Source organism: Crocodylus siamensis, chromosome 1 (assembly GCF_052110815.1).
Source record: "Crocodylus siamensis isolate JL-2025a chromosome 1, ASM5211081v1, whole genome shotgun sequence".
NCBI lineage: Eukaryota > Metazoa > Chordata > Crocodylia > Crocodylidae > Crocodylus > Crocodylus siamensis.
In genome coordinates this window covers 205,462,475-205,750,832 of record NC_143395.1, presented here as the reverse complement: position 1 = coordinate 205,750,832, position 288,358 = coordinate 205,462,475, and the positions used below count along the sequence as shown (strand labels likewise).

Below are 288,358 nucleotides of genomic sequence, written 5' to 3'. Positions count from 1 at the left end.
TCAGATTTGGATTCAGCCAAATCAAACTGGGGACAGTGATCCAAATCAATTAATCGAATCACTGTCCCTGATTTGGGCTGAATCCAAATTGAATACAACCCATTTCACACACCCCTACTATACAGCTGGTACAATAAAAAAGATCACACAAAAATCCTTGCTTCTCATATTTCCTGGATCATCACCACTACAACAGCACTCCAATACTACCAATGTTTGTGGACTGTTTTTTGTTGCTTTTATATCTTTTGCTAGTTGTATCTCAATTCATCACTTGGCCTTCTTGATTTTTAACCCTGCAGGCCCATGCTAGGCTCATCCCTAGTAATACGGTTAATGTGGCAGGACACTGTTGGTGCCTGAAACTTTAAGGGCTGGGTCAGGCATCCAACAGGTGCCTGATGACAGCAGCCATTTTGAGAACTTAGTATATAAAGGCTGCAGTTTGTTGCTGACAGCCCAGGCAGATACAGCACCTAGCTGAGCTGCAGCAGGAGCAACTAGGAGGTAAGGGCAAAAGCTTATGGGGAGGGCTAGAAGGCTCTTGGTGCTGGGCATGACCTAAAACTGCACCCTGCCATGGATAGGTGGCCTGATGGGGCTCCTAGTGGCATGGGCACCCCCAGGAAATACCAGGCCAATTACCATCCAAGTGAAAGGTGGGTTGGGGGACCTTAATAACCCCAGCTCCCACAAGTGGGTGGGTAATCCTACTGTAGGGCTGAGGAGGTGGACCTGTGTGACAGTGGGCTAGATGCTTGGAAGCCTGACTTGAGGCACCCTCAACTGATCAATGCTGGGGCCAGGACTAGAAGGGTCAAAAGGGCCATGGGCCCACTGTCAGGGTCTCCTAGACCTGAGGGCCTGGGGTTCCAACTGGCCTTGGAGGTGAGGCTAGGGCCCGTGTGGCCCAAGGTCCCAGGGGGGCACACCCAACAGGGGGAAGAGTGCAGGGAGTGAGGCAGCCCAGAATGAGTGTGGAGTAGGCTGCCTGATAAGTGGGATCCAGTTGGGATCCTGACTGGAGGATTATGGGGCCCAGTGCAGGGCCAGACACTAAGAACTGTGATGCCATCTGCAAGGCATGGGCTGCAGTATAGGGAAGGTTTGGAGCTATAGATAGTGCTTCCTGGCATCAGGGCTGGGAATGGGCATCTTCCCATATTCTATCACCAGTTTATAGGAACAGCAAAGTTGTGGCAGGAGAGACTGGGCAGACTGCCCCATAGAGGCAGGTGGACAGGCCAGCATGAGACCCAGCCCTGAACATGCCCCATCACAGTTAAGTTTTCATGTTTTATAAGATTCCTTTTTGAGTTTCAACTCACTGAAGATTTTGCTGTTTAACCAAGCCTATACACTGCTGCACATCCTATTCTTTCTTTGCATTAGGATACCCTGCTTTTACCCCTTTAAATATGGGTTCTTTAAGGTAAACCCATACCAACTGGACTCCTTTTCCTCTCAAACTTGCCCCCCAGGGGACCCTACCTATCAGTTCCCTCAGTTTGTTAAAGTCTGGTTTTCTGAAATCCGGTGTCTTTACTCTGCTGCTGTCATTGCTTCCTTCCCTTAGAATCTTGAACTGTATCATTGCATGGGCACTGGCACTCAAATTGTCTCCCACCTTCACATTCTTGACTAATTCCTCCCTGTTTGTTAGCAGCAAAATGAGAAGAGCTTCCTTCCTAGTTGGCCCCTCCATCTGTACCAAAAAAGTATCCTGAGCAAACTCCAAGAACTTTCTTTCTTTCTTTGGTCTGATGTTTAAACTTCCCAGCAGATGTCACAGTAATTAAAGATCCCCATGAGCACCAGATACCATGATCTGGCTACTTCCATTAGTTGTTTGAACAAAAGTGTCATCTACTTCTTCCTACTGGTTTGGTGGTCCATAGCAGACGCATACCATGACATCACTTTTAATGTTCTCCCTGATGACTAAAAAATGGTATTTAGAGGTTGGCTTTTGGGAATTGGCTTGTAGATAAAGTAGATATTGCACTAGAACAATGGTCCAGGGGAATGGCAAGCGTTACTTAGTTTTTAAAAGACTGTTTGTGACAAAGTTTTCTTCAAGGCCCACAGTGTCTGAAGCCAGAAGACACAGGGTGGGAAATTGAAGACATGTACCATACTGTTCTATAACATGAACAGTTTACCCAGAGATATGGGACCCTGCAGCATTGGTGCTAGGTCACAGTGCCCTTGGGATTTTTGGTTTTGATGGATGGACCAAATTAAGATGTGTGCATGTGATGGGTTTGTTGGCGCAAAGGAACATGCTGACAGAACAGAATGTGGACAGCATGATGACCACAGGGAAACCAGTCATTGATGCCTGGGAATGAAGAGTCAGAGGAGAGAGAATACAAAAGGAGGGATTTCAGAGCAGCAAAGGGGTCCCTGAAGGGCTGATGGTGTGCCCTCTGTGAATGGTTCCCCCATCTCACCCACCCCACTGTGGGGGAGGGCCTTGGCCCTTGACCTCCAGGCTTCCAACATTTGACATTCCAGAAAGAACCTCAGGGTGAAGCTTGCATACTGTCCAGACATACTTTCACTCTGTGACAGCCCTACGACTGGTAGAAATAAAATCAGGTTAGGTTATTGTGTTTGCCTTGCCTGCATTATTCTCATCTGCTATCACTATGTATCAATAAAATTAGCCTATTATCAAATGGAGAAGTCATGGTCAGTCTGCGAGTTTGGGTCCACCTGGAACAAGGTATCTGGGTCATAAATCCAGTGCCAACATTCTTCTCTTACCTTGTCCAAGAGGCTTTCAAGAGGCCTACCTTCTGCTCAATACCACACCTCAGAGCAAGTGTATATCCCCTCCATTTTTTATTATTTTTTTTAACCATCTGTCCTTCCTGGATAAGTTATACCCATCCATAACAGTACTCCAGTAATTCAAACTATCACACCATCTCAGTTATCTTAATTACATCATACTTCTGTGCTACTATTAGGACTTCCAATTCTTCCTTCTTATTTTCCTCATGCTTCTGGCATTAGTATATAGGCATCTTAGATAACTAGCCAATTGACCTAATTTTTCTCTGAGAACTTTGTTAAGGTTCCTGTATTGCCTTCTCTTTTTGGCTTTTAACCAGGGCATTTAGCTCTGGACTTTTATCTCTGTTTCCTGTTGAACCTACTTTAAAGCCCTCCTCCACAGGTTAGGGAACTTGAACACTATTTCTTCCCCTTTTTGTTAGGCACATCCCCTCTCTTCCCAGCAGACGCTCTTCTCGGAATATCATCTCATGGTCAAAAAAGTCACAAGCCCTAATTGTGACATCATCTATGCAGCCATGTGTTGATTTCCAAGATGCATTTTCTCCTGCCTGGGCCTTTATCTTTTGAGTAGAAGGATTTTGAATCACTATAATTTTTTTCTATTAAAAATGTATTGAAATCCATCTTTCCCCAAAATGTTTCAATCAAATACTTCTTTCCAATGAAAACTGTTTCTTTCAAAGTTTTATAACCAGTTCTGATGAAAGCATTTAATGGCTTCTGAGCACCCCCTGCTCACTCTCCCAGCCCCGGTAATGGCTGCTGCCTCTGCCCCAACTTTGGGGAAAAAAAAGCCCCAACTCACTGGGTGCTGCCAGGCAGGGGTGTGATCCCCACTGTCCCCTACTATGCGGAGGGGTCTGAAGCAGCCTCCCCCCACCACTAATGTAGAGCCCCCCCATGCAAGGTGGGGTACTGGGGGGCAGCAGGGATTGCCCCCTGTCTGGCAGCACCTGGTGAGTGGGGCTTTTCTTTAAAGCCCTGGGAGCTGAGGTGGGTGGGGCAGCCATAGCAGGGGTGGGTTGGGGCTAGGGCAGCAGGCAGGGGGTGGGGCCTGCCAGGGATCACCTCCACGGTCCCCTCCCCCCACCTCCTCTGCCCCGTACTTACTAGCTCCAAGTCCAGCTGTCGTTCCCTGCTGCAGCCACCAGGGACTGTCTGAATCATCAAAGCTCTCCAAGTCTTTTCTGAAGATTTGGAGAGCTTCGAATCAATTTGGAGCTTTTAATTGGTCCCCTGCTTCGATTAGGATTCAGACTCAGCCACCAAATTGGGCCAAATCTCCTCTGAATCGAATCAGCACCCAAAGCTTTGCACAGCCCTAGCACTTTATTCCAGAATCCTTTACTGTTGTAAATACTGTTACAGATATAAACAACAGCAGGGACAAAAAGAATAAGCAACTGATAAGAGGAGAAAAGCCCATACCCTCCAATAGATTTCCTATAATAGACCTCAAAACCAAGAGAAGTAGAACTAAAAACTTTTTAATTTATAACCCAATAAGATCTTGAGATGGAGACAGGGCTAGGTGCTGGGAATAAAACAGCATTTTACTTAACTTTCCACCATCCCTCATAAAATGTAGTCCCCTCTACAGCTTCAAAATGTCACTTCCATTTCAGTCTCCACCAGTGCTCACTGTACTGACTTGCACTGTATCTATAGAGGGAATATTTCCTGCTGGTTGTCTTATGTCACAATACCATGTCAGGAGGCTCACAGCAAAAAGTTGTACAGACTTTACAGTTCAGTCAACAGTACTCCACTTCACATCCCCTGTTGGACCTCCACAACTTATAGAAAGACATCTGTAACAGGGGTCTTAACTCCCATTGCTTTAATGATAGGGCTACAAACTACTGCAGGCAGCTGGGTTGTTGCCAGCTGCAGGAAAGTAAGTGTTGCAAACCCATCTGCAAAGCAAACCCTGAGACCCAAGCTTCTCCACACTGTCCTGCCACATGTCCTAAGGAACAGACCAAGGTCTGCCATGGGATAACTTCTAATCTCTAGAAGCTTTAGCTCCACTGCCCTTACACTGGACCTCACAGATGCAGCAGGGGATTCTCTGCCAGCTCTAAGTGGCTTCCCTTTGGATGAAAGAAATTTTAGGTCTTCCTTTCCATAGAACTGGCTATCCTGAAATATCAGTCACCCAGAGATCACTCTCTGCCCCTGGCAATCAATAAGCAGACAAAACAACAAAAGGGTGTGGTATACTGTATAGGAAAGGAAAATGTACAAGAAAAACAGACTGTAGGTTTGAAGACAAGAAAAACAAGACAACTACAGTTTCTTATTTTCTTGTCTGGTTAGGCCTCCTGAGAGACCTGCCAGTGTTTCCAAAATTCAGCCTTCTGCTGATTCTGCCAGCCCTGACTTTTAGAGACCTTGAACCTCCAAAGCCCGAGATTCAAGAACCAGGTTTTCCCTCCTGCAATCTCTGAAATAACTCCAAGCCCTTCCCCCACCCCCAAATCAGTATTAACATAATTCTTATGAGTCACAGAGGCCTCCAGAAATGTCCATCTCTTCTTCACTACTGTGTGGTTGTTTTCCCTATTACAAGCAGACTATAAGTTGGGTGCCCATCACACCATTGGCCCCTTCTATGATCGGGAGTAGCAATTGTTCTTGCCCAAATATCACAATAGTAAGAGTTACTTAGCAAATTTGCCTACTTTCTTTTTTCTTTGGCTAAACTATCATCTAAATCAAAAAGATATACATAGACAGAATAACATGGACTATACAGTGATAAAAGTGGCATCAATGGGTACAGCATAACTTTGGCTTTCCAACAAGACCACACATGCTATATTAGTACAACAAACACATGAAAATCTGCATGACACCCGATGAATCCCCAAACCACAGTGGATCATGACAGTAAGCAGTTGTGAGAAGACAAGGCCAGGAGTGACAAAGCTGCAAGCAACTATCCTGAAGCTGCTTTACAAAAAGCTACAAGAAGCAGAGCTCCAAACAGGTAGTACAGTAGTGATTTCTGTGCAGCTGACTACAGGTTTCCCTCACTTTATGCGGGTTCTGTATGTGTCAAATTCGCTGTTATGCAATGACACTTTTTATACCAAAAATTAATTATAGGAGAGGTAAATTCACTCTTATGCAATCAGTGTGGTGGAAGCCCGCAGTCAGCTGCTTTGTGTGGTGCACTGCAAGAGTGACGCACACCAAAATATAGTCTCCTGTGTGGATCTGTGCTCCTTGCTCGTTATGTGTGACGTGTTTCTGGAGTTGCCATCCCCATTATGATAGTGCCCTGTGCTTGTGTGTACTGTCTGCTGTTGGTGAGTACCAAAATTGTCTTATAAAAGTGATAGAAATGGGTCTGGGGGTCAGTGCAGTTGAGGTCTTGGAACATATCCATATTTGTTATATTGTAAAATGAGTTCTCTTTACGTGAATTTGAGTTATGTGCCAGTTTCCAGGAATGCTTGTACAGCATAAAGCGAGGGAGACCTGTAAGCTGTAGCAAAATGGAGCTGAGCTGGCTGATCATTAAGCTAAAGAGAATCCTTTGCCTTCAGTTGAAAGATCATGTGACTGGAAGGGGGTGGAGCCCAGGGCAGTATAAGACTGGCTCCTGGGCTGGTCTTTAGCACTGATGAGAGAAGAGCTCTTGTGAGTATAAGCTATGGAAGGAAGGTTCACAAGCAAACCAAGGTACTTAGAAGAGTTTGAGAAGGTAGAGAGTTGCCGTGATACAAAGACTCATAGGGGTTTATGTATTTCAGTTTACACCAGTGTATGTTGGCTGTTTTAGCTGTGAGGCAGTCAAGGACAGATCTAGGGTGGGGGAATGCAGTGATGCAGATACTCCCCCCTTTGCTTCCTTCTCTGCCTAAATTTCAAAAACTAATTGCCTTGTAGGAACAGTAGAATGCCTATTCAGACAATGCTGAGAGTCGATTGACTTCATGGATCATTTTAATCTATTTGATTCCTGTTGAAGCCTCTTCATTCTGTAGGTTTTAACAATCCTCTTTAATGGCTTTGATTTTTCTGTTATTCAAAGCATCCTTTCTTCTGCAATTACCTCTCTGTCAGCTACATCTAATTTTACAGGAGTTAAATAATTTTTTTTGCATCCATAAACAAGGCAAACTGAAGGGCAGATTGTGGTACATGGCACTGGATACATTACCTGAACTGCTTGTGTATTAGCTGCTGCAAGCTGAGGAGTAGATAAAATTGAGGGATTTTTCCTATATTATCCTAGGGTAAGGTTATGTGTAGTGTAGAGCTACATATGCAACCCACAAAACTGAATTGCAGTGAGGTGTATGGTAAGAAGTCAAGCTACATACCAGATAAAGGAGAACATTTCAAGGTCATATCAACTTATGGAAAAACAGCTGGAAAACTGATCACTTAAGACTAATCCCAACTAATGTTTCACTCTCCTTTAGAAATGGAGACAGCAGTGACAAAAATTACAATTGGTGACATTCTCAAACTATTGTTGACTGTACTGCAACTAACGGACCTAAGTTGGACTGCAAAGATACTCAAAGTCTCTATTCAAGGAATGGGGGGGAAAAAATGCAACATTCCATTCCCTTCCCTTCCTGGCTGGTGTAATCACGATGGTCTTCAACGTCCCTGGCAAATGAGTGTATAGTAAATTGAATGAAAGTGTGTAGAATGAAGGTACAACCTGAGATCTTGTACGTGTCTAGAAACCTAAAAACTGTGCTGCTGATAGACAGCTGAAATGGTTTGATGTCATGCCAGGGCTGACTCTAATCTCTGTTTGTTCTGCTTTAGAGTACTGGATCCAAAAATATATTTTCAACAACTTTTTTGTTGGCCTTCTTTACCTACAAGAGTTTTGCTGAGAGCAGTGCTGCTGCTCTTATATTTTAAGAGCCACGTTCCCTACAAATCAGTGCAGTGCTCCTCTCATGTCTATTTGTTAACTTGGCATTTGTCTGTGCCATGCTAGTAGTGTGTTACAGTGAAGATGAGGATGAGCATGGCCTGCTTACCCGAGTCCACAGCCACATTTCATACCTAGATATTCCGCAGTGAGGCTATTTCAGGCTTGGCCCCCAACACCTGCTCTTGAGCCCAGAGTAGCCTCACCTGCTCTTCAGCCCGCATCGGCCAAATCTAGAGTATGTTAGCTGGCTCAGGTGCATGCTCAGCTACAAGTTGTCTTCAGCCACATCTTGTGTGGCACCAGACGCTGCAGCTGAGAAGTTGCCAGTGGTCTGCAGTGTTCCCACATGTTGAGTTGCTATAATTAAACAGGTAATTATTTCATTATCTGAAGCATGTGTGTATGATCCTTTGCAACAGAAATAAACTGACTAAGAATAACAGGGATGTCTGTCTTTCTGGGCACATCGTCTAGCAGTGCATCTTGCAGTACAGGCCCTTGCAGCTTCAGGTAATTGGAAAATAACACAAGAACTTGAACTGCCTATAGACAGGTTCACAGCTCCATCTTCCAGATCTTCTGCGTCTGTTACTTTGCTGCTAGCATGTCAGCCCAGCACATTTTAATGATGTGTAGTGGCACCACCCTGTGAACTAGTTTTTAGTAGGGAAGATTTGTGCAGAGATAGTTTCACTCTACCTCCTTCACCTAAACCTAGTGACAAGACAAATATCAGGATGGCTGGAGATGAGGTCAGCTGTACAAGATTAGTCTACATTACCTAATACACCTACAACATTTACCCAGTTACATATCATGGGTCTCTGGCAGCCAGCAGCCAATGTTTACATTTGCACCCCTGCTCCCCAAATAAGCAATACTTAGTTATGTTGCGCATAAGAACTCTGAAGGTCTGGGCTGACATGCCCCCCAGGCCAGCACCTGGAGGCCAGGCCTGCTCCCCCACCATCAGTCCACTAGTGCATTTACTTCCACCCTCTACATAACTTGACTGCTGTATCTTCCCAGCTGAACAGACTAGCAGTTCTGCTAATTGTCTAGTTCAGCAAGGTAAGCTTCATGCACAAAAACAGGAAATGGATGTCTCTCCAACACTTGAGGGTGGCAGTCCAGCAGCCACTCTCAGCCTAAGTCTTCAAGGCAGCACACTTACCTAGTTGCCTATGCAGGGTGTTGCACCTACAAGGAGCCATAAATGAGAGCTTTGTGCAGAGCTGGAGACCAGGATCAGGGCCCTTCCTCAAAGGATGCAGCTGACTCTTGACTGAAGATACTTCTCATGCTGTATGCTAAATTCCTAAATCTAGGACAGGCAATGTTGGGTCTGGTTTAGACACTGCTCATGATGGTGATGAAGGCCTATAGAAGAAAACTGCTTGAGGCAGCCAAGGCCCTTGTGGTACTTGTCTCATCACTGTTGCTTATTGCAAAGTGAACTGGGAAGAAGACCTGTGGCAGGCTAGCAGGGGGCACTCCTACATTGTGTCCCCTTGGATACACAGACCTTGTAGTCCTAGAGGGTGCTTGATCCAATGCCAGAACTTGGGGTGCTTCTTTTAGCCTGAAGCCCAAATAATAGCCTCCCTTAGTCAGGGGCAGACAAGGGAGCACCAAGGCATAACCCGGTCCCTCTCCCAATACATCTCCCACACTATGCTCAGAGGAGAACTATACTGGTACAGAAGGAAGGCTTGGGATAGGATACAGGATAGAGCAATATCAAAGAATAACCTTAGAGCAAATAGTGTGGCCTTGTAGCTGTTGATTATACAACTGCTGTACTGCAAGCTATATATCTAGATAGATCTCAAGTAGCTTACTCACAAGTATCATCCAGAGGCTGGTTGCTTTCCTCTGGAGGCAGGCAGTTTCTTGTGAGTCCAGTTTCAAGAGAGAGAGGGCTGCAATGTTCAGCTGCTCTTCCTCTCACCCCAGAAGCCCTAGAGCTCCAGCAGGGAAACTCTCTCCCTGCTTTCCAGCATGGCTCTGCCCCATCCAAGAAGAAGAGACCTTATATATCCCTGGTACTTTTAAGTGACCTTACCTTTCCAGGTCAGGAAGCTAGTCACATGACTTACAGTGGCAGGGAAACTGAACAATGGGAGAAGGTTCCCCCCCTTGGAATTTACCTGCCCAGGTCACATAGGCAGAGCTGGTCACTTGGCAATTGGAGTGATAGACAGGTAAGAAAATAATAGCAAGGAAAAACCCAGTACAAGAGTCTGGGGAGATGTTGGGAGGGCATTCTGCCACACTGTGGGCCCAGATGTGCTTTGTCTGGAAGGTTCTCTTTCATACCCAAAGAGAAATCACACAGAGAACTATGAGTTAATTAGCAAGGATTAACACCTACAAAACCACAGACTAAGGAGAGGCAATAATCAATACAGACAATCAACTGCCTCAAGACAGAGACAGTCAGTTGCACAAGCACCGTCATGTGTTTTGCCTGTCAGCAGCTAGAGGTGCAGGGCCCCAGAACCAAGAGGCCCCTTCACCTATCTCCTTGACAGCTGGGAGGCTTCATGCTCTCAGTAGAGGCTACCACCCCTGCAAGTTTCATCCAAATCAGACAAAAACCAACAAAGTTATAGATATTTAATTGATTCCCCATTATACCCTATGGCTGGATCTCCAAAGTGGCTCCAAAGCTTTTCCGAAGTGGTTTGGAAGCTCCAAACTGCTTCAGAAAGCCTAAAGAAGTCAGCACTCCGATCTGGGCACGCTGCTTTGGCATCCGTCTTCTCCATCTTCTCCAGATCCAAAGCCTTGCACAGCCCTACTACATACCTCAAGAATGACTTCTTGTTGTCCTTGATTTCTGTTGCTAATTTAGTTCAGTCACCGCCTCAGCCTTTCTAATCTGCTCCCTACAAGTGTGGGCTGTTATTGCATAGTCCTCCTTGGGGACTGTCCCAAGCTTCCATTGTTTGTACACCTCTTTCTTCTTTTTTAAGAGAGCTATGATTTCCCGGTTTAGCCAAGAGGGCCTCCCAGCCCTTTCGCTATCTTTCCTCTGCATGGGAATTGTCTTCCTTTGTGCTTCAAGGATCATGTCCTTAAGGAATGACCACTCTTCATGCAGTCCTTTTGCCTTTGGTCCCTGGTCCCGTAGCACTTCCCCTACTATTGTCCTGAGCTTGTTGAAATTTGCATTTTTGCAATCCAAAACTTCAATCCTGCTATCTAATTTTCCTGACTTTTGACAGACAGTGAACATGATGGTTCTATGGTCGCTGTCACCCAGGTTGCCCCCTACATCCAAGTCAGTCACCAGATCATCTCCTTTGTCCAGGACTAAGTCTAGGACAGCATTACCTCTGATTAGCCCGTGCACCTCCTGAATCAGGAAGAGCTCTTTAATGCAGGTCAGGAAGGAGCACAACGGATCTGACTTGGCCAAGTGTTCCTCCCCAGATGCCTGGATAATTGAAGTCACCCATGGCAACCATATCCTGTGCACTCATGGCCTTTGTCAGTTCTTGAGAAAACTACAGATCAAACTCTTCTCCCTGGTTTGGTAGTCTGTAGTATACACCTACAGTTAGGTCTCTCTCTGCACCCCGCACCCCACAGTTTGACCCAGAGGGTTTCAAGCCATTCTTAGTGGAGCTGATGTCAGCCTCCAAGGGAGGTGTACTGCTCCCTCACACAGAGAGCAACACCTCCACCTTTCTTCCCTCCTTGGTCCCTTCTGTGCAGGGTGTAACCCTCTATGGCTATGTTCCAATCATGTGAGAAGTCCCACCAGGTCTCCATAATCCCTACTAGATTGTAATGCCCCCTGGAGAGTAGGAGGGCTAGTTTCTCCTGCTTGTTCCCCATGCTCCTAGCATTAGTGTACAGGCACCTGAGTCCTCCAGGTGAGACCCTCAACTTCCTGTCACACTGAAGAAGAACTATTCCCTCAGTTCTTGCAAGAGTGGCTCTTCTAGTGTCCCCATCTATGGATCTTTTTTATATGTCAGTTCCCAGGCATGCTCCTATTAGTGTTTCTCCGTACCCCAGCAATCTTAGTTTAAAACCCTATCTAGAAGAGTGGCCATACTGGCCAAGAACAGGGACTTACCTCTCCATGTGCAGTGGATGCTGTCTCTTCCCAGGGGTCCTCTGTCCCTGAAGTGTGTGCTATGGTCAAGGACACCAAAGCCCTCTCAGTGGCACCACCGCCGGAGTCATCTCCAGTTCACTTCCTTGATGCATCATTCCCTCCTAGGACCGTGGCCCACATCTGGGAGCACAGAAAAAAGACTACCTGTATCCCCAATTCCTTGAGCTCAGCCCCCAGAGCCCTGTAGTCACTCATGACCTGGATTACTCCTGGCCATGGCATTTGTTCCTACATGGTTGAGGAGCATGGGGTAGTAGTCAGAAGGCTGGAGGAACCTAATGATCCTCTCTGCAACATCCCAGATATGGGCCCCAGGGAGACTTTCTCCAATTTGTCTACATCCTTTCTGTAGTGGAGGGCCAAAAACTGGACACAGTACCCCATATGTAGCCTCACCAGTGCCGAATAGAGAAGAATAATACTTTCCTTGATCTGCTGGCAACACTCCTACTAACTCACATGAACAATGCGTGTCCCCACCAGCTGGCAGGGCACAGCAGCAATGGAAGCACAGTGGTGGGAGCACGGTGGCAGAAAGCGGGAGCTCCTGCAGACACTGCCAGAGCTGTTGGCGGCGGGGGGAGGGAGGGGTGGCGTGCGCCGACCAGGGCCAGTGGGGATTGCTGACTGCCCACAGACGTTGTTGGTGAGGTCAGTGGCAGGGGGGGCATGGTAAGTAGCAACTGCCCACAGGCACTGCCAACAGTGTCAGCATTGCCTTTTTGTAGGGGATACACCACCACACTCAGGGAGTGCACATGCACCTGCATGCACCACCACGCTCAGGAGGTGCAAGTGCACCTGCATGCATCCCCTATGGTTGCCCCTGCTAACTCAGCCCAGTATGCCGTTAGCCTTCTTCACAACAATGGCACACTGCTTGCTCAAGAACACATGTCTGGCTCACATGCTGGGATTGAGACTGGGTGGGAAGCTGGCACTGGCCCACATGCTGGGATTGAGACTGGGTGGGAAGCTGGCACTGGCCCCTGTGTGCTGAGATTGGGTCCTTGGGGGCTGACACTAGCCCCTCTGGGATTGGGTCTTGGGGGCTGGCACCAACCTTTGGGCATTGGGAATCGGTCCTGGGGGCCCAACACCACCCCAGAGAATTGCAGTTGGACCCCAGATCCAGCATGCAGGGCTCAGGGTTCGCCATGGGCCTGGAGAATTGGCAGCAGGGGAGCAGTACCACAGTTCTCTTGCTGCCAAATTTCCAGACCCATGGGGAACCCCACAGGCCATATCTAGCCTGCAAGCCAGAGACTGAGCACCCCTGTTCTAGGGTATCCTGGATCCCTCCTCCTTCTCTGAACCACTGAATTTCAGCAGTCTGCTTCTGGGTCCCTCTGCCTCTCTCTCTCTCAAAAAAGCCCTTGAGAAATCCCTTCTTTTACAGGCAGCATCCTAATTAGCCTTTTCAGGTATTCAAAACCCTGTACTAGGTGATTTGTTGCTTAGTTATTAGTCATTATGGGAAGATTGCTTTTTCTAGACAGTGACCAACTCTTTGGTTAGGGAGCTTCTATGTAACTGGATGACTATTGGATTTTTAACAGCCTCTGTATCTATCCATGTATCATTAATCCTTGGATTATTGTCTAGGAATTGGGTGATACCACTTCAAATAGTTCGAAGCTTTGTAATGAACTCCCCTGTATTTTACTGTAGAACTTAACAAGGCAGCAGTGTATTTGGGTAGGTAGGGCCTGTGGTTATATGTGGAAGAGAGATGTACAGTGCATTACCAAATAGATATAAAATGTTCTTGGGCATGAAAATAACTAAAAGGAGGTGACTGCAGAAAAAAAGGCACTGCAACTGGCAACAGGTCACCACTATCAGTGGGAACCTGTTTGCTCCCCTGTACACCACTTCCATCCAAACTGCAGAGCTGCTCAGTTATACCTCTGTTCTTGAAAAGGCAAGAGCTCTTGCAGAGTAAATATATTGCTGCCCCAAGATCAGGACCAAAAAGAAGTAATGGTTAGACTTCTACTGTCTCCTTTACCCTAAAGAAAGATTGGGAACTACTTTGTGGACAGTCTTGTGTTGCTTGCTGCATTCCTCCTCAGAAGTGCTGCACTGTGAAAACTCTGGACAGCTTTTCCATTCAAATAGGGACAGACAGACAGAGAGTCTTGGAGAGCATCAGAACTGAGGGCAGCAGATCAGGAAAATGTGCACTGAAATCACTATGCAAGTTAGTGCTGCAGGTGCGTTGCTATCTTATTCATACTGTTTTGGGAACCAGAATATTTTTAGAAATACATCAAGCCTATATTTTAAGTTATTTCTCTCCCGCTTCCTACTATAAAAGGAAAAGAGTTTCACAGTCAGTATATTCCTCTTGCAGTGATAGGTGGAGTATGTTACAGTGGTATGTGTTACAAGTGCTGCCAAATTAAGTCTAAATACAACATAGCTTGGGCTGTTTTATTAAGAATATCAAGTCCTTGACTCCAGCTCTGTAGGGTAAACTGGCAGATGTTCAATATATATCTTTTTTAAGATAGATCAGGAGGAAGTAGGACAAAGTGGAAACACAGATAGCCTTGTTTTCTATCAGGGAAGCAATTCTTAGGAGAGGGAAGGGTGTGACAGGGGGATGTCATGAGGCCAGTCAACATTGGCCTGCCCACCTGTCTAAGCCAGTCTTCTCTGTCTCTCCTGCCATGTCTCGATGTATAAAATAGGATGTAATGATGTGGGAGGCTGCCCATTTTATGCCCTGATGCTACAGGTGTTATACTTTGAACCTTCCCTTATACCATGTCCCATGCCTCACAGATAGCATCCAGATTATTATCCCTAACCCAGCCCCTAACTTCAGCCTCTCATTGGGTTCCATGCTTTTCACTCATACTGGAACACCTTGCTCCTCGCACACACTCAGGGCTCCTTGCCACTGGGCTTCTTGACTGTTGCTAGGCTCCATGCCCCTCACACACTCTGGGCTCCTTGCTTCTCACTAGGCTCTATGTCCCTCATTAGACTCCATGACCTTTCCACAAACTCTGGGCTCCTTGACTCTCACTCTCTTTTGGCTCTTTGCCCCACTCTGGACCTCCCTGGTCCCTCCAACTTCCTTACCAAGTTACCCACCAAGCTGTGGGAGCCAAGGCTTTAAGGCACCCCATACTTGCCTTTCAACTGGGAGAGGGGGGGCACAGCTGGTGTGGCATTTCCTAGGGACCACCCTGCCACAGGCAGCCCCACCACACCATCCATCCCTAGCACGGTGTAGTTTTAGGTCATGCCCCCAGGACCAGGAACTTCCTCCATCCTTCCTGCCCTGTACCTCTGAGATGTTATGTGAGCAGGAGCTCCAGCTGAGTGAGGTTCTCCCTCCAACTGCTTGCAGCAAACTGCCAGCTCCACTGCTTAGGGCTTGCTCTTATCACTAGCAGCTATGCCCTCTTCCCAATCAGGCAGTCTCCTGCTGGCCGTGTGACTCCTGATTGGGAGCACCGCCACCTGCAGGCTGCTCTGCTGCTTGTTCTAGCCCTTAACATGGCAGGCACCAAAGATGTCCTGCTGCAAAGGGACCATCTAGCCTGACCTCCTGCATAAGAATGATTATAGGACTTCCCTCAATTTTTGCCTCCTTGAACAAGAACGTCTTCTCAGGAGACATTCACTCTCAATTTAAGAGTTTCTAATGATGCAAAATTCACAACAGCCCTCATTCAGTTGTTCCAAGGATTAATTTTCATTAGTGTTAAAATACTTCATCTCATTTTTGGTCTGAATTCATGTAGCCTCAGTTCCCAGCCTGTAACATGCCATGATCCCAGGGGTGGCCACGACACACCCAGATGGCTCCGGGACTGTGCCCAACTCAACCCTTAGAGTGCCTTCTTGCCTCATCTGTCATGCCTAGATGATTTACAATATATAGGGAGGCTGCCCACAGGACTTTGCTAGACCTCAGTCCCACGGTCCCAAGCCCCTGGCTGGGCCTCTGCTGTGCCCAGCAGAGCACCCAAAGCCTTAAGAGCTAATTGTGTGGCTCTAAAATCTCCCCTTTACCATGGCCCATGGGTATTACAGGTATGTTGTTCCCTCCTCAGCCTCTGCCCCTTTAATCACTCTTCTAGTGGTGAATCGGACCTGGCTTGAGGCACTAGCTTCATTCTAGCTTTTTTTGTCCCTTTCAGTCACTAAGGCCCTGGCCTCTGTCTGCCGGGCCCCTAGATCCTCTGTGGCTGCACCCCCTCTGGCGCCAATCCCTTGGCCACTCTGTGCTTAATAAGAGTTCAAGCCCTTAGCCTACCCCTGGCAGGGCTCAAGGCAGTTGAGTGCCCCCTGGGCACTAATGAGGCCTCCTTACACCCCCTTCCAGCCTCACTGCAAACCACCAGTAGAAACAGAAACATAAATCATACGCCCCTGGGCTATAACATAATCAACAAAGTAATAGCCCTCTGTCCCTTTAAGGTGGCAAAACTTTACCTCAGCTATAGTGTGCATACTATCCATAGTACTTCTCAAGTTCTCTGGGGCCTCCCTGCTTCTGTAGGCAGCAAAACAGTCAGCCCAGCATCCCTGAGTGGCTCCCCTAAGCAGGAGCCCCTTCCCCTGTGGCAGCCAGGGAAAGGCTCCCCTGCCTACATCTGGTCAGGTGACTGCCTGAACTGGCTGCTAATTGTCTTATTAGCCCTGCTGCCCTGGCAACCAGTAGTTGCTGCCCCCTGACTAGCCTGCAGAGCTCCTTGGCTGGGCTGATTTTCCTCTTAAAGGAACAGACAACCACAGCCCCTGTTACACAGCCACTGGATCTTGATTTTGTAGTTTTTCCAGCTAGACTGAAGAGCCTTCTTTCATCAGATTTCTGGTCCCCAGGTAGCTATTAACATGTTACATCAAGAATTCCTTAACTTTGTCTGAGGAAAGCTAAATAAGGCACATCCCTTAAATCATAGGCTCATAGATTCATAACTGCTAGGGTCAGAAGGGACCTCAACAGATCATTGAGTCCAACTCCCTGCCTAGGCTGGAAAGAGCACTGAAATCAAATGACCACAGCCAGATGCCTATCCAGCCTTCTCTTAAAGATCCCCAAGGTAGGGGAGAGTACCACCTCCCTTGGCAGCCCAGTCCAAATTTTGGCCACCCTTACTCTGAAGATGTTTGTCCTGACATCCAGCCTCTGTCAGTTTCTGACCATTGTTCCTTGTTACGGCAAGAGGTACCCTGGTGAACAGAGCATCTCTGATCCCTTGCTGCATCCCCCTGATGAATTTGTAGGCAGACATAAGATCACCTCTCAGCCTTCTCTTGTGGGGGCTGAAGAGGTCCAGGTCCCTCAGTCTCTCCTCATAGGGCTTGTCCTGTAAGCCCCTAACCATATGAGTGGCCTCCTCTGGACCCTCTCGAGTCTATCAACATCCTTCTTGAAGTATGATGACCAAAACTGGACACAGTACTCCAACTGCGGTCTGACCAATGCCACATAGAGGGGAAGTATCACCTCCCTGGATCTGTTTGTCATGCATCTGCATGTCCCCAGTTGGTCCACATACAGCATTACTGTGTTTTAACACCTGCATTTGTAGATGCCAGCATATACCTGCTTACTGTGCAGTAAGTTACTGTGCAGTACATTTAACGCACAGGAAATGCATGGGTAGACACGCCCAGCATAAATGAGGGTGCAGGCTTATCCCACGTCTGGGTACAATGCAGTCACTGCCTGTGAGCACAGGGAAAATGTGAGGCAGCTCACCCTCACTGACAGTAGGGTAAGTTACCTCATATTTATTGTGTGGCAAAAGCATGCACACAGGCATTCACTCTGGAATAGATAACGTGACAAGTTGGCACCCTCACTTTCCTCATGGTAACTTCTTTGGGTGCCCATACCCTTAACCAACAGAGAAGCGAGAAATAGGAAGCTTCCTCATTCCGGGTGAGTGGTGGATCACCGCCCTCCACACAGGGTGAATTACATACTTTACCTCCTCAGAGTAAGACTCAAAATCACTTTACTGCTCATAACCAAGCTCAGCTCATAGTTCATTTCAAAGAGAAATGCCATGGAGGACAGCAGTTCCACCCGCTGCAAGTGTTGGTTTTACTAAGAGCCATAAGCACTTGAAACTCTGCTATAGCTGTATGCTGGGAGACCAAACGCAGCTTCTGAAACACCTCAAGTGAAAGTACTCTGAGGAGGAGGAACTTGAGCCTGCTGAGGAAGCAGCAGCTAGCAACCAGTGGTTGGGTTTTTTTCTTAGGCAAAAGACAAGGCACTGGTCAGGATCAGTGACAAAAATCAAGAGGGTAACTCACCAGCAAGCGTGTAATCCATATCAAAACCAAAGCACTTTATCTTTTCCATGGCCAAACTTCCGTTCACAAAGACCCCAGAAGTAGGGCTTGAAGGGACCTCACAAAGACATCTAGTTGAGCCCCTTGCTCAAGACAGGATGATCCATAACTAAACCATCCCAGCCAAGTGTCTAAACTTCTCTTGAAAACTTCCAAGAATGGACATTACACAGTTTCTCTAGGCAGACTCTTCCATGCTTCACCCCCCTCATAATCAAGAAAATTTCTTCTAATTTCCAACCTAAATTTCACCTGCTACAGTTTGAGACCATTACTCCTATTCCGGTCCCCTATGGCCACAAAGAAAAGCCCACCTCCATCCTCTCTGTAATCACCCTGAAGTTATCTGAAGACTGTTACTAAATCCTCTCAGTCTTCTCTTCTCTGGAATCAATAAGCCCTAGCTCTTTCAATTTTCCCTCAAAAGTCTTGCTTCCCAGGCTCCTACTCATTGTTGTTGCTCTGCACTGGACACATTCCATATTGTCCACATCCTTCTTGAAGTGTGGGACCTAGAACTGGATGCAGAACTCCAGGTGAGGCCTCCCCAGTGCTGAATAGAGCAGAAGAATTGTGCATGCAGGACTTTGAACTTGTCTTTATTGAATCTCATCTCATTGATTGTGAACCATTTCTCCAGTATATTCAAGGCATTCTGAATCCTAGTAGTCCCACTCTCCAGAGTATCGTGGAATTATAGAATCATAGAAAGAAAGACTAGAAGAGACCTATAATATCATCAAGTCTGATCCCTTGCCATGGGCAGGAGGTAATTGGGCTCAAATGAGCTCAACAAGGTATTTGTCCAGCCTCCTCTTAAAGACCACCAGAGATGACAACTGTACCACCTCTGCTGGAAGTGTGTTCCAGATTCTAGTTACCCATACAGAAAAGAAGTTTTTCCTTATGTTTAGCCAAAACTTTTCCTCAACTAGCTTGTGTCAAGGAAAAGTTGGATGGAGTATCTGCAACTCCACCCAACTTATCCACAAGTTTGCTAAGCATGCACTTGATTCCATCATCTAATTCTTTAATGAAGATATTAAACAATACCAGACCCCAGACAAAATGCTGGGGAACCATATTTAATACCTCCTCACAATTAGACATTGAACCTATGACTACTCAATTGATGACAATAGTTTTGTTTGTTTTTTTCCAATCCTCAACTCAGTCTTTTGATCCTTTGTGACCACTTTCCAATTTATTCACATCTCTCTTGAATTAAGAACATCTAAGTGAAACACCATATTCTATCTGTGGTCCCACCAGTGCCGAGTATGGTAGTAATATAACTTAGTGAATCTTATATAACACTTCCCTATTAATATACCAAAGAACTGCCTTAGCCATTGTAGCCATAGTGTCTCAGAGCACAGCTACATGTGCAGTTAGCGCTGAATAAACTCTGGAGCAGTTCACACTGGAGTTTATTGCTCCCAGGTACAGCATTTGCATGTGCACTCAGGACCTCAGCACACTGAGCCGGGGGGGACAGCTTTGGCTGGCAGGGGACCCAGGGGGTCAGCCTGGAGCTGCTCCACCCTGGCTCAGTGTGCTACAGAGGGGCTGGCTGGGGCACAAGAGTGCTAGTAGGGCTAGCCAGCAAGAGTAAATAACTCAGCCATAGGATAGTACTTGTGCTGGGCAGTGCTATCCTACAGTGAAGTGAATTAGTTTACTCCAGCTTAGATGGTGATGCTTTACTGAGTAGCTAATTAGTCAACTCCACAGTAAAACACATGTATAGATGACCCCACATGGTGTTACCAAAAAAACAAAGCTGTTCAGTGTTTAGAGATACAAGACTACAGCCCATCTATGACAAAAACTCTTTTGCAAGCTTAGAGACAGAATTAAGGAACAATTACTGTTCCCCTAATTACTCTTTTTGCACACCAACTCAGGATACAATTATACTTTCCAATGATCCTCCATTTCCCTCTTAAAAGGTAAGGTACTACTACCACCCAAATTGTCTTAATGCCTATTTAGCTACCTGCAACAATACATGTTCTCACCTATATCAGCTGGGGACATACAGCAAGGAGAAGAGAAGGTGGTTCACAGACTGGCAGCAGGTTGTCTTGAATTTGCTGAGGTCTCCAAAATATTTCCCCTGTCTATACCAAATATTTATGTAGCTTATTTTAATATATATTCCTTGATTGTTATACAAACTTTGTTTCACAGAGTCTTTGGAAACTGTTCTGAACATTTTTTCTGTGGCCTTGGATGGTGCCAATTACCTAGGGGTCTATGTGTTGGTGAAAATGACAATTCTGGAAGAGAGGACTTCTCATCTCTTGCTCAGGATCTGGGAACTCTACTTGCCATGTTCTGTTTCTTTTGCTTTGCTAACCAGGCTAGTTGTAACATCTGCAACAGTTCACTCTGAAGCAGACTTTAGGGCCTTCTGTATTAGCCACATTTCTGCAGTTTGACCATTTTTAAGGGAATTATGCTAATACTGACAATAGGTGGTTTCATTGGTGGACTCCTTTTTTTCCTTTGCTCCTAGATCTATGTCCCGATCACCTTTAACTCCCATTTTCATCTTTTCCATGCATAACAGATATTTTGGCTTTACTATATTCAGTTAACAAAGGCACATTATTATTCCAACAGGATTCTAACCAACTGAATACAATTCAATTCTTACCAAAAAGCAAAACATCAGTTGTTATCTTTAGCTGCTATTAAGCACTTCACAAAAAACAAAAAGAGTTATTTACACTTAGCCTAATATTACCAGCTTTGATTAACAGATTCTTATTCTATTTTCCCAGGCTGCTGCTAATGGCTTGTGTCGTGCCCCTAACGCTGGTGCATCCTTGACCTGCAAGCCTGGGTCAGCACGACTGGCTTGGCGAGAGGAGGGGGATTTATGACCGGGCAGGTGGGTGATAACGGTGAGCAGGAGTCAGTATGATTTAAACACAGCGTGATGGTTTCACAAAAGATTTATTTTACTTACGCTTCTGATGTGCTGCAGCGTAGGCAGAGGAGCTGATTGATTTAGTTACAGCATGCAGATATCATGTTACCCAGCATTTACTCGGTGGGTAAGACAGTTGCTTCCGAGCGATTCATATAAGCCGTTGCAGTCTGCAGATTACTAAGAGCTCTTGATAAGAAAGATAACGCCAAAGATAGAGAGATAAACGGACCAGTAAGACGAGACGGGGGTACGCCAAAAAAAAAAAAATACGGAGGCAGAGAGAAATATTTGTTGTGCACAATTTGTTCTTCTTGAGTATATACACAGTTCTCCCCTCCTTGGGTGGAAGTTCCTTTAAAGTTTTATTTGACACAGGTGACCAATTACTATACGCCAATCATAAATAATTAATGAGTTGGCACTTGTGCTTTCTTTGTTTGCTCAGGTTTCATAAAAAAGGGGGGTTATTTTTACTTGGGTGGTACTGGTTCTGTTTGGTCACAGGATGGCGCGCATAGTATATTTAATTTTACAACTTTACTAAAGTCAGCTAATCTCGTTACTATAGGTACTTTATCTTTTGTGCTGGGCTGTCAAGGTCAGTTTCTCTCTTTCATATGAAAAGCTCAAGCGATTTGAAATGAGGCACAGATAGGGGTGTGTATATGCAACACTGTTACATACTAAAAAATAATAGTGTGAGACTACAATTACTTGCTGTGTTAGCCTCTGACCTTTTGCCATTTGACCTTTTGCCATCGGCATCTGAAATCAAGACTTTGATCTTTGACAGCTTGAATTTAAGATAATTGATTGTTTATCAGCTTAAGCACTTATTATTCATAATTTAGGTTTTTGCTATCTCTGCAATTTGCACCTTTCAATGTGGTCTGTCAGTCACTGGCCATGTTGTAGTGGCTTATTGTATTTATTTTAATAAATATTCTTTGATTGGTGTTATACAAACTTTATTTCACTGAGATTTTGGGAACTGTTCTGAACCATTGCAGTGCAGTCCAAATCCTTCTTAGCATCATTGCTTCCCAGATAAGTCTCCCTTACTGCTAATATGACCTACTTCCTTATTAGTAGCGATCTGGGTTTTCCATTTGCCATGGAAAATCATGGTAAAACCAAGATTTTCTCATTTTAAGCAAAAAACCCTCATTTTCTCCTTTAAAGGAGAAAAATGAGGGAAACAGTAGGTTTCCCCTTGCAGGTTGGCAGAGTTCCAGCCTGCAAAGGTCTGGGGGGAGCAGGAGGAGGGCAGCCAGACAGGGGGCGCCATGTGGATATGCAGACATACACATGCATATGGCTGCCAGGAAGCCTGGAGAATAGCTCCCCAGTTCCCTGCAGGCAAGTCTGGAGGTGAGGGATTGGGGCCCCTATACGGAGGGAGGGAGTTCAGCAGGGCTGGGGCTGGGGCTGCTGCCCAGCCTGAGCAGTGCATGGGGTATGAGGTCCTAGGCCAGAATGTGTGGCTGTAGGGCCTGGGCAGGAAGCAGGGCGGAGCCATGGGCGATCACTGAGGGCCGGGGGAGTGCTGGCTCCCCACTTCTTTATGTGCTCTGGGGGGGGGTGGGCATTGGGGGGCATGTGCCCCCCAGATGTGTGTATGGGGTGGAAGCAGGCTACCTTCTGCAGGCTTGGGCTTCCTGTCCTGCTGCCCTCCCCCTGGGGCCTCCACAGCCCAGTGGGCAGGACCCGGTGTGGCAGAGCAAGGTGGGGAAGTTCAGTGCTGCCACTGCAAGCCCCACACTGCCATGGCTAGGCACCCCCTGCCCACCCAAGAGCAGCGCGGGTGGCAGTACAGAGTTGTGCCCCTCACTGCAGCTGGGCAGGCAGAGGGCATCTTGCCATGGCACCAAGATTTCCTGTCTAGCCCTGCTCTGCCCTGCCACACCAGGTCTCACCCACCAGGCCACAGAGGCCAGAGGGAGATGTTACCTCTCAGCTCCATGTTCTTGGGGAACCCTGACACAGAACACAGCCTGTTTGACTCACAAAGAATTCCCCCCACACACACACACACACCTCTACCTGAAGAAGAACTGATTACGAAAGACAATGAAGATGCAGTGAGAGATGCACCTAAAGCCCTCCAGATAAGGGAGCAACTCCCCTGGTCTCATTTGCAGCTGAGATGAAACCAGATGACAATTCATTTACATGGGAGATGGAGAACAGAAAGCCTGAAGCAAAGACCACACTGAATTCTAGGATCAGAAAAGCAAGGGAGCATTTCATGATGGGGAATCTGTGCTCCAAATGCTAATCAACCCACATTTACACATACCCAGCTCAGCATTTATCAGACCAGTTCTAATCTGGATTTACAAAGGACTTTTTCTTTCCCTCCCCACCCCACACACACACACCTCATCTAACCAGAACTAGGCAGAAGTAACATTTAATGGGCATCTCGGGTCGTACATTCCCCAGTCCCACTATGGGAGGCCTATTTAAACTTGATTGACTAAAACTTAGTTGCTGGGTTAGGGATGCTGAGGCAAGAGACCAAGTCAGACGGGGCACGGGCAACATTTGAACAATGGTAAAGGGTTCATCACAGCATCCAGCCCATTGTAGCCCTGACCACAAATACTGTCATACTTTTCCCGGGACGACTGGTGGAAGTCCTCTCCACAAAGTTTATGAACACTAAGATCTGGAAAAGTCATGCTAAGCTGAGGTTTATTCACAAGAGGTAAACATACAAAACCCTGATGCTGCAAGCTAGCTATTGTTTCTGAAGAAACAATGAGGTATCCCATCCAGTATATCTGCTGTCCATAAGAATTTCAAGCTGGCTCCTAAGTGTCTGGTTACTTCTTAACCTTATGTTTTTCCTGGTTATTGATCAGTTTCTTGAGATGTTCCAAACCAGATAACCCCTTGTCAATAGAAAAGACAATTATTTACACTATTAAAAGTGTAACAGGTCCCCAACTGAGACCCTGTTACTACAGGGACGTGGACAGCTGAAGACGATTACAACTCAGGGGGAGGAGGTGGGCCCCGCCCACAGAGAACCAATGAGGTCTGGCCTGAAGGATAAGAGGGAGAGAAGGCAAAGGAGAAATTGCCTTTGGGCACTGCAATCCACGGAGACACCGCAGAGGACGCAGCTACGAATGATCCCGAGGGTGGATCCTAGAGGTGAGAGTCCGTACGAGGATGATGAAGGAATTCCAGGACCAGCTGCTCCTCCCCTCTACGCACCTGGAGTCCATGCTGATGTTGGTGAGTCAGAGGGAAGTGGAGCCACAATGCAGGAAAAGCCATGGCTCTGGGCCAGGACGTGGCAAAGGTACTCAGGAGCAAAGGGGAGCGGGGAACGCCCGACCTGACCCTGAGGAGGCAGGGATCTGGCACCCCACACCTGAAAAGAAGGGGGTTGGGGACAGGAAACCCCTAGCATGTGGCAGGCCGTAATCCAGCGAAAGATGTGGCAAGGGAATGCTAAAGATGCTGCTAACAAGATAATTAGGGGTGGATACCGGGAATTTGCGCGGTGCTTACCTATTGTATTAGTGGACAGGGATCGGCCAGGAGGCCTCAGAGATCGGTCTGTCGGACTGCTTCCTCCTCCAAAGGGGGTTCCTGTAAATAATAGAAAGAAAAGAGCTGAATAAAAGCACCTGCATTATACCCCGATCCAGTGTGGTACTTCCTGCGGGTACTCACTCAAATAACTCCCCCTTTCTCCCTATTTCTGTTAAGATCCAAGTCACGGCAGGTGAGAATCAAAAGGCTTGGGGGGTACTCTGCACAGACATGCTGTCAAAAAGAATGCTTTGAAGAAACTGAACTGAGGGTATAAAAATCTGTAAAATCAGCAAGCAGCTGTGCTTCAAGAGAAGCAATCTCTCTGACACCATCCACTGTTGTTCCCAAGAAGCTGGAAGAAACAGATCGTCTCCCTTCATGGATTATGCTAAGAACTTCACCTGTCAGTATTAGAACCCGAGTGCCTTGGACTGGTGAGATCCCAGCTCTTGTTCTCTCTCTTTTCTCTCTAGGCATAGATTTCTGATCCTGAACTGTATTAGTTAAGCTTGAGCTAAGTTTCCTCAAATACTTAGTGAAATCAGGGAAGTATTGTACTTGTTTTGATTGTTTTCCTTTGCATGTCTATTACTACTAGTGTCATTATATATTTCATATACTTAGCAATAAATAACTTTTATTATAGTAGTAGTAACCAGGTGTGTTTCCTTCTCTACTTCCGCTTCCCCACTTGCTCTGCAACAATGCTTCTTTTACCTAAGCCAAAGATCCCTACGAAGCCCAGAAATAGTGTGGGGTCTGCTCATCAAGAGGCTACCACTACTAGGACAGTTAGGGCAAAAGATTGGGATGTGCTGAGTTTGAGACGCATAAGGGGATCAGCTTGTACAGGCTGATTGACCCAGTTTGGCTCAGATGTACCCTAATAAACTGAATGCTGGCCCATGAGGGTGTCACCTGGACACCCAGCTGGATTTAGAGGTATTCTGTTCACCTGTGTGCTTGTGTCTGACTGCAGTTTATTGTTACCTTAATGAACTGATTCCTGGCATATGAGGGTGTCAGCCTGTCCATGCTGATCAACCCAGCCGGGTCAGGCATGTCACAGTAACCTGTGTATGTTTGTAAGTATGACTGATTTGGTGACTGGAGGACCCCAGCCCCATTGAAGCTGAGTCCTGCAAGATAGCTCCATTGGGGGTGAGGACTTGCAGAAGGGAGATATACAGCTCCATATATAAACACAAGTAACACAAGCAGCACATTGATAGAATTACAAAGACCCTAGAAACATATCCCTAATAAATGAGCACATACCAAAGTGATGGGCAAATTTGGTAATAGAGAAGGCAGCAAAGTAGGGAGCCCTGAGCCCACAGCATACAGCCCTCATCCACCCCTGCCCTCATGGGCTCTGCTCTGGCCACGTTGCCTGTGGGGGATTGAGAGCTGGGCTTCATGCTCAGCTCTGCTGCAGCAGTCACCACCTCCTACAGGCAGCAGCCAGGGCTCAGATGCTGCTTGGAGGGCAAGGGGCTTCAGACCCCCTTGCCCCATAGCCCTGGCAGCTGAGGGACACTTCTAGTAGGGCTGGGGGGCCCAGAGACCTGTGGTTGGGTAGTGAGGGGCACTGACAGGGGTGGGGAGACTGTGGGTGGGGAGTGAGGGGCACCAGCAGAGCCCAGGGGGCTGTGGCTTGGAAGTGAAGGGCAATGGCATGGGAAGGGCACCAGCATATCAGGGCTATTCAGTACCACAAAACAACAGGAGAGACAGCCACAGCTGGACCCGCATCCTGATGAGCAAAGGGGACAGGGGGAGGTCTGATTTTCCATTATAAATGTAACCCTGGGTGCGACACAACACATGCCCTCACCTGAATAGTGGGATCCTGGGGTACCTGGTAGCCAGTGGCCCTGCCCAGCCCCCCGGGAAGCTGCTGCAGTGCCCCAAAGCAGAGAGCCTCCCCTTACAATCAAGCACCCTCACAGACAATTCTAAAATATTTACAAGATTTAATTATTTACAACATAACAAATAACAATTAAATAAACACATTGATATACCAACCTCATAAACCCTCAAGAACTTATTTAAATAGTCTCTCACTTGCACACGGTGTACTGGGGCTCCTGTGTGCGCTGCCCTGGCGGGGTGTCTCAGGGCGCAGAACTGTCGGTGTCCCTGCACATGGTCTGTGGACACTCCCTGGTGCTGACATCCGTCTCCGTGTTCCTGGGGTCTCTGGGCTGCAAGGGTCTCTGGGCATCAGGTAGTGGCTCCTCCTCTGCAGTCCCTGCAAGGCAGCCTTCCCTTGCTTTTGACCCCCTTCCCCGGCTCAGCAGGGAGCAGTGTCTGAGCTGCAAGCTGTAGCAACTCTCCTCTCCCGCACAGCCTCACAGCCTGGCAAACAACAGCCCCTCCCTGGGCTTTTCCTGCCCCTGGAGCCCCTCACCCATCAGGGAAAACAGGGCAGACTCCAGCAGTCCCCCCTGCCCCTGGGCTCTGCTGTGCTCACCCAGCCGGTCACCAGGGTGCAGGAAGATCTTTCCTGGCTTGGAGTCTCCACACAATCAGCTCCTCTTTGATCCTGCCCCGCAGGCTCTCGGGCTGGAGAGAGGAACTGGATACTGTATCTCTCCCGTGGCAGCCTTTTCTGAGGGGCTCTTTGAGGAACCGCTGTGTTGAGACTCTGTCTCTGGTCTTCAGCCTTCCCTCTCTCTCTGTCTCAGGGCTGCCTCCAAAACAGCTTCACTTGCCCTCAGAACCTACAGTGTCCCTGCTGGGACAAACTCTGTCTCTCTGCCAGGCAACCCTTCCCATTCTTTCAGGTGAGTCCATTTTTTAAATGCTGCTACATAAAACCCAAAATCAAATGCCAAAAGTTATAGGTATTTAGAATTTATTGTATTATGGTGATTGAGGCATTGGCAGGCTTCCAAATTGTTTTAAAATTGTAAATAAATCAATAAAATATTCTGTTCAACTGATACCTATATATATAAGGTCTTTCATTTTAATCACAGAACAATGTGGATTTGGGGTTTTTTAATCAGAGAATTTGCTGTTGGGTAACTGATGGGACTCAGTGAAGTCTATGATCCATATAATGTGTGTCCTGTTGATTTGTACCAGTCCATATGATACCAGAACTGGATTCATGGAATTGCTGAAAAGTAGCAGCTGAGGCAGGATGTGTGCAAAAGCAGTTCCCACCTGGCAGAGCTCCAAAGCACTCCTTTCACCAAGGAGAGTCTGGATCCTCATCTCTAGAGAACAAATCTCAAGATTAATGGAGCTGACACATGTCACAAATACTAAAATCATCTTTAGATGTTAGAGGCCGGAGCAGTTTCCAAAAGAGGGAATGTCTTAGAATGTTTCCAAGTGGAGTCCTCATGAATAGACTGAAGAGGTTTACCAGCCATCAGGGCACATTCATTGTCTTTGGAAGTGGTAGGCAGGAAGTGCCCTATTTCAGCATCCAACCTAATATATATTTTTGCAATCCCAATTCCGTGTGGCAAGGCAGTATCTGTAACATTCCTTTTGTTTTAGTTTGCTCCTGATTTAGTACATCTAAACAAACATTCTTGGCTCTAAACCAAAGGACAAATTTGTCACTCTCAAGTCACAGAGACAAGATTACAGGGTCATCATCAGTTTCTCTGGTGAAACTGCAGCTCTGCACACTGGTGTCCATGGACCCCTACCTCTAACACTGCTGTTCTGCAGCCAAACCCACAGATGAAAATAAATAAGATAGGGCTTGAACTGAAATCTGGCTATGGAGATGTCTCTTGGCTGTATAGCTCCAGTTAGTTTCCCAGGATACTTTGTTATGGAAAAGACAGCATGAGAATGACCGTGGGATGAGGTCTCAGCCACAAGGAAATGCTGCTGAGAGGAAGCCACCTTGAGTGAGGGGAGTAGTAGGAAGGCCAATTTAGCTAGCTTTGTTGTTGTTGTTGTTCTCTTATTCTCCTTCAAGTTAATTTTGTCTTCCTGTCAGAGCAATGAAAATGGCTTTCTAGTTCTATAGTCTTTATACTCTTTATAAGATGTACTATGTACATTATATAGCAATAGCTTCACTTATTGCTAAAATGCAGCCACCCATCAAGGGAAACATTTGCTGTTGGCAATAGCACACTGAAACAGAAGTTTAGGGGGAAAACAAAGAGTGTTGCAGCTGAAATCTCAGGGATTTAGCTTGATGCCTATATTTGAAAGTGGACAGGAGCATAAAATCAAAGACCACTATACACTCCTTGTAACTGTTCACAGGTGGTCTTCCTGGTTTAGATAACCCAAATGAGTGCTAGTGAAGGGTTTGCATTGGAATGGCAGCATTTAACCATGTTTCCCCCTCAACAGAATGGAGAGGCACTCCACAGGAGAAGAACTGTGAATGCATCTTGGGCTTATCTCCTTAGGTGCTTATTGGGTCAGCATCACTGTAATATCTGAGTGCCTGCCTACTGAAGCAAGCAAATATTATCCCTATTTGCATTTTTTGAACTAAGGTACGAAAAGACTGACCATTAGGAGTGAGCAAAGCGGTCTGTAGTCAGTTTGGATTCAGATTTGGCCCCATTTGGGGGACAGTGATTCAATTCGTTGATTCGGATCACCTTCCCAATTCGATTCAGCTGAATCCGAATCTGAAGATTCGATGCTGACTCAAAGAATAGACACAACTTTAAATGTTTTTTCTACATACCTTGAGGTATCAGGTGTGGCTTGCGAAGTACTTCCAGTCCACTTCCAGGTCTGCCACCGAGCACGTGGGGGACCCCCTCATGCTCTGCCGGCTCGGTGATCAGGACCCCAGGTGCCCCCCAGACCCAGGAGGCACAAGGCACTGAGCCGGGGGCGCAGTCCCCTGTGTGCTCCGCAGCAGACCTGGAAGTGGACTAGGTCCTCCCTATTTCTATTAAGATCCAAGTCATGGCAGACGAGAATCAAGAGGCTTGGGGGCGTGGTACTCGGCGCAGCCCGCTGACAGGGAGCACAAGCATAAATAGCAAATTTGCTGTCCTAGACAAAGATGCCAGAGCGTCCCAGAGTGTAGGGTAGGGAGCGTTCCAAGAGTGGGAGAGGTGGAGGGTGCCTAGCTGAGAAGAACCAAACTGAAGACTCAGAGATTACTGCCACAGAATTATCTCCCCATGTGCTGGCGGCAGCAGTGGCTGCCACCACAGAGCCTCCCTGCACAACAATGGTGGTTGCTGCTACTATCATATGGTCTCCTCAGGGGCTTCCATCCTGGTTCCCCTTAAAGCTGGTGCCCAGCTCATTCTCTGTCAATTATGTTACTGTCTGGGAGCTACAGAATAATTTACAACAGCATCACAACATCTGTAACAGAGCTGATTGGAACAATGTTGTGCTAGAAAATTCCCCTCGTGTTAGTTCATCAGAGTTGCAACTTAAAGAAGGGTTGTCTTCTGCAGGAATCTCCATTAAAAGTGTTGGGATTGTTGAAATTTTTCACTTCAGAATTTTTGTTTCTATTTAAAAGGTTGACATACTTGAAGTCAAAGGGAAACAAAATGCTAAATGGAATTGACGTAAGTTCTCATAAGTATGTTCTGGAAAAGGAAAAAAGGGATTTGGGGATTTAGTTACAGTTTAAGGGCAACTAGCTACTGAAGCTCCTAACTCCAGCTTTGCTTACAGCTAGTTAGACAGTTCCTAATTTGTGAGCCATAAACTCTCTGGCAGATGCCACAGGTGGTGGTTTAAAGGGAGGGTTTTCTTCAAAGTAAGATGTACCTTCTCTCACAAGGTATCACTATCTAGCCCTGTAGGTAGTTTTTTCCCAATTTATGGCATCAATGCCACACTTCTTAATGTTTGCCTTGAAGGTGTTCTTGAAGTGTTTCCTCTGGCCCCCACGTGTCCTTTGTCATTTCCTGAGTTGGGAGTATAGCAGTTGTTTTGGTAAATGTGCATCAGGCACATGCACACAGCACCCTGTCCACCACAGCTGATGTTTAATAATTAATGCTTCCATACTGGTGGTGTTAGTGTCAGTGAGGGCACTGGCATTTGTGTGATGATCCTCCCACTTTATGCCAAGGATCTTCTGAAGGTAGTGCTGGTGCAAGCGTTCCAGGCTTTTCAGGTGGTCCCTGTAGGTCACCCAAGTTTCACATCCGTAGAGAAGAGTTAGGATTACCACAGCCTTATATAACGAGAGGTTTGTTTGAGTCCTGATGTTGCAATCATTGAACACACCATAATTCAGTCTTCCAAAGGCAGAGCTGGTGCACTGGATCCTATACTGGATCTCCTTGGCAGTGTAGGCCTTCCTTGAGAGATGGTTGCTAAGGTAAAGTGTTCAACATTCTCCAGCTCCCATCCATCAATGAAGATCTTTGCCATGGATGGGGGGGGAGAAAATTTTTTGGCTCAGAGCAGGTTAGTGAAGCACCTTTGTTTTTCTGATGTTAAGGGTCAGTCCCAGGCACTGGTATGCTTGAGAGAAGCAATTAAGGGCCATTTGTATGTCCTCCTCTATATGTACAGCACTAGTACAATCATCAATGTACTGAAGTTCCATAATCAAAGCTGAAGTAACTTTGGTTTGGGCATAGAGGTGGGAGAGATTGAAAAGGTTCCCATCCATCCTATCCATCCATGTGGTAGATGGTCACAGATGAACATCCTGATGGCTGCAAAAAAGATGGAAAACAAAATTGGTGTGATCACGCAGCCTTGCTTGACACCAGTTCAAATGGCAAAGGGCTCTGTAGTGGGGCTGCTGCATAGGATGGAGGCAGCCATCTTGTCATGAAGGAATCTTAGGATGGTCATAAATTTACCTGGGCAGCCAAACTATGATAAGATCTTCCATAGAGCCTCAGAGTTGAAGAGTTAACAGAGTTGAAGACTTTGGTCAAATCAATAAAGGCCATATACAGTTCCTGGTGGTTCTCAGCATTTTTGTGGGGATCTGCTGGGCCACAAAAATTATGTTCATGGTGCCTCTCAATGGTCTGAAGCCACATTGAGACTTGGGAAGGATTTTGTCAGCAAAAGCAGTTGATTCAGCAGAATTTGAGTAAGGATCTTCCCAGCGATGGAGAGGAGGATGATACCTCAACAGTTTCCACAGACAGACTTATCTCCCCTTTTATAAATGGTGATGATATTGGCATTCCTTAAGTCAGTGGGAATTTTCTCAATGTTCCAAATATTGAGCAACAGTGCGTGGAGCTTGTTGATCATAGTTTTTCAACCAATTTTGAAGATCTCAGCTGGTATGCCATCAGGGTCAGATATTTGTTGTTATTCACCTGTCCTATCACCTGGTAGATTTTTTCAGAAGTTAGTAGACTGGAAAGTGCTTCCCTTACTGGATGCTGCTGGATGGATTACATGGTTTTATCAGTCATTGTTGATTCCTGGCTCAGGATGCTCCTTCAAGCGTTTTTTTATGGTCTTGTCTTTGAGGAGTGTAGTGCAGTATTCAGTTCTAAGTGGAGTGAGTCCACAAGACCTTGTCCATACAAAGCCTTGACTGCACTGAAGCATCATAGAAAATTTGGATTGGAAGAAACTCAAGAGGTCATCTAATCCAACTCCCTGCTCAAAGCAGGCCCATTCCCAACATAATGTTTGCTCTATGCCATTGGGTCCCAAAGATGGGGTACTCACTCAGACCTCCATACCTTTGGGGTTCTGTCCTCGAGTCAGCATTCAGCAGAGACTGGTAGGGTGGTAAACAGCTTTACCTTTATTATGACTAGGATTCAGAAACTCACCAGCTCACAGCTTGCAGGGAAAACAACAACAACCTACCACCACAAACCACATGCACAGGGCATCGGGGGGGGGAGGGACGGGGGACTAAGTCATCCTACTGCTGGCCCCTTAAAGATACATTCCTTTTACCACACACCACTTCTTTACTCTGGGAGCTCCCTCTTAAATAGTTGGATGTTCATCAGGTGCTACTTTAACTTGGAAGGCTTCAGGATCATGGAGCCAGACGTTGCTAGCACTTGGTTCACCAGTGGGGTCTAGCCTTTACTGCTGTCCCATTATATAGTCCTTGTATTTCACAGGCAATTTCACCACACATCTGCTCTTAGTTTGCGTAGTGTCATCGGGCTTCTCTGTCGGTAATGGTGGATTCTCTAGAATGCGTTACCAGATTTGTCCATCACTTTGGGATGTGCTCATTTATTATGGATATGTTTCTAGGGTCCTGGTAATTCTAGCAATGTGCTGCTTGTGTTACTTGTGTTTCTATATGGAGCTGTATATCTCCCTTCTGCAAGTCCTCACCCCCAGTGGAGCTATCTTGCAGGACTCATTTTCAGTGGGGCTGGGTTCCTCCAGTCACCAAATCAGTCAAACACACAGATTAACATAACACAACTGACCTGGCCGGGTTGATCAGTATGGACAGGCTGACACCCTCATATGCCAAGAATCAGTTCATCAGAGCAACAATAAACTGCAGTCAGACACAAGCACCCAGGTGAACAGAATACCTCTGAATCCGGCTGGGTGTCCAGATGACACCCTCATGGGCCAGCATTCAGTTCATTAGGGCACATCTGAGCCAAACTGGGTCAATCAGCCTGTGCAAGCTGATCCCCTTATGTGTTTCAAACTCAGCATGTCCCAATCATTAGCCTCTTGATGAGCAGACCCCACAGTATTTTGGGGCTTCACAGGGATCTTTAGCTTAGGTAAAAGAAGCATTGCTGCAGAGCAAGTGGGGAAGGAGAAGCAGAGAAACAAAAATATACCCAGTTACCACCAGTTTGACTACAAAAGTTATTTATTGCTAAGTATATGAAATATATGATGGCACTAGTAGTAATAGACATGCAAAGGAAAAACAAACATAAACAGCTACCGTATTACCCTAGTTTCACTAAGTATTTGGGGAAACTTAGCTCAAGCTTAACTAATACCGTTCAGGTTCAGAATTTTATGCCTAGAGAGAAAAGAGAGCGAGAGCTGGGGTCTTACCAGTCCAAGGCACTCGGGTTGCAACTGCTGACAAGTAAAGTAAAGTTCTTAGCACAGTCCTTGAAGGGAGATGATTGGTTTCTTCCAGCCTCTCAAGAAGAAGAATGGGTGGTGTGAGAGAGACTTCTCCTCTTGAAGCACACCCACACTGCTGCTTTTTTACAAATTTTTATACCTTCAGTTCAGCTTCTTTAAAGCATTCTTAATAGTGTAAATCATTGTCTTTTCTATTGACAAGGGGTTATCTGGTTTGGAACACCTCAAGAAACTGATTGATAATCAGGAAACACATAAGGTTAGGGAGTAACCAGACACTTAGGAGCCAGCTTGAAATTTCTATGGATAGCAGATATACTGATGGGATACCTCATGGTTTCTTCAGAAACAATAGATAGCTTGCAGCATCAGGGTTTTGGATTTTTACTTGTTGCAAACAAGCCTCAGCTTAGCATGACTTTTCCAGATCTTACTATAGTCTTTTAACAGACTTAAGACAATTATTGGAGTGTTCATAACCTTTGGTGGGGGAGGACTTCCACCAGTCGTCCTGGGAAAACTATGACAACACTTGTGGTCAGGCCTCCAACGGGCTGGACACTGTGATGAACCCTTTACCATTGTCCATATGTTGCCCACACCCCCTCTGACTTGGTCTCTTTGCCTCAACATTCCCTAACCCGGAAACCGAGTTTTAGTCAATCTAATTTAAATAGACCTCCCATAGTGGAACCAGGGAATGTACAGCCTGAGATGCCTATTAAACTTTACTTCTGCTTAGAGGTGTGTTTGTGTGTGTGGGGGGGGGAAGTCCTTTTTAAATCCAGATTAGAACTGGTCTGATAAATGCTGAGCTGGGTGTGTATAAATGTGTGTTGATTATCATTTGGAGCACAGATTCCCCATCATGCAGTGCTCTCCTGCTTTTCTGATCCCAGAATTCACTGCAGTCTTTGCTTCAGGCTTTCTGTTCTCCATCTCCCATGTAAATGAATTGTCATTTTGTTCCATCTCAGATGCAAATGAGACCAAGGGCAGTTGTTTCACTCTTGTCACCCTTATCTGGAGGGTTTTAGGTGCGTCTCCCACTGCATCTTCATTGTCTTTTGTAATCAGTTCTTGTTCAGGTGGAGTGGGGGGAATTCTTTGTTAGTCAGACAGGCTGGGTCCTCTGTCAGGGTTCCCCAAGAACATGGAGCTGAGAGGTAACAAACATGATGAAACTTTTGCTTGTGGTAGTCTGGTTCTTCTTCTGAAGTTTGTTCTGCTGCCGTCTCTTGAGCTACATCGACATGTTCTGCTGGTACTGATGAGTAATCCTTTCTTAAGTGTCTTCTCTTTCTCCTGTAGACATTACTGCTGAGGGTTTTTACCACATAGGAGCATGGTTCATCCCTTTTTGCCATCATGGACACTGGTATCCAACATATACTTGTTTGCATCTTTACTTTCTCCCCCTCTCGTAGACGTGGCAAGAATGCAGCCATGCGGTCATAGTGCTCCTTTTGGTGCCTTTGAAGGTTCCACAACTTGTGGGAGGCATTCAATGGTTGTCTAAGAGTTAGCACCGCCATTGTAGCAGGGAGAATACTGTGCAAAAGTCTCCCCATCAAAAGCTGTGCTGGAGGATGCTCAAGACTGGTAATGGGCACATTCCTCAGATTGAGTAAAGCCAGATATAGATCAGAACCATCCTGCAAAGTCTTCTTAAACATTGATTTGATGGTCTGAACTGTGTATTTAGCTTGACCATTTGGGTTGTGAGTTACCTGGTGATGGTTATGGCCCAGTCAGTAGCAAATTGTTTCACTGTGTGACTTGCAAACAGCACGTGATCACAGGCAATTTCTTTAGGTATGCCATGGCAAGTAAACACAGACTTCATTTTGGCTACTACCATGCCAGCTGCCTTGTCTGGCAGGTGCAAAACTTCAGGATACTTGAAGTAATAGTCAACTATGATCAAATAAGACTGTCACCATAAGTCAAAAATGTACACTGTCAGTTTTAGCTACAGCAGGTCTGGGATCTCATATGAGATTATGGGCTCTAATTACTGGGCTGGGGCTCTTGACAAGGTGCACATTTCACAATCCATTGCTTGATGTGGGCATTCATTTTAAGCCAAAACACGATTTGTCAAGCTTGTGCTTTCAACCTTTGTATGCCTTGATGGGGCAAGTGAAACAAAGTCAACATGTTTGGTCCTCGCACCACTTGGAATGATTATTTTTGGCCCAATCATAAGCAAATCATCCTGAATCTGGATTTGGCCTCTGACAGGCCAGTAGGGCTTTAGTTCAGATGTAACTTGTTTTTGCCTTCTTGGCCATTAAAATGCTGCTCTCTAAGGGCTTGTAGTTCCTTGTCAAACTCTGTGTACTCCTGTCATTGATGGAGCAACTGGTCGCGGGGTGGCTCTGCTTTTGTCAGACCATGAATCACTTTTTCTGAGTGGAAAAGATCAGGTTCAAGAGGAAGAGTAAACGTTGTGGCTCTAGAAAGCATGTCAGCCACTAACATGTCTTTGCCTTTGGTATAGTGAATACATCATATTTTTTGGAGCTGCAACAGGATCCTCTGTAGCCATGCTGGAGCCTTTCCTATGAGCTTCACAAAAATCACTTCCAGGGGTTTGTGGTCCAACTGGACCTGTACCTGGATGCCATATACATATTGGCGGAACATCATCATAGCAAAGACAATTGCCAGAAGTTCTTTTTCAATCTGTGCATAATTTCTCTCAGATTGTGTTAAAGTACTCAAAGCATATGCAATTGGTTGATTCTGCTGAAACATACGTGCTCCTTAGCCATCTTTGGACGTGTCGGCTTGTGTTTGGAGGGCTTCATGGTATCTAGGGGTTTAAAAGTATTTGATGTTGTACTGTCTTTGGACTGATTTGGGTTGCTTTTGATGTTTCAGCATAACACTAGTAGACATGATTGATCTCACTAAGTAATTATTGGTCCAGCAGTTATCAGCTCTTCTCATAATATCTGTGATATGAACATCTTTTAAGTCATGCATGTGGCAGAACACTTAGGACCCCTCCCACTTTAAGAAGTCAGGCAGCCTGCAAAGCATCCTGCAGGTGAGACCAGGGCTAATTATTGAGTCACTGATTTAGGAAGCCTGAAGGTAAGTCTAGGCCTGATGGTAGAGTCCTCTGACCCAGGATAAGGCCTGGGCTTGGACTTCATATAAGCACAAGCCCTGAGCAAAGCTGGCAGTAACATCTTGCAGGCTGCTGAGAGAACATTGCCTCATCAGGATAGCCACATCTGTGAAAGGTCAGCATGGAAAATAAGTTCTAGAGAATTCTGGAGGTTTGGGAATGAACTATGGAGGTGGAGGAGGTTCCTGGGGACCCAGTGTGAGGTCCAGAGCACAGAGAGGGGCAAAGTGTGTGGACCTGGTGAAGGGTCTGGGTGAGCCCAGAGAGAGGGACTGTGTTAATGTGACTTATTGTGGGATTCAGGTAAGTCCAGAGAGTGAGGCTGAGTGCATGGGACCTGATGAGGGGTCTAAAGCCTAGAAAGAGGGGCTGTGTGTGAGAGACCTAAGCAGGGGTCTTAGAGGACAGACCCATAGATGAGGGAGGGCTGACAGCTGGAAGAGAGACCTGTGGAATTTTGCTCACCTGAGCAGCACCAGGGCCAAGATAGGCCAAAGGTCACTGTCCGAGACTACCAGAGCCAAGGGAGCCTAGAGATCTTACTGGCCTAGGTGAGGCCAGGACCTAGGGTAGGCTTAAGGTTAAAGAGGACCACAGCCAGAGAAGAAGGGGGTCAAGAGGCATGCAGCCTAGGATAAAGATACCTGTTGCAGGGCCATCCAAGGAGGAGGGTTTGAGAAAAGGGGTCTGAGAGAGAGAGCCAGGGCCAAGGGGGCCTGGAGGTCTAAGGCTCAAGAGGGGCAAGGAATGGGGCTGGAAACCCACATCCCAGGAGGGGCATGTGTCATCGGGGGGAGACCCAGAGGGACCAGGATACTTAGAGCAGGATGGCCTAGATATTGGTCTTGGGTGAGACCTGAAACTGCACCCTACTGGGGCTGGTCAGAATGGTGAGGCTGCCTGTGGCAGGGCAGCCTCCACAAAATGCCACACGTTGCCACCCCAGGAAAAGGTGAGTGTGGGAGGCCTGAAAGCCTCAGCTCCCACTGCCTTGTGGGTCACCCCATGGAGGAGGAAGGCTAAGGCACCACATCCTAACAAAAAAGGAAGGAGGAAAGTGGGACCAGAAGGGTCCAGAGGCCCAAAGTGTGGCCAGGAGAGAGTGAGACCAGAGGGGTCTAGACGCCAAGAGAGTGGCTTGGAGAAATTGAGACCAGGGTTCTGAGGACCCATATAAGGGACCACATGAAAGCCTGAGGGGTCTGGCAGCCCAGGGAGGGGGTGAGTAGGAGACCGAGGGGTCTGAGGGTCCAGTGGGGGGCTAAGTGAGAGACTGAAGGATCTGAAAGCCCAGAGAGGGGCTGAGCATGTAAACAGGGCACATCAATCAGGATGACATCTGCAAAGTTTGGGGCGTGGTGTAGGAACAGAATGGAGCCATGCATTTAGCCCATAAGACTAAACACCTGGTGGTAGATAAGAGCAGGACAGCCTCCCATATTTTAATAGCATTTGACATCAAGACATGGTGAGTGAAGAAGGACTGTCTGTAGAGCAGGGTATAAGAAATCGTTTTGGCCTCCAAGGGCTACACGGCCACCCCTGGAGATGGTGCCCTATGACAATGCACTCTTACCATGATGTAAGTGAAGAGATGCCATTGTTTTGAGTGGGGGGTGCTGGCCTGTTTTTTCGTACCTGTCACATTGTCCAAAGATAGTATTGGTAATGACAAGGTCATGCTCTTCACGTTTACTGAGTAAGAGGATGTCATTAGAATTGCCCTTGCCCACTCATTCTTTCCCAATGAAACCCATCTACATGTCAAAGTTCTGGCCAACTGTAGGGTTGAAGTCTCCAAGGAGCATGATCTTATATCTTCCAGAATGAGTCAGGATTTCATCAAGGTCAGCATAAAACAGTTAATTCTATTCTTCCTCAGCATTGAGTATTGGGGTATATGCACTGATGACGGTAGCAAATTAATTGTTGTTCAGATGGAGGTGGAAAGTCACAAGGTGCTTGTTAATGCCAACAGGGAACTTGGTCATTCAGTTGACAATCTGGTTCTTAATATTGTGTATTCACTTGTCATTTGCAGATTACCCTTTCCAGAGAATGTATAGCCACCCCTAATGGCTAAAATTTCAAATTTTTAGAATTTTAGTGCTTATTTAGTGCTTATTGCTTATTATTTAATATATTCAAAGAAGTGTGGCTAACTAATATGCTAGAAAGCAAAATCAGGTTCTCATGGTCTAGCAGGGGAGCAGCTCTGTAACAAGGGACTTCTGTCACATTCCAGAGATAGAGATTTTTTATGGGGAGGAGTAGAGAGTGCCTAACGAACCCTGAGGAGAGAAGCAGCCCCATGTATTCACAAGATAAGAGTGCAGCTGCAGGATGTAACCTGTCCTGGTTCCTAAAAGTCCTAATTAGGGATGGAAAGATTCCAACTATGTGATCACATCTTACCAGATGCCTGGTGCATGATCTGGCAGGAATCAGGGCCAGGGCTCACTGCACCCAGGTGGCTGCCTCTTTCCCTGTGCCAGGGGTCATTGCCCGACACCAGCATCCACCACCCCTCAGCCCCGCACCATCCCCAGCTGCCTCTCTGCACCAGCCCCAGCCCAGCCCCAGTCCTGCACTGCCCAGGGTGTCACCAGACCTTGAGCAGGACCAGCCACAGCTGTACCACTGGGCCAAAGGAAACGGAGCCCCCAGGACACCTGCACCCACCCCGTCCCAGGAAGAGTCCGGTGGCTCCTCCAGAGCCATGGCACTGGGAAGCCAATCTTTCCATGATGCTGCAGGTGCGCTGCAACTTGTGCTGTGCCTGCTCCCCACCTCTGTGCCTCACTGCAGCTTTTGAAAGTTGTGCAGCGCCACGTGTGTCCTGCTGCTGAGTGGGCCAGGCAGTGAGGCACATGGCACTGCTTTCAAAGGCTGAAGCAAGTTGCAGAGGTAAGAAGCTGGCAGAGCACAACTGCAACCAGCCTGCAGACCTATGCAAACATCAGGGGCCAGCCAGACCTCCCCCCCCAACCTTGACTACCCCATGCTGCAGCTTGGGAAGAGCCGCTGGGCTCTGATTGTCCCACAGCTCAGTCAGGGCCCCATTCACCATGAACAGGGCCCCAGCTGGGTCAGGACATGGGGCAGTCAGAGCCCAGCAGTTCATCCAGGGTCACAGTGCGAGGGAGCCAAGGAGGGGAATGCATCCCCATCCCCACTCCCTGGCTCCCCCATGATGCATACAATAGCAGGAGCTGCCCAGCCATGGCCCTGGCAGAGCCCAGGCTCCCTTTGCCCCAGGACCCAGCCCGGCTGGACTGAGTTGTGACACAATCCCCACAGTGCACCAGAGAGCAGGGAAGGGGTGAATGCTTTGCCCCTGCCCCTACTTTGCTCCCTGCTGCACTGTGGGGGTCTCGATCTGCCTCCCCCAAGCCCAGGCAATCAAAGTAAACTTACCTGAGTGCTGTGCTGTGCTGTGCTGTGCTGCACTGCGCTGTGCTGTGCTGTGCTGTGCTGTGCTGGGCCAGCTGCGATCCTGGTGCGCCCCTCCCCCCTGCTCCAGCAGCCTGTGGCCAGGTTGCCTTGGCATTTGTGGGGGCTGAGCTTCATTACCCCCCGCTTCCACTGCCTATGGAGACCATATCAAAAGCCTTGCTAAAGTCAAGGGATATCATGACCACAGCTCTCCCTACTTGTATAGAGTCAGTCATCTCATCATAGAAGGCAATCTGGTTGGTCAGGCATGATTTGCCTTTGGTGAATCCATGCTGACTGTTCCTTATCAACTTTGCCTCCTTCAAGTGCTTAGAAATGGATTCCTTGAGAACCTGCTCCATGATTTTTTTAGGGGCTGAGGTGAAGCTAACTGGCCCGCAGCTCTCTGGATACTCCTGCTTCCCTTTCTTCAATATAGGCACTATATTTTCCCTTTTCCAATTGTTTGGGATCGCTCCCAACTGCCATGAGTTTTCAAGGATAAGGGCTAGTGGCTCTGCAATCATATCAGCCAGTTCCATCAGTTCCCTCAAAACCTGTTCTTTCACCACTGAGGGCTGCTCACCTTCTGTGCTGCCCGGTGCAGTAGTCTTGGACCTGACTTTACCTGTGGAGACCAAGATGAAAAAGGCATTGAGCACTTCAGCCTTTTCACATCATATGTCACTAAGTTGCCTCCCCACATTCAGTACAGGATTCACACTTTCCCTGATCTTCTTCCTGTTGCTATGTCTAGAAATAAAACAGTAGGTCAAAAAATAGATAACACCTACTCAAGCTACACCCACAATCTAAGATCAAACCACTTGTGAGGTGAAATGTAAAAGTCACTTGCAGTAGGTTGTGTATATCATGTAATATGCTTGTTCCCCTACATTCTTGCAATTGTTGAGCAAGAAACTAGTTAAAAATTTTTGATTGGATTTTCAAATTCTGTCTGTGCTCTAACTCAGGCCCTTTGGAAAACTCCAGATACTGACATTTAGCCTACTCAGTTAAAACAAAACAAAACAAAACCTACTACCATCATAGGTAGGTCATGCCTCTCAGAGGTATTGGCCAGTCTCTCCACACTCAGTCAGACACTCTGGGCATTTATACACATGCTTTGGGGTCGGGAAGGAGAGGCGCTTTAATTAGAGAAGCTCCGAGAGCCATGATAATTAAGGTGCTCAGAACATCTAGTGTATCAGAGTCCCTGCACTTAAAAATGGTGGCAGGGTCACTTTAACTAAAACAAGTTTGAGCTTTAGTTAAAGTGCACCTGCCACCATTTTTAAGCATGGGGATGCTGATATATGAGACACTGGAGTCTGCCAGAGCGCGGTAATTGCCACACTCCAGTAGACTCAATTAATCGAGCCTGCCTCACTGCTTGTGTATAGGAGCCCAGATGTATCAACTTCTGAAGATTTTCTTTGCCAGCCAGAGGGCTTGAAACCTAGGGCTAAGTTTTCTCTTTTAGTATATCTTCATTGCAGTTGCTGAAGTTACACCAGAAGAGAATTTGGCCCTTTCTTAAATGAAACCCTAGCTGCTCCAAGAATAAAATTTCAGTTCCAAAGGAAGAGAAAATACTGGCTCTGCCAGATCTTGCAAGCCAGCCTGATCTTCCCTGTGATTGTGTAACCATGGCCAGACCCTAAATTCCCTGCACCTCAGTTTCTGTTTGAAAGAAGACATTGCCTGCCTACCTTACAAATGTTACTTCAGTGTCCTCAGACACAAGACACTATGGATCATCAAAGTTTTATTAGCATTCTTATGGGAAATAGCAAACAGCTCTGAATTTTTGACCCCAAAAACTTTTCTTCACCTACTCACTATATGCTCAAAGATCTACAAGTTTCAGCTTCACCTTCATCCTGTAGATAACTCACTGACCCTATTGCCCTGATGTTTTCAACTTGATGGATGTTTCTTAACTGACACAGTCTGCCATTAGCCCGCACTCTGTGCTTCCCAGGCTCTGAAAAATTAATAGTATCCCTCACTTTTCCACACTGCTCTTTGGGGAACTTAACCTCTGAAAATAAAAACCACCATGCAAACAAACAAGAAATCTCACAAGCATAAGGGATTTGCAGCATGCCGGAAGCATATAGGGGTGGAAAAACAACTCTGAAGTTGTCAGCTGAACCTGATCCAAGTAGCCTGAGTTGTCCCTTGATGAGGGATGATAAATAACTTGACTTTGCCTTGTGCAAAGAAACGTTCATTTAAACATAGCATATGCAATGAGGGAGAGCCATCAGCAACATTGGAGCCATTACTTGAAGGCAAAAAAATAACAATGGAAGAATGGCATATAGAACTTCATTTTTACAGTACTTCTATTGACACGATAAATATGACAGGTTTATTTTAGGGCAGTTTTCTTTGTGGTGATATATTCTGAATTAGAATTTAAATTCTAAATTTAACAACTGATATTAAATGTTTCTAATGGTTGCATTGTTTTTTCAGCTAATATAAGTATCAATACTTGTATTAAGGAATCCAAAATGCACTGGCACCATATAAAGGTTTTTTTGGCATTACTGAATGGCCCCATTCCTTGCATGTACCAAAGGCAAGAGGAATAGGGATTGCATGCTTTTGCATATGCACACACATGCCCACCTACAAGTTGGTCATGCCGTCAAAGTGGAAAACTGAGACATTATCATTGAGGCTGTGACAGGAGGTAATTTTGGAGAAGAGCAGCAGGGAGCCAGGAGCAGTGTGGAGAGGAGGGATCCAGGAACACATGTGTACCAGACTTGAGGCGGAGGTGGATGCAGCAGCAGTGGAGCCAGCAGCAGGGGAAGCAGCAGCTGATCCCCCTAAGGCAAGTGGGCAGAGGGACTGGACACAGCTGCGCCGGATCTGGAGGGGAAGCCCCCTGAATCCCTCTTAGCTGAGCCGGTAGGGAGCTGTGCCACGTGAACAGAGAATGCCAGTGTTTGCGTCAGCGTTTGCACTGGCAGGCGAAAAGGAAGGGCCAGGAGGGAGACTCCTACTAGGGCAGGGTGAAGGCACTGCACTAAGCTAAAAACAAGCAGCAACTCCTATGATGGTGTTGACGTGTAGTGCTGCCAGGGTGCCTGCCCGGGGGGAGCAGCCTACCCGGAGCTTGTCTGAGGCCTCCACCCAGACAGAGCCCTTGGGGGAGCTGGCATTCCCGCACCCCCTGGCCTGCAGGGGTTGCCCAGCAAGGCCGGGAGGGGCAGGGATTGGAGACCCCCACACCTGTCCTGCAGGCGCCTGCCTTAGGGCCCTGGAGGTGCAGGTGAGGGAGCTCCAGGAGGAAGTTAGCAGGCTGAGGGGAATCAGGGTGGTGGAGGAAGAAATTGACGGCTATTTCCTTTCCCTGCAGGGCCACACACCCAAGGAAGAACCACCTCAGGAAGTGCCCTCCACTGCAGAGTGGCAGACGGTCAACTCCAGAACCGGGGCTGCTCGTAACACAGCAGTACCACTTCCTACAGTCGGGCTGGAGAACAGGTACGAGGCCCTGGCAACACTGGAAGAGAAGGAGGGAGCGGAGGCAACTCCGCACTCTCCACATTCCAAACAAGTCGAAGGAGCTAAGCAGTCCCGGAGGAGAAAGCGTTGAGTGATTGCCATAGGTGACTCCATCCTGAGAGATACAGAGGGCCCCATCTGTCGCCAGCACCCTTCGACACGCAAGGTCTACTGCCTACCTGGAGCAAAGATTCATGACATGATGGAGATGATCCAGGCCGTGATCCAGCCCACTGATTACTAGCCCATGGTCCTAATCCATGTGGGTACTAATGATGCGGCCAGGAGAAGCCCTGATCACCTGATCGTAGACTACCACGCTCTGGGGGGCATGCTGAAGGAGATAGGTGCACAGGTGGTTTTCTCTTCTGCCCTACCAGTGAGCGGACGTGGAAGACGGCATGCGACGTGCATCACAGAGACCAACTGGCGGCTTTGGGAATGGTGTCTCGAGGTGGGCTTTGGTTTCCTCAACAATGACCCGCACATCACGACAAGAGACATGCTTGGATGGGATGGGCTCCACCTTTCCGCTAAAGGTAAGCGTGTGTTCTCTTCTCGGTTGGCGGATCTCCTTTGGCAGGCTTTAAACTAGGCTCGTCAGGGGAAGGGGAAGACAAGGGAGGAGGAAGCCTTGGACCACTAAACCAAACAACACTTATAAGTACAGCCCAGCCTAGACCGACGAGTGGAACATATACACAGGTAAGCAACAGGGGCCAGGGCAATGCTGTGATTAGGGGGCCAAGGCACACATCCACAGGAGGCCTCAAATGCCTCTACACAAATGCTCATAGTATGGGAAACAAGCAGGAGGAGCTTACCCTCCTGCTAGCTGACGCCAACCCAGACATAGTGGGGCTCACTGAAATGTGGTGGGACCCAACGCATGACTGGGTGGTGAATATCAACGACTATAGGCTGTACAGGAGGGAGAGGACATGGAGGAAAGGCGGGGGTGTGGCACTCTACATTAAGGAGGAATACACATCCTCATCAGGTAGCACAGGGTCAGAGGAGGGGCACACGGAAGTGCTCTAGGTTAGAATACAAGGCAGTCGTGGAGAAAGAGACTTAATGGTGGGGATCTACTACAGAGCACCCAACCAAGGGAAGGACCTAGACCAGGAATTCTTAGGTCAGCTCACGGAGGTAGTTAGGTCAAAGGATGTGGTCATCATGGGTGACCTGAACTTTCCAGACATCTGCTGGGAGGAGCAGTCAGCCAGGTCTGACCGCTCACGTAGGTTCCTAGCCCAAATGCAGGACATCCATCTAACCCAGGAGATACATAGCCCCATCGGGGGGATGCCTTGTTGGACCTGGTGCTGGGCACTGGCGACAGCCTGGTGAGGGGGCTGCGGGTGCTCGACCACCTGGACGACAGCAATCATCGCCTGCTGGAATTCACCATCCAGCACAAGGTGGCAAAGGCCTGCAGCAAGGCAGCAGCCCTAGATTTCATGAGGGTGGACTTCAATGAGCTAAGGAGAGTACTTGGGGAAGCACTGAAGTCCCGGAGGAGAGAGGAGCCAGGTATCCAAGAAGAGTGGTCGCTCCTTAAGGAGATGATCCTCCAAGCCCAAAGGGAGGTAATCCCAACATGGATCAAAGGGAGCAGGAGGGCACAAAAGCCCCATGGTTCACCAAAAGCATCTGGGAATGTCTTCTAGCTAAAAGGGAGGCACACACCCAATGGAAGGGAGGGGCCATCACCAGGGAGGACTATACTACAGTTGCTCGGAGCTGCAGGGGGCGGTCAGGAAGGCCAAGGCGGAGATGACACTGGGACTAGCTTCCCAGATCAAGGACAACAAGAAGTCTTTTTTTAAATAAATAGGGGGCAAAAAGAAGGTACCGGGTAATGTGGGGCCCCTGCAAAACATGGTAGGAAATTTGGTCGTCACACCAGACAACAAAGCTAACCTATTTAACGACTTCTTTACCTCCATTTTCCTGCGCAGGGACCAGGTTCAGCTCCCCACTGGGCCCCCCTCAGGCCCCAGGGGAGGTGCACCTAGGCCAAGGGTCAGGGAAGATCTAGTCAGGGAACTTTTGGAGGGACTGGATGTATTTAAATCAGCTGGTCCAGATGATCTCCACCCCAGAGTGCTGAGGGAAATAGCTGAGGTCATTGCGGGACCCCAGCACGGATTTACGAGCACTCGTGGTGCTCTGGTGTGGTGCCAGAGGACTGGAAGAGGGCCAATGTGGTTCCCATCTTCAAAAAAGGGAGGAAGGAGGACCCGGGGAATTATAGGCCAGTTAGTCTTACCTCGATTCTGGGTAAGCTTTTTCAGAGAATTACTCTGGCACATGTCCGCAAGGGGCCAGCAGGGGAGATTATGCTTAGGGGCAACCAACACAGGTTCATTAGAGGCAGATCCTGTCAGACAAACCTGGTGGCCTTCTACGACCAGGTCACAAAATCCTTACATGCAGGGGTAGCAGTGGACATAGTCTTCCTGGATTTTTGGAAGGCCTTCGACACTGTCTCTCACCCTGTTTTCATTAAGAAACTGGGGGACTGTGGTGTCGACTCCCACACAGTCAAATGGGTTGCCAACTGGCTGGAGGGCCGCTCCCAGAGAGTGGTGGTGGATGGGTCGTTTTCGACCTGGAGGGATGTGGGCAGTGGGGTCCCCCAGGGCTCAGTCCTCGGGCCCGCACTGTTCAACATCTTCATCAGTGACTTGGATGAGGAGGAAAAAAGCACCCTGTTCAAATTTTCTGATGACACTAAGATGTGGGGGATGTGAGCACGTTAGAAGGTAGGAATAGACTACAATCAGACTTAGACAGTTTACAGGGGTGGGCAGACGAGAATAGGATGGGATTCAACACTGACAAGTGCAAGGTGATGCACCTGGGGAGGAAGAACCAGCAGCATACCTACAGGCTGGGGAACTCCCTTCTCATCAGCGCAGAGTCAGAAAAGGATCTTGGAGTCATCATTGATGCCAAGATGAATATGGGCCGGCAGTGTGGGGATGCAGTCAGGAAGGCCAACCGCACCTTGTCATGCATCCACAGATGCATCTCAAGCAGGTCCAAGGAGGTGATCCTCCCCCTCTATGCGGCACTGGTCAGGCCGCAGTACTGCATCCAGTTCTGGGCGCTGCACTTCTAGAGGGATGTGGACCGCATGGAGAGGGTCCAGAGGAGGGCCATTCGCATGATCAGGGGGCAGCAGGGCAGGCCCTACGAGAAGAGGCTACGGGACCTGAACCTGTTCAGCCTCCACTAGAGGAGGCTGAGGGGAGATCTAGTGGCCTGTTACAAATTATTCAGAGGGGACCAGCAAGCACTGGGGGGGTCTATGTTTCCCCGAGCACTACCAGGAGTGACTAGAAATAATGGTCACAAGCTGGCAGAGGGTAGATTCAGACTAGACATCAGGAGGCGCTACTTCACTGTCAGGGCGGCTAGGATCTGGAACCAACTTACAAGCAAAATGGTGCTGGCTCCTACCCTGGGTGTCTTTAAGACAAGGTTTGACAATCAGCTTGCCGTGGTCATTTGACCCCAGTACTCTTTCCTGCCATGGCAGGGGGTCGGACTTGATGGTCTGCTCAGGTCCCTTCCAACCCTACTAACTATGAAACTATGAAACTATGAAGAACTGGGAAAATCATATGGAGGTGGGAAGATATAGGACTAGCATCCCCATTTCATAATTAAAAACAGAACCACTCTAAAGACATGGGCAAGGAGAGAAAACCCAGTACCTTTCCCTGACATGCCAACATTTCCCTTCCAAACGAGCAGTCTAATGTCCAAGCCTAATATTCATATCACCCTTTTTCCTGTGTCATCATACGAGTTATCTCCACTACCTGAATTAACTCTGCCACCCAATTTGACTCCTCTTAACTCTCCCTTTCTGTGAATATCTAGCCCTACAAGGAGCATATGCAGTTTTCATAGCATATATTCTTTTCCTAGTCAAGACAATCCTGCACTGACTCTCCAGTTCTTACAACTTTTCCATAATTTTCCTTGTTCCTTCTGGGACATCCCCAATCAGTTACCCTGATTGGGCAATGCTGTGCACAGTGACATGTGCAAACATGCTACTAGTACTCATTGAGGTAAGTTTGCACAAGATGCTAGAATAGAAAAATGTGGTTGCAGTCCCTTTCCTTCCTGATGTCCCTTGTAAAATGTCAGCCTCAGGTCACCTGAAGAAGAATGCCCTGCATTTGAAACCTTATGTAAAAACTATTCCAACCATGCAGTTGGTCTAGTAAGAGATTTCAACCACAAAAATCTTTCTCTCACATATTTCCTGTACCATCATGGCTACAATATCTTTTCAACACTACCAGCTTCAGGAGGGAAGGGTGAGATTCAAGCTAACTACCCACCAGTGGGCACATCTGCATGAGACATTCACTGTCAGTAAAATCTCCACACCAGACATTTGGCCCTAATAGGCTGCAGTATACTAATTACAATGCTGAAGTCCTCAACTTTAGGAAAGCTGACTTTGACAAGCTCAGGAGGCTCATTGTTGAGGCCCTAAGGGACCGTGACTCAACAGGAAGCAGAGTCTACAAGTAGTTGCTCCTCAAGGGAGCAATCCTGACAGCACAAAGGTTGTCCATCCCATCTCGGAGGAAAGGTAGCAAAAGGGCACAGCAACCCCCCTGGCTTAGCAGGGAACTTGAGGACCTCCTATGCCTAGAAAGAGAGACTTATAAAGGATGAAAGGCTGGAATCACCACCCTGAGGAGTACTCAGCACTGGTTCATACCTGCAGGGAGCAGACCAGAAAAGCCAACGCTGCAACTGAACTCCATCTGGCTTCACATATCAAGGATAATACACAGTCCCTTTTCAGATATGTAGGGAGTCAGAAAAAAAGCAAGGGTAACATTGGAACCCTGGCTGAACCATATGGGACAGCTGATAACTGACACCAGGAAAAAGCCAACCTGTTTAATGGGTACTTTGTGTCAGTCTTTCATCCGCCCAAAGGGACCACCCTGCCTACCATGATACAGGACAGCCAGGGTGAGGGCGTATTTGTACCCAATGTCAGTGTAAACCTTGTTAAAGGAACACCTTGAGAGGCTGGACACCTTCAAGTCAGCTGACCCTTACAGATTATACCCTAGAGTACTCAAGGAGCTGGCAGGTGTTATAGCTCAACCACTGGCAAAAATATTGGAAAATTCATGGTGCTTAGGTGAAGTACCTGAAGACTGGAAGAAGGCCAATGTGGTACCCATCTTCAAGAAAGGGCAGAAAGTAGATCCCAGGAATTACAGGCCAATCAGCTTGATCTCAGTCCCTGGTAAGATTCTGGAGAAAATTATCAAAGAGACCCTTCTTGATAAGCCTGCAACAAACCCATGCTGGCTGAGAGCAGCATCCTGAGGGACACCCAGCATGGGTTTGTTGCAGGTAGGTCTTGCCTGACCAATCTCATCTCCTTCTATGACCAGGTGACATATCACCTGGACAAGGGCAAATAGATTGATGTCACATATCTTGATTTTAAAAAAGCCTTTGATCTGGTATCCCATGATTATCTCATAGAAAAACTGGCCAACTGTAGCCTCGGCTACACCACAGTCCGATGGCTGGGAAATTGGCTCCAAGGTCAGACCCAGAGAGAAGTAGTCAATGGTAGTGAATACTTATGGCACTCCATGACCAGTGGTGTCCCCCACGGCTCTCTCCTTGGACCGGTTCTCTTTAACATCTTTATCAACGATGTGGACATTAGCATCAGAAGTGCACTGGCTAAGTTCGCCAATGACACTAAACTTTGGAGCATGGTGTCCACACCTGAGGACAGGCTAGTGATCCAGGCTGACTTGCATAAGCTTAGTAAGCAGGCAGATACAAACCTGATGACGTTCAATTCCAATAAATGCAAGGTACTCCACCTCAGGGGAAAAAAACCCCACAGCATACTTATAGGCTCAGCAGTGTTATGCTTGCTAGCACCATGGCTGAAAGAGACTTGGGGGTCATGACTGACTACAAGATGAACATGAGCCATCAATGCGATGTTGCAGCTGGTAAAGCAAACAAAACTCTGGCTTGCATCTGTAGATGCTTCTCAAGTAAATCTCTCGATGTCATCCTCCCATTATACTCAGCCTCAGTGAGGCTGCAGCTGGAGTGCTGCATCCAATTCCAGGCTCCACAATTCAAGAAGGATGTTGAGAAGCGTGAGAGAGTCCAAAGGAGAGCCACATGCATGATCAGAAAGCAAGAGAATAAGCCTTATGGAGAGAGGCTGTGAGCCACTGGATTCTTCAGCCTGGAGAAGAGACTCAGGGGGGACCTGGCGGCTGCCTATAAGTACATAAGGGGTGTGCATCAAGATCTGGGGGAATGTCTGTCCACCAGAGCACCCCAAGGGATAACAAGGACTAACTGTCATAAACTCCTCCAAGACCATTTTAGGCTGGACATCAGGAAAAATTTCTTTACTGTCTGAGCCCCCAAGGCCTGGAATAGACTCCCTCCAGAAGTGGTGCAGGCACCTACTCTGGACTCTTTCAAAAAATGTTTGGATGCTTATCTTGCTGGGATCCTTTGACCCTAGCTGACTTCCTTCCCCTGGGGCAGGGGGCTAGACTAGATGATTTTCAAGGTCCCTTCCAGGCCTAATGTCTATGAAATCTATTAAATTAACTCCATTGTAGGTTAGTACGTGTAAATATAAGTACAATTCTGTGGCAGCATTCTTTACTGTGCACATGTGTAGATGCTAACAGGGATGGCTGAGGCATGAGGGTACTTTAGTGCAGGGGCTGCCTACCAGCTAGCCCTGCACTGGAGCACCCTTGTACCCCAGCCAGCCCCTCCACAATACATTGAGCCAGGTCAGAGCACCCTGGGCTGGCAGGCTGACCCCCTGGGTCCCGTGTCAGCCAGGGCTTCTCTGACCCAGCTCAACATGCTGTGGTCCCAGGTGCGCTTGTAAATAAACACTGGCACAATGCGCATTAGCCTAAGTTAATTTGCATTACAGGCACACATCTACACATCTGTGCCCTTAATGCACATTAACTTAGGCTAATCATGCCTAAATTTGATACCTGCAAATGCAAAGCAAATGCCAATGGAGGTATCAAATTTAGGCGCGATTAGTAAATGAGCATTAACGTACATGTAGACACAACCCAGCACTAACTTCAGTGCTGGGTCTGTCCTGCCACTAGGAGGCCGGCCTGAGACCAGCCCCCAGGAAACATCTAGGGGCTGGGGTGCTGGGCACCTGCCCCGGGGCCCTAACCCCTAGCCACCCCCTCCCCCCCCAGCCTGCCACTCTGGGCTTAAAGACCCAAAATATTGTAAATAGTTTTCCCCTTGTATACAGTTTCCCCTTGTAACCAGATTTTTTTATTGTTGAGGGGGAGTGGAAGAGCAATGGTGGTTGATGGGGAAGGGGGTGTTTTTTGAGAGGAGATGGGGAGGGATGGGGGTGGGTGTTGTGAGGGTAATTTGGCCACAGGAGCACATGGCAGGGCTGCAGGGACTTGGCACTAAAGTTAGTGCCAAGTCACTGCATGTGTAGACACCTGCCAAAAATCACATTAAATTTAGTTGTGCTTAAATGCACATGTAGAAGGACCCAATATGTGCCAGAGTTTATTGCTTTGCATTAATTTCACACATAGATATGCCCAGTGCTTCCCAGATTAGTACCTCTAAATGCATACAAGGCTCAAACAGTTGCATTTAAACCATTTTCAAGCAGGCAAATCAGTGGGCGCAGATGAACTTCTTCCAAGGGTGCTGAAGGATTTGGCCAGTGTCATAGCAGAGCCACTGACATAGCTGTTCAAGCATTCATGGTGCTCTGTTCAGGTCCCAGAGGACTAGAAAAGGGCCAATGTGGTCCCTACGTTCAAGAAGAGAAGGAGGAGGAACCAGAAAACTATAGGTCAGTTAGTGTCACCTCTATCCTTGGGAAAACTCTGGAAAAAAATCTTAAGGATCACATTTGTGGGAGCCCAGCAGGGGAAATAATGCTGAAAGGAAATCAGCACAGATTCACTGCAGGTAGATCCTGCCTGACTAACTTTGTTTCTTTTTATGACCAGGTCACAAAATGCTTAGACTTGGGAGTCGAGGTGGATGTCAACTACCTAGACCTTAAGAAAGCCTTCGATACAGTATCTCATTCTGTTCTCGTAAAAAAACTGACAGGCTGTGATGTAGATGATTACACAGTCAGGTGGGTGTCAAATTGGCTTAGGGGTCGCACCCAGAGAGTGGCAGTGGATGGGTCAATATCAACCTGGAAAAATGTGAGCAGTGGAGTCCCGCCAGGCTCGGTCCTTGGACCAGTGCTATTCAATATCTTCATCAGTGACTTGGACAAAGGTGTGGAGAGCACCTTGTCCAAGTTCACAGATGATACCAAATTATGGGGCAAAATTAACACACCAGAGGGTAGGGAATGGATCCAAGAGGATCTGGACAGATTGGAAAAAATGGGCAGAATGAAATAGGATGCAGTTCAACAAAGACAAGTGCAAAGTGCTGCACCTGGGCAAAAAGAACCACCAACACACTTATAGGCTGGGGGATGTCAGTGGAAAGGGATCTTGGAGTCATAGTTGACTCCAAGATGAACATGAGTTATCAATGTGACAAAGTGATCAACAAGGTTAACCATACTTTATCATGCATTAGCAGATGCATGACAAACAGGTCCAGGGAGGTGATGACTCCCCTCTGTGCAGCACCGGTCAGGCCATAGCTCTAGGAAGATTTTTCTCATACATTTTGCTTTTCAAAAAACAAAGTTTGTCTTATTTAGGGATATGTAGTATGTCATAAAATATGGGATTATTAAAAAAATTAATCATACAAAGTTGTCACAGCTATCAAAACCAGAAAAAGATAGAGAAAAGCATAGCTGAGTTTTATGTAGGAGGTCTATAAACACAGCATCAGAAATAAAAGAAAAAATCCAAATACATTGTTGTTATGCACATGTAGCAGGACCAGGCCTCAAGGGAGGCCATGACATCCCCTAGTGACTGTGGTGGGGATGCCACCATGAGCCGAAACTTACCTCTGACGCTGGAGCAGAAGGAAAAGCAGTGGCTGCAGAATGCCTCCGAAGACCAAAGGTGTGGTGGTGGAGATGCCACCACCCAAAGACAAACCACACCAGTGCAGGAGCAGAGAGAAAAGTGGCTGCAGCAAAACACCACGGGAGATCAGATGTGCTCCCCCGCACCAGTGTGGGCACACTTTGTAGATATGTGTCAATGCCGGTTCATCAGCTGCCCCTCAGAGATGTGTAAAATCCCCTGACCCACATTTGAGGAGGAACAGAAGTGAGGCCTCCTGAGAGCCTAGAGTGGTGGGAAGCAAACAAGTGCCCCAGCAGGGGCGAGTGGTGGCAACCCCAAGAGTTGGGATGCCCAGTAAAGGCTGGCTCGGAGAAGCCAGGATACTTACCTCTCTTGAAGCCGTGGATCCAAGACAAAACTGACAGAGACTGGGACAGCAGTGAGCCTGTGGAGAGAGAAAAAAAAGAAGGGATACTAAAGCTGTGAGTAAACCCTGGGGGAGAGAGAGGGTGTCCTGAGGGAACATACCCCAGAGTGAACACAGTAACAAGTCAGGCTGATGTGAGGCCTGAATAAGGACGGTATGCCATCCTTACAAAGACTGAGATTAGATAAGGGCTAAGTCCCAGCTGTGGCTGATTGATTTGGTTCAGCCAAGGACTAACATCATCACTGGTTGGCACAAGGTGGGATGTAGGGGAGGTGGAACCCTGAAACAAAGACCTAAGTGAGAGATTGAAGAGGAAATCAGAAGAGGCAGGATTACAGATCTTCCTCCCAGCAATAATCCTTAACAATGAGACCTGGCAGGTGAGAACCCCTGGGGACATTTTTGGGAATCTCACTATAAAGCAAGCTCCCAACCAGAAAGGAGGTGGCTGCGTCTAATCAGCCCAAAAAGGCAAAGCATTCAAGTGAACGTCATGGGAAATTACACATTGGTACACTGGCTGGGAAACATGGAAAGGGTGTGACTCTGGAGGCCGACACAGAAATTAAAGTGAATCTGGCACCCCAAGTTGACCTATTAGGCCAGACTACATGCTGTCACCAAAGTGTTAGAAGTTCAACAGCAGCAAGCCATCCAGCAACAAGAATGGATGAGATGAAATTGGACATCCTTTTGGATGCACAAGATGAAGAAAGAAGATAACACAGGGATGTACATAGAATCTTTCAAGAGAATGATGATACAAATGGAGCTAGACAGAATGCTGTGGGCTAGCCAGTTGGTATCTGTGTTAGTGGGGAAGGCACCAGGCACATATCGTGCCCTGCCTAGGGACGATGCCTACCACTACAACAAAGTGAAAGCTGCCATATTTGCACCACTTAGAATTAATATCAGAGCATTACTGATAATTGTTCAGGGGCAGGAAGGGAAGGAAGATAGAAAGCCCTGAAACTTGATGCAATTACTAAAAGTTCTCATGAATAAGTGGGTACCATCCAAGACAGTTGACAGGGCTGCTCTAGTGGATCAAATTATATTAGAACAGTTTATAAGGAATCTTGAAGATGCGATCTCGCTATGGGTAAGACGATATCTTCCCAGGATGGTGGAGGAAGCCCTAAGGGTTGCTGAAGCCTTCGTGGCATCTGAGTTAGAACCAGCTAAGGAAAAGGGACATAAGAAGAACCACATTGAGGGACACTGAGATATTTGAGAAAAGTGATAGTGAGTTATAGATGTGGGAGGTCAGGCCATGTATCCTGTGAGTGTACACTCGGCACTCAAGAATGGTGGAAACAAGGGAGTGATGCTCCCAGCATTAAGGAGAAGCCAGGGTCTAGTGAAGCAGTTGAGGAAATGGACTGCAGTTTCAGGCGGACTGAAGAGGTAGCAGTATGGGATAGGCCCATGGTGACAGCCTATGTGGTGGGCCAGGTAAAACAAGCCATGCTTGATATGGGCTGTTCCCAAATGCTACTGAGGGCCAGATTAATACCATGAACTGCAGCAGAATGGTGCAGGCCAGTCAGCATGCACTGCATTTATGGAAGGGCAGACTAATATGAGAGGGGCTATATATAGACGAGAATAGCTAACCAAAAAGGTAGACTGAAAGTAGGATTTGCACCTGATTTGGATGGGGAAATGATTATTTCATGGTTTCATAGTTTCATAGTTGGTAGGGTTGGAAGGGACCTAAATAGATCATCAAGTCCAACCCCCTGCCATGGGCAGAAAAGAATGCTGGGGTCAAACGACCCCAGCAAGGTGATTATCTAGCCTCTATCTGAAGACCCCCAGGGTAGGAGCAAGCACCACTTCTCTTGAAAGTTGGTTCCAGATCCTAGCCGCCCTGACAGTGAAATAGTGCTTCCTGAAGTCCCGCCTGAATCTACTCTCAGTCAGCCTATGGCCATTATTCCTAGTTACTCCTGGTAATGCTTGGGGGAACAGGGTCTCTCCCATTCCCCACTGGTCCCCCTTGCTAAGTTTATAGACAGCCACCAGATCCCCTCTCAGCATTCTCTTGTGAAGGCTGAACAGGTTCAGGTCCTGTAGCCTCTCATGGTAGGGTCTGCCTTGCTGCCCCCTGATCATGCAAGTGGCCCTCCTTTGGACCCTCCTCATGCTGGCCACATGCATCCTGAAGTGTGGTGCCCAGAACTACTGCAATACTCCAACTGTGGCCTGACCAATGTCACATAGATGGGGAGGATCACCTCCTTGGACCTGCTCGTGATGCATCTGTGGATGCATGACAAGGTGCGGTTCACCGACTGACCGTGTCCTCACATTGGCAGCCCATGTTCATCTTGGAATCAATAATGACTCCAAGGTCCTTTTCTGCCTCTGCACTGACAAGAAGGGAGTTCCCCAGCCTGTATGTATGGTGCTGGTTCTTCCTCCACAAGTGCAGTACCTTGCACTTGTCAGTAGTGAAACCCATCCTATTCTCATCTGCCCACCCTTGTAACCTGTCCAGGTCTAGCTGTAGTCTGTCCCTCCCTTCTATCATGCCCACTTCTCCCCACATTTGGTGTTATCTGCGAACTTGAACAAGGTGCTTTTCACCCCCTCATCCAAGTCACTGATAAAGATGTTGAACAGCGTGGGCCCAAGGACCAAGCCCTGGCATTTGTGCCAGTGTTTGTGCTAGGCGGGTGTGCAATGTGAGCCAGGAAGGAGTATGCAGTAAGAGAGAGAGGAAGGCTCACAGTGCCATGGACATGGTAAGAACATGGGGAGTGGCTGCTAGGGACCGTGACCCATTGGTAAGGTCCAGGAGGGCGGCCACTGGGGACCCCGCCCCAGTGGTGCCACCTACCCCAGGCTCTTCTAAGGCCTCCACCCAGACGGAGCCCATGGTGGTACTAGCAGCCCCTCCACCCTGTCTGTGGAGGCTGCCTGGTGGGTTCCAGGAGGCTGCAGGTGGGAGTGGGGTCTGGAGGCGCCCTTGACTGTCCCTCTTGTGCCTGACTTTGGGCCCTGAAGGAGCAGGTAAGGGCGCTCCAGGCTGAGGTGAGCAGACTAAGGAGAATCAGGGTGGTGGAGGACGAGACTGACATATATTTCCATTCTCTGTAGGATCAGTCTTCCAACAAACAGACCTCCCACAAGAGAGTTGGGGCCAGAAGTGGAGGAACAGTCAAGAGGGGTAGATTCTAGGGCTTAGAATTGGACAAGGAGTCATATGGCCCTTGGCGAGTAAAACAGACATAATAGAAAATTACCAGCCACTGCAGACCAAAAAACAAATAAGGTTGTTCTTGGGTTTGGCCAATTATTATAGAAGATTCATCCTGAACTTTGCTAAGAAGGCAGCGGCCTTAACAGATTCAATAAGAACTAGGATCCGTGGTTCCATACAGTAGACACCTTGAATGGAAACATCCTTTAAAAATATTAAACAAGCACTGTGCAGGAACATGTTGGTTCTATAACCCATGATTTTTCTGAAACTTTTATCCTCCAGACTGATGCCTCAGAGACAGCTGCTGAAGCGGCATTGTGCCAAGAATGAAAAGGCATGGAGTGACCAGTAGCCTTTGCTAGTAAAACTCTGAATGCAGCCAAAAAGAGGTACTCCACCATTGAGAGAGAATGTTTAGCGATAAAGTGGGAAGTGAATTATTTCCAATATTACTTAGTCAGAAGAGAATTTAGGCTAGTGACTGACCATGCACCACTGCAATGGTTGAATAATATGAAAAACGGTAACATGAGGATGACACACTGGGCTTTCTCTTTACAGCCATTCAAATTTTCTGTTAGCTATAGGCCTGGAGTGTCTAACAGAATCACAAATTTCCTGTTGAGGTGTGACGAGATTGTACCCACCTCCGCTCTACGGTCTGTTCCCACACCGCCTTTGCCCAGACAATCGATCTCGTCTGTCTTGGTCCCATATGCAGACCCCAGAGGATACTTCGGTGGGGGGTACTACCCTAACTCACCTGCCACGACTTTGAATGACTCTTCAATGAAGGGGGTTCCCTTTGAAGTTGCCTCCAGGGTCATCACACAACTCAGCGCACGTTCACGGGGCTCCAACCTCCCCTACGCCCCGGCCACATGCCACCTTTGCGAAGCGGGCCTCTTGGTTTTGTTCGCAGCCAGCCCCACAGGTATCTTCTCTGGCCTCTGTGCCACCTCTCAATGGCAGTCACCCTGGGTCCCTGGTCGGACTCCTGTGGATGGGTCTGAAGACCCATTGCTTTCAGGCCTGTCTTCTCCAGATCCCTTGGCGTCTGCCCCGGTGGGTTCCTATGCTGCCTCTTTCTCTTCCCTTCCATGAGGTCCCAGCAACCCCCACTTGATGCTGGGGACTTCCCCACCTGCCCTCCCTAAAGGAGATGGCAATGGACAGCCCCTAAAAGGGTCCACTACCACGGCCTAGACTCTAAATCCTTCTTCCCTGCAACAACTGTTGTGACACCGAAATGACCTGATCCACCACCGTGGCTAGTGCAGAGGCGAAGCCAAAAAAAAACAAAGAGGAGAAGGACCCCAAAGAAACCGGGCACCCACTGTGGACTCCATGCCCCCTTAGTACCCTTGACGCCCTAAGCCACAGGCACCCTATGGGTCAGGACCCATGCCTTTGCCCCAGCCGGGGCTCCTCTCTTCCCCTTTCCGGGCCCTGCTTTGACTCAGGTCTGCATTCCCCATTGCCTGCAGGTAGGCTTGCCCGCTGTTCCTGCCGTCAGTTTCCCTTCCGGCTTCCTTGCTGGCGTCTTCAATCTCCGCTGATCCTCAGCTTGGGGAATCTCCCACTGCTCTGGCTGCTGCCACTGCTGCTGCCTCTGCTGGCCTGCCTGCCGGTGCCCCTGGTCTCTGTCAGGCTTCCCCAGGCCAGGGATTCCTCGCTACCTTCCCAGCTGCTGCAGCCACTGCTGCCATCAATGCTTCCCCCATGGCCACTAGTGCTGGTCCCACCACTGCTGTAGCCACTGCCGCCATCACCGCTTCTGCCGTGGCTCTTGGTGCCGGTGCCGTTGCCAGTCCCGCTACTGCAGCAGCCATTGCAGCTATCGCCACTCCCGCCACGGCTGCTGGTCCCAGCGCCGATACCGGTGCTGGTGCCAGTGCCACTTCCACAGCTGTCTGCCTCCTGCTGCGGTGCGTCTCCTCCCAACTGGTGGGTTCCCACCGGTTCTCCGGACATCTGCTGCCTTCCCGTGCTTTCGCGGTTCTTTTTAATCTCCACCGGGTGGCATCTCCTCATGACGTCACCTGGCCCCAGCTGGATATGGGAGCATCTCACAAACCATGCAGGCAGTTTCCCGCCCTGAGCTTCCTCGCTCCTCCTGGCCCCTGGAACAGGTAAGTCGTTATTTTCTCTTTTTTCTCTGGTTGAGGTTTTGCCTCTGGGTGAGGCTCCTCCTCTTCCCAATCCTGTGCCCCTGGCACAGAAACCAATATGAACACGGGAGAGCTGCTAAAGGTAGACACCAGTGACCAATAGAGCCAGAACAGATGGACTGCACTACCACAAGGCATCTTAGGTAGGGGGATATGTGGCGGGGATGCCACCATGAGCCAAAACTTACCTCTGACACTGGAATGGAGGGAAAAGCAGTAGCTGCAGAATGCCACTGAAGATGAAAGGTGTGGCAGCAGAGATGCCACTGCCTTAAGACAAGCCATGCCACTGCAGGAGCAGAGAGAAAAGCAGCAGCAACAAAATGCCACTGGAGATCAAACGCGCTCCCGTGCACCATCATGGGCATGCTTTGTAGATGCGTGCTGATGCCAGTTTGTTGGCTGGCCCTCGGAGAGAGGGATAAAATCCCCACCGACCCACATTCAAGGAGGACTGGAAGTGAGGCCTCCTGAGAACCCAGAGTGACAGGAAACATACGAGTGCCTCAGCAGGGTGGCAGTCTCAAGAGTTGGGATGCCCAACTAAGGCTGGCTAGGAGGAACCAGGATGCATACTTCTCTCAAAGCCATGGATTCCAGATGAAAGTGATGGAGATTGGGACAGCAGTGAGCCTGCAGAGAGAGAAATAAAGAAGGGATACTAAAACCATGAGTAGACCCTGAGGGAGACAGAGAGTGTCCTGAGAGAAGACATCCCAGAGTGAACACAATAACAAATCAGGTCGATGTAAGGCCTGAATAAGGATGGTATATCGTCCTTACCTGCACTGAAATTAGATAAGGGCTAAGGCCCAGCTATGGCTGATTGACTTTGCTTTAGCCTTGACCAAGGACTAACATCATTGCTGGTTTGTGCAAGGTATGATGTAGGGAAGGTGGAGCCCCGAGACAAAGACTTAGTGAGAGACTGATGAAGCAGGATTACAGAACTTTCTCCCAGCAATAATCCTTAACAACAAGATGTGGCAGGAGAGAACCCCTGGTGACCTTTTTGGCAATCTCACCAGAAGGCAAACTGATGACCCAAAAGGAGGCCGCTGTGTCTGATCGGCCCAAAAAGGCAAAGTGTTCAAGCAAATGTCAAGGGAAATTACAGTGACCCAAAAGCTATTGCCCTGCACTAGCACAAGTTCTGCACCTGCTGCCCTTTGCAACTGGCCTCCTAGCAAGCTCTACTTGCTTTTCCAACATAATGGGTTCTTTAACTCTTTGCTGGTAGCCTACTTTCTGCCACCCTCTTCTTACTTCCTGCCAATAACAGGGGAAAGGGTCCCATGTTACAATTAACCTTCCCCAGAACAAATCACAAGAATAGAGCTCTGTTTGCAGAATTTCACAGTGCCAATAGCTGTTGAAAGATTTCCTTCTGGAATAGTGAGATATTATCTATAAATATCATTGCTGTCTTTCATATCTTCATTCTTAACATTCATCCTGTATTCATGCAGGGAGGTTGGAGTAGATGACCTCTGACATCCCATCCACCATATAATTCTATGAGAAATTAATAATAATAAAACAAATCCAAACTGGAATAGCTTTGAAGACATTACAAGGAATGATGATGAGGAAGATGACAGTATTTCATCAGTGTCCAGAGTTGGCTAGGTGGTGTTAGGTACGTCTGAAAACTTGGGGCAGAATCCTATGTCACTTCACACATCTACATGCCAGCTGTCTTTTAGCCCAATAGCCTAGTGATTAGGCACTTACCCAGGAACAGAACAGCTGAAAATGGCAGGTACATGGTTATATAAAGTGAAATAGGATCCTGCCTTTAGTTCTGGCCCTGAAAAGGCACTTTAAGGCAAGTGTTGCAGGGTACTAAGACATGCCTGCTCCTTTAAGGGCAGAAGCAGCCTAGCCAGAGGGCCCTGCAGTCTAGGCAGAGCTCTACAGCTGCAGGTTGCCTGAGCAGCAGGCTAATAAGAGAATTAGCTGGCACCTGCACGTGGTCAGTTGACCAGAAGGAGGCAGGGCCCTGGGCACATATAAGCCCCAGGGCGGGGATTGGCAGGCCTTAGTTCTCTGGCAACTGCCAGGGGAAGGAGCTTCTGCATGAAAGAGCTGCCCTGAGATGGCTGGTTGTTTGGTCTGCTGCCTGCAGGGCTCGTAAGGTACCCTGGGCTGAGTAGCACACTAAACTAGGCAAGAGGTTTACCTTCTTAAAGAGGCAGAGCATGACCCCATCATTATTGTTATATTATAGCTATGGGGCTGGTGTTTGTGTGGTCATTTGAACCGATGGTTTGAGGCTGTGAGGGTAGGTTCAGAGGCCTCATTAGTGCCCAGAGGGGTGCGGCTACACCTGGCCAGATGGCCCAGCACTAGAAGGGCACAGCAGACACAGGAGCTGGAGTTCATAGCACCAGAGGGGCTCAGTAGACAAGGGCTGTGATCCCATGGCAAGAGGGGTGCATCAGATATGGACCAGGGACCCAGTGACAGAAGAAACTGATTGTAGCTAGTGCTTCAAAGCCAAGTCTGATACATTGGGCCCAGTCTAGAAGGCCTAGCTAGATTAAAGGGGTGAAGGCTAGTAGTCTGAGGCTCCAACAGAGATAACAACATTTACACATGCATTTGATCCAGGAGCAGTTTATTCGCAAGTAAACTACTTGCGAGGAAATGCTCCCAGGCAGGCATCTACACATGCAAGGAAGCAGGACCAGATTTGCTGCTAATGGAAGAAAACTGCTTCCACTTCCTGGGCCTTGCAACAGAGCCATGTTGTCACCCAGGGGCTGCCGGAAGATTGGGGCAGGGGGCTGCGAACTGCCCCCCCCCCGCAGCTCTTTCCAAGTCCCATGCCTCGATCACCCAATGGGGGCGTGGGGCTGGCACCTGCCCCTTACCAAGACAACTTCCAGCCCCCACCCTGTACGTGGCATGGAGGCTGGGGAGCCTGTTCTCTACTCATCTCTGTGAGTGCAGAACTGGGTGGAGAACAGGCTGCCGCTGGTCTCCCAGTGTGGGTAGCTCCCACACTGGCAGCAAGTGGCCAGGCCCAGCAGGGCTGGGACATGGTCCTGGCCCCATTGCAGGCAGCTCCTGTTCCTCAGCTGCATGGAGCCTGGGCCCAGGCAGGTGGGGCTGGGTGGTGAGGGACTTGGGGCAGGGGCCAGGGCAGGTGCTCCCAGCCAGTGGAAGCAGGACTGGACCTCCACCCAGGCCCAAGGGGGGTGGGGCCTGCTGATGGGCAGTAAGTGGCTGCCAGGGAGCAAGCAGGTGGGGCTGCAGTAAGGGGCAAGACAATGGGTGGGATGAAGATGACCACCAGGGCCAGGACAGTATCCAGCACCTGGCAGTCCTCCTCTTTGTCCTCCACTGCCCTTGCCATGTGTGTAGACAGCCACTCCAGGGTCACAATGTGCCGCTTCTCCAGGACCAGAAGCCATGCCCTAAACTCCCGGTCTGCCTGGCCCCATGTGTCCATGCACTGGTTGCACCCATCCTCATAGGCAATGTCCACCCATGCTGTAGTACATAACATGGCTGTGGCCTGGGTCCCATGGCATGAAGATGGCCTCCAGTTGCTGCATAAGGGGCATGGACTTGCAGGCAGTCCCTGACCAACAGTTGTGGTTGGTGACAGTGACCCACAGTGCCCGCAAGACCTTGACATTTATGTGGCACTGCCACACTGACCAGTCATGCTCTTGCTCCCATATTTGGCCTGACAGCCCCTCATATACATGTGTATTCAAGCACTTGGCCCACACAAACTATCTCAGCACACCAGTTGTACCCCATAGCAGCACAAAGTCACCAGTCTCTTTCTACAACCACCTGGAGCCCCTGGAGGTTGCATGTAGCATCAGTGAGGTTGCCACTGTGGCTCCCATGATGCCTCTCTGGGACACCATGCAGCTGTCCTGGTGCTGTTGGCTGGCCTGGCCAGCTACCTACAGTGCCCAGCACAGGGGCATGGCATGGGACTAGCAGCCACACAGCAAGGCAGTATCACACAGCACCTGCAGGGCTGAACAGCATGGCCCTGGCAGCCACGCAGCACTTCAGTGCAAGGGAGCAGCATTGGGATGAAGGCCAGCTGGCAAAGCTGGCCTGCAGCCTCTGGTGAGGAACACAGTGACCAGGTGTAGCCACAGGCTGCACATGTCCCAGGGTTCCCAATGCCTGCAGGCTTTTAAGGGCCTGGGGCTGGGGTTGCCATGGAGCCAGCCCAGGCCTGGGCCAAGAGAGGCTCCCAGCCCCAGGTCCTGGGGCTAGCTTGGGGTTGGCCCCCTAGTGGCAGGGCTGACAGGGAGCAAATTTGCTCCTGCTTGGCTTCCACACATGTACTACTGTGCAGTAGCTACTTTTCAGTAAAGTTGCTACTTGCATTTGCTGGTAGCAAATTTACTTGCAAGTAGAGCAATTTACTGTGCAGTAAATGTGTGCATGGGTAGACACACATGCTTACTGCACAGTAAACTGCTCTACTGTGCAATAAAGCATCTTGCATACATGCACCCAAAAAGTAACACGCCAACAAACTGTTTTCCTTAGTTTCATGAGTTTCAATGCATCATGTTTGAGGCCTGATGTGACTTTTGAATGACAAAGGCTGACTCTGCTAAGGCTTGTTGGCCTGTCTTGAAGATGTGGTTTTCATGCCCTGTACTGTGCTTGTGCTACCTGGCAAATTTAGCAAGGAGACCAAGACCTTGTGGACACTGAACTGCACCTTTGGCTGCTAGAAGATGTCATGCTCTGTGCTTCAGGGTTGATGGCAGAACAGCTTGTGAAGCAGCCTGTTGATCTGCAGTTCAGGGGTCTCAAATATATAGCCTATGAGCAGGATCCAGCACATGGAGCTGCTCTATCCAGTCCTTTGGGCTACCAGTAGGCCACTATAAGTTGAGGATTGTGACTGGGAGGAGAATAGCTTACTGGGGCCCTTGGGCACTGTTGGATATGGCAATTGGCAGCCAGAGAGCAAACAAGGCTAGATGCTGGATGACTGGAAGATAGCTAACATGGTCCCCATCCTCAGAAAAGGGAAGAGGGAGGACCCGGGCAACTATTGGCCCATCAGTCTTACCTCTATCCTTGGGAAACTCTTTGAAAAGATCCTCAAGGAGCACATCTGTGATGGGCCGGCTTCAGGGATGATGCGCAAGGGCAACCAGCACGGTTTCATCAGGGGCAGGTCTTGTCAGACCAACCTGATTGCCTTTTATGATCAGGTCACAAAGGCAATGGATGCAGGTGTCGCCATGGACATAGTCTTTCTAGATTTCAGCAAGGCCTTTGACACCATCTCCCACCCCATCCTCATTAAAAAACTAGGCGACTGTGGCATTGATGCCTACACAGTCAGATGGATTACAGATTGGCTCAAGGGTCGTACTCAGAGGGTGGTGGTGGATGGGTCATATTCGACCTGGGGGGAAGTGGGCAGCAGAGTCCCCCAGGGCTCAGTCCTGGGGCCTGCACTGTTCAATTTCTTCATCAGCAATTTGGACGATGGGGTGAATTTCAACCTGTTTAAATTCACTGATGATACCAAAATTTGGGGTGAGGTAAGCACGCTAGTAGGGAGGGAAAGACTGCAACAAGACCTGGATAGGTTGCAGGAGTGAGCTGACATAAACAGGATACGTTTCAATACTGACAAGTGCAGGGTGCTGCACTTAGGCAGTAGAAACCAGCAGCACACTGATAGAATGGGAAACTCCCTTCTTGAGAGCACGGAGGCAGAAAGGGATCTTGGAGTCATTAGTGACTCCAAGATGAACATGGGCCGACAATGCAAGGTCACGGTTGGCAGGGCTAACCGCACCTTGTCATGCATCCACAGGTGCATCTCAAGTAAAGCCAGGGAGGTGATCCTCCCCCTCTATGCGACGCTGGTCAGGCCACAGCTGGAGTACTGCATCCAGTTCTGTGCGCCCCACTTCAGGAGGGATGTGGACAACATTGAGATGGTCCAGAGGAGGGCCACCCACATGATCCGGGGACAACAGGGCAGACACTACAATGAGAGACTGCGGGACCTGAACCTGTTCAGCCTTCACAAGAGAAGGCTGAGGGGGGACCTGGTGACCATCTATAAACTCACTAGGGGGGACCAGAAGGGTTTAGGGGAGACGCTGTTTCCCCTAGCGCCCCCTGGCATGACAAGGAACAATGGACACAAGTTATTAGAGAGTAGATTTAGATTACACATCCGCAAGAACTACTTCACAGTTAGGGCAGCTAGGAGCTGGAACCAACTTCCAAGGGAAGTGGTGCTGACTCCTACCCTGGGGATCTTTAATAAGAGGCTTGATGACTACCTGGCTGGACTCATTTGAGTCCAGTTTTTCTCCCCCCCAGGCAGGGGGTCAGACTTGAAGATCTACAAGGTCCCTTCTGACCCTACTTCTATGATTCTATGAAGGGTTGATATAAGCCCAGTCACCCTCCAGCCACTTCACCCATGGCTAGTGATGCAGCCCCAGCTCCATGTCACTGTCCCATCCTGAAGACATCACTACATGCTCTGTTCCACGTGCCCTATGCCAAAATTAGAGGTGCAGAACTAGAGGCACAGGGCACATGGCAGTAGCAATAGCTTCTACTCTGGCATAAGGCACATGGGAGCTGGAGCTGCATTGCATACCCCATGTTAGAGCTGGAACTGCTACTACTATGTCCCCCGAGGCTGCATTTGGCCCACAAGGAGCCCCACAGCCTAGATCCATCTCAGAATATAAAGAGTTTGACACCCCTTCTGTAGATAAACAGAAACCTTAGTGTAACAGGGGCCCCTAACCCCTGTTACTGAGTACAGTGAAGTAGACTGCAGAGATGTAAACATGCTTGCAGAGAGAGTCAGGCTCCAGAGCAATAAGCCTGCTAATTAGTAAGGAGAAACCCCTGTGCCCCATTAAGGAAGGGGAGCCACTGATTGGAAGGAGTGGCATTAGAAAGTGATATTAACAGAGCTCCTAGGCTGAGGAGTCATTTCTAACCCAGCCTAGGCTCAGGAGAGGAGCTCTGCAGAACTGGAAAGAGACATACAAGAAGATAAGTTTGCTTATGGTTTTAGTTTCAGTATTTTTGTTAGCTGTGAGTCTTGGGGTGGCTTAAGAGTAGATGGGACCAGGAGCAGATCCAGGGGGGTGCAGTGGTACAAACTGCACACCCTCCCTCTGCTTTGTTTCCTGCTCCAAACTTCCCAAAAGAAGAAGTGGCATTTCTATTCAGGCAGTGCTATGGAAGTCAGTTGAATTTATCACTTAGTATAAAGAACCTTATTCCTGCTAACATCTCTTCATTCTGCAGGTTAACACCCTCCCTTATTTTTAATGGTCTTAAAGTTATACTAATCAAGCTATCCTTTCTTTGGCAATTTTGCCATCTTTTAGCAATTCCTAGTAATACTATTTCATAGACGTGCATACTGTTTTTAGCTCAAGCTAAAAACCTTAACTCAGGTGTAGGAAAGACTAAAACTGAAGATGGGATCAGACTGGAAGGCAAGAGCAGTGGAACTCTTCTTTTTCATCTGTCATTAGGCAGAGCAAAAATTAACACTATCAATATTTGAATGATAGTCAGTCATCAGAAATAGGTCAGTTCCCACCTCTGAGAGCTGTTATTTCAGTCTGGCTGCAATGCCAGGCAGTTATTCCTGCATCAATGATGCTGGGCCATCTTTTGGATATTTTGTTTGTCACCACAAAACATAAAGAGTTATTTTTTATTTAAGTAAACATTGATTTTCTAAAGTGCAAGATGACCTTAAAAAGGAAATTCCTCATTCACTTGCTGTAAGGTAGTTTGCTGTGCTCTCCAGAGTGAAGGAGGATAGGGAAGATGAATGATAGCAAAGGAGGTCAGTAGTTAGTTTCACTCTTAAAAAAAGAAGACAATGACAAAATGTTACCGTAACTTGTTTCTTTGTATCTATATATTGATATTGATATACTCTGTGTGTGTGTGTGTGTGTGTGTGTGTGTGTGCGCGCGCGTGTGCATGCACTTACACACATACAGGGGCAGACTGGGTGGGGGGGGCAGCAGTGTTGCAGTTGCACCCCATTTTGATTCCTGGTCTGCCCAAAGTTTAAAACAAAATACCTTGCAGTGGCAGCAGTATTTTTATTCAGGCAGCAGTGAGGGAGTCACTTGACTTCATGTCCCATAGACATTAGGGCTGGAAAGGACCTCGGAAGATCATCGAGTCCAGCCCTCCTGCCTTAAGGGCAGGAAGTCAGCTGGGGTCATAGGATCCCAGCAAGATAAGCATCCAATTTGCTCTTGAAGGTGTTCAATGTGGGTGCTTGAACCACCTCCAATGGCAGGCTGTTCCAGACCTTGGGGGCTCGGACAGTAAAGAAATTCTTCCTTATGTCCAGCCTGAAACGGTCTTGCAGGAGTTTATGACCGTTCAACCTCATCATCCATTGGGGCACTCTGGTGAACAAACGTTCCCCCAGATCCTGGTGGTCACCCCTGATAAACTTGTAGGTGGCCATCAGATCACCCCTGAGCCTGCGCTTTTCCAGGCTAAAGAGTCCCATGGCTCTCAGCCTGTCTTCGTAAGGTCTGTTTTCCTGACTGCTGATCATGCGCGTGGCTCTTCTCTGGACTCTCTCAAGCTTCTCCACATCCTTTTTGAATTGTGGAGCCCAAAACTGGACGCAGTACTCCAGCTGCGGCCTCACCAAGGCCAAGTACAAGGGGAGAATGACGTCCCGGGATTTGCTTGACAAGCATCTATGGATGCAAGCCAGCGTTTTGCTGGCTTTACTAGCTGCACCATGACACTGAAGGCTCATGTTAATCTTGTGGTCAATGATGACCCCCAAGTCTCTTTCTTCCGTAGTGCTAGCCAGCATAGCACTGCTGGGCCTATAAGGATGCTGCTGGTTTTTCTTCCCAAGGTGGAGAACCTTGCATTTTTCGATGTTAAACACCATCAGGTTGTCATCCACCCATTTGCTGAGCCTGTCCAAGTCAACCTGGATCACCCGCCTATCTTCTGGCATGGATGCTTTGCCCCAAAGTTTGGTGTCATCAGCGAACTTGGCCAGTCTGCTTCTGACTCCAATGTCCACATCATTAATGAAAATGTTGAACAATATGGGTCCAAGGACAGAGCCCTGGGGGACCTCACTGGTCACAGGGCACCGTGATGAGTGACTTTCATCTATTACTACCCTCTGGTCTGACCACGGAGCCAATTTCCCAGCCAGCAGATCATGGTGGACCCAAGGCCACAACTGTCCAGTTTCGCCAAGAGGTGATCATTGGATACCAGATGGAAGGCTTTTTTGAAGTCAAGATATATGACATCAATCTCTTCTCCTTTGTCCAGGTGATAGGTCACCTGGTCCTGAAAGGAAATGAGATTGGTCAAGCCAGACCTACCTGCAACAAACCCAGTGTTTTGGTCGCTTTAGTAGCTGCAGCATCGCATTGCAGGCTCATGTTAATCTTGTGGTCAATGATGACCCCCAAGTCTCTGTCTTCCGTAGTGCTAGCCAGCGCAGCACTGCCAAGCCTATAAGGATGCTGCATTTTTCAGTGTTAAACACCATCAGGTTCTCATCCGCACACTTGCTGAGCCTGTCCAGGTCAGCCTGGATCACCCGCCTGTCTTCTGGCATGGATGTTTTGCCCCAAAGTTTGGTGTCATTGGCGAACTTGATCTCATTGTAATCTGTGTGATTCTTTCTAAACTCTTCATTCCACAGGTTTTAACAACCTTATCTCCTTTTTTAATGATCTTAATGTTCCACTAATCAAGCAATTCTTTCTTCTGTAATTCTGCTGTCTGTTAATGGCTCCACAAAAAGTAGCTTCTATTTTACAGCCCTGAATACTGTTTTCAGCTCTAAGTAAAAACCTTAACTCAGGTGTGGAAATAACTTTCAGTGAAATATATTGGATGTATTGCTAAGACACTCAGTAAGGCTTGATTTTATTTTATGACTCTGAAAAAGAGGAACATTTCATTCTAATGATTAAAGGACTGAAGAAACAATATATTTTGATTATTTTGTCTAGTTCGTTATGTCTTCAATACATAATGTATGAAATAGCAAATTAATTCACATTCCAATAAAGTTATATATTTTTTGCTTTGATTGATAGTATTCAATCTGAATAATTTAGCCCTAGGCCTCTAGTGTATTTACGAAGTTTCTTGTTTCTTTTTACCTGGAGAAATACTTATTGTGTTTATATGTGATGATGCACCACATCATTTGCACTCCTTTTTTCAAAATCCTAGATCGATCCATCTATCGATCATTCGATCTGTCCATCTATCTATCGATCAGTGGACATTTCTGTATAGGAAAAGTGTGCTTAGAAGATTTGGTTGTGCTTAATAAATGGAGAGTGGACTTTTGCCTTTTGGCAACCAGTAAATATCTTGTATTTTTTTTTAAATGTCCTCTGGGGTTGCTCAACAAATAACTGCTACAAAATGATATTGTTTCTGTTGCTCACATCAACCCTGCCCAACTGTGCATATCCTTTATGACTAGGAGCCTAAGCAAACTTGAAGTGTAAAGGCACCAAAGACAGAGAGAAATTATTCAGGAAGGAGGAGGAGGAGGAAGTGTGCTTGGGAGAAGAGGGGGCAGACAATATAATATAGGGGCAGACAATTATTTCAGGCAGAGGCCGCTTACCCAGTTTTGGCAGGCTGTCGAGGCCTGCATGGGTAGCCCCACCCCTTGACAGGTGCCCCACCCCCTGGGCACCATCTTGAGACCAATGCCCCAGGGCCAGCACCAGTGAGGCCCAAAGCAGGGCACAAGCTGGCAGGGTTCTGTGGAGCCGGGCTGGGCTGCACCAGCAGGGAAAGGGAGGAGCTGGCTGGCTGCATAGGGCTCCTGCCAGCTGGGACCCCGCACTCCTGCCACCCTGCTCTGGGCCCTGCCAGCACTGGCCCCGGGACACCGGTGCAGGCCCTGTGTTCCCGCTGGCTCCTGCACCCACTCACACCCAGTGTCCCCCACCCCTGCAGTACAGGTGGGAGGCAGCGCACAGCCCTGACTCCCTGCTCACCATCAGGGAAAGAGCCGGTGCTCAGCACAGGGAAAAGCAGCTCCTCTCCCACCCCGTGGCCAGCACTCCCTGCTGCAGGCGATTGCAGCCCATGCGGGGCTGTATGGAGCACGCACAGGCAGCCCTACATGGGCTACAAGCAGCTGCAGTGCAAGGCACCGCCACGGGGCAGGCTAGGGGCCACTTCACCCCCCGCCCCTGCTCAACTTTTCCCCAGGCTCCTTACCTGAGGTTCCAGTGTGGGGTGCTCCCAGGCCAGAAGCCCCTGCTGCAGCTTCCAGCTGGCGGGGCGGGGCTGGGTGGGCCCTGCTGTTGTGGGAGCCTGCCGGGCTTCCCCTGGGTCCAACTGCCCTTGGTTCCGGTCATTTTTGACCGGAACCAAGGGCAGATAAATATTAATTTTCTAAATTTTTTAGGGGACCTGCAGGCCAGGTAGAATGGTCTCATGGGCTGGATCCAGCCCACAGGCCATAGTTTGCCCACCCCTGGTATAACAGGAATGGCTGAATTAGGCTGAAAATCTGGAAATATCTCCCTGCTTGGAAGTCCAATCAAAAGAAACATGGGAATCCAAGAAAATGGAACATTTCAAAACTAGTTTGGAGAAAGTCTTGGAAAAAGTGCACTAGGAACAATACTGCATTAGCAGTGGGGGGATGGACTGGGTGTGAACTTTCTGTGCCTTTCCATCTCCAGTTTCTATGAAAACAGTCACAGTTCTTTTGCAATATGGTAAATATTTAAAAAATCATAGATACAAAAGAAATAAAACATGTTAAATATGAAGTTCGGCCAACTTAACCAAGGCTTTTTATCTCTTTAAACCAAGACAGCAGGGGTGAAAAAGGAATGAGGTTGAGATTTTTAGGCCTCTTTGTTTAAGTCTGATTCACATAGGACACACCTTTGTGAGGCTTGTTCAATAACATTTGTGGAGCTCAGCCTGCAGTTGCTGGAATTGTTGTTGGATTGTCCTCAGCCCTCAGGGTTGCTGATTTTATCCAGTGTGTGCTGCACGCAGTCTCTGTCTAACAGTCCTTAATTCAGACTGCCTGTTATATTTCAACCTTAAGTTGGACTAATAAATCTGGTTTTGCGCATTATAACACCAGTCTAGCTCTTAAAGCATTTAGTCACCTTGGATAAACTGCACTGTGAGCAAAGCTATTCTTCATTCCTATGCCCACTGAGACAACTTCAACTGTCCTTGCAATTTCAGATCTGTTCCTCTGTATTGAATCCATGTGTTGCTGCCATGCAAACATCATGGTTCTCATCGGGGAAGCCTTTGGGTTGTTTGGCTTAGATCAGGAGTTGACAACGGTTTTGGGCAGAGTGCCAAAAACACCCCAACCTCAATTTGTAAGATGTTGGTGTGCCAGGAGCGGACAGTGAGGGAGTCATGAAGGGCCCAATCCTTGTTGTGGCGTGAGAGCCCTGGCCCCTTCTCTGCTGTATGCCTAGAGGTACACGTGCACCCACTAGCAGCAGTGAGCTGGGCTGTGGTTCCACAGATCTTGGTGCAGCAGCTTGCAGCCTCCCTGCTGCCTGCTGTGAGCTGCCCAGGCTCTGTGGAGGACGGTGTGGCAGAAAACTGGGAGGCTACAAGCTGCTGTGCCAAGGTCTACAAAGCCTTAATATGGCTCATTGATGGTGGCAGGTGCATGCACATATCAGAGCGGAAGGCAAAGAAGTGGCTAGGGCTGGGGCTGTGCTGCCACAACAATAATCAGGCCTTTCATGGCTCCATTGCCATCCACCCTGAGGTACACATGCACCTGCCACCAGCAATGAGCCAGGGACAGACCCTGGTACAGGGGCTTACAGCCTCCCAGCTGCATGCCACAGCCAGCCTAGGCTCTGGGCAGGCCCCTGCCACCTGCCACAGAACCTGGGCTGCTCTCGGCAAGCCACTGCACCAAGGTCTGTGAATCTCCAGCCCAGCTTATTGCTGGCAGCAGGTGCATGCGTGCCTCCAGGCGGATGGTGGGGGAGCTGTGAGGAGCCCAATCCTTGTTGTGGCAGTGCACCCCTGGACCCTTACACACCATCCACACCAAGGCATGTGTACCAAATAAAATGCCTTTGCGTGCCATGCTCTGGCATGTGTGCCAGGGGTTACAGACCCCTGTCTTAGACGTCTATTATTTGAAAAAAAAGGAGCACATCCATATATCTGAGCAACAATATAAGGATTCCAGCTTTCCATGGGCCCAATGGTAGCCAGAAATATAATTACATTAACAGACAGGTAACATAGGACAACTTCACACCTCAGTAGAGCCCTGACCCACTCCTAGCAGCTGCTCTCTTGCACGTTGCCTGACAGCCACCCATCAAACATGTCCCTTGCATCTCAGTCAAAACCCATTTTCTACTGATGCTTACTAATTAATCATTGCTGGCAGCCTCAGCAAAGAGAAGTAAGTATTGAATAAGGGTCATGGAAGGTAAATGCTGCTTTTTCCTCTGCACTGGTCCATGAGGATGCTTATTAAAATTATAGTGTATGTGAGGAGTTTGCATTACCTGAGTTGTGCCTGTTCAGTGCACAGAAGACTTCTGGCTGCAGGGCTGTGAATCCAGTCACTTGTACTAGCACTAATAGTGTGTAAGAAGCTATCAAACACTTGACAAAGCAGGTACAGGTATACTCGGCTGATGGCCTGACACCCTGAGCATGTGGAGGAGAAGGAAATGAGAACTCCCAAGCTTGTGGCATTACTGTAACCATTTTTGTCACAAGCTCTGTGAGACTAGCATGAAAAAGCTACTGTAGAATAGTCATGACTGTGCCATGCTATGAATTTGAGAAGCAGCATATGGGAAGGTAGTAGCCACAGTGACATGGGAATTTTTTTCTTTGCCTTTGGCCATGCTTAAACTAAACATTACCTGGCCTTGTCTTTATATGCAGAGTTTGACACGTGTCTAATATATTAAGATATTTCTAGGAATTTATCACAGCTATTTTTTGGCTTACCCTTTTAATGCATTAGCAATTTCACAGTATTTGCTATTCCATGTTATTCTTTTCCCCTTTATTTTTATCATAGAATACAGGAAATGGGTGGGTGATTAATAAGTAAATAATATTTTCATTATTTTCCCTTTAATTTTGCATTGTATTTTCAGTGCATGTTATATTAATAAATCTCTTTGCAATGGCTCAAGTTTGTGGTTCAAATCTGAAAACAGACTCATGGTTGAGTTTTCAGATTCTGAATTGGATAGTATCCTAAAAACTAAGACCTGGTCTACATGCAAAAGACTAGATACAAAAGGGTCATTAAGTTTTCGTTAGAACAAAGACAGGACTCCACCTTCTTACCCATCCCATGCACATTCCTCTAACCCTAAGGCCTGTGGGCCAGATCCAGCCCTTGGACCTGAGAAGTTTCAATAGCCTTCGGGTTCAGTCACACTGCCATTGAGTGGTGAAAATCTTTACCAATGCTTCACCCAGGCAGTAGGGAAAAGCAGTAGCTGAGTCCTAGTGGCAGTCTACCTTGGACTGGACCTGAGTCATTCTGGCATATTACATCAAAAAGTTTGCTGTCTACTACTGTAACCCAGGCTATAGCTAGTTATTTAATTTCTGTCTCTGTCTCTTTCATTCAACACCTGCAATGAGGTCCTCCCCCAATTCTCCACACTTGAGACTGACAAACTTGAATGGGAGCTATCCTTGGTAGAGCCTTGCCATGGGGAAGGCACCAGACCTTGACAGATCTATTTCTCATTTGTCCCTCCCATCCATTTCTACATGACTTTCTGGCTCCTCCTTGGTCCTGATCTTGTGTGTGTCTTCTTTGAGAGCTTCAAAGATATGATCCTATTGGCCAGCTGCTGGTGAGCAGTCATCATGCTGCTGCCCAAGAAAGGAAATCTCAGTGACAATAAGTACTGGCAACTGGTATCCTGACCAAAGCCCTGTCCAGACACCTCAGAACGTTCATTGCCTTGGTCATAAGCCCCAAACAGAGCTACCAGGTACCTAGCAGAATCATCCAGGACAAACTTTTTCTGCTATGTGACCTGCTGCCAGCCATAGAACTCTTTGACTTGAATGTTGGCCTTGTCTCCCTGGAAGAAGGAAAAGCCTTTGATTGGTCAGCCATGATTTCCTATTCCAGAAATTAAATGCTTTTGGTTTTGGGCACCTCTTCATGTAGATCATCCAGCTCCTGTACTAGGACATTTCAAGCTTCCTAAAGTGAATGGAGGACTACATGCCCTGTTCTGAGCATGTAGGGGCATCTGGCAGGGCTGCTGTCTGTCTCTCTGGAATGCTTAACACTCTAACCATTGAGGCATTGCCTCATGCACTGTGGTGGCACTTAACAGGCTTGGCCCTCCTATCTGCTACAGCCCCAGCTGCTGGCTTCCCCAGTTAAGCTGATAGTGTATGCTGATGACATGACTGTTTTTGTGAGTAGTGAAGGTGACGTTCAGTCCCTGATCAAGTGCTGGCAGGCCTATTAGTGCATCTCTCTTGCCTGTGTCAGCAGGACTAAAAGCAACACGATTTCTGCTGGGCACCTGAATCGAAACTCATCCCCTAGACCTGCATGGAGTCCTATCCTATGGCTGAGATGGTGTTATAGCCCTGGGCATTTTCTTAGGCCTGTAGACGTATCTAGTCAAGAAGGCCTGAGTGAGAAGACTGAGGTGTGACTACAGCAGTGGCCACTGGCACCTGCCTAGCCTCTCTTACTGCAGCCGAGTCCTGGTCATCAACAGCCTGGCAGCTGTTACCCTGTGGTACTTGTATGCCATCCTGCACCCACCAAGAACCCTGTTCAAGAAGTCCAGAAGTTCTTCATGGATTTCTTCTGGCATGGGCACCACTGACTCCTCTATTTGCCCACACATGGAGCAGGGCAGGGCTGACCTCTGCCTATAAGCCCTTCAGTGCCTGCTCTTTTCTGGTGAATACTTCACCTGGCAATGGCTGGCCTCTGCCTTCCTGTGTCAGGTATATAACCTCAATCTTGATTGAGAACCTTCCATCTTAGATCCTAATCACCCTTTTACCACAGCTTTGCCCATGCCTAATGGGCCTCCTTCTGACTGAGATCCTGCGGCAGCCACCTGTAATTTCCAGAGTGGTTGCTAGAGCCCCTGGTCTATAACCTGACCTTTCAAAAGTGCTCCAGAAGCCTCATCTCATTGGTGGTATGTGACTGGACCAAACTGCTCCACCTCGTCAGCTCAGTTGAGTCTACCTGGCACTGAGAAAAAGCCATGGCTGACTCTGTCCCCTTTGCATCACGCCTCTTGGCTGAAGTGAGAGGTGCTTTCCCTGCAGATGTGCTTGTTGCCCTGGGAGACTGTCTCCACAAACAATGAGCCCTCCCTGATGGCAGCTCACTAGACAGCTGTAGATAGCAATGACAGAGACAGGTATAGTACCCTGCTGTCAATTCCCGTGCCTAGCAAGAACAGTGGTGGGATCCGTCTTGAGATCCTGTCTGGAAAGGCACTGTATCTGGGGGGAGTCAAAGTGTATCTTGCCTATGTCCTATATCTCTACCTCCCAAACATGATGGAGGCAGAGCATAGTGGCAACAGCACCAGGGAAGGCCCCCCAGCCTTACACACCTTGTATAAGTTACCCAGTGCCAAGAGAACTAGTGACCTCCAGTGGTGGCTGCAGCACAGGGCCCAAGCAATGGGCATCTTTGTCCACCACCCATTGGTGTTGATGGTCTGACCTTGTTGCAGGGACAAGGTGAAGGAGATTCTCTTTCCCTCCCCCTCCCCCTTTTTTTCCCAAGGAATATTTATGCCTGCGAAGTAGAAGAATTTACAAGCAGGAGGGAGTAAGAGAGCCCCTTATCACAGAATGCCCCATGGCTTCGTAATAATGGTGTGATCCTGGTAGGAGACAGATGTGAGTTCAAATCTCCGCAGACAAAGGGGGATCTGAACTCTCATCTCCTTCCTACCAAGAGACTGTTCTCCCCTTTTGCCCACAGGGTTAGGCCTCCCAGCTCCGTGCTTTGTGTAAGGTGCATTAGGGCAGTACCTACTACACTGAGACTCATAGGCAAAGAAACGACTTGCTTGCAAGTCATAGAGGTGCTTACTGCATAGCATTGAGATGAGCATACTCAGGAAGGGACATTGACTGAGGCACTTAGAAAACTTCACTTCTGGAAATACAAGTGCCTCCAGGGTTATGCAACAACTGAGCAAAGCTTTTGAGAACCAGGGTCTTTAGCTCAGACCTTACAGAAGGCAGTCGGGCACCTGTTTCTTCTGTGAACTTGGCTCAAAATAGCATCTATTTCACTAAATTTGCACAACATTACACTTTTGGTCAAATCACTGAAATGTCTGTGTGTAGACAATCGCTACAAAATATTCCTCCCTACCCTCCCCACACCCCACACACTTCCACAGCCACCATGGCTAGAACATTACTGCAGAAAAGGAAAGACCAAGCAAAAAAAACCCATCCTGAAATTCTGTACATGATGGCAGGACCAGATAGTCAGCTATGTACAGTTAGTAGAATATAATTGCTGTCACTATTACCATCACCAGACCTAAATATTAATGACATTCTGGTTAGGATATTACCATAGAGACAACAAAACATATCTTTTAGGAGCAATCCATAAGCACTGGACATAAGTATGTTGAGCTGAATGTGAACAGACTTGGTAAAAAGTAACATAAGAGTAAGAGATACAAATATAAATTGTCTAATCATTGAATTTGTGAGCATTGTTAATGCTCCTTGGACCTGGAAAGAATTGCTGGATTGTTGCTAAATAAATGACACTGGAAAAAATTAGTTTAATTGTATTTCACCATACTACATACAGCTGTGTCCACATGGCAAATCTATGGCTTCACACCAGGCCAGATATTAGCTACTCTGCAAACACAACCCAGAACTCCCAAATCTGAGAAGGGAGTTTTCACCATTTCCATGGCTAGGCACAGCCATTGCATTTTGTCTGTGGATAAGTTTTGCCTGTGTTTGTCCCGGGACAAAAATATCTGGGGATTGGCATGTACACAGGTTTAGGGAGTGGTTGAAAGCTGCACCCCTTTTTTGCCATTGATTCAGTGATGCAGTCCCAGGGTAATTGTACAGGCATACTTTACAACTTGCCTGGGAAACCTTTTTTTTTAGGATTTATCCCAGGACAAAGGCTGTGGACATCTGTACACTTGCACTTTGTGCCAGGAGAAAATGCAATGCCTGGTCCCAGCCTAAGAGGAAGTGCCTAGCTGTGAGGAGCATGCAGGCATCCTGTCGGTAATAAAGGCTATGGGCTTAGGATGCTGATGATGGGTCAACTCTCCTGTCACTTGGGCACTGAGATGAAGATGATGCCACTCCCCCCATACTTCATTGGTGCTCTCTGGGTGCGGATCCAGCGGTGCAGCACAGTAGGCTACTGTGGAGGTGAGGCCATGGGGTGAATGGGGTGCCCCCGGAGAGGTAAAGCCTGCACGTGGGTCAGTACAACCGCATCTTTGGGGGGCGGGGAGATATTCTTGCTGTTTTTTAAAGGTGCGGTGGTGTCTGTGCCTCTGAATAGCTCGTGCCTGTGGCGTTTGTACATGGCCGGCCAGTTCCCGCGTGTGCGCCTGCGGCAGGTGTGGGGTGCCGGGCCGGGCGGGCGGGCGGGCTCTGCGGCGTGAGCGCGGGTCCGTGCGCGTGTAAGGCGGCCCCGCCCCGCCCCCCCCCCCAGCCGGCGGCTCCCGCGGGGGCTCGTGGGCAGGCGGCCCGGCCCGGCCCGGCAGAGGCATCGTGCTGGGCTCCCGCCCACGTGCGCGGCGTGCCCCCGCCCGGCCGGGCCGGCCCCCGTGGGCGCGCGCGGGCAGGCGTCCGTGCGCGCCCCGGCGCGGGGTGCGTGCCGGGCGCGGGGGGCTTCGCCCCCTCCCTGCCTCCTGCCGGCCGGGCCCGCCAGCCTGCAAGTGCCGCGGCGGCAGCTGGGGGGCCTGCGGGACAGCCTGCCACAGCCGGCATAGGGGCAGCCGCCGGGGCAGAGCGAGCGCGGCCGCATCCCGGGCGCGGCGCAGCGCGGAGCGGAGCGGCAGCTGCCGCCTCGGGCCCCCAGCGCGGCGGGAGGAGCGGGACGCCCCGTCTGGCGCGCGGGCCGGGCGCTGCGGCCGTCCGGGCAGAGCGGCCACCAGGTGCGTTGGCGAGCGGGGCCCGGGGCCGGGCGCGCGGGTGGACGCGGCAGTGCCGCAGGGCACCGAGGCCGGGGCCGCGCGCCCCGGGGCAGCGGGAGCGCGGCTGTCGTGTCCCGGCCCCGCAGCCGGCCCGGGCGCGCCGCGTCCATGGCGGGCGGGCGCGGCAGCGGCGGGAGCCGCCAGGGCGGGGCCCGCGCCGACCCCGGGGTGCGGGCGTGGAGGGACCCGAGGCGCCGCCTGCCCCCGGGTGCGGCCGCCCGTGCCCGCGGGTCGTGCTTCGTGCCCGGGCCTCTGCCAGCCCCCGGACGTGCAGCTAGACGTGGCCGGGAGGTCGCGCTACAGCGGAAGATGTCACCCGAAGTGCAGTGTGACAGAGACCCCGGCGCTGCATTCTCGCTTGACCTTGTTGGCCAGTTTTCTCCTGACGGTTTTCCTTTCTCTTCCGAGCGATTCCTGGAATGGACCCTCCCAAGTCAGGGTCCCTCTTCCCAGGTTACATCCCCCGGATGCGCTTGGGCCAGGTTCTCTGACCACTGCACATCTCTCAGGCTGCTCACTAGGCCTGCCTTGGGCAAAGTAAGGGCCTGAACGCGACAGAGTCCCCTAGAGAAATCTTTTGTGTGGCAGAAGTTTTACCGTGTACAGATTCTTGTGGCTTCCTCCACCAGATCCATGGCCTGGCAGGAGGGTGGGAGGGGTGTGCTGAGGAGGGGCAAGGTCAGGGGCATGTCAGGGGAGGAGAGGGAATGTGGCTGAGTGAGGTGTTGCTATGGCAGATTCCCAGCTAGCATAATGTCCCTGAAGGACCTTATGCTAATAGCATAAATTAGAGCTCCCCCCCACCGCCTGGTTTAATCCAGGTTGGGGCTGGGCAGCTGTGAAGGAGGGAAGTGCAGTCCCCTCCCTCTCACACTGCACCCCACTGTTTCACTGTTCTTGTTGCATCCAGTGCAGGACTGGACACTGAGTCTGAATTAGCAATGTAAGTTTATGCCTCAAGGCCACAGGATCTAATCCTGACCCTAATGTACTCAATGGGAGTTTTGCCAATGACTTCTGCTGGGTCAGGATTGGGCTCACAAGAGTTTTTGGTTCTAATGATCGCCCTGATTAAGTGTAATGAATGTGATTGTTAACAATATTTTCATTGACTCAATGACTTTATAGCAAAGTGATTTGATGCTTGTTCAGCTTAAACATGTTGCAGTAACAGACATTTAACATAATTACATGTGGCAGTGCTACAAGTGTATGTTAATGAGAAACAGACAGATGAAAAGCAAATTGATTATGGCACACCGCTGACAGAAAGATTAATACTTTTTAGGGGTGCATCGATAAAGATTTTTTTGGCTGATACAGATGGCCAATTATTAAACAGCCGTATTGGCCAATACCGATCCGATAGCGGATATGCAGCCTGGCACTTTGGAGAGCAGTGTCCAGCCAGTAAGTCTGTGGGGGGTAAAGGGTGTTGGGGGAGGACAGATCAAGGCCCTCCATGGTGAGGGAGGGAGTGGGGCTGGAGGGGCATAAGGAGAAGGGGTGGCTTGGGGAATTTTGGGGTGGCAGTAGCCCACCCTGTAGCACTCCCTCCCAGTGCTGCTGCTGCCCACCTTGCCCCTGCCCTCCCAGAGCACAGCTCCAGCCCAGCCCAGCCCCCCTGCCAATAAGGGGCTCGTGCAGCCCCTAGCCCTGAGGCCACAGTGGACAGCCTGCCCTCACCCCATGCACAAATCTGGGGGGCACATGCTGCCCATGTCTCTCCCAGGGGTACGCGCAGTGGCAAGGAGCTGCCCCCCTGCGCTCCCTGGACCAGTCACCCACAGCTCCATCGTGTGCTCTGCCCCACCCTGGCTAGGCAGCGCTTGCCCTTGACTCTGCTTCAGCCCCACTCTCTCCTTCCCTCACCATGGGTGCCTTGGTCTGCCCCTCCCATGCCCCTTCCCCATCGCAGATTTACTGACCAGACCCTACTCTCTAAGCTTTCCAGCTACATTCCTGGCCACATGCATGCTGTGGCTGTGTGCATGCATGAATCATTTATAAGAAAGCCGGTTGCCAATAATGTCAATTTTCCTTTTATTCAATATGGACCAATATATTGGTGCATGTCTAATAATTTTAAAGAACCCACTGCTATCTTTTAGGTTTAATTCTTTCAGTCTAGTTAAGGTACATAGTGACAGATATTTGATGGTGCCTGTGAAATTATTTAAATTGATCTCAGCTTGCTTTCTGAGTGGACACATACGCTCATTACAAAAACTACCATGTGCTGCTTGCTCAGTAACCGCTATATCAGGGGTGGGCAAAATATTGCTGGATCCAGCCTGCTAAGTGATTTTTGTCTAGCTCACAGAAAGTCCCTCGGCTTCGGCGGGCCCTGGCACAGGGGACAGCCCCAGTTGTGGTGCATGCAAACAAGGGGAGTCCTGCTGAGTAAGGGCAGAGGTACACTGATCAAGCAGTTTGCATTATTGTTGCTGTGTTCTGCCCTGTGCTGTGACAGAATGGAAGACTCCAGGTCTGAGAAACCAGCATCTTTTGCAGTTTTCAAAACTTGGCACCATGATACCTTATTAATATATTTATAACTATGTTATCAAATCAAAATAAAAAGAAGTTTGACCAGGCAATATGTTTCTTGAAAAAAATGACAGAAAATTTAGGCCGGAAGTCACTAAGCTTCCATTTTATTGCTGGTTGCAAACAGCCCCTCTGCATAAGTTGATACGCCTCCCAGTCACTTATTAACTGCAGGAGAGAGGAATGCTTCACCTGCGCTAATAGGTGCCAAGGATTGTAAGAACATTATTAATTGAAACTAGGGTAGACTAAGTGGAGCACTGACAGAACCTGGGAGCTTGAGCCCCCATTTCCTGTCATACTCAGGACAACCTCCAGTACTGTGTTTCTGTTGAGCTAACGAATCCTTGTCTATTAAATTATTAGCATGCAAAATACATTGTATAGAGATCAGTTCATAGGTGGAGACAACAAAATCTAGTGGTTAAAACACAGATTTTGAAATCTGAATTATGTTCTGGTCTTAGCTTGTTATGTACCCTCAAGCTACTTCCTCAGTTTCACCCTCTAAACTGAGGATAATACTACTTCAGTGAGATTCTGTCAAGAAGAGTAAGGAGGTTTGTAAAGTGCAATGAAAACATCAGGTGAAAAGTCCCATTTGGTGCAAAGCATTATTTTAAGATTGATAGCACAGCTTTCAAATGTACCATATTTACTTCAATCTAAGATGACCCTGAGTTTAAGGTGATCCCCCAATAATTAGATTCTGTTCATGGAAAATATATAAATTTGTTAAAATTTTCCAGGTATAGAATGTAATTATCAGAGGGTTGTCTTAGGTTTTTCCCCTTCCCACTGCTACTGCAGGGAAAGCAGTGACTGGGGAGAGGTTGGATGCCTGGTGGGAGCTAGGTGGCCCCCTTGCCCATTGCTCCCCCTTCTTCCCCTTGCAGCCTTCCTGCCCCCCTCCCCTGCCACTTGCTCCCCACAGCCTCTGCCCCTCCCCACAACTCTCCATTCTCTCTCTTCTCCCCAACTTATTGTCAGACATTACTGGGGGCTCCCTTCCCTCCCCCAGCACAGCACAGGGAAGGTCACCCTTTGCGGGGGCATGCAGCAGTGTCAATGAGGCTGAATTGGCTGGGCAAGCAATGCAGAAGTATGGACACTGCTGATTGGCTCAGTAGGGGACAGGGTTTCCATGTGCTTGGTGCCTGAAAGGGAATCCAGTCAGAGCTGGGGGGGGCAGGGGTTGGGGTGAGGGGCAGAAGCTGCACAGGAGGAGCAGATATGGGGCTCCTGTGGGACTGACTCTGGCCCTGACCCAGGCTTAGGGGTCAGAGCTGCAGCAGCTGCCTGCCCCCCCTAACACGCATACACTTTGTATGTGAATCTAAGATAAGGGGCTTTTTGCCCAATGCTGATTAGGAGAAGAAACTTCATCTTAGAATTGAGTAAATGAGATGTAAATCTTTGTATCTATTATTTCCTAGGGTCCAGCTCCTGAACCACATAAACTGAGGTGTACAAGGTTACATATTGGAAAATACATCTAATTATTGTGTTGTATAGTGCATATGAAGTATAGGTTTGATCCTAACTGGGGCTCTTGAGTGCTATTTTCATTCAAGTATCGTAAATATTAAAAATTAATAATGTGTCTGAAAGATGCTTTTCTTTCCTTACTTTTATTTTTTAAAAATGTACTGGGACATTATGGATATACACTTAACCTTTTATAGGTCAAGTGACAGTACAGCATCTGATGCAGTGTGATTTCCTGGGCTTGAAACAATGACTCTGTACAGTTATGAATTCCCTATTAATTTCTTTGGAAGGCTAATTCTAAACTCTAATGATGGTTCTATGACACTATTAACTATTTCAACATTTATAATTTTATCACATGGAATAGGGAATGGGGATGGAGTGGCATCTGTAGCAACAGGATTGTCAACTGCAGCAAGGAAAGAAGTGCAGACAGGAGAAAGGAGGTCAGTGAAAAGAAAATAGGGAAGGAAAAAGGTTCAGAAAGCAAGAAAAAGCGTTGATCTGTCGGAGCAGAATATCTCCCAGTGAGTGGACACGTCTATACATTCATATTAATGTGACACAATAAATTCCAGTGCTTTTCGTGCCAGAAAGTATTGCTCCCAAGAGCTACATTTACATGTGGGCCCAGGACTACAGCACATTGAGCTGGGTTGGAGCAGCCCTGGCTGGCAGGTGGCCCAGGAGGGGTCAGCTTGCTGGCCTGGGGCTTCTCTGACCTGGCTAAATGTGCTGTGGAGGGCTGGGACAGGAGTGTGCTCTAGTGTGGGGCTAGTTGGCAGGCAGCGCCCGCACTGAAGCACCCTTGTGCCCCAGCAAATGGGGTCAACGCCTACACATAACAGGATAGTACTTCTCTTTACAAGTACTGTCCTACTGTAGAGTTTATTAGTTTACTCCAGCCTAACAGCCATGCACCTGTAGACACCAAGATGTTTAATGAGGAGCTGATTAGTTTATTCTGCAGTAAATATCTTGTGTAGAAGTGCCTAGTGTTTTTTTAATGTAATTTAACAAATAATAACTGAAAGTATTAGTTTTCTTCAGAGGTCAGATTCTCTTCCGAACCTATTTACAAACTCCCTTTGACCTCTGATGGAGAAAGGCTCTGGACACAGGGAAGTATAGAGTCTCAGTTTTTTTAGGCTCAGGCCCATGGCTAATTATCAGGCATTTAGTTCTCTTCAAAAATGAACTTACAGCTTTGAGTCAAGTACAAACTTAAATTTATTTACATTTCTGTTTCTGAGGCAAGTTGACAAAAATAAGTCCATTCATCAATGTGATGACAAAAAATGGCTGAATTTAAGTAAATTATTTATTGTGATTTGTTTGCTTAGTTTGAAAAGCAAGAATTATAATGAAAACTGGCTGGCACATATAAGGCCCTAAATATAACTAAAAAAATAAGGTAGTATTTAAAGTGTTTTATTAATACATTTTACAATGCTTCTTTAATGCAGTTAAAGAGCTCTTTAATACAGGTATGACAATTTACCATTTTCTTCAATTTACATTGCACTAGAATTTAGGGGTGCACTGATAGAGATTTTTGTGGCTGATACCAATAGCCAATTTTTAAGGAGGCATATTGGCCAATACCAATCCAATTTCTGATACCCAGCTCGGCAGTGTGGAGAGCTGCCTCCAGCTGGTAAGTCTGGTGTAGTGGGGAAGGAGAGGGGGAGGGAAGGGGCTGGGAGAGTAGATCAAGATCCCCGTGATGAGGGAGGGTGCGGGGCTTGCTGGGGCTGGGGCTGGGGCTGCGGCTGCGGTGCTGCCTGTCTGTGGCAGGGCAGGTGCGGGACGGAGCCACAACCCATCTTGGGGGCACAGGGTGGGGGGCAGTGACTCCCACCACTGTGCACTGCTTGGCTGGGAGCTGCTGGTACGATGGCTCATCCTGTGATTGCCTACTCATCTGGTGGCTCCCACCGCTTGTCCGGAAGGGCACGGGGGGAGGGGGTGGCAGTGGAACAGAGGCCTGTGACCCAGATCTGTGCGGGGTAGGCTGGAGCCTGGGCTGCACCAAACTCTTCCCAACTGGGTGAGGCTGTGCTGGGAAGGAACCACGGGGGGTGGGGGGAAGGGGGCCTGCAGCCACAAATTCACTGTAGGCCCTTCCCAGTGCAGCCCCACCCCACTGGGAACAGTTTGGTGCAGGCCCAGCCCCGCCCCACACAGATCTGAGGGCACATGCCCCCCCTCCATGCCCTCCCAGGTTAGCAGAAAAGCTCTGGATGAGAGCTGGACCAGCGGCCTCTGGCTGAGTCCACACAGCTCTGGCTGAGTCCACACAGCGGTGAGAGCTGCCCTCCCTTCCTGCACCCCCTGGATGAGCCATGGCTCTGTACTGTGCCTGTCCTGACCCAGCTGGGCAGCGCTTGCCCCAGCACCAGCCCCACACCCTCCCATGGGGGCCTTGATCAGGTCCTTTGTATGTAGTTTTTGCAAGAAGTTTAATGTTCAAGAAAAATTAAAAACAAGAGTGGTGGAAAACCTGGTATTATTTTCAACAACTACACAATCTTAGCTCCATCACCTTTAATTTGTACCACAAGAACTCTCTCAGGCAGGGCGTAAGTAAACCTGATGCTCCTCTTCGGGAAGGGCCACCTTCATTTTGTATTTATTTCCTGGCTTCCATTGCTCTGCCTTGAGGCCTCGAATCTTAACTTTACTTTAACAAAGGTTTATGGTCATGAAATTTGATTTTTTTTTTTTTTGAGGAACTGGGGGTACTGAGAGTCTGTATGTGTGTTGGGGGAAGATGGCATTAATTTGGGTTGCAGATCGGTGCCTCATCCTTCAAGTACTGCTCACTGAGGTAGGGCATATGTTGCTCACTTAGCCTCTTACTCACTGGGTGCATCTACTTGAGACACTATGTCACTGTAGCGACAAGCTACATCACTGTAGCTCATATCTATGGCGAGGTAGCATCTAAAAATAACTGTGCATTGCCCAGATTGCACAGCACTGACAGGTACTATGCAGTCATTTAGTTGGGGGCACATGTAGATGCACTCGCTGAGATCTTCCTTGGGGAATCTTTGCTTAGCCAGAGCATAGACCATGCCATGGCAGGAAGCGTAAGGAAACTAACTGCTCTTGCAGTGCAGTTCTCTTGTCTGTGCTTTGTGTGCTTGTGACAGTGGAGGACATCAGAGGCATTGCAATCAGGTTTTGTGCCCTGGACAACAGCTTCAGCAGGGATAGCGGCAGTAGGCCATTGGCAGTAATTGCAGCAGTGGGGCCAGCAGAGGTATCAGCTGCCATTCTTGTGCCCCTTCTAAATGGATGCCTGGGGCTGGTGCCCTGGTAGTCTACCCATAGTTATGCTACTTTTGTACACATTCCTTCTTACTTCTTCAGCCCAATCTCAATGCTGAAAGCCTGAGTCCAGAGCACTTATGATGAGTTTCTCATGTTCTGTGAGGGACCATGTCTTGAGAACTGCTTCACCTAATCCCTTCATGTTTTCAGCATACGCTCAGTGTACCATGATTTCTGATATGCCTTGCTATTTTGAAAGTACTGTATGTCTCATATGCATTTTAAAGCTTTGAAAAGGCTTTGAAAGAACATATTTGTGGGGAAAGGAATATCTCAGGAACCTATGCCCTGATAACTCCAAATATACATCATTTCCTCTGTTCTAGTCCCCCAACCAGAAAAAAAACCCTCAATCAAGTGTATTTCATGACACATTTTAAAATAAAAGTAGGACTTTGGTGAGGAAACTATTTCAGGAGCCTTATAACCAAATTACATTAAATTTGTATCTAAATAGTGATTCTGAAACCTAAATATGACACAGCAATTTAAAGAGCAACCAGCCTATGCATGTGCCTTCAGATGTACTTTAAAACTGCCATTTCAGAAGGCCATATATTTTAGAGCAGGGGTCACCAACCAGTGGATCTTGATCCATTGGTAGATCTCGGAGCCTCTTGGAGTTGATCAGAGACTGGAGTGGGACTTACCTGCTGGGGAGGGGTGCCCCCAAATAATTTTTTTCTCCTTCTGCCTCAATCTGCACCCCACCCTTTCCCTCCTGACAGACTTACCTGCTGGCCGGGGGTGGGAGGAGGAAGGGGGAGAGGTGGCAGCAACGCATGGTAGATCTTGGGTTGCTTTTAAATGCCAGAGGGGATCTCCTACTTAAAAAGGTTGGAGACCACTGATGTAGAGCCTGTGGTTTAATCCAGGGGTGCTCAATTTCTGGCCCACAGGCCAAATGCAGCCCGTAGAGCCATTACATCTTACTCATGAGCCTCTCCATGGGTCCAGAAATTGGACCACTAGGGAGTAGTGGCAGTTAATACAGCCCCCCTTCCCGCCCCCTCCCCCCCTGGCCAAATCCCCAAAACCGAATCCCTGTACAACCAGTCAGAGCCAAATAATGCTCCCTTCCCCCACAGGGCTGGGTCACACCCTATCCTGCTCCTGCATTGGGGTTGGGTAACAGCCCCTTCCCCCCACCCCCCACCACAAGGCTTGGTTGGGGCCAGGTCATGGCTGCTTTTCCCCACAGCAGGGCTGTTTTAGGGCCAGATTATGGCCCCTTTCCCCACTGCAGGGCTGGGTTGGGGCTGGGTCATGCCCCTGGCCCCTCTTTCCCCCCATGGAGCTGGTTAGGGGCATGGCCATGCCCCTTTCTCCCCTCCCTGCAGGGTTGGGTTAGAGCCTGGCCTTGCCCACTTCCCTCATAGGGTTGGGCCATGCCCCATTTCCTCCTGTTGGGGATGAGCCACTCCCCCTTCCCTCATGGGACTGGACTGGGGCCTGGCCATGCCCCTTCCCTTTTCATGGGCCATGTCAAGCTCCTTTCCCCTGCAGGGCTGTGTTGAAACTGCCTGCCACTGTTCCCCACACGGCCAGATGGTGCCTGCTGTGCCTGCCCAAGCAGCAGATCTGGAATGCTGGCTGGATTGGGCCTGTGGATGGACAAACACTGTCAATCTGGCCTACCAGGCAAAAATTTGGGCACCACTGGTCTAATCAAATGATCAAAAATGTACACCACCTCTTCAGCAAAATTTTATGTATCCCAGGTGAGACCTTGTGTAGTTTTGGGGGTATTCATTCACAACTGGTAAAATGTTATGCACTTTGGATAAATTCACCTGACTCCTCTTTACAAGATCCCTTAGCCAAAGGGAAAGTACAAGCCCAATGCTTGGGAGTTCTAATCTTGGTTTTCCTACTGACTCAACTTCAGGTTTTTGTGCACTTTGCATCCCTTATTAACATAGGAGGCTCTAGGAATTTAAAAATCATGGAGGGAGAGGTGCAAGTTGTATCACAGGAGTAGCTGAAGCTCTCCCCTTCCCTGCCTCCCAGCCCTTTTGGGCAGACTGCACTATGGCAGCAGCTGCTGGGGACTTTTATGAGTCCTCAAAAGGTAAGATAAAATAAGGTAAGATTCTCTCCCCACTTCAGGTTCTCTTGCTCACTGCCCAGTTTCTCTGGGGGTTTCCCCACTGGCCAGAAACAGGTGCTGGAAGGAGGAACTGCCCCCTGCCACCCCTGTGCCCCGCTCAGCTCAGCACTCCGTGTAGTTGCTCCCTGAAGCTAGAACCCCCGGGCTGGTGTTGGAAACATAGTGGAATGGGAGGGAGCAGGGACCCACCCATTGCTGCTGAGCCTAGCATCCTGCACAGCTGTAGCATGCAGCACTTGGGGTAGGAACAAGTCTGGGGCTTCTCTATGCCCCCAGTCAAGCCAGGGGCATTGCAGCAGTGGCAGTCCCTACTTTCTCACCTGATCCCTGCTTGGACCCCTCTGGTCCAACACCAGTGCAGGGGGTCCAGCCGTGCCTTAGACTCCACAAGGGAACTGAGGCCATCAGCACATGACCTACACTGTGGAAAGGGGGTGCAGACACACCATTGCATCCTCACTGGATTGGTTGTGCTTATCAACCAAGGCTCCGAATCACTACCATAGGAGAGGCACTGTCATTATCCTATTTTATATAAGAGAATTAAGGAGCTGGACTAGACCCTGGAAGGGAGAGCTGGAAATAAAACCAAGGTCTCAAATGGGACAGAAACTAATTATAGCTGCATTACATTATAGAGGAATTACCCCAAAACATGTGCTTGTCTAACCTATTTCAATGATCATACAGAACATCCTAATTTAACTACCAGTCATAAAGGTGTGTATATTCATGCATAGGCCAGAATTCTTGGTATAACTTAGGCTCCAGACTTTCAAATGTAAAGTTCTGAACTTGAATTTGAACAATTATCTGCACAAATGCAGACTGGGGAACAACTGGGGGTAACAGGGGACCATAAGATGGGCCAACAGCGTGCTCTTGTTGCAAAAAAAAAAAAAGCCTGTTACATACTGCACTGTATTAATAGGTGTATCACTTGCACGTGACTAGTACTCTATTTGGCACTGGTGAGTCCTCACCTGGAATACTATGTCCAATTTTAGGCCCCTCACTTCAGGAGAAAAGTAAACAAAGTGAACAAGTTAGAATCCAGCAGAGAGCAACAAAATTGATCAGAGGTCTTGGAAACACAATTTATGAGGATAGACTGAAAGAACTGGGGTTATTTAGCTTGGAGGAGAGAAGATCTAGGGGAGAGCTGATAATAGTCTATGTGAAGTACAGGTGACCCTCGCCATTCACGGGGGATACGTTCTCGTATCCCCCACAAATGGTGAAATCCGCAAATAAGGCACTTGTGTTCATGAATGCAGTCTGTGTTCATGAACACAGTGCCCCCGACAGCTGGGGGCGGACATGGCTCCGGCGGCAGCAGCAGGAGTGCAGTGGTGATGGCAGGAGCCTGGCAGCAGTAAGCACAAAGCTCCCAAGGAGCTCCTGTAAGTGTATAAAGTGTATTTAAAATACGGGTTCGGCATTCATGAATATTTGAAACTGCGAATGCTGAACCTGAGAATAGCAAGGGTTTCCTGTATGGTCATAAAAAGGATGGTGATCAACTATTCTCACAGGGGACAGAACAAGGAGCAATGGCCTTAAATTGCAACAGGAGAAATTTAATTTGGATATTAGGAAGAATTATCTCGCTGGAGGTTTACCAATATAAGTTGATTCTTTAAAAAGAGCTCTAGAGGGGAGCCAGGGACTCACAGGCGAGGAAGTCTAATTTCTGGCCTGGCAAATCAGTAGAAGTAATTATTTGGAAAAGGGTTTTTCACTACATGTCTGAAGAGGACTTGCTGAGGAGAAATCAGTATGGCTTTTCTAAAGGAGATAATGCTTTTCCCACTTATCAATGTTTTTTAAGGGTATCAACAAGAAAGTGAACCAGAACAATCCAGCTGACAGAGTATATGGACTTCCAAAAAGCCTTCACCAAATTACATGTTAAAGGCTCTTTATGAAATTGGGTTGTCGTGGGTTTAGGGCAGGGGCAGGCAGTTATTTCAGGCTGAGGGCTGCTTACTGAGTTTTGGCAAGCTGTCGAGGGCCACATGGGTAGTCCTGCCCCTTGACTTGTGCCCCACCCCTTGGTTGCCATCTTGTGACCAGAAGTCCCACCCCCTAACCCTGACCTTTGCTACCAGAAGTCCCTCCCCTTGCCCCCAGAAGTACTCCTTTTAGCAAGGGGTTTTGCCATCTTGGAACTCGAAAAATACCAAATTATATTCTAAAAACCAAGTGTCTACAACATTCATTAATTGATTCCAAAAATATTTTTGTCTTGGTTTACATGTGTTTATGTAGTGTGCATAGAGGTGATTGTATATAATAGCTGAAAATGAAGTCTCACTCTTGTATATTGTGGGGGGGTGGGTATAGATTTGTGGGGGGCTGAGGGCGTGTGGGTATATGGGGTGTGGGGGAGGGTGTGGGTGTGTGTTGGGGTGGATAGGTGTGGGTATGGGGTGAGGGACCATGTGGGCATGTGCGTGTGGATATGTGGGGTGTGGGTGGGTATGGGGCTTGTGAGGGGATGTATGTGGAGTGGATGTGGGGGTCTGCATGTATGGCAGTATGGGGGGGATGTGGGGCATGTGTATGAGGGTGGTGTGGGACTCACCCTATGAACACACATACACAAACTCTGCTCCTCCCTCCCTAGACACACACAAGCACACCCAATACTGCTGTGACTCCATGCTCTCACTGTCCAGCAATGCACCTTGGAGCCACGTGGTGATGGAGCAGTGCAGGGGCAGGAAGGCAGGGAAATGGCTGGGGGTGGGGCAGGGCTGGGCTGCTTGGTCCTGCTGGCTCCCCCTGGATCCTACTGCCCCCGGCTCCTGTCATCTTTGACAGGCAGCCAGGAGCAAATTAATATTTATTTACTATTTTTTTTACGGGCCCCATGGACTAGATAGAATGGCCTGGTGGGCTGGATCCAGCCCACAGGATATACTTTGTCCACCCCTGGTTTAGAGGGAAGGTCCAGTTGCGGATGAGATATTGAATAATGATAGAAACAGATAGTGGGTATAAATGGTCAGTTTTCAGGAGAAAAACTATGAACAATGGAGTTCCCCAGAGATCTCTGTTGAAACCAGTGCTGCTTAATATATTCATATTAAAGATGGGGCCAGATGACACAAAATTATTCAGAATGGTAAAGACCAAGGAAGACTGCAAAGAACTACAGAAAGATCTCACAAAATTGAGTGAATGGACAACAAATTGGCTAATAAAATTGAATATTGATAAGTTCAAAGAAAAAATAACCCCAATTATGCATCAAAATGATAGGCTCTACGTTAACTGGTACAACACAGGAAAGAGATTTTGGAGTAATCATGAACAATTTACTAATTTACAATTTACTTGCTGTCCAAAACTTGTGAGAAAGGTTTGCACATTATAATTGCAAATCTGCACAAGCTACTGTGAGTGGCATCTCATGTTGGCAACACAAGTAGATGGCATTTCTGAGAGGACAGCAGCTCCCCTGTCTGCCTTCTCAAAGGCAAAAGACTGCAGTGGAAGAGCAGAATGGTGGGCTCAAGGATGGGAGTTATTCGCTGTGTGCTGGCCAGAGGTGAAATATGGACGGAAGGGTAGGTGTTAGGGATACTTGCTTCTAGCTAGTCAGGCACTTCATTCAGGTCTTTCAACCATGAGCTTTTTCCAGTAGTCAGGCCTCTAAGCCCAATTTTCACATCCATGGAAAATGTGAGAGTGAGGAAGCCACCCCAAATCACCAACAGCTTAGTCATTCAGGCACTCATCACGGATGTGGGTTCAAGTTGAAATCAAGCCTAGATAGTTTCATAGTTTCATAGTTTCTAGGGTCGGAAGGGACCTGAGCAGATCATCTAGTCCGACCCCCTGCCATGGCAGGAAAGAGTACTGGGGTCAAATGACCCCAGCAAGATGTTCATCTAACCTCCTCTTAAACACCCCCAGGGTAGGGGCCAGCACCACTTCTCTTGGAAGCTGGTTCCAGACCCTAGCCGCCCTGACTGTGAAGTAGCGCCTCCTGATATCTAACCTAAACCTACCCTCTGCCAGCTTGTGACCATTATTCCTGGTCACTCCTGGCAGTGCTCGGGGGAACAGTGACTCCCCCAATGCCTGCTGATCCCCCCTGACTAGTTTATAACAGGCCACAAGATCCCCCCTCAGCCTTCTCTTTTGGAGGCTGAACAGGTTCAGGTCCCGCAGCCTGTCCTCATAGGGCCTGCCCTGTTGTCCCCTGATCATACAAGTGGCCCTCCTCTGGACCCTCTCCATGCTGTCGACATCCCTCTTGAAGTGTGGCACCCAGAACTGGACGCAATACTCCAGCTGCGGCCTGACCAGTGCCGCATAGAGGGGGAGGATCACCGCCTTGGACCTGCTCGAGATGCATCTGTGGATGCATGCCAAGGTGTGGTTGGCCTTCCTTACTGCCTCTCCACACTGCCGGCCCATGTTCATCTTGGAGTCAATGATGACCCCCAGATCCCTTTCCGCCTCCGTGCTGATAAGAGGGGAGTTCCCCAACCTGTAGGTATGGTGCCGGTTATTCCTCCCGAGGTGCATCACCTTGCACTTGTCTGTGTTGAAACCCATCCTATTCTTGTCCGCCCACCCTTGTAACCTGTCTAGGTCTGATTGTAGCCTGTTGCATCCTTCCAGTGTGCCCACATCTTAGTGTTGTCAGCAAATTTGAACAGGGTGCTTTTTACCCCCTCATCCAAATCGCTGATGAAGATGTTGAACAGTGCGGGCCCGAGGACCGAGCCCTGCGGAACCCCACTGCCCACGTCCTTCCAGGTTGAGAAGGACCCATCCACCACCACCCTCCAGCCAGTTGGCGACCCATTTGACTGTGTGGGTGTCTACACCACAGCCCCCCAGTTTCTTAATGAGAACAGGGTGAGAGACAGGGTGAGAGATGGGCATACATCCTTTCTCCTACACAGCAAAAGAGTGCTTGGGCTGGCAAGGTATTCTACCACATCTTCCCCTAGTTGTTTTTGTGTGGGCTGTATCTGACATTGGCATATCCTGAGCATCTCTGTGTGCTCTGCACTGGAAAGGTCTTCAGGAGCTCATTTAATCAGAGAATCCTGCTTTGGAGCATTAGCTTGGCTGAGGATGTTGAGCTACTTATTAGCTGTGGGCTTGAATTAGCTGAGGTGGCACTGTAGTTGATTGCAGTGGCATGGTAAGAGAGAATGCAGAAGCAGTGATAAGGTTATTTGAGTAAATCTAATATCTTTTATTAGACCAACTGAAATAGTTGGAAAAATTCTTCTTTGCAAGCTTTCGGGTACAAATATCCTTCATCAGTCTGAGGAAATGTCTACAGTTGGTCTGTACTATTCCTGGATAGAATAGTAAAGAAGACAGAGACCAGTATGCATGCAAGAAAGCCAGTCAGTGAAAATTGTAAATTGAGGCAGTCAATGGGTAAGAGGCAGGTAGGAGGGGCGAGGGAAAGGGAATGAATAAGAAGAGTATTTGTACTCGAAAGCTTACAAGGAAGAGCTTTTCCAGCTATTTGAGCTGGTTTAATAAAAGATATCGGATTTACCCAAAGAACCTTGTCTGCCTACTTCCTTAGACCAACACGGCTATAACCTACACCCCTGAAGCAGTGATAAGGTGGGTCATAGTCATAGTACTTAGGGTTGGAAGGGACCGAAACAGATCATGGTCCAACCCCCTGCCCTGGGCAGGAACAGGTGCTGCGGTCATATCACCCCAGCCAAATATCTGTCCAGCCTCCTCTTGAAGACCCCCAAGATAGGAGAGAGTACCACATCACTTGGGAGACCATTCCAGAGTCTGGCAGCCCTAACTGTAAAGTAATGTCTCCTGATGGCCAGCCTGAACCTTCTCTCTAACAATTTGTGGCCTTTATTCCTAGTAACTCCAGGTGGTGCCCAGGAGAACAGAGCCTCCCCCAATTCTCACTGGACCCCGCCCCCCCCAGTGAGTCTGGGAGCCAGTCAGGGCTTCACTGTAATGGCTTAGTGCAGGGGCAGACAAGATATGGCCCTTGAGTCAGATCTGGCCCACCAGGCCACTCTATCTGGCTCACGGGCTCCCTAAAAATTTTAGAAAATTAATTTTAATCTGTCCCTGTCTGCCTGTGAAAGATGACAGGCAGCCCATGGCAGCAGGACTCAGGGGAAGCCAGTGGCAGGACCCAGTAGCTGAGCAGCAAGACCTACTTGGCTCCATTCCACTCTGCCCACAGCTCCCTGCCCTTACCCCGCCACCGCCCCCAATTGAAAGCCTCTGTAGTTTCTGGCCTCATGACCCTGAGGCTGTTCTCTGCCTCTCTTCATCCATGTGGAAAGTAAGATAGGATTGGACAGAGAGGGGTGGGGAAACCACTGTGATCAGCCCAGAAGGTTGGAGCTTCATGGGCTGGCCGGGGCAGGCTGGAGCCAGAGCTGGAAGTGGTGGGGGGCCATGGGAAGTGGTGGGTGGCATGGGGAGCAATGAGGGGGAGCAGCAGCAGGGCTGCGGGAAGTGGCAGCGGTGCAGGGAGAAGCAGGAGAGGCACCCAGGGAGGCTGTGGAAACCGGTGGCAACGTGGAGAGCAGCAGCAGTGGGGGGAGCAGTGGGGTGGCTGTGGAAAGTGGCGGCAACATGGGGAGTGGCAAAGGGAGCAATGAGGGCTGTAGGAAGTGGTGGCAGCGGGCGGAGTGGTGGCAGTGGTGCCTGGGAAGCAATAGCAGCAGTGGTGGGCAGGCATGGGGGAGGGAAGTAGGGAAATGGTGGGGGAGTGGTGGCAGTGGGCAGGAGTGCAGAGCCCATGTTGGTGACCTGGGGCCAGTGGAGACCCAGGATGGGGTGGCAGGAGTGCAGAGCTTGGGCGAGGGCTGTGCATCGCGTAAAGCTCATGCAGTCCACGAGAGCTGCATGCAATGGGGCCAGCAGCCTGGCCCCATCTCTCTCTTTCTCTCCCACCCCACCTACTATAACCCCATCACACACACCCCCACTCCCCAACCACACCCCTCTACATACACCCACTTACTGTCCACACGAAATATACAATAGGACTGTATTTGAGCTATTATGCAATCACCTCACTTTGCAAACACATAAATTAGGATATTTAAATTTTATTTAAATATGTTTAAATACAATTAAAATAAGTTATAGTAGATGTTTTATTTTTTACTATATGTTTTGGGTTTTTTCTCGTTTCAAGATTGCAACACCTTCCCTCCCAAAAGGAGTGTTTCAGGGTAAGGGGAGGGACTTTTAGTGACAAAGGTCAGAGGTTGCAGGGGGGCAGGACACCCGGTCCCAATATGGTGACTGGGGACGGGGCAACTGTCCAGGGGCAGGGCTACCCATGTGGCCCTCAACAGCTTGCCAAAACTCAGTAAGAAGGCCTCCAGCGAAAATAATTGTCCACCCCTGACTTAGTGCATCCCAGGGGCTGTGAAATTTCACTCTCCACTGATGAGAAACTGTGAGCGGGATCAGCTGTGGGGAGAGGGACAGTGAAGTGTCAAAGGGACAGTTTTCCACTAAGGGTTTGTTCTTAAAAGTGGGAACAGAAGTCCACAATACTGAATGAAGTGTGCTACTAGTATACATGTGGTTGAGTTGCTATGTTTTCCCAAGGTAAAGCTGTACTTCTTTCCCCTATTGAATTTTTCCTCATTTTATGCACGGATCCAATATTTGCGTGAGGAGATTCATTACCTGTTAAGAGCATCTCAGGAGATATTTAGTTATGCAAGTGTCTAGGCTGGGGCTCAAGCTGGTGGGGCTGCTAATTCTCAGAGAAATTCTTCAGTATGTGAACCCAGTGTTTTTTGCTGCTGACAGTACTTGGGAAGTGCCACTGAAGACCCAGAGGTCATGACATATTTTGGACATTTGTACAATCTCCTGTGACATCTCATTAAGTGTTACCTGCATGGGTAACATGGCAGCATAATTATACTGAAATAGATTATTCCCCTATAAATATACTAGGGGTATCTGTCTATGGGGATTCTCTTTTCTGGAATAAAAATGACCTTATTCCAGGATAACTGTTTTGCTTTGGAGGGTTTGCTGTTCTGGCAAACTACATAATTTCTGTGAACAACATCATGATATCTTATATGCTTATGTTTTTTAAAGTTAAGTACCATTCTGAGAAGCCATTTTTACAAAAAAAGCAATCTTTCTTCCTTTTTTTTACCAAAAGCCTTCCTGTGGAGTGCTGCGGGGGGGCTTGCAGGGCTCTGGCCTGCTCGGCACCCAAGTGCTGTCATACACAGCCAGCCACAGCTCTGCTGACCCTGCAGTGCAGCCCCTCAGTGGGAAGAGGCTTGCCCTCACCCGCAGTATGACAGGGGCTGCTGCCCCCAATAAGGGGCCCTGCTGCCGGCCTCCCACTGTAGCAGTGGGGAGGAGTAACAGACAGGCAGGGACAGGGTTATTCATCTGGTCTCCAGCAGAGGGGACAGCCAGGGGCCTATTCTAGGCAGGGAGTGATGGGGGGTGCTGGGCAGACCTGGCTTTGGTCCCTGCCGGTGGCACAGGGAGCGGGGAAAGGGCAGCCAGGGAAAGTGAGGCACAAAGAAGATGAAGCCTATTTTTTTCTAATTCAGGTTCTTAACATTAGGTACTTCAACTTTTATCATAATCTAAATATAGAAGCTGGTGACAGTCTGCACTCAAATTTGTAAATGTCCTGACTTCAATTCCCAAGGGCGTGGGACAGAGAAAAAGCCCATAAGGCATTAAGGAACACTAGTTATATTGACTGAAATGAGACCCATGCCATTAAATTCCATAGATACTTATGAAAATATATTCAATCTCTACTTTCCATGTAGTGCACTTCTCTGAAGGGATGAGAAATAAAATATCTACTTCAACAAAAAATGTAGGGACATTAGGGTAACAATGATAGGTTAAAATCATCATTCTTAGTTAGGAATAATGCCAACTTCTCATTTCTAATGGCACACCTTTCCTTCTAATTGAAATATTGTAGGTGAACAAGAGTTCACATCCTGCTGGGGGAAGGGATTATGTATTCCTGTTAATTAGGAGGACAACATTTTGCTAACAACAGTAGGAGTAGCAGTAGGAGTGTGTGGGCAACCTCACAGTTTTAATCTGTTTCTTTTCAGTATTAGACATTCATACCAAGTTAGAGATGGAAACAGGCTGTCAGGCAAAATAAGTTAGGTGCAGGGTTGAGCCTTATGGAGTATTCTCAAGTGTTTTGTCAAATATAATTCTGACTCCTAATTAATCTTGTAGCATCTGTCTTTCCAAAGAATTGTACCCCAAACCTCTTGAATTGTGGAATTTCCAGAGTTCCAGGGCCAGATCCTTGAAAGACTACTGGAATCCTCTCAAGCTTTTCTCTGGCTGGGGAAATCCCTGAGTGAGACAGAGCTTGTGTACCTCTGGAGAATCTGCTACTGCTGAGACCTCTGGTTGGAGCTATAGGCAGCAGGGAGGAAATTAAGAGAAGCCCTAAAACTACCAAAGCAATGGACAAATGTACTTTTTAACTGTTTTGAAAGCAGAGAACAGTTGAGATGTATCTGTTACATGTACATTTTCCAGTAGTGATACAAGTGAGCTAAATGGCTGTAACTTTAACTGGGAATGAAATAGGCTATCCTTGTATCACTGTAAAAGTATTCAGATATAAATTATACCCTAAGAGCCACGGGCGGCTGGTGCCACCTTAGTAGGGGGGGCACATGCCCCCCCCAGTAACCAGTCAGCGACCAGGGGGTTGTCCCCCCACAGCCAATCTTGCCAGCCATGGCGGGGAGGGGCCTGTGGCCGATCATGCCAACCGGGAGGTGGCCACGGCGCTTTATCCAGTGCTCCCACTCCTTGGCTGGCGCTCGCGGGGGGGGCACCGGCACTGCCACCTGCCCCCCTGTCCATCGCCTAAGTAGGTAGTGCAGCCTGTGCACCCCCTATGTGTCACCACTGCTAACAGCTTATGTCAGTATCCTTTGGTAACAGTACAATTTGTTACACCTGTCTACACCCAAAGTTGTATTGGAGGCTGGCCTTGTCTCTGGCTGGCTAGAAGATACAGAAAATATTAAAACAGAATAAAGTTGTCATCTCTTTTCCTCTATCTGGATTGTTCTAGGTACAGTTTGGCCAGAGTGGAGAATTTAGGGCAGGGTCTCCACAAAATAATTTAGCTGTAAATTCCTACATATGGCAGAATGTAGGCCGTAGATCTAATAAGCATTTAAAAACATGCTTCATAGTAGTTTGGGGGTCAGAAGGGACCTGAACAGATCATCTAGTCTAACCCCCTGCCACTGGTCGGAGCACACGCTGGGATCACACGACCCCAGACAGGTGTTCATCCAACCTCTTTTTGAATTTACCCAAGGTAGAAGCGAGGACCACTTCCCTAGGAAGTTGGTTCCAGATCCTAGCCACCAGAACAGTGAAATAGTGCCTCCTAATCTCTAACCTGAACCTATTCTCCAGCAGCTTCTGGCCATTGTTCCTCATCACCTCAGGTGCTGCTGGGGGGAATAGGGCCCTTCCTATTTGCTGCTGATCTCCCCTAACAAGTTTGTAGGCAGCCACCAAATGCCCCCTCAGCCTCCGCTTGCTGAGGCTGAACAGGTTCAGGTCCCTCAGTCTCTCCTCGTAGGACCTGCCCTGTTGCCCTCCAGCCAAGCAGGTGGCCCTCCTCTGAACCCTCTCAAGGCAGGCCATATCCTTCTTAAAGTGCAGTGCCCAGAACTGGACACAATACTCCAATTGTGGCCGGACCAGTGTTGCATAGAGGGGGAGTATCACCTCTCTGGACCGGCTTGAGATGCATCTTTGGATGCATGACAAGGTGTGGTTGGCTTTGCTGGCTGCGGTCTGGCATTGGTGGCTCATGTTCATCTTGGAGTCAGTAATGACTCCAAGATCCCTTTCTGCCTCTGTGCTCACAAGGGGGGAGCTGCCCAGCTTGTATGTATGCTGTGGATTCCTTCTCCCCAGGTGCAGCACCCTACATTTATCTACATTGAACCCCATCCTATTACCATCTGCCCACTTCTGTAGTCTGTCTAAATCTAATTGCAGTCTCTCTCTCCCTTTGAGTGTGCCTACCTCTCCCCACATCTTGGTGTGATTGGCAAACTTGGATAATGTGTTTTCCACCCCCTCGTCCAAGTCGCTGATGAAGATGTCGAACAGTGTAGGCCCCAGGACCTTCCCCTGGGGGACCCCACTATTCACATCCCACCAGGTGGAGTACGACCCGTCCACCACCACTCTCTGAGTGCACCCCATCAGCCAATTTTTGACCCATCCAACTGTGTAGGCATCAATGCCACAGTCACTCAATTTATTAATGAGAATGGGGTGAGAAACAGTGTCAACGGCCTTCTTAAAGTCCAGAAAGACTACATCCATGGTAACACCATCATCCAGGTATTTAGTTACCTGGTCATAAAAGGCCATCAGGTTGGTCTGGTAGGACCTGCCTTTGATGAACCCATGTTGATTTCCCCTGGGCATGATCTCCCCTGCTGGCCCCTCACAGATGTGATCCTTGATAATTTTTCCAAGGATCTTCCCCAAGACCGATGTGAGGTTTATGGGCCTATAGTTTCCTGTGTCCTCCTTTCTCCCTTTCTTATAAATGGGGACCACATTAGCTAGTTTCCAGTCTCTGGGCACCTGGCCCGTGGACCATGATCACTTGTACAGCCAGGCCAAGGTCACAGCAATGATCCCTGCCAGCTCTCTCAATACCCGTGGGTGGAGGGCATCAGGGCAGATTTAAAAACATCCAGCCCTTCCAGAAGATCCCTAACTACATCTGCGCAGACCCGAGGCCTGGCAGTGCTATCCCCAAGATTGCCCCTACTTGTGGTGGGAGAGCTGCCCTGCTTAAATATGTACATATATTTTTTCCTGAATCAGGGCCATAATGCTTTCCACTATTACTATATATGTCTTTTATTTTATAAAGTAATAAAAGGATGCCTATCTGTCCAGCATCCACAACTTGTGTAGAAAGTGACACTGATTTTTTTTCCTTTTCTTATCTTATTCAGTCTTTAAACTCCTTGGGGGCTTAACAGTTTTTATCTTTGTTTTCCATGATGCTTACTTAGTTATATTAATTGTATATTACTATATGATTTTTATGCATGTTTAACTGACAGCCTTATTTCCAACAAAATTCAATAATGATATAATCAGTTTGAGCGTGTTCTTGGTTTACTAGCTCTGATTCCATTCACTTTCCCTCTACTTTATCTGACTACCTGAGAGCATAGAAAAGCCTTGTAGCTTGATGCTTTATTGGTAGTATGTTAAATTAAATTAAGTGCATGCCATTCATGTAAATTACTTTCTTGACCACTACTCCAAGATGCTACACAGTTGCATCTCGGGTTACATTGGAAATAGCATGATACTATATTGTATTATTTTGGAAATATTGATAAAAATCAACAATTTTTTAAAATTAAAAATAAGATTTTTTTAATTCAAATCAGAGTTTTTTATTAAATCATTTAAAAACGTTTTTTTGTTAAGATGCTTTACAAAAATAAACCTATATAAAGATATGTTAAAGCTCAAAGATATAATCATGGAGTAAGGATTATAATTTCTACTTATACGCTATTTGAGATGATATATTCATGTAATCTTTTTAGAAAAGTTCTATAAATAGGTCAGAACAGACCATGGACTGTATTAGGGGCCCAATCTTAGGGGTTCCCAGAGGCTTCTCTATAGATCAGTAAAGTTTAAAGAAAACCACTCGGACTCAGTCTAAAAGATCCCATTAAGCATCTCTGTGAACTGAGCTTGTCTTTCTTTTCCAGTCTATGCATAAACAGGAAGAGGAAGGTGAAGACGAGTTTGCTGCATAACTCAGTATTTTAAGTTTCTCATGACCTGGCTGAAATAATCTATTTAATTTTTGTTAAAAACACATTTCACGTGTATAACTAAACTAATTAAAAATTCAAAAATACATATGCTTGTTTTCATAAAATAATACGACATGTTTGTTGAAGAAAAATATCCATAATACATAAGCTTGTTGTTTTAGTTAAATACAGCAATTTAAATGTCTGTTGTTTTTGGTGATGATGGGTTTCTTCCTTCTAATACAGTGTGGCAAAAATATCCCACAAATATCCACGATTAATCTAGTGAATTGGAGATAGTTCACCTCCCAGTGACTTCACAAGTATCTGCTTCAATTAGCTTTCATAAATAAAATAACCAAATCATAATTCAGTTTTCAAAATAATTAAAAAATATCAGAATAAATCATTGCTTTAAAATGTATACGGTGTACCTTCTAAAATGAAGCCTACATTTATTTCTGAGTTGTGAATACTAGGTATTAAGGTTATATCAAACAGCATCTTTTGTAGAAAACAATGAGTAATTTGAGCCTTCCTGACCAGTGATTTAAATCGTGATTTAAATAATGATTTAAATCAAATCCATCTTGTTTATAAGTAAAAGCTTAAATGTATTTATTTATAAATATTTAAATAATTAATAAATATATTATTTCCACATCCCAGAATGTTCCTTAATTTTAACCTTTATTTCTATTTGTCTGGAAATATAAATATACAGTGTTTGAATTGGGCATGCAACTTGAACTTTGGCACTTTCTGACTTCCAAGCATTTCCATTAACAAGCTTAGTGATTCATGATCTAAGTTTCTGTATTTTGATGTATTTATATGATTGAATGTAACGCACATTACACAGATTTTAAAAGTATGGAGGTGTTGCTCTGCCCAGTATTGCAAGGTCTGAATGGCTTAAATAATGGGTTTTCAACTTTTTTAAAGATTGTACTCCTTCTGGGTACACTTCTGGTGGAGTGGGAAGGGGATAGGGGTGGCTGGGCGCGGGAAAGGGGTCTTGCATGCGGCGGTGCAGGGTGGTACATGTCAATGGCTGCCACCATGTGCAAGCTCCACCCCCCACACACACCCCGTGTCCAGCTAGCCAGGCAGTGCCTGTTCAGCCCACAGAGGGGAGCCACTGCCCTCGTCTTCCCTGGTCTTGCTCATGGGAGGCATTGATGGAGGGTGGCAGCACTCCATCCCCATCCATCTGTGCGTACCCCATAGCCCCTTTCCAAGTACCCTGCTTGACAACCCCTGGTTTAAATGGTAAAGCCATTTACCATCAAGAGTGACTTAGGGCCAGTATTGTAAAGGAATGTAGGAGTTGTTTGGCTAAAACTAGGTCAGCTGCTTCCTAGGTCAGATGGTTCCTCCCACCATACAAGATCTTCAACCATGAATCATTTCCTCAACTTAAACATGCAAGGGCCTGATCTGGCTTAGGAAGCCAAATACATTTGTTTTTAAATACATTTCTTATGCTCCCCTGTACCCTGGTTACTATTCTATTCCTCTGTCTCTCAGTGGTCTGTCTCCAGTTCTTCTCCTATGAGGTCTCACAAGCTTAGTGTTAAGTGTCAAATCTTCTTGCACACAACATGCACCTTTCTCCCAAAATCAATCCTCCAAAAGTGGGGTGCATATATTAAGCAAGGAAACTGATTTTCTGTCCCAGATAGAAACACTCTACTTTGGTTCCTACTCAACTGAGGGAATCAGTTAACTTCATGGGTCATTGTTCCTTCACTGCACAAGTGTTAACCATCATCTCCCCTTTTTAAATGGTCTTGATGTTCTACTATTCAAGCTAACCTTTCTTGGATGGTCTTGGTATCTCTCCTATTTCATGATCTTGGAGACTTTTTAGCGCTTCAGGATCATAGATTCATCTAGGGAGACCAGTCATTAGCAGTTGCCAGGGCAGGGGTGGGCAGAATATGGCAGCGAGCCATATCCAGCCCATCGGGCACTTTCATGCAACCAGTGGTGCCCCACAATGAATTGTGCCCTGCCTAGCCCAGCCTGTCCATCTACAAGTGTGGGAGTGAGGTGCCTACACCTGTCCCCAACGTACTCTATTATGGCTCACACTCACTGTCATGGGTGGAAGGGCCAGCCCCACTAGCACCAAAAAGAGCTGCTGCTGCAGGCTTCCCCCACATCCTGCTCCCTCCAGACAGCAGGTAGGGAAGTGGGGGGCAGGTGCAGGGCTGCAGCTGGACAGGAGTGTAGAGTGTAGGACTGGGGCTGGCTGCAGGGCAGAACCTATGCCCAGAAGAGTGGCAGCAGCGCACAGCTCATATGGGCAGGGTGTGTGTGTGAGGGGGGAGGGGTATGGGGATCCCCCCACACATGCACTCTCCCCATGGTGCACAGCCTGGCAGGTGGGGGGAGCTCTGCTCAGCACTGATGCCTGGCTCGTGGCTTCAGCCAATGCAGTGAGGAGCACAGTCCCCGCTGGGCTATTTGTTTCCCTGGCACTCCCTGCACTCACAGGGCACAAGAGGGAAGCCTCAGACAGTGGAGCAGGCTGGGGTGGGGAAAGCAGCTGGCTCCAGTGCCTTGGGCTTCCCTCCTGTGCCCCGTGAGTGCAAGAAGCGCCAGGGAAACCAACGGCTTGTTGGGGGCTGCACTCCTCACAGCGAAATACAGTGCTGGCCAGAGCCAGGCACCAGCACACCTGCCCCCCACACTCCTCCCACCCTCCCTCACACCCCAGAAACTACACAGACACACACAGATACCCCCTCACCCCCAGTGTTATCTACATTGACTGCAGGAGAAAACTGTTCCAGAGACTGGTATGTTCCAGAGTCACACACCCACACCCCACAAATGCCACACCAACATACCCTATGCCCTCACACAGAGCCTCACTCCCTCACAAACTCTCCCATGCCCTACCACACCCCACCACACCCTCCCACATCTCCACCACACCCACCCACCTGTACCCCACCATACACACCTCCTACTATACACACCCCCACCATACACACACACACACACACAATATAAAAGACTAAGAATTTAGTTTTGAGTTATTATGCAATCCTGTCTATATTCGGTATTCAAACACAAATCATGACAAAACTATTGTTGTAATAAAATTAAAATATAGTAGATGTTTGACTTTTAAGGTATGATTTGATTTTTTCTGGTTTCAAGATGGCAAACCCTTCTCCCAAAAGGAGAATTTCCCGGGGGGAACAAGGGGAGGGACTTCCTGTGACAAAGGTTAGGGGGTGAGACTTCTAGTCCCAAGATGGCAGCCAGGGAGCAGGGCACCTGTCAAGGGTGGGGATACCCATGCAGCCCTCGACAGCTCACCAAACCTCATTAAGCAGCCCTCCCCCCAAAATAATTGTGTGCCCCTGTGCTAGGGTTTCAGCCTTAGGTAAGCAGGAAAGGAAGGACAAGTCAGCTAAAGATTAGGCTCCGTCCAGCTCTATACAGCCATAACTGGGGAAAAAATCTTCTTTTCTTAATTGTGCCTTTCAAAAGCAAAGTATACATTATATTCCAGGATGTGTTATACCAAGAAAATATGGTATACTCAAAAGAAGCTTACTGGTTTTTGTCCTGCTGGTGAGACAGAATAGCCTTCCAAGCCAGGTATTTAGGATCAAGAACTTGAATAATTTTAAGATTGAATTCAGTGAGTTTATGGAAGTGTTAGTAGGGCAGGACAGGAAGTTCTTGGTTCAACAATCGGTGAATGGATTCATGTGGAATCAATTCCCATTCTGGGGTATATTGGTGATTTATTAGCTTGCAGTGCAGTAAGAGTCTGGTAATCCCATGCTTCAGGGCTTTGCTGATCACCTGCAGGAAGGAATTTTCTCTCTCAGAAATGCTACCAACTTCTTGGAGCTTTTTTGCAAAGCAAAAGCAAGGGTATGCTGAAGCTCCTGACAGATCCTAGAAAACCCAGGGGTTTCTGGCTAAAGGGTCTTCCTCTTCCATTCAGGGTCACTCATGCCAATTGCTAAATTTGGGGTCAGAAGTAATTTTCCCTTGGTTCAGACTGTCACAGACAGTGGGGAGTTTTGTCTTACCTGCAATAGCAGAATATTAGTACAGGCAGTCCTCGACTTACAACATTTTGAGTTACAAAATTTCATACTTACAACGTTTATAAATTGACACCCTGTTTCAACTTTATGATGTCAGTTTCAAATTACAACGCTTGATCTGATGCAACACCATGCCAGCGAACAAGTTCGCTGTGTCGCATGTCTCCCTGGAGAATACCTGTCCAAACTCGCTTGGACACTTTCTTTAAGAAAGCAGACAAAGCTCTAGAAAAACCTGCAGCCAAGACTCCTGAGAAGACTTCAGCCAAGAACCCTTCAGAAAGTCCAGCAAAGTCACCTCAAAGAAGTCCTTCCAAATCAATATGATTGCTATTTACGATATAAATACATCAGTGTAGCTATATTACTAATCTATAATTGATCGAGTACAAAATGTTGGGGTATTTTGGGTGAAAATAGGGTATTGGGCCTTGGTTCAGGAACCAATCCCCCATTTATAACATTGTTTCTTATGAGAAAATTGATTCCGAGTTACAACGTTTTGACTTAAGACGCAGTTTTCAGGAACCAATTGTGTCATAAGTCTGAGGACTGCCTGTAGTGCTCTTATCTTCTTTGCTCTTACCTGTAGCATATTCTGGGGTACTATTTTGACTATTTTGAAGATCTTGTTTCGGGACATTTGAGGGATTTTTCTCATACTAGGCTCCTGAACAGATCATTACCATCTTCAGAGCTGCTGAAGCAGTGCTAACTGGCAGAAACTTTGGGGGCTTGGGCATCTGGAGGGTAGAGTGAGGTATAGGTTGTTTCAGTGAAACAGTGTTTTGTCAGAAAATGCAGTCATTAAATCAAAAATGTGAAAATAAAATTAAATATTGAGCAAGTTCACAGAAGAATTTGTAATAAAAAGAGACCGAAATCTTCACCACAGAAAAGCCAATAATAAGAATATTATTAACAAGGCTAATTATTAAAAGGCTGTTAAACAATAAGAATTGTTTAACAGCCTTTTTATTATTTCGACACCATTTTCTACAAGTTTATTAGACTGGATATCTTGAGCTAGTGGTAATGTTTGTAAACCTATATTCCTTTGCAAAGTGCATGAACTCATACTCATCACAGCCATCAGGTCCATTGTCAGATATGACCACAACTGGTATGGCTATTTTTAGATCAGTTTTGCTTTTCCAGTTCTCTGTGGTATGGCTGGAGAGTTTCAATTCCGCTGGAGCTTGCAGATGCTTCATTTCATGTTCTTAAATTTCACTCTGTGCACTCTGCAGTGCAGTTGCTTCTTTTCAACCACTTCTGGTACCATGTTCTGTTTTGGGTTCAATTCAATGAGGCAGGAACCATTTTAATGAACAAGTTTATTCCCACTAATTGCACAGACAGCTGTTAGGCTCTCACCCCAGCTCTGTTCAACTCCACCTTTCGTAAAGATATATAATTTCACAATGGGACATACTTTGAAGCTGTTGGACACTCAAATGCATATTGATTCTGCATTTTTGAGGAGCAAAGATTACAAATGGTTCCAAAATTCAGCTGCTTTGTAAAAATGAGTTAGGGGAAACGCTTCTCACCTTTCATAGATTCATAGGTGTAGGGTCAGAACCTAAGTAGATCTTCAAGTCCAGCCCAGGGCTGGAGAGAATACTGGGCTTGTATGACCAGAGATAGGTAATTATCAAGGCTTCTCTTAAAGACCCCCAAGGTAGGAGCCAGCACCACTTCCCTTGGAAGTTGATTCCAGATCCTAGCCTCCCTGACTGTGAAGTAGTGCCTTCTAATGTTCAGTCTGAACCTACTCTCAGACAACTTATGGCTATTGTTCCTTGTTACTCCAGGAGGTGCTTGGGAGAACATGGTCTCTCCCATTCCCTGATGGTCCCCCCTTTTATTAACAGGCTTACACACTGTAAAGTCTACTCAACAAAAATCAGCATAGAGCCCAGAAGCAAAACCGATAATATTTGGAACAGAGGCTCAAAATTGGAATAGTAATGTGCAATTTAAGTCATGACTGAGATGCACTGGCAGATGTGGGAGGGGCAAGAAATAACATAAAACATTGGCAGGGTTACAAATGGGACCTGAATTAGAATAGCAGAAGTGAGCCTGTTCAGGACTGCAGTGACTGTCAAAACGCTGTGGAAAGTAGCTTGTCTGGTATTAACCTGCAGTACAGTGCCCAAGAAAATCAAATTCAGCATCCTATAAGGTGCAAGGCCAGGAGAGGCCAGGGACTAGAGCCTCAGTTTCCTAGGTGATAGCCTTCAGCATCAGCTTTTGGAGTCTCTTATTTTACACAGAATGGAAAGAGAATCTTATGCACTCCAGAATATCTTATTTCCTAGCAATTAGAGCCATCCACTCCAGATTTATGTTCCAAATTAGGCAGAAAAGGGAGGGATTTGAACTCAGGTTTGAAACCACAAGGCTTTCCATATAGTAAGTTACTACACCCTCCTCTGTCTCATGTGAAAGTTAGGCATGTTTGGAAAAAAACCCTGCCAAATCAGGTCCCAAAAGTAAAATGGGCAGATAGATGCCTAGTTTGTAAGCCCTACTAGGACATAGAGGCCTATGAGCTAAGCTTTGAGTCATCATCAGCATTGCTGGCAATCCCTTGCAGTCCATGGTGATTGTTTTCCATGATTGTCTTATCTTTGGGTCTGAAGATGGCTAATGAGGCGTATCCAGGATTGACAGACTCCATTGCAGCTCGGGCATGTTTCCATGTTGGGTGGGTGGCTCTGGATTCTTGGTTCAGTCTGAGACATGCTATTTCTGTCACTTCTGTTTTTCCATCTCCTGTTGTCTTTGTAAGGTTTCAAAGTACCAAGATCCTTGCAGCAGACTCTTCCTCCATTTGGGGCAGTCCTGGGCAATAGTCTCCCACAAGTTGATGTCGATGTTGCATGTTTTCCAAGTTCTCTCTTGAGCGTACTCCTCTATGGAGCTGGGAGAATAAAACTTGCTTTGGGAGTCTGGCGTTGGACATCTGAATGATGTAGTTAGCCCTATGAAATTGGTGTCAGATGATCATCGCCTTGATGATGTTTATGGTGTTTGCTTGCAAGAGGATGCTGATGTTGATGCATTTGTCTACTCAATGGATTTGAAGGATCTTCCATGGGCAGCATTGATGGTACCTCTCCAATTACTTGAGGTGTCTCCTGCACATTGTCTACGTCTCAGCTCCGTGTAGTAAGGTGGGGATCATGACTGCTTTATAACCAGGGATCCTGATTTTCTTGTTTAAAAATTCCCTAATTCTCTGATAAAAATTCCATAATCTCTGATTAAAAACCCCCAAATGCACATTTTTCCATGATTAAAACGAAACACCACTCTGTATATTGATATCAATTGAACATAATGTTTTATTGATATATTTACCAGTGTCTCAATCATTATAATAAAATAAAGTCTAAATACCTATATATTTTGGCATTTGATTTTGGTATTTTTATCATGGAAAATCAGAGCTCCCCCTACCCGCTTTGCTGACCAGGATGTGAGTCCAACTGTGGCTGTGCCTCCACTGCTTTGTGGTGCTAAGCACCTCTGAATTGCTGATGCCCAGCCCCTGCGTATGCTGTTGTCCCTTGTTCCCGGCCCACAGCTCCCACAGCCCTGTGGCCCTGCCAGTGCCCCTCAGTCCTAACCCACAGCCCCCTGCCCCCAGGTCTCAGTCCCCCAGTATGTGAGGAGGGGGGCGGTGTGGGCACAGGTGACATGTGGAGGGGGCCAGGCGATGCACTGGGGAGGTGGCGAGGCACAAACTATGTGTGGGGGGTGGGGACAGCGGGGACACCTGCACCTGTGGGATTTCTGTGCCCACAGCAGGATGCAGGGCTGCAGGTCTATTGGACCAGGTCCAGAGGAGCCACCTCCATGGCCCAGCAGGCAGGACCCAGTGCGGGAGGGAGCGCTGTGCTGCCATGGCTGCCAAGGTGAAGTGCAGCTGCACCAGCACAGAGTTGTGCTCCCTGCTGCTGCCTTGGTGGCCATGGTGGCATGGCACTCCCTCCCACACCAGGTCCTGCCCACTGGGCCACAAACACAGCTCCTCTGGAGCTGGTCTGACCTGGCTGCAGCCCTGCATCCCACTGTGGATGCAGAAATTTGGGGGGGAGTGGGGGACATATGTCCCCCTGCCGCATCGCTTGTGCTTTCCCAGGACACATTGACTGTGCCCCCTTCTCTTCCGCCCCCACAGACTTACCTGGAGAGAGCTGTGGGAGCTGCCCTCCATCGCTGCCTAGCTGCCCCATGCATGTGTGTGCACATGTGCATGTGGCACTGTTTGCATCCTGGTCCACCCAATCCCCAGCAGCCCCTAGCAGGCTGGAACTGCCAGCCTGCAAAAGGAAACCCATGATTTCCTGCATATTTCTCTTTTAAAGGGGAAAATCCACATTTTTCCTCAGCAAATGGAAAACCTGGATCCCTGTTGATGACCATGAGCTTGGTTTCCTATCTGAAGTTGCATTCTTTAAACACCCATTTCCTCAGGCATCTGAAGGCTGCACTTGCATGTTTGATGCAGTGATGGCGTTCTTTGTCTGTGTCAGCCTTCTGCAAGAGATGGCTTCCGAGGTATAGGAAATAGCGTGGCTTCCGAAGTACAGGAAATGCCCTCTCCTGGCAGCAGAGCTACATTGGTAGCAGAGCTGTACTGCTACCCAGCTTATCCACAGGTTGCGAATAGTGGAATGATCGTCAGAGAAGGTTAGATGCAAAATAAGGGGTAACTCTGAGGCATAAGCAGTCATGGACCAAGGAGTGGCAGCACCAGCCAGATGTGGTGTGGACAGCAGATGGCAATGCTTTCCCTCCTGAAAAGCCTTGTGGCTTTGACAGTGCTGTGACATGGTGAGTACAGGTCACCTTTATAATAAGACTGCAGTACCCAGCCCTCACCCATAGGTCTGTCTACAAGGTTTTAAGTAGCTTGGTCATATCAGGACATGGGTGAACGTATGTGTCTAATGACAAAAAACAGGCATGTTTAGCAGGGCAGGAATTAAGCAGACTGAAAATGGGACAGTATCATTTAGTGTAATTAATATTAACAGTATGCTAACAAATTTAGGAAGAAAAATAAAATTGTGTCCTTCAGGGACGAAGCAGATCTCTATTAGAGATCAGGTTGGAATCTAATATGGGAAACAGTCTATCCCACATCTGCCTCTTGTGGGATTCTTGTACTTTCCTCTGAAATATTTGGTGTTGATTTCTATCTGAGACTGGACACAATGTACCCCAGCTGGGACCCGACCCTGTATGCCTATTCCTATGGGAGCCCACTCTGATGCTTTTTTCAGGATACTGTTTGTCATTTAAATCTATTTTATCGTGCTGCCCTTTTATCTCCTCTTGGAAGTAAGCAATCCTAGTCTTTTCATACTTTCTTCAGAACCCCTGGTCAACTACTGCTTAATTTTGGAGATGCCTAAAGTCCTTCATCACATCAGTTCCCAACAGAATAATCAAGAGTGAGGCTCCAAATGCAAACATTAGGTCTGCAGGGTCAGGTGTAGCTGCACACTGAAGGTCAAGGGCTGGGGTGGTGCTGGTTTGAAATAACATGTTTTTTGCTCATTTAACTTTTGGGAAATATAAACTATCAAACACCATGAGATAAAATTATAAGCACAAAATCATTAAGTGATATGCATAAGTATTAGTTGCTCATTATATACTGCCAGATGTGAACAGGGAAGATCTGTTTACCTCCAATGGGTATTTTCAGATGTAATTTAGTAATGTGTGCAGAGCTCTTGAGATCCTTGGATGAAAGCTGTGAAAGAAGGGTAAAGTGTCATTATAGTCTCACATTCTTGTTCTACTGTTTTCCTTTCAGTCATATCTTGTCCTTCATGCAATTTATGAATATTAATTAAATTCTCAAGCCTTCATCCCCATAGGATAGCTGGTTGTTATCTCCACTTAGTAGCTAGAAAATTGAGGTACTCTGGCTCAAGAGAACACAACAAGGTGGTGGGTAAACAAGGAACAAAACATGTGTATGTGCATCCCTTGACTGTCAGCACTGTGTTCTAATCCCAGGGCTACATATATTCCAGTGCAGCTGCTCAGTGTAATATCTCCTGAGGAGGCTCTCCTGGACAGTAGTATTTCTGAATGCTTGAGCTTGGGGACCTGAATGGGTGATATAAATGCTAACATTAAGTTTGTGTCCTTTTTTGCCTCTTTATAGAAAGACTGAACAGTATTCTTTTTTCCTCCTGAGAAGTTTTCTTTCCTTAACTTTAGAAACATAAGGAAAGACAAGTTAAGTATAACTTGTATTAGTCCATTTTAGTCTCTTCTGTACATGAGTGGCCATTTATACTGCAGAGTGGTTAGTGGCTACTGCACAGTGGGCTGTGGCTACTGCACAGTGGTTACTGGGCATTTATTTAGTACTTGTATAAAGCAGTACTGAATAAAAGTGTAGTAACCCAAGTTACTACACAGTAGCACCGGTGAACACCTTTTTTGTGATGCTACTGTTCAGTAGCTTAATATTACTGGACAGTAGTGTCATGTCATGATTTTTGTCACAGGACAGTACTGTGCAGTAGTATCAGGCTACTGCGCAGTCAGTGTCTTGTATAGACATGCCCAGTAAGAACATGGTGGGGAGGGTGGAGGCTAATATTTTTCTCAGGTTAGTTATATAAGGATTATTCTTCTACCTCAGGATATTTTGCTGCATTTAAGTTCACTGTTTTAGCTTTAGGCCTGGCAGGAATGGCACAGAAATGGTAAGACAAGTGTAGTACCATGTGGAGAAGTTCTGGAATGGATATAAAACTCAGTTTTCAAACATGGTGTTAGCAGTTCCCTTCTGTGCATGCCTTAGTTGACAGAAAGATACATTTTTAGTCAAATGACCTCTTCTAGACCAAATTTATCCTTTTTGGATGGGTTTGTCTGCTTCACTCAGTAAGGTAAAATAAGCTTCACATTGTTGCTGTCTCTGCAAGTCCAGCCTGCTATCTGAAAATCAAGTTAGTTTGGTTCTGCCTCAGTGCACTAGTGCCTATATTATAAGGGTTCTGGTGTCTGAACATATCAGGGTTTTTTGATTGTGCTGAAGACAAACAGACATGAACTTTATAGTGCTGACACTATAGGAAAAAAATTCCTTTCTCAGGAAGTCAAGTGGATATGAATATCTTAAATAAAAGGAGCAGAATCATTAGTGGACACTTTGACCAGCTAATTTTTCAAATGTTTAATCAGTTGAATTGGTAGCTGAGGCTGAGGAAGACTTCAGTGAAAAACTGGACTTAAATAAAGAAATTGAAGATCATGAGAACATGCAGGGGACAGGGTGAAGATGGCCACTTTATGCCTGGGGGGGTCAATGTAAAAGGAGAGTTTTGAGTTGAGAGGAAGAAAGGAAATGAAAGAAAAGAACTAAGAAGGCTGTAGGGAGCAGAAGGGCAAGAAGAAGGATATAGGAGCTAAGGTGCAGGCAGAGGTGAGTCTTCCTTAGAATGTTATAAACTCCACTCTTTCAAAGGACAGTCATTTGGATGACATAATCTATCACAAGGCCAATATAACAGCCCTAAAATGTCTTTGGGGATGAAGCAGTACAGTACCACCTAGCAAACATCCCAGCTCAACCCGGTTGTCCCAGAGGGCAACAGTTAAAGTGATATGTCTTCTCATTGTTAAAAAGTTAGGAAAAAGTTGAAGTACAGCTGAGCAAAGGTGATCAAAGAAAAAAGCTTTGTGATTGTCCCCCTCCACTTCTAAACAATTTGAATTATTCCACTTTTTCAAGCTTTGCTGAATAACTCTACAGCTGAGGCAGAAAAGCATCTTGGGCAGAGAGGAGTTTGGACCGTGCCGTGGACTTTGATGCCATTCAAAGCTCAGTCAGTAAAGCTTGCCCACATACTGTGTTGTACGGACTCCATCAGCATGGGAGGTCATTGGAGGTGGCTGCCACCTTTCTGTCCGACAAGGACTGGGTAGCTCAACCAAACAAGAGAGATCGCTACTGAACAATGCACAGCCCTCTCCCCCTCTGGGCCTCTCACTGCTATCACTTTCCAGTCCAGGGTTTAAGAGTGAGCTTGGGGGACCATACTTTAATTTAGTACAGGCAACCCCATTGTCAGAGTTTTTTCCAGAAGTAGAAGGGGAATTGTTGGTGTAATGCATAATAACATTATTTTATTCTCTGTAAATGCTCTCCTTTCCTTACAGTTGAAGCCACATGCTCCCCAGTCAGAGGTACACGCCGCCCTGTTCTGCTCTTGCACCCTGTTAATGCACAAATCCATTGAGTCTAAAAAGCCCATAGGGCTAGTGTGGTTAAGTTTCTATAGACGACAGCACACAAGGGAGTGATGGTGCTAGCATCATTTCTGTCCTCCTTAGGACTGAGGCAGCCTCTGACATGAGTCCAGAGCAGAGCTCAATTTTATGTCTTTGTAGCCATAGCAAGATGTCTTAACCACCCTGCCCGTGCATCCTTCACAAATACCTCCCTACCTCTTTGGCATGCATATCCTCCTCTCCATAGATACAACTTACTTGCCCACACTGCTTCCTCCTTACAGAGATTAACTGAGGCACACACACACACACTGTTCCTGCACAAAGATAATTTAGCACACATGCAGCACAAGTGTAGCCACACACGCATCTTTCTCCCTCCCTCTTCCCACACATGGGAAAACCCCTTCTTTCTTCACAGACACTTAACAGGAGCCTGCCATTCTGAATCATGCACAGCTCATTTTACAAGGAGAAAGTTGCATTGATTTCTTATGAAATCTGGCAACTGTCAAGGTTGTGGGTTTATATGTGTTTTCTGTATTTTCCCAGGGAAGTCTAGTGAAATGAGAAGGGAAAGAGTCAGCTGCACTCAGGGTTTATGACTGTCACTTCTGATTGCTATTGGTTTTTCATACATTCATGAACTCTTGAAGATTTACAACTAGAAAATATTCTGACTTCATACATGATACAGGCCATAGAATCTTGTCCATGTTTTTCTACAAAAAGCCACATTTCTCTTTATGAAATACTCAACCGTGATTTAACGATATTAAATGATGGGAAAAATAATAGCGGTCTAAACCGCATTAGTGGGCTTATTTGGCAATCATAAAACTGTGCAATATGTAAGATGGGTATCTAATCTTTCTAACCCATCTCAACCAGTGTCAGTGCTGAGTTGTTAGCAGCTCCAAAAAAGACTAGTGCCTGTCGATTTCATGGCTACTATTAGAGAAAGAGCCCTTTTAGTAAAGATGTAAAGAGCTTTAGTAAGATATGGGCAACCAAACATGGGCTGACTTCAGGCTTTGAATAAGACAGGAACAAGCTTTAATGAGGGAAGAACAGCTGAAAGCAGGCTTTTCCTTCACGAATTAGCAGAAGTGGTGAAATCAGTTTACACCTTACCCTTGATTCTGAAATTAATGGGATTTGGCAAATAGCTGGTGGCATTTGCACAATTTAAACGTCAATCTGCCTTACTTGCGTGTGTGTTAAGTGTCTTGTATTGAACTACCTCTCAGTAGAAGTTGTTCCAGTGATTGTTAAAGAAAGGTGCATTGTTTCTAACCTGAATTTGTGCAGTTCAAGCTTCCAGCCATTGACCGATTGATCTATTATCTTTGCCTCCTAAATTAAAAGCTTTTTACAATGGGACAATCCCCTTTTCTCCCGAAGTGGATACTTACAGGCTGAGGTAAAGTCATTTCTTAAACTTCTCTTGGATAAACTAGGTAAACTTGGATAAAAGATTTTTTTGTATCTCATTGCAACAGTAATGCCAACTTTTACAAAACAGTCACAAGACTTCTGATTTCCAAATCAAATTAACTCTTAACTCATGATCTCAGGATACAACCCTCAAATCTCAGGATTTTCTTTCTGATGCATGTAAAGAGTGCCCAGCTGGTAAGTTTATGGAGGGGAAGGGGTGTGGGGAGCAGATCAAGGCCCCCACGGTGAGGGAGGGAGCAGGACAGGGACTGAGGTGAATGGGGCCCTGAGGCCAGGGCAGGTCATGAGGTGGACAGCTCATCCAGAGGCACGGAGTGGGGGTGTGGCTCCCCACAGCAACATGCAACCCCAGCAGAGGCATAGTGGGTATGTGCTCCTCGCAGGGCAGAGGCGGGCCACCTGCTGCAGGCTGGGGCTCTGTGCCCTGCTGCTTTTACCCTGGGATCTCAGCTGCGTGATGCCATTGCTGCTTGCTGGGCAGACAGGAAGCACACTGGTGTCACGTGGCTGAGCTCCCGAGGCAAAAGCAATAGGGCACAGGCCACAGCCCGCAGCAGGCAGCCTGCCTCTGCCCCATGTGGGGCACATGCCCCCCATGCCTCCCCTGGGGTTGTGCACTGCTGCAGGGAGCTGCATTCCCCCTGCACCTCTGGATTACTTGCCTACTGTAAGACCCGCCCTGGCCCCAGGGGCCCCATTCACCCCAGTCCCTGCCCCACTCCCTCCCTCACCACTGGGGCTTGATCTGCCCCTCCTCAACCCTGCCCCTTCCCCTCCACTTACCAGCTGGGTGCTGTCTGTGTGTCTGTCTCTGCTGTCTGTCTCTGTCTATATCTGTGTGTGTGCGCTTCTCACTCCCAGGCCACAACTACCCCAGCCTTATTGCTGCCTCTCACTCCTGACCCACAGTACCCTGCATCCTGCCAGGGTGTGCGGGAACCCTCTCTCCCAGGGCTCCAAATCCCACACACACACACCCACAGCCCCCCACACCTTCACAAATAACACCCATCCACCCACACTTAAAAAATAACATCTCATGATTTACATGCCAAGCTCTTGATTTTTTTTTTAAGAGTTCATCTCATGATTTTTGGCATGGTGGGGTTGGCAGTACTGTTGCAAGGCAAGTTTTCCAGACCTCAAGTAATTCAAGGAATACTCTGGATAGTTGATTTTTCAGGTGGTGATATCTTTTATTATTCCAACCATACAGCTGGTCCAGTTAGACAAGTGTGAAGGGGTCAAGGCCCCGGGGGGCCAGGGTCGGGCGGAAAACGGTGGAGTCCTGCCTAACTTCCGGGTGCGAACCCGGAAGTGGGCTCGGGAGCCTTTCCATTCCCGGAACCCGGACAGATCCGGGCCAGGACCAGCCCGGAAAGATAAAAGGAGCCCCCCAACCCCAAACAGAAGGAGGGAGAGGCTCCAGCGGGAGCCTACGCTGGCGGCAGTGGAGCCGGGAGCCGCGGAGCCGGAGATGGCGGAGCCGCGATCCGTGGAGCCAAGAATGGTGGAGCCGGGAGCCGCGGAGCCGGAGACGGCGGAGCCGGGAGTCGCGGAGCCGAGGACGGCGGAGCCGGGGACGGCAGAGCCGTTGGCAGCGGAGCCAGTGGCAGTGGAGCCAGCGGCAGCAGAGCCGGTGGCATCAGATCCGGAGGGTCCTGGTAAGAGGAGCCCCGAAGGGAAGACCCTTCTCCAGCGGCTGCAGGCCATTTGGCCACTTAACAAGACCCGCGGGGGTGGAGGTAAGCCCCAACGTGCCCCCGGGTCGCGAGCATCAGGCGGTAGGGGTACGTTGACCCCAGGGCCGCAGGAGGCAGCGGCACCCGGCCTAAGCCAAGTACTGTGAGGACTCTTATAGGGTCCTGCAGCGGGAGGACGGAACCCCACTGCGGGCCTGGTGGACAGACTAAGGGGCCTAGGGTCCCCGCCCGACTGGGGCCAAAGGCTATTGGGAGAAGGAAAATAACCTCCGCCCCAGAGAAGCGGGCGCCTACGTGTGGACTGACTTTATATTACCTTGTTTCTTGGACCTTGTGACCTACTAGGGGCTAGCCCCTGTATGGAGCCACCCAGAGGGCGGCTACCCCGGAGGACCAGGTGAGGGTGTAGGGGAGGAGGAGCCCTCAGGATCCCTGGACTCTAGAGTCACGGGATCGCGTCCGGACTGCCCGCTTCCCCAGACGGGTGAATCCCCCTAAAATTCCATCAAGTCGTGGCAGGCGAGATCGGTGGCGGCGCAGTACGGACAGCAGATTCCCCCTCTTCTCCAGGGGCCATCTAGGGGATACGGGGGACCAGCACCAGGTAGTCCACCCTATCCCCCACAACAAGCTTTCAAATGCAAGACATTCTTCATCAGGTGACCTGTATCCTTAATCAGGTCATCTGTTGAAGAAGTCTTGCATTTTAAAGCTTGTCTAACTGTGGACCAGCTGTATGGCTGGAATAATAAAAGACATTGCCCCCCCACCCAAAATCCTTGCCTTTAGGTAACTGAATTATTCAAATTCAAGAATTAGCTCTTCAGTCTTTCCAATTTGTCAGCAGCTTTTTTAAAAGTATGGACATTAGGAGTGAACATGGTATTTCAATTATGGTCTCAGTAGGGCTGTATGCAGAGGTTATACCACCTCAGTTCTCCTACCTGTTCTGTTCAAGTAAACCTAGTTTGCTGTGTAATTAGGATTGCTCTGTGAACTGGCCTAGTTGCATCACAGTTTACCATACTGCCTAATTTTATGGCATCTGAAATCTCCACCAGCTACAGAATCATAGAGTCCTCAAGGGTCACCTAGTTCAACTCCTCACATAAATATAATGTGTGCTATTCCTAAGCTATCTCAGACAGATGTCTTTTAAGACTGTTCTTGAAAACTGCCAGTGAATATTACACAACATCCCTGGGTAGCTTCTTCCACTCTCCTACTGTTCTATTTAAACCCATTTCTACATGTCCTGCCCTCTGCAGTGAGGGAGAACAATGTTTCTCCATCTTTCTTATGGCAACCTTTCAAATATTTGAAAACTGCTGTCATGCCTCCCCCTCCCCTTCCTTAATACACTTTCTTCCAAGATTTAATGTGCTTAGTTCCTTCAGCCTTTCCTCATACTGCTTGCATTCTGACTTGTTTATCATATTTGTTATTTCCCTCTGGATGCCCCTCTTTTCAAAGTACTCCTGCTGAGGCCTACCCAGTCTCAAAGAAAGTAGTAATATTACTTCCATTGTCTTGCATGCAATGCTTCCATACATGCAACCCCAAATTGTATTTGCTTTTTTGTGATGGCATCACATTTATATGTTACCTGTATAGTTTATGTCTATGTCTTATATCTTCTTGAAGATCAATGATCTGATACTGAAAAGCATCAGACCAGAAAATAGTACTGATCCCTGTGGGACCCCATTAGAAATGTTTCTGACAAAGTCTTCCCACATAGTTTTGGATATCTCTGAGTTAACCAGTGTTTAATCCATTTCATGTGTTGCATGCATTTTATATAATCCTAATTTTAATGAGAATGCTGTATGATGTACAAAAGCCTTACAGAAATTTAATCACATTACATTGATTTTTGTCAACCAGATTTGTTTTCTCAAAAAGTGACTTTGCATTTGTTTGACAAGACCTTCTTTTTTCCATAAAACTGATGAGTGGCACTAGTTATGTTATGACCCTTTAATTCTGGATGTGTACCACATCCGGTTGGCTGTCCTATTGTTTTCTGCTCATCTTGTCACTTTTTCCAGTCCTTTGGATTTCCCCAGTGTTCCAGGATTTGTTATATATCAGTTACAGTGGATAGAAACTTCTGAGGCAATTTTTTAAAGTATTATTTGGTGCAAGTTATTTTGTCCAATGTGTGATTGCTCCATTTCAGATACAGAACAGGTTATATATATTGAACGTTGCTACCTTTTTTGAATTAAAAGCATCAGATAAGGCCAATTACTACATCAACTGGATTTTCATATCTGGGTGTTTTGCAGCCTGCTTAATTCTTGATGCATTGCCAAATAAAAGATAAGATGCTTAGCTATATATTGCAGCTCTTGCTTCAAAAAGCATAATTTCTCTAATCAGCTGGAACATAGCCATCAGCTGATCCAAGAAGCAGAACCCTTAGAAATGAAAGCCACTGCAAATAGCAGAAGTAGTTTAGTTAAAAGCAGCTGTTTGGTGTGTCTATGAAACCAGGCTCGTTCACAACCCTCATCGTAGTGAGGATGGTGGAACCATCTGGGAAGGGACAGCCTCCACCTCTCTCCACTGGGGGAGGAGGCTCTTTTCAGTCAGACTGGCTGACCTGCTCTACCGGGCTTTAAACTAAGCCCTGCCCCAGCCCTGGAGTGAGCTGTAGGCAAGGCAAGGGCCCCCCAAGGGACACTTGCCTGCCTGTACACAAATGCCAGGAGCTTGGGGAATAAACAGGAGGAACTTGTCCTCCTACTTAACACAAATAATTATGATGTCATAGGCATAACGGAGACCTGGTGGGACTCCACCCATGACTGGACCACAGGTATAGATGGCTATACCCTGTACAGGAGGAAACAAGTGGACAAAAGGGGTGGTGGTATAGCTCTCTATGTCAAGGAAAGCTAAATGTCCTTGCAAGCCGACATTGGTGCCCAGGGTAGATGGCTGGAGACCCTCTGGGTCAAAATCCATGGCGAACACAGCACAGGGGACACAATGGTGGGAGTCTACTACAGACCTCCTACCCAGGATCAAGAGCTTGACCAGGAGTTCACCAGGGAACTGGCTGAGGCTGCACGCTCCTGGTACATGGCTGTCATGGGAGACTTCAACTACCCGGACATCTCGTGGGAAGAGCACTCAGCCAAGTCTGACCGGTCGTAAAGCTTCCTCTCATGCATAGATGAGCTCTATCTGATGCAGGAAGTCTGTGGGCTGATGAGAGGTAAAGCGCTGCTTGACCTGGTTCTGGCAATGGGGGACAACCTAATCAGTGACCTAATGATTGAAGGGAAGCTGGGTGACAGTGACCATGAGCTGATCATATACACCAACTGCTGTAAAGCTGGCAAGTCAGTCAGTAATACAGAAGTCCTCAACTTCAGGAAAGCTGACTTTGACAAACTCAGGATGCTTGTCAGTCAGGCCCTAAGGGACCATGACCCAAAGGGGAGGGGAGTTCAGGATGAGTTGTTGTTCCTCAAGGGAGTGATCCTGGATGCACAAGCTAAGTCTATTCGACATCAGAGGAAAGGCAGCAAAAGGATACAGCAGCCCCCTTGGCTCTGCAGGGAACTAGCAGACCTCCCGCATCTAAAAAGAAAAGTCTACAAAGGATGGAGGACTGGATCCACCTCCACAGAGGAATACTCTGCACTAGTTCACACCTGCAGGGAGTGAACCAGGAAAGCCAAGGCTGTGATGGAACTCCAACTAGCTACAAGTATCAGGGACAATAAAAAGTCCTTTTTTAGATATGTGGAGAGCTGGAGGAAAAGCAAGGGCAACATTGGACCCCTGCTAAACCAGATGGAACAACTGATAACCGATGCCCAGGAAAAAGCCAATTTGCTAAATGGGTACTTTGCATTGGTCTTTCACCAGTCCCATTGGATGCCCCTGCCCATTACAGGACAGGGAGGCCCGGGTGAGGGAGATTCCTTACCTTTCATCAATGCTGACCTCATGAAGGAACACTTTGAGAGGCTGGATACCTTCAAGTCAGCCGGCCCTGACAGTTTACACCCCAGAGTACTCAAGGAGCTGGCGAGCACCATAGCTCAGCCCCTGGCATGGATCTTTGAGAACTCCTGGTGCTCTGGTGAAGTGCCTGAAGATTGGAAGAAGGCCAGTGTGGTACCCATTTTCAAGAAAGGGAGGAAAGTGGATCTAGCAAACTACAGGCCCATCAGCCTGACCTCTATCCTGGGGAAGGTCTTAGAAAAGATTATCAAAGAGGTCATTCTTAAGAGATTGGCTGATGGCAACATCCTGAGGGATAGCCAGCATGGGTTTGTTGCGGGTAGGTCTTGCTTGACCAATCTTATTTCCTTTTATGACCAGGTGACCTATCACCTGGACAAGGGAGAGGAGATTGATGTTGTATATCTTGACTTTAAAAAAGCCTTCAATCTGGTATCCTATGATCACTTCTTGGCAAAACTGGCTAACTGCGGCCTCGGCCTCACCACAAACCGCTGGCTGCTGGCTGGGGAATTGGCTCCGTGGTGGGACCCAGAGGGTGCCAGTTGATGGAAGTCCATTGTCATGGTAAGCTGTGACCAGTGGGGTCCCTCAAGGCTCTTTCCTTGGGCCTATATTGTTCAACATCTTCATTAATGATGTGGACAGTGGTATCAGAAGTGGACTGGCCAAGTTCACTGATGACACCAAACTCGGGGGTAAAGCATCCACAACTGAGGACAGGGGGGCAATCCAAGCTGACCTTGACAGGCTCAGGAAATGGGACGAGAACCTGATGGTGTTTGACACCGAAACATGCAAGGTTCTCCACCTTGGGAAGAAAAACCTGCAGCATGCTTATAGGCTCAGCAGTGCTATGCTGGCTAGCACTACAGATGAAAGGGATTTGGGGGTCATGATTGACCACAAGATGAACATAAGCCTTTAATATGATGCTGCAGCTAGTAAAGCAAACAAAACGCTGGCTTGCATCCATAGATGCTTCTCAAGCAAATCCCAGGACGTCATTCTTCCCTTGTACTTGGCCTTGGTGAGGCCGCAGCTGGAGTACTGCATCCAGTTTTGGGCTCCACAATTCAAAAAGGATGTGGAGAAGCTTGAGAGAGTGCAGAGGAGAGCCATGTGCATGATCAGAGGTCAGGAAAACAGACCTTATGAAGAAAAGAGGCTGAGAGCCATGGGACTCTTCAGCCTGGAAAAGCACAGGCTCAGGGGTGATCTGGTGGCCATGTATAGATTTATCGGGGTGCTCACTAGGATCTGGGGGAACGTCTGTTCACCAGATGCCCCAAGGGATGACAAGGTCAAACGGTCACAAGCTCCTCCATGACCGTTTCAGGCTGGACATAAGGAAGAACTTCTTTACTGTCCGAGCTCCCAAGGTTTGGAATAGACTGCCACTGGAGGTGGTTCAAGCACCTACTTTGAACACCTTCAAGGGACATTTGGATGCTTATCTTGCTGGGATCCTATGACTCCAGCTGACTTCCTGCCCCGGGGGCTGGACTCGATGATCTTCCGAGGTCCTTTCCAACCCTTATGTCTATGAATCTAAAACCTAGCCCTGTGAACTCTCTGAGTTCTACAGTACTGCTATTATAATCAGAGAATCCCTACATTCCTATTACGTTTTCCTATTACACATTGGGCATGTCTACATGTGCATTAATGCACCTTTTCTAATGCACATTTTTATTTAACTAAATTAATGCACATTAGGCTGTGCTAATGCACAGTAGTGCATTTGCACACTTTTTTAGTGATGATTAATGCACACTAGACTATTTTACTGCATATTAAAACCTCACATAAAAAAACTGTGACAGTATGCTAATGTGCAGTAAAACAGTCTAATGCATTTTAAAGTGCCTGTGTAGACATGTCCACTGCTCCTCTTACATACTTGATCCTATTAGATCAGGGGTGGGCAAAATGCAGTCTGAGGGCCGGATGTGGCATGCCAGGCCATTCTATCCGGCCCATGGGGCCTCTAAAAAATTTTAAAAATTAATATTTATCTGCCCCGGCTGCTTGTCATGTGGCCCTCAATGGCTTGCCAAAACTCAGTAAGTGGCCCTGTGCCCATAATAGTTGCCCACCCCTTATTAGATCCTAAAAATTGCTTCTTGTTAACTTGAACTTGACAAGAAATACATATTTTTAACAACTTTTTTCATCTGTTTGCATTTCATTCCCACTAATTTATAGCCAGTTCTATCAAATTCCTTGTTTTCTGTTCCTTTATATATTTTTACATTGTTGCTGTTTCATCTTGCGTCTTAATCGGGATGTGTTTTTAACTGAAGAAATCTTTTTTTGTGACTGAAGAACTGTGGAGTTTGGGGGGAATCTGGTAAAATTTGCTTAAATTATTTTCAGTTATCATTCATACTCTGATCAAAACTGGTTTTGCTTCTGATTGTTTTAAACTTAGGGAAAGTTGCCCTTTTAAAGCAACAAGTCTATATACCGTCAGTTAGGACTGTATTTAGTTTGCATGCCATATATATATATATATAATTAGGTCACAATTACTTGCACCTAGGCAACCACCGATATTTAGTTCAGTAATTAATTCATCTTTACCCCTGGAAAGACATCTTTACCCCTGGAAAGACATCTAATATAGAGTAATCCTGAACTGGCTTTAACTATGTGTTAGAAAACTGGTGTCTATACTTAGACACTTCAGAGTTTTGATAGGACAAGCATGAGACCTCCAGCTTTTGTACCTCAGATTGAAATCACACAGGAATCATCTTAGGTAAAGTGGAATACATCAATTTACCAGTCCCGTCATATGAATCTTCCCATCAGTGTAGTGATCTAATTGTATCAAATATCTTCTCAGAAATAAGCATTCCTAATTCCTGTCATTTATTAGGATTTCAAAGTTGGTATGTATGGCATTGAAGAGTTTATTGTCTTATGTCACTTGATATTTTATGTAACCCTTCTGTCAGACACTGTACTTTCATTTTAGGGGTTTTACACAAAATTTCCATTTTAGCTCAAGCCCCAACCCAGAAACCTCAGTGAAATACTACCTGGGGGTTCTAGTGTGAACAAACTTTCCCACACACAAGTTATGTTACACTATAACAGGATTTATTAAAGGCAAAAAATGGAAGAAACAAACCATCTCAGGAGAAACCTGAACAGTCATTGGCCCAACTATAACAGGGAACCCCTGCCCTTGTTAGGAGGAGGGTTTGAGTGGGTAAAGGGCAAGGGATTAAGCAGCTAATGAGACAATTAGCTGCACCTGGCACTGGGAAAACAGAAACAAAAGGACCAATCAGGTGGCTGGACTGAGAAGTATAAATCCAATCCCTGTGCTGAAGAGGGGCAGTCTGGCCCTGCAGGCTGTAGGGTTAGGAGCTCCTGCAATAGTATTAACCCAGGGTTGGGAAGATTTTGCTTTGCAGTTTTGAAGCTGGTGTTTTTATTTTGGTTAGATCCACTGGAGGACCACATTGCACCTAGGGGCAGAAGAGGCCACGAATGGGGTACTTCAGTGTGCTCCCCTCATAGTAAGCACCAAGGATCTCAGTCCTAAGGCAAAGGAGCAGAGGGTATTGACGTGCAGGTAGACTCCCAGAAAAGGAAGGGATTGTCATCAGGGCAAGGCCAAACCCTGGAGACTGAGGTATTGAACACTAGGCCAGGCAAAAGTTGTAGCCAGAGAGGAAAAGGGGCCAAGGTAACAGCTGAGACGGGACAAGTACTTCAGAAACCTACAGGTGTATCCCCTTAAAGGGGAAGTACTGAGCAAAGGCAAAAAGGTCCCAGGTGTGGCTGGTTAGGGTGGACAGCAGCCTATCCTGTGAGGTAACTGCTGCCCCTCGAGGATACCTCCTTATCAACAAGAAGGAACCTCAAAGGCATGTTAGATGAGTAACTGGAGGTAAGGGGGAAAGAAGAGGGACCTGGCAAGCTGGATGGACTCCTAGGGGTATTATATCACCCTACCCAACAGTTAATAGTTTATCACAGTCAGTACAGTGAGAATTCTTTCCTCCTTCCATGCAAGGTATGTTTGGTAGCTAGTGGGACCAGTGTAGCTATTAGCTCCAAGCTTCTCTTTGCCTCACCACCATTGTGGGATGTTGATCTGCTGCTGCTGCACTACCTCTAGCTGTCAGTCAGGGGATACAGCTCTGCTACTTGTCACTGCTGCTGTGGGACACTGCTCTACTGCTTCCAATCACTGATGCAACCCAGCTCTTAGGCTGGAGCAGTCTCAAGGATTTCAGCTCTTAGAATCTAGTGGGTATAGACCTCAAATTGACCCACTATAAGCCACTATTGGATGTACTCAAAGTATTTTGACTCTTCAAGAACAAGTGGGTAACAGGTCTCAACCTCAGCCCACTGTAGAGAATTGTGTATCATGAGTACTCTTCCATTTGATGCTTGATAAAAGAATGCAGTTCTCTTAGGTGGAATTTCCCTAATTCTTTGTCATGTCTAATCAGAGGGTACCTCAACCTCAGACCTCCATACAGGTCATAGTGAGTTCTGGCCTCTTAGTGACCTTTGTCCAGTTTTCTCTTAAACCATTTATACCTTTCTAAACTTTACAGTTTTGGAAGGGAAGCTCAAGACACAAAACCTGACTTATCTGGCCCCTTATATTGAGACAGTTAAAGTATAGTTAAAACAAGTGAATACAATTAAACCAAGCACAAAGAGTTCCCATTTCAATCATGCATATCAATATGGATATGCAAATAAGAGGCCCAATTCCCAAATATTTCAACATGCATAAGAATAGAGATATGCAGATAAGTATCACAATGAGGTTGTCACACAGAACTCAGAAATACTTAATAGCGTTACATTTACATCATATATAGGATGGAACCCAGAGTGTAACTTAGCAATCTGTGTATTTGTACTATGTTTGACTGACTCCCCCTTAGTGGTCCAGTATAGCCTTTCTCTAGAATATTGGCTCTTCTACTAGGATGGAGGCTGTGTATCCATATTTCTTTGGATCCTGCTAATACGTGGCTCACTTATGTATCAAACAGTTCATTATTCAGTATCTTCTCTCATTTGCTTTCTGTTGCTCCTGAGACTGAAAGACTCTCCAAGCCCTCAGTGCTGCATTCTGGGTATTCTCAAGTCTTTTCTGTATGTGAATTATCACCTGCAGCTGTATCACTCAGTTGTGATGTTACCGATCTTGATCTACATCTTCAGGATCTTTTGTAGTTCAACACTTAAGTTATCTCTGGTTTTGGAAGATGACCCATCTGTCTTTTGTCCTTTAGGTCTGTGAAAACCCCAGCATTAAATATCTTGAAATGACTATCAGAGACCATAATAATCATCTACATGGGTATAAACACCAAGGAGAAAAGGGAGTTGTTTAGATTTCATTGATTTGAAGTCCCAAAGTGGTGATTATATCATCCAGTCTGACCTTCAGTTTATCCATCCTATTCAATTGCAACGAAGCACCCTTGTGGATGCAATGACTTGAGCTTAGACCAAGACATTTCAGTCCTCAGGAAGCTGAACTGTTGTGTGGAACAGGAAGAAGACAGGAGAAATTGAGATGATACCAAGGCACCTGAAATGGCATCTCAGCTTTTGATTAGATTCATAGAAAATGAGAGTTGGAAAGGACCTCAGGAGGTCATCTGGTCATCATTCTCAAAGCAGGATCATCCCCAACTATATCATTCATAGTTTCATAATTTCTAGGGTCGGAAGGGACCTGAGCAGATCATTGAGTCCGACCCCCTGCCATGGCAGGAAAGAGTACTGGGGTCAAATGACCCCAGCAAGGTGTACATCTAGCCTCCTCTTAAAGACCCCCAGAGTAGGAGTCAGCACCACTTCGCCTGGAAGTTGGTTCCAGACCCTAGCCGCCCTGACCATGAAGTAGCGCCTTCTGATATCTAGCCTAAATCTACCCTCTGCCTAGGCTTTCTCTAGCCAGGTCTTAAAAACCTCCAATGATGGAGATTCTGCCATCTCTCTGGGTAACCTGTTCCAGGGCTTTACCACTTTCTTTGTGAGAGATTTTTTTCCTATTATCTAACCTAAACTTCCCTTGCAGGAACATGAGACTATTGCTCCTTGTTCTGTCATCTGCCACCACTGAGAACAGTCCTCTTTGTAAGCACCCTTCACGTAGTTGAAGGATATAATTAAATTCCCTCTCAGTCTTCTCTTCTCCAGACTAAATAAGCCCACTTCCCTCAGCTTCTCTTTAGTTATGTCATATTCCCCATCCTGTCTAACCATTTTTGTTGCCCTCTGCTGAACTCTCCAATGTATCCACATGCTTTCTTTAGTGGGGGGCCCAAAACTGGACACAGTACTCCAGATATGGCCTCACCAATACCAAATAGAGAAGAATAATCACTTTCCCCGATCTGTTGACAATGTTTCTTCTAATGCACTCCAATATGTTGTTAGCCTTCTTCTCAACAAGGGCACACTGTTGGCTCATATTCAGCTTCTTGTCCACTGTAACTCCCAGGTCCTTTTCTGCAGAACTGTTTAGCCAGTCAGCCCCCAGCCTGTATTGGTACATGGGATTGTTCCATCCTAAATGCATGACTTTACATTTCCCTTATTGAACCTCATGAGATTTCATTTGGTCCAATCCTCCAATTTGTTGAGGTCTCTCTGAATCCTAACCCTACCCGCCAGTATATCTATGACTCCTCCCACTTTGGTGTCATCTGAAAACTTGCTGAGGGTGCACTCCATTCCATCTTTGCTCCACTCCATGTTCCAGGTCATTGATGAAGATAGTGAACAAAACCCACCCCAGGATACCAGCTACCAACTAGAAATGGAGCCATTGATTGATGCCTTTTGATCCATCCAGTTTCCTGTCCTCCTTACAGTCTGCTAATGGAACCCATACTTCCATAGCCTGCTTGCAAAAATGTTGTGGGAGACCATATCAAAAGACTTGCTAAAGTCAAGGTATGTCATGTCCACTGCTCTCCACATCCACAGAACCAGTCATCTGGTCATAGAAAGTAAAATAGATATAGATATATAGACTGGATATATCTAGGAGAGTCCAGGAGACGTCATGCATCCTGTGCTTCAGAGGAAAGAGAAAAACCTCTGAAGTCCTTGTCAATTTGACCTGGGGGGTGGAGAATTGTTTTTTGACCTCAAATCTGACCATCACTTTGATAGTTTGTATGAAAAATCAACCAGCTAGGTATCTAAGGAAAAGGATTCTCTTCATCACAGCAGCCCACACGGGTCCACTTTTCCTGTCTACAGCTGTGGGGAATCCTGGATGTTTCTAAGGAATGCAGTCCTCTTCCCATCTGGGAGCTGCTGAAAAAAGAACTACTTCCTCGTTCCCGCAAGTAACTGATAAAAGCCCCAAAGTATGAAATTTGGTTTTCATTCATTCATTCATTCATTCATTCATATGGAATACAGCAGCCAAATGATAGAACCAACCTATGAACAGCAGCATTGAGGGATAAGGCTAGAATGGCATTTTTAGATTTGATATCTGTTGCAAAGCATTGGCAGTAACCTGGTGCAGGTCTTTCAGGCAACCATTAAAATGATAAATAGGACATTCCTCCATGATATGTGCTATAGTTTAGATTTCACCATCCTTATGGTCTTTAATAAAATTTCACTTATGTTGTAGGTAGTTTCATTAAAGCAAAGCCAGGGGGTTTAGATGTAAGATTCATGATAAAAAATCAGGCTGGTATGGGTGCTCCTGCCCAAACTGGAGCACCGTTTTCAGTTGCTGAATAAACAAGGGCCAATGCTGATGTTCTAAGAGCTTCAGCATCACTTCCCCTGTGCATTCCAGCCAGTTTGGGGATGATGTTATTACATGCGACACATTTATTCTTAGTTATTTGTAGATGATACCTATGGGTGATACTACAGTTGAGGTGGCATCCTAAATATTTGGTAGTTGGGTTCATAGTTGACCAGTTTTCCACAAAAGCTGATTCCTAGTCAGGTGTTACCCTGGTCATTAGTGAGGTGAAAAAAGGAATAAGCTGTTTTGTCAGGGTTGGGCTTCAAATACCATTTGTTAAAATTGTTTTCTAATTTTGCCAAATCATTACTGAGTGTGATTTCAATAATGCTAGAATCAGAGTTCTGTGCTAGGATGGTGATATCATCACTGTAACTAAATGTTCTTGATTTTGTATGAGGAATATAATTTGTGTACCAATTGGTTGGAATCCTGATATAAATGGAGAGCTGCCAATGTTGTTAATTTTTTGAGAACAATGCAGGCAGTTCTTTGCTCCCTAAGGCCCATGAAGGAAGGGGCTGAACAAAGGGACTTATGTTTACTGACTCCAAAGCTAGGAGCAACCATCCATCACAACTTCTTCACATGCAACCATACTCTTTCTCCTAGAGACTGCATTACAGCATACTCTTAGATAAATAGCTCATATTGTTTTGAAGAGGCTCACTACCCTGCTAAGATTTTTCAGTCCTTAATTACCTTCCCTGTGAGGAAGTTATATTTTATTTTGGGGCTGGATTAGTCTTATTTTTGCCTCTAACCACTGCAGCTATGTCAGCAAGGTTGGAAAGTCCTCTCTCCTCACTATCAGAGTTCTTTTCCATGGTTCCATGTAGACAACAATCAATTACTTCTCCACTTTCTCTGTTATAAGCTGAATAAGCGGTTCTTGAGCATTTCACTGTAGTGTTTATTTTCCAGCTTCATGCCTAACCTCCTCTTCTGAATTCTCTTGAAGATTTCCACCACTTTCTTGAAGTGTGAGCACAAGAACAAGGCACACAACTTTAGTAGCAGCTTTACCTACAGCTCTCCATTCACATAGGGATTTTAACCAAATGTCATGCTTTGGGATTGTGCCAATCACCCGTGGGAGTTCTGTGTACAGGGGAAAGATTACTTCCCTGATTCTACTTAAAATAATAGAAAAGTAGTGTTGGAAGGGACTTCAGAAGGTTATTTGGTCAACTCCTGATCATCCCTGACTAAAGCATCCCAGTCAAATATTTTTCTAAACTTCTCTTACAAAATTCCAGTGTTGGAGATTCCAATCCTGTTACTCTTGTTACTCTTTGATGGACTCTTTCAAATTTGTCCACATCTTTCTTGAAGTGTAAGGCCCAAAGTTGGGCACACTGCTCCAAGTGAGGCTTCACCAGTGCCAAACAGAGTACAAGGAACGCTTCTTTTGATTTGCAAGTGATGCTCCTGTTAATATAACCCATTTTGTTACTGGATTTTTTTTCACAACAAAACCACACTGTTGACTCATATTTACTTATGGTCCACTGTAATACTCAGGTCCTTTTCTAAAATACTACAGCCTAGCCAGTCAATTCCCATGTATATGCGCATGTAATTGTTGCATCCTAAAGGCAAGACATTTGACTTGTTTTAACTGAATTTCATTTGATTGATAACAGACCATTTTCTTTGGTTATCAGATCATTCTGAAACCTGGCTCTACTCTCCAGAGTGTCTGCAACTCCACCCAAATTGGTGTTATCTGCAAATTTGCTAAGTATACATTCAATCCTATCCTCCAAATCATTAATGAAGATATTAAACAATACAAGGCCCAGGACAAAACCCCTGGGGAAATTCTCTTCATACCTTATCCCAACTGGACATCAACCCATTGATGACTGTTCATTAAGTATATGATTCAGTCAGTTATTTATCTACCTTAAAATTCTATCTTCTTGTCTGTATCTCTTTAGTTACCTAATGGAAATGTTGCAAGTGGTATCGAAAGCCTTGTAAACATTGTGTCACATCTATTCATAGATTCATAGATGCTAGGGTCGGAAGGGACCTCAATGGATCATCGAGACCAACCCCCGGCCAATGGCAGGAAAAAGTGCTGGGGTCATGTGACCCCAGCCAGGTGCTTGTCCAGTCTCTTCTTGAAGGCCCCCAAGGTAAGGGAGAGCACCACCCTTTGGAAGTCCATTCCAGATTCTGGCAACCCTAACAGTGAAGAAGTTCTTCCTGATATCCAACTTAAATCTATACTCTAACAGCTTATGGCTGTTGTTTCTGATTATTCCAAAGGGTGCTCTGGTAAACAGAGCATCTCCTATTACCTGGTGCCTCTCCCCTGCCCCTGGTGAATTTGTATACTGCCACAAGATCCCCCCTCAGCCTTCTCCTATGGAGGCTGAAAGGTCCATGTCCCTCAGCCTTTCCTCATATGGCCTTCCCTGCAGGCTTCTACCCATGAAAGTGGCCCTCCTCTGGACCCTCTCAAGGTTGTCCACATCCTTCTTGAATTCCAGCACCCAGAATTGGATGCAGTACTCTAGGTGCAGCCTGACCAGTGCCGCATAGATGGGGAACATCACCTCCCTGGACCTGTTAGTGAGGCGTCTAGTAATGCATGACAATGCACGGTTAGCTCTGCTAATTACTTCATCACTATTGTTCTTCCTCCGTCCATAGAATCCATCATGCTGTCATAGGAAGAAACCAGGTTTCTTAGGTATGACTTGCTCTTGATTAATTCATTCTGGCTCCTTCTGATCACCTTGATCTGATCACTTCTGATCATGTGCTCCAGGACTCGGGGGCAGGGCACTTTAATTAGAGCAGTTCTGAGAGCCACTCTATTTTAAATAGAGTGCTTGGAGCATCCTATGTATCAGCATCCCCACACTTAAAAATGGTGGTGGACATGCCTTAACTAAAGCTTGTTGAATGAGCACGATGTGCTGTAATTACAGTGCACTGGAGCAGCCAATGTATTGGCTCCCCTTGTTCTCCAGGTGCTTAGAAATAGATTCCCTGATGACCTCTTCCATGACCTTTCCTGATATCAACTGAGTCACCTATAAATCTCTGAATCTTCCTTTTTCCCTTTCTTAAAGCTGGGCACTATATTTACCATTTTTCAGACATCCAGGCGCTTACCTCTGCAAGTTCGCAAAGAGGATAGCCAATGGCTCTGAAATTACCTTAGCTAATTCCTTCAGCACTCGTCTCATCTGGCTCTGCTGACTTAAAAACATCTAACTTCTCTAAGTAATCTCTAACTTGTTCTTCCACTACACTAGGCTGTTATCTCCTTCCCTATCTTTGTTGCAAACTACATTGGTCTTTCAGTAGCTGACTTTATTTGTCTTCATTTACTGTCTGTATTAAGATACATCCGGGAGTGTATTGACCGTATTAGCCACAGAATTGCACTGAGAGCCCCTGCTGAAGTGACTATCTATCAGAACTCCTAAATTCTTCTCTGAGTCATTGCTGTCTAATACAGAGACTCTCATCCTAAGAGTTTAACCTGCATTTACATTTTCAAGGTGTTTTATCTTGCAATTGGCTGTATCAGAATGTGCTTTATTGGAGTTTCGCTGTTCAACCAGGTGCTTCAGATATTCTGTAACAGTAACCAATTTGCGTCATTTCATAATCATAAGCAGTGGAGGAGTAGGAGCTTTTTAGAGGCCATCTTGCCCACTCACCTGCAGTAAAGGTAAGTTCCATTCCTGGGAGAGACTTGTTTAATTGTCTACTAAATAGACTTTAATGATGGAGGTTCCATAGCCTCTGTAAATAACCTGTTCCAGTGCTTAACTCCCTTATACTTAGAAAATGTATTCTGAATGTCTTGCCTAACTCTCTCTTTTTTCAATTTAAGACCATTACTACTTGTCCTAATCCTGGTGGCTATGGAGTACAGATTAAAATCCTCTTCTTTATAGTAACCTTTTACTTATTTGACGACTGTTATCATGTCTTCTCTTGACTGGATAAACCCAGTTCATGAAGTTTTCATAAATTATATTTCCTAGGTTTCTGATAATTTTTGTTACTTTCCTCTGGAATTTCTCAGATTGGTCCATATCCTCCATGAAATATCATGCCCAATACCATGCACAGCATGCCAGCTGAAATCTGTTCAGTTGCTATCCCAGCATCCTATATGACATCTACATAAATTATATATTAGCCTCTAGTTCTTTGTTGAAAGAATATTCCATTAATTCTGTTCCATTATTTGGCTCTGAAAACCTGCCAAATTACTGGGATTATAGTTCTGTGCCCTGCCCCCCCTTTTACCTTTAAGCTTGCAGTCCTCTCATCCTTTGAAATCTTCATTTTCCAAGACATAATAAACATCAGCATTAGTGGTTCACAGTGCTCTGCAGCTGTTTCAGTTCCTACTTTTGGGTATAGGTTGTTATTGATTAGAAAATGTTTAATATAGTTTCATAGTTCCTAGGGTCAGAAGGTTCCTAGGGTCAAGTCCGACCCCCTGCCATGGCAGGAAAGAGTACTGGGGTCAAATGACCCCAGCATGGTGTACATCTAGCCTTCTCTTAAAAACCCCCAGGGTAGGAGCCAGAACAACTTTGCTTGGAAGTTGGTTCCAGATCCTAGCCACCCTGACCGTGAAGTAGCGCCCGCCTCCTGATATCTAGCCTAAATATACCCTCTGCCAGCTTGTGACCGTTATTCCTGGTCACTCCTGGTAGTGCACGGGGGAACAGGGACTTCCCCAATGCCTGCTGGTCCCCTCTGATTAGTTTGTAACAGGCCACTAGATCCCTCCTCAGCCTTCTCCCAGCACTGGACGCAGTACTCCAGCTGCGGCCTAACCAGTGCCGCATAGAGGGGAAGGATCACCTCCTTGGACCTGCTTGAGATGCATCTGTGGATGCATGACAAGATGCAGTTGGCCTTCCTGACTGCATCCCCACACTGCCGGCCCATGTTCGTCTTGACATCAGTGATGACTCCAAGATCCTTTTCTGCCTCTGTACTGAAAAAAAGGGAGTTCCCCAGCCTGTAGGTATGGTGCCGGTTTTTCCTTCCCAGGTGCATCACCTTGCACTTGTCGGTGATGAATCCCATCCTATTCTCATCTGCCCACCCTTGTAACCTGTCTAGGTCTGATTGCAGCCTATTCTTTCCTTCTAACATGCCCACATCTTAGTGTCATCAGCAAATTTGAACAGGGTGCTATTTACCCCCTCGTCCAAGTCACTGATGAAGATGTTGAACAGTGCAGGCCCAAGCCCTGGGGGACCCCACTGCCCACATCCCTCCAAGTCAAAAATGACCCATCCACCACCACTCTCTGGGTGTGGCCCTCCAGCCAGTTGGTGACCCATTTGACTGTGTGGGTGTCAACACCACAGTCCCCCAGTTTCTTAATGAGAACGGGGTGAGAGACAGTGTCGAAGGCCTTCCAAAAGTCCAGAAAGACTATGTCCACTGCTACCCCTGCGTCTAAGGATTTTGTGACCTGGTCATAGAAGGCCACCAGGTTGGTCTGACAGGACCTGCCTCTAATAAAGCTGTGTTGGTTGCCCCTAAGCATAATCTCCCCCGCTGGCCCCTCGTGGACATGCGCCAGAATAATTCTCTCAAAAAACTTACCCAGGATTGAGGTAAGACTAACTGGCCTATAGTTTCCTGGGTCCTCCTTCCTCCCCTTTTTGAAGATGGGAACCACACTGGCCCTCTTCCAGTCCTCTGGCACCACACCAGAGCACCACGAGTGCTTGTAAAGCCGTGCCAGGGGTCCTGCGATGACCTCAGCCAATTCCCTTAGTACTTTAGGGTGGAGATCATCCGGACCAGCTGATTTGAATACATCCAGTCCTTCCAGAAGTTCCCTAACTAGTTCCTCACTAACCCTTGGCCTAGGTGCGCCTCCCTTGGAGTTTAAGGGGGGCCCAGAGGGGGGTGACTGTTCCAGTCCCTGCTCAGGAAAATGGAGGCAAAGAAATCATTAACTATGTTGGTTTTGTTGTCTGGTGTGACGATCAAATTTCCTAGCATTTCTTGCAGGGGCTCCACATTACCCAGAACCTTCTTTTTGCCCCTATGTATTTAAAAAAGGACTTCTTGTTGTCCTTGATCTGGGAAGCTAGTCCCAGTTCCATCTCCGCGTTGGCCTTCCTGACTGCCCCCTTGCATCCCCGAGCAACCGCAGTATAATCCTCCCTGGGGATGGCCCCTCCCTTCCATTGGGTGTGCACCTCCCTTTTAGCTAGGAGACCTTCCCAGATGCTTTTGGTGAGCCATAGGGGCTTTTGCGCCCTCCTGCCCCCTTTGATCTGTGTTGGGATTACCTCCCTTTGGGCTTGGGGGATCATCTCCTTAAGGAGTGACCACTCTTCTTGGACACCTGGCTCCTCTCCCCTCCAGGACATCAGAGCTTCCCCAACTATTCTCCTTAGCCACCTTGCGCTGGATGGTGAATTCCAGCAGGCGATGATCGCTGTCGCCCAGGTGGTCGAGCACTCGCAGCCCCCTCACCAGGTCGTTGCCCATGGCCAGCACCAGGTCCAACAAGGTGTCTCCCCTGGTGGGGGTGTGCACCTCCTGGGCTAGATGGAGGTCCTGCATTCTGGCTAGGAACCTATGTGAGCGGTCAGACCTGGCTGCCTGCTCTTCCCAGCAGATGTCTGGAAAGTTCAGGTCCCCCATGATAACCACATCCTTGACCTAACTACCTCCATGAGCTGACTTAAGAATTCCTGATCTAGCTCTTCCCCTTGGTTGGGTGGTGTGTAGTAGACCCCCACCGTTAAATCTCTTTCCCCGCAACTGCCTTGTATTCTAACCCAGAGCACTTCAGAGTGCCCCTCCTCTGATTCTTTGCTAATTGACGAGGATGTGTATCCCTCCTTAATGTAGAGTGCCATGCTCCCACCTATCCTCCCTGTCCTATCCCTCCTGTACAGCCTATAGCCCTTGATATTCACCACCCAGTCATGCGTTGGGTCCCACACGTTTCAGTGATCCCCACTATGTCTGGGTTGGTGTAATCTAGCAGGAGGGTAAGTTCCTCTTCCTTGTTTTCCATACTACGAGTGTTTGTGTAGAGGCATATGAGGCCTCCTGTGGATGTGTGCACTGGCCCCCTACTTCCAGCATTACCCTGGCCCCTGTCCTGTGTATATGTCCTGCTCATTGACCTAGGCTGAGCTGTACTTGTGGGTGTTGCTTGGTTTGGCAGTCCAATGCTTCCTCCACCCTCATCATCCCCTTCCCTCAACGAGCCTAGTTTAAAGCCCGCCAAAGGAGATCCGCCAACCGAGAAGAAAACACACACTTACCTTTAGGGGAAAGGTGGAGCCCATCCCATCCGAGCATGTCTCTTGTCGTGATGTGCTGGTCATTGTTGAGGAAGCTAAAGCCTGCCTTGAGACACCATTCCCGAAGCCGCCAGTTGGTCTCTGAGATGCACATTGCATGCCGTCTTCCATGTCCACTCACTGATGGGATAGAAGAGAAAATCACCTGTGCGCCTATCTCCTTCCACACGCCCCCCAGAGCATGGTAGTCTGTCATCAGGAGATCAGGGCTTCTCCTGGCCGCATTATTAGTACCCACATGGATTAAGATCATGGGGTAGTAATCAGTGGGCTGGATCACGGCCTGATCATCCCCTTCATGTCGTGAATCTTTGCTCCAGGTAGGCAGTAGACCTCGTGTGTCGAGGGGTCCTGGTGACAGATGGGGCCCTCTGTACCTCTCAGGATGGAGTCGCTTATGACAATCACTCGATGCTTTTTCCTCTGGGCCTGCTTAGCTCCTTCAGCCTGCCGGGAATGTGGAGATCGTGGAGTTGTCTCCTCTCCAGTTGCCTCCTCTCCTTCCTTCTCCAGTTGCCAGGGCCTCGTACCTGTTGTCCAGCTGGACTGGAGGAACTGGTACTGCTGTGTTACAAGCAGCCCTGGTTCTGGAGGTTCTTGTATTCCCAATATTTTATAACTATTGTGTTGATTCCATTACCTTCCCCTATCATTTGCCTACTTGTGACTTATATTCACTACCATTTACTTTGGTTTTTTCCATCCTTATAATATAGATATTTTGTAATTTTTATCACTGATTCCACATCTCATTTGTAAGCAACATGGTTTTGGCTACACTAACAATTTTGCTTACCATATGTTTACTCAGTTTAGTGCAGCATAACTTTTTGGAATAATACCTTTCTGGGCATTAAGTAGAACAGGGTGGGCAATTATTTCAGCTGGAGGGCTGCTTTAATGAGTTTTGATGAATTCTCAGGGCCACAAGGGTAGCCCCACCCCTAGAATGATGTCCCAACCCCTGGTTGTCATCTTGGGACCAAAAGTCCCACCCCTAACCCCTGAACTTTGCCACCAGAAGTCCTTCACCTTGTCGCCCCAGAAGGTTGGGATGGGGCTTTGCTATCTTGGAACCAGAAAAAAACCAAATCATATATTAAAAATCAAACATCTACTATAACATATTTTAATTTTATTTCTAAAAATATTTTTGTCCTGATTTATGCATGTGTATATAGAGGTGATTAGATACTTGCACAAAATAAAGTTTTACATATTGTGTATGTGGGGATATGTGGGGGAGAGTGTTGGGGTCTGGTTGGGAGGTGTGCGTGTGGGATGCAGCTGGGGGGTTGGTGTCCTCCTGCAGCCGGCATCTCTGAAACCCTGTGCCCCTCCCACTGGCTTTCAGAGGGGCAGCTTCAGGCCAGTAATAATTGCCTTTTGGAGGGTCCCCCAGGGCCCAGAGAGAATGGGCTGGATCTGACCAACAGGCTGTATTTTGCCCTCCCCTGCAATAGAAGATATTTGAACAACTAGTTTTCATTAACACGTCTCACTTTAAGTTTACATTCCCAGCCAAGTATACCAAAGATTGTTTTAGATTTTGCCAAATTCACCAAACATGTTGCTGGTTGTTGCCACATTTGTTTTGCTTGAAATAAATGTTACCAGGTCATACTTAGGAGTATAGAAGTAACTCAGTTTTGATTTATTTATTTATTTGATTTGCCATAATGCTGCCTTTCCCAATAAAGTCTCAGGGTAGCTTAAACTAAAAAAAGAGAATATCTTCAAAATAGGAAATTCACAAGAGGACAACAGCAGCTTAAAAGAGAACATGATCAAGAAAAAACACAGAACCCCCTAAACAACATCTTATCCTTGTTTTGGTTGGTGAATGCTTGACCAAATTGGAAGGTTTTACAGTACTGAAAGATGTATATGCTTGGGCTTCAAGAGGAATAGAGTTCTGGAGCTGAAGAGCAACTGTGGAGAATAACTTCCTACACTTTTTCACCAAGGGGACTTCTCATACTGATGGTCCTCGTAGGAGGTTTGCTCTTGGCTGACCTTAAGAATTTCAGCAGGGCATAAGGGAGAAGGGCCTAGGTTTTACCAGTCAAATCTAGCACCTTGAATTGCACCCAGAAAGCTATTGGGAGCCAGTGCAGACTCTGGAGCACTTAAGTTATATACTCGTGGTAACCCAGCCTGTCAGAACATGGGCTGCCACTTTCTGCATCGGCTACTGCTTCTGGACAGTGTTCAAGGGCAGCCTACATAGAACACATTTCAGTAGTCTATCATTTGATCTCACCATCATCACAAAGGCATGGGTGATGATGGTCAGATCAAACTCAAAAAGAAAGTGTTGCAGCTACCTGACAGATGGAGTTGGTGAAAGGTGCTCCAAGCTGTGACCACCACCTGAAGATCCAGGGGCACTCTAAGGCTGCAAACCTGAGTGACTAGGGAAGGCAGAACCTCTCTGTAGGTAGATATGGGTCAGTGATTAATTCTTTTTTACCATTAGAATAAAGACCAATATTGAATTAACTGGAATTAAATTACAGGGCTTTCCATATTAAGATATCGTTGCTTATACTCTTTGGAAACTCCTAGGATGTTTTGTTATTGTCTGTACACTGCATGTTCAGCAAATATTCCTCAGGTTTTAACCATCCCTGATAGCCAGGAAGTTTAAGATGGCAGAAAAGGTATAATCAGAAAGAGTTGGAAACATCAGGAAAAAAATTCCTATTTGATAATGCATTCAAACAAAAGTCTTCCTGTCTCCCAGGAAGCAGCAAAGGGAGTCTGGGTGCTTGGAACTTTTCAAATTAGACTGGATAAAGTATGGGAGGACATACTTTAGAGAGCAATTGTACACTAGTGCCTGAGGGCCCCAATTAAGTGAACAAGGGTTGGCCTATATGCATCCAAGTGACTACAGTGGCTTCAGTTCTCTCAGTTGTAGGAACCCGTGTAGGTACAAGTGGAGAAGGTCCTATTTTGATTTAGCCAGATTTTATTAAAAGAAGACCTCATTCAAGAAAAAAATGTGTGTGTTGGGGGGTAGGGGGAAAGTTCTCTAGGCCTCTGCTGAGCCATGTGCATGTGCAGACCTCAGAGCTGTTGCTAGTTCCACAGTGGTTGCATGCACTTGAATATGAAGACAGATGGAACCAAATGGCAACGTGCCCTCCAAGAAGATAAGCAGCTACACAAAACAGTCATCTTGGTTCCCTCTGAAAATAAAGAAATGAGCCATTAAGAAGCTAGGATCTTGCTGGATACACAGCGTTCCACGCTCAAAGGGATGGCAATAGAACCTTGAGATAAATGGTATCTATGGCTCAAATAGACCCAAGAGTATGGAGAGCCCTGCTTTTTCCATCACTTGGAGCAGACAATCTGATTCAGCATGACTACTTGCCTATTAGTATGTAGAAGAGGATGCTTACCACCAGAATATCCAAACATCTGGTGGCTAAATAGAGCTTTATCCTAGGACTGGCAAGCCAGGGCAAGATGTTCGTCTGAAAATGAATTGGGAGAGTTACTCATTTTCTGGACCTGAAGTGTAAGACAAAAAAAAGCTTCAAATCCTACTCTGATTTGATGGAAGTCAACAGAAGTAGAGCTGATTGAAAAAGGGAAAGCCAAATTTGTGGGGGAGGGGAAAGTGAAGCAACTTGATTCAGCAGCCTGCTGCTTTCATCCAGGTGCTTCTTGTAGAGTAGCTTGGTAGGTGCTAAGATCTCCCATCCTTCCTCAGGTCTCCTTTCCTTTGCTGTTTAAAAAAAATGGATGGCATCTCTCTCTTTTCTTTCAGCTTGAATCTTAGGTTTGTGTATTTGCCCATGCCCTTTTTCTTCATTTCTGGATTGATGGGACTAAGAAACAGGTTATGTGAGGAACTCTAGAGAGGGCAGAAGGGTGCCACCTGCTGTAACCAGCACAAAGGATATGGGATGGGGGTAGGGCTGGGAAATGGGCCTTGGAGAGAGTGAAGTTATGGCATAGAAAGAACTTCTGGCTCAGTACATGAGCTGGCATTATGGGTCTCAGTCTTGAATGGCATCTCCCATCAGAATTCCCTCTGCCTTCCTCCCACACACATAATGAAATTATACATTAACTGTATGGCTGCTGAGAACCAATCAGAGGTGACATGAGAGCCTGAGGGTGGGAGAGGGGATATATTGCTATGGAAACCATTATAGGAAGTGGAACATACATGAAAGTTTATAGAGTTTAGTCTGTTTTTGGTGGCTTATCTGTAGTATTTCTCTTGACAATGGCAGCACCAGAGTCAGCATAATCCCTGCTTCAAACAGAGATGTGAAGATGTATCTTGTCAAAGCAGGAAATGTTAGTTTGTTTTATTTTGTATTCTTTTCTCTCTTCTTTTTCCAATGGCTTAAATAATCACTGCAAAGCTGGTTTTTATCACGCTCCTGCCGCTGCATTTTTCCAACCCAATTAGGCCATTACGAGGGCTAAATGAGGCATGGAGTCTCCAAAAGTCACACCGTTGTCCCGGAGATGGAACGTGTGTTGCTGCAGAGCTGGCAGGCAAGTGAGCTGGCTGGGACTCACTGGAGTGTGACCGTGGGTGTTTTTGTGTTCTAGCCTACACAGAAAGATCACCTTCACAATGAGGAGAAAGAGTGTCAGTTTTTAAATTTTATTTGAAAAGATACCAGGAAGAGTTGCCCTGGTTGCTATCGGGTAAGGAGACCATGTTTTCCAGTGCTGCAGTTGCTGAGAAGATAGGTATATTGAAATGACAGTATATGGGGTAGATTTTATTGATGGCTATGCTGCTTATAGTGCTGTATGGTTTCTGGTCACATGCATCTGCTGAACCTCATTAACTTAGGCTGATGCCGCTGCCTAGGATCATCCTGTTCCAGGGCCTCACAGCTGTTCCATCAACAAAAGAGCCATGCCACAGTTTCCTGTCTTCAGTCCCCTCTTACCTCAAAACAATTTTCAGTGAAGTTAGCTGTGAAAATGTTTCTTGTATGTTTCACTTCCTCCAATGGTTTTCACGTTGATTTCCATCTTTCTCCCTCTGTTCACAAGTTCTCACTCTGCCCTACAGGGCTCCCAGATACTATAGAGTTAATAGAGAATTCCACCCAATGGGGGTAGAGGGGCAAATGGGATTCTAGCAGGAGACTTGCTATGCAAGAGACTGACTAGGGCTTGTTGTCATTGTGCCCGCTCACTTCAACAAACCATGGCATTCCTCAACAGTATCCATGACACAAAACTACACTCTATTCTCTTCCTCAGCCCCTGAGGATCCTTTCTGCTGGTTATAGAAATGCTTCAAAGCTGCCATGCTGTCTTTTCCAGAGTTCCTCTCCTGCTGCTTTTGGAAGTTTATATTGACAAGCTTACAAACCAACAAGATATTCTTTAAGAAACTTTCTTGTTAATTAAAATTCCTTGTAGGGGGCTATGCCCTCCTTTTCTGGCAAACCCAATTGTACACGTGCTATACAGTGTTGTTATCTTGGGACACTATAACCCTGGCCTTTTCTTTCTTGTTAGTTACTCTACCTTTCTTTTATTTTGACTGGGCACATCTACACAAGATACTAACATCACAAGTAGACTAATTCTACTGTGCATTAGTGCGGCTGGCAAAAACCATGCTAATGTGCTAATGCACAGTAGAATTAATCTACTGTGCATTAGTGTCACATAAAAACCATTTGTCTGTGCTAATGCAGAGTAGCGCCAATTACGGCACATTAAGTTTAGTACAGGTTTCCCTCACTTTATGTGGTAGATGCGCTCCTAAAAAACTGTGCATAACTCAGATTTGCATAATGGAAACCCGCTTTACAAAGTAACAAATAGGGATATATTCCAAGACCATGGGGGGGAGAGAGGGAGTGGGGCTGGGGCTGGGGCTCGGGCAGGTGCAAGCGCTGCACAGCCAGGGCAGCGTGTGGGATGGGGGGCATGGCTCCTGCTGCTAAGTGCACCCTGGGAGGGCACAGGGGGCTTGTGGCCCTGGATCTGCATGCAGGAGAAGAGCAGGCTGCTGCTGCGGGCTGGGGCTGGGGGGATTGGGCTATGCTGCACTTGAAGTGGGTGGTCCTGGTGCTGGGAAGAGAGCTTGGGGGGCTATGGCGAATTTTGGGGTGGCTGCAGCCCCTCCCACAACTCCCCTGCCAGCACTGCTGCCGCCCACTTCCTGGCAGAGGCTGGGACAGGATGTGCTCATAGCAGGTGGCGGTGGTACTGGGAGCAGGGCTATGGAGTGTGGGGGGGGTGGCAGCCATCCCAAAATTTGCTGTAGTACCCCAAAACATCCTTTCCCAGTGACACCACTGCACGCCCTGAGCGCAACACAGTCTAACCCCTTTGCAGGGAAGAGCTCGGCATGCCCACCAGCCCCAGCGTTAGCCTGCCCTCATCTTGAGCACAGATCTGGGGGCACAAGTCCCTTGTGCCCTCCTGGGGTGCGCTTAGCAGCAGGAACTGCACGCCCCATCCTACACCCCACCACAGCTGTGCAGCACCTGCCTCTGCCCCAGCCCCACTCCCTCCTTCGCCACTGGCAGGGGGCCTCTGCTTGTGTCACCACCTGGCCTGGCCAGGGCCCTATTCACCCCAGCCCCTGCTCCTGCCTGTGCCCTGATCCCTACCTCATCGCTGGGGCCTTGATCTGCACCCCCCCACACTGCCATGGCCCTCTTTCCCCACAGACTTACTTGCTGCGGGGGAGAGGGGGGCTGGTGAAGGAGCAATGGCTATGCCGATCACATAACAGTGAATTCACCTCACATGCAACAAATTTTGGGTATAAAAAAGGGCATCGCATAAGAGCGTATTCGCATATACAGAACCTGCATAAAGCGATGGAGACCTGTACCTGTAATTACAGGTACTAAACTTTAATGTGCTGTAATTATGACACATTAATGAACATGTAGATGTGCCCACTGAAAGCAGAAGCTTTGGACTCTAGTCATGGCTTGTTCCTGGACATCAAGATTCAAAATGTGACCCACAGTTCTCCAATGGTGCCTGCCTCCAATGGACATTCCAAGTACTGGCTCAGAGTCATGTGTTTGCAGGAAGTGTTCCTTAAACAGGTCATGTAGTTATAGGGCCAGAAAGGAACGGGAGACCAGACTATAGCTCCATCTCCTGGAGAAATTCACAGGATGCACCTCAGATTCTGGACATCAGGACTGGTTAATCAGCTCTGGTAGATTTTTTGATGGGCCATAGCTGTAAGGACCATTCTGGAGGCAGTATGTCATCCCAGGAGAACAACATGTCCCCTATACTCTTCAGATCTCACTAGAGTAATTTAGCAAGCCTGCTCATGGGCTGGTTGGCATGCTGCAGTTCTCTGGCCTTACTAAAGTAACCTTGCCTTTTAACAAGGCACTGATGAACACAGCCAAGCTGGTCTGGAAGTCTCCTGCCTCTTGTTGTGCCACTGAGAGAAAACTAGACAAAAAAAGTATTAAGACCTCCCTCAAGAACTAAAGTACTTTTATACCCACTTGGTGCCCTCACCGGTAGTAGCTGCAGCAAGCAAGAGGGCCAGGCAGCTATGCTCCACTTCTAAGGAAATAAGATGAGCATGTTAACCTTTTTCTTTGTAACTCATGTTCATCATCTAGCTGACAATTCTGAATAGCAGTTATCAAGGGATAAATAGTCAAAGGAAAGGGCCCAGGCAGGAGCAGGTGCATCCTGCACATCAACACCTGGCTGCACAGGTAGTGTTACCAGCAGGGCTTTGGCTTCTTCAGCCATGGGATGTTCTTCCAAGAAGAAGGATTGCTGGGAAGAGATGGGATCCACCTGATGAAGAGAGGGAAGAGTGTCTTGGCAGACAGGCTTACCAACCTAGTGAGGAGGACTTTAAACTAGGTTTGCTGGGGGATGGAGACCAAAGCCCTGAGGTAGGTAGGGAAGCAGGAGACCTGGAGGAAGAGCAAGCAAGAGAGGGCAACAGGGGAGATGCTCTCATACTTCCTGAGACATCAGGGCAATGGAATAGTTACCTCAGATGTCTGTACACAAATGCATGGAGCCTGGGAAGCAAGCAGGAAGAATTGGAAGTCCTTGCACAGTCATGGCACTATGACGTGATCTGAATAACAGAGACTTGGAGGGACAGCTCGCATGACTACAGTACTGTCGTGGATGGATACAAACTGTTCAGGAAGGACAGGAAGGGGAGAAGAAGAGGAGGAGTTGTGCTTTATGTAAAAGAGCCATATGATTGTTCAGAGCTCCAGTATAAAACTGGAGGGAGACAGGCAGGTTGAGAGTCTCTGGGTTAAGGTCAGAGGGGCGAGCAACAAGGGTGATGTCATGGTGAGGGTCTGCTATAGACCACCAGACCAGGAGGAAGTGGTGGATGAGGCTTTCTTCAAACAGCTAGTAGAATTATCCTGATCACAGGCCCTGGTTCTCATGGGGGACTCCAGTCACCCTGACATCTGCTGGGAGGGCAATACAGCATTATGCAGGCAATCCAGGAAGTTTTTGGAGAGTACTGGGGACAATTTCCTGGTGCAAGAGCTAAAGTGGCCAACTAAGGTGCCATGCTCTTCTTGACCTACTGCTCACAAACAGGGAAGAATTGATGGGGAATGTAGTGTGGATGGCAATTTGGTCAGCAGTGACCACAGGATGACTGAGTACAAGATCCTGAGGAAAAAAAGGATGGAGAGCAGCAGAGTAAGGACCCTGGACTTCAGAAAATCAGACTTCAACTCACACAGGGAACTCATGGGCAGGATCCCCTGGGAAGCCAGACTGATGGGGAGAGGAGTCCAGGAGAGCTGGCTGTACTTTAAAAAAGCCTGAGAGTGCAGGAACAATGTGCTAGAAGACTAGCAAATATGGCAGAAGACCAGCTTGGCTTAGCAGAGAACTTTTCAGTAAACTAAATCACAAAAAGGAGGCTTATAAAAGTAGAAAGTTGGACAAATAAATAGGGAGGAGTACAAGAGCACTGTGAAGAATATAAGCATTAGGGAAGATTATAAGAGCATTGCTCAGGCCTGCAGGGATGTAGTCAGGAAGGCCAAAGCATAATTGGAGTTGCAGCTAGCAAAGTTTGTGAGGGTAACAAGAAGGGTTTCTACAAGTATGTGGGTAGTAAGAGGAGGATCAGGGAAAGGGTGGGTCCCTTACTGAATGGGGAGGCAACTTTGTGACAGAGGATGCAGAAAAGACTGAAGTGCTCAATGCCTTTTTTACCTCGGTCTTCACAGGTGACTTCAGCTCCCAGACTTCTGCACAAAGCAGCACAGTTTGGGGAGGAGGTAAGCAGCCCTCAGTGGTGAAAGAACAGGTTAGGGAGTATTTAGAAAAGCTTGAAGTATACAAGTCCATGGGGCTGGATGGGATGTACCCAAGGGTACTGAGGGAATTCACTGATGTGATTGCAGAGCCACTGGTCATCATCTTTGAAAATTCATGATGATCAAGAGAGGTCCTAGATGGTTGGAAAAGTTGCAAACATAGTGCCCATGTTTAAGAAAGGAGAAAAGGAGGATCCTGGGAACTACAGACCAGTCAGCCCCACCTGAGTCCCTGGAAAAATCATGGAGCAGGTCCTCAAAGACTCCATTTCTAAGTACTTGGAGGAGAAAAAGGTAATTAGGAACAGTCAGCTTGGATTCACCAGGGCAAGTCATGCCTGACTAACCTGATTGCCTTCTCTGATGAGATGACTGACTGTGTGGATACAGGGAGACCACTGGGTGTGATGTACCTTGATTTTATCAAGGCTTTTGATATGGTCTCCCACAACATTCTCGCAGGCAAGCTAAGGAAGCATGGGCTGGATGAATGGACTGTAAGGTGGATAGAAAACTGGCTGGAGCATTGAGCTCAGAGAGTAGTAATCAATGGCTGTATGTCTAGCTGGCAACTGGTATCAAGTGGAGTGGCCCAGGAGTCAGTCCAGGGGCAAGTTTTGTTCAGTCTTTTCATCAACAACCTGGAAGTTGGCATTGCATGCACCCTTAGCAAGTTTGCAGTTGACATCAAGTTGGGGGGAGTAGTAGATATGCTCCAGGGTAGGGCTAGGATTCAGAGTGACCTAGACAGATTGGAGGATTGGGCCAAAAGGAATCTCATGAGGTTCAACAAGGACAAGTACAAGGTCCTGCACTTAGGACAGAACAAACCCATGCACCAATACAGGCTGGGGGCTAGCTGTCTGGGTAGCAGCTCTGCAGAAAAGATCTGAGGATTACAGTGAACAGTATGAGCCAGCAGTGTGCCCTTGTTGTCGAGAATGCTAACAGTATACTTGGCTGTATTGGTAGGTGTGTCACCAGTAGGTCAAGGAAAATTATTATTCCCCTCTATTCAGCAGTGGTGAGGCCACATCTGGAGTACTGTATTCAGTTTTGCGCCCCCCCACCAGAGAAAGGCTGTGGACAAATTGGAGAGAGTCCAGCAGAGAGCAACAAAAATGGTGGGGGGCTGGAGCACATGACTTAAGGCTGAGGGAACTGGGCTTATTCAGTTTGGAGAAAAGACTGAGGGGATTTAGTAGCAGCCTTCAACTACTTGAAGGGGTGTTTGAAAGTGGATAGACCTAGGCTATTCTCAGTTATGGCAGATGATAACTTGAGCAACAGTCTCAAGTTGTAGCAAGGGAAGTTAGATTAGATATCAGGAAAAATGTTCTCACTAGGAAGGTAGTAAAACACAGGAACAGGTTACCCAGATAGGTGGTAGAATCTCCATTCTTGGAGGTATACACGACCTGGCTAGCCAAAGCTTTGGCTGGGATGATCTAGTTGGGCATGGTCCTGCTTTGAGCAGGGGGTAGGACTAGATGGGATAGAGGAATGACTTTCAGGGAAGGTTAGCTGCAAAGTAAGCAGGGGTATAACTCTGAATAAGTAGTTGCAGACCAACCAGTGGCAGCACCAACCAGAATGTGGTGGGGACAGCAGATGGCAGTACATTCCCAACTGAAAAGCCACATATATCCTTTGATGATGCTGTGACATGCCTAGTACAGGTTGCCACTATAGTAAGCCTGCCCAGCCCCCAGCCATGGGTCTATAGGTCCTCAGTGGCAGAGCAGGCAGAAGAAGATGGTAGAATCTCAACAGCTGTGAATGTAAATGAAGGCTGCAGCAGAATGAGATCTGCAATTGGCTTGGCCTCCTTGACATTGGCTCAAGGTCCTGTTCTGTCAAAAACCATGTGGAAGCTGATATGCAGCAGCTTCTCCACAATAAAAGAAATCATGCACAGGTATCTTCCATGGAAATGGCTTTTCCAACACATTCTTCAATTCCTTTGTGACCAGCTAGTGATGACAAAAGCAGGATTGTGATGTCTGGAAGCTCCTGTTCATGAACTGGCACAAAGGCAGCAGTTACAAGAAGGTCATTTAGCACCTGGACAAGGATAGGAATGTGATTTGGTAGCTGTAATTGCAACTGAGCAGCCTTCTTCAGGATCTTCTCTGCTCACCCCATAAGGGGAGAGTACTAGAAAACACACCCTAAACATAATTGGTCTACCTTCTTCCGTACTGCATAACCACATCCAGTGGGATCACGTTTATTGCAATCATAGTTTCATAGTTTGTAGGGTCGGAAGGGACCTGAGCAGATCATCTAGTCCGACCCCCTGCCATGGCAGGAAAGAATACTGGGGTCAAATGACCCCAGCAAGATGTTCATCTAACAATATCAACAGATACACAATCAGTTTTGGGACCTGGAACATCAGGAACCTAATGGACAATCCTAATACTGAATGCCCAGAGCACCACACCACAACTGTGGCTCAAGAATCCAGACACAACATCAACATTGCTGCACTGAGCAAGACCCGGTGAGCAGGAGAGGGGCAGCTCAAAAGGGAATCAAACCTCTGGAATGGATCCATCAGCAAGGAAGTAGTAGGAAAGGTCAAATCCAATGGCATCTTGCTCTTAACCAAATGCATGGAACATAGACTCACCAACAGCCTGTTCTTGTTCTGCCAGAAAAACAGGCACAAGACATCATGGCAACACCCACATTAGCACCTGATTGACTGTCATCATCCATACCTGAGATTGCAAAGATGGTGATGGTTGCTGGACTGATCATTGACTCGTCTTTTTGGTTATATTACTCAGACTGGCTCCCAAATGATGGCTACAGCAGAAATAATGTTGGCAAAGGATCAATACTGCAGGACTCAAAGACCCAAGCGAGACTTCTTTCACCACTGCCTCAATGAAAAACTGGCAAATTTCAATCAGCAGCAATGGGAGAATGTCAGCAGCATGTGGGGTGCCTTCAAGACCACTGTCATCAGTGCCTGTGAAGAGACACTTGGATTCTCTACTGAGAAACATCAAGACTGGTTTCATTAGAACAACTGGGAGATTCTATTGATCAACTGTAAGTGTAAGGCCTTTTATGTTTGGTAAAACAACACTGACTGCAAACAAAAGAAACTGAATCTCTAGTAAGCCAAGGCAGAGGTCCAAAGGAAGATCCACAATATGAAGAACAAATGATGGGAAGACAGGGCTAAAGAGATTCAACATCTCACTGACATCCATTGATATGTGTTGTTTCTTCAGTACCACCAAAGCCATCTATGGTCCCAGCACTCAGGGACCAACCCCTTGAGTCCTAAGGATGGAGGAGACCTGATCAAGGAAAGGGAAACCATCAATGCCCATTGGAAGGAGCATTTTGAAGACCTTCTCAGTTGAGACTCTGCTGTTGACAGGAGTGTTCTCAACTCCATCCTGCAACACCCAGTCAGAGATGATCTAAGAATCCTTCCAACCCTTGACAAGGTGCGGAAAACCATCAAGCAGATGAAGAACAACACGGTATTTGGAGCAGATAGAATCACTGTGGAAGTCTTGCAAGCAGGGAGGAGAGGAGCTCACATCACAGGCTCACACTCTTATCTTCAGGATCTGGGCTGATGAGGAAATCCCAGATGACCTCAGGGATTGTGACAGTCTTCAAGTGTTGCCCTGAGGGGTCAGATCAACTCTCAGGATCTCAATATTGCGCTGTTAGACAGGAGGGTGTGACACAATTGCACATATACAAACACACAAATCAATTAGGTGCATACACACACACACATGCACACTACCAGCTCAGGCACATACACATCCAAACCAGCCTAGGCACATGCATACCTATCACCAATTCAAGCACACACACTATACACCCCAAAAGTTAGACAAAAATCAATTGTCCATAACCGCACACTCAGTACACATACACAGATCACTTATTCATATATCATGCACACAATGACATTTTATTTATATACACACACACACAACCCACCTACACATACACACAACTAATTTCCTAACTTGGATGGTACGGTATGTATGTGTATGCTTGGGGTACCTGGGATACTTGGGGGAAGGTTAAGGTGAGAGAGTTAAAGTGTAGGGAGTGAAAGTTGCCATAACCAGGATTAGAACTGGTAGACTAGAGAGAAGCTGGCTGAGGAACAGAGGCTTGGGTTTACTCAAGATCAAGTGGCACCAGAGTTACTCGGGGTCACCTGGTGTCAGGGTGGAAGCAAGGAGGAAAAAAAAAGAAGTCCAGTGGCAAGGAGGAAACAGCTAGGAGACAGAGGAAAAGGGCAGTGGGGATGAGACAAAAACAGTGGCAGAGATCAGGAAAAAAGGCAGTGGGGATGAGACAGAAGTTAGAGGAGCAAAGATTGGAGCAGGGCCAGAACTGTAGTACAGCAAACCCAACTCAGGGTCCAAATAACAGTTTTATTAAACAGACAACACACTACACAGCCCCATGAAGTTATTGGTTCACACACACACAAGCACTCACAATGGCAGCAGGAGAAAGAGACTCAGTGGAAGGGTTGGAGTCCAGTAGGGAAGAGAAACAGAGTCCAGATCTTTGGTTCAAGAGGGATTGGTGGTGATAGCTACCTATCCAGGCTGCAAAGGGGTCTTTGTGCAGTAGGTGTCGTCCAGAGAAGGGTTGGCGACAGGGCCTCTGGATGGATAGGTGGTGTGGCGTGGTGCTATCCAGATGGAGAGGGTGTCCCAAGGAGTCAGTCTTCACTACCCCTTTTTTATGGGGCAGGCTACCTCTGGTCTCCTATGGGGAGGCCCTGTCCAGGCAAGGTCAGTCCTGTTCCAGATGTTCTTACTGAGCATGTGCAGCTTGGTACAATGGTGGGTTGCCTATCTTTTGTGTCTTGAATGCTGAGGATGGTTCCAATGTCTGGGTCGTTGGTCCAGGTATTGGTGTTGATGGTTTGGTCATTCAGAAGGAGCTATTTTTAGACCTACTGCCATTGTCTCTTAAGCACCCTCATTCATTCCCATTCATTCAGGAACCAAGTTACGTAGGAGGGGTAGTATGAGTCATAGGTTACACAGTCGGGCATGGGGAGAAGATGGAGGTTTGACATTACAAGATGGAAACTTGACTTGACTTACTCTAACTTACATATATAGGCCTAAAACAGTAATCACACAATATAAAAGCATTTTAAAAAATCAATACAAACATAATAATTATCACTTATAAAACAGTGGATATCTATATCAAAATATCAGGGCACTTATTTGCAGAGGGGAGAGAAAAATAAAACTTACTACCTAAAATAAAATGTTAAAGCTTATCCTACATCTTAGCTTATAATTATCTATAGGGAATAGAGGGGGAGAGGAAAAGTCAGAAATATTTGGGGAAGGGCAGGGAATGCATTTTAAAAGAAAAAAAAAACAGGGTTTTGCTAAGAAAAACTGGGGGTTTTGCTACACAAGAAAGGACACAAGTCCAACTGTGGAAACCTTGTTGTCCACCACAGGAAAGATTATTGTGAGAACTCTTCTGAACCTTCTCCTTCCACTTGCTGAAGAGCTCCTCCAGGAATCTCAGTGTGGCTTTAGAGCATCAAGAGGCACAACTGACAAGATCTTCACAGCTCGCCAGCTGCAGGAGAAATGCTGGGAACAACATAAGCCTCTCTACATGGCCTTCTTTGACCTCACAAAAGCTTTCGACTCTGTCAGCTGGGAAGTGTTGTAGAGGATCCTTCTGAAGTATGGATGCCCTCTAAAATTTATCACCATACTCTGCTTGCTCCATGACAGTATGCCAGCATTGGTTCTCAGTAATGAATCTATCACAGATCCCTTTGAGGTAAAAATGGGAATTAAGCAAGGCTAGATCATTGCTCCAACACTCTTCATATTCCTTGCCATGATGCTACATGTGACCACCAACAAGCTTCCAGCCAGAGTGGAGCTAAACTACCAAATGGATGATAACCTGTTTAACCTCACTCATTGAGCTCCAGTACACTGTTGATGCTGTGTGTGAGTTTACTTGGAAGCAGACCTTAAGACAATAGTTGACATCTTCACTGAGGCATACAAGAAAACAAGACTTACGTTTAACATTCAGAAGACTGAGGTTGTCTACCAGCGAGCTTTAGGTAAAGCATCCTTGCCGCCATTTTGAAGCGCAGGGATGCTGATACATAAGACACTCCAGCTGTTTTAATTAGAGTGGCTGTCAGAGCCACTCTAATTAAAGTAACCCCTCCTCCCCCAACACACACACACTGCCTGGGTGATCATGTGTATAAACAGCCTGTTTTTGGTGAGACAGGTTCTCAGTCACTGTTTCTCATGGGAACTCTTGAGACTCATCTCCATGTATGTGGGCACTTGAGGTATGTGGTCACTGTGAGGGTGTGCCCATGGGCAATCATGCCAGAAGTAGTCACTTTTCAGTAAGTAGAGTTTTTTGAGATGTGTTGTCCATTTGTCCTTCCATATCTCCCCCTCCTTCTGTTCCTTGGAGTCGCATGTGGTTCAGCGGAACAGGAAGTGAACATCACCCATTATCCCTTCAGCCAGAGCATGAGAAGGAGTGGAATGACCACAGGCCGTACAGATACTCTCAGGCAAATTGTTTCTAAGCTCCACTGGTGTGGTGCATACATACTCACAGTGGAATATGCATATGGACAATTCAGATCTGATTATTGATGAGTTCATGGCATTGGAACAGAAGTTACTGCTTCCCTTTCATCAGTCACTTATGTGTCCCCTTCCATTTTCACTCTCCCCATCTTGCTTTTCTCCATTCTTCTCCACTGGGGTGTACCCAGTTAGAATCTACCATTCTTAGGCTCAACTGGGCTATTTCTTTCCTTGCTAGTAGTCTACCACAACTACAGTCATCTTATCTAGACTCTCTTGACCCAGAAAATAGCTTCTTTCCCATGAGACTCTTCCAACATCTCCTTCCACCACCTGGAGGGGGAGGAGATTATATGTAGTGGCCACAAAAAAAAATGAAGTAGGACTTTAGCAGGAGGCTCACTATACATAACTGCTTCCTTTTCTTAGCAGATACTTTTACATTCTGCACTTTCAACAGGACCTGAAAATAAATTCTTAGATTTCAAGCTCTTAAGAGCAGAGACGTTCTCCTCATATATGCCTGCCTGACACAAAGAACTAGTTGAGAATTTTTTAGTGTGAAAAATTGAAAGCTTGCTTATTGTGAAGGTTATAGACTCTCTGCACATGGGCTGCTGCCACTATGGATCAAGCTACCCAGGGATACCCATTCCGATGTCACCTCTAAATCAGCGCCTGGGCCTAGTGCCATGCTCAGCCAGGCCTAGTTAAATCCTTGTCCCACTTTATCTCTCTCTCTCCCCTCACTAAAGTGATACACATGGAAATCTTTTTAAATTCCCTAGCCCAACTTCCTCCTACCCCATTTGTATTTTCTAAACATGGGAGTGAGAGTAAGGAAAAGAGATTTTCAAAATGGAATTGGGGTTTGGGCAGAGTAACAGGAACCTGAACCTTTTGCCTGTTTTCCCAACTCTCAGTGTTTGAAAACTAGCACCTTTTCATTGCTGTCTTCTTAATTGTAAGCTCTTTTCTTTTGAACAAGTGTCCATTTGGTGAAAACATAATCTCATCACAATGACAAGCTGTTTTATATTTAGTTTTTACAAAGAGCAATAATTAAGAGGGCTGGAGAGGCAGATCTGTGTGACCTTTAGAATCATTCCTTCCAGGCACGCTGGCAAGTCACCACTTCCATATTTGCTGAAAAGCACTGGCAAAAATAGAAATACTGTAAACTGGAACGTGGGAGTAAAGTGTAGCATCTATGGTAATGCCTGTTACTGACAAAGATTCATGTAAGAGAAACATCACCTTTGAGATGCAGGAATGTTTATATAATATGCAGGAATGTAATATATTGCACATGTTGAGTGACTAACTGTTCAATCTCCAGGTGAAAGGCTAAACAAATCAAAATGTGAAAAGAGCATCCTAATGCCATTGCCAGAAGCAGGTCACCTTTCCAGAGTGAATATAGATGGTCTCAGACTCAGAACATGTGTTCTTAGTGCTCTTGCATCCTTGACCACATCCCCTTCCGTGACATAGATCCTCCCTGGGATGGCTATCCACCTTACAAAAAGGCTTTCTGGCCACATCCACACAAGCATGAACATGCTTTTTGCAGCACCTCAAAGGCTTTTGAGATGCCACAAAATGCACCCTGCACACATGATTTGGTTCTCTATGCTGCTGGGAAATCCCAGTATCAAAAAAAAGCATGGGGGAAAGAGTGGGGCTGTGCATGTGGTAGCAGCCATGCTCTGGCTGCCAGCGAGGCTCTGTGGTCCCAAGTCACCGCCCAAGCACCTAAACAGTGCCATAGAAGAAGGCAGCAATGAAACGCTGCTGCCTAGGCCATGAGCTGCCCATTAAGGCAAAGAGGGGGTACACCCACAAGCAGTCCAGGGAAGTCACCTGACCAGAGGGAGGCAGGGCTGAGGGAGCAGATGAGCCTAGGGCCTGAGCCAGGTCAGGCAGTCTGGATCTCAAGGCTGCTGGGGAAAGAGCTCTTGGCTGACACTTGGACTACCCTGAGAGTACTGTAAGTAGGATGCTGTTGACTTGCAGGAGAATATGAGTCTTGCCAGTGGGGAACTTTGTGAGAAAGCCACTGGTGTTTGTTTTCAGATCTAGCTGGGATTTTGGGTTATAGCCTGAGGGCTTATTCCTTTGTTAAAGTTTTATACAGGCAGCTTGGAGTGGGAATAAGGGGTGGTGGAGGTCGCAGCAGAGCCTGGGAGCAGGATGGAGACTAAACCACAGGAGGCTCAGTTCCCAGGAGTAGAGCAGAGGCTGAATCCCAAAAGACAGGTCCAGTACAGTGGGCCTAGGCTAGTAGACCTAGCAAAAGGAAAGGGGCAGAGGCCGAAAAAACCAAGACCCCTACAAGGGAGACTGATTGGACGATAATATCTGCAAGGCATGGGCATGGCTACAAGGGGGGTCAGAGACCATGAAATTAGCCCTTAAGACAGTAAGTGCTCAGGGCACGAGCATGCCAGGAAGACTCACTTGAGGGGCAAGTCTGAGACCAGCAGACTTCAGAAGGGATCTGCTAGCTGGCAGATAGATGAAGGCTCATTCAGAGACTATCAGACAACCTCCCTTTTTACAAATTAACCAATTACATCAAGGCATAGCAGGTGGGAGAAAAGAGGAGGGTACCCATACAGTCAAAGTGGGGCAAGCACCCCAAGGCTACCAGGGGATGTTGCAGCCACCCCTGGCACCTGATGCATGCTTGACTACCTCATCTCCCTGCAATCCAATCCCAAAGCAGTGCAACTTGCAAGATTTTGTCCTTTTATATTTTTATTCTTTTTTTCACTCCTTTCTTTTTACTTCTCCCCCTCCCTGTTTACTTCAGACAGGTATTTTTTCCAAGTCTTCTCCCTTTCCACTTGCAGCTCTGGCTGCAGAGTGAGGGAAGCCACATGGTGGTTTCTTTGTCTTCTAGCTGCATGCCACCCTCTTCCCTCCTCTTCCACCATTACCCCATCATGCATCTGTCTTCCATTCAGTGCCTGGAGTGCACTGTGTGTGGGACTGGCTCGCTGCCCCACTTGCTCATGCGACAGGTTTGTGCACTCCCCACAGCTTTTGTCCTAAGTGAAGGGGTAAGACTGTCAAATCCTTTCACATTTCAAAATCAATATGTGGGTGGGCAATTCTGGTTTTAGTATATCATATTTCTTTATATTCAGAGGATGCATCAAGTAGTTTTCAGAGCTTTTTGCAGTAGGAACAATAGCCAGAAAAGCATATGCAAGAATAAGAACCCTAAAGAGAAATTATGCATATTTTATTATTAGATCATGATAATTGACTCATTATTTCTCAAAGGATGCAATCTGTTATGAGGACAGATAAACATAAATAAGCAGGGAAAGAAAATAAAGTGCACATGCAAGTTATATTAATAGTGTAAATGTGAAAAAAGGAACTTTCTTACTCAGAACATTTTCTGTTTTATTTACATTATTTTGTACTTGGTTACTTTTCATGTTCTTAATATCCTCATATATACTGAATAAATGTGAAAATAGATATTAAATAAGAAAAAATATTTAAAAGTGTGTATATTTATTATGATAAAATGTAAGATCTAGCTTATGTAAGTAGGCTATGTATGTAGCAGAACTTTCTTATAATTGATTAAATTTAAGAAACAAACTAGCATCTAAAAGGGATTTAGAGGACTAACCCTTTTCTCTTTCCCCTGTATTATTTTATATGGGTAGGCAAAGTAATTTTTCACACTAAAAAATTCTCAACTGGGCCTGTGTGTCAAGCAGGCATATATGAGGAGAATGTCTCTGCTCTTAAGAGCTTAGAATCTAAGTATTTATTTTCAGCTCCTGTTAAAAGTGCAGAATGTAAAAGTATCTGCTAAGAAAAGGAAGCAGTTATGTATAGTGAGCCTCCTGCTAAATTCAATCACCTGATAATTCAAGCTTTTAATTCATTTACTGAAAACAATAGGAACCAAATAATTTGTATCAGTAGCCACACAATTTCTACCCTTTCTTTTGACTTCAGGCATGCATTAGTGGGTAATTTAAATCATTAGCTGTATAAAGTTGTCATTTAATAGGGAAAGTGCCAATAGCTTTCATGAAAGTAAAGAAAGTAGAACTCAAGGAAGATTTATAATGACAATCAAGGAAGACTGGCTAGCTCTGAATGCTGGCAACAGGCAATAGATTTCTTTCTCTGCCTCGGTATTTTCCAGTCTTTTCAACATCTGGGATTGAGTATTACATCTAATGAGTTGAAGCCTTTCAGGCTTGATTTGTAGGAGTTTAGGTGTCTAAACACTCAGGCTTACAAAAGGATCTAAGAAACTAACCTCAGTTAGACATGTACCTTGCTGTTTCTGTTCATTCCACTAGACTTGCATCTTTTTGTGCTTATACCTTGCTAAATCTCACCATTAGTCCATTTCCGCAGGAAATAATGTTGTAGTCATGTAGTCCACTTCCTTCAGGTACAGAGGCATTGCAAAACCAGTTCAGACAAGTATTTTGTCTCCAAGGGCAAGATTCAGAGGGCGTGTAAGGATGCAGACACATCCCCCTTTCAGCTGATGCTGCTGGAACAGCAGTTGGACTTTTTTAAGTCCCTGAAGGAAGTAAGAATTGTCCCCCTCCCCCTCTCCCTCTGGTGGCATATCCCTTCCCCTCCCATTCACCCCTTCCACTGCTGCTGTCCCTGCTGTCCTGGGGTCTCGTGGGTTCCACAGCCACTCCAGAGCTTTCCAGCTGGGCTCTGCAGTGAGCCAGGCTCAGGTGGAGGCAGCAGGACTTCTGGGTAGGTTCCTTCTCCCTGCTTAGTCCCTCTGGGTGTTACCTGCCAGCCTGGGAGCAGGTACAGAAGGGAACCCGCTTACTGTCACTGCTGTCCCCAGCCAATTCCAGCTTCCTGCAGGGCCCAGCTCTTCCCACTCTTTGGAGGCAGGGGAAGCAGCAGTGGGCAAGGCGGGGAAAGGAAGGGAGGGACATGTTACTGAGCACACAGAAGAAGGGATGGGGGGGACCAAGAAGGGGAAGAAGAGATTCTTATCTGATCAGAGGACTTAAAGTCCCCCATTGCTCCCACTGCAGGGTATACCTACCTGGCGGGATAGGGGATCTAGGAGCAAGGAGTGCAACCACCCCTGCAGTGTTAGTGGCTGCTCCCGTACTGTCCTTTACAAAATCCTGGATCCATCCATGGCTGTGTCTGGTAGTGTCCAGTTACAAATTAGTCAGAGAGATACAAGAAACCCTAGAAGAGAAATCAGTAATTGGTTTCCACCATAACACCCCCCCCAAAAAAAACAAACAAACTATTTTTGTTCTAATGTCATTGTGTTTTCTTTATCTACATACTTTCCTAATCCTTTTTTAACTCATTTCAGCTCTTTGTCTGAAAGATAGCTTGTAGCAGTAAGTTCCAAAGGCAGCAATTTAAGGTATTCTAAATGTGCTGCCTCTTTTTACTTCTCACAATACAAAAAATTAAATAGGAGATAGCTATTTCTACTATTCCTCATGTTTGTGTTTCTATTACATTTTCTCTATACTGCCTCTCTGTACTAAACTAAACAGCATGAGTCTTTCCAGGCCTCCCATCATTTTTTGCCACTTACTCTGGAACCCCTATTTATATTCTTTTGAAAAACGGTAACCTAAACTGTTCCCTAGATAAAGGCATGACATTGCCTCGTATACTCTCCTATTTTTAGGATTTATAATTATCCCATGCGTATTCCTTATGGGACTGCACACTGAATTGGGGGTTTTCACTGAAGATCCTGCTGTTTTGTCAATCCAGTACTTTTCTTGGTAAGGCTGTGATCTTTTTCACCAGGATCTTAAGCCTAAACTATTATAAGTTGTACAAATTTCACTAAGATTGGCACAGAAAAATTATTTGGATCAACTGGTATAATTTCCTAAAGCAGACTATAGTGGGGAAAACAGTACATCTACCCAGATGCATATATCTGTGAGGGCAAGCAAAACAATTCATGGTCACAGAGTATCTCTCCCTGGTCAAAATTCCTTCTCCTGGATTTATAAATGACTGCCATGGCCAGTGCCAGAAGGATCACCAAGAGGCCTCTGGATTTACCAAGATTTGGTATCACACAACCAGAAATGAAAAGGTGCCAAGAAAGTGTAGCCAAGGACCTAGAAAACAGATTTTGAAGGAGCCAAGAAAGGGGTTGCAGCCCAGTCCTCTGAAAATCTAAAGGGTACAATCTCCCTCTTGCCAGAGTAGGGGCAAATAGGAAGAGAATTGGTGATCTGCGCCAATAGTATAACCATTACTCAGGACTTTAAATAAAGGGATTCTCATCCTGCATCCAAGGCAGGTGACAGAACAAAGCTGGACTATATTGCTCCCCCGGTGATGGTTATTAGCCTCCAGTGGAGGCTAGTACCACTCACTGCCACTCACTATCTTAAGTGAGAGAGAAACATAGGGTAGGTATTGAGCACAAGTGTATAAAAATGTTCCCTGGATGTGGTTGGAGCTAGCTGGAGGTTCATAGAATAGGTTGTGCAGTAAGGCCATTAAGTGAAAGTCCTTGCCTTCAGTGGCCATGTAAATTCTTTGAACATAAACCAGACCCTTATAGAAGCAGCCCAGGGCCATTTTCTATGCAGTTTACTCCATAAAGGAGGTCACAGAAAAGAATTTGCATTAATAGAATTTGAAGAAGAGAAAATCTTGGTTCCCTCTTCTAAAAGCCCACACAACTTCATGATTCATTTATTATTATCATAACTCATACATTAAAATAAATGTAAGGGGATTATGGAAATGTTTAACTTTAGATGAGGAACTGCCAACCTGAAAAAAGTCTAGTCAGGATATTTACTCTGAGGCTTAGGCTGCAAGAGGGAAAGTCTTTGGCACACATTGACATCTGTTTCCGTAAGCACCAATCCATTCAACCGTCTATTGAGAAGACAGGGAGAAGAGTTTAATGGCAGTGGTGCAGAGCTGGCTGCACACAGATAATCCCAATTAAACTCTTTGACCAAACATGACATGATCAGAACAAAGATTTGCAGAGTTATATGGAACCCAGCAAAGTTTATCTTGGAGCTAAATGCAGATGGCTTTCCCATGAAATATCCATAATTAATCCAGCTGCACACCTTCTCCAGTCAACAGACAGGTAGGCAAGTGACAGATCATCCTTACTGCCAGCAGCAGAAGATCTGGAACCATTTAAAATGAGTCATCAAATATAATCCTCTTTGGGGTGAATCACTTTCTTTAGCATAGACTTCAGTTATAATTTCATTATGACAGAGAAGTGATAGCATATCCTTAGTGCACAGAGGCCTTCTTTCCTGGGGAACAGAATGAGCACAATCTGCCTACATGAGAGAGTATATGTCAAGTGGGTTCAAATGCTTCCCCCTGGGCTGGATGCATAAGGGGAACATAATCAGTGTTATCATGGTGGAGTATCATTGCCTTCTAGTGGCAGTTTTGGTCACTGGGCTCACATCTGAAGGAAAAAGTGAAAAAACAAAAGGTACAATGTAGACGAGTAACTTGGAAAGTAAGTATATTGAGAACCCCATTTCTCTCCCCTTAACCCAGCAATCCCATGTAGCCTCAATTACGAGTCTAGAAAACAAACACTCTAGTCCTGACTCTCCATCTTCCATTTCTTGGGACAGTTCTAAGAATGTATGTGCTACTTCCAAATGCATGTATCACATAACACGTATAGATTAATAGACTATCAGCCCAGGATGAATGGTGGTCAGTGAGTCTGACCTGCCTAAATGCAGGCCCTAAGGCTTGTTTGAATTAACTTCTATTTGAAGTAGAACACATCATTTTAGAAAACCTCCTAGTTTTGATTTGAAATTTTCCAGTGATGGAAAACTAGCCATCTCATTTGGTAAGTTGTTGCAAAGGTTAATTACCCTCACTGTTAAAGTATGCACTTTATTCATACCTGAATATGTAGTTTCAGTTACCAGCAGTTGGATCTTGTTATGCCTTTTCCTGCTAGAGAGCCCTCTGTTATCAAATTTCTTTTCCCAATGTAGGTATTTTTATACACTGTAATCAAGTTACCTCTTTACTTGATAGGTCTGTTGATGTGCTACAGAGGAAGCCTGCTGAGTACAGATGAGCTATAATATTTATCTTCCCAATAGGATGCAGCCATTAAAGCAGTCTTGCCAGATTAGCTAAACTGGGAAGGAAATAAACAGTGAATTGCAAAAGCCTCAAAGGTTCCATTTGGAGATGTATTCTCATTTCAGGTGCTTTACTGAAAGCTTTCTCCATATTGTTTTGGGTATGAGAAAAGTGGGGGTGTGAGCTTCTCTGTCTGCAGAGGGAGAGGAATCTGACTTAAACAAGTAGAAGGGATTTTTTCAAAAGAAGATAGAAACCCTGGGCAAAAGTTTGTCATATTTTTTAGTAGTAGAAATATTTGCTTTGAGCTGCATTGCTGCTTTCTACTGTAAGTGGATGAGTTTCCTCATCTCACACTGGCTTTGTTATCATCTTTTATCTCCAGTGAGATAGTCTTTCACTCCCGTTGTCCCAAAAACCACCTTGTGCTCTTATCAGGGAGGGCTGATTCTAGGTTCTACATGGCCCAGTGTGAAGTAAAGACAAGCAGGACTTTGGGCACTTTTTTTGCAACCCACATAATTTGGCATCTAACAGGGCCCATGGTTCTTGTTAAGAAATTAGAGATGTTCATGTAGATTTGCTAAGCAGTGTGCCAACTAGAAAGTCTGTGATAGTCTTTCCATGGATTATGATGGGGCACGCAGCAGAAGAAGTTTTAGAATGCATCTCAAAAGGGGATATGACAAAACAGAACCACTGTTTGGAGGTCTGCAACCTGTACTGTTTTGCATTTTTGTACTTGTCTAGCTAGGATTGATGCAGAGTTTCCAGTGATGTGCAGATCCCCCTTTTCACATTGCTGCATGCCACATTTTCTTCAGACACTGATGCAACATTTTGGTGTGGAGGGGCAGGCTTGTAACATCTTCAGGAGTGGGACTCTTCTGTAGCCAAACAAGGATAAATCCTTAACATTTAATCCTATTGCACAAATACTGGGATGAGTGGTGACAGCTAAAATGGAATAGGCATGAAATTGTGGGGTAACAGGAGGTTCTTAGATAAAAGGCAGCACACACAAGTGCAGTGGATGATTCTTTTTTCTTTTAGTCATGATCACTCTTTGTAACTTTCTCTTTCAGAAATTCTCAATAATGGGCTCCACATAACACTTTGGTTCTAAAGAACCAGTAACTGCTGAATCGTTTATCTGCGATGGAGAAGACAGCCAGAGAAAAACAAGCATCAAGGTTACCATCTTGTCTTTTATCTCCCAGCAGCCATGCACCCCACATCCACAGTGGGCTGCAGTAGCGAAAGGAAACCTCTGGCAGATGCTTTTCCATCCACTTGTATCTTTATGTTGTCTTTCTCAATTTTGCATCCTGTAATCCAGTGGTAAAAAGAGGAACAATGACTTTTTATAGCTACTGCTTGATCGTCTTGGCGTTTTTCTGGAACACCTCTGCCTATGGACCAAACCAACTGGCACAGAGGAAGGGAGATATTATTCTTGGGGGACTGTTCCCCATTCATTTTGGAGTGGCTGCCAAAGATCAGGATTTAAAATCTAGGCCAGAATCAGTGGAGTGTATAAGGTAAGCCAAAAAGAGAGCGCATAAAAAGACACAACACAGGAGCTTGTATTGTGATCAAGTAACTTATGTCTTGAGTACTATAGTTATAGCTAAAGAAACACAATGTGGTTTTTGTTGTTGTTTTTTACTATGTCTTTAACACAGTTTGCAACATGAAAGCTTTGTAGAGCTAAATTAATACAAGGTAAGAGAAATGTAGGATATAAATGACAGAAAAAAGGGCATAATGACAATGAATAGTGAATGCCTTCAAACATTTAGCCCAGTGGTTTCAAACCTGAATTTATTATTCTATTCTTTCTCAACCAAAGTTGTTACTTCAGTATGAATTTTGCCTGATAAAAGTTTTCAGCTCAGTGCTTTATTGGTATATATCTAAACTGCTTTTTCCATATGGAGTATAGCCACTTTTATTCTGAAATATGACTGACACAGCGCTGCATACAGATAGCAATTGCAGGTTTGGAAACAAAGGCAAAAATGTAAACCAACTGAAACTTCATGTAAACAAAATATAAGCACAAAGTTTAGAATTTGATCATAACCATGTGAGAGATTTCTGTTTTTCAGGGCTTCTGCTTTATATCTTATTTGAATAATAGCATATCTAGCACACTGATATCTAGTCCTAGGTTGGAGAATTAATTCAGAACTGACAGAAATGATGAATGACAAATTGCCATTACTTCTCCTGCTGCACTTTGGAATTCTTCCTTCTCCCATCCAAATACTGAGTCGGTCTGATACAGCTACCTTTATAAGGTCAGACAGGATCACAGAACATTGGTGTGGATACAGAGCAGATAAAAACACTATATAATAAAAAATCCTAATGCTTCTCTTGTATCTAGTGCAATCACATAAAATATAAACATGTAATGTATGCATGCGTGTACAAATGAAGTTTTGGAGAGAGTTTTACACACACACACACACTCACACACTATGGCATTATAAAGAAGATATGCTGCAGACAGAGAGACTGTGTGTGTGGATAAAATATGACAAACAGTTGGCCAGAGTTTCTGTCTTTTTTCAAAAAATCCCTTCTACTTGTTAATTCCTCTCCCTCTGCAGACAGAAGCTCACATCCCCATTTTTCTTATACTCAAAATGTTATGGAGAAAGCTTTCAGCAAAGCACCTGAAATTAGAATATTTCTCCAAATTGAACTTTTGAGACTTTTGCAGTTCACTGTTGTTATATGTCTCTCTCTGTCTCCAACATATCTTCTTTGTAAAGCCAAAGAGGGTATTGGCTGGCAAGGTTCTTTGAATAGATGTGATATACTTTATTAGATCAACTGAGTAATTGGAAAAAAAGTTCTCAGCAAGTTTTCCAGCTCAGTCACCCTTCTTCAGGTATAGGGAATCTGCTGTTCTGAGACTCCAAGGAATGAGAGAAGCTAAAAGTGTGGCAGGGTGTCAGTAAGAATGTAAATAGGTAGAAATTAGAAAGACAAAAGCTAAAGCAGGAAAAGGAGGAGAGAAAAAAAGGCCAAACGTGAGTAGGGGAGACACTATAGAGGTGGTGATTCAAAGTAAAAAGGAGGCTGTCTGGGAAAAAGGAAATAGCTTGGATCCAGACCATGCCAGAACAAGAAGTGCAAAACCTGCCAACACATCTCCACCACACCTGTAATAACTACACTCCGCAACAGAACCATCACCATTCCTGGATCTTCTACCTGCACCTCCAGAAATGTTATATATCTCATCCAGGGCACCAAATACCCTGATAGAAAATATGTAGGAGAAACCAAACAACAACTGCACACCAGAATGAATGCACACCAAAAATCTATCAAAGACAAGAATACCCAGTTACCTATGGGGACACATTTCTCACAAGACAGTCACTCCCTCTATGATCTCTCTCTTCTGATCCTCAAAGGGAACTTAAAAAACACCTTTCACAGATGACCCTACAAACTTCATTTCATAAATCTACTGGATACTAAAAATCATGGACTTAATACAGACATTGGATTTATAACACATTACAACCTGCCTGACATCTGATTCACCAGGTACCTGCCACACCTAACCTCTTAGATTTTTCTTTCCCCCCACCTTTTCTTCCCTCCCCTTCCCTACTTTTCTGCCCTTTCTACCTATTTATATTCTCACTGACATCCTGCCACATTTTTACCTCCTCTCATTCCTTGGAGTCTCAGAACAGCAGAGGCTTCCTATGCCTGAAGAAGAGTGATTGCACCCAAAAACTCGCTAAGAACATTTTTCCAACTACACTGTTGATCTAATAAAATATATCATACCTACTCAAAGAACCTGGCCTACCTATGTCCTTTGACCAACACGGCTACAACCGAAAACCCAGCAGCATAGTGGGTAACAGCACTGATCTTGGTTCTCTGTTCCCTAACTCTCAGATGCAGTACTGCATTTTAAGTGTGAACAGTTGACATCATAAGGACACGACCTCTGTTTAGTCATATAGGGCCCGGTCCCAAAAGACTTTGGATCCATTTACCTCAGTAGGCTTTAAGTCTGTACCAGATTAAAGCAAAACTGTTAAGTTTCCTTAGACCATGGTAGACTGCTTTTTGCTAAGCACTTTCTGTTGGATTTGTTTGTGAGAACAGGATTTTTTTTGTTGGAACTGGGCTATCTCCTGCCACAGAATGATTATCCCCTGTTCTACCATGTGGGCTGATCATGAACTATCACAAAACAGATCACAGTATTCATAAATGTATTCACTGCTTTGAGACTATTTGGTGTTCTTAGTCTGAAATGTCACCTGTTTTGACAGGAAGGGCTCAAATACTGAGCTATGGAAAACTAGGTTTTAGTGCTGCTATAGAAGTGAATGTGCAACCATGACAGCAAACCTCCTTTTCAGTATCTGGGCCATTTTGGTGCCATGGTGGTTCTTTACATAATTTACACTGATGACCAAGTGGAGCTGTTGCATTAGGTGTGATCACAGGTAGCCTCAGACAGCCTCCCATTTCCTTAGCCATGTCTCTTGTTCCAGCATCAGAGAAGAATGTGTTCAGGAGTTGCTTTATTGTTTCCTTTATTGTATGGTAGTGAAGCTTTTGGGCTAAGGAAGACTGAGGAGCAACATATTGTTGATTCCAGCTGTCTGTGTCACCAGTTCCACTTTAAGTGGCAGGCCAAGTTCTTTGTACCTGAACCCAGCAAGCACTTCCCTCAGGAGTAGTTCCATTTCAGTTGCTCTCTTGGTAGGGACAGGCATTATGCAGGCACAAGAATGAAATATAAAGTATGATATCCCTTGATAAACACTGTGCTGATGGTAATCACATGATCACCAAAAGCTTTGGTGACATAGTATGATTGTCAGCAATGGACAAATATAGAACACCCAACCAGCCCCTTTTAACAACTCCATGAGGGAGAAAGTTGCATGGCACTTGATCTGCAAGGAATCTGTGTTCCTTGAGGATTTGCCTTCTTTGATTATGAGAAAGCATTTCTATACCACTGAAGAATCGTCTTGCCTGGGGAAGTTCTTCAGTGCCTGGCTACAGAGGCATTAGGGAAACTTTGAGAGACAACACACAGATACTAGGATATCGTAAACTGACAATGCTGGATTATGTAGCAAGAGCTTAAATGAGTATCCGTCATGGCAGGGAAGGGACAAGATTGTAAAGAGAGCATTTCTTTTTTCCATGGTCTTCAGCTGGACTCCAGTGGATCCCTGCATCTTCCTCTTGCAGGAGCAGAAACATGTTATGACTGCAGCTGGCTGGAAATTAATTAGTTTGTTCCCCATCCCATGAAGCATGCCAATTTATCAGAATTGAAACTTGCAGGTTAGGGTTGGTTTCAGCACAGCTGTCGTTGGGAAGATTTCTTCAGCCTAGAATGGAATTTCCAGTCAAAATGAGAGGGCATATTATCCCCAGACAGGTGATAGCCCATGTGCTTAAAGCACTTATCTGAAATGAAAAAGACTCTGATTCAGGTTTGCTGGATGTGGAGCAGCAGGGTTTCATAGATTTCATAGACATTAGGGCTGGAAGGGACCTCAGGAGATCATCGAGTCCAGCCCCCCGCCCAAAGGGCAGGAAGTCAGCTGGGGTCATAGGATCCCAGCAAGATAAGCATCCAATTTACTCTTGAAGGTGTTCAATGTAGGTGCTTGAACCACCTCCGCTGGCAGACTGTTCCAGACCTTGGGGGCTCGGACAGTAAAGAAATTCTTCCTTATGTCCAGCCTGAAACGGTCTTGCAGGAGTTTGTGACCATTCGACCTCGTCATCCCTTGGGGCGCTCTGGTGAACAAACGTTCCCCCAGATCCTGGTGGGATCAAGGTTTATCCCTTGATAAACTTATAGGTGGCCATCAGATCACCCCTGAGCCTACGCTTTTCCAGGCTAAAGAGTCGCGTGGCTCTCAGCCTGTCATCGTAAGATCTGTTTTCCTGACCTCTGATCATGCGCGTGGCTCTCCTCTGGACTCTCTCAAGCTTCTCCACATCCTTTTTGAATTGTGGAGCCCAAAACTGGATGCAGTACTCCAGCTGCGGCCTCACCAAGGCCGAGTACAAGGAGAGAATGATGTCCCGCGATTTGCTTGAGAAGCATCTATGGATGCAAGCCAGCGTTTTGGTCACTTTATTAGCCACAGCATCGCATTGCAGGCTCATGTTCATCTTGTGGTCAATGATGACCCCCAAGTCTCTTTCTTCTGTAGTGCTAACCAACGTAGCACTGCCGAGCCTACAAGGAAGCTGCAGGTTTTCCCTCCCAAGGTGGAGAACCTTGCATTTTTCGGTGTTAAACACCATCAGGTTCTCGTCTGCCCATTTGCTGAGCTTGTCCAGGTCAGCCTGGATCACCCGCTTATCTTCTGGCGTGGATGCTTTGCCCCAAAGGGTGCATGTAAGTCTCCCACATTTCAGGTATGTGCCATAACTGTCATATAGTCAGTCTCTCTTTCTAGTACAATGACTATTTGTACCAAGTAGAACAGCTCCCTCAGCAGAAATGGAGAGATTCACCTCACAATGACCACAGTTACAGGGAAGAGACTCCATCTTGGAAAGCAGTGCCTTTGAAAAGAACTTGGGGGTCGTTGTGGATAATTAGTTAAAGCATAAGTTCCCAGTGTGATGCTGAGGCTAAAATGACTAATGTAATTCATGGAAGCCTTGATTAGAAGTAAGGAGGTTGTAGTACATCTGTTTGGCACAGATGTTACTATTATACCCTGTTTAGGGCCAGATTCTATTCTATCTATTGGGAATCTAAATGGACTAAGGTGCCTAAGAATAACTCTATTCCATGGAGGAGATCCATGAAAATAATTTAAGGAATGTAATACATGAAAAGACCTTGTGGACTCAGTTGCCCTAATTTAACAATGATATTGTTAGCAGGTGAAACAATCACAGTTTCTCCATGGGAATAAATTAGAAGATTGGTAACAAAAGGCCCTTCAGTCTAGTAGACAAAAGTATAACAAGATTCAATGACTGGAAGTCAAAACTACACAAATAGCCAATAACTTAATTACTAGGAGACATTCGTGCCTCATGTTCACGAATCAGCTCCAAATCCAGCAAGTGAAGCAAGTCAGCCTGGGCCTTTTACATCGCAGGTGAGTTGCCTCTAGGCACTGCACTACTGGTTGTTCTGGGATGGGTCCCACTCACACATTTTACTTTGCAAAAAGTTTTGAAAGGTCCTGGTTTTGTCTTGGTGCAGAACAATAAAAACTACTGAAACGCCAAAAAATATGAAAGGCTTTTCTATCCAGCACTTTTTTACATGACTGCATAAAACTTGCATCTTTTGTCAAATTTGTCTCACGCCACATAGAAAAAATGCACCCCTGTCAATCTTGGGGCACTTCATCAACTTTACTACCAAAAAGTGATCAAAATGTACCCTTCAATGTTTCCTCCCTCTTTTCTATTAGATAGGAGTGTAGCAGCCCCCTTTATCCCTGTTACTTCAAGAATGAGAGAGCAGTTTGTTGCAGGCAGCCAAGGTAGGGTCACCTGCAGGAAAGTAAATAGCCAAGGGAAGATAAAGACAGGAGCCACAAAGCTGCAAGCAACTGTCTAGGGGTATGCTGCCTTGCAGTAATCTATAGGAGCAGAGCTCCATGGAGGTAGCTGTGTAGTAGAGCTGTGAGAAATTTCATCAGCAGTTGCATTTTGATGCTGTTTCGACTAGTTTTGAGCTCAAAACAGCAAAATCAAAATGAAACAGAGAGCTTCGAAACAGCCTCAAAACAAAATAAGGCAAGTCAAAACATTTTGAAATTTTCGAAATGTTTCAAAGCTCAAGATGGACTTGCCTGCAGGGAAACAGAAACTAAAGTAAGGAGAGGGAGGGGGAAGGAGTGCTCTCATTATTGACTGTGTAGCTGGCCAGTGACTGTCACCCTTCCCTGAGGTCCCTTCAGGAGCATTGGCACCCAGTGCTCTGGGGGAGGGATGGAAAAACTGCATAAAAGGCAGCATTGTGTGAACTGCCCTGCTTCCTGCCTTGGGGTCAGTTATTGAGCTGTATGTTCCAGTTTTGCCTGTCAGCAGTTAGGGGTGCAGGGCCCCAGAACCCAGACTCCCCCTGCACCTATCTCCTTGACAGCTGGCAGGCTTCGTGGCCTCAGCAGCAGCTAGCAGGCCTGCAGCTTTCACCCTGCTGCGCATTAACACGTACATGTGACATAAGTTTTGGTTTCAAGACTTTGAGGTGTGGTTTCCCTGAAACCCCTGCACCTATCTCCTTGAAACTTGGCAGACTGCATGCATTTAGAAGGGGCTACGATCCCTGCAAGTTTCATCCAAATCAGGCCAGAAATGACCTGACAGGCTGTTTTGAGCTTCCACAGTATAGCCTATGGACGAAATGGCGAAACAGTGTTGAAACACTGAGACTGTTTCGATGAAATGAACCAGCAGTTTCGAATCTAAACAAAGTTTGAAATGAAACACTGTTCCATTGAAATGCAAGTCAAAATGGAACGGTGCTGTTTCGCACAGCCCTACTGCGTAATGCCCTGAAGTACAGCTAAGCAGATGGCACCAAAGGAGAGTGAGCTGACTAGTAGGCTAAGAGGAAACCCATGTGACCAGAAGGGATGGAGCCCAAAGTACTGTAAGCCTGGGTCTGAGCCAGAGATGCAAGACTGACCCTAAACACTGGAGAGAAAAGATCTCATAGGAATACAGGATGCTGAAGATTTGGATGAATTTGGTTTGGATCAATTTGTCAGCCATTTGGGCTGTGAGGCATGGGGTGCCCTGCGGAAGGCATTATTGAGGTGGTGTGGTTTACCCGAAGCAGTATGGCCTGGGAAGGCACTCTGTATTTTGAACTGTGTGCTTAAGGCTGGCAGTGAGACTGCTGATCAGGGAGCTAGTGATGGGGAGCCCAAGAGACACTGGTAGGGAGGTTGTACCAACCTGGAGTCTGGTAAACTAAGGTAGAGCTGACAAGAAACCCCATAGACTATACTGAGAGGGCAAGTAAGGCTGTGGCTTGAGTAGAGAGGGCAAGAAAGCCTAGATAGAGTAATGCCTTGCTAAAGACAGGAATCAAATCAGACCATGGAGTCCTTAAGTGATGATCAGCAGGGCAGAGTAAAGCAATCTGGTGAAAACTGGTATTCTGAGGTCACCCTTCCAAATTCATAATCACTTACAATCAAGGCATAGCAGGCAAGGTAGCAGAGTGGTACCCTGAGAAGCCAGAGCATGAAGGACAGATTCAGTTTGGTGCCATAGCTGCTGCTTGGAAGTGGAGCCTGTTACAAGGAGTAACAGGAAGTCATTGTATTCCATGTGACTAGGGGCTGTCCCCCCTCCTCCCAATTTCATGGTCTGAGTGTGGTGTCAAGTGCCATTTTCACAGCAGAGAGCAGTGCCCCCCCATGCCTCTGATTGGTCAAGGGCCCCAGAAGTCCCTCCCTCCCTCCCCAGAGATTGACAGATAACCCTAAACCATGGCTTGTTAACAGCAATTAATGGCTTTCCCAGGCTTGATCAGAGGATTAAGTCTATGAAAGCCATTAATTGCCATGTTATTAAGCAGTCTAAGATGTGGTTAGTGCCATTCATGAGTTTGATCAAGCCCTTGGAAGCCATTAATCATGTCCTAGACTGCTTGCTAGGCCTCTGTGCTTTTTTAGGGGGACCAGGCGTTTTTGAAGAGACCAACACAGTGACAGAACCCCAAGTGGGAGAAACCTGTAAGGCCTATCCACCCTGTCACTTGGGCTGCCTGTACATGAGCACGGAGGTTGCTGTGACACACAGTAACTACGGTGCATTGGAGCAGACTCAATTAATAGAGCCTGCTGGAGCGTGATAATTACTGTGCTTAAGCCAGCCTCTGCCTCGGCATCCCCGCACTTCAGAATGGTGGCAAGGGTACTTTAACTAAAGCTCATGTGAGCTCTAGGTAAAGCGCCCCTGCCACCATTGAGATGCTACAGGCACTTTAATTAGAGCTGCTCTCTGAACCACTTTAATTAAGGTGCCCCCTCCCCACCCCCTTCACTCCAGAGCACATGTAAAAACACCGTTGGATTCCAGAGACAGATTTTCCTTAGGGTCTGTTCTAGAGTCTGGCATTAAATGTCCTCAGCAATGTATCTTCCCCTTCCATGTGGTGATTATTCAATTTGAACTATAATGTTGGGATATTTTTTCCTGATATTCAGCCATCCTTGTAGTCCTAGTTTTATCTTCTTAGAACTTATAAAACAATTCCTGTTACATGCCCTGGTGTTTCTGCCCTTCAAATAGTTGTACAGTTGTCTCTTCTCAATCTTTCTCTTGCTGTCCAGTGCCTCTGCCTGTGCATCAGCACAAAATTAACTTGTGCCATATAATACACTTGGAAAAATTTCACACACAGAATTTGAGCTGAAAAGAAAACAGTACTTTCAGAATTTCCTCATCTCTCTCCTGGGGATGGGTTACAAACTAAATATTTCTTTTGACTTTAAGCATAGCATTGAGTGCTAGAGCCTAAAAGAGAAACTTGCTTATGAATTTGTCACAGAAAATATAACTTGGGCATATTTCAGGCGACAATAAAATTGCATATTTGTAGCCTTGATTTCAGAAGCCTGTTATACAGAGTTCACTGTTTAAGTAGTGCAAGAGCATGATATACAATTAATCTCTTGTGTAGCTAGTATTATACACCAGATATATAAGCAGGTTGCTTAGCCTGCTGGCTCCTAGAGGCAAGTTCACTCCCTGAGAAGCTCCTCAGTCAGTGCTCCTAAGCAAAGTACAGTCACTCTTAAATAAACAAAACTAGACACAACAAGACAGAGCACCTTTTGCTTTGGTCACAGCACAGTAACCTGGCTACTCCTTGCAGCATGCTGTTCCACACACAGCTTGCTTCCTCTTCTTTGCTTACTCTCCTGGGAGCATTTATATCTCCTGCTGAGACTCCTCCTATTTATTCAAATGATCTGTAGCTGAGCTTTTTCATCAGAGCTAACTTCCTTCTTAAAAGGGTAGACATCCCTATTACAGGATAGTTTTGCAACAGCTCCTAGATTGTTCACTTTGGGCCTTGTTGCATGTTAATTTTGAGCAGTTCCTTGAGCTCTTAACCCCTGGATTGCCCACATGTTAACACCTTCAAATGGTTTAAAGCATTCATTAGGCAGCTTAAGTTATACCACTCCAGGGTAGGAAATCTCTTGATACACATAACCCAGCTCCTGTTCCACTAAGGTGTGGCCACTCCCCAAAGAAGTGCCACTCAAGATGAAGGTGTGGCTGCAAGCTAGCACTAAACCAACCAACATCTGTGCAGCTCACAAAGCATTGTGTAACAAGGCCCTGTCAAATATCCACTGTATATGTTTATACAAGAACAGTAAAAAGGCTTAAAGCATCACAGGGTGAATCAGCCCCCACTAGCTGTATTCATACCCTAATATCTTTTTTAGATTTTTGTATTATTAATTACTATAACACACACACACTATCTTTGCAAAGACCATGAATGTGCACTGCATTTTGTATAACATTGCCATACTGGCAACATAATGCCATTATAGCATTACAGTGCAGCACATCATGATCACATTGTTTTATGCATTTCTGTACTCTGGTTCTAAAACATAATGAAGGATTTTCATTGTGATACCAAGCGCCTCATAATGACACAGCATCTCTGTATTACAAAACAACATCTTTGTGTCAAAAAGTTCACAGTCAGTATTTCAAAGTATTCTAACATCCTCTGTGCCAATTCTTGGATGCAGGGGTCCCCTATTACAAAGCGGACAATCTTGGTTTTGCTTCTAAAGGCAGAATCACAGAAAATTAGGGTTGATAGGGACCTCAGGAGGTCATCTAGTCCAACCCCCTGCTCAAGGCAGGACCACCCCCAATTAGATCATAGCTGGGTCTTAAAAACCTCCAAGGATGGAGATTCCACAGCCTCTCTGGTAACCTGTTCCAGTGTTTTACTACCCTCCTAGCAAAAATATTCCTAATATCTAATCTAAACTTCTCTTGCTGCAACTTGAGACCATTGCTCCTTGTTCTGTCATCTGCCACCACTGAGAACAGTCTAGTTCCAGCCTCTAGTTCCAGCCTCTTTTGAACCCGCCTCAGGTAGTTGAATGCTGCTATCAAATCCCCTCTCAGTCTCCTCTTCTCTAGACTAAATAAACCCAGTTCCCTCAGTCTTTCCTCATAAGTCATGTCCCTCAGCCCCCTCACCATTTTGTTGCCTTCTGCTGGGCCCTCTCCAGTTTGTCCACATCCTTTCTGTAGTGGGGGAGCCAAAATTGAACACGGTACTCCAGATGTGGCCTCACCAGTGCTGAATAGAGGGGAATAATCACTTCCCTTGACCTGTCGGCAGTGCTCCTACAGATGCAGCCAACCAGCCACTAGCCTTCTTTGAAACAAGGGTATACTGTTGGCTCATATTCAGCTTATTGTCCACTGTAACCCCCAGCTCCTTTCTGCAGAGTTGCTGCTCAGCCAGTCAGCCCCCAGCCTGTCCTGATGCATGGGATTGTTCTGTCCTAAGTGCAGGACTTTACACTTGCCCTTGTTGAACCTGATGAGATTCCTTTTGGCCAAATCCTCCAATTTGTCTAGGTCACTCTGAATCCTAGCCCTACTCTCCGGCCTGTCTACTACTCCCCCCAGCTTGGTGTCATCAGCAAGGTTGCTGAGGGTGCATTCTTATGCCCTCTTCCAGGTCATTTATAAAGACGCTGACCAAAATTAGCCCCAGAACCCACCCCTGGGGCACTCCACTTGATACCGGCTGCCAACTACATGTTGAGCCATTGATTACCACCCTCCAAGCTCAATGCTTCAGCCAGTTTTCTATACAGCCCATGGTTCCTTAGCTTGCCTGCAAGAATGTTGTGGGAGACCATATCAAAAGCCTTGCTGAAATCAAGGTACATCACATCCAGTGGTCTCCCTGCATTAGCAGCATGGGGTAATAGTCAGAGGGCTTGGTGAGCCTTGGTAGTTCCTCTGTGACATCTCAGATCTGGGCAAGTATCAGACTTGCCAAGATAACAGGTCATGTTGGCAGATGACTCCCTCTGTCCCCCGCATATGGGAGTTTCCAACCACCACCACTTGTCACTTTGTTTTGATGGTGGTGGTCTCAATCCTTCCCACCTTGGTGAGTCCTGGCCTGTCCTCCTCCACCAATGGAATGTGCTCCTCCCTCTGTTGTCAGTACTCCATATCTGTTCTCCAGACAAACTGCTGCAGGTGGAGGTGAACATTTCTGCTTACTGCCAGAAGATTTCTGCTTCCAGTTTCAACCCTCCTGAGTGTCCATGTCCTTTCCCATCTCTAGATTTCATAGATTTCATAGACATTAGGGGCTGGAAAGGACCTTGCAAGATCATTGAGTCCAGGCCCCCTGCCATAGACAAGAAGTCTGCTGGGGTCAAATGATCCCAGCAAGATATTCAAAAGGCATCTGGATGTTTGAGTCCAGAGTAGGTGCTTGCACCACCTCTGGGGAGAGTCTCTTCCAGACCCTGGACACACAGACTGTAAATAAGTTTTTTCTTATGTCCTGTCTAAATCAGCTTTCCAGGAGTTTGTGGCTGTTAAAACTTGTTATCTCTTGGGAAGCCCTGGTGAACAACTGTTCTCCCAGGTCCTGATTCACCCCCTTTATATACTTGTAGGCTGCCACCAAGTCCCCCCTGAGCCTCCTCTTCTCCAGGCTGAAAAGTTCCAAGTCCCTCAGCCTCTCCTTGTAAGGCTTGCCCTCTTGGCCTTTGATCATACAGGTGGCTCTCCTCTGGACTCTCAAGCTTATCCACGTCCCTCCTGAAGTGGGGGGCCCAAAACTGAATGCAGTACTCCGGCTATGGCCTCACTAAGGCTGAGTAAAGTGAGAGGATGATGTTGGTTTTGCTTGAGATGCATTGGTGGATACATGCCAGCATTTGGTTTGCTTTGCCAGCCATGGCATTACGTTGGTGGCTCATGTTCATCTTGCGGTCAATCAAGACCCCCAAGTCTCTTTCGGTAGTGGTGCTGGCAAGTGTAGCACTGCCAAGTCTATAAATATGCTCCTGGTTCTTCCTCCCAAGGTGGAGCACCCTGCACTTCTCTACGTTGCATGCCATCAGGTTTTGGTCTGCCCACCTTGTGGGTGTGTCCAGGTTGCCCTGTATCCCCAGCCTGTCTTCCAGTGTGACCGTCTTCCCCCATCGTTTAGTGTTGTCTGTGAACTTTGCCAGTCTGCATCTGACTCCCAAATCCAGATCATTAATGAAGATGTTGAAGAGTACTAGCCTGTGTACTGAGCCCTGAGGGACATCACTAGTCACCTTGTGCCACACTGATTCACTTCCATCAACTAGTACTCTTTGGACCCAACCCTGGAGCTAGTTCCCCAGCCATTGGACCATGAGATGGTCGAGGCCACAGCTCCCCAGCATCATGGGACATCATGGGAGACTAGATCAAAGGCTTTCTTTAAATCCAGATATATGACATCAACCTTGTCTCACTTGTCCAGGCAATGTGTCACCTGGTCGTAGAAGGAGATGAGGTTGGTCAGGCAAGACCTGCTAGCAACAAAGCCATGTTGGCTGGAACTCAGAAAGTTGCCTTCCTGTTGCTGATGGATCCCTGAATGATTTCTTCCAAGATTTTTCCAGGGATGGACATCAGACTGATTAGCCTGTAATTCCCTGGATCTTCCTTCCTTCCTTTCTTGAAGATTGGGACCACTTTGGCTCTTTTCCAGTCTTTCAGAACTTCACCCAAGTGCCATGAATTTTCAAATAGCTTTGCCATAGGACATGGTATGTCTCCCAGCTTCCGTCCAGGTCCACTAACTCATGGAGGTCTAGCCTCTTAAAATGTTCCCTCACCTGATCTATGTTAGTTTTGGGCCCATCTCCCACTCCCTGGATATTCTGCATCCTTTCCGACAATGTGACCCCCTTCGGCAGGTGGAAAACCGATGCAAAGTAATCATTTAGGAGACTGGCCTTTTCTTTCTAGCACTGACTCTGGTAGTTCTTCCTCCACAGTCCTGGAGGTCTCCAGCATCAAATCAATGAACTCCTCATAGTGGAGGATACTTCGGAGCCTCACTATCTCCTCCTGTAGCTCCCTTGCCGTGAAAGACACCACCAGGAGGCACCACACACGTGGCAGGCACTCCTTGACCTGGCCGTCACTGGAAGGAACCTGCTAGCTGCTGTCCCCACAGCACCAAACCAGGACCTAGGTGGAAGCCTTGATGATGAGTGTTCCTTCCTGGACAGAAGCCTCACAGGTACAAGCAGAGACAGTGGCTGTGGCTCTGGCATTGTGACATCCTCCAGCCATTTCCCTGGATCTCTTAATCTGTCTCTTTTCTCTTACTGCCCTTCTTCCAAGCACACCTTCCCTAGCGAACTCTCCTGGAAGCTGGCCTGTTTACTACTTGTTGGCCCCAGAAGGCTTCCTCACAAGCTGAAAAGCTGTCCCCTCAGAAGGGGGCAAAGTGTCCTGCAAACTGCTTGTGCTGTGTGCAGCCCCTGTTCATTGGCTCCCTGGTTGCTCAGAGAGTCTCCTATTTATACCCTACTGGGCCTGAACTGGCTCTGCCCCCTCATTAGGGCTTCTGTCAGGCTCAAGCAGCAGTCACTGGGCAATCAGCAATCACTCAGCCAGCAAGCCTTCCAGCTTCTCAGAGCACATGCCCCAAACACAGCCCATCAAACAAACACTCAGCAAACCAAAGACTCAGGCAGCTCTGGATCACTTACTTTCCTTGGGCAGGATCAGGTGCCTGGTGCCTGGCTTCTCTTCCCCTTCTTACTCCTGCTTCCAGCAAACTGACTACCCTGCTTGCAGCCCCTGCTCTCTGGCTCCCTGGTTGCTCAGAGAGTCTTTTATTTTATCTAATGGACATGCTAAAGGATGCCAATGTAGTATGGAGGGCTTTAAACTAGGAAGATGGTGAACAAAACCCTCCAGCAGCAGAGCAAACAATACAGAGGAAAAAGGACTGGAAGCAGCAGCTCAACTCTGAGATAATGCTTTCCTGGGAGTTAAATCCAGAGGTTACTGGCGAGAGGGTCTCTTGTTCCTCCACTCAGAATCAGACCAATTGCTGTAGTTGGGTTCAGGAAGGAATTTTACCCAGTGGCCAGACTGGTATGGACTATGGGGATTTTGCCTTCCCCTGTAGCAAGAGTATGGCATTCTTTTTGGGATCTGTTGAGCTTATTATAACAACTTTCACAGCAGAAGACATTAGCCACCTTAGTCCCCCTGGGTTAGCTGTGGCAAGCTAGAGTGTTATGTTTTGTGGTCATGCCAGGGTTGACTGTTTGTTTTGCAAATGGTTAGACAATGAATTTTTATAAGATGATTTGAACAGGGATGATCCTGCTCAGGCAGGGGACTCAGAGAATCACAGAGAAGTAGAGCTGGAAGCGGTCTCCATTGTTCATTCAAATTGGACTAGATAATTTCTTGAAGTCCCTTCTAGTCCTGCTGGTCTCTGATTCTATAATTCGAAGAAACCCAGTGAGTAAAATTCATGGACAGCCTTCTGTTTGAAATCTTCTCTCTCTCTCTCTCTCTCACATACACACACACGCTTTCTCCAACATCCAAGAGTGCTGAGGGAATTGGCTGATCTGATTGCAGAGCCTCTGGCCATTATCTTTGAAAATGTGGCAATCGGGGTAGGTCCTGGACAATTGGAAAAGGGCAAATCTAGTGCCCATCTTCAAGAAAGGGAAGAAGGAGGACCCAGAGAACTACAGATCAGTCAGCCTCACTTCAGTCCCCAGAAAAATCATGGCACAGGTCCTCAAAGAATCCATTTTTAAGCACTTGGAGAAGAAGACAGTGATCAAGAACAATCAGCATGGACATACAAAGGGGAAGACATGCCTGACCAACTTGATTACCTTCCTGATCAACTTGATTACCTTCTATTAAAAGAAGATTAGCTCTGCAGATGCAGGGAAAGCAGTGGATGTGACATATGCTGATTTTAGCAAGGCTTTTGATACCATCTCCCTCAGCATTCTTGCAAGCAAGCTCAGGAAGTATGGGTTGGATGAATGGACTGTAAGGTAGATAGAAAACTGGCTAGATCATCAGGCTCAACAGGTAGTAATTAGGGCTGTGTGAAATTTCACTGGCAGTTTTGTTTTGACTTGTTTCAAGCTCGAAACAGCAAAATCAAAAATGAAACAGAGAGCTTTGAAACAGCCTCAAAACAAAATGAGGCAAGTTGAAACATTTTAAAAATTTCGAAACGTTTTGAGTTTCAAAGCTGAAGCTGGGCTTGCCTGCAGGGAAACAGAAACTAAAGTAAGGGGAGGGAGGGGGAAGAGGGAGGAAGAGTTAGGAAGGAGTACTCTCATTATTGACTGTGTAGCTGGCCAGTGACTGTCATCCTTTCCTGAGGTCCCTTCCAGTCCCAGTGCTCCAGAGGAGGGATGGAAAAACTGCATAAAAGGCAGAATTGTTTGAACTGCCCTGCTTCCTGCCTTGGGGTCAGTTGAGTGAGGGTGCACCTTAACACACACACAGTGTCACCCATGCATGTCACAAGTTTTGCTTGTCAGCAGCTAGAGATGCAGGACCCAGACTTTCCCTGCACCTATCTCCTTGACAGCTGCCAGGCTTTGTGGCCACAGCAGAGCCTAGCAGGCCTGCAGTTTTCACCCCCCTGTGGCCCTAGACAGACACAGTCCCACAAACACATATGTCACAAGTTTTGCCTGTCAGCAGCCAGAGGTGCAGGGCCCCAGAAGCCCCTGCACCTATTTCCTTGACAGCTGGCAGGCTTTGTGGCTTCAGTAGGGGCTACCAAGCCTGCAGCTTTCACCCTGCTGTGGCTTAACATACATATGACATGAATTTTTTGCTTTCAAGACTTTGAGGTGCAGTTTCCCTGAAACCCCTACACCTGTCTCCTTGAAACTTGGCAGACTTTATGCCCTCAGAAGGAGCTACCATTCCTCCAATTTTCATCCAGATCAGGCCAGAAATGACAAGGTTTGGGGCTGTTTCAAGCTTCCCCGTTATAGCTTAGGGGCAAAACGTCGAAACTGATTTCAAATTGAAACGAAATTCGAAACGAAATGCTGTTCTGTTGAAATGCAAGTTGAAATGGAACTCTGCTGTTTCACACAGCATAATCAATGGCTCAGTGTCTACTTGGCAAGTGGTATCAAGTGGAGTGCCCCCGGGATCAGTCCTGGGGCCAGTTTTGTTCAATATCTTCATTAGCAATCTTGAAGATGGAGTGGATTGCACCCTCAGTAAGTTCACAGATGACATGAAGTTGAGGGGTGTAATAGATACATTGGAGAGTAGGGCTAGGCTTCAGAGTGACCTAGACAAATTGGAGGATTTGGCCAAAAGGAATCTCATGAGGTTCAACAAGGACAAGTGCTAAGTCCTGCACTTAGGACAGAACAACCACCTGCACCAGGACAGGCTGGGGGCTGACTGGCTAGGCAGCAGCTCTGCAGAATGGGACCTGAGGATTACAGTGAACAATAAGCTGGATATGAGTTAACAGTGTGCCCTTGTTGCCAAGAAGGCTAACAGCATACTGGGCTGCATTAGTAGGAGCACTGCCAGCAGATCAAAGCAAGTAATTATTCCACTCTATTCAGCACTGGTGAGGCCACATCTGGAGTCCTGTGTCCAATTTTGGGCCCTGCACTATAGAAAGGATGTGGACAAGTTGGAGAGGGCCCAGCAGAGGGCAACAAAAATAGTTATGTGTCTGAGGCACATGACTTATGAGATGCTGAGGGAACTGGGCTTATTTAGTCTGGAGAAGGAAAGACTGAGGGGGGATTTGACAGCAACTTTTAAGTATCTGAAGGGTGGTTCCAAAGAAGATGGAGCTACACTGTTCTCAGTGCTGACAGATGACAGAACAAGAAACAATGGTCTTGAGTTGCAGCAAAGGAGATTTAGGTTGGATATTAGGAAGAGGTGTCTCTCTAGGAGGGTGGTGAAGCACTGGAACATGTTACCTGGTGCGTGTCTCCAAGGTGGTAGAATCTCCATCCTGGGAGGTTTTTATGGCCTGGCTCAATAAAGCCCTGTCTGGAATGATCTAGTTGGGGATGGTCCTGTTTTGAACAGGAGGTTGGACTAGATGACCTCCTGAGGTCCCATCCAAGCCTAATTTTCTATGATTCTTGGATTCCCTGCTTTGAAAAAGGCTCCTTTGCTGCAGGCCTTACCTGTTGCTTACAGGACTCTAATACCATGATAAAATATATAAATGTAGTCTTGAGTGCTTTCAGGAGTAAGCTACACACAAATGTTCGCTTCATGTTGTCTTTGTTTTCCCTCTTACTTTATTAGTTTCAAGTATATTGATTTAATATTTTGATTAGGGTTGGTTATGAAGGGTGGTTGTTTTTTCACTGAAGTCACTGTAATGTGAAGTTGTTGACTAAATTTGACAATCCCACTGTGGTTTCTGAACAATTCATGCAGTACCTTATGCAGCAGATTAGTAATATTAGTCTTGTTTTACCAATGAAGAAATTTAGACACAGAGGAGAAATAATTTTCACTGCATCACACCAGGAGCCTGGGGCAAGAGTAAGTCCCAGGCTGTTTGACTACAAGAGTGAAGCTTTAACCCCCAAGACTTTTCCTCTTACAAAGAACTTGGATTGAAAACTTCTTTTACTCATGCCTCCTCATGATCAACATTCTTAATCCTTCCACCTGTGCCCTGCTTCTTTGGTGTCTGTAATGAGGTCCTATTATTAATGCAGACTTTTTCAGTGGGGCTTGAGCTGCAGTGAACTAAAGCCACATTGAAGTTTAATGCATTATCAGTTCTGGATACAGTCTTTGAATCCTTTATTAATTTAACTTTCATGAGTGTCCATGTACAAGACAAGCCCTAAGACTAACTCAAAGGAACTCTGCTTAAATTGGAGATTGTCTAAGTTGATTTTTTAGTAAACCCAGCTGTTTAACTGCCTTTTGGGATGAAGAGATTGCTACAAAAGGCATTTATGGAAATGTGTTTCTGATTTCCATGCCAGATAGCTGCATGTGCACAAGTGAGAAGACCCATCTTTGGGCAAGAGAGATGACAACAAAAGGTGAAACAAATCATGTGCTCCAGGCATGTATGATAAAGCAGGGGGAAGCAGTTAAATAACTGAGTGTTAATATAAATACCTAGCTATACCTCTGGGCACTGAATTATTTGCATTAAACTCTCATTTAGAGGTTAATAGCTACTTGTAGTTGCAGGTCTCTGAAATGAGAAAATAGAAGAATCAGATCTTGCCAGGATAGCTTTTTAAAAAGTCTTCCAGGAAATAATTTTGGGAACTGTTTATTTTGAACCAAGAAGATGTAAACTATGTGTGATTCTGGAAATCTAGTGAAAATTACTTTGCCAACTTCTCTTTTATTCATGGAAATTCCTAGTGAAACTACCATATAATTTACATAATATTCATAAGTAGTTCATCAATGGGCAAGTAACATCAATTCTATTGACAAGGGAGCATGAGGGGTCAGTGTGATCTGCTTACCATATCATTAATCTTAAGTATAACTTTTACCCATCCCTCATTAGCAAGCCAAACCCAGAGCAGGCTTACCTTTGTGGTGAGGCAAAGGGATGTCTGTCAGAATTATGGGAGGTAATTTTACCCCATGTAATTTCTATTCATACGACCTGATTGAAAGGAATCCTTGAATCTTGCTCCAATTCAACCACTGTCATCTGACTCCCTTCCCTACCCATGTAGACTGTATCTGCACCAGCAGAATGGGATTTATAACTCATGTGCTCTGTTTTGTGCTCTTCTATGGCTATTCCCCATGTTTCTGGGCTTTGCTTGTTGCCTTATGGGGCTGGGAGGGAATTTTTACCCTCCTGCTGCTACGTGTGTCAGGGTTTGTTTGTTTTTTTAAGCTTTCCTCAGAAGCACATTGGGTGTTGGCTGCAGTCTAGGCTGGGGATTTTGACTAGGGTGTGCCAGTGTTTGTGCTGGGACTTAAACCTGGAGGGTCCTGGCTATGGGGTCTTGCACCCCCACTCAGGATCAAACTGATTATCATATTTGGGTTCATGAAGAAATTTTCTCTCATGGTCAGATAGGTAAAGACTATGGATGGTTTTGCTTTCCTTGGCAGTAGAAGGCATGACTCTCTTCCTTGGATCACTCACGTGAATTTTAACAGCCATCGCAAAAGCAGAACATCGGCCACTATTGTCCTCCTACCTTACCTGTGGCAGGTTAGGGTGCTGTCTTGTGGTTGTGTCAAGTTTGACTATGTGATTCTATTAATAGGTTAGACAATGGGTGTATATACTGTGCTTTGGATAGGGATGATCCTGGCTCGGGGGGAGAGGTTGGTCTAGATCAGTGGTTCTCAACCTGTTTTGTACCAGGAACCATTTGTAAACATCAATGACCAGTCCCAACCCACCATCCCGCACTCCAGACCTGCTGCCCCCCACCCCCCAGGCCACACCCCAAGAGGGACCCTCTTAAGCTCTGTGTCCTCGGGGAAACACAGCCCTAATAGTGCAATGGGTACGCGACCCAGTACAGGTACTTGGGGCACTTCCCCAAGTTGGGGGCTAAAACTAGTCTCCCTTAGTCCACAGACCCAAGGGGCCTGTTAGGCATAATTTAGACCCACCCCTCAATAACTCTCCTACACTGGTCACAAAGGAGAACTTTATTGATTACAGGGGTAGGGTGAAAATTGTGTACAAGATAGAGCAATATCATAGGAATCCCATAGAGCAAAAGAGTCTGGCTGAGGTAGCCTTTTACTCACACATCTGAGTTCCTGCCAGCTATATATCTAACCAGATCTCAAGTAGCTTACTCACAAGCATCATCCAGAGGCTGTTGGAGATTTCCTCTGGAGGCAGACCGTTCCTAGCTCATGAGTTATGAGGGAGAGAGCCAGTTTCAGATGGTAAAGCTCCTCTCTAAGTCTGAGTCCCCCACATGGCTTCTGCCCCCTCCTCCTGGGCAGTCTCAACTTACAAAGCCCCTGTGACCTCGTTCACCTGGTTCAATGAAGGCCAGCATCTGTTGGTTGTTCGCCAACCAATTTGAAATACATCACTAGTTGCCGGGCAGACTCTAGCCCACCAGGTAGAAGCCCCTCACCCAGGTAGCTGATACCAGTCAGGTAGGCAGAGGGAGCAGCTTTCCCCCCTCTCTCAGGAATGTAGCCAGCTCAGGTTACCTAAAGAGATACGGTAGAGGTGTGTCTCCTCTGCTGGGCCCATCCTAATCACATTGTCACAGGCTCTACTGTAAATAATCCTTGTAAATAGCTCCCTAAGCAGGACATCTAGTTGCCTTTTTCACTTCGGGGGGCAATGGCAGTCTGGGCTTGGCAGCAGCCAGGAAACTGGCCCCTGATTGGTTCCCCATGACATAATGTTTCATTATATTGCCCCCACCTACTGGCCTAGGTCAGTGCAGGCTAGCTCCCATCCCCTGCCCCACCCCTCCACCCTCACAGGCAAATGTCTGTTGGGTTTGATGGCGCTCTAACTCATGGTGCTTTGTGCAAAGTGCTATAGTTAAAATATCTCTGCGACAGGCTGCCTAAATTTCTATGTGCAGCCAGAATTAGGCTGCAGTTAACTGGAAGTATTTATAGCTACAGGCAGCCAAAAAGGTGCGAGGGCAAGTGGACAGCTGTAACCACTACAGTAAAGCTAATTTTATTTTTATATCGTGTTCAGTAATATGATTTCTTAATCATTGTGTAGCTGAGTGTGCTGGATTCTAGCCTGCAGCTCCAGTGGGGAGCACCTTGGGGGGCTCAGTGTGGGCAGGCTCTGTGGCGGGCCAGTAGGGGGAGCTCTGGCATTGAGCCTGACACCTCACCACGTCCGTCCACCTTCCAGACTCCACGTGTCTCTCCAGGGGCGCCTAAGCCCTGGCAGACCCCTTTTCGAGCCCCACTGCAGAGTCCAGGGGTAATTACTCTGGGTCATGCTTTGAGGAAATGTATGTTTCAGAAATACTTACAGAACAGGGAACTTCAATCAAGAAAACAGAACATAGTTATAGAGGAGTAGTAAAGGTCCAAAACTTATTAAATAGTTTGTGAGTAGCTAAAATTCAAGGGCCCATATTATCAGTCACTAGGGGTAGAAACCAGAGAAGCAGCCCCAGATGCTACCTTTGGGAGGGTGCAAGTACGAAGAAGAGGAGGGTGAGTTAAAAAATAGCTACCGCCAGAGCTGGCAGCTGGCTGTGCTGCCATTACAACCAAGGGCATGGCGCTACCCTGTTACACCTCTACCACTATGCAGGTCATCAGACCAAAAGTTCTAATGGTTACTTTGGCTTTAAAATTTATGAATCTCTGAACCAAAAATCAAACCACTAGGTTTGCATAACATCTGTCCACCTTTGATGACATTTTTCTTGAATAGCTAAAAATTAGGTTAAAGTTTGTGAATTAATCTAATACTTATTAGGGGACCTGAATTTCCTGGACATCTGCTGGGAAGAACAGTCAGCCAGGTCTGAACGTTCACGTAGGTTCTTGGCCAGAGTGCAGGACCTCCATCTAACCCAGGAGGTGCACAGCCCCACCAGGGGAGATGCCTTGTTGGACCTAGTGCTGGCCATGGGTGATGACCTGGTGAGGGGGCTGCGGGTGCTCGACCACCTGGGCGACGACGATCATCGCCTGCTGGAATTCACCATCCAGCGCAAGGTGGAGTAAGGCAGCGGCCCTAGATTTTAGGAGGGCAGACTTCAACAAGCTAAGGAGGATAGTTGGAGAAGCGCTGAGGTCCCGGAGGGAAGGGGAGCCAGGTGTCCAAGGAGAGTGGTTGCTCCTTAAGGAGACAATCCTCCAAGCCCAAAGGAAGGTAATCCTAATGAGGATCAAAGGGAGCAGGAGAGCACACAAGCCTCCGTGGCTCACCAAAAGCATCCAGGAATGTCTCCTTGCTAAAAAGGAGGCTTACACCCAATGGAAAGAAGGGGTCATCACCAGGGAGGACTATTCTGTAGTTGCTCAGGGATGTAGGGGGGTAGTTAGGAAGGCCAAGGCAGAGATGGAACTGGGACTAGCTTCCCAGATTAAGGACAATAAGAAGTCCTTTTTTAAATACAGAGGGGGTAAAAAGGAGGTCCTGGGTAACGTGGGGCCCTTGCAGAATGCGATGGGAAACTTGGTCGTCACACCAGACGGCAAAGCTAACGTGTTTAATGATTTCTTTGCCTCTGTCTTCCTAAGTAGGGACCAGAACAGCCACCTCCCTGCTGGGCCCCCCTCGGGCCCTGGGGGAGGCACACCTGGGCCACGGGTTAGCGAGGATATAGTTAGGGAGCTTCTGGAGGGGTTGGACGTATTCAAGTCAGCCGGCCCGGATGATCTCCACCCTAGAGTTCTGAAGGAACTGGCCGAGGTCATTGCAAGTCCCCTGGCACAACTTTATGAGCACTCATGGTGCTCTGGTGAAGTACCGGAGGACTGGAAGAGGGCCAACGTGGTCCCCATCTTCAAAAAAGGCAGGAAGGAGGACCCGGGAAACTATAGGCTGGTTAGTCTCACCTCGATCCTAGGCAAGCTGTTCGAGAAAATTATGCTGGCATACATCTAGGAGGGGCCAGCAGGGGACTGCATGCTTAGGGGCAACTAACATGGGTTCATCAGTGGCAGGTCCTGTCAGACCAACCTGGTGGCCTTTTACGATCAGATCACCAGATCATTAGACGCAGGGGTAGCAGTGGATATAGTCTTCCTGGACTTCCGGAAGGCTTTTGACACTGTCTCTCACCCCGTTCTCATTAAGAAACTGGGGGGCTGTGGTGTAGACACCCACACAGTCAAATGGGTCGCCAACTGGCTGGTGGGCCGCACCAAGAGGGTGGTAGTGGATGGGTCCTTCTCAACCTGGAAGGACATGGGCAGTGGGGTTCCGCAGGGCTCGGTCCTTGGGCCCGCGCTGTTCAACATCTTCATCAGTGACTTGGACGAGGGGGTAAAAAGCACCCTGTTCAAATTTGCTGATGACACTAAGATGTGGGGGGACGTGGGCACACTGGAAGGATGCAACAGGCTACAATCTGACCTAGACAGGTTACAAGGGTGGGCGGACGAGAATAGGATGGGTTTCAACACAGACAAGTGCAAGGTGATGCACCTCGGGAGGAACAACCGGCACCATACCTACCAATTAGGGAACTCCCCTCTTGTCAGCACGGAGGCGGAAAGGGATCTGGGGGTCATCACTGACTCCAAGGTGAACATGGGCCAGCAGTGTGGGGATGCATTCAGGAAGGCCAACCGCACCTTGTCATGCATCCACAGATGCATCTCAAGCAGGTCCAAAGAGGTGATCCTCCCCCTCTATGCGGCACTGGTCAGGCCACAGCTGGAGTATTGCGTCCAGTTCTGGGCGCCACACTTCAAGAGGGATGTCGACAGCATGGAGAGGGTCCAGAGGAGGGCCACTCGTATGATCAGGGGACAACAGGGCAGGCCCTATGAGGAGAAGCCACGGGACCTGAACCTGTTCAGCCTCCAAAAGAGAAGGCTGAGGGGGGGATCTTGTGGCCTGTTATAAACTAGCCAGGGGGGATCAGCAGGCATTGGGGGAGTCACTGTTCCCCTGAGCATCGCCAGGAGTGACCAGGAATAACGGTCACAAGCTGGCAGAGGGTAGGTTTAGGTTAGATATCAGGAGGCGCTACTTCCCGGTCAGGGCGGCTAGGGTCTGGAACCAGCTTCCAAGAGAAGTGGTGCAGGCTCCTACCCTGGGTGTGTTTAAGAGGAGGTTAGATGAACATCTTGCTGGGGTCATTTGACCCCAGTACCTTTCCGGCCATGGCAGGGGGTCGGACTAGATGATCTGCTCAGGTCCCTTCGGACCCTAGAAACTATGAAACTTATATTCCCAGGGATAAACAAACTCTAAACCTCTAATCATTATATTGGAGTTTATATGTAAACTAGCTAATTGCCTGTCAAGAAGGATGGATTTCAGGGAGTGCTTACATGGCCCACCTCACCCCTCACGCAGCCTTCAGGGCCAGCCATGTAAAGACTCCCTCTGCCACCACCTCCTCCAGCCTCTGACACAGGGGATCCCTCCCTCTGCCCACCTCCACCTTGCAGGGGAGCTCCCCCCCCCCCACAATCTCCCCTCCCTCCCTGCCGGCTGATGTCAGGGCCGGGCGCTGCCATCATGACCCCCCCCCCCCCCCATGTCCTCCCTCCTTCCACGCTTCCCTCCCTGCCACCCAGCCCTGACAACAGTCGCCACTGTGACTCCCCCTTTGCCTGCCCCCACCCTGCTCCCTCCCTCCTGGCTGTTCTGGGGGGCATCAGGGATGGGCAGCAGGAGGGGGCTGCCACCATCACCCCCCTTCGCCTTCAGGCAGGGAGGTGTGGGGAGGCCCTGCTGCTCAGGCAGCTGGGACATGTTCACTACCACTACAGACTTCCTTGGCAGCAGCTCACACTTGGGCCTGTGCACACTTGGGCCCATGCAACCAATCACTGCCCACCCTTTTAGTGGTGGCTCAGCATGCACAGTTGGCCTAAAGCATTATAGACAGACAGGCTGTAACAGGGGGCTCTCAGGGCCCATCTGCCATTGGCCCGCCTACCTGTTTCTGGGCGAACTGCCCACCTCGTCTGCCATGCCTTGATGATACATAATAATGTTGTTAATTAGGCAGGAGGCTGCCCATTCTTGTCCTGATGCCAGGGGGAACTATCTGCAGCTCCATTCCTCCCGTACCCCACAGCCCAAGCCTCGCAGATGGCATCCACAGTTCTTAACATCACCAGACCCACACTGGGCCCCAGAATCCTCCAATCCAGACCCCCACCAGATCCCTCCAATCAGGCAGCCTATTCCGCCATCTTCCTAGGCTGCCTAGCTCCCTGAATTCTTCCCCCTCTCAGGCAGGGCCCCCCCCAGATCCTTTGGCCATACAGGCCCTGGCCTCACCTCCAAGGCCAATTGGAAACCCCAGGTCCTCAGTTCTGCGTGTCCCTTGTGGTGGGCCTCTGGCCCCTTTTGACCCTTCTGGTCCTGGCCCCAGCACTGACTAATCGAGGGTGTTTAGAGTCAGTCTTCTGAGCCTCTAGCCCACTCCCTAACCTGGGTCTACCTTCTTGGCCCTACTATGGGGTAACCCACCCAGTTGTGGGAGCTGGGGTTATTAAGGCACCCCAACCCACCTTTCACCAGGGTGGTAACTGGCCTGGTATTTCCTGGGGACTCTGCACCACTGGGAGCCCCACCAGGCCACCCACTCCTGGCAGGGTGCAGTTTTAGGTCATGCGCAGGATCAAGAGCCTCCAAACCATCCCCTTAAGCTCCTGCCCTTACCTCTAAGATCTTCCAAGCAGCTTGCAGCCAGACAGTGTTTCCACTTACCTGCCAGTAGTGAACTGCTCTGTTTACATAGGCAGCCAGAGATCTAAAATGGCCACTGCAATCAAGCACCTGCTGGCTGCTTGGCTCAGCCCTTAAAGTGGCAGACACCAACAGTGCCCTGCCACACAGGCAGACAGACTAAACCCTTTATTATATTAGAATAAATATACATCAATAACTTAAGTGGAAAGAATCAGGAGGGTGTGATTTTTTTTCTTTAGCCTCTCTGTTTTCATTGATGTAAATGATTAAGGCACTCATTGATGTTAGTACTAGTGCAATTAGGTCCATTCTGAATGCTTTGAAAAACTTGCCCTAAAAGAACTTTGTAGTTTAAAAAAACAAGACGGGCCCGCCACAAAATATAATACTAACTCTGTCCTGTGCTTCGTATGTTGTGAAGTATTCTTGTAATTTAGGTTCAAGATCGTATTTCAGCTACTTGAAGGTTTTTATGTTTGTATAATCTTGTTTTTGAAATTCTTGGCTTCCTGAACTTTTTCACCTTGTGGTTACAAGATGTTTAAAATTTTTCCCCCATAAATTATTAAGAAAGTTCCTAGCTTCAAATTCAAATTGCATTTTAACAAAAACAATTTCTCTGGATTGCTTTAGTTTTATAAAAACTTCTGTAAAAGCCCTTCTTTGTAACATTTTTATGTATATTTGCAAGCTGAACTCAAGAGCAGTAATGATCAGTTCAGAGCAACTTAACGAGTCCAATATTCCTTTTACCTTCTGCTCAGAGGCTTCCCCACAACTTTGCCCTGCGCACACCCATTTCCTATTTTATAGCTTTATCGCTGCATCTCAGAGCAGATATTTGTGTGTGCAGCTGTTCTGTTCTTGAACCTGCTACAGAGCACTCAGCCTTGCAACTCCCATCTAACCTGCTGTAAGAGGGAAAAACTAAGTCAGGGTAGCTCATCTCTGGCTTTTAGACTAATTAGATCTCATTCACCCAGGCAAAAGGATTTGGGACTCAGGTTGCTTACTAAAAGGAGTGTGACCAAGTGTGTTTTTAATAGACAAGCAAGGACTTCTTGCGGTGATATCTTTTACTGAATGAACTGCATAGTTGGGATAAAGTTAGACAAGCTTTTGTACAAGTCTGATCAGTACAAGCCAAGCACAGCATAGTAAACAACAGTTGTAAGAGGGTGGAGAGAGAAATGTCCAGGGATAGCAGACACAGTTAGCAGAAGAAAATAAGTAGATTACTGGGAGCTCAAGGTCTATCAAAAGGGAAGAGGGTCATTCTCACATTTCATGTGTAGAAGAATGCAGGAGTTGAGTAGAGAAGAATTCAGGAATTATAGTGTACCATAAAACCAGTATCGGTGTTAAGCCCTTGGTTTCAGTGTCCAGCCAACTTACGAATTTTTGTTCTCAAATTTGCCTTTTAAAAGTGTTAAGTAGATTTTGCTTGAGTATTGGGATGGTGAGGTTGGAGGGAGTGATTGTTCTGTGAGAAAAGTTCTCCTGATGGTGCATATGTGTCTCTCCATTACATATTTTCTTTGAGAGTTCTTTTGGTATGTAGCTGTTGTGTAGCTTCACCCATGTAGTTGCCATGAATGGCACTTGGTGCTCTGGATGGTGTACATCAGATTCTGATAAAAGCATGTGTAGGAGCTATGAATTCTGATGGTTTTGTTATAGAGGTGTTGATTATAGTGGCAATGGAGATAGTAATAAATGGTTGATCTGTCAACCTAAGGCAAGGCTATGCATCCCACTTAATGTTTGCTGAGCAGTGTGAAGTTTGCTTCTGAGGATGTTGGTCAAAGCTAGGGTGTTGTTTGAAAGCCAGGAGCTGGCTAGATAAAATTTAAAATATCACCCTAAGAATCTTTGTTTTTCCTGTTGCACCCTCTGGCTGGAGCACTTCAGAACTGCTATGGCTGCATGCAGTGGCATGGTTTCCAAGCAGGCAGAAACAGGTTTACAGCCCAACCTTTTATTTCCTTGTACCTTAAAACATGAAAAAAAAACATTTTTCCCAAAATCTATCCAGTTACCTACAGCAGCGCAACATAGGGTGCTTGTATGTGTGATGGGGGTTTAGTCCCCTAAATTGAAATGGTAGGGTTTTAATTGTGACAATTAAAAATGCACCGTTTCAATTTAGGGGCTTCTTTCACTGTTACAGAGCTGAAGGAGTCCCTGGTCCTTCCCTCCATGGCGGCAGTGCCCCGCAGGGTCACCAGGGCAGGCAGGTACTGCCCCGGTTTGGAGGCAACTCCCAGCCAAATCCAACTGTTCCCCAAGCCTAAACTGGGGCAGCAGCCATCCCACTAACAGCCTGCCTGGGCAGCCCCAGGGGGTGCAGCCACCATGGAGGGAGGGACTGGGACCCCCCACAACTCAGGGGCTACTCAGCCTGCTGGCAGCTCACCCCCAGGCCAAGAGACACAGGCAGGCTCTGCACCCATGGCCATTTCTGTCTTTAGCCAGCCTCTCCCGCGGTGGGGGAGGGGAAGCTGTCAAAAGGCTGCAGTGTTACAAATACCTAGGTTGCAAACTAAACTACATGCAGATTTTACTACTTGAATTGCAAGAAAACCCTATATATCTAGGGTGTGATGCAATTAAACCGCAAATATGGGCAATTTTTGTCAAGTGTGCAAGTGCTCATAGATTCTCACCTACACCAGCTGGGGAGACTGGAGAGGCGGAAGGAGGGTAGCACGCAGATTGGCAGCAGGTCTTCTTGAATTTGCAGAGTTATCATTTCCCCTCTAGCCTGTGCCCAATATTTATAGATAGCTGGTTTTAATATTCTAATAAATGACCTCTGATTGGTTTTATTTCAATTTCTTTGTTTCATTGAAACTTGGAACTGGACTGAACCAGATCTTTTGTGGGCTTGGACGGTTTCAATTATTTGGGATTTATCTCTTTGGGAAACAGGGAGAGTTTCTTATCTCCTTTCCTTCTCCCTTCTGGATTGCTGTTTCTGTTTCTTCTTTACCTTACTTTATGGTCTTCTCTGAAAGGCTGGTTTTGTTTTTACAAATTATCTAAATTATCGTTTTAACAAAAATATATCTATTATAGCAAAATAACATCTAATACATATGGTTACATCAGTCACTACTACTACTTTCAGATAAAGCTATGATCTAGCGTATGTGAATTATTTAATGTATGGTCTTATCTTATCTCCTTTTAAGTCTTCTGATTTGTTTAATTGTGCTTGAAGGTTTCTTTTACTTGCTGACCAAAGTTAGTTGTCACATCTGCAAAGGTTCACACTGCAGTTATTCAGAAACAGGCTTGAGGCCCCTTAAAAATGGCCACGGCTGGCAACACCCTGCAAGGTCAGGGGGGTGGAGTAGACTGTCACTGTGGCTTCCTTAGCGGGGAGGAGAGGAAAGGAAATGGAGCCAAAGTCAGTAAGCACTCTCCTGTTCTCTCTGTCTGTTCTTCTAAAGAGCCCCTCCATCTGGTAACCAGGAGACCAGAGACCCCATATCCCCTTATACTGGAGTAAGGATTGGTACACAGTTTGGGGGCTGGAAAACAACAATCCTGGTTCTGTTAGGGAAGTGTGCAGGGTCTTTTAGCTTCAGCAGGGAGGTACAAAGTCTCTGGTGTCATGGCTTTAGCAAGAGGACACAAGGTCTTCCTGTTCAGGGTTGGAAGAAGGGAGGGCATGACCATTGGAAAGGTAGACCCAATGCCAAAGATTGGGCCTTGGGTTTGATCAGAATAGAATGTGAAAGATACTGGGAAGGAAGTCTGAGTTGACTTAGAAAAGGGAGTAAAACCACATTTTGTGCGCCCTTTCCCCCCGGAAGCCCGAGGCTGAAAAGGGAGCAAGTGAGATGCTTCAGGGGCTATTGCAAGCCGAGTTAGTTCAGCCCACTATCTCCCAGTGAAACTCCCCTTTATGGCCCGTGCGGAAGGCTAGTGGAAAAAGAAGGATGGTAATAAACTATTGAGAAGTAAATAAAAGAACAAAGAAACTAGGTCCGATAGTAAGCACTCTGCCTGAAATGTGGGACGGAGCCCAAAAAGCAGGTACCTCTCATTTCACAGTAATTGACATTTCAAACCGTTTCTGGGCAATCCCCGTGCGGAAAAATGATCGGGATATTTTTGCTTTTATGTTCAGAGGAAAACAGTACTGGCCGTTGCGCCTACCACAAGGGTGGTGCAACTTGCCGATCTTGGCACACCAGCAAGTGTGAGAGGGACTAGAGTCCCAGCCACAAGTTCAAAGCTACGTAGATAATATACTGATTTGGCCAAACGCTCCCGAAGAGTGTGCGGATATTTCTTGTAGGGTGCTGCAGACTTTAAAAACGGCAGGGTTCCAAGTAAATCCAAGGAAGATTCAGTGGGTACAACGCTCGGTAAGATACCTGGGAATGCAACTAGACACCCAGGGTTTGGGGATCTTGGAACAAACAAAGGAGGCATTAGCCCAATTCCTCCTGCCCTGTTCTTCGAAAGAGCTACAGTCCCAGCTGGGACTGATAAATTAGTGCCGGGCGCTGGTCCCCGATTTTGTAGCGTTGGCCTGCCCGCTATGTCAAGTACCAAAAGGTCAAAGGTGAGCAGCGAGAGTGGGGGGAGAAAATCGAAGAACTCCATCAAGAAATGCTGCAGGCCATATTAGAAAGCCCACCTTTACTCCCTCCAGATCCCGGCACCCCTAAGAATTTGGAAGCAGGAGTCTGGGGGGACACCATCAGCGCAGTGCTATACCAGCAAAGCCAACAAGGATAAAATAAGTGGGAATTGCTGAGGGCCTGGAGTTGAGTTTTATCCAATGTGGAGGCTCATTATGAGCCTTTCCAAAAGGAAATGTTGGCAGTAGTTTTTTAATTAGAAAAGGGATAAAGATTTGTAGGAGACACTCTTTTACGAATTCAAGCACAACCTGGGGTTCTGACAGCCCTAAAGAAAGGCCCACCTGCAGAATCCCCCCACCAAACTCAGTGGTTAAAGTAAAGCTTACAACTGGCAGGGTACCCACACTAGGAGGCAGAGGGCATGCTAAAGAACCCTGTACTCCCATAGTTAGAGGCCCCTGCGGAGGGGGAGACTATAACCCCCATAAAGCTTGCTAAGAGCTTTGACCCAACCGACCCCCATGCTCTGTTTACCGACGAAGCAGCTAAAAGCCTAATACTGCCCTTTCTCAGAGAAATATAGGAGGGGGATATAAAGGGGAGTGCTCAGCTTGCAGAGTTGAAGGCAGTAGAAAAAGCAATTGCCTATAGAATCAGGCAAGGTTGGGAAGATGCAAAGGTATACACTAATAATTGGGTGTGTGCAAAAGGAGCTAGCAAATGGATCCCCTGTTAGAAAAAAGCTGGCTGGCACTTAAAAGGGAGGCCAGTCTGGGGAATAAAAATTTGGCAACACATTTGGGAAATGAAGGACCAGATCAAGGTAGCCATCTGGCATGTCGCCAGACATCAGAAAGATGATTCACCTGAGGCACGTACAAACGCCTGGGCAGATTCCTTGACTCGCCCTTCCATCATTAGTTCTCTGAAAGAGGCACAGGCAGCACATGCGTTTGCCCATGAGGGGGAAAAAGGGATGCAGAGAAGGCTCCGGCAAAAAGAGAAAAATGCTACCGAGTCGGAGGTATGGCAGGCCATAGAAAAATGTCTGGCCTGCAGCACCCACCGACAAGCTCCATACCCCAGGACAGGGAAAGCAGATGTTTGAGTACTGGAACCCAGGGAGGAGTGGCAAATGAATTTTATAGGCCCGCTAAAACCCAGTGAGAGAAAAAAATATATCTTAGTGGCAGGAGACATAGCCACAGGCTGGACAGAGATTGGCCTACGGCCAAGGCTACCGGAGAGGTAGTGCTGCGGGCTCTGAGAGATTTAAAAGCTCAATTTGGGAAACCTCACCATTTAAAAACAAACAATGAGTCTCACTTCAAAAATTCCAAGGTGGCGCAGTGGTGTGAAAAGGGAATGTGGAGCACAGCTTTAGTATTCCCTACCATCTGCGAAGTCAAAGAAAGGTAGAGCGCTTAAATCAAAAAATAAAAAGGCAATTAAATATTGCTCAAGAAGTTTTTGAGAAAGGGTAGGTTCGGCAAGTCCCCCGAGTACTATGGACCCTATGGACTCGGGGGGGAGAGGGGAAATGGGAACAAGCCCTTTTGCCCAAATGATGGACCAACCCCCCAAGTATCAGTGGGAAAAGAAAGCAGAGTTGAGCTTAAAACAGGAAGATTCAAACCAATCTCGCCAGCCTCTAGTAGGGACTCAAGTAAAATTTCATGTCCATCCAGGACAAAAAAGAGAATTAAAAGGCCTAGTTCTAGCCTGAAGCCAGGAAGACACAATATTAGTAGGGACCCCTACCACTAAATATTAGGTTCCAGCTAACCAAACAATTGTTTTCCAGAAATCACCATGAAGGCCAAAGTACTACTGCTTGTAATAAAACTGATGGGGTTAGAAGCAGCTAACCCAGTAAGTGGCCCTTTCCAGAACGCACGCCCCCCCCCCAACTCCTAAAAAGCCAATAGGTCCAGACTCCTAGATGCAATGTTAAGATTACCCCCTCCCCCCCCATTCTGAATGTTGGAAAAGCGGACATTAGAAAAAGTACTGGAATGTGGACACCGAAATGCAATCACTACCAGCTACCTGGCCCAATGTCTCTTGCCCCACCCCATGGCCCGTCAAACATTCATATAAAAAATGCTTTTGTATAAAATCTGAAATGCTACTGTAAAACTTGATTACACCAATTAGTTTTCAGTTTAGCAACCTGCTGGCTCCATCTGGAGCCCCTACAAAGCGCATTAGTGCATGTGGGTTAGCACCACCAAAACTAAAGAACCCCAAATCTGGGGAGACACCCATCAGAAAATACTTCTCTGACTCCCAAAATAATATCACATTCCACTGTAAGATCTCAGCGCTTCCAAGAACTAATTGGTCTTTATTAACCCATGATAAAGACTATGTCACTGAAATCGAAGAATTTCGACACACCAGGGCAAAAAGCATTCAAAACTTCGCTGAAGGCAGCTAGGAACATACTGCGCGCAGTGGACTCAAAGTAGATTTTGCATTAATGTTTGCTGAAATTGTAAAATCTGTCAGATTTTACAAAAGATTGTTAACCCAGAAAGCGCCCCATCCCAACAGAGGTGTAAGACACTTTGTGTGGTAAGGCGGAGGAAACATAAGTAAAAGACTTAACAGATAAGCAAAAACAAAGGTTAACAAATACAAGAGTGATCTCCTTTTAAATTTCAGTAGGTCCCACCTACCCAAAAAAAAAATCTGCACCACCATGGGGGTCTAGAGTCCCAAAAACTTTTGTGGTGTTTCCCTCAGTATTCTTAGAAAGATTTATAATCTTGCAATAGAAAGTCAATGTTACCAAATTGCACCCCTGGTGCGGTAGATGAGCAGGACCCATTCTCTCTGTTTGGCAAAAGGACTCCAGTACCCATCACAAGTTTTGGAGAGACACTTCTACCGTCCTAAAAACACTAAAAAACAGCAGGGGCAGCACTAAATTCAATAAATATAAAGGTTGTGAAAAATAAGCTTGCCAAAATAAGACAACTTACCCAGCAGGCACTGAAAAGCCAAATTGTAGTAAATGGAAAATACCAAAAAAACCACGTCAAAACACTAACCGTGGCAGTACAGCCCCTCAGATAAATACAGTCCATCCTGAAAGCAATGATAAGGAAAGCAAAGAACCTTGCAAATAAAACAAGCTCAGCTATAGTTTGTATTACCATGCAAACTTTCGTGGTGCACCAATATAAAAAACAAACACTCTAAGTTAAATCTGGAGATCCAGCGGTCATTTCAAATTCTTATGTAGAATAGCGCCCAGAGTGTAAACCTCTCTTTGCTGAAGTAATATCATCAAGAATCAAAACACCACTAAAAGGGGATATCCATGTCAAATTGGTAAGAATAGAGACAAAAGTTTAGGCTCTGTATAAATATGTTCCCATCCCCATAGTATTAGCAGGAAAGGTTTAGGCCCCTCGATCTCTGGCAAAATGGTTAACTCAGTCAGGAGAACTTCTAAACCCTAGGGGATGTGAACAATGGGGACAAAATAAGTAAATGTGTTATCAAAAGAACTTCTTGATGGACCCTTGTCGGCTGCACCAAGGTAGTGTTAGTAATTGCATGTTAGATAGTATTTCAATCAAAGTACCATAGTAATCAATAACGCCATCGGGTACTTGTGTGTAGCTTCAGTTGCCCCTGTAATCTAGAACAATAGAAATGTTTCCCAGCCTCCTGTAAGGGAGTGTCACTGCAATACGATGGCATTTAAGACTGAGGAGCATATTTATGCCCAACCAGCTTACTCCCAGTCATAAGCAGTGGCAAAGATGTTTCCAGTAAATTGGACAGTTTCATTAGGTCCATCTTAAAAGGCCGTGTATCAGCAATTAAACAAATTTTTAAAAAATGCTCAAAGCCTATAGTAATGCTTTAAGTAGAGAAAAGCAAGCAAGTCTGCATATCATCCATCAAAAAAGTGAACTCCTGAAGTTAACTGCAGAATTAAAATCAGTGTCCGAACATTCCTAGTATAATATTTTCTTAGACTATAGCCCCACCTGGACAGGGTTAATGAATCTAATGATATACCCTATAGTAATTGTGCTAGTGTGTATTGTGGTTTTATGTTTGCTAATGTGCATAATTACTTGCTATGCTCAAAGATTGGATTAAAAAGTCAGAAGTCTAACAAATTATATCAATGGGTATGTTACCCTGCGCAATTTTAATCAGCATGAATATATGCAAATACAACCAGTCACAAAAGGATTGTCAGGCCCAAATCAGGCCTAACCCGAAAAGGCCTCTAGGAGGCGGCCAACCTGACACCCTGGTGGTGCGGGTCAGTGTTGCAGAACCGGGAAGCTATGACCTATTGCATTTGTTGCAATTTGTCACAACAGAAAAGGGGAACTGCCCTGAGCTGACCCTCTGGCCCGGAAAGTCCTGGACTTGGCAGGATGCAAAGATTGCAAAAATTAAAATCGGAAAATAACTGCCTGTAAAATGAAATAACAGCTTGGCCCTAATCCCAGAAAAGGCAGTAAGGCTAAAAGTGACCCCCCCCCCCCCTTGGGGGAAACAAGGGGGAGAGCAAAGGTACTTAAAGTTGAAGGGAGTTGGGTCCCAGTGGGAACTGCTTCGGGGAGGACAAGGCTGAGGATCTGATAAAGAAGGCAGTCTCACCATCCTGGATGCAGGGTGGGGTTCTCAAGACTTATCAGGTAACAACTGGGGATACGGTATGGAGTGCCTTTCCTCCAGCCTGACACACTTGCAGCTCAGAAGCTTGTTATGATGATTTCTGTGTATGTTATTGATTTTTCCTTGTAATAAAGAGCGGCACTTGAGTTTTACCTGGCGTAACTGGTGGGTTACTCACCTACCCCTGTTGGGAAGGGAAGGAGCTCCTAACAGGGGTTTAGGTGCATCTCCCACTGTATCTTCATTGTCTTTTGTAAATCCTTCCTCTAATCAGTCCCTGTTCAGGCAGAAGTTGGGTGGGGGGCGGGAAGTGAGTCCTTTGTGAGTCACACAGACTGCTTACTGTGCCAGGGTTCCCCAAGAATACAAAACTGACAGGTAACAAGACCCCCCACTGATGGGGAGCTTGCATTGAGCAAGTATCCCCATCACATCCTTACTCTGTGGCACAGGGTCTGTTCTTCAATCCATTGGAGCAGCCGCATCAGTCACTTGATCCAGCAAATCAGCAGAACCAGACCAATTGCTAGTATAATTTGGAAACCAATGATCACCACAATGGGATGAAGCATGGTATTCAAAAGACCTGTGTGAGGGAGCGGCGACTAGGGGCGGCCGTGAACCCCCTAGCGCCCCCTACCGTCACGTTAGGGTGACGTAGCACCCTCAGAACCTCGCCCGCCACGACTTTGATGGTAAAAGATATAATGTGGAGGCTGCCAGTTTCCCTAATAGACGGTCTTGTTGTACGTCCCTATTCCAGACTGGGGATTTAATAAGCGTCCTGCCTTAAGGGCAATGCGTGCCTCCAAGCCTCCCCCTTAGCACGCCCCAAGCCTCGCAGCTATTCCGGGGGACGCTTGTATGGTCCCTCGCCCCTCGGGTGCCCTTGTTCTCACTCTCGGGCACCGGGGCTCTTCGCCCACCTGGCGCCTCCTTGGGTCGGGCCCCAATCTCTGGCCCGTTCCCCGCCCTGGGCCTATCACGCTGGCGCCCAGCCACTTGCTGGCGCCTCCTGTGTCAGCTCCACCAGCGCCGCTCACTACCGGCCCCCCCTGGGCCGGGTTCTAGCCGGCGCCTGGCTAATCGCCGGCTCGGTCTGAGTCTGGAGCACTCTCGCCGCCCTAGCCTCGGCGCCCTTGGGCCGGCTCTCTCTCGCCTGGCGCGCTAGCCTTAGCTCTATCGCCGCCCTAGCCTCGGCGCCCTTGGGCCGGCGCTATCGCCGCCCTAGTCTCGGCGCCCTCAGGTGGCTAGCTAGGCCTGGCTATTCGGCCCCTCTCTGGGGCCTTGCCCATCAGGGCCGCTACCACGCTCCCTGCGCGTTGCCCCTTTGGGCTTCCCCCCTCCGGGGCCGACACGCCACGCGCCCCGCGCCCTGTCTCTGCCCCGCTCTCGGGCCTTGCCCTCTCGGGGCTGACTCCGCGCCCCCGGCGCCCTGTCTCTGCCCCGCTCCGGGGCCTCGCCCTCTCGGGGCTAACTTCCGCGCCCCTGGCACCCTGTCTCTGCCCCGCTCCAGGGGCCTTGCCCTCTCGGGGCTAACTTCCGCGCCCCTGGCGCCCTGTCCCTGCCCCGCTCCGGGGCTAAACACCGCCCTTATGGGCTGGGGTCTATAACCCCGCACACTGCACCTCCCTGGCGCAATATAATGCCCAGCCGCACCGACACTAGTGCCCCTGGCACTGTGCCTCAACTGGGCACTGGGAACCCCCAAGCTGTGGGGAAGCTCCCCTTGAGGCCTCCTCGCTCCCCTACAGCCTCCCCGGTCCTCCGGATAAACTGTAACTTAATACTCAAGCCATCTGGCTATAACATAAGCAAAGGCTCCACACGCCTAATAACTCCAAGCCCCACCAGGGCTCGCAATCCTACCTCCAGTCAGGGCGATGCTGTTCCCTGCATCATTGCAGCCGGTTAGCGCGATGAAGTAGCAGCCACTAACCCAGGCCGCTCAGCTCAGCCGCAGAGCTCCTGCTCCTGCGGCAGCCAGAAGGGAACTGTGTCTCAGGCTCTGGCCTGAGCTAGTTATAAAGGCCTGGCCCTGCCCCCTTCCGGTCATGTGACCGCCTGGTTGCCCTGGTAACCCGGCACCTGAGCTGCCTGGGTGATTGGCAGCTCTGCCAATCACCCTCACAATCACGGAGCACCTCTGTGACTCCGTGACAACCTGTTGTTCCAGTGGCTCCACCCAAGCAAAGCCTCCCATCACGGGTGATGGCCTGTGTCTTTAAATGTAGCTTCAACCCTAGAGATCACCTGGTTGTTGTGTTGAATCTTGAGTTTGAGTCTCTTAATGGCAGTGCTTTGTAGAGCTCAGAATAGGCGTTCAAATGTTGTATAGTCCATATAGGCACAGTAAACTTAACATCACAACTAGTAATTGTGTTTACATTACAGAAACAGTGATTAACGTAAGGCACCATGGTTGAATCCAATGTCTGTTAATCAACACAGTATCATATCTTGTTCTTATGCACATATATGCTTTACCAACGGAGAAAATAACAGATTCCCTTTTCTGGATAACATTGAAAGAACAGTGAGACTGATTCCCAGGTTGGAGGAACGTGATGAATGCTTCCCACAATGCCTGGTCTTCACATATGTAACCCAAACCTTCTTTTCTCCTGTACCCTCTTATGTTCACTGTGTTCCACACATTATCTTTCTGCCAGGCCCAAGTGTTATGATCTCTGGAGTACATTGCTGAGTCATCGTCAATCTGTAATCCCCGTGGAACTACTGGGTGGATTATTTTAATTTCCTTGCCTCCAACAGTTATCAGGAATAACTGCAAGCTCTGCTGGTGGTGGTTGTACAAGGAGTTAACTAATCTCCACCAGGGCTGGAGGACTAATTCTTCTTCCATTACATGAGGCCGAATTAGGTTGATTGATTCCATGGGATTTTGTCCCACTAAGACTTGCCAAATCACTCCCAGGATTATGTTTTGGGTGAGAGCCTGAGCTTGCTTGCATGCTGAAGCCAATGAGACATTATTTTGGAAGGACTGTACACCAGAGATCATCCCTTTCTACGAGTCCTTCCCATCCAGGAAATACCTTACTTATTAACTGCTGTCCTTCGCTTAACTGTTTCAAAGATTCAGTTAATGGGGTTCCCATTTCCCCTATATTTTCAGTGACATATAACAGCTTATTAGCAAGAACTTCTATATTTGCAGCATCAATTAAAGAGACTTCTGTTCCCACAGGTGCATAATGGAATGGAGTCTGGTGTGGCCTTAGTTCCACAAGGAAACTTGAGTGACTCCCTGGTGCAAAGCTTTCCCAGGGGCAGCCCAAGGTGTCGTTAGCAACATAGAACTGGTAGTAACACTGTAGGGCCAGGGGGTTGCTCCCATTCCCAGAGTCCATGTATGTAATGCAGCAGTTTCACTTCCTGCAGCTGACAAACACCTCCAGGCTCAGGGGTATCGTAGGTTCAGCACAGAGCCTGGGCAGCATCAGACCCCAGACTCTTAGGAGCACCAGGGTGCTGATGGAGCAGTGGGATATCATGGCTCGTGTTTAGGACCCGTGAGGGGACAGAGAAGAGAAAAACAAAACTCCCCCCCGTCCCGTATATACTGGGAGAATTGGGGATCAACATTGCAAGATGAAAGTGGAGCAGTGACCTATGAGAGGGTGGCCATAACAAGTTGAGGACTTCTCTGGCCTTTTCCTGCCTCAACATTGGGGTAGGCACTGACAAGCCCATCCAATGCATATTTTCCAATGGCCCAAAGCCATTCCTTCTTGCTAGCCAAGAAGGATGTCCAACAGGAATAGAGAGTGTTTATAATGTTCCTTGAGGGTCAGGCGATTTATCCTTCCATTCTTTGAGCTGTGAGGAATTAAGCCATTTCCGCCAAGGTCTCCCACTTTTCCCATTCAGGATTTCAACCTGATAAATACTGGGGCTGGACTGATTCACAATTAAGCAGCAGCCATCCCAGGTGTGAGTCAAAGAGTGCTTTTACACTGAAAACTTCCTATGCTTTAATGGTTGGCCTATTTCCCATATCAAAGGAGGTCTTCCCCAGACTAGTTTCTTGTCCGTATTTTGCTATACTATGCCTAACTGTGCTGCCACTTGTTTGTGGTAGAGCAGTTATCGTCTCCACTAGTGTTGGTACCCATTCATCTGTCACCACCTTCCCTTCCCATGCACTAGACAGTTCCACTCCCAGCCACCAGCTCTCAGGCATGCACATACTTGTCTCTGAATGATAAAGGGCAGGGTCTGGATCTGGATCAGCCAGGGCAAGAGTACACTAGCCAAATCTTGTTTCAAGGTGGCCAGGGCAGTCTGTTGGCCTGATTTCCATTCCCAAATCCTGTTCTTCTTTAATAATTGGTACAGAGGCTTGGCTTTGTCAGAGAACATTTCAGTGAACTCTCTGGAGAAATTAAGAGTTCCCAAGAGAGCTCGCAAGGAGTGTACATCTGTGGGAGCAGGCAGCTTTCCTATTGTTTCTACCCTTTGCTGATCTGGAGTCCTGCCATCCTTCCTAAGATACAGCCAGGTATTTCACTTGTTGCTGCACTAACTGAGCCTTTGCTCCATTTACCTTAAATCCAGTTTCCTGCACTATAGTCAGCACCTCCCTGGTGAGTTCTCTGTTCATTTCTGAAGTGGGGGTGTATATCAAAATTTCATCCACATATGAAATTACATGCGAGTGGTGTTCAGGGCACAAATGGTTCCACATGTTAGTAACATAGGCATGACAAATACTAGGGGAAGAATGGAAACCTTGGGGAGTTCAGCTGAAGGCATATTGTTGTCCCCTATAGGTAAAAGCAAACTTAAACCAGCATGAAGGATGGAGGGGTATAGCTATGAAAACACTAGCCAGATCAGTCACAGAGAACCATTTGGAGCCAGCTGTTACCACTGCTAAGATCTCATTATATTTAGCTACTGCAGGGGTGGCTGAATTTAATGTCCAGAAGTCTATTGTTATTCTGTAAGAGACCCCCATCTGGCTTAAGGACAGGCCATACTGGTGAATTGCAAATACTTTGCATGGGCATGAGCACTCCTTGTTCCAAGAGACAGTCTATAGTCTTGTTAATGCCTTCCTCTGCTGCAGCTGGGTATTTATATTGCCTTTAAGGAAGGGAATCTTTTCCTTCAGTCAAAACCATAGCATTTATTTTTCTACACTTTGCCTTATTTTTAGTCCATACACTTGAGAAATTCTTGTACTCATGTGTAACAGGGGGCCTTCTCTGAGTCGATTTGCCAATGCCCCACCCACCTGTTTCTGGGCTAACCACCCACCTTCTCACCTGCCATGCTTTGTTATCCAATTAATTATCTTAATTAGGCAGGAGGCTGTCCTTTTCTTGCCCCGATGCCAGGGGGCATTATCTGTGGCTCCATTCCTCCCTTACACTGCAGCCCAAGCCTTGCAGGTGGCATCCACAGCTGTTAATCTCACTGGCCCCACACAGGGCCCTAGAATCCTCCAGTTTAGACCCCAACTGGTTCCCTTCACTCACGCAGCCTACCCCACCCTCAGTCAGGCTATCTAGCTCCCTGAAACTATTTCCCCTCTCAGGCATGGCCCCCCCAGGACCTTTGGCCACACAAGCCCTGGCCTTGCCTCCAAGGCCAGTCAGAACCCCAGACCTCCAGCTCTGGGTGTCCCTCGCAGTGGGCCCCTGGCCCTTTTGACCATTCTGGTCCTGGCCCCAGCATTGACCAGTAGAAGGGTCTCTGAGCCTCTAGCCCCACTCTCACTCCTGGGTCCACCTTCTGGCCCTACAAGTGGGTAAGCCACCCAGTTGTGGGAGCTGGGGTTAAGGCACCCCAACCCATCTTTCACCAGGGTGGTAACTGGCCTGGCATTTTCTGGGGGTTCCCACAACACTGAGAGCCCCACCAGGCCACCCACTCCCAGCAGGGTGCAGTTTTAGGTTATGTCTGGGACCAGGAGCCTCCTGACCATCCCCTACAGCTTCCCCCCCCTTACTTCCAGAGTGTTCTATGAAACCTTACAACCAGGCAATATTACTGCCTCACCCCCCAGCAGGGAACTGATCTGTTTATATAGGCAGCCTTGGATCTAAAATGGCTGCCACAATCAAGCACCTGCTGGCTGCTTGGCTCAGGTCTTAAAGTGTCCGGCACAAACAGTGCACCGCTACACCATGGATCACTAACAGAGGTTAGGGTGGCAGTGAGTGCCTTTACAGCAGCACAACGATGCACAGCAGAGATCTCTGCAGGCCCCCCTTCTAACTTTCATAACACCCCATTGGTTAGATCCACAGTTAGCTGAAATGCCTGGAGGAAGGGAGCTCCTAGGATTCCCTTCCCATTTCCCTCATGAGCACAGCACTCTACTCATCCCTGTAACCTGTCAATTTGCAAGGGAACATCCTGCCAAACAAGAGCTTCCTGGATTTCACCCCCAGACCCACTGAGTGGTGGGTCTCCCTCCAGAGATCCAACGGGGACTGAGAATATTCACTGATGCTCCAATGTCCACTAGCATTTAGGCTAACATCCTGGGGTTACCCACTGTAGCCCTCACAGTGGGTGTCCCCAATAAGTCATACTGAAGTCTTGTGATCAGTTGGTATTGATCAGCAGACTCCATCAGGAGCCTCCACTCAGGAGAGGAGGTAGGGATCTAGCATTGACAGGGAGTGGGCATGGGGGACATGCTCCATGCTGGGGCAGCAGGCCTAGGGGCTGCTCCCTGCATTAACTCTACTCTCCGCGTAGCCTGAGACAAAGATCAGTACGCTAATGGGCTGGCGATCATATTTTCCCGTATCCTCCCCTAAATTCACCAGCTCCTTCTGAATCATTTTCCTAAGGGTCTCCTTGGGTTGGCGTTGCCCAGGATTGTAAGAGATGGGGTGGCTAGAGTTGGGAGGGTGAGCAGCAGAGTGAGGACCATTATTTGCAATGGTGATAGCCTGCACGGCTCTGATGTAATCTTTTTACCTGCTTGTCTTTTTAAAACTCCAGTCTCTCACAGCAAATCCCCTGCCTGTTTGATTTTTGCCACTAGTTCATTCCAGGTTAGGTGTTTTAAATCCACCACCCCTATGGTCATTTTTTTCTGAAAATTTAACCCTGCATAGGTGCTCTGTACCAATTCAGGTCCCTGATAATGGAGAGTGATAATGCCTGCATTGTCTGAGGCAATGAATCAGAAAGAGATGCCAGCATTTTCTTTTGAATTAGATAAGCTTCTGGGGCTTCTCCTGGTTTCTGCTCTTCCATTATATACAGGGAAGAAGGGAAGAAGCAGGCAGTAATATTTTAAGAGCACTTATCATCCATTCCTGGGGTCCAGCAGCAGTCTGCTCCCAAGAACCTATGCCTATGTCCAGAGCATCTGCATCACAAGGGGAGGCACATAACGGAGCTAACTGTGTTAAGTCCGTGCCATCAGCAGAGGGGTACATTTGCCAAATGCTATCTAGCCACGCAATGGTGGTGTCATGGTTGAGTGCCCCCAGTCTCTCAGCCATAGCCTTGGCTTGACTAAGAGACCATCTCACCACATCACTTACCATCTCTGTTGTGGGAAGATCAGCTCCTGCAACTAAGCGTTTAACCTCCCTTGTGGAAACAGGGGCAATGTTATGGATGCAGGGCCAATCAGGGTTGAATGGGCTTTTGGGAAATGCATCAGGAGTAACTCTATTTTCCAAGGGGAATCAAAGTCACAATCCTCTCTTAACCTTACAGCGGCTACAACCCCCTTATGGGCACTAAGTTGGGCATGCAATTTACTGATCTCTGCCTCACACTTCTGATGGCTTGCTGCTGCCTTGGCTGCCTTGTTCTCATCTGCCAGGAAAAAAGTTGCTGCTCTTGCCTCTTCTAACAAAACTTTTGTGTGTGTTAACTCTTCCCTATACTGCTCTGCATTCCTGCTTGCCTTGTCTCTCTCCTCTTATATATCTCTTAAGTCAAGTCACCATTTTAACCTTTTCTGCTATAAAGTCACAACCGTCCATCTCATATTTTTTTAAATGCTGTTGTAACTGCTCTCTCTCTCAAGCTCCAGTTCCTGCCTCCCCTTTAACATTTCAACCATTTCCAAACATGCATAAAATAATGCCCATGCAGCAGCGACATCTTTTGCACTACCACTTGGCTTAAGGGTTGTGCAGCTCTGTTCAAAGATCAGACTCGCTTCAGTCAGGGGATTCTCTCCCTTGAAGCACCTCCTTTCCAAGAGGCATTTCCCCTTCTTCATTAGCCATCTTTCTAACCAGCTAGTTTTCTCCTTTCTCAAGCAAGCAGAGACAACTCAACTTCCCGTATCACTACCTAAAAGGCTCTTCCACACAGTCACTTAAATTTCATACTGATACAGTATTGCTCTACAATCTTAGTTCTAAAGCACAACTCTTAACTCTTCATGGCATGGTCCTAAAGTTATGCTAGGCACAGTTCTTAACTTAAAAGTTACAGGAGGGTACCAAATAGTCTATGAGAGAGGTGCCTTGCTACAGGACCTTGGTCTGATAGGAAAGAAAAGAGAGGGGGAAAAAAAGGAAGCGAAAGCTTTCTCAGGTCTGTGCCTCAGTTTCTCCACTGCAGCAACTACTCAACAATTACCTCATGATTACGGTCACGTGCTACCCAGCCTTCTCCACCAGTTTGTTACCAGGTTTGCCCATCCCATTGGGGTGCACTGATTTATTAGAGTTACATATCTGGGGTCATTGTAGTTCTGTCAGTGTGTCACGTGTTTCTATATGGAGCTGTATCTCTCCCTTCTGCAAGTCCTCACTCCCAATGGAGCTACCCTGCAGGGTTCAGTTTCGGTGGGGCTGGGTTCCTCCAGCTACTGAATCAATTAAACACATAAACACATACAGGTTAACAGAGCACATCTGAGTCACCCCAACCTCAGCACAGGAATAAAGTATGTCTGAGCCAGCTGGGTCAGTCACCATTTACAGGCTGACCCCCTCATATGCCACAGCTCAACACAGCAGGACCATCAATAAAAAACAGTCAGACACACACACATAGGTTAATAAGGTACCTCTGAGTGGGTAGGGTTACTCAGCACTTCCAAGCTGACACCTCATGGGCCCTGGCTCAGCACCCCCTTATTTCAGCAGGACAGTAATAAATGCAGTTAGACACGTGTACACACATGCTAGCAGGGTACGTTTAAGCAGGCTGTGTCCTATCAGCACTTTCAACTGATACCCTCAAGTGCCTCAAAACTCATCACGTCCCAATCTCATCACAAGTGTCCTAGTAGTAACTGCCTTGATGAGCAAGACCCCACAGGGTCTTTGGCATAGGTAAAAAAAAGCATTGCCACAAAGCAGGTGGGGGGCTAGAGGAGAAGGAAGAGTAAATGAGGTTCATACTCCATATGTAACAGAAAGTGCTTCCTCATTCTACCAGAGTCACTTCTGGAGCTCTTTGGCCATTTTGGGGGCATTTCAAAAAACAAGAGTCTGTCCCCCTCACCCTTTGAAGCACTAATAGGTCTTTGAAATGCTTCACATGTGACATCCATCCACACCCTTAGACAAAGGGAAGATGAAATATTTAAGATACCATGGAGGCTGCACATTCTTCAGCAGACTCTGTTCTGGTAGCATAGAACCTCTCACTAGCAGGCTTCTGCAGGCACAGGGACAGGGAGTTTGCACAAAGGCAGAAGAGTATGCTTACTGATATTGTAGATTCTTCTGTCCAAGATGACCGGTCTCCAAGAATTGTGGATATCAGTCAAAGCTCTTCAGGCTTGTTCCTAATTACAGTTTGCAAATATTGTTAGTTCTGCCAAGGATTTTCTCTTTCCCTTCAATGGCGCATACCAATCATGTTATGCAGATACAGAACAAAGTTCTCAGCAATCTGACCCTGCATACTAAAAGAAGTGTGCAGATAAGTTCTCTTTGTGTTTCAGCAGGAAATAAAACACAAGTTCTTCGGACAGGAAGGAATTTGTTACTGTCCTCAAATATGATAGACCCTTCAGCCCTGTGTATGTAAGCAGGATTTATGCTTTGGAAGAATCTGGTTCCATATGTACCTGAATTACCTTTGGGGACTAACTTAAGGGAGAATGCTCTTTCACTTTACGCACCCAAATGGTAGTTATCAATTGCAATGTTGACTCTTGAAACTCCAGTCCTCATTGTTTAGCTGGCCTCCAGGGCAGCCAAGAGGGAAGTACAAGGAGCCATGAGTAAGCAGTGAAACTGGAGGGCATATGGCTTCATGAGATGGTCAGAAGCTTCTCCATTGTACTACTCTGCGTGCATTTTATCTAGTAAGTTCAAGGGGCAGTGTCTCAGCTTCCAAAAGGGCACTGCAGAGGGTACTGGATAATGCCTAACCTAGGGTCTGGTGGTTAGTGTGTTATACTGTGAGATCAGAGAGATATGGGTTCAAACCCTCTCTGGGTGACAAAGGCCTAGAAACCAAAATACAGGAAGGGAAGTCCCTCTTCCACACCCAGTTTTTATCTGGCTACAAGTTCATGACTTGAACGTGGATACATGCATTCAGAGCTACATAGCTGCCTAGCACAAGTGCAGGCAATTGAGCATGCTCAGTTGCCATGAGGCTGTTTGTCGACCCTTGTGAATCCATACTGAACATGGAATGGGATTGCAACCTGTGTCTAAGTGCCAAAAACAGCAGTCTTACACTGGGTAAGTGCCATTTGGGTATGCAGAGTGAAACAGCACTCTGCACTAAATAATTATTTTGCTTTGTTTCCAGAAAGGTCTCCAGGTTACTGATGGCAAGACTGATCCAATGTTCCAGGTTTGATCTCCTTCCTTTTCCCAGGCTGAGGGACCTAGCAATCCAAACCCAGCTCCAGACCAGAACCAAAACAATACACCTAAACCTCCCAAATTTGTAGATTAGAAATCCAGATCCACATTTTGAAGCACAGACATTTCTTTTCTTGGGATCTGTTCCTATGTCCACTGCAAACATGAGCTAACCTCCCCATTCAATTCAATAGAATGCAAGACAAGGCTGTAGATGCTGTATACTGCTTTTGACTTTGGTGTCTGAAAACTTCCTCTTCTATATCCACAACATCTCTGAAACTCTCTCTCTTCCTACTCTATTGCCAACTGTCTTGTTCACATGCTCTAAAATAGTTCTCTTTCTTATCCTGCCATGCTCTTTCCCTCTTTCTCTCCTTCCCCTTTTCTCTTAATTTTATTTCTCTCATTGTAGGTATAATTTCCGAGGATTCCGCTGGTTGCAAGCTATGATCTTTGCCATAGAAGAAATAAACAGTAGTCCAACTCTTCTTCCCAACATGACCTTGGGATACAGGATATTTGATACCTGCAACACTGTCTCTAAAGCCCTGGAAGCCACACTGAGTTTTGTGGCCCAGAACAAGATAGACTCCCTGAACCTGGAGGAGTTCTGCAACTGCACAGATCACATCCCATCAACCATAGCTGTAGTGGGGGCCACTGGTTCCGGGATCTCCACTGCAGTGGCCAATCTGCTGGGACTCTTTTACATACCTCAGGTACAGTATATTTTTATCTTGTTTAGCTTTCAAGGGTGGATTACATCTTGGGGCTAGTCTACTCCATCAGTCTAAGAAGGCCAGTGCAGAGAGAGGCTACTTTTGTAGATAGTGTGGCAGGGCATCTTTGGTATCTGCTGCTTTAAGGGCTTGAGCAGGCAGCAGAGCAGCCTGCAGGTGACTGCAGTGCCAATCGGGGGGGGGGGGGTGTCACATGACCATCAGGTTGCCACTTAATTGCAGGAGGGGCCAGAGCATTAAAGCCAGCAGTTGCTGGTGGGAGTCAGTAGGAGAACATCGCTAGCCAGAGCTGCTGCTCCCAGAACACCTGGAGGTCAAGTATAGGAGCTGTGAGGATGGAGGAAGTTCCTAGTCCTGGGGCATGACCTAAAAGTACACCCTGCTGGGGTTGGATAGTGTAGTGGGGCTGCCTGGGGCAAGGCAGTCTCCAGGAAATGGAGACACCTGTGCCTCCCTAGTGAAACGTTAGTATGGGGCATCAGAAAGCCTCAGTTCCTGCTGCCTTGTGGGTGACCCTGTGGAGGGGAATGGCTAGGGAAGCACACAGCAACAGCAAAGCACAGGTCCAACAGGGGGTAGTGAAATAGTGGTCCCAGTGAGGGGGCAGAGTAGGAGCCAGCAGCCATGTAGAGTAGGGCCTTAGGGGGTCTGAAGGACTGCACATGGGCTGACCATAGTAGCTGGAGTTGAGGCCCCAGTGAGGTGGTAGGAAGCCCAGGCATGTCTAAGGACACCTGAGGCCAAGTTGGGCCAGAGACCAGGTGAAGCCCAGTTAAGGGGCCAGGGAAGTAATAGTGGAATTGAATGTCATCTGCGTGGCATGGGACACAGTATAAGGGAAGGTTCGGAGCCATGTATTATACCCTAGGCATTGGGGCATTAAATGGGCAGCCTCCCACATTGTTTCTTCTTGTATTATGCCAAAGCATGGCAGGCAAATTAGGGTGAACTGCCTTAGACAGTTGGGTGGGCTGATGATGAAACGTGGCCCCAAGATGGCCTCCTGTCACAGATGAGTTTGTTTTTGTGGTATGGACAGGAAAATAAATAAACCATATTATGGAATCATGTTGCAGCCTACAGACCTAGCTCTAATACAAACAAACAAACAAGCATGCCTTTTAGAGTAGCACACTAACACATGAATCACAGGCATTTAGGACAACATGTCACAATGTATATAACACAAATATTCCTTTCATAAGCATTTTGTGGCAGGACAGGCTGAATACTCTTGGGGTAAAATGGGCTAGATTTCAGTCTCAGTAGCTGCTTGGCCTACGTGTACTCTCTGAACTGGTATAGTTTTAGACAGTGGCACTGCATACTTCCATTTCCTCTTCACCAGTTTGATTTGGCCCTGCCCTGGATAGACCAGGAGCTTCCCATGCCTATTCAGACCTTTACTTCTCAGAAGAGGCTGCTAGACTGTGACAGTGGTATTTTTTATGTGAGTGTTGTCCTTGTGGGGCAAGGATTTCTTAGGGTGATCTATTTCATTGGATCAACTGTGTAGTTGAGATAGAGTTAGCCAACTGGAAATTAGTCTGGGACCTACCAAGTTCATTTCACAAAGGCCATCAGAGGGAGAGAACAGTAATAATTATGTGCCATGAACAACCTGTGCCTCAGCTTTTACGGACAGGCTGGAGAGGTGTCTGCATAATACCTGACCTATGCCCTGGTAGTTAGAACACCATGCTGGGAAGTTAGGGAGATGTATGCTCAAACCCCTGGAAGACAGCTCTAAGACTGTCTTCTTAGACCTAGGCAAGTGCCCTGACCACTCAGGTATTGGAGCTAAAGAATGGTGAGGCCCTCTTATTACTGTTTTTTTTCCAGGCTACAATTCAGGACTTACGCTGTAGTACATGAGCATGGAGCCATATGCCTGGCCAGTTAGAGCACAGGCTACTGAACATGTACCCTAGCCAAAAGCTTACATACCCACACTGGATGGAATGTGGGATTGCAAATAGTATGTAAGCACTAGAAAACTGCCATTTTGCACATCTAGCATGAAATTGGATACCACCCTAAGTCTAGTCCAATCCAGTTCACTTCTCACACTATCAGATGTCTATGGCAAGGGTTGCATCCCAACTAATCCCATCCTGGTCCACTTCTTTTAATTTATTCAAGCTTCTGATCTATAAAGCTGGTGCTTCCATAATTACCAAAATGTGAAGAATCCCTTTGGGTCAATCTCTCTTTCTTTTGTCCAGGGTTCAATGAACAGAGCTTACTTAGGATGCCAGTTATTTAGCATTCTCAAAGCGTGGCCCAGGTAAGCCCACATCCCCCAGTACATTGTGTCACAGCTGTGGGGAGTTGTCTGCTCCAAGATGTCAACATTTTTTACTCTGTCCGACCATTTTAGTCTGAATACCTTGCATAGGCAGCCCTAGTGAAAAATACTAAGCTTCCATTGGAGAGACTTGCTGCTGTTTCATGACTTCCGTTCATATAAAAGCAGGCTGAGTTCATTTTTACCAAAAATCTGCAGCTTTGTGCATCCATATGGGGGGTGAGCTTCAGAAAAGCAGGATTTATCTACCCACTTGAGTCCCACCATATATATTCCAATAAGTATTCCTTTCATGAATTGATCACAGTTGCTGTGCTTACAAGAACAGCTTCTGTGACTGGGCGACAGACCTTTGTCATAGCTTGCAAACTGTCATGAGAGAAAAGGGCTCTTCAGCTAGAAGAGAGCGTCTCCCTATATGAGGAGAAAAGGGAGGAAGAGGATCCTGTATGGTGACATTCTACAGTTACTTATTTTACTAAAATCTGAGTTCCTGGCTCACATCAATCAATAACCATGCTCAGGAGATTTGACAAGTGATCCTGCATAGTGTCTATGTCAAGAGAATATTTCTAGCCAGGGAAGAGTACAGAACTAAAGAAGGTCCAGAGAAAGGCATAATCAAGGATGACTAGTGGTATGGAGGGGCTTCCATATGAGGAGAGACTAAAGAGGCTAGGCCTATTCAGTTTAGAAAAGAGATGCGGGGGGGGGCATGATAAAAGTTTACCAGACACTAAATAGTGAAAGAAAGGTAAATATAGAGATTTGTTATTTACCATCTTGCACAATATAGGAACTGATAATCATAACATGAAACTAGTAGGTAGTAAATTTAAAACTAACAAAAGGAAGTTCTTTTTCATGCAACATGTAATTAACGTATGGAACTCATTGCCACAGGGTGTTGTAGAAGCTGTTTAACCAGATTCAAAAAGGAATTGGACAAATTCTTGGAGGAAGGGGGCATCAGTAGCTATTGAATATGGAAGTTAGGAGTGTGACCTCTGAATCAAAACTTCCTGAACCTTAAATGCTGGAGGCTGCAAGTGGGAGAAGAATAAGAGAAAAGTCTTGGTCATACCCTGTTCACTCTCCCTTTTCAGCGTCCACTCTCTGCCACTGTGAGATACAGCATACTGGGCAAGATAGACTTGTGGCCTGACCCCGTAAATAGAAGTTCTTATGTTCTTATATAAGGACTTCTGGTCCTTTAACATTCTAGAGAGGGGCTCAGCTTATGTTTGTATCCAGTGTCATAAACTGGATTGAGCTGATGCTCAGTGGACATTGTATTGCACTTTTTTTCCCCAGTGTCCTCACAAGCGTCTTCAAAACTGAAGGTGATATTTAACAACACAGTAGAATATCTGAATAGCTTGGATAAATTGTGTTCCGATTTTTATGTATTTAGTTTTTATCTTGGTTGTTTAATTTTTATCTTGGTATGTTATCAGAGCCCAAAAGTGCAGAACATGGGCATTTTCAGAAAACATAAAAGCAATTTCTATAAAATAGGCAAATTGCATCAGTAGCCATATGGTAGGAGGAGTATAACTTCTACTTTGTGCTGGTGTCATGAGGGTGGATGGTGGAGATAGGTGAGGGAGAAGTACTGTACCTACTGTCCTGCACCTCACAGTTATTCAGTGAGAAAAAAAAAATCACATATCCAAAGTAGTTATACTGGCACACAAATTATGTGTAGATCTGACCTTAAATAACTTTTAAAACTAAAGCTATTAGGTAGCTTATCTGGTAATGTTTCTTGCTATGCAGTCTTCCAGAAACTGCTGTCACTACCACAAACAATTGTTCAGCTTTTCCAGTGGGGCAGTTGAGGTTGTGATGCTGATGATAGTCTGCCATATCTATATTCAGAGTGGGACAGAGACATTTTTATCTAAACTGAGGTGCATATCTCTGGCTTATTCTAATGACAAGTTATTGTTTTTTCCAGATCATCATGAAATGCTCTTGTGTATGTGTGATCCATCAGTGGCATGCATCTCAGTCCATTTCCTCAGATCTCAGACCTGCTAGGTGCATAAATGTCTATTCCTCTGACTGAAATAGATTGGACATACATATTAATGCAGGATGTTCAATAATATGTGCCCACATTTTAGGTTCCTGCTGAAAAGCTCAGTTTTATACATACATTTTCTCAAAAGAAAGTGATTTGCTGAGTATGATACCCTACTCTCTCTCCATTGCCATCTCAGATTATACAGACTGATGGTGACCACTAGATAAGACTAACCAATTTATTTCTATGCAGCTTATTTAATGATCAACATTGCTTGTTCTCTTTCTTCCCACAGGTCAGTTATGCCTCATCCAGCCGGCTCTTGAGCAACAAAAACCAGTTCAAATCCTTCCTCCGCACAATTCCCAATGATGAGCATCAAGCAACTGCAATGGCAGACATCATTGAGTATTTCCGATGGAACTGGGTGGGCACTATTGCAGCTGATGATGACTATGGCCGGCCAGGGATTGAAAAGTTCCGGGAGGAGGCAGAAGAAAGGGACATCTGCATTGATTTCAGCGAGCTTATTTCACAGTACTCAGATGAGAAGGATATCCAGCAGGTAGTGGAGGTCATCCAGAATTCCACTGCTAAAGTGATCGTTGTCTTCTCCAGTGGCCCAGACCTGGAACCTCTTATCAAAGAGATAGTCAGGCGTAACATCACTGGCCGAACCTGGCTGGCAAGTGAGGCTTGGGCTAGCTCCTCCCTGATAGCCATGCCAGAATTCTTCAGCGTCATTGGCAGTACCATTGGATTTGCACTGAAGGCAGGGCAGATCCCAGGGTTTCGCGAGTTTCTGCAAAAGGTCCATCCCAATAATCCTACCAACAACGGCTTTGCCAAAGAGTTTTGGGAGGAGACCTTTAACTGCTACCTCCCAGATGGGCCCAAGAATTCCCCAGCATCAGGCTCCTTCCACAAGAGCCATGAAGAAAGCAGTGGAAACAGCACAGTTTTCTTCCGTCCCCTCTGCACAGGGGAGGAGAACATCACCAGCGTGGAGACACCCTACATGGACTATACACACTTGCGGATATCCTATAATGTGTATTTGGCAGTGTACTCCATTGCACATGCTTTGCAGGATATATATACCTGCACTCCTGGGAAAGGGCTCTTCACTAATGGATCATGTGCAGACATTAAGAAGGTTGAGGCCTGGCAGGTAAGTTTCAGTAGTACAAGGAATGTCTCTGCTGTATGTCAAATAGAATAGCTACTATATCTACAGGCCATCCCCAGTGCTAGCAAGGGAGAGGTTCCCTTTGTTTGATCTTATACAAACAAGTGGGACTGGTGAGAGATGAGAACCTAGATCAGTGAGCAAGGATACATTTTTAGGGTTCAGCTTGTTGAGTATTTCTTACATCTTTTGCATTTCCGCAGGAACCGTAGGTACAGAACAGATTTTTTTTCAAGTGTCATATATAAGCCCAACCTAGAGCAGTATGAATACTGAAGGAAAATAATTAGCAAATATTAGGTCTTTGTTTTGATTGGGGGGGACAGGCCACAGGTGACACAGCAGAGGAGTGGCAGAGGACAGGAGCACACACACCTCCCCAGATTTCTGTACCTACAGAGGGGCGTGGGGCATGGGGCTGCAGCTGGGCCAGACCAGCTCTGTGCAGAAGCCGCCTCCATGGCCCAGCAGGCAGGACCTGCTATGGCAGGGCACGCTGCGCTGCCATGGCCACCAAGGTGAGGCTCAGTGGCATGGAGTTGTGCCCCCGCTGTTGCAGGGTGGGTAGGGGGCACCTCGCCTTGGCAGCCATGGCAGTGTGGCATGCCCTCCCACTGTGGGTCCTGTTCACTAGGTCGTGGAGGCGGCTCCTGCCCACGGCTGGTCCAGCCCAGGTGCAGCCCGCACCTCATTGTGGGTGCAGAAATCTTGGGGAACATATGTTCTCTGCCCTCCTGCTGCATCACCTGTGGCCCGCCCCCCCTCCCCCCCATAGACTTTTCTGGAGGGAGCAGCAGGAGCTCTTCTCCACCACCCTGCCTACTTGCCACATGCATGTGCACACGCACATATGCATATGGTGCCTCCTGCCCCCTGCTCCCCACAACCCCAAGCAGCCCCTTGCATATTGGAACTCTGCAAAGGGGAGCCAACTGTTTCCCAGGTTTTATAGGAGAAAACCCACATTTTTCCGCAGCAAACAAAAACCAGATCCCTGCTCATGAGTAACATACAACAGGAGGAAAGTTGCATTTGGAAGGGAAGGATTACTGGGGAACAAATAGTCTCTATTAAAGGTCAGTCTTTTCAGTTGACCAGAGATAATCTCAATGTTGATCTGATAATACCTGCAAGGAAGAGAGATTTCTGATCCTAAAGGAGTCATTAATTTAGAATACAGTGGTAATATGACAACAAATAGTTGCCATATTGCAAGCTGAGTTTACTCAAAATTTAGGCTTGATATCAGGAGGCACTACTTCACGGTCAGGGTGGCTAGGATCTGGAACCAACTTCCAAGAGAAGTGGTGCAGGCTCCTACCCTGGGGGTTTTCAAGAGGAGGTTAGACGAACACCTTGCTGGGGTCGTTTGACCCCAGTACTCTTTCCTGCCATGGCAGGGGGTTGGACTAGATGATCTACTCAGGTCCCTTCCGACCCTAGAAACTATGAAACTATGAAATTAAGATTTAATTAAGATGCTTATTGTTAACAGTGAGCAAAATTAGCAATTAGAATAGCTTATTTTTGGAGGTTATGTATTCTCTATAAAAAGTAGTCATCAATGGCCAAATGTCTAGCTGAGAAGAGGCATCAAGTAGAGTTCCCCAGAGGCCTGGCCTGAGTCCAGTATTGTTTAATATCTTCATTAATGATTTGGATGATGAGATTAAATGTACATTTAGAAAGTTGAATGATATTGCAGACAGTGTAGAGGGTAAGGCTAGGATCGTGAATGACCTGGATAAATGGGAAATATGATCCCAAAAAAAATCAATTGAATTAAATTCAGTAAGGATAAGAGCAAAGGCCGGCACTTGGAATGGTATAATTGCTTTCACAGATACAAACTGGGGAATGACTGGCTAGGCCACAGCACTGCAGAGAAAGTCCTGGTGCTTAAACAGTGTGCTCTTGTTGCAAAAGAATCCAACTGTATACTGGGTTATATGAACAAGAGTGGCACTTGCAAATCAAAGAAAATTATCTTCTGCTGTACTTGGCACTGGTGAGGTCTCACTTGGAGTACTATGTCCAATTTTGGGCCCTATGCTTCAAGAAAAATATAGACAGATAAGAGCAAGTTCAACAGACAGCATCAAAACTGATTAGAGGCCTGGAAGGCATGCCTTACATGGAAGGGCTGAAAGAAAGATTTATTTAATCTGGAAAAGAGAAACCTGAGAGGGGATCTGATAAGTCTTCAGATACCCAAAGGGTGATTATGAAAAGCAGATTGGACAGTCACGTGGCAGGATGGTTTAGTCAGGAATGATCCTATCTTGAACAGGGGTGACGGACTAGATGACCTCATGAGGTCCCTTCCAGCCCTGCTTTCCTATGATCCTATGACTACAGTCAATCCTACTAGTAAACTTTATAGCCCTTTTTCTGCTTCAGAAGATTTTAACGCTGTGGCTAGAAAGAGTTGTCCACACTCTCCTGCCACCCCATGTAGAAACTCCCCTGGCCTCAGGGTCGCAAATTCTGGAGGAAGAGGGCCCCGTGTACCCCATCCCAATTTGAATCATATGCCTACAAGTGGAGAAACCCACACTTGCAGACCTGGCCACATGTCCCAGCATGGGGAAAATCATCCAGCAGGAGAAGCAAAATGCACCAGGCACCAGTGCAGCTATCATCATGCCGCTCTTGGGTCAGGGACCACATACAAGTAGAGGGGGCAAAACTAGGGCAGCCCTCTGCTCTGTGCTTGCAGACCTACACCAGGGGAATGATCCCCCATCACAGCATACAAGAGAAGGGGGGAATCTCTCTGCACTTGCAGAGGCATACTGGGAGAATGATTCCCTCGGATACAGGTGTGGAAAGCGCAGAGTGGGGAATTCCTCTAGGACAGCAGTTCCCAGTCTGTGGTATGCATACCACCAGCGATACTCAAACAACCTGTCTATGGTACGCATTAACAGATTTATTATAATTATATGACAAAAATTTGCTAGTGATGTTTAAGGTTGTATCATTTTAAATTGGTGGTGCACAATCTGTCAGAGTTTGGGAACTGCTGCTGTAGGGGTCCCCCCTTCCACTTGCATGTGGCACCCCAGCCCAGGGACAGCAGTGAGAAGAGTGCACCAAGTGTTAGCATACTTATCATACTGCCATCTCCAGGACAAGGGCCATGTGCAAAAAGAAGGGCAAATCCCTTGGGGTACTCTCCACCCCAAGCTTTGTAGACCTGCAGCAGGGGAATCATCCATTTAGCACAGTGGTCACTAACCAGTAAATCTCGATCCACTGGTAGATCTCGGAGCCTCTTGGAGTCGATCCTAGGCTGGGGGGGGAGGCTGAGTACCTGTGTGCATGCAGCCCAGAAGGCATGTGCCCCAGCCCAGCAAGCTAGTCAGTGGGGGAGGGAAGGGGCAGGGGCTTGATCAAGGCCCCCACAGTGAGGGACACTGCCGCAGAGGCAGGAGCAGGCATAAGTTGAGTGGAGCTCCGGCCAGGACTTATGTGCTGGGGAGGCACTCCCCCAAATAATTTTTTCTCCCTCTGCCTCAGTCTGCTCCCCCCTTCCCTCCCCACAAACTTACCTGCTGGGTAGGGGGTGGGGGGAGGAGGATGGCAGTGCACGGTAGATCTTGGGTTGCTTTTAAATGCCAAAGATGATCTCCTACTTAAAAAGGTTGGAGACCACTGATTTAGTATGTGTCTGCAGGTGCAGAGGGCTTCCCACTCCGTGTGCACACTGTGGCAGGAGAATTATTAACTGGGATTGATGTCAGGCTAACCAAACTATCAATAACATATTGAAGGCTGGGAGACCCAGGGTACTAGGCCAGAATGCAGGAACAGCAGCTGTCAGAACTAGCCTGACCCCAACTAGCCAAGGCACAGACCCTGGCTGTTATGCCTCTGCAGCCTATACTTATATCATTCATCCTCTTTGTTTTTTTTTTTAAATACTGGTACAACATTACCACTCTTTCAGTTACCTGTAATTTCAAATGCTTGTAAATTACTTGCCTAACAGCTGCCCTCTTTATCAACATACCAAGGACTGAAGAAGCTTCAAGCATCTACAGCTAGAGGCTGAAAAAAACAATTTCCTGTGCTAACTAGCATAAAGAACTTGTAATACACTCCAGATGGGATTAGACATAGATGGTCATTAAAATGCAGATTATGATTATTACTGTGTAAAGTCAGGTAGAACATTAGAAACTTTCTGTACTTAAAGTTACCAATAAGTGCACTCTTCTTAAGAATGTCTTATAAACTGTTTATGTTAACACCCATTTTGTCTCTAGTATAGTCTATCCATCTGATTTTGGCAATCTGCAGTATTGAATTTGAAATCACTCAGGCTGTTCCCTAATCTCTTTCTTAGAAATTTCTGCTGTTCTTAATGAAGGTAGGGGGTGCATTTGTATCTCTCTCTACTGTTCTTAAGGTCACACTGTGGCTTCTCATGAAGAGCGGCTGTGAGCTAGGGTTCTGTTGTTTTCAGTAGTAAAGGCTGCTTGCAGATCAGTTCTGGTGGGTAAGGGAGCAGTGTATGCAAGAGAAGAGAAGAACACAAAAGGAAGATGATTTTTTCTTTTTCCTGGTAGTAACTATGAAATAAAAAAAACGTTCCTTGGCTCCTTGTATATTTCTGCTCCTCGTTCACTCTCCATCTCTCTTACTCTGCCACCTCCAACGCTAAAAGTTTTCTGATTGTTATTCATTCTGAGATACATTTTTGGCCAAACTTCCTCCTCCCTCAGTTTCCTTTTCTCCTTCTTCCTGGCACTTGCTTTCCTTTTCATGTTTGAGAGTTAGGGTTCTGATGCCTGATCCAACTCACATTGAAGTTCATTAGAATTTTTCATTTGGCTTTAACGGAAGTTGGATCAGACTCCTGGAGCCTAGGGTCAGCAATAGGGTTGCCGACAGGATGACTCTTCCTGAAAATTCAAGTACGGATCTTTCAGCTACAGATGTATTATTGGCCCCGAATAGGACATCAGCTGCCAATAAGACATGGACTTTTTTCTCTTGTTGAGTCTGATTTTTCTCTCTGTAAGACATCTCAGCATATCCTGGGAAACTACCAGCTGGAAGCAATGGGCTCATGATCCCCCTTCCAGCTTCCCAGTCTACCCTGGGATCTCAAAGATCATTCAGTCCTGGAATGAAAAGTATTTCACTTCTTCCCCCCACCCACCCACATTTGGCTTTCCTTTTTTCAAACAGCTCTACTTCTGTTGACTTCCATCAAATCAGAGTAGGACAAGCCGTTTTTATGTCTTACACTTCAGGTACAGAAAATGAGTAACTCTCCCAATTCATATTCAAATGAACACCTTCCTTGCCCTGGCTTGCCAGTCCTAGGATAAAACTCTATTTAGCCACCAGATGTTTGGATATTCTGGTGGTAAGCATCCTCTTCTACATACTAATAGAAAAGTAGTCATGCTGAATCAGATTGTCTGCTCCAAGTGATGGAAAATTTCATATATTTCATTTCATAGACATCAGGGCTGCAAGGGACCTCGGGAGATCATCGAGTCCAGCCCCTGCCCAAAGGGCAGGAAGTCAGCTGGGGTCATAGGATCCCAGCAAGATAAGCATCCAATTTACTCTTGAAGGTGTTCAATGTAGGTGCTTGAACCACCTCTGCTGGCAGACTGTTCCAGACCTTGGGGGCTTGGACAGTAAAGAAATTCTTCCTTATGTCCAGCCTGAAACGGTCTTGCAGGAGTTTGTGACCGTTCAACCTCGTCATCCCTTGGGGCGCTGTGGTGAACAAACGTTCCCCCAGATCCTGGTGGTCACCCCGATAAACTTATAGGTGGCCATCAAATCACCCCTAAGCCTGCACTTTTCCAGGCTAAAGAGGCCCATGTCTCTCAGCCTGTCATCGTAAGATCTGTTTTCCTGACCCCTGATTATGCGCGTGGCTCTCCTCTGGACTCTCTCAAGCTTCTCCACATCCTTTTTGAATTGTGGAGCCCAAAACTGGACGCAGTACTCCAGCTGCAGCCTCACCAAGGCTGAGTTCAAGGGGAGAATGACGTCCCAGGATTTGCTCGAGAAGCATCTATGGATGCAAGCCAGCGTTTTGGTCGCTTTACTAGCCGCAGCATCGCATTGCAGGCTCATGTTCATCTTGTGGTCAATGACGACCCCCAAGTCTCTTTCTTCTGTAGTGCTATCCAACGTAGCACTGCCGAGCCTATAAGGAAGCTGCAGGTTTTTCCTCCCAAGGTGGAGAACCTTGCATTTTTCGGTGTTAAACACCATCAGGTTCTCGTCCGCCCATTTGCTGAGCTTGTCCAGGTCAGCCTGGATCACCCGCCTATCTTCTGGCGTGGATGCTTTGCCCCAAAGTTTGGTGTCATCGGCAAACTTGGCCAGTCCTCACCTGACTCCAATGTCCACATCATTAATGAAGATGTTGAACAGGATGGGTCCCAGGACAGAGCCTTGAGGGACCCCACTGGTCACAGGGCACCATGATGAGTGACTGCCATCAATTACAACCCTCTGGGTCCGACTATGGAGTCAGTTTCCCAGCCAGTGGATCGTGGTGGAGCCAAGGCCACAACTGGCCAGTTTGGCCAAGAGGTGATCATGGGATACCAGATCAAAGGCTTTTTTGAAGTCAAGATATATGACATCAATCTCTTTTCCCTTGTCCAGGTGATAGGTCACCTGGTCATAGAAGAAAATGAGATTGGTCAAACAAGACCTACCCCCAACAAACCTGTGCTGGCTATCCCTTAGGATGTTAGCCTGGGCCAGTCCATCAAGGATGGCCTCCTTAATAAACTTTTCTAAGATCTTCCCCAGGATAGAAGTCAGGCTAATGGGCCTGTAATTAGCCGGATCCACTCTCCTCCCTTTCTTGAAGATCGGCACCACATTGGCCTTCTTCCAGTCTTCGGGCACTACACCAGAGCGCCAGGAGTTTTCAAAGATCCATGCCAGGGGCTGGGCTATGACGCTCGCCAGCTCCTTGAGTACCCTGGGGTGCAGGTTGTCAGGGCCGGCTGACTTGAAGGTATCCAGCTTCTCAAGGTGTTCCTTCACAAGGTCAGCATTTATGGAGGGTAGGGGATCCCCATCACCCGGATCTCCCTGTCCCATAGCAGGCATGGGCGTCCCACGGGACTGATGAAAGACTGACGCAAAGTACCTATTTAATAGGTTGGCGTTTTCCTGGGCGTCAGTTGTCAGTTGCCCCATCTGGTTTAGCAGGGGTCCAACATTGCCCTTGCTTTTCCTCCAGCTCCCCACATATCTGAAAAAGGACTTTTTGTTGTCCTTGATGCTTGAAGCTAGTTGGAGTTCAGTTGCAGCCTTGGCTTTCCTGGTTTGCTCCCTGCAGGACCGGACCAGTGCAGAATAATTCTCCTTGGAGGTGAATCCCGTCCTCCATCCTTTGTAGGCTTTCCTTTTTAGCTGCAGGAGGTCCGCTAGGTCCCTGGAGAGCCAGGAGGGCTGCTGTGCCTTCTTGCTGCCTTTCCTCTGTGTTGGAATAGATTTAGCTTGTGCATTGAGGATCGCTTCCTTGAGAAGCAACCACTCTTCTTGAACTCCCATCTCCCTGGGGTCACGGTCCCTGAGGGCCTGACCGACAAGCCTCTTGAGCTTGTCAAAATCGGCTTTTCTGAAGTCAAGGACTTCTGTGTTGCTGACTGACTTGCCAGCTTTACGGCAGATGGTGAAGGTGATCAGCTCGTGGTCACTGTCACCCAGCTTCCCATCGATCACTAGGTCGCCGATTAGGTCGTCCCCCCTAGCCAGTACCAAGTCGAGCAGCACTTTGCCTCTCGTTGGCCCATAGACTTCTTGAGTCAGGTAGAGGTCATCCACACACAAGAGAAAGCTTTGCGACTGCTCAGATTTTGCTGAGTGATCTTCCCACAAGATGTCCGGGTAATTGAAGTCACCCATGACAACCAAGGTCCTGGAGCAAGCAGCCTCAGTCAGTTCCCGGGCGAACTCCTGGCCAAGCTCAGGACTTTGAGTGGGAGGTCTGTAGTACACTCCCACCGTTGTGTCCCCTGTGCCATTTTTCCTACGAATTTTTACCCAGAGGGTCTCTAGCTGTCCATGCCGGTCACCAACATCAGCTTGCAGGGACATGTAGCTTTCCTTCACATAGAGAGCTACACCCCCGTCCCTTTTGTCTACACGATCCCTCCTGTACAGGGTATAGCCCTCTATACCCGTGGTCCAGTCATGGGTGGAGTCCCACCAGGTCTCTGTTATCCCAATGACGTCATAATTCTTTGCACTGAGAAGGAGGACAAACTCCTCTTGCTTGTTACCCAGGCTCCTGGCATTAGTGTTACAGGCAGGCAAGTGTGACCTTAGGGGCTCTTGCCTTGCCCACAGATTGTGCCAGGGCTGGGGCAGGGGTGGGCTCCCTTAAGTGCCTTGGTCTGCTGGCTTTGCAAGGGTTGCTCAGCGGGCCAGCAGTGGCAGTAGTCCCCCCATCCCCCAGCGGGCTTAGTTTAAAGCCCGGTGGAGCAGGTCAGCCAGCCTGGCTGAGAAGAGCCTCCTCCCCAGGGGACAGAGGTGGAGGCCATCTCTTCCCAGCAGCTCGCTGCCTCTCTCTCCAAAGAGCGGGCTGTGGTCATGGAAGCCAAAGCCTTCCCGATGACACCAGCTCCGCAGTCTTTGGTTCACTGCGTGGATCCTCCTCTCCCTCCTCAGCCCATAGGCCGAGACTGGGAGGATCGACAAAAACACCACCTGAGCTCCCAGACCCCTAAGCCCTGCTCCCAAATCCCTGTAGCGCCTCATGACCTGGCTGGGGGTGCTCCGAGCCATGTCATTGGTGCCCACGTGAATAAGGAGCATGGGATAGTGGTCTGTGGGCCAGAGGAGCTCTGGGATCCTCTCCGCAATGTCTCGGATGCGGGCCCCCAGGAAGCAGCAGACTTCCCGGGCTAAGGGGTCGGGGCTCTCAATACTCTTGGTTCTATTTGAGCCGTAGATACCATTTATCTCAAGGTTCTATTGCCATCCCTTTGAGCGTGGAACGCTGTGTATCCAGCAAGATCCTAGCTTCTTAATGGCTCATTTCTTTATTTTCAGAGGGAACCAAGATGACTGTTTTGTGTAGCTGCTTATCTTCTTGGAGGGCACGTTGCCATTTGGTTCCATCTGTCTTCATATTCAAGTGCATGCAACCACTGTGGAACTAGCAACAGCTCTGAGGTCTGCACATGCACATGGCTCAGCAGAGGCCTAAATAATACCCCTCCCCCTATTTTTCTCTTGAATGGGGTCTTCTAATAAATCAAAATAGGGCCTTCTCAACAACTGAGAGAACTGAAGCCACTGTAGTCACTTGGATGCATATAGGCCACCCCTTGTTATCTTAATTGGGGGCCTCAAGCACTAGTGTACAATTGCTCTCTAAAGTATGTCCTCCCATACTTTATCCAGTCTAATTTGAATAGTTCCAAGCACCCAGGCTCCCTTGCTGCTTCCTGGGAGACTGGTAATGCATTCAAACAGAAGTCTTCCTAATGGGAATTTTTTCCTGATGTTTCCAACTTTTCCTGATTATAACCAAGAAGTTTAAGATGGCAGAGAAGGTATCAGGGATTATTAAAACCTGATGGATATTTGCTGGACATGCAGCGTGCAGACAATTAACAAAACTTCCTAGAAGTGTCTAAAGAGCATAAGTATTAAACAATGATATCTTAATACAGAAAGTCCTGTATTCAACTCCAGTTAATTCAGTATTGGTCTTAAATACTTTTTTAAACCTGTCCCCAAATCACTCTTGGAAATGAAACTTAGATCACTTAGGTGCTTTTTGAAAACTTTATCCTAGTATCATAGTACTTAGGGTCAGAAGGGACCTAAACAGATCATCAGGTCTAACCCCCTGCCCCGGGCAGGAACAGGTGCTGCAGTCATATCACCCCAGCCAAATATTTGTCCAGCCTCCTCTTGAAGATCCCCCAAGGTAGGAGAGAGTACCGCCTCACTTGGGAGCCCATTCCAGAGCCTGGCAGCCCTAACTATAAAGTAATGTCTCCTGATGTCCAACCTGAACCTTCTCTCTAACAATTTGTGGCCTTTATTCCTAGTAACCCCAGGTGGTGCCCAGGGAAACAGAGCCTTCCCCCAATTTCCACTGGTCCCCCCTGGTAAGTTTGTAAACCGCCACCAGATCCCCTCTCAGCCTTCTCTTGTGGAGGCTGAACAGGTTCGGGCCCTTTAGCCTCTCTTCGGAGGGCCTGCCCTGCTGCCCCTGGACCATGCGAGTAGCCCTCCTCTGGATCCTCTCTATGTTAGCCATGTCCCTCTTGAAGTGCGGCGCCCAGAACTGGATGCAGTACACCAACTGCAGCCTGACCAATGCTGCATAAAGGGGAAGGATCACCTTCCTGGACCTGTTTGTGATGCATCTGTAGATGCACAACAAGGTGTGTTTAGCCTTACTGACTGCTTCCTCGCATTGGTGGCTCATGTTCATCCTGGAGTCAGCAATGACTCCAAGATCCCTTTCTGCTACCATGTTGACAAGAAGGGTGTTCCTCAGCCTATAGGTGTGTTGCTGGTTCCTTCTCCATAGATGCAGCACCTTGCACTTGCCTGTGTTGAATTCCATCGTATTCTCATCCACCCAACTCTGTAACCTGTCTAGATAGATCTAGCTAGATTCTGGCCCTCCCCTCCAGCGTGCCCAAGCTGTGGGGCGAGATTGTGTCGTCAGTGAATTTGAGCAGCGTGCATTCCATACCCCCATCCAGATTGTGGATGAAGATGTTGAACAGTACAGGCCCCAGGACTGAGCCCTGGGGGACTCCACTGTCCACATCCCTCCAGGTCAAAAACCACCCGTCCACCACCACTCTCTGGGTGCAACCATCTAGCCAATTTGCCACCCATCTGACTGTGTAGGCATCGATGCCACAGTCACCAAGTTTTTTTAAGAGAATGTGGTGGGAAACCGTGTCAAAGGCCTTCTTAAAGTCCAGGGAAACTATATCCATCCCAACACCCTCGTCCAGGGACTTTGTGACTTGATCATAAAAAGAAACCAGGTTAGTCAGGCAGGATCTGCCCTCAATGAACCCATGTTGGTTGCCCCTGAGCATTAACTCCCCTGCTGGGCACTTCTGCTCAAAACACCGATATGCCCCTAGCACCCCACTGGGGCTCCTCAATCACCTCTTCTAGCCACTCCCACTCCACCAGTGGGAAACTTAAACAAAACATAAGCCCCCTGGTTGCAACTAAAACTATCCCCACAGGGCGCAAATATAAACACCAGCTCACTGGCTGTACAACAAAACTCTCCCCACCATACTGAATCATACTTCCCTGCAAGCTCTAGACACCTTGCTTGCAGTTCCCAGTGCAGCTCAGGTACCAGACAGTCATGCTTCTGCAGCCATCCTATTCAGAAGCTCCCCACCACTGCCTGCAGAGCCAGACTTCCTGCCCTAGCTCAGGCCCTGGGTTTATATGCCTCTCAAACCCTGCCCTCTTCCAGTCAGGTGGCTTGCTATGCATAGCAGAACTGCCTCTTTTATTCTACTTGGCAGCTTACTTTTACTATCCTTGCAACAGGGTACCCTACTGCTTTTTTCAGCAGCACTCTACTCTACTCCCTTATTGCTGGGTAGCTAGCCCAGCAATAGGCACTTACAAACTATGAGTCCCTGTCTCCTATTCTCTGCAGCCATACTATCATGAGCAGTCTTCCCCTGCACCTGGGGACCTCCCAGCTGCTACTTTCCCCTCTGACACCCTGTTACAGTGACCAAGGCCACAAACTTCCTGTTACCTGTCAGTGATGCCCTCAAACATTTTGCATGACTCCATGCACGCCACCACCCAGGATGTTGCTACCCAGCTACACTGCTTCTGGTCTGGGCAGCAGTACCATGTTTGAAGGCATTGCTAAATTAATGGCCTAGTCCTAGCCTCTACAAAGAAAAGTGAAAACAAGCATGTTTTTAAGGAAACCTTTTACAGGTACTTAATGATGTCACTGTAACCCACTTTGCACCCTGACTATTAACGTTGGACTAGGGGGCACATCTCAGTGTGAGGGAGAAGGAAGAGTCCTCTCAACCTCTACAACCTGCAGATCCCAAACCTCCACATAGGAAAAGAAGCAAACCTATCAAGAAGATCCCAAAGTATACCTATTCAAACATACATGTAGATATGCTGTCTAATATTTTTCTGAACCTTGCTAAGATTTGTGCCTTAACGATATCTTGAAGGAATTAATTCCAAAAATAATTCTGTGTTGTGTGGAAAAAAATGAAATCCTCTGATCAGTTTTAAATAAATAACTTTCAGTTTCAGTGGAGTCTCCATGTTCTTGTATTATGTGAATAAGTGTCCTGATTCTCTATTTTTCTCTTTTCCATTCATGTTCAGTGTAGTGTCCATCTTCAAAAACAGGTAACAAGTGGAACCCAGAGAATCATAGACTAGTTGCCTGACCTTAATACCCAGGAAATTATTGAGTCGTATCATAAGTAAGTCCATTTGCAAGCATCTGAAAGAGTAAAGGCTGATCACAAGCAGCCAGCATGAATTTACTAAGAACAAAACATGCCAAAGAAACTTGATCTCCTTCCTGGACAAAACAAGCATCTGGGTGGTATAACTAACTGGATGGTATAACTAACTGGATGAAATGCAGTGAATATAATGTATCTGAACTTCAGTAAATCTTTTGGCAAAGTTCCACATGACTCTCATAAACAGATTAGACAAATATGGGCTAGATAAAACTACTACAAGGTGGACAGAGAACTGGGTCAATAGCTGCAAGCAACGGGTAATTTTAAATGGATCTATATCAAAATGGCAGGAGGTTTCAAACAGAGTTGCACAGGGGTTTGGCCTGAGGCTTGTGCTGTTCAGTGTGTTTATTAATTTGGATGTTGGAATAGGAAGTTTCTTTAATAAATTTGCAGACAACACAGAACTCAGAATGATTGCAAATATGTTATGAGGACAGGAGTGCAATTAAGAAGAATCTTAATATATTGGAAAACTGTGCTAGAGCTAACAAAATTAAGTTCAATGATGACATACGCAAGGTACGATACCATGGAAAGAATAATCAAAAACACACATACATAAAGAGTGACAACTGGCTGGATAGGAGCACTGTGAGGAAAGATCTAGGCCTCTAGGTTGATCACATACTCAGTGGGCACATCTACATGAGATATATACTGTAGAGCTGCCTAATTACCTCCACAGTAAACTCTCAGTGGGTGCATCTACACAAGACACTTAATGTGCAGAAGACTAATTCTACTGCACATTAGTGCAGTTGGCAAAACCCATGCTAATGTGCTAATCCACAGTCGATTTAGGCTAATACACATTAATTCATAGATTCATGGATGGTAGGGTCAGGAGAGACATCAACAGATCATTGAGTCTGACCCCCTGCCTGGGCAGGAAAGAGTGCTGGGATCAGATGACCCCAGCCAGATGCCTATCCAGGCTTCTCTTAAAGACCTCCAAGGTAGGGGAGAACGTCACCACCCTTGGAATCCCTTTCCAAATTTTGGCCACCCTTACCAGGAAGAAGTTTTACCTGATATCTAGCCTAAATCTGCTCTCTGTCAGTTTGTGACCATTATTCCTTGTGACCCCAAGAGGTGCCCTGATGAACAGAGCATCTCCGATTCCTTGCTGCACCCCACTAATGAATTTGTAGGCAGCCACAAGATCACCTCTCAGCCTTCTCTTGTGGAGGCTGAAGGGGTCCAGATCCCTCAGTCTCTCCTCGCAGGACTTGTCCTGTAAGCCCCTAACTGTACACGTGACCTTCCTCTGGACCCTCTCAAGTCCATCAACATCCTTCTTGAAGTACGGCTCCCAAAACTGGATGCAGTATTCCAACTGCAGTCTGACCAATGCCACATAGAGGGGAAGTATCACCTCCTTGGATCTATTTGTCATGCATCTGCTGATGCATGATAAAGTGCAGTTAGCTTTGCTGATGATTTCGTCACACTGACGACTCATGTTCAGCTTGGAGTCCACTATGACTCTGAGATCCCTGTCTGCTTCTGTGCTGCTGAGAGGGTCACTTCCCAGCCAGTAGGTGTGCTGGATATTTTTGTGCCCTACGTGCAGCACTCTGCACTTGTCTTTGTTGTACTACATCCCATTGTGTACTGCCTACTTTTCTAACCTGTCCAGGTCTGCCTGCAATCATTCCCTACCCTCTGGAGTGTGCACTTCACCCCACAATTTAGTATTGTCCACAAACTTGGACAGAGTACACTTCACACCCACTTCCAAGTCACCGATGAGGATACTGAAGAATATAGGTCCAAGGGCGGAACCCTGTGGGACCTCACTACCCACATCCGTCCAGGCTGATACTGACCCATCTACTACCACTCTCTGGGTGTGATCGCTAAGCCAATTTGCCACCCACTGAACTGTGTAAACATCTAAGTCACATTATCTTAATTTAATTATGAGAATGGGATGAGATACTGAATCAAAGGCCTTGCTAAAATCCAAGAAAACAACATTCACCACTACTCTTGCATCTAACAATTTGGGACCCTGTCATAAAACGAAACCAGATTGGTCAGGCACGATGTACCTGCTACAAATCCATGCTGGTTTCTCTACTGCATTATTATTCCTGCTGGACTCCCACAGATATGATCCTTCATAATCTTTTCAAAGACCTTTCCAAGGATGGAGGTGAAACTGACTGGCCTGTAATTACTCAGATCCTCCTTCCTCCCCTTCTTGAGAGTAAGGACCACATTGGACATTTTCCAGTCCTCTGGGACCTTTTCCAGTCCTCTGGGACCTGACCTGAGTGCCACGAGCACTCAAACCACTCAAACCCGAGTGCCATGAGCACGCAAACTGGCCATGCCAGTGGTTCTGCTATGACTCCGGCCAAGTCCTTTAGTACTCTCGGACACAGCTCATCCAGGCATGCTGACTTGAACACATCCAGTTCATCCAAGTGACTCTGCACCAAGTGAGCATCAACTGTTGGTGGGCTGGTGTCCCTCTGATGCCCATCTAAGAACACATTAGGAGACTTATCTTGAGCCCTGTTCAGGAACACCAAGGCAAAACCCTCATTGAATAGCACAGCCTTGTCCCTTCTTGTTCAGTAGGGGTCCTATGCTGCCCTGCACCTTCCTTTTACTCCCTACATACCTAAAAAAGACTTTTTGTTGTCTTTAATTTGCATTGCCAGCCTCAACTCTCTAGTTGCTTTGGCTTTTCTAACTGCCTCCCTGCAAGTGTGGGATTTAAAAAGCCACTTAATATCACTTAAAAAGCATTCATCTATGCTAATACTCAGTAGCACTTATTACAGTGCCTTTAGTACCTGTTATTATAGGTACTAAACTTAATGCACTGTAATTACAGCACATTAATGAATGTGTAGACGTGCCCAGTGTCTACACAAGTGGCTCTATTAGGCTGCAGTAGACTAATTAACTTTGATGTACATTAGTACTGGTAAACACAAGTTTTATCCTGTAGCATCATTATTTAGTGCACAGCAACATACATGTAGATGCTGACAGTTCTGGCTGGGGCACAAGGGTGCCTCAGTGTGGGAGTTGCCTGTGGGCTAGCCCAGCACTGGAGCACCCTTGTACCCCAGCCAGCTCCCTGCAGCACATTGAACTGAAGTAGCTCTGGGCTGGCAGACTGCCCCCCTCCCCCAACGCCCTCTACCAGCCAGGGCTATTCCTGGTTCAACATGCTGCGGTCCTGGATTCACGTGAAGACATGGCACCCAGGAGCAATAAAGTCTGGTGCAATATGAACCAGAGTTTATTGCATCACAGTAATTTCACATGTAGATGCACCCAGTGTGAGTCTAGTGTGAAACAGCTGCACAAAAGAAATGCAGTTTGGGGATACATAAATAGGAGCATTATTAGGTGCAAGACACAAGAGGTGATAGCACCTCTACTTGGCACCAGTTAGGTCTTATCTAGAATATTGTGTGGAGTTTTGGGCTCCACAATTTAAAAAGTACATGGAGAAGTTTGAGAGGGTACAGAAGCAGGCAAAATAATAATAAAGGGCTTGGAAGGCAAGCTATATGAGGAGAGGTTGAAAGAAATGTGCATGTTCAGCTTGTGGAAAAGGCACTTAGGACATGATAGCAGTCTTCAAATATCTGAAGGGCTGCCATAATGAAGAGGGAATTAACCTTTTCTCTCTTGCTGCAGAGAGCAGGGCACAGACCAATGGCTTTAAGTGTATGGATGAGATACAGCACAGTAGGTTTAGATTGGATATCAGGAAAAAAACACTTCACTAGAACAGTAAGGCAGTGCAATAGACTGCCTAGGGAATTTGTGATTGTGAAGTTTGCAAAGAAGTTTGCAAAGAAGAATTTTTCTAACTACTTTAGTTGGTCTAATAACAGATATCAGATTTACCTAAAGAACTTTGTCTGCCTAAGGAATATGTGGATTCTTTATCACTGGAGGTGATCAATAAAAAGTTGGATAAGAATTGGTCAGGGATGATCTAGGAGAGCTCTATAAAGAGCAACACTTAGAAACCCAGGAGACTCCCTCTCCCAACAGACTACTAGGAGATAACAATAAGAGTAGAGCTGTGCAAAATGGCACCGTTCTGTTTCAGCTTGCATGTCGACATTTCGATGTAACAGTGTTTCATTTTGAATTTCATTTCAATTTGAAACCTCTGCTCCATTTCATTTCGTCGAAACAGTTTCACTGTTTCAACATTGCTTCAACGTTTCGCCCATAGGCTATACCGGGGAAGCACAAAATAGCCTATAACTTTGTCATTTCTGGCGTGATTTGGATGAAACATGCAGGAATGGTAGCCCCTTCTAAAGGCATGAAGCCTGCCAAGTTTCAAGGAGACAGGTACAGGGGTTTCAGGGAAACTGTACCTCAAAGTCTTGAAAACAAAATTCATGTCACGTGTATGTGTTAAGCCACAGTGGGGTCAAAACTTCAGGCAGGCTAGCCCCTACTAAGGCCACAAAGCCTGCCAAGTTTCAAGGAGATAGGTGCAGGGGTTTGGGGAAACTGCACCTCAAGCTGCGGACAAGCAAAACTCATGATATGGGTGACACTGTGTGCGTGTTAAGGCGCAGCAGGGTGAAAGCTGCAGGCCTGCTAGCTGCTGCTGAGGCCACAAAGCCTGACAGCTGTCAAGGATATAGGTGCAGGGGGAGTCTGGGTTCTGGGGCCCTGCACCTCTGACTGCTGACAGGCAAAACTGGAACATACAGCTCAATAACTGACCCCAAGGCAGGAAGCAGGGCAGTTCACACAATGCTGCCTTTTATGCAGTTTTTCCATCCCTCCCCCAGAGCACTGGGTGCCAATGCTCCTGAAGGGACCTCAGGGAAGGGTGACAGTCACTGGCCAGCTACACAGTCAATAATGAGAGCACTCCTTCCCCCTCCCTCTCCTTACCTTAGTTTCTGTTTCCCTGCAGGCAAGCCCAGCTTGAGCTTCAAAACTCGAAACATTTTGAAAATTTCAAAACGTTTCGACTAGTCTTGTTTTGTTTTGAGGCTGTTTCGAAGTTCTTCATTTCATTTTGATTTTGCAATTTCGAGCTCAAAACAAGTCGAAACAGCATCAAAACGAAATTGCTGGCGAAATTTCACACAACCCTAAATAAGAGCTCCGTAGCCTAGAGCAGGTGGATATTGGAGCATAGCGTGCTCAACAGGAGAATGAAGCAGAGCTCTACAACTGGCTTAGTTATAAAAGATACAAGCAGCTGGGATAAGGTTCTGGAGGGGGCACCAGTTAAGTGGGATGTATGCAGTTCTGCTTGCTGTCTGGACCATGTTTGGTTGCTGCGTGGGGCCAAAACAGAATGTTTCCCCCTCTTGTGGCTACAAGCGTTGTGGGGGGAGGAGGCAGGAATTACCTTCCTCAGAAACAACGGGTTTTGGCTGCAGCCAAGACTGAGGATTTTGCCTGGGGTGTGCCAATGTTCCTGCTGGGACTATAAACCCAGAAGTTCCTGGTTAGGGAGTCTTGCTTCTCTGCTCAGGGCCAGATCAATTCCTGTATTTGGGATCAGGGAGGAATTTTACCCCATGGTCAGTTTGGTATGGGTTATGGGGGTTTTGCCTTCTTCTGTAGTGAGTGGGGAGGGGATGGCCCTCTACCTGGGATCTGTCAAATGCATTTTAACAATACTTGCAGTGGTGGGAAACTGACAGTCCTTGTCTGTTTGCTTTACGTTTGGTCGCTGTGCATTGTAGTTGTATGACTGGGTTGACTGTATTTTCAGAAGTTGGTTAGATCAGGACTTACATGGGATGGTGTGGATAGGAATGATCCTGCTTCAAGCAGGTTGTTGAACTAAATGACCTCCAGAAGTCCCTTCCAGGAAGTTCCAGCCCTACTTCTATATTATTATTTTTTCAGTTATATATCCGTATCATATATCCATATCATATTCTCTCTTATTTGTCTCATTCTTATGTTAACCAACCCCCACCTTCAATCTGTCTTTGTATAGAAGTCTCTCCAGGCATCTACGCATTCTCATCTCTCATCTCTAGACCCTTCTGATTTCCTATTTACTCTGAGGACCCAAATTAAAATAGTTTTTACAGGTGAGAAGAGACCCTTGATTTATATAAGGGCACAATGTGTTCAGTGTTGTAACATTCTGAGTGTGTATGTCTCTTATTACACTTTCTAACAAATGTTGTTTGCTTGATTTACTGACACTGCATGAGGTACAGAGGTTTTCACTGAGCCAGTCACAATGATGCCCTGTTGTATTCCTTAGAAATGATAGTTAATTTATCACTAATAAACCCTGTGAGTACCCCTGATTGAGAGCACCCTCTATATCAGTCTTAGGACTTCCTAGCGTTGTAAAAGTGGAGGATGACAGTCATTTATTATTTTTATTATGGCAGTGCCAAAGAGACCCAGGCATAGACCAAGACTCCACTGACATGGGCATTTTACACATGCCTAACAAAAGGATAGCCCACTGGCCCAAGTAGTTTATGGCTGAAGTAAGGCTTCTGCCTCTATTCCCCATTCTGGTTGAACTTCATCATCTTGTGATGTGTATTATGTACTCTCCATGGAAACAGTACAAACAGCTTAATTGGACATCCAGCTTGTGTCCTGTAATAAATTACATCCCACTCTCCCTGCTGTATGAAGTGTTCCATTAGGGCCAAAAGAGCTTTGCACAAGAGCATGATTAATGGTGATAGTACTTCCTGGTGTCTTGGTTAAAAAAACATCAGCTCCCCATTCTGTCCCCTTGGGAGCACGTTCTGGCAGCAGGAGGAGGAAGTTACAGATGGGGAAGAAGGGTTCAGTTCTTTCTGCCAAGACAACATGCTCCTGTAGAAGAGGTGTGTACCACTTCTTCTCCCCAGTAAGCCCTTTATAGCCACAGAAACATAACCACAGGCTTTGGGGTATAATAAATATGGGTGACTTGCTAATCTACAGATTAGCTTCTTTGTAGCTGTAAAGATTCATGAAATTAGGATTACTTAACACTATGGCAACATAAACCCCAGTGAAACTCAATATTACTGAAGCCAAGAATACAGTAGGATTCATAGAATCGTAGAAAAGTAGGGCTCGAAGGGATTTCTGGAAGTCTTTTAGTCATTCATAAATTTCAAGCCACTGGTATGTGTCCTGCTCTCTGCAGCTAGAGAGAAAACAGGTTCTCCCTCTTCTTTATAACAGCCCCTCAGGTATTTGAAGACTGCTATCATGTCCCATCTTATGTGCCTTTTCCACAAGCCCTTGATCATTTTTGTCACCACACGATACTGTAGATGAGGCCTAACCAGTGTGAAGTAAAGAGGCACTGTCACCTCCTGTTGTACCTAATGCTTCTATCAACACATACTAAAACTGTATTCACTTTTTGTGTGGATTCATTACACAGGACTCATATTGAGTCTGTGATCTACCAGGACTCCCAGATTCTTCTCTGTATTGCTGCCTTCCAGCCAGGTATCACCCATTTTGTATTTGTGTTTTTAATTATTCTGTCCCAGGTGTAGCATCGTGCATTTGTTAGCATTGAACTTCATCTTGTTATCTCTACCCAGTTTTCCAATCTGTCTGGATCCTTCTGAATTGTGCTCCTGTCCTCCAGCGTGTTTGCAGTCCTTTACAATTTCATATAATTTGCCAATTTGTTCAAGTTCTCTATTCCAGAATCTAAATCTTTAATAAACATGTTGACCAGCAGTGGGCCTAGGATCCATTTATAATTACCCGTCACTTGTAGCGATTGAGCCAGATGTTTATCAACCTTATACTGTAGTAGTTTTGCCTAGCCCACATTTCTCCAATTTGTTTATGAGAAGGTCATGTGAGACTTTGTCAAAAGCCTTGCTGAAGTCCAAATACACTGTTTCCACTACATTCTCTCCACCCACACAACTAGTTATGTTGTCCAAGGAGACCAAGTTTGTTTGTGATGATTTGTTCATAGTATATCTGTGCTAGCTACTTATGGTGAGCCTTTTCTTCCCCAGATGTTTGCAAATGAACTTCCTTATGATATCCTCCAGCCTCCAGTAACTTCCCAGGTATTAAGGTGAAACAAATGATCTGTGGTTCCCTGGGTCCTCCTTTCTCCCATGACTGTAAATATTATGGCCAAGGGCTCTACTAGTTATCTCTCAGCTTGTCCCTGTCCTTGTCCAAATAATCCTGATTAGCTTAATTTTTATTTTGAAAACTGTGGCAAAGTATCTGTTGGGCATCTCCACCTTCTTTGTCTCTTCTGTCAAGAGTTAGCTCTGGCTATTTAACAGAGAACCCACAACTTCTGTAGTCTTTCTTTTCTGGCCAACATATTTATAGAACCTCTTTTTGTTATCATTAGCTTCCCTTGCCAAGTTCAGTTCATTTTTTACCTTTGCCTTCCTGATTTTGTTCCTGCAAGTTTTTGCTATTTCCTGGTATGCTGCCCTGGTGTATGGTTTCCATTTTCACCTAAGGAATCCTAAAAACTCCTTGTGTAGCTACATTGGTCTCTTGACTTTCTTTTTGTGCTTCCATCATATCAGATCAGCTTCTTGTTGGGCTTCTAATACTGTTCCTTTTAAAAGCTTCCAGCAGTCCTGGGCACCATTATCCTTCAGTCTGTTCTTCCATGGCACCATGCCTACTATCTCGAGTCTGTTAAAATCTAACTTGTTGAAATCCAGTGTCTTAGTTCTGCTGACCTCATGCTTTCGCATCTCAGGATCATGAATTCTATCATATTATGATCACTTCCTCCCAATTTCCCCATCACCTTCATATCCTCAACCAGTTCTTCTCTATTTGTCAGGACAAGATCCAACTTGTATCCTTAACCTTTCGGAACAGAAAGTTGTCCTTCATACAAGTTAGGAACTTGCTTGACATTTTATGTTTGGCTGTATTGCTCTTCCAAGAGCTGTCCAGAAAACTGGAGTCTCCCATCATTACCAACTCATAATATCTGGATAATTCAAACAAGTATTACATATTTACATGAGTAATGAGGCTAGCCAGAATTATTTTAAATAAGATAAAAGAGAAATATTTACCTGATGGCAGGAACCAAATGTTAAGAAATATTCCCACTGGGCAGGTTATTCCATAATTGGCTGTTATGGGCTTTCTCATCCACATTTCCTCTAAAGCTCTTAATGCTGATCACTGTTAGAAACAAATCCTGAACTAACTCATGGCCAGACTGATTTAAAGAAGTGATTCAGCTAAGGGAGAGCTGACACCCATATAATTTGACCCCATGTTTTTTCAGAAGACCCCCAACGCAGGATGACTGGGTGTTGTACATTTAGTTTATTTTATCTGCACTTCGAATTTTAATGCCAAATTATCTGCTGCTTTGGCTACTGAGTATTGCTGCTGCTGTCCACAACCTTATGGACACAAGGGGGAAGCATGTGGGGTGAGTCAGCTGAGGAATGACTGGCCATTATGCTTAACTTGTAACTAAGTGTTTAGAAATAAAATTCACAGAAAGAAAACTTACATTACATATCAACATAAATTTCTTGACAATTGTCCATGTGTCGGAGGAATCTTTTTGCTTCTATGCTTATTTAGGAAGCATCACTGCTTGGGATATTTAACTCATGATATGGAAAAAACCTTGAATAATAGACAGTGGTAAGTGGTCTTGCACTGGCTCACAGGCAAATATAGTATAGGGGACTGTAACTAAATGCTGTAATTGAAAAGCATCTAGTGATGTGAGACAAAAACACCCCTAGAAAAACACATGGGTTTTGTCTCCCTTTAACCATGGAGGAGGTGGCAACTTGCAGAATGCTCACACCATTAGCCTTAACCAACTGTCACTGGTGAATTGATCTAATGTATTCATCTGACCATCACTTTTCCTTCCCCATCTGTCTGTTTCAGGATAGGACACATGCACAGATGACACATGCTCCGTCGCTGTGGCTAAAGCAGGGTCTGTTAAATGTTAGCAGACTGAGTCCTTGGTATTTGTGTTTCTATCTTTAGTTACAAAACCAGTGACATGTTTTTAACTGCAAAGAGTTTAGCTAATCATTCATAGGCTGGTACCTATAAAAAAGCTCTATAATTACACCATGAAAGGACGGAGGCTAAAGCTCTTTCTTTTAAACTTCAGTGCTCTAATATTTCAGGACTGTTAGAGCTTTTCTCCCTTATTTTTCATAGTAGAACCCTTCACTAGATTTCCATGTCATCCTGAGACCATGGGCAAGTAGGTAATCTGAACCTCCTCAGAGTCAAGAGTCATTTCGCAAGCTGCTCGCCAGGAATGCAGGCATTAATTTATCTCTCTGATTGCTGTTGTCTTCCACTTCCCCATTTGTAATTTAACTAGGATATGTTGCTTCCCTGCAGGAACTGTGTAGCTAAAATAGGATACACAGAGTAAGGGCATGAAGGGAGGGGGACTGCTTGCTTAAATCGCTACTTTCTATGCTTGAGAAGAAGACATTCAGGGTGTGTCTACATGAGATGCTGACTGCCCGATACTACCGTGCAGTAACACTGTGTGGCAAAAAACATGCTGAGATGTTACTGTGCAGTAGTATTAGGCTACTGTGCAGTAGCATCACTTAAAAAGTGTTCACCGACGCTACTGCGCAGTAACTCTAGTTATTGCGCATTATTTAGTACGTGCTTATACAAGTAGTAAATAAATGTGCAGTAACTACTGTGCAGTAGTGGCTTATAGGTGCACCCTCAGTGTGTCTCATAACTTTATATATATATATATATATATATATAAATATATATATATATAGCTGTGAATTAGAAATATGGATTTCTATATTATCTGTGCTGCAAATAGCTACATTATGGTAACTCTAATTTTCATCTGTGGTGCAACAGAAAAAAAAGTGCTGTCAGGGCAATCCTATAAAGTTGGCCCCCAACCAGGATTATAGTGATTTCTAAGGAGGCTGATGTCAGGATCTGAGGTGGAAGAACAGACTAAATGAGATAAATGTAATGAACTAAAGTAAAAATGGTTTCTGGGAAACCCAGAAGTTTCTTATTAGTTCATCTCATTGCCACTGTGCTAACCACCAACAGACTTGTAATTTGTATGCGTGTGACCTAAACGGACACAATGATGCAGAGGTAAAACTGAACAAGGGTCTGTTGTGAGATCACCATTGTCCTAATCTTGGTGAAAAGCAGGGGTATAACAGGCCAGCTGGGTGCCCAGGACAGCAGCAACAGATGAGTGCGTTGGTGACATCTGGCTTCTAGTGACTTCTGGCTGCCAGTGCCAATGGCACAGCTGCACGGCAGTGGCAGCAGCTTAATTTTTCCATCCCCCCCAAGTTGGTGCCTGTTGCCCCACCTTAATTATGCTACTGGTGAATGTATATATTACCTTTAAACAAAATATTCCAAAACTAGGTACTTAGAATACAAGCAGTAATCAACTATATTATCTAGACTGCCGTAATCTAGTTGGGAATGGTCCTAGTTTCCGTAGGAGGTTGGACGAAATATTGTCCCGAGGTCCCTTCCAACCCTAATTTTCTATAATTCTAACTCACCACTACAACCCAGACACCTAGGTTGCCTGTACATGTGTGGGGAGGCTGTTCTGACATGTAATTACAACACATCAGTGCAGATTTGTTTAATCTCGCCTGCTGAATCGTGCTAATTAGCATGCTCCAGCCAGCTTCTGCATCTCATGTATCAGCGTCCCCACATTTCAAAATGACAGTGGGGGCACTTTAACTAAAGCTTGTTTGACAAGCTTTAGCTAAAGCACCCCCACTGCCATTTTGAAGTGTGGGGTTGCTGATATGTGAGATGCTGTGGGTGCTTTAATTAGAGTGGCTCTCAGACCTCATTTAATTAAAGTGCCCCTCCCCCCAATAACAGAACAGACATTCATAGGTTTCATAGACATTAGGGCTGGAAGAGACCTCGGAAGATTGAGTCCAGCCTCCTGCCCCAGGGGCAGGAATTCAGCAGGGGTCATAGGATCCCAGCAAGATAAACATCCAAATGTCTCTTGAAGGCATTCAAAGTAGGTGCTTGAACCACCTCCAGTGGCAGTCTATTCCAAACTTTGGGGGCTCGGACAGTAAAGAAATTCTTCCTTATGTCCAGCCTGAAACAGTCATGGAGGAGTTTGTGACCATTTGATCTTGTCATCCTTTGGGGTGCGCTGGTTAACAGACATTCCCCCAGATCCTGGTGAGCACCCCTGATAAACTTATAGGTGGCCACCAGATCACCCCTGAGCCTGCGCTTTTCCAGGCTGAAGAGTCCCATGGCTCTCAGCCTCTCATCATAAGGTCTGTTTTCCTGACCTCTGATCATGCATGTGGCTCTTCTCTGGACTCTCTCAAGCTTCTCCACATCCTTTTTGAATTGTGGAGCCCAAACATAAACCAGTTTCAAAATGGCCAAAACCACTTTGAGATACTGCATTCAACCAGGTTTATCAGACTTAACTGATTGAGCTTAAACCAGTTTATGCAATGTCTGTCCCACATCCCTTTCTGGTTTAAGTTAAACCAGAGTCCCTCAGCATCCCAGCATGCTCTCTGGGCTGGGCTTTCTGCTCCAGCAGAGCAGAGCTGGCCCCACCCATCTGCTCCCCACTTCCTGTCCTACGAGCATGGACCCGCACTTCTCTGTGTTGACTGCTCCAGTGGCAGGGGCATGGCCAGCCCCAGCAGTAGCCTTGGCTGTACTGGCCAAACAGGGGTTTAATTCCCCCCTCCCTGTCCCACCAGCAGGGACCCAAGTCGGGTCTGCTGGGCACTCCCCCCTCACTGCTGCAGCTGTGGGGCCAGGCGCAACCAGACAGCAGCCAGCAACAGGAACTGAAGAATATTCAAACTAATCTGCAGGGAGCAGATTAGAATCAGATTGACTAGACTCTGTGCTCTCTACAGATTAGTTAGAATATTCTTCAATTCTTGTCTTGAACCACCATTTGCTTTTGGTCTGAATAGCTAAACAATCCTAAAGAGCAGAGGAGTTTCCATACCAGTGATTCAATGTACAAGCATACCTCAGAGATATTGCAGGTTCAGTTCCAGACCACCGCAATAAAGCGAGTCACACGAATTTTTTGGTTTCCCAGTGCATATAAAAGTTATGTTTACGCTATACTGTAGTCTATTAAGTGTGCAATAGCATTATGTCTAAAAAAACAATGTACATACCTTAATTAAAAAATACTTTATTGCTAAAAAATGCTAACCATCATCTGAGCCTTCAGCGAGCCATAATCTTTTTGCTGGTGGAGCGTCTTGCCTCAATGTTGTTGGCTGCTGACTGATCAGGGTGGTGGTTGCTGAAGGTTAGGGTGGCTGTGGCAATTTCTTAAAATAAGACAACAATGAAGTTTGCCGCATCGATTGACTCTTCCTTTCATGAAAGATTTCTCTGTAGCATGCAATGCTGTTTGATAGCATTTTACCCACAGTAGAACTTCTTTCAGAATTGGAGTCAATCCTCTCAAACCCTGCTGCTGCTTCATCAACTAAGTTTATGTAATATTCTAAATCCTTTGTTGTCATTTCAACAATGTTCACAGCATCTTCACCAGGAGCAGATTCCATCTCAAGAAACCACTTTCTTTGCTCATCCATAAGAAGCAACTCCTCATCCGTTAAAGTTTTATCATGAGATTGCAGCAATTCAGTCACATCTTCAGGCTCCACTTCTAAATCTAGTTCTCTTGCTGTTTCTACCACATCTGCAGTTACTTCCTCCACTGAAGTCTTGAACCCCTCAAAGTCATCCATGAGGGTTGGAATCAACTTCTTTCAAACTCCTGTTAATGTTGATATTTTGACCTCCTCCCATGAATCACAAATGTTCTTAATGGCATCTAGAATGGTGAATCCTTTCCAGAAGGTTTTCAATTTACTTTGCCCAGATCCATCAGAGGAATCACTATCTATGGCAGCTATAGCCTTACGAAATGTATTTCTTAAATAATAAGACTTGAAAGTCGAAATTACTCCTTGATCCATGGGCTGCAGAATGGATGTTGTGTTAGCAGGGATGAAAACAACATTAATCTCGTTGTACATCACCATCAGAGCTCTTGGGTGACCAGGTGCATTGTCAATGAGCAGTAATATTTTGAAAGGAATCTTTTTTTCTGAGCAGTAGGTCTCAACAGTGGGCTTAAAATATTCAGTAAACCATGTTGTAAACAGATGTGCTGTCATCCAGGCTCTTGTTGTTCCATTTACAGAGCACAGGCAGAGTAGATTTAGCATAATTCTTAAGGGCCCTAGGATTTTCGGAGTGGTAAATGAGCACAGGCTTCAACTTAAAGTCACCAGCTGCATTAGCCCCTAACAAGAGAGTCAGCCTGTCCTTTGAAGCTTTGAAGCCAGGCATTGACTTCTCCTCTCTAGCTATGAAAGTCCTAGATGGCATCTTCTTCCAATATAAGACTGTTTCGTCTACATTGAAAATCTGTTGTTTAGTGTAGCCACCTTCATCAGTTATCTTCTGGATAACGTGCTGCAGCTTCTACATCAGCACTTGCTGCTTCACCTTGCACTTTTATGTTATGGAGATGGCTTCTTTCCTTAAACCTCATGAACCAACCTTTGCTAGCTTCAAACTTTTCTTCTGCAGCTTCCTCACCTCTCTCAGCCTTCATAGAATTGAAGAGAGTTAGGGCCTTGCTCTGGATTAGGCTTTGGCTTAAGAGAATGTTGTGGCTGGTTTGATCTTCTATCCAGACCACTAAAACTTTCTCCATGTCAGTAATAAGGCTGTTTCTCTTTCTTATCATTCGTGTGTTCACTGGAGTAGCACTTTTAATTTCCTTCAAGAACTTTTCCTTTGCATTCACAACTTGGCTAACTGTTTGGCGCAAGAGGCCTAGCTTTCAGCCTATCTCGGCTTTCGACATGCCTTCCTCACTAAGCTTAATCATTTCTAGCTTTTGATTTAAATTGAGAGATGTGCGACTCTTCCTTTCACTTGAACACTTAGAGGCTATTGTAGGGTTATTAACTGGCCTAATTTCAATATTGTTGTGTCTCAGGGAATAGGGAGGCCCGAGGAGAGGGAGAGAGACAGGGGAACGACCGGTTGGTGGAGCAGTCAGAACACACACAACATTTATTGATTAAGTTCGCCGACTTATATGGGCACGGTTCATGGCGCCCCAAAACAATTACAATAGGAACATCAAAGATTACAGATCACATTAACAAATATAATGATAATGAAAAAATTTGAAATATTGCGAGAATTACCAAAATGTGACACAGAGACACAAACTGAGCAAATGCTGTTGGAAAAATGGCGCCGATGGACAAATGGCACCGATAGACTTGATCGACGCAGGGTTGCCACAAACCTTCAATTTGTAAAAAACACAATATCTGCAAAGCGCAATAAAACAAGGTATGCCTGTAGTCCCTTGCCTCTGATACTGACCAACACTAGATGTGTCAAAGGAAAACACAAGACACAGTACATAGTCATGGGATAAACTTGCCCATAGGAAAAGTTGATGTCTAATCTTTTTTAGCTGCTGGTTTATTCACTTAAGCGTTAGGGTTATAGCATTTTTTTTCCAATCTAAAGTAACTCTGTATATTCTCATTATCTTTATTAATTGTCTAGTAAAGAGAGTAAATGTGTATAATTCATGTTTCACTTGAGTCTTTGGTAACCCTACAATCAGTTTTGAATGTATTACACAGTCGCTGGCTGTGTACACAAGTACTAAATAAATGCACAATAACAGGAATTACTGCACAGTAGTGCCACTAAATGCCTTTTAGGTGATGCTACTGCTCAGTATCCTAATACTATTGCGTAGTAGCATCTCTTCATGGTTTTTGCCATGAGATGCTACTGTGCTGTAGTATCAGGCTACTGCACAGTCAGCATCTTGTGAAGATGTACCCGCTGAGAGCTACAAAAGGAACCCACATCCCACTCCTATGCATAAAAGAGGCAGAATAGAATCGCCCACATTTCAGATTGACTAGACTGCCCAGATTAACACACATCTCTCAAGATACTGGCATGTGGTCTCTAAAGGAAAAGACTTGACTTATAATTTCAGCTCAGATGCATATTTTTTTAACCCAAGAATGAAAGCTTTGAGTAATTTCTCATGTGACAGTTTCGCAGTGGCTAGGTGTTTAGTAAAGAATCAAGCCAAGCTTGGGAGTGAGGTTTGTATGCGTTGGCTGGCAGAGCACATGTGATGTCCACAGAGAGGAAAGGAGTCTGTTCCTGCTGTTAGCCAGCGGAGTTATTTCTTCATCTTGCATGGAAGGGTCTTTTCCTTTTGGTATGAAGGTTTTCATTGTCACAGATGACTAGTGTCCAGGAAGGGTTCTTTTAAGTAGATATTCAGGGTGTCTTTTTTTATCTCCCTCTAGGTCCTGAAACATCTGCGTCATTTAAATTTCACCAACAACATGGGAGAGCAGGTGGATTTTGATGAGGTTGGGGACCTGGCAGGGAATTACTCAATAATCAATTGGCACCTTTCACCAGAGGATGGCTCTGTCATGTTTGAGGAGGTGGGACACTATAACGTGAATGCCAAGAAGGGAGAGAGACTCTTCATCAATGAAGACAAAATTTTGTGGAGTGGATCCTCTAGGGAGGTGAGTGCCCCAGATCACCGTAATCACCTCATAACAATCTCTTCCACGTTTCTGAAAGCTGAGCTATCCACAAATTAAAAGGCTTGTGCTAGCTGTCTTTCTCTCTCTATTTATCACACACACACTCACATCTCACATACTCATTTACTGCAATGCCATGAATTATTAAAAATCTGTTCATTTTAACTTATATATTCATCTTAATTTTGTGAGCCAGAAAGAGTATTTTTTTTAACGAAAGCTGAGGTGCTGGTGAACATTTAAGAGCTCCATCTGCAGCTATTTCTCTTCCCACCCTATCCCTCTGCCTGAAGCTAGTCTTTCCTGGAGACTTTGTTTCACCTCACCAGATAGGTGGTTATTACATGTGAACTAAACCTTTCAGCAGGAGATAAGGAGCTAAGATTCTCACCTCTGCCACTAACCTGGGGATAGCACAAAGTATCATTTTTCATATTGACTGACACAGAGTAGATGTCTCATTGCAATGCTGCTGCAGAGGTCTGTATGATCATAAGCAGCAGGCCTAGACCCATGTGATTGCATAGCCAAAGCCCTGCATGGCACAGTGTTATTTTCAGCAGATTCTACCTCCCAAGTTCTCAATGTGTACAACTGTACATCAGATCCCTGCTGGATCTCTCCCTGCACTTCTTCAGTAGCCCCTAGGCACCCTCAGAAGGAGTCTGGGAGCAGCAGCAATAAACAGCATTTCAGATTACATTCCAAACCTGAGATCTTAATCCTTTCTAATTATTGCAGATATCCAGCCTTTTTTCCTAAACAGCCATGTCATGAGTCCTTTTTTTTTTGCCCAACTGTAGACATTTTGCTGGTCTATATTCCCCCACCATTCCAGTATTTATCTTTATTTCCTGTCCTAAACTGTTGGGATGCATGGCTATGCACTGATAAGCAGCTGCTATGTTCCATTCCAGAGGTGGTTGAGCTATTTATCAATAATGGATGTAGTGATTCCTGTTTATTGTACTTGTTGTAAGTTTATAAAGTTTTTCATATTTATTCAGGATGAAAAGCTGTACTTGCAAAAATAATAGGTTTTTCATTAATTCATAGTCTGTTGTCTTCTTTGCTTCACCTTAGAACAAATAAGTAGGTAGCTGAAGCAGTCTCTGAACCATAAGATATTATCTTTAAGAATTCAAGGAGCATGGATGAGGTACCACAGAACAAGAGAAGGGCAATTATAGTATCTAACTGAAAAAAAAGAGAAAAAGGAGGACTTGGAAAATCATAGATCAGTTGGCCTAACACGTATACCTTGAGAAACACGAAAATAAATTATAAGCACTTAGATGGTAACAACATGATAAAAATCAGCCCACATCTATTTGTCAAGATCAAATCATGTCACACCAATTTAATTTCCTTCTTTGAGAGGATATCTGGCCTGTTAGATAAGAAGGAAGCAGAAGATACGGTATCATAAGACTGTTTCGCATGACATTCTTATAAACAAACTACAAAATTGATTAAATCAGCATATGGCTGTGAAAAACTGGTTGAAAACACAGCACTTTAAGAGTATGTATCAATGATTTGCTGTCAAAGTCAAAGGTAATTCAGGTGAGATCCTGAAGGGATCTGTTTTGGATCTGATTCTACTCAATATGTTCATTAAAAAATATTGACTATATAATGTGGAGACATTTATAAAAGTTGCAGTAGACATTAAGCTGGGAAGGGTAACAAGTACAATGGAGGATGGGATCAGAATTCAAAATGCTTTTGATTAACTGGAGTAATGGTCCAAAAATGTCATTAAAGACAAGTGCAAAAGAGTTATGTAGGAAGGAAAAACCATGTGCAGAAATATAAAGTGGGAAAAACTTAGGCAGCAGTACAGAAAAGGATCTAGGATTTTTGTGCTCCCAAACTTAATATGGATCAATTCTATGATGTTGTTGCAAAAGAAGTAAACTCAATTCTGTGAGGTATTAACTGTATGACATTCAAGAACTTTTAGTTATAACTTTTATTGGACCAAGGGTATAGTTGGAAGAGCTGCTGGACAAGCTGGAACCTGCACTGCTTATTCAGTAAAAATACTTTCTAACAACCAGCTGTATCCTCACTCCTAGTTGACCATTGCCTCTCATTATGACCCTGCCCTTGTTCCCCCAGCCCTAGGCAAAAGCAGGGGTCCAAGCACTTTCCAGTCCCTGCCCTCTCCATCCCTGCCTTCCCAAGTCAGGAAAGCACACTGCAGATTTTAGTCAGCTACAGACTACTGAAGTGTATTGAACTCATATTGAGGAGGGAAGGGAAAGAGAAAAATGGAAATGCCCCAAGCCACAAGTCATCCATCCCCTGAGCCCTCCAAAACATAGAGAATAATAGAACCATAAAGAAATAGACCTGGAAAAGACTGCCAGAAGTCATCTAGTCAAACCCCCTGCTTGAGGCAAGATCATCCCTATCCAAACCATTCTATACAATCCATAATCAAAACTCCTTACAGGACAACCATCAGCCCTAGCACAACACAGAGCACCCTAACCTGCCACAGGTAAAGCAAGGCAACTATGGCAGCCAGTGTCCTGCTTCTGTGAAATGTCAATATATGCTCAATAGAGGGCCATCTCCCACACTACAGAGGAAGGCAAAAATTCCCACAGTCTGTACTAGTCTGACCATAGGGTAAAATTTCTTCCTGACTCCAAGTATGGCCATCAGTCAAACCTTGAGCAGAGGGGCAAGACCCTCTAATTAGGAACCTCCAGCTTTGGTCCCAGCAGGAGCATTGGCACACAGCAGTCAAAGTCCCCAGCCTTGGCTGTAGCCAACACCCAGTGCTTCTGGGAAGGATTAAAAACAACCTGCCATATGTAGCAGAAAAGGGTAGGGGGAAGTAACAAGCAAAGCCCAGAACCATGGGAAATACGTGTAGTAGGACATAGGCACAGATACGCCTAAACCATCCCTGACCAGTGGCTGTCCAACCTCTTATTGAACACCTCTAGTGATGGAGAGTCCGAAACTTCCTAGGGAAAGAATGCCTCACTGCCTCACTGTTCTAACAGGGATGAAGTTTTTTCTGGATATCCAATCTAAATTTACTATGCTGCAACTTTAAGCCATTAATCCAAGTCCTCTCTACAGGAAAAGAGAAAGGTTGCTTTCCTTCTTCTTTGACAGCCCTTCAAATAACTGAAGACTGCTATCATGTCCCCTCTTAAGTGCCTTTTCCACAAGCTTGAACCTGCCTAGCTTCTTCAGCCTGTCCTCATATGACCTGCTTTCTAAGCCCTTGATCATCTTTGTTACCTGCCTCTGGACCCTCTAACTTCTCCCCACCCTTTTTAAAATGTGGAGTCCAGAACTGCACCCAGTTCTCCAGATGAGGCCTAACCAATGCCTAACCAGTACTATCCTTCCTGTGTCTTGCACTTAATGCTTCTATTGATGCATCCCAAAACTGCGTTCATCTTTTGTGTGGCTGCATCACACTGCAGACTCACATTGAGTCTGTGATCTACCAAGACTCCCAAGTCCTTTTCCATTGTTCTGCCATCAGGCCAAGTTTCACCAACCTGATTGCCTTCTATGATAAGATGACTGGCACTATGGATGCAGGGAAAGCAGTGGATAATATATACTTAGACTTTTGATACAGTCTCCCACAGCATTCTTGCAAGCAAGCTGAGGAAGTATGGGTTGGATGAATAGACTGTAAGATGGATAGCAAGCTGGCTGGATCATCAAGCTCAGTGGGTAGTGATAAATGGCTTGATGTCTAGTTGGCAGCCAGTATCAAGGGGAGTGTCCCAATGGTTTGTCCTCAGGCCAGCTTTGTTCAATCTCTTCATTAATAATCTGTAAGATGGGATGAAGTGAATCCTCAGCAAGTTTGCAGATGACACCAAGCTGGTGAGAGTAGTAAGTACGTTGGAGGGTAGGGCTAGGATTCAAAGTGACCTAGACAAATTGGAGGATTGGGCCAAAAGAAATCTCATTAAGTTCAATAAGGACAAATGCAAAGCCCTGCACTTAGGACAGAACAATTCCATGTACAAGTACAGGCTGGAGGCTGACTGGCTGGGCAGCAACTCTACAAAAAAGGACCTGGGGCTTACAATGGACAAGAAGCTGAATGACCCAACAGTGTGCCCTTGTTGCCAAGAAAGCTAGCAGCATACTGGTCCGCCTTAGTAGGAGTGTTGCCAGCAGATCAAATGAAGTAATTATTCCCCTGTATTCTGCACTAGTGAAGCCACATCTGGAGTACTGTGTCCAGTTTTGGGTTCCCCCATTACAGAAAGGATGCAGACAAGCTGGAGAGAGTGTAACAGAGAGCAACGAAAATGGTTAGGTGGCAGGGACAAATGACTTCTGAGGACAGCCTGAGGGAATGGGGCTTATTTAGTCTGCAGAAAAGAAGACTGAGGGAGCCTTTAACTACCTGAAGTATGATTCCAGAGGAAGGAGCTAGATTATTCTCAGTGGTGGCAGATGACCGAACAAGGAGTCTCGAGTTGCAGCAAGGGAAGTTTAGGATGGGTATTAGGAAAAACTCTCTCACTAGGAGGGTGGTGAAGCACTAAAACGAGTTACCTAGAGAGGTGGTAGAATCTCCATCCGTGGAGGTTTTAAGGCCCAACTCAACAAAGCCCTGTCTGGAATTATCTAGTTGGGGATGGTCCTACTTTGAGTGTGTAATTGGACTAGATGACCTCCTGAGGTCCCTTCCAACCCTAATTTGTTATGATTCTATGATTTGTATTTGTGTTTTTAATTATTCCTCCCGAATATGCACCTTGCATTTGTCTACATTGAATTTCATCCTGTCAGCTCTAGCCCAATTTTACAATCTGTCGATATCTTCTGAATTGCGCTCACATTTTCCACCATGTTTGCAGTCCTTCTCAGTTTTGTGTCATATGCAAACTTGCTCAGGAAGCTTTCTGTGCCATTATCCAAATCATTAATAAACACATAGAATAACACTGGGGCCCAGAAGAGATGCCTGTGAGACTGCACCTGAAACCCCCTGCCTATCTGACATGGACCTGTTAATGATGATTCTTTGCTTGTGGCTATCGAGCCTGTTATCTTTCCACCTTATAGTACTTTTTAGGGGTGCACCGATAATGATTTTTTGGGCCAATACCGATGGCCAATTATTAGCGAGCCATATCGGCCGCTCCTATTGCCAATATGCAGCCCAGCAGTATCCAGCTGGTAAATCAGCCTGACTCCCTCCCTCACAGATTGAGGCCCCCATGGTGAGGGAGAGAGTGGAGCTGGGCCTGGGGCTGGGGCTGGGGCTGGGGCTGGGGCAGGTGCTGCCCAGCCAGGGCGGGGCAGGGGGCGGAGCTGTGAGTAGCTTGTCCAGGGGGCATGGGGAAAGGGGGGATGGCTTCTGCCACTACACATGCCCCTGGGGAAGACATGTGCCCACTGGATCTATGCATGGTGCGAGGGTGGGCTGCCCGCTATGAGCTGGGGCCAGGAGTGGCACTGGGCTTTTCCTAGCAGGGGGAGGCTGGGCAGAGGCTTGTACTCAAGGTGGGCGGCAGCAGCTCTAGAAGGGGTGACTACAGTAGATTTTGGGGTGGCTGTAGCCCACCCTGTAGCCCCCCCTTTCACCGCCACCACTGCCCACCCCAAGCATAGCCCCGCCCCCATAAAGAGCCCAGCACCGCTCCCAACCCCAGCCTGCAGCAGCAGCCTCCCCTTGCCCTGTGCACAGATCCAGGGGGCATTTGCCTCCCCAAGGCTTCCTTGGGGGTGTGCGCAGTAGTGGAAGCCACTCCCTCTGCCCCAGCCCCACTCCCTCCCTCACCATGGGGGCCTTGATCTGCCCCCCACCCCCACCCCTTCCCCACAACAGACTTACCAGCCAGATGCTGCTTTCCAAGCTGCCAAGCTGGCTGTGTGCATGCTGCAACTGCCGCCTTCACACAGCAGTCACCATCTTGAGTTGTCAAAACTTTAGGTTTCACTTAACGTTCATTTCACTTAATGCTCAGTTTTTCGGATCCAATTAAGAGTGCTAAGCAGGGGTTGCCTGTAGTTACTTTGTCAAAGAAGGAGATGAGATTTGTTTGACAAGATGTGTTTTGCGTAAATTCAAGCTGGCTTCTTGTGATCAGCCTTTCCTCCTCCAGATCCTAATAAATGGTCTTCCTTAGTATATGCTCTAGTAACTTCCCAGGTATTCAGGTGGGGTTAACCAGTCAGTAGTTCCCAAGGTCCTCCTTTTTGCCTTTTTAAAAGAAGGGCACTACCGTGGCTCTGTCTAGTTCTCTAGCATGTGGCCCATCTCCCACAACTTTAAGAAGATGCTCCAAGATCTCTGCCAGTTCCTTCCTGTACTCTGGGATGAAATTAATCTGGCCCCACTGACCTGAATTCATTGAGACTCCACAAAAGCACTCTTTTGTTATCTCTTTCCTCATCTCTTTTATTATCTCTTTCCTCAGCTTGCCCCCATCCTTATCAAGTTAATCCTTATTAGGTGTGTGGCTGGAACTTGATTTTTTTGTGAAGACTAAGGCAAAGTTGCTGTTGAGTAGATCCAACTTTTTTGCACCTTCAGTTAGACATTCCCCCTGGCTTGTTAACAGATGACATACAGCTTCCTTGATCCTTCTTTTCTGGCCAGCATGCTTATAGAACCTCTTCTTCTTGTCCTTAATCTCCTTTGCCAGGTGGAGCTTATTCTTTATCTTAGCCTTCCTGATTTTGTCCCTGAAGGTTCTGGCTATTTCCTGGTATGCTACCGTGGTGACCTGCCCATTCTTCTGTTGCCTGTATTCTTTCCTTTTGCATGTGGGGCATTTTAGAAGCTCCTTGTACAGCCACATTGGTCTCTGGCTATTCTTGTGCTTCATTGTGCCAGGACGGTTTTTTGTTGGGCTTCCAATACTGTGCCCTTTACCATCCCTCCTAGGCACTATTATCCTTCAGTCTGTCCTCCCATGACACTGTGCCTATTAAGTCCTTGAGTCAGATGAAATCCACATTTTTGAAATCTAGGATCCTAATTTTGCTGATTTCATGCTTTCCCTGTCTTAGGATCTGGAATTTTATCGTATCGTGATTGCTTCCTCTCAAAGTACCCATCACTTTCCCATCCTCCATTAATTCATCTCTGTTGGTCAGGACTAATTCCAAGATAAACAATCCAATCTTCTAGTTGTATCATCAACCTTCTGAAATAAAAAATTGTCCTCCACACAAGTTAGGAACTGGCTTGACATTTTATGTTTGGCTGAATGATTCTTCCAGCAGATGTCTGGAATATTGAAATCTTCCATCAGTACCATCCCATAGCTTTTGGATAGATTCGTTACCTGCCTGAAGAGTGCTTCATCCACCTCCTTTTCCTGATTTGGGGGGCTGTAATAAATCTTTCACCTTTCATCTGTACTCCAATGCATTCTGCTTTGCCATCTTCTTCCTCCCAAACCACGGAAGAAGTATATGTGTTTTTGGCATACAAGGCAACACCACCACCTTTCTCCCAACCCCATTGACATTCAAGTTATAATAGAGCTTTCCCACCAGGTTTCTGTGTTGTCAATCAGGTCATAGCTTGAGTCCAAGCACTCACCCCACTCTCCCACTTTGAGGCATGTTGAGCTGGGTCCTCATTCCCACTCTGTGGTGTTAAAACCACAGCAAAACCCTACCACCTCCATTCCAATGGCCGCCCCACAGTCAGCATCCAGACCTCATGCCCTAGTCACTCACCAGGGGATCATGGCCCAGTGCAACTGCTTTACATGGCTATACCCAACATAACTTAAGAGTTCCTTGGCAGTCCTCTGAATGATAGGTCTGTAGGACTACAGTCAGAACCCTGATGTGACTGAGAAATCTTAGGATAGATATCTTTCCAAGAATGTATGCATGGCTAATGGCAGTATAGCTTAATCCTAGCACATCCTGCAACTGCTCACCATATAGTGGAGTGTCCCCAAGTCCTTTTCACATGTTTAACCAGATTCCCTTTTTTTCCTTACAGGTGCCATTCTCCAACTGCAGCAGGGATTGCCTCCCAGGCACCAGGAAAGGCATCATTGAGGGAGAGCCTACATGTTGCTTTGAATGTGTGGAGTGCCCAGATGGGGAATACAGTGATGAAACAGGTAATAGAGAGAAAGCTGTTCTCCTGTTTCCACAATATCAAGTGAGCCTCTTAGTGGGCACTATTTGTAAGTGCAATCTATTTCCAGCTATTTTGTTTCGTTTTTTAGATTACTAATGAGTAGAAGCAATGCAGAACACCTAAAAGACTATTCTCTAAGAAAACTACATAAAGCCACTTAACTTCTTTTCTCTTTTTGGTGAATTCTGAGTGAACCTAGCACTGATAAAAGCTGTCAGAATCTAAAGAACAGGTGTACTTCATACAGCAGGACAAGAGGCATCCCCCTCATAAGCCCTCCCTACCTACCCATCATCTTCATCACAGGGCTGGAGGGACCCTTTATAAATAGTATGGGGGAATTCAGTCTCCAGCCCCTACTGATGCTGCTGTCAGCCATCTCAGAGCTGCATCAGTCTGATTGCTCTTTTTGATAGGAATGTGTAGGTAGAAAGAAAGGAAAGTCTTGTTCAAGGCCATACAGGTTTCCCTCGATGTATGCTGTACATGTGTTCCCGGAGAAGGGCGCATAAAGTGAACCCACTTTACAGCGTACAAATAGGGGTTCCCATGGTGGTGAGGAAAGGACTAGGGAAGGGGTGGGGGAAGGGTGCCACCTCTGGGGCTGCACAAGGCAGCAAAGCAGAGAGAACAGACCGGCACTCACCCCAGCCCCAGCTGCAGCAGCCCCGGGAGCAGCTGGCACCAACTGCCTGCAGCCGCTAGGCTACCGTGCTCCACCTGTCCCTACTCACCTCTGCTTCTGGGCTGCGCCATGCCCTGGTGCAGGCAGCTGGTGTCGGGTGCTCCCAGGGCCACTGCAGCTGGGGCTGGGGTGAGTGGGGCCATGGCCCTTTCCTCTCCTGCCACAGACTTACCTGCTTGTGGGGTGGAGGCATCTATGTTGATCACATAAGAGCAAATTTACCTTGCATGTAACAAATTATGGGTCTAAATATGCTCATCGCATAAGAGTGAATTCACATATAAAGAACCCATATAAATTGAAGGAGCCCTCGCAGAACTGTGATTAAATCCTGGGAGTGTGACTTGCTGATTCTTACCACTACACTGTGACTATAACTTTAGGCCCCTCCACAACCTGGAAAAGGAAAGTACTCCATATCCCAATTGCAGATTCATTAGTCATTAAGGTTTTTACTCTTGATTTTCAAAATTTTATTCCATGTTTTAGCAGGTCATAAACTCCATTCTGTAGAAGAATCCATTATAATCAAACAGCCCAGTGTTCGCTATGCCCAGGTGAACATTTCTTTTTCCTGGACCAGCTGAAGTATCTTCTCGGGGAGACTAATGTAGCAGATTGATATGGCCCCCAGGCACAATTCAAGTCAAATGGGAGTCTGTTGGAGAGATTGCTTTTGACTCTAGTGGGAGTTTGATCAAACCGTACACACGACAAAGCAAATAGAAAAATATTATGTTTGTTTGAGAGTGTGTTGAAAGGTTCTTGAATTTCCAGCCCCCTGCCAGAGGCAGAATCATTCCTTAGCAAAACAACACAGTCAACCCAGACACAGCACAAAATGTATCACCCATCACAAAATGATGGGACCCAGAGTTAGCTAAGGCTATGTGAGTGCAAACTCCCCATGAGGCAAGATACCCAATTAAAGAATAACTACATTTCAGGGATAATCCTCCCTGCTCCCCACCCCCTGCTTTAATAATTAGGAGGAAAAACGCTACCATGTGACTGAGAAGACAAAATAAAGGTTTAAAACATCCTAACTCCTAACAGTTCATTCTCACCCCTGGTCAGTGCTTACTTCTCAGACCACGGACGGTTCCAGCAGCAGGCCAGAATCATTACTGTCTCTGCAGGGAACTCCACCCCCAACCCGTCCCTTGAGGTCTCAGCTTCTCTGCTGGCCTCAGCAGGTTGCCCCTGCCTCACTGCTCATGCCTTTCCAGCCCGCAGACCCCACATGGATGGCTGCCTCTGTCTCCACTCTCTGGGGCTTCACCCCAGCAGGCTGTGGTGGATTCCAGCAAGCCAGCAGGCACTCACACAGGCATACATACCCACATGTGCACTCTCCAGCTCCCCTGCTTATGTCTGCTCCCCCAGCTTCTAGAAAGAGATGGAGCCCTGGGGAGAAGGGCCCTTCCAGCACCATCCCCAGGGCAGAGTGCAATAAGCCAAGCCACACCCAGCCCCTCTGCAAGCCAGATGGTTGCCCTTTCCCTGCCAGAATAAAACCCATCCAAAAAAAAAGAAAAAAAAAGTAACGGAGCATCAAAAGGAACGATCCAACCACATAATCATCACACAACCTAATTTGACCCATATAAAGCAAGAAGGCCATGGCAGCCAAAATCCTGCTGCTGCAAAACTTATTAAAATACACTTGAGAGAGCCCAGAAAGAGGGCAACACCCCCGCACCACAGAAGAAGGCAAAAACCTCCACAGTCCATACCAATCTGACAATGGGATAAAAGTCCTTCCTGAACCCACCTAAGGCAATTGGTCTGACCCTGAGTGGAGGGGGAAAACCCTTTAGCCAGAAATCTCCAGATTTAAGTCCCAGCAAAGTCCCCAGGCTTTGCTGCAGCCACCACCCAATATTTCTGGGGAGGAATTCTCTCCTGGCCCCGCGGGACAACCAACAAAGTCCATACGTATAGAAAATACCCATAGTAGAACACCCCGTGCCTCAGTCAGGGTGTTGGACTAGATGACCTATTGAGGTTCCTTCCACCTCTACTTCTTCATGATTCTCTATGAATAAAGGCACAACTGTATGTCCAACGCCTATTCAACCTCTTCTTGAACAACATTTCTCAACATATCAGTAAGTAAAGGTGGGTAGAAGGTATGAGACAGGTTGCTTGATTTAAGTGTTATTTAGATCAATATGGATGTAATATTTACCTTTTGTAGAATGAGAGATGACAGAAGCCCTAACTATTTGCAATAAACATCCTGCAGCACCGTTCTCAAGATTTAGGGTGTTATTGTTGGTATCCTGGCAAAATTCTGATGGTTGATTTTAGACTACCTCTTTAAAATACATTGAAACTTCAGTTGGATACAACACCCTTCTTCATTCACTTCCTGTACCTACCTTTCTTGTTATCCAAAAGTCCACATCAAAGGCTCTTAATGGCATTAGCTGAAAGGTCCACTTGAAGATCAGAAATTGTCTTAGGAAAAAGTGGGTATAAGTGGTCAGTTCTCAGAATGGAGAAAAGTAAACAGTGGGATCCCAAAAGGACATCTTGGGACCTGTGATGTTTAATATCTTCATAAATGATTTGGAAAGGGGGGTTAATAGTGAGTTGGCCAAGTTTGCAGTTGACACATAAGTACTCAGAATGGCAAAAACCAAAGAATACTGTGAAGAACTCTTGCAGAATTCATGAGCACAATCTCTACCCTCCACTGCAAAGTGCAGGCATATGAGTGCAATCCCCCTCTACAGGTACATGCAGGTACACAAGCATGATTCCCCCTCCAAACCACAGCTGTGCCCTTACTGACACCTTCCCCTTACCGGTGCACAAAGTTTTGTTTTGGTTCCCCCACCTCAAAAAAAGGATACAGGAGAACTAGAAAAAGATACAAAGAAAAGCAGATAGGATGATTGTGGTACAGAAGGGTTTCCATATGAGAAGAGACTAAATAGGCTAGGAGTTTTCAACTTAAAAAGAAATGACTGGGAGAACATGAAAAAATAAAAAAATACAAAATAACGTATTGGGCAGAGGAAGTAGGTAGATATTTATTATTTAGTATTTCTCACCTGTGTATTAGGTAGCAGGTTTAAAACTAACAAAAGGAAATTCTTTTACAAGCAGTGTGTAATTAACTTGTGGAACTCATTGCTACAGGATGTTGTAGAGAATGATGATTTAACCCAATTCAGAAGGAGATTAGACAAATGTATGAAGGAAAGGTCCATCATGGTAAATAGGGATGTAGCCTCTGAATTAGAATTCTCCAAACCTCTGAATGCTGGAAGCTGCACTGGGAAAGAAGCAAGGGCGGAAAATTCTGGACATGCCCTATTCACCTTCATCCCCAGCATCCACTCTCTGCCACTTCGTGAGACAGGATACTGGGCTAGATGGACCACCCAGTAAATGGCAGTTCTTATGATCTTGATCTTAACAACTGCCTCTCTCTAACCCAAAGTTGCCCACGTGGTCACTAGTATGTGAATTTGCCTCTGTACATGCATAAGTTTGCAAATGCCTTTCAGGTGAAAGGTGCTGTAAAAAGAGAGTACAATCTTTTACAAGTAATAAGTTAGTGAAATACCTAAAAATGGTTCACTGTGATCTAAAGGAATGGGCTTATGACAATGTCTTTTTATCAGTTCATATTTTGTCATATAAACATCTTAGGAAAAAATAAGTAACATTAATACAGAAATGTCAGAGAGAAGCATTTGTTAATAAACTTTGTGGCTCCCTGTTTGTTTTGTAACATCTTCTGTTACTTTAACCAACGTTTAAAGAATAACCTCCACCAGCAACAGAAATGAAAAAGTTCTTGGGTGGGCACTACCTAGCCAGTGATCTCATCTGTTTTCTAAAAAGACAGAGCTCAAACTTTTCTGCCTTCATTGGTTAATCCTCACTAATTGTTTTATTAATATCAGTGCATCATAAAAGCTCTCACTCCAGTGTAAGGATCACATGCTGAAATAAATGAATTAGAAGGCAATTGGTAGAGTCATTTGCATGGTAGACCGCACAGGTCTCTGCTAGTTCATACCAATGCCTCTGTAGTGCTGATGTCTAAGGTATAGATTGTAACCTTACTAGGAATCCCCCCTCCACCACAGTTCCCCAACAAAGGCAGAAGTCAGGTACCAAAAGCAAAAGCCTCATCTGATCAAAAAGGAACTCTATGAGTTTCAGGCCTCTATCCAGGTCAGCCAGTAGAGGGAGGCTTGGTCAGCCAAATATCACCAAATGTTTTACTCAGACACATAATAGAAGTCTGGCTGCATCTATCTGGGTGACATACCAGTTTTTCCTCTTCATGCTTTTATGGGAGACATTGTTGGGTAGAATAAGAGGAACTTCACTGAGAAATCACTAGCTAGTCAGAACTCTCTTCCCCCTGCCATTCTCATATAAGATGAAAGGGCTTTACGTTTTTAAGGAATTGGGGCACTGATTGTTGTCTGTGGCTGATCTGTTTATAGTCTTGGATTCACCTCCATATGGTATAAAGTGGGAATCCAATGCAGCTAAAGAAGCAGGCACATTTCTTTGATATCAACCATTTGCCATCAAGTCAACCAGGATGACCTAGATGCCACAGTGATGATGACAGAGATATATGTGAAGGAGCTGAGAGAGAGGACTTGGGGGAGGGGGGAGAAGAGAGAGAGAAAGATGAGAGAACAAAAAGAGCAGGGGGGTATAGGATCATAGAATTATAGAAAATTAGGGTTGAAAGGGACCTCAAGAGATCATCTAGTCCAACCCCCTGCTCAAAGTAGGACCATCCCCAACTAGATCATTCCAGACAGGGTTTTGTCAAGCTGAGCTTTAAAAATCTCCAAGGTTGGAGATTCCACCACCTCTCTAGGTAATGTGTTTCAGTTTCTCATCAACCTTCTAGTAAGAAGGTTTTTCCTAACATCCAACTTAAACCTCTCACTGCAACTTGAGCATATTGCTCCTTTTTCTTTCATCTCTCATCCCTGAGAACAGTCTAGCTCCATCCTCTCTGGAACCCCCCTTCAGGTAGTTAAAGGCTGCTATGAAATCCCCTCTCAGTCTTCTCTTCTGCAGAATAAATAAACCCAGTGCCCTCAGCCTTTCCTCAGAAGTCATGTGCTCCAGTCCCATAACCACTTTCATTGCTCTCCACTGAACTCTCTCCAACCTGTCCACATCCTTTCTATAGTGGAGGGCCCAAAACTGGACACAGTACTCCAGATGTGGCATCATCAGTGGAGAATAGAGTGTAATAATTACTTCCCTCGATGTGCTGGCAACACTTCTGCTAATGCAGCCCAGTATGCTGTTAGCTTTTTTGGCAACAAGGGCACACAGTTGACTCATATCCAGCTTATTGTCCACTGTAACCCCCCCAGGTCCTTTTCTGCAGAGCTGCTGCTTAGCCAGTTAGTCCCCAGGCTATAGTGGTACATGAGATTCTTCCATCCTAAGTGCAGGACTTTGCACTTGTCCTTACTGAACCTTATAAGATTTATTTTGGCCCACTCCTCCAATTTGTCTAGGTCACACTGAATCCTAGCCCTACCCTCCAGTGTATCTACTACACCCCCTGGTTTGGTGTCAACCACAAATTTGGTAACGGTGCAAACCATCCCATCTTCTAGACCATTAATAAAGATGTTGAACAAAACTGGCCCCACGACTGACCCCTAAAGCACTCCACTTGATTACTACCCACACAGCCCAACAATCCAGCCAGCTTTCTGTCCACCTTAAGCTCCATTTATGCAATGCATAATTCCTCAGCTTGCTTGCAAGAATGCTGTGGGAGATGGTATCAAAAGCCTTGCTAAAGTCAAGGAAACTACAGGCCCGTTAGTCTTACCTCAGTCCTGAAGAAGCTCTTTGAGAAAATTATCCAGGAGCACATCTGCGAGGGACCAGCAGGGAAGATTATGCTTAGGTACAATCAACATAGGTTCATTAGAGGCAGGTCCTGTCAGACCAACATGGTGGCCTTCTACAACCAGGTCACAAAATCCTTGGACGCAGGTGTCGCGGTGGACATAGTCTTTCTGGACCCCATTCTCATTAAAAAATGAGGCGACTGTGGTGTCGATGCCTACACAGTCAGATGGGTCACAAATTGGCTGGAGGGTTGCACCCAGAGAGTGGTGACAGATGGGTCATTTTCGACCTGGAGGGATGTGGACAGTGGGGTTCCCCAGGGCTCAGTCCTGTTCAACATCTTTGTCAGCGACTTGGACAAGAGGGTGAAAAGCACCTTGTTCAAATTTGCAGATGACACTAAGATGTGGGGAGAGGTGGGCACACTAGAAGGGAGGGACAGGCTACAACTAGATCCGGACAGGTTATGGGATGGGTGGACGAGAATAGGATGGGATTCAACACTGACAAGTGCAAGGTGATGCACCTGGGGAGGAAGAACCAGCAGCATACCTACAGGCTGGGGAACTCCCTTCTCGTCAGTGCAGAGGCAGAAAAGGATCTTGGAGTCACTATTGATTCCAAGATGAACATGGGCCAGCAGCGTGGGGATGCAGTCAGGAAGGCCAACCGCACCTTGTCATGCATCCTCAGATGCATCTCAAGCAGTTCCAAGGAGGTGATCCTCCCCCTCTATGTGACATTGGTCAGGCTGCAGCTGGAGTACTGTGTCCAGTTCTGGGGGCTGTACTTCAGGAGGGATGTGGCCAGCATCAAGAGGGTCCAGAGGAGGGCCACTAGCATGATCAGGGGGCAGCCGGGCAGGCCCTACGAGGAGAGGCTATGGGACCTGAACCTGTTCAGTCTCCACAAGAGAAGGCTGAGGGGGGATCTGGTGGCTGTCTATAAACTGGCCAGGGAGGCAATAGGAGAGTTCCTGCTCCCCCGAGCACTACCGGGGGTAACAAGGAATAACAGCCATAAGTTGACTGAGATAAGATTCAGGCTAGACATCAGGAGGCACTATTTCACAGTCAGGGCGGCTAGGATCTGGAACCAACTTCCAAGGGAAGTGGTGCTCACTCCTACCCTGAGGGTCTTCAAAAGGAGGCTATACAATCACCTAGCCGGGGTCATTTGACCCCAGCATTCTTTCCTGCCTATGGCAGGGGTTGGACTTGATGATCTGCTCCGGTCCCTTCTGACCCTGACAACTAGGAAACTAGGAAACTATGAAGGTATATTACATCCACTGCTTTCCCTACATCCACAGAGCCAGTTATCTCAGCATAGAAATAATCAGGTTGGTCAAGCATGTCTTGCTCTTGCTGAATCCATGCTGACTGTTTCTAATCACTTTCTTCTGCAAGTGCTTAGAAATTGGTTATTTGAGGACCTGCTCCATGATTTTTCCAGGGACTGAGGTAAGGCTGAATGGTCTGTAGTTCCCTGGATCCTCCTTCTTCCCTTACTTAAAGATAAGCACTATATTTGTCCTTTTCCAATCATCCGGGACCTCCCCTGATCACCACAGTTTTCAAAGATAATGGCCAGTAGCTCTGCAATCACATCAGCCAACTCCCTAAGTACCCTCGGATGCATTTCGTCTGGCCCCATAAACTTGTACACATTCAGCTTTTCTAAATAATCCCTAACCTGTTTTGTCACCACAGAGGGCTGGTCACTTTCTCCCCAAACTGTGCTAGCAAGTGCAGTAGTCTGGGAGCTGACCTTACCCATTAAGCCTGAGGCAAAGAAGGCACTGAGCACTTCAGCCTTTTCCTCATCATCTGTCACTATTGTGCCCCCTCCATTCAGTAAGCAACCTACACTTTCCCTGTTCTTTCTCTTATTTCTAACATACTTATAGAAATCTTTCTTGTTACTCTTCATCTCCCTTGCTAGCTGCAACTCCAATTGCACTCTGGCCTTCCTGACTTCATCCCTGCATGCCCGAGCAATATTCTTATATTCCTCCCAAGGTGTTTGTCCAAGGATCCACATAATAGCAGTGAGTACTTAAACCTTCTCAAGTTTTCCAAAGGAATGGGTCTGAAAAGTAGAGCACAGCTCAAGAATTGTATAATCTGGCCCATAAATGCCCTTCATTTTCAACACAGAGCCATTTCCTATGGGAGGCTTATTGTCCCATCATTCAGGACTCTTTCCTGCTCAGAGTGGCCAAATTACGTTATAATCTAACTTGGTTACAGGAGTCCCTTTTATGTATTAGATGAAGGGCTAGTCACTGCCCCATTTTTCTTTGGATGGCCCTTCCTTGTTCTAACAAATATGTTCTTTATTTTGCAGATGCAAGTGCTTGTGACAAATGCCCTGATGATTTTTGGTCCAATGAAAACCACACATCCTGCACCCCCAAACAGATAGAGTTCCTATCATGGACAGAGCCCTTTGGAATAGCTTTGACTCTCTTTGCTGTCCTGGGAATTTTCCTGACCTCTTTTGTTCTAGGGGTCTTCACCAAATTCCGCAATACACCCATCGTCAAGGCCACAAATCGGGAACTGTCCTACCTCCTCCTCTTCTCCTTACTGTGCTGCTTCTCCAGTTCACTCTTCTTCATTGGCAAGCCCCAGGACTGGACCTGCCGTTTGCGGCAACCAGCCTTTGGCATCAGCTTTGTCCTCTGCATCTCCTGCATCCTAGTAAAGACCAATCGTGTCCTGTTGGTCTTTGAGGCCAAGATTCCCACAAGTCTTCACCGCAAGTGGTGGGGCCTCAATCTGCAGTTCCTTCTTGTCTTCTTGTGCACTTTTGTGCAGATCGTCATCTGTGTTATCTGGCTCTACACTGCACCTCCCTCCAGCTACCGAAACCATGAGTTGGAAGATGAGATTATCTTCATCACTTGTCATGAGGGCTCCCTGATGGCCCTGGGCTTCCTGATTGGCTACACCTGTCTTCTGGCTGCCATCTGTTTCTTCTTTGCTTTCAAGTCCCGGAAGCTCCCTGAGAACTTCAATGAGGCTAAGTTCATCACCTTCAGCATGCTGATCTTTTTCATTGTCTGGATCTCCTTCATCCCTGCCTATGCCAGCACCTATGGCAAGTTTGTATCAGCGGTGGAGGTGATCGCCATCCTGGCTGCCAGCTTTGGGTTGCTGGCTTGCATCTTCTTCAACAAAGTCTACATAATCCTCTTCAAGCCATCACGCAACACTATTGAAGAAGTGCGCTGCAGCACAGCTGCCCATGCCTTTAAGGTAGCAGCTAGGGCCACACTGAGGCGTAGCAACGTATCACGTAAGCGGTCTAACAGTCTTGGTGGCTCCACTGGGTCTACCCCATCATCCTCCATCAGCAGCAAGAGCAACCAGGAAGATCCATTCCCTCCGCCAGCCTCTGCAGAGCAGCATCAGCAGCGTGGCTGTAAGCAGAAGGTCAGCTTTGGCAGTGGGACTGTCACCCTGTCACTAAGCTTTGAGGAACCCCAAAAGAATGCTGTGGCCAACAGGAATGCCAAGCGCAGGAACTCCCTGGAAGCCCAGAACAGTGATGACAGCTTGATGCACCACAGGGCCCTGCTTCCCTTACAGAACAGTGAGCCCCTAGGTGTGGAACCTGGTTTCCATGCAGTTTCAAGCCAAGAGTCCAGCTCACAAGAGTCCATAGTGGGAGAAACCAAAGATGTACAAAGCCCAGAAGAAGAATCTTCTCTGCCATCAGCAAATTCTCGGAATTTTATAGGTACAGGAGGTGGCTCCATCACAGAGAACACAATACATTCTTAACAGAAGAAAACTATACAAATTCCCACCTCTGCCCAGTGGAGCCAGATCACCTGTTTTCTTCTGAATGGAAAAGACACCAGAGATACATCTGTGACACAGCCACCCCACCTTATTTTTAGTGCCAGCAGGGTAATACTTACTTCTGAAGGACATGCAGGTGGAAGGATTATCAGATGTCTGTGCCTTGGGACCCTTAAGCTGAACTGTGTTTGCTCTAAAGAAATCAGGACTGAAACATCTCAGAAGGACAAGTTTAGATTTTCTCCAGCAGAGTTTTAGCAGAACTTTGCATACTGCCTTGCCTTTGTCAGTCCTATCTGCCAGACAATAGCTCATCTGGCTATTGGAGGAGTTTAGGTAATTCCATTATCCTCTGCTTTTACACTGATGTATAATATTCCTCTTCCCCTTTATGTATAATGGTCCTGCTTTGTCTTCTATGTGAAATCTCTAACCATGTTATACAAAGGAAAGGACTTGGAGCTCTACAAAAGTAGGACATGTGGTCAACTTAGGAACAGTGAACTCATAAAAACAAAACACCAAACACCTTGTACAGCCAGGGGTCAGAACATGTAAAGTATTTAATGTGATAGACAGTGCTCCCTGCTATTTATACAAGATGATGTTCCAATCCCAGATTCCTGTTGCTGCCAATGGCAGCAGTAAAGAATGATGGACAATTTTTTTCATAAACATCAGTGCATTAGATCAGGTTACTGGTTCCCTGTTGGTTTGTTCCAGTCAAAGCCTCTTCAGCTCCAGCCCACCTATTTTGGTGGAAAGGGAGGACAGTATGTCATCCCCAGGAGAATGCTGCGAGAGCTCAACAAGATATATCCATGATTGATTATGTTGCTAGTAGTTGTATGCTTAATGAAGCGTCTTGGCTGTAATGTTTTGCATGACATACATGGCTAAACATTTCACACAACAGTCTATTCTGTGCTTTTCCGTATTAGTCTCACACACACATTAGTGCACTAGTCATGAGAATGGTGATGGAATGGTGGAGTTCAAATGAAAAGGACTGGAGATGCAGAAATGTCCCCAAGAAGTAGAGAGGCAAGACTTTTTTGTGCTATCTTTTATTGGACCAGTTAAATAGATGGGAGACTTGGGAAAGGGCACTTAATGCCTGGAAGCTTCTCCAACATAACTATAGAGGCGGACCAATACAAGATATTACAAAATATCCTTGTCTCTCATTAACTGGACCATCACAGCTACAACAGTGCTCCAACCCAAAAACAAGGTAAGTTTGGATTGCTCAAAAAACAAGTATCTGGAGTGCACATACATGGGCAGATGGCTGGGTTGGGGCTTGGGAGCTTCATTAAGGCTTTTGAAGGTTAATGGGGCAAGCACACAGGTAACTGGAAAAATATTTAATATTTTATAGCACCACCAGGAAGCCAAGGATTTTGTTGGGGTTCTACAGGGTGTGGACTACAGTGAGAGTTTCCATTCAAAGCCATCTGAGAGGGGCATATAATAAAAGAAGGGTCTGCTGTATCTGAAGAGGAAGCTTTAGTGTCTGAAAAGGGGCCAGATGAGACCTTCAGAAACAGAGTCCTCAGTGGTCCTCTTACAGCAGTAATGCCTCTGGTTTTGGATAAGCTGTACCATGTTCCTCTCTATCCACACAGAGGGTGTTTGAGACAAGAAGGGGACTCAGATGTAAACATTTTGTCCATTGCTTGATCAGAGAAACAACGTTCCTAGAGGGCTTGGTGGACCTCTGCTCTATAACAGTGGTCAGTTGGCATGACTGTGTAATACTTTTCCTTCATGAAACAATAAGGTACTCTGAATCACTCAGATGCACCTTAAACAGAGACAAAGCTCTGAGAAAATGCCTTGGGAAAAGCATCATCATTCTCTTATTACTCTTGTTGTCATTTGTTTTTTAGTCAGGGCAAAAAAATAAAATGACTAAGTGATGTTGTCATATAAGGACTTGTTTTCATTTCTGCTTGGTGAGCTGAGAATGAAGATTAGGTACTGGGAAAATGCAGGAACTGGTATAAGCACATTTTCAAGGTATGGATAAATTAAACTTTTTGCCTTTGACCACATGTCCATATGCATACCTTCACTGTGGGCATGCAGGCACCATAGCACTCAACCTCAGAGTCATCTGGCAGAGCAGGAGCAGTGGGGTGCACTGTACCCTGCCTTTTTCTCGTGCTCTGTGCTGAGGGAATACGTCAGCGCTTCCTGCTCTCCCATGCTTTTTACCACCTACTGCCTCAAGGCCGAGCACATTACTGGCTCATGATTAAAGGCCCACAATTCTGACTTAAGTCCTTGGACAGTTTCTAATGTTATTTTTTTCCATGTTCTTTTTTGTTGTTATTGTTGTTATTTATCAAATGTATCTGTTTCCTTTAGTTTAAAAAATAGTTAAACTTTTTACTGAAGGCTGTGGCCTCTCCCCTGACATAGAAACTTAATTGTACCTGTGCTATGCTGTGCTAGCACGCTGGCCTTTTTCTTCTCATCAGTCAGTTTACCATTTTATTTTGGCTGAAAGAATAGAAGCCTAGCTTCTCTCTGCACACCAGGATTCAAAATGTGCCCCACTGTCCTACAGTGGTACTGAGCTGCCTCAAGTGAACATTCACAGTGCCTGTACTGCCTCAGACTCCTGTGTTCCCAGAAAGTGCTCCCTACACAGGTCATGTAGATGTAAGTCCAGAAAGGAGCAGGAGACCAGGCTGCAACTCCATCTCCTGGACAAATCTATGGGATCTGACACAGATCCTAGACATCAAAATGAAGCTCAGTGCCATACGTCCTTCAACAAGATTATCCTCGGCCTTGGCTCTGGTATATCCTTTGAACATCTACAGTTCTAATCCTAGTCCCTAAGACATACCCCATCCCAGAGCTGCAGGAAGAAACCTGATTCACCTTTGCTATACTTACTGTATTCTGAGATGTAGCATCCCCTCTACCCAGTGAAGCCTGTAAGAAAGTAGGCACCAACTTTATGGCCTCATCACCCAGCTTTCAGTCACCCAGTTAGCTCCAAAGAAGGCTCCCCTTGACAGCTCAGTGGCTTCTGAGCCAAGTTCCACACCAGCACTGAAATCCCTGTCCTGGCTTCCCCCAAGCTTGAGAAGCTGTTGTCATGGAGACTGCCCCACCTTCTAAACTTTGCAGTGACATCTTCTCCACTAGCTTCTCCATCTCTTCAGGTTCTGAGTGATTTCCAGCTGTCTGTATAATGTACTGTTGACCCCGCCCATGTTCTGGCTCATATTCATAATTCCAGCATTGGGCCTGCCTTTGGATCTGACTTCATGGCACCCCTGTCACTCTTGGCTCATTGGAATCTTCATCCAGTTCTGGCTATGAGCACATTTCTGCTCAGTTTGCAGATCCAGTTCAGCAGTGCAAAGCATCTAGAAAAGGCCCTCTAGAAAAGCCTCATGGGCTCCCTGACATGGTGGCAACAAGGAAAGTACCCAACTTTCCCAGGGTGACCCTAAGGCAAGAGGGCCTTTCCACTTTCTTTGTCATTGGGGATAGCTGGGATTAGTTTTCCAGATCCATTTTTGAGGATCGGTGACTTCCAAGAGGCTAATCCATTCCCATTCTCCACTCTGATAAATTCTTACCTCTGCCCTCCTCCACATACTAAGGCCCTCCAGATCTTACTCAAAAAGTCAATGAGCCTGCTCACAGGCTGGTTGACACACTGCAGCCCTCTAGGTCTACTGAAGTAACTTTGTCTATCAGTGAGGTACTGATAGGCCAAGTCAAGCAAGTCTGAAAGACTTCTGCCCTTTGCTCTACAAATGAGAGTAGACAGAAAGTATCAAGATGTTCCTCAGGTGACCAAGCATTTCCATACCTACTTGGTGCCCTCCTCCCTGGTGGGTATAAAAATATAAGAAGGCCTGGCAGATATGCTCCACTCCTAAGGAAAGAGCCTAAGCAAGTTAACCTTTTTGTTCACAAATCTTAATTCATCTGATACTTTTGAATAGCTAATTATCAAGCCCTAGCTAGGTAGGACATCTGTATCTATAAATACATTGCCAGTTGACTCTTAACCAAGGATTCCTAAGAGAACCGGTTTCCCCTTACGTCCAAGAGCCATAACCAAACATCCCTACAAGTGGCTCGATGCTGTGAATTCTGTTGTGTGTTTAATAGAGGTAGCCAGAACCCAGCCCCACTCCCCCACCGTCTGGGCCTAGGTACACCCCCACTCCCTGCCACCAGAGAGGACAGTCAAGGTCAACTGATCTCTTAGCCCTTCCCATATAAACTTCTGACCCAAAGGGGAAGCATCTGGGTAACAAGGCTCAAACTTGTACCTGGGCTGCTGCACCATCGGCTTGTCCTGCTACTATCTGATGGATTCCTTGGATACCTGACCCAGGTAGCCTCCTGACCTCACTCTGGGTGTTCCCATTCCTCTGGTATGGGGTGCTGGAGCCCCACACCTACTGGCATCGGGTTGCAAGTGGAGGAGGAGCAGCAGGAGTGGTACTACAATAGTGGGGCCCCAGGACAAAAGCATGCTACTGGCCTCCAAGGAAGGGAGTCAAGGTAAATGAGTGGTTCTGGGAGTGGTGAAGGGGACTGGTTCAGGGTCACCCAAAGCCCCCAAGGCATCCACAACCAGTGAAGACTGTAGCAAACCCAACCCACAGAATCCCCAACTACTGTTATCCATCCATCTTTGAGTCCCAGATCAGAACTGCTCATTCCTTGTGTTGACTACCCTCCTAGACTCAAGCTCCAGGTAATTTCATAGATAAGACCATGGCATGAGATCTACAAATCCCACTAAGTCAGCAATGGAAACTTGAAAGCACAGAAACCACAGATGGTTTGCCCCTGGATTCAGGGCCTATGGAGTATAAAACCACAACCCTCAAAACGAATCTCCTTGGAACCAGGGAATCCATACACTTTGGGACCATTTGCTTCCCATACTACCCCTTGATTCTAGGGTTTTCCGGAGTTGCACGCTATGACCCCCTGATCAAGAAGAAAGCACAGGAGCTCACCTTGAACTCAGGGTACTACCAACAACACCATTGGCAGGCCAGGAGGACAGAGCCCCCTACAATCCAAACTGGAGGCCTACCTGCTGCAGAGCCCCTCCCCCCAACCCCCTCTGAAAGGCACTGTCTCCAGAACATGAAATCTGTTTACCTAGGAAATACCAGGAGTTTGCAAACATCTTCAAAAAGAAAAATGTAGATATTCTTCTTCCACACTTGGATTATGATTGTCCCCTCAATCTACAGCCAGGTGTAAAAATTCTGGTGGGGTGTATTTATGCCATGTCAGAACCCGAATACTCTCTGGCAAAAAAAAATCTGGCACAGAGCTTCATACGCGGGTTCACCCTGCTTACTAGGGAGGCCATCCTGTTTGGAAAAAAAAAGGATGGGAGTCTCCATCTATGTGCTAATTATTAGGCACTGAACCAGATTACTGGTCACAATCAGTATCCTTTACCCCAGATCTGAGAAGTGTTTGATTGGCTCAAAACAGCTCTATCTGTACCAAACTTGATCTTTGGGGAAGCTTATAACCTGGTCCATATCACCCATCAAATCAATCCGATCACTTTCAAATTGCACCTCCCTACAACGCTGAAAATCCACCCAGTCCCAGTTTCACATGTCCCTGTTCAAGGCCTACACAGAAAACATGCTCCATTTCCAATCCCATCCTCCTCCACCACTCATAAAGGTCCATGGCCAATAAGAGTACTTGGTCAAAGAAATTCTTGACTCAAGATGGTGAGGAAAATTACTCTACCTAGTAAAGTGAGAGGGGTATGGACCAGAGGAATGCACAAAGGAACCCATAGAAAATATCCTCACTCATGATATGGTACAGAACTTCTGCAAGGATCACCCAGCAAAGCCTGGACCAGTGCCTCCTAGAGGAAGTGGGCAGGGGTAGGGGAAGACTAATGTCAGGCTGTGGTTTTAAACCTGGGGCCTTGGCCTGTCTGATGCTGTAGTTTACCTCAGTCAAGGTACCTGACCTCCTGCATACCTAACCCATCTAGCTTCCTAGTCTGCCTGACCTTCTGGATCCCTGACTGTTCCCCAGACAGATCTCCTGGCTTCTTCTGACCCTGAGATGACCCCCAGACTTGGTCATCCACAGCCTGGCATGACAATGGCATTCCACATCGCTGAGGGATATGGGTTTCCCAAAAATGTACAGATTACCATTGAGGACCTCCCTTCTTGGGGAAAGGAGCTGTTCAATATCAAACTGGATGAGGCTCTCCCCACCCACATGCCCTAAGGAAGTACTCCCTAGCTCCAGAAGAAACATAACCACCAGGTGTACTCTACCTTGAGGCATTTCCCTGCTTCCCCTCCACCTCCCTTAGCTGTGTGGCTTGGAAGACATCCCAGGAAGTGTCAGAGGTTCCATGAAAGGACTGCAGTCTTTGGCTACAGCCACACCATCTGGTAACAGGCAAACTGTGGTGGTATGCTCGAGAGATTCATTCCACCCTCAGAGGTGTTACAGGGCAGTGGGGTATCTGAGGCAGCAGTAACACACAGGGCAGCAATGACATGTAACTGTTGGTGCCACCAATGCAGTTGTGTGTCTGTGGCAACAGCTGTCATTTTTCTGCCCCTACACCCAAAGGTAGCATCAAGAGCTGCTGCCTGGGTCACCCTGCTTCAGTTACCCTACTGGTGGCTGCCCCTGCATTCCTATACCATATACAGGGATGGCATTCAGATAAGACCAAACAATGCTGCAATTATATTCTGCAGCAAAAACAGGGTAGCAATCAATCCTTTTCCTTATACAGGGAAGCATTTTGCCTATAGCAGTGGTGCATATGCCACCAAATACATCTCTGAGCAATGTACCTTCCCGCCCTCTGAACACCAAAGCAGCCCTCTCTGCAGGCTCATGTTGGTTTTTTAGTCAATATTTACAGGCTGGACTCATCTGAAAGTGGACCCTTTTGTACTGGACCTTAGGAGAATGTGTTACCAGATTTGCCCATCACTTCGGGGTGTGCTCATTTATTACAGATATGTTTCTAGGGTCTTGGTAATTCTATTAATGTGCTGCTTGTGTTACTTGTGTTTCTATACAGAGCTGTATATCTCCCTTCTGCAAGGGGGTTAAGTCCTCACCCCCAGTGGAGCTGTCTTGCAGGACTCAGTTTCAATGGGGCTGGGTTCCTCCAGTCATCAAATCAGTCATACATACACACAAATTAATGTGACACACCTGACCCAGCCAGGTTGATCAGCATGGACAGGCTGACACCTTCATATGCCAAGAATCAGTTCATCAGAGCAACAATAAACTGCAGTCAGACACAAGCACACAATTAAACGAATACCTCTGAATCCGGCTGGGTGTCCAGATGACACTCTCATGGGCCAGCATTCAGTTCATTAGGGCACATCTGAGCCAAACTGGGTCAATCAGCCTGTACAAGCTGATCCCCTTATGTGTTTCAAACTCAGCACGTCCCAATCTTTAGCCTTTTTGATGAGCAGACCCCACAGTATTTTTGGGCTTCACAGGGATCTTTAGCTTAGGTAAAAGAAGTGTTGCTGCAGAGCAAGTGGGGAAGGAGAAGTAGAGAAACAAAAATATACCCAGTTACCACCAGTTTGACTACAAAAGTTATTTATTGCTAAGTATATGAAATATATGATGGCACTAGTAGTAATAGACATGCAAAGGAAAAACAAACACAAACAGTTACCGTCTTACCCTAGTTTCACTAAGTATTTGAGGAAACTTAGCTCAAGCTTAACTAATACAGTTCAGGTTCAGAATTTTATGCCTAGAGAGAACAGAGAAAAGAGAAAGAGAGCCCCGGGATCTCACCAGTCCAAGGCACTTGGGTTGTTTGATGACAGATAAAGTTCATAGTACGATCCTTGAAGGGAGATGATCTGTTTCTTTCAGTGTCTCAAGACGAAAAGCATGAGAGAGAGAGTTCTTCTTTGGAAGCACACACACTGCTGCTTTTTTACAGATTTTTATGCCCTCAGTTCAGCTTCTTTAAAGCATTCTTAATAGTGTAAATCATTGTCTTTTCTATTGACAAGGGGTTATCTGGTTTGGAACATCTCAAGAAACTGATTGATAATCAGGAAACAAATAAGATTAGGGAGTAACCAGACACTTGGGAGCCACTTGAAATTCCTATGGATAGCAGATATATTGATGGGATATCTCATGGTTTCTTCAGAAACAATAGATAGCTTGCAGCATCAGGGTTTTGGATTTTTACTTGTGAACAAGCCTCAGCTTAGCATGACTTTTCCAGATCTTACTATAGTCTTTTAACAGACTTAAGGCAATTATTGGAGTGTTCATAACCTTTGGAGGGGGAGGACTTCCACCAGTCATCCCGGGAAAAGTATGACAACACCTGTGGTCAGGCCTCCAACGGGCTGGATGCTGTGATGAACCCTTTACCATTGACCAAATGTTGCCCGTACCCCCTCTGACTCGGTCTCTTGCCTCAGCATTCCCTAACCCGGCAACCAAGTTTTAGTCATTCAAGTTTAAATAGGCCTCCCATAGTGGGACTGGGGAATGTACGCCCCAAGATGCCTATTAAGCTTTACTTCTGCTTAGCGGTGTGTGCATGTGTGTGTGGGGGGGGGGGGGTCCTTTGTAAATCCAGATTAGAACTGGTCTGATAAATGCTGAGCTGGGTGTGTGGGTTGATTATCATTTGGAGCACCGATTCCCCATCATGCAGTGCTCCCCTGCTTCGCTGATCCCAGAATTCACTGCAGTCTCTGCTTCAGGCTTTCTGTTCTCCATCTTCCATGTAAATGAATGGTCATCTGGTTCCATCTTGGATGTAAATGACACCTAGGGCAGCTGTTTCACACTTATCACCCTTATCTGGAGGGTTTTAGGTGTGTCTCTCACTGCATCTTAATCAGTTTTTGTTTAGGTGGGGGGGATTCTTTGTGAGTCTGACACGCTGCATCCTGTATCAGGGTTCCCCAAGAACATGGAGCTGAGAGGTAACAGATGTGCCAGTCCTTCTGCTTCAGGGGAGACCCAATCCAATGCCTTCCTCTTCCCATGGTCAAGAAACCTCCTGCAGACCTTTCAGCCCATGATTCCAATCCCCCACGTCAGGGACAGGCAACTCCTGGGATGCATACCAATTAGCAGCATCCAGACATTTTCCCTGGCACTCCAGGAGGCACGCAAAGAAATTGTTTAAAAAAAAATTTCTTTTGAGTTGCTGCTCCAGGCTCTCTGGAGCAGGCACAGATACCAGTGCCCTGGTTAGCCCCAGGGGTGGGGTCAGGAGAACACAGGCAGGGAGACACAGTTGTGTTTTGTGTTGACCCTGCCCCTGTCCCCGGACTGCGCCCCCCCCAGCCCAGCCCAGCCCCTGGAGAGGAGCTGTGGCTGGGTGGGGCTGGGGCCTGGGCAAGTACTGTGCAAGGCCACTGTGTTGGAGGCTGCCAGTGGATGGCTGAGCCCTGGGCCTGGCCAGGGCTTGGGCAGACAGATGCCCAGTTCCACCTGGGCAGGGGCACCACTGAGCGCCAGGACCAGGCACTTGGGGCAGGGTCCAGGCAGCGCAGGGAGAAACAGGTGAGGGCTGTGAGAGCTTGGGCCACAGCAGGTGGGCGGGTGCACCCAACAGCACCAAAGGCGGGGCCTGACCCACATAGCTCCATGAGGATGGGCCACAGCCACCCTGCGTGTAAAGGGATGCCACCTGGCCAGGGACGGACACCAGGCTCAGGGGGCTCCCAGCTCTGGGCTCGGCCTCTCACAGCATGAGTGGGGCAGAGCCAGTGCAGAGGCCTGGCTTTAGGAGCCCCTGGGCCCCAGAAACAGCCACCACACCTGTCCTGGACTACCCGGGGCCAGAGCTAGGGCAGGCACTGTGCAGAGCTGCTGTGCTGCAGGGTCCCAGGCTGGCTTAGCCCCAAATGCTGCCTGCGGCAGCTGTTCCCACGGCCCAGGGGGGCTCCTGCGGCCAGGCCCCTGCACCAGGGGTGGCTACACCCTGCTTGCGCTGTGCCTGGTGCGAAGAGAGGCCAAGCCCAGAGCCGGTAGCCCCCTGAGCCCGGTGCCCTCCCCAGCCAGGTGGGATCCCCTCATGGGCAGGGCAGCTGCAGCCCATCCCCGCAGAGCTGCATGGGCCAAGCTGGACCCCAGGGGCAGCTCCCGCTTCCCGCTGAGCCCCTACTCTCCTCCAGCAGCTGTGTTCCCAAGGGGCCGCCACGTCTCCCCACTGTGCCTGGTTTTCCCTGCACCACCCAGAACCTGCCCTGAGGAACCAGCCCCAGGACTCAGCACTCTGATGCTGCTCCAGCCTGGGTGGGACAAGGCATCTGTCTGCCCAAGCCCCAGCCAGGCCCTCCCTCCCAGCCCCAGCCCCAGGCTCCCCCTGCTCCAGGACTGTCAGGGAGACCTGAGCACCCCAGCCCTGGCAGCTGCTGTTGGGGTGTTGCTGCCTCCCTCTGCCGAACACTGCCCTGGACCAGAGGGCCCAGGCTGTAGCCAGTAGCGGGGGAAGATGTGGGTGCTGAGGGACACACCCTCTTTCTCTTTCTCTATTCTCTTTTTCTTTCTCTTCCCCCTTTGTATCTTTTTCTTTCTCTTTTTTCTTTCCCTTTTTTCTTTCTCCCTCTCTCCTTTCCTCTCCTTTTTTCTGTATCTTCTCTTTTTCTTTTCCCCTTTTTCTCTTTTCTTTACCTTTTTTCTTCTTTCTCTTTTATTTCTCTTTTTCTCTCCTTTCTCCTCTCATCACATCATGCTTACAAAAGAACACACAAGAACAAATGTAGTATATGAAGTTTTGTTTACTGTCACCAGGTTTAGAATGTTTAGAAAACCTAGTATTTATCATAAAAAAACCAACATTTATTAACTATATTAATATGCAGTACATCCTGCCAGGTACCCCCACCCTGGGCTTGTTTTTCTGGCATGTGTCAGCATGTTAGAAAAACAAAACTGCAGGTTTGGGGTTTTTTGGAACTCCAGACAAACATGTTGCCTCCCCCTCCCCCTAGGTGCTCTCTCAGGGAAAACAGGACACAGCCCAGATAACCATACTGATCCTCACACAGCCACACTTTAGTACCAGATTCCCACTTGTGTCAGTGGGGATCCCAGGGCTTTTCCCCTGGTCCCAGACCTTCTCACCACAAGTGTTTTGCCAATATTCGCACTACCCCACTGCCTGCATCTGACAGCCTGGAATCTGGATGACTCCTGGAAGCAGAGAGGAATTGCTCTGCTCCAGTTAGAGATATCGTCATCTACTGCAGGAAGAAGTCAAGTAAATGCATTTAGGTGACTAGGTGTAGCTCAGATTCTCAAAACAATACTAGGAGAGAACACCTGCACAGATGCACGCACCCCGTTAGAGCTGAAAAGCCACTTTGCTGTCAATGCTGAGCAGAGTTTTTTTTTAATTGTTATACCACCGCTGGATTATTTCAGTGCTTATTTTCATGTCTTGAGTTGAGCTATCAACTTGTTTAATGAATAATTGCTGCTGTCCGGAAACGACATGCCCTCGAGTGATTCGTGACTGTAAGGATTTACTCAATACTCAAGCCCGAGGACCCCGTCCCAGCACAGCCAGGCGGCGGGCGAGGCGGGGGCTGGCACCAACCTTTGCCAGCCTACGGGGAAGACCCGGCCCGGCGGCCCGCGAGGTGCAGGCCACTAACACAGGAGCTGTTAAATGAGCTCGGTTCCCCAGCGGCGCGACGGCCCTTGCCGAGCGCGCGGCGGACCCGAGCGCTTCACACAAGACTCCCCCGCGCCGGCTGCGCTGCGCCATTCGCTGCCCCCGGGCTGTGACGTGTCAGTGACGCGTACACCGGCCCGCAACTCCCCCTGCTATTGGCTGAGCGGCATGAAGGCCGGGCTGAAGCTCTGCGCCTGAGCGCCAGGGCCGCCAATGAAGCTCCTCCTGTCCGGCAACTCACCGGCGGCAATGCGCATGCGCAGTGCGCTCCGCCCCTGGGACCTAACCATCCAGCGGGGACTGGAGCGGCGTCGCCGCCATGCTGTGCGGGGGACTCGGGGCGGCGCAGCCCGCCACGGCCGACACGCAGCGCATCGCCGAGGAGGTGCGCACCGGGCGGGGATGGGGCGTGGGGCGGCGCGCTCCCCTGTCTGCCCTGGGTGTGTCCGCCGGGCGGGGCGGGGGCCGAGGCCACTGTTCTCATGGCAGGGAGCCGCGCTGGGGGCAGTGCCGGCGGGAGCCCGAGCCTGGCAGCTGCATCCTCGGCCTCACACCCCATCCACAGCCCATGGTCAGGAGCGCATTCGTTCCTGCTGCACCAACAACGTGCTACCTTCATGTCTGGCAGAGTGAAAACGTGTTGTTGAACGCCCCAGCACGCCGGGCGCTGACCTTGCCCTGCTTCCCTCTCCATCTGCAACCCCCTCCTCTTCTCTTTTTAACCAGCCGTGGCGTTATATTTTCGGCTAGATCATTAATAGCAATACTGAATAGTTTTGGGCCCTAAATTGAGACTACAAGGCCCTCAACAAGGGGTGCTAATACCCCGTTAATAGGGACCTACCAAATTCACAGTCTGGCAGTTTTCACAGAAACTGAATTTGGTATAGCCCCCATGAAAAAGTGCAGAAACTGAAAAAGCAGGAAAATGATGAGTTGGAAGATGGCTGCAAACAGAAAAGGGCAGGGAGCTCTGGCATCCTGGAGTGGGGGTGGGGAGCAGAGATTGGCCCTAAAAGTCCTGCCCCTCCCAGTCCCACCCCACACCTCTGATTGGCTGAGGAGCCCCAGAAGTCCTGTCTGTTCCTGGAGGTTGACAGATGGCTCAGCTGCAAAAATGGCACCAGACATGGTTGCTGGGACCACAAAATCCAGAGGCGGTCTCTGTGAATTAGGTGGATCCCTACCTGTTAACAATAACTTCCTGAGACCTCAAGCAGTCCTAAATCAATTCAAGATGTGCTACACTGTATGCTAATTTCAATCAGAATATAATGGAATGTCAAGTTAAATTCAGGTATTTTCCAAATCGCAATTTTAATCTTAAAAAAAAAAAAAAAAAAAGCCCAAAGTAATAATTATTGATATTTCTTGTTGAAAAACAGGGATTGTCAAACCTCTGTTTTGAGAGGGGAAGCTTTTTCAGTTGAAAGCTCTATGAAAAGTCACTTTGCTTAAAAGTAAATCCTCTGAGATGAATTCGTAGATATAGACATTAGGGCTGGAAGGGACCTCAGAAGATCATTGAGTCCAGCCCCCTGCCCAAAGGCAGCTTGGGTCATAGGATCCCAGCAAGATAAGCATCCAATTTGCTCTTGAAGGTGTTCAATGTAGGTGCTTGAACCACCTCCGATGGCAGGCTGTTCCTGACCTTGGGGGCTCGGACAGTAAAGAAATTCTTCCTCATGTCCAGCCTGAAATGGTCTTGTAGTAGTTTATGACTGTTCAACCTCGTCATCTCTTGGGGCGCTCTGGTGAACAAACGTTCCCCCAGATCCTGGTGGTCACCCCTGATAAAGTTATAGGAGGCCATCAGATCACCCCTGACCCTGCGCTTTTCCAGGCTAAAGAGCCCCATGGCTCTCAGCCTATCGTCGTAAGGTCTGTTTTCCTGACCTCTGACCATGCGCGTGGCTCTTCTCTGGACTCTCTCAAGCTTTTCCACATCCTTTTTGAATTGTGGAGCCCAAAAGCGGACACAGTACTCCAGCTGCGGCCTCACCAAGGCGGATCTTTGAAAATTCGTTTATCTAGTAAACATAATTACACGCACCTTCCCCTTAACTTTGTGCTTTTGACAATTGCTTCCCATGTTTTATAGAATATGGTCTTGGTTGGCAGTCACCAGATCGATTTGACAAGTGATATGATCCAGGCTTGCAGTCCTAGGGACTCGGGTTCCCTCCTTTTTGTACTTGCACAAAAGAAATAAGGCACAGGCAGTGGCAGGGCAAATGTATTTCTGGCCCTGCACCTCTGGGGTGTCTTAGCTCTGTAATGGGAAGTTTGGTGTCTGATCTGTTCAGTCTTTGTCACTGGATAAAACTGGCAAGGGCCGGCCAGGGTGCTGTCTTGCAACATGGACTGGACACTTGTCTAGTTGGAACTGGACTAGAAACCCCCCAACTCAGGGTACGTAAGGCAACACAGGACCTTTGGGAGCATTTCAGTTGTAGTCACCTAACTGGACTTCATCCTTCAGTTCTTTGTTCACTGAGATCTCTGTTCTTCTCGGCTACAACTTCTTGCAAGCTCTCTTTCCTCCTGAGAATGACAGTGCCAGTTAGTCATTGTTACTGTGGTAATTGTTATGCTTGGGCCTGCAAATGCCTGATCTCCACTGGTTTGGGTCAGAAAAATAAGTTGAGCTAGGTGGGGCTATTGTGTAACTGCATGGTTTGTTTTTTTCACTCGGTGCTCTTCAGCACCTCAGTTGAAAATTCATTGCAGAAGGGGCTTAATAGCAAGTGTAGAGCACAGTTGTTCAGCCCTGAGAGTGGAAGATACTGCAGGGGGCCTTGAATTCCTCCCCAGCCTCCACAAGGCTTGTGGAATATCCTGAATGCAGAAGTCCTTTTATGTGTACAGCATATAGTATACTACTCTAACCTCAGGTTTCACACACCTATGTTGGGTGCAAGCAACTGGAGTGTGATTTGTACGGGGAAAGCAGATGCGCTGATTTGGAAGCTCAGTGGAAAAGATTCTCACCAACAGCCTTCCCCCATGAATATTTACTTGAGAATGGACAGTTCTGCTCCCAGGCTGGTTTGCATATTAGCTCCTTGCTTGTTTCCTGCCCTGTGTGAATGGAGAGGTTTGTAGTTGTGGGCCAAAAGGAGGTGAAGTTACTGGTAACCAACTTTTTTACAAGAAAGCAAATTCAGTTTGAAGTCATACCTCTTGCTAACGTAGAGCTTGTAGTGCTCCCCACCTTGTAGACTTGTGATTTGAACACAGGAAAGATGAGCCAGAATTCAGGATTTCAATTTCATAGTTGTTGGGGCCTGGAAGGGACCTTACTGATCATCGGGTCCAGCCCCCTCTGCACTTGGGCAGGCTTTTTCAAGATTACTAGGGTGATCATGCCTCTGAGGCTTATGCCAGGCATTTCACTACTCTTAGTTTTCTGCTCTGTAGATTGGAAATAATATTTAGTTCTCAGAAGGTGCATCTACATGAGATGTTTACTATGCAGTTGACTAATTAACTGTGCAGTAAACATGCAGCCCTATTAGGCCACACAAAACTAATAAACTTTGCAGCAGGGTAGTACTAGTTAATACAAATACTACCCTATTGCAGAGGTTTTCTGGGTGCAGCAGCACACGTGTTGATGCTGACCAGCTGCCTGGGGCATGAAACAGGCTAGCCTGCTGGCTAGCCCCTCACTGAAGCACCATTGTGCCCCTGTCAGTCCCTCTGCAACACATGGAGCCTGGTCAGAGCAGCCCGAGGCTGGCAGGCTGACCCCTGGGGTTAGCCTGTCCAACCAAGCTCCATGCGCTGCACATGAATAAACTCCAGGGTTTATTCATATGGGTTAATTACACATGTAGATGTGCCCAGTGGGTTATAAAACTTAATATTTGAAGTTGGAAATATAAAAACACTTATTTGAAGGACTTATTGCACCTTTTGGTATCTTTGCAGCAGCAGGACATTGGCCACCATGATCCCTATGCTTTACCTACAGCAGGTTACGGTGTTACGTCTTGAATTGTATTGGTATTAGTTGACTGTATTTTTGCTCATAGGTTAGACTGGGGGTGAGCAATTACTTTGACTGGAGATCTGCTTAATGAGCTTTGGTGAGCTGTTGAGAGCTGCAAAGGTAGCCCCGACCCCTGACAGGTACCCTGCCCCTTGGCTGCCACCTTTGTCACCGAATTCCCTCCCTTTGCCTCTGAAAGTACTCCTTTTAAGAGAGGGGTTTGCCATCTTGGAACCAGAAAAAAAACAAATCACATGCTAAAAATCAAACAAAATCTAGTATAACATATTTTAATTTTGTTTCAAAAATTTTTTTGTCCTGATTCATGTGTTTGCATAGTATATGTAGAGGTGATTAAATAATAGCTCAAAATAAAGTCTTAGTCTTGTATATTGTATGTGGGGGAGTATGTGGGTGAGTGTGTGTGGTGGCGTGTGGAGGATGGGGGTGGGGAAGTGTATGGGTGGGTTTGGGGTTTGTGGGAAGGGTGTGGGGAGTGGGTATGGTGAGGGGGGACCCACCATATAAGTATGGTCCATGGGGGGACCCCCCACACACATGCCCCCACCATGATGCATAGCCCCCACTGCCAGCAGCAGCAGCCCCTAGGTCACTCATGCCCCATGGCAAGCAGAGCCCCCCCAGCAGCACATGGCTCCAACTGAGTCCCAGGAGTTGCACATGGTGGCAAGGAGCAGGGCAAGTGTTACCTAGATTGCAGGTAGCCTTGTGGGTGGGCTACTGGTAAGAGGCAAAAACAGGTCTACAGCCCAACCTTTTATTTGCTTGCACCTTAAAACATGAGAACAAACATTTACCCTAAAGTTTATCAGCTACCTGCAACAGAACAACACAGAGGTGAGAGGAGGGTGGCATACAGATTGGCAGGAGGTCTTCTTGAATTTGCAGAGTTCTCCAAATTTTCCTTCAGGCAATATGCAATATTTATGGCTGGTTTAAATAGTCTAATAAATGACCTCTGATTAGTTTTATTTAAATATTTTTGGTTCACTGAAATTTTTGGAACTGGATTGAACCAGATGTCAACTAGTTGGAATTTTTATCTTTGGGAAGGAGGGAGGGTTTCTTATCTCCTTTCCTTCCCCATTGTAGGATGCTGTTTCTGTTTATTCTTTACCTTACTTTATGGCCTTCTCTGACAGGCTATTTTTGTTTTTACATATTAAGCATTTTAACAAAAATATATCTATTATAGCAAAATAACATTGAATACATTTGGTTACATCAATCACTACTACTACTACTAAAGATAAAGCTATGATATAGCATATATGGATCTTCTTTTACGCCTTGTGCTTTGTTTAATTGTGTTTGATGGTTTCCTTTATTTGCCGACCAAGATAGTTGTCATATCTGCAAAGGTTCACACTGGTTACTCAGAAACAGGCTTTGGGCCTTCTGCCTAGCAGCATTTTTTCAGCTTAGCCTAGGCCCCTTGAAAGTGGCTAAGACTGGTAATACCAGGCCACCAGCTCCATTGCACAGGGCTCCCTGCATCTCAAAAACAGCTCCTGTGACTTGGCCAGAGCCTCACAACATCAGGGGGAGCCCCGCATGATGGAACTGGTGGCCTGGACCTGTTCCCTGCCACTGCGTGCAGTTCCTGGGACTCAACAGGGACCAGGTTGGAGCTGGCCCAGGTCCATCGCGCAGGACTCCACATCACTCCTGGCCAAGTCCCTAGAGTTGAACATAGCAGCAGGGAGTGGGGCCAAGGCCACTGGCAGTGGTTCATCTGGAGAACAGATATGTAGCCCTAGCAGCAGAGAGGGAGGAGCACTTTCCATTGGTGGAGGAAGACAGGCCAGGCCTCACCAAGATGGGAAGGATCGAGACAACTGCCACCAAGAAAAAGCAATGGGTGGTGGTGGTTGAAGACTCCCTATCTGCCCACCTGACCTGTTGTCTTGGGAGGTCTGCTGCTTGCCCAGAGGCCGGATCCTAGATGTTAGGGAGGGACTACCGAGGTGCATCCAGTTGGCTGGCTACTCCATGGTACTCATCCATGTGGGCTCCAGCGATACTGCCAGGGGAGATCCTGAGCATATCAAGATTGACTACAGGTCTCTGGGTGCAAGGGTGAGGAGGTCTGGGGCTCAGGTTGTGTTCTTATTGATTCTTCCGATCAAGGGAAAGGGCCTGGGCAAGAGTAGGTGCGTCCTGCACATCAACCCCTGGCTATACAGGTGGTGTCACAAGCAAGGCTTAGGCTTCTTCAACCATGGAATGTTCTTCCAAGAAGGATTGCTGGAAAAAGACAGAATCCACCTGATGAAGAGAAGGAAGAGCGTCTTCACAGACAGCCTTGCTAACCTAATGAGGGCTTTAAATTTGGTTTTCCAGGGCAGGGAAACCAAAGCTGTGAGGTAAGTGGGAAAGCAGGAGACCTGGAAGAAGAGCAAGCAAGAGGGGGCAACAGGGGAGGTACTCTCATACTTCCTGAGAAATTAGGGCAATCAACTAGTTACCTCAGGTGCCTGTACACAATGCACGGAGCCTAGGAAACAAGCAGAAAGAATTGGAAGTCCTCGCACAATCAAGGAATTATAATATGATTGGAATAACAGAGACTTGGTGGGATAGCTCACATGACTGGAGCACTGTCATGACTGGGCATAAACTGTTCAGGAAGGACAGGCAGGGAAGAAGAGGGGGAGGAGTTATATTTTATGTAAGAGTTGTGTGATTGCTTAGCACTCCAGTGTGAAGCTTGAGATAGGCCTGTTGGAGTCTGAGTTAGAGTTAGAGGGGACAGCAACAAGGGTGATGTTGTGAGGGGGGTCTGCTATAGACTACCAGACCAAGAGGAAGTGGCAGATGAGGCTTTCTTCAAACAGCTAGTGAAAGTTTCCCAATAACAGGCCCTGGTTCTCATGGGAGACTTCAGTCACCCTGACATCTGCTGGGAGGGCAATACAGCAGTGCACAGGCAATCCAGGAAGATTTTGGAGAGTGGGGACAACTTTCTGGTGCAAGTGCTGGAGCAGCCAACTAGGGGCCATTGTCTTCTTGACCTACAGCTCACAAATAGGGATGAATTGGTGGGAAATGTAGTGGATGGCAATTTGGTCAGCAGTGACCATAAAATGATTGAGTTCAGGATCCATAGGAAAGGAAGAAAGGAGAGCAACAGAGTAAGGGCCCCAGACTTCAGAAAAGCAGACTTCAACTCACTCAGGGAACTCATGGGCAGGATCCCCTGGGAAGCCAGTCTGAGGAGGAGAGAAGTCCAGGAAAGCTAGCTGTACTTTAAAGAAGCCTTACTGAGAGTGTAGGAACAAACCATCCTGATGGGCAGGAAGACTAGCAAGTATGGCAGAAGACTGGCTTGGCTTTGCGGGGAACTTTTCAGTAAACTAAGTCACAGAAAGGAAGCTTATAAGAAGTGGAAACTTGGACAAATATCTAGGGAGGAGTATAACAGTGTTGCTCGGGCATGAAAGGCGGAAGTCAGGAAGGCCAAAGCACAATGGAGTTGCAGCTAGCAAGGGATGTGAAGGGTAACAAGTGCTGGGCAGCTCAGTTTGAGGAGGAGGTGAGCAGCCCTCAGTGGTGCAAGAACAGGTTAGGGACTAATTAGAAAAGCTGGATGTGTAAAAGTCCATGGAACTGGGTCGGATGCACCCGAGCATGCTGAGGGAGTTGGCTAATATGATTGGAGAGCCACTAGCCATCATATTTGAAAACTCGTGGTGATCAGGAGAGGTCCCAGATGATTGGAAAAGGGCAAACATAGTGCCCATGTTTAAGAAAGGGAAAAAGGAGGATCCAAGGAACTGCAGACTGGTCAGCCTCACCTCAGTCCCTAGAAAAAATCATGGAGCAGATCCTCAAAGAATCCATTTCTAACCACTTGGAGGAAAAAAGGGTGATTAGGAACAGTCAGCATGGATTCGCCAAGGGCAAGTCATGCCTGAACAACCTGATTGCCTTCTACGATGAGAAGACTGGCTCTGTGGTTGCAGGGAGATTGGCAGGTGTGGTGTACCTTGATTTTTAGCAAGGATTTTGATACGGTTTCGCACAACATTCTTGCAGGCAAGCTAAGGAAGTATGGGCTGGATGAATGGACTGTAAGGTGGATAGAAAACTGGCTGAAGCATTGAGCTCAGAGGGTGGTAATCGATGGCTCAACATCTAATTGGTAGCCAGTATCAAGTGGAGTGCCCCTGGGGTCAATCCTGGGGCTGATTTTCTTCAATGTCTTCAGTAACTGGGAAGATGGCATGGAGTGTACCCACAGCAGGTTTGGAGATGGCACCGAACTGGGGGGAGTAGTAGATAAACTGGAGGGTAGGGCTAGAATTCAGAGTGACCTTACCAAATTGGAGGATTGGGCCAAAAGGAATCTCATGAGGTTCAGCAAGGACAAGTGCAAAGCCCTGCACTTAGGACAGAACAATCCCATGCACCAAGACAGGCTGGGGGCTGACTGCTTGGGCAGCAGCTCTTCAGAAAAGGAAGAGTGGACAATAAGCTGAATATGAGCCAGCAATGTGTCCTTGTTGCCAAGAAAGCTAACTGCATACTGGGCTGCTACCCCCTTCCCCACTCCGACTGGCACTTGCACAGCAGCTGTCACATTGCGAGGGTGCAGCGCAGCTTCGCAGGGTGTTGCGGGGCTCCACACACTGTCTAGGAGCTGGGGCCGCTCGGGCTGAGTGCTGCCAGGCTCCAGGGTGACTGCTGGAGCTGCCCCAGCTGCACTGCATCCACACGATGCTGCTGCACAGGTGCCAGGTGGGGCAGGGAGGTGCTCCCCACTGCCCTGCATGGGGGGGCCCTCTGAAATCAGCCAAATTGAATTGGGACAGTGATTCAAATCACCAAATCGAATCACTGTCCCTCTGAATCAGCAGAATCCAAAGCCGAATGAAATACTTGCTGCTTCACACAGGCCTAGCGTGCACCCCCTGAGATTGGCTGCCGCTGGCACTGCCAGCGGTATCTGGGAGCGGTCACTGATCACCAGTCACTGCTCGGAACTTGCCACCCCACCCCTCCCCCTGCCACCAACACTGCTGTGGCTGCCTGCGGGCAGTCCCCACTTGACCTGCCCTTGCCATTGACGTCATTGCGGCTGCCTGCGGGCAGTCTCCACCCTCCGTCACCATGCCACTGTCACCGCCACCTGCAGGCAGTTGCTGTGCACCCCCAGCCTCAGGAGGCACAAGGTGTTCATGCCTCCTGATGTCCCTTCTAACCCTAACTTTCTGTGATTCTGTCATGCAGAGCTCCCAGCTGGGTCCCAGGACCTACATGAGAACTGCAGGTAGCCCTGTGCAATGGAGCCAGCCTGGTCCCGCATTCCCCCCAGCCCCAGCACCGAACCAGCCACACGCTCTCACCAGACCTAACCCCGGGCTCTGCTTCTGCCAGCCCCACATTCCTATGCTTCTGCCACTTCCCTACCTGCTGCCCAGAGTGCTGCAGCAGGGACAAGACGCAGAGCTGCTGGAGGCCAGGGGAGCCAAGTAGTTCCCTGGGTGGCTGCAGCAACAGCAGCAACAGCCCTGCCTGGTAGCCCTGCCTGGTAGCTGTGCACACTGGCTGGAGCTGGAGCCTTCCCACAGGTAATATTAGGAGCACAGCACATTTTCCTGGTGGGAATGGGCAGGACTTCGCCCCCTGCAGAGCACAGCAAGGGCAGTCATGGGCCAGGTTGGATACAGGTGGGCTTGTTTGAATTCTTATTCTGTAATTTAATATGTCCTGTAATATATATTGTAGATAGCAAACTGCTTTGCTTAATTGCATGTGTGAGTAAATTCTGTGCAGTAGGATAAAAAACGGAGACATGGAAAAGGACTGTAACTTGCAATGAATGACATAACAATGTAGTTAGAAGCCAGATCCCCAGACTTTCATTCCTGTACGATGTCTGCTGTCTAGATTTGGTAGCCCTGCTTTACTGAACTCTTCTCATTTTACCTCTTCACCTTAGGAGAGAAAAGAAAAGTGAGCGAGATCAGCATGTCTAGAGTCTGCATTAATGTGATCCAGATCACTACTAGTTTGATCTGAAGCACTAACTCTGTGAGCTAATGGTCTCCAGACTTTTATATTTTGAATAATTTTTATTTTTTTCAGGTGAAGTCTCAGGTAGAAGAAAAGGAAGGGAAGAACTTTGATGTTTTTGCTGCAGTGGAGTTTAAAACCCAGGTGGTTGCTGGCATGAACTACTTCATCAAGGTACAAACCAGCAGGGAATAGTATCTCGGCATGTTTCTTCTTCAGTCAGTCAATTACAGAGAAGTTTCTGAGTTGGCTCTAAACTAAGGCCTTTAAATTACAAAACAAAATCTTGTGTCATAACTTCTAAGGTAATTCAAGTTGAGACTATTATGAGTAAGCAAGGGGTAAAATCCTGAAACAGATGTTGTAATGCTTGGTTTGGGGATAATTGGAAACCCGGGAAATCCACAGTTTAAAATAATTTAAACTTTTAAAGAATTTAAAGAATGTTTACATTTAAAAAAAAAACCCAAGCATGCTGAAGCACAGTGCTGCACCCAGCTAGCTTTAGCTCTGCCTGGTAGTGATACAGTGTCACAGCCAGTTGAATTGTGACTAAGACATTACAGTGTTTGTAGTTCCAGATTAGATTAAAGCGCCTCTCTTGTGAATAAATGAATGCCAGCCCTACTGCCTAAGCAACTATGATTATACACTTTTCACAAGTGGTTAGCTGAAGGCTTCTATTCCCTGGAACTGATTTTCCTTTTCTTCTTGCCTTTCAGGTACATGTTGGCAATGATGAGTTTTTGCATTTGCGGGTGTTCAGAAACCTTCCTCATGAGAGTGTACCACTGAGCCTCTCCAGTTATCAAAAAAGCAAGACTAAGCATGACGAGCTGACTTACTTCTAGAGGGTACTTAGAGAGGGCTTCCTTGTATGCTATCTATAGGCTGCAAACTCCTGTTTCCTGTGCCAATGAAAAGAGATTTAAAACCATCTAAGTCTGAAAAAAACAAATTCCTCTTATGCAGCTTCCCCCCGCCCCCCTCCCAGTCCCCTGGTCCAGGGAAGGAACCAGTTTCTCTACTTCTTACACTAATGTAAATCTGTAATTTCAAGAAATTGGTAGACTTAACAGCCATGTAAAATCCTACACAAGTGAAGAATCATGTCCTTTGACTCTGTTGTGATCTTAATGGACAATAAAGTATCCAGAATGTATCTGAGAGAGAGCAGTAGAAGTGGCATTTTTTAAGCCCTCTTACAGAGTGGCACTATTAATTTATAGATTCATTTTGTTCTCTGCATCGTATTTGCAGGGATCAAAATATAGCAGCATCCCATGGAACAGACATGGGAAAGGTTTTAAAATATATATATAGATTGGGTTCAATATTCAGACATTCCCTCAGTGATCAGGTCTATCTTCTATAAGGGCAGGATAGCATCCCCAAGTAGAGCAAGTGTCCAATATGAAATATCTCTGGATCTAACCAAAATCCACGCTTGCATTTTCTAAATAATAGAATGATAACTACTGGTGATGGTAACTGGCTGGTGTTTGCTTCATTATTAAACATGTATTTCTCCGTTTGAATTGTTTAATTTCATGAGGGCTTAGCTTTATCAAGTTTAGATTAAAAATACTCGTTCCAAACCAGGAATTTCATTATTTTCATTTTGGGGATGGGAAATTAAAATGTTGAACCAAATCAGTTTTCATTTTGCTGAATTCTTTTCAGCACATTGTTATAAGAAAAATTGTCCCTCACTACTCCCTCTTTTACACTTCTTCTCACTGAAAAATTGGGGACAGGACTAGGGACAATGAAACAAAGTGGGGGGAAGTTGTTTGATGTCACCTGCCTTCAAGTTTTGACCTCAGTGGTTGGTTGTTGACCTGCCATGTAACAAAATAAGAATGCCCTCAGCAATCAATGTGTTGCTCATGCCATGATATTTATTGTCCTATCTCAAAAAGCAGGCATTTGGTTTGGCTGCAGAAACAAGTAGCCATAGAAAACACAAGCTTGAGGGAACGAGTCACCTCTGCGCTTACAATCCAAGATATTCCAAAGTGAGCACTGGAAGTTCAGCTCCTCAGTGGCCTTATTTTAAAGGAATTATTCTTCACAAAGTCATAGGACACTTTAAAATTTGGACCACCTGTTTAGGGACCTGTGAAAAGACCGTCTGACTCTTTGGAGAGGATTTCTGTGGTGCCTGGAAATACGACTTTGATGTTTCTGTAATTGAGCATACCCCTGTAGGGGTCTGTCCCGGTAAAAGAGTCAAAGCAGAGTGCACAAGAGCTTATGCCTGGGGGTCTTTTAGGCTACAGGCTCTAGTATTGTTTCTTCAAGTCTGATTAGTAAAGGCAGTCTAGGACCTAGCAGGAGTTTTGAATCACTTTGCAGGTTAGGTACCTGCTATTTGAAGTATTACATCCCCTTGGGCACAGGGCAAGAGTTCAGAAGGGATGTATTAGGTGAAGTGCCTCAGAGCAATCCAAAATTTTACTGGATACCTGTGGGCTTCTTCAGGCTTCAAATACCTTTCAAAAGCTATTGCAGACACTCAGGAGCAGCACCAAAACCCTTCTGGACAGGGAAGACGAAAGAAACAGACTGAGACTCACAGGTCCAAGAGCTTGTTGCTGTTAGAGGATTTATCTTTACTTGAAATTCAATTTGAGTACAAGTGTAAGTGTGTTCCTTGATGAGCTGGAATATGAAGCACCACTGAATGTGACCATCCTCTGTCACAGGGTTACTCAACTTCTGGCCTGTGTGCCAGATCCAACCCACAGTGCTGTGTCATCTGCCTTACACAGCTCCTGATAGGTCTGGAAATTTGGGAGGCAGGAGAGAAGTGGCACTGCTCCCCTGCTGCCAAATCTCTAGACACATGGGGAGCCCCAGGCCCTGTGCATTAGATCTGGCACCTGATCCCAGCCTTCAGTGCCAGGCAGTGGTGGCACTGGGACCTAGTGCCCAATCTTGGTGTGGGGAGCTGGGAGTGGGTGGTGACAGCCCTTAAGGAGCTGATCCTGGGGCAGGCGGGGACAGTGCCAGACCCCGAGGACCTAATCCCAGAATACGGGGCAGGGAGGGGTCAGTGCCAGGCTTCAGGCCCAATCTGGCCTGCGGTTGAGCAGTACTGCACTACCAGGACAGTAGGGAGCACTGGGAGTATAACTAAAGTTACTGGTTTTACCTGTGTGCAGGAAGGGCTGCAAAGTTTTAATAAGGAATAAAACTGTTCTTGTTAAGGGTGTATAAACATACTTCCACTGACCAACATGGCAGTATGGGCCAGATGGGAAGAGATGCATGTGCTTTTGTAGAAGGGGGTAGAGAGGGATTCAGGGTTGGGGTGGAAAGGAAGAGAGGGAGGGTGCAGCTCCAAGAAGTGCTTGCTCAATAAGGATTGTGGCCTCCAAGAGTCTGCACAGATATCTTGTGTCATGTCTAGTCTTTGGACTACTAAAAGTTTCATTGGTCCAGAAAGCCTGCTCAAGCCAGTGAGAGGTCTCTCATGAGCTGGTGAGTGTGCTAACCAGTGGGTCATGCTCATACTTGCTCTTTCTCTGGCTCAATGAGTTGCAAAGTCTTCCTGGCAAAGTGGAGGAGCAGTAATACAGGGGAGGAAGGGAGAGTGAGAATACAAGTTTCTCTGCATCCCCAAATAGTATCTAGTCTTTTAATCTGGGTAGGCTCCTGGGAGGTCCAAGATGTTGATTTCAGCCCTTCTGACTGGCTGCATCTACGTAAGACACTGACTGCACAGTAATTACTACACAGTTATTCAGTACTTGCTGAGTACTAAATGACTGTACTAAATTACTGTGCAGTACCGTCCCTGAACAGCTTTTTGGTGACACTATCTGCAGTAGCTAGTTACTACTGCACAGTAGCTTGTTACTCCTGTCCAGAAGCATCATGTCCCACTTTGTGCATGCTATTGCACAGTAGTAACAAGTGACTGCGCAGTCAGCATCTCATGTAGACATGGCCAGTGAGGTGGAAATTGGACCCAGCTACTTTGACAGCCTGGCTAAGTGCTCTAACCAGGGAGCTGCCATCGCTGGTTCATATTGTACAGTGTCCGATCCAGCAGGCCTGGTCCGAGGGCCCTGAGACAGGTGTTATTTTGGCTACAAAATATAAAGCACTATAGGAGGCCACCTGGTTAGAGGGTGACAAAGGTGCCACAGAGGTGCACTCTCCAGCCAGGGGGCAAGAGAGAGCTGCTCTGTAAGGGAGCTTGTCAGTGAGACAGGCCTGCAAGCCCTTTAGAGTTCCTGGCTGCCTGGTAAGAGCTGTCTGAAGCCAATCTCAAGCTGTCCGGGAAGCCTTTAAAAGTTTCTGGTGCTTTAATGGGGTGCCAGTGTTCTGGCACTAGAAACCCCCTAAAGGTCCTGGTCACTCTTGCTGCTAGGGCTCCCTGCAAGCCTTCCACAGCAGCGAAGGCTGACTGGGGGCTCTCCACCATTTATGCAGAGCCTTCACCCTGGGCACTGGGTGGCAACAGTGAGGGGGCTGCCTGGAAGTCCCCTGCAGTGACAGGGATGGATCAGAGGGCCTGCACACACCCCCCCTCCGGTGTAGGGTGCAGGCCCCTCATCAGCCCCTGCTGTTACTTGCAGGCAGTCCACACAACTTTACCACCCACCGGACCTTTACATGTGATCCCTGCTGGGTGGGGACTCAGTGAGCAGAGCCGGCGCTGTTCTCCTGCTTCCAGCAGAGCATGGGGACCGGCTCTGCTCATCCCCTCCCCTGTGGGACTAGGGCTCTTCCTGGCATCTGCTTGGGCTGTGGGGGTTTCAAAGGATGAGGGGGCAGCCCAGGACCACCCACCAGCACCATCCCTGGGTCTTGGGCTGCTGGCATGCCAGGAATTTAAAGGGCAAAACTGGTATGACTGGACAAGGGGCAGTCCCAGGGTCTAGGGCAGAACCACTTCCAGCCCCGTCCCCTTTTTCAGCTGTACCAGGGAGGAAGCAGCATACCCCGACAGCTTCACAGAGCAAGCAATTTTTCCTTCCTTTTGGGGTGAGGGATGAGGGAGAGCAAGGGACTGTGGGCTACTGATACATAGAAATACTAGTCCAACATGGTAAATACATGGGCGAAAAAAAAACTTTCTACCACAACAAGTTGCAATTTTAAATGGTTCTTTTTTTTGGCAGATTCACCATTTTAGGGCAGATCTCCCATGCTGATTGGCACATATCGAACCTAATGTTTGCTTCTGCCTAGCTACTGGTGCTCTGATTATTGGAGGAGCTGGGGACATCATCAAGAAACCTGTCATGCTTGGACCACTACCTCCTAGAGGCATAGAGCTCTGTCCTCTTTGGCTCCTGTCAAGGTTGTGGATTGGTGAGGCCGGCCCACTCCCAGAGACTCATGGATCCAGCATGCTTCCAAAACTCTGCAGGACAGTCCCACGGATCTTGATGGCCTGGCTGAGTTGGAAAACAGTGCTCTGACCCTCACCACTCCCTACCCAGCACAGATGCAGCCTGGCTAGGCAGCCTCCTAGTACCCCCAAAACCACATGCTCATGCACAGCAATCACTGCCTGTAATGCCCTTCCTTTCCTACTGTGCTCCCCATGCCCTGCTCACCCAGAGGGCTTGCCCTACTCCCAGTGCAGGGAGGTACTAAGTAGCTGTGAGACTTAGGGGCTCCAACTGCCCTTGAACCTGGCCACTTCCTGGGTACACTTGTACAGAGGGTGGTAGCGCACCAAGCAACCAATGAAGCAGCACTTCTGCCCTACTGAGCAGGCTGTCAAGGCCACAGGATGACACAGCTGCTCCCCTGTGAGCTATGCTGGCAGGGCCATTCCCCCACTCCCAGTTGCAGCCCAAAGTGGACAGGGTACACATGTCTGCGGTCACTAGCCAGACAGCTGTTGGCAAGCACCTGCAAAAAGCAGGAGCCTGGTCAGAGCCAATGGTGGTGCTGCAGGCAGGGCACAGAGAGGAGCAAACTCAGAGCCTGAGCCCTAGGCTGTCCCAGGGCTACCGGGTGGGCTCATGGCCATGGGATTCAGCAGTCTGGCAGAGGGCAGGAGGAGGAGCACAGAGGAACCTGTAGCCCAGGCAAAGCTTTGTGCTGCCAGCCAGGCTCAGAGCTCATGTCTCTTGGATGGGCAGTGTTGCATGTGTGCCCGATGGCACCTCTTCCTTGGGGGCAGCCTGGAGGTCCCAGGGGGCAGCCTGCAGGTGCCAGGGCCAGTCTTTCCCAAATATGAGCCTACTGGAGCTCAGCCTGAGCACCGAGGAGCTGAGCTGACGAAGCAATGGCCCTATACATATATATGGGCAGCAGGGCTGAGAAAAGCTGTAACTAGGGAGAAGGACCATTCTGCCTCCAGCCGGGGCACAAGGGCAAGGACACCATTCCCATGCTGTCCTCATGAGACCCAATGCAGTTTTCCCAGGCTGCAGCCAACGTCTGAAACACCAGAGACAATGGGGACAG

General features: G+C 46.8%; 2 protein-coding genes and 1 pseudogene across 2 annotated transcripts; all 3 read left to right on the top strand.

Moving 5' to 3' along the window:
- Window positions 1-24,297: 24,297 nt before the first annotated feature.
- LOC149873946 (uncharacterized) lies at window positions 24,298-44,357 on the top strand (annotated as a pseudogene).
- A 33,378-nt stretch (window positions 44,358-77,735) lies between these two features.
- CASR (calcium sensing receptor) lies at window positions 77,736-262,076 on the top strand. The gene is made up of 7 exons (XM_090053551.1): window positions 77,736-77,823; window positions 159,932-160,387; window positions 206,718-207,024; window positions 211,678-212,553; window positions 241,451-241,681; window positions 249,675-249,798; window positions 258,721-262,076. Exons 2-7 carry the CDS (start codon window positions 160,203-160,205, stop codon window positions 260,160-260,162), a joined length of 3,165 nt encoding a protein of 1,054 aa, XP_089909677.1. The 5' UTR covers window positions 77,736-77,823; window positions 159,932-160,202; the 3' UTR covers window positions 260,163-262,076.
- A 10,040-nt stretch (window positions 262,077-272,116) lies between these two features.
- CSTA (cystatin A) lies at window positions 272,117-283,454 on the top strand. The gene is made up of 3 exons (XM_090053538.1): window positions 272,117-272,272; window positions 281,993-282,094; window positions 282,643-283,454. Exons 1-3 carry the CDS (start codon window positions 272,207-272,209, stop codon window positions 282,769-282,771), a joined length of 297 nt encoding a protein of 98 aa, XP_089909664.1. The 5' UTR covers window positions 272,117-272,206; the 3' UTR covers window positions 282,772-283,454.
- The last annotated feature ends 4,904 nt before the right edge of the window (window positions 283,455-288,358 follow it).

Bases quoted from the DNA above. Each gene is read 5' to 3' on its own strand.
- CASR (XM_090053551.1), top strand. From the start codon at position 160,203: ATGACTTTTTATAGCTACTGCTTGATCGTCTTGGCGTTTTTCTGGAAC. The intron at 207,025-211,677 runs GTACAGTATATT...TTCTTCCCACAG, and splicing joins GACTCTTTTACATACCTCAG to GTCAGTTATGCCTCATCCAG. The intron at 212,554-241,450 runs GTAAGTTTCAGT...ATCTCCCTCTAG, and splicing joins AGAAGGTTGAGGCCTGGCAG to GTCCTGAAACATCTGCGTCA.
- CSTA (XM_090053538.1), top strand. From the start codon at position 272,207: ATGCTGTGCGGGGGACTCGGGGCGGCGCAGCCCGCCACGGCCGACACG. The intron at 272,273-281,992 runs GTGCGCACCGGG...TATTTTTTTCAG, and splicing joins CGCAGCGCATCGCCGAGGAG to GTGAAGTCTCAGGTAGAAGA. The intron at 282,095-282,642 runs GTACAAACCAGC...CTTGCCTTTCAG, and splicing joins GCATGAACTACTTCATCAAG to GTACATGTTGGCAATGATGA.